This window comes from Chlamydotis macqueenii, chromosome 2 (assembly GCF_036417535.1).
Source record: "Chlamydotis macqueenii isolate bChlMac1 chromosome 2, bChlMac1.mat, whole genome shotgun sequence".
NCBI classification, from domain to species: domain Eukaryota; kingdom Metazoa; phylum Chordata; class Aves; order Otidiformes; family Otididae; genus Chlamydotis; species Chlamydotis macqueenii.
In genome coordinates this window covers 118,102,493-118,390,850 of record NC_141557.1, presented here as the reverse complement: position 1 = coordinate 118,390,850, position 288,358 = coordinate 118,102,493, and the positions used below count along the sequence as shown (strand labels likewise).

The 288,358-nt window shown below is 41.2% G+C and overlaps 2 protein-coding genes across 6 annotated transcripts; one reads left to right on the top strand and one right to left on the bottom strand.

The window, feature by feature from the left end:
- Positions 1–55,103: 55,103 nt before the first annotated feature.
- NOL4 (nucleolar protein 4) lies at positions 55,104–251,012 on the top strand. Of its 5 annotated transcripts, none has more exons than XM_086740771.1 (12): positions 55,104–55,375; positions 89,795–89,944; positions 100,517–100,628; positions 101,140–101,252; positions 107,313–107,445; positions 166,697–166,980; positions 200,293–200,472; positions 201,203–201,394; positions 213,605–213,718; positions 237,453–237,633; positions 242,880–242,960; positions 249,064–251,012. In XM_086740771.1, the coding sequence occupies exons 1-12, from the start codon at positions 55,109–55,111 to the stop codon at positions 249,255–249,257; spliced, it is 2,001 nt and encodes a 666-aa protein (XP_086596897.1). In that variant the 5' UTR covers positions 55,104–55,108; the 3' UTR covers positions 249,258–251,012. The 5 variants fall into 5 exon arrangements, with proteins under 5 accessions (XP_086596897.1, XP_086596898.1, XP_086596900.1 ...); XM_086740774.1 differs by lacking the exon at positions 55,104–55,375 and adding an exon at positions 56,173–56,263; XM_086740773.1 differs by lacking the exon at positions 55,104–55,375 and adding an exon at positions 69,920–70,000.
- Positions 70,007–71,190, bottom strand: LOC147601757 (uncharacterized; the record flags this gene model as incomplete). Its single annotated transcript, XM_086742959.1, is given in 10 exon segments — positions 70,007–70,090; positions 70,092–70,154; positions 70,157–70,317; positions 70,320–70,363; positions 70,365–70,439; positions 70,477–70,538; positions 70,540–70,579; positions 70,581–70,778; positions 70,815–70,899; positions 70,956–71,190. Coding segments are annotated over 10 exon segments (1,047 nt in total), but the record flags the coding sequence as incomplete, so codon positions are not given.
- Positions 251,013–288,358: the final 37,346 nt, after the last annotated feature.

Sequence of the window (288,358 nt, the reverse complement as noted above, 5' to 3'; positions counted from 1 at the left end):
CGACCCATGAAAATACTGAGGTGCTGTCGTGGATGAAATATTCCACATGGTTATGATTTAGCAGCAATTTAAGTTTTATTAATGGTGTGAGGTAGATCAAAAGGTGAATTTAGCAGCACTTAATCATTAACCAATTTAAAGATTAATGAGGTGATTCAGTAAAATATGTTATGACTAAAAGAGCAACTTAATTACAGATTTGAAAATTACAAGATGCACACTAACTTACTGCAAGGTATCCTAAATCAATATATATTTCTATGTATAAACAGAAAACACACAAACATAAACAAAAATATTTGGACCTACAGCTACTCTGGCTGTTTTGCTCTTGGGAATGATCATGGGAGGTTTGTGCTTTGCACTTGTGCAGTGTATTTCTTACTTCTATTTTGGAATGAACGGGTGAAGGCTTGGCTACTGCAGAAACCACCAGCAGCCATTTAAGACTTTTGCTCATGTAAGAAGGGAAAAAGAAGAAAAAAAATTAATTTTGGCTCTTCTCAAATAAAAGAACAAAACAATTTTAAAACAAATAAAGTCATAAGTTAGGTACAAGGAAGAAAGCTGCTAAAAATTTAACTTGGACCCTTTGTCATGACTGAACTAATGAGTGCAAAAGAAAGGAAATTAATGATGCTAAAATGGATGACTCGTTTCTGTTGCTATAACATTGCTCCTGAAAGTTTACTCAAGATTAACATGGTGATGTAAGAAGCCAGTGCTACTTTTTGGTATTAATACTCTCCTCATCAACTCATACATTGGATAATCATACATAGGTTGTTCTTGATAAACATGAATTTCTAGTTAAGGAACCTAGAAAATAATTTGATATGATGAGGACCATAATAAGTGGCAGGGGGGACTGAGATCAAGGACAGCCTTCACTGTTGAAAAAAATAAGCCAGCTGAGTAGTAAATACATATGTGATGGGGTATAGATTTGGGGCTTATTTGGCCAGGGAAATAGGAGCAAGAGGGGGATTGTCTTGACTGTGATCAAGAAACATTTTGAAGACTCAGAGGGAAGCAGTAACATGAGGATGGCGAGGAGCCAGGGAGGAACAAAACTCTCAGCTGGGCTGTTGGAGATCTGAATGCTCAGGCAGCAGAGATGCAGGACTGAGTGCCCAGGTTGGTCACTGGTGTGGGAGACAGAATTCCTGTATGTGCTCTTGGAAGGCATCACAGTCTCCTTGATGTCCTAAACTCTTGCCACATCACTGCCAGAGTAGCATATCAGGAAACCATCTCTGTGGTGTGGCCAGGTGTCATGAGAATTGCTGCTCAAGTCTGTGCTGTTTCCAGAGGACTTCAAATCCAATGACTTCATACAGCCCTGTAAATCATTCATCTCTTGCAATGTTCAGCTTCAAAATTATTCTCTATCTTCTACACCACCTTTTCCCGTAAGTCAACGGGATTCAAGTCTGGAAGATGTGTCCCATCAGAAACATGGTCTAGAGGAAGGGTAAGCAAAACACTCTGGTGGACTAGCAAGGCAATGATTCAAGGATTTAGGAGTGCACAAAGGGAGAACAGATGAGGATAAATAGACAGACATATCTAAATGCTGACATGTTAGAGCAGGATAAACAGAGAAGCCAGAAAGCAAGGAGCATCAGAAGCCTCTGGTCACATTGTCTTTTCTCTCTCCTTGCATGTGCCTCATAGGTTATTGGTGATCAAGCTCTCCACAATAAGTAATATAGAAACTCATTCAAATAAATAGAAAGGCAAACACAACCTGGTCAACTATACTGTAAACTCAGTGCAGCGGGATTTCATTCCTGATGCATACGCCTATTTGTTTTTACATTATTGAAATGAAAGGCAATTCAGTATTAAGCAACCAAGCAAGTAAAGGATTCAGACAGCGACAGTCCTGAGATGATTTCTCAAAGTCAGTAACAGTGGAGGAGTAGCAAAGGGCCCACTCCTCTGCTGCTGTAGACTGGCATAGCTCCACTGAAGCTAATGTTGTTAGCCAAGCATCAATTTTTGCATGACAAAAGAAAAAAAATAGTCAAAGACTCAGGATGAAAGAAGAGGCTTCTTAGGCTTTGGTTTATTCTTGTTGGTAGCCTCAGTGCTAACATAGTTGGTAAGTATTTGCTTAGTCCACTCGGATGCACATATTACCTTTAAGTATATGCTTAATATGCAGAATAATAATACCTGCAACATTGGCCGGCGGTGGTAGCCGTTCACTGGATTAAGAGGCTGGGCGTTCCAGCCAACACACAACAGCAATTGCTCATATTGTTCTAAGAAGTTTGTAGTGCTTGAGGTCCCCTTTCCACTGGCTCAGGTATCACTGGGAATTAATAGACAAGTAAGGATGTAGCAGCAGTGGTACACTAAGTTCACTGCAGATTCTGAGTTCGTATCACTTATTTGATGTAGGAAATGGGAGCTTACAGCACTAATGACAAAAGGTTGAGGCATCCAGTGCCAAAATAAACTATCCCGGCTCTTACTGACAGCTCCTTTTCTTCATTTCCAGAGAAGCATTTCCAAGACGCAAGATTTGTATCTCGCTGCTACATGCTTTCTACACACAGTGCTTAAGGGATAATCCCCAATGCACTGTAGTATACGAAGCAATAAATGGCTGCTGAGATTAATAGACTGAGCAAAGCTGAAGCATTTAATCAATCTCCAAAAAGTACTCATTGCCAGAATATTACAGGCAGGAGAATTTATTCCTCATGTACAACAAACCTTAACAGGGAACAGCAAAATTTCTATTCATCAGTGAGGCCTTAAACTGCTGAGCTGTTCTTTTTCTTGACAGGACACCTCGGTATGGGGTGGAGAGGAGGGGACTGACTGCAGTCATAACCAAGCAGAGAACAGGTATAGGCTTAGGCCTGACTGGATAAATACGCTGTGGGCAAGGGTTTCCATGCTTTATGTGGAAGGGATAATGTCCTATTCATCTGTGCCATGGTATCTTTATTTAAGATAGAACACTAACAAGCATTACAGCCTCTTCCTGGTGTAAGAAAGAGCAGAAAATGAGGAGACTTTGGATCTTACTGGTCCATCCCAACTTAGATACAACTTACAGCAGCTGCCAGACTGCTGCATTTTACAGCATTGCTTTAAAGTTCTTAACTGTACATCAGCAGGGATTACTGAAATGAGGTTTACTCTGATAGACCTTGATGGACACCTTACAGCATCTAGGTGGTAGAACACCGATAGGAGTAAGGAGCTCCTGTCCAACAGGGAGCTCTTGTATGAACGCACAACCTACGTATGCCTTACCAGCACAGAGGTCAGCGGTTAGGTTTTCCGACTCCAAAAGTTGTCAGTAGGCTGCCAGCTTCCCACAGAAACACATTCAATGACTTGCCTCAGAGGACATTAGACTCCTCTTCCTGGCCTGAGCCACCAAAACAACCCACAGAGTTCAGCAAGTCTCTCTCAAAAGAAACTTACATTTCATGATAATGGTTAATGTAAAGATCTGAGCCCTGAGGGGGCAGGAAGATGGAAAGACCTTTCCCTACACCTCCCCTCTTCACTCACACACTTTCTCCTGTATCCTTATATTGTATGCTTATCTGTAGTTTACTAACATCTGATCAAATGGAGAGCTGGAATTTCCACTACGAAACACTTACTGTTCACCCTGATCTGGGAAATGCTGGTGCATGGGCTGGACCCGCTGAGAAGTGCTGGTGCTGCGTGCCATCTCACGCTGTACTCTTAACTCGCCTCTGTTTGCACCTCTTCTCTAGATGCCATACATGTTTCTCCTCCTCGCCTTCTCCAGACCATTGTTGCTGGTTGTCCCACATGTACATGTCCTCTACCACAGTCTCTCCCAGCCCTCCTTTATAATTTTCAGAAGGTCAGTGCTGAACACTTCTAGAAAAATCATGTGTGTTAAAGGAAATATATAATCGGTGATCACTTGAAAATCTTCTCCTGCGTGACCAGTTGATGCTTGCTAAAGGTTGTGTGAAAATGCAGATGAAGAAGCTTCCCTGCTTCAAGCTCAGGTGCTTCAACAAGCAGCTCGATAGACCGGGTCAGATCTCAATCAGGTTTCTAATACTAACCTTTTCTTTTCGACTTCATGGGGAAAACTATAAAAGCACAATAAAGAAGATAACTGCTGTTCATTCATAAGGACTTTGAAAACAAACAGACAATAAGCAAAACCAGATTTACCTTTCCATAAATTCAGGGTAATCTGCTTTTCTCTAGTATCTTTGTAATGAATTCTCATTAGTTTACAGATGGGGTAGCAGCACTTAAGTGGATAATGTTACATGCCATCCTTTATCTTTCTTCACTCATCTGATGGATGCCCACGGTGTCCCTAGGATGTTCTTACGTTTGAAGTCCACACGACTGAAATATGTATTAACTTTCAGTTTTTCATATAATGTTGTAAAGTAATGATGATTTTTAATGAGTGCAATTAAGAAATAAGTTATTCGAACAATACACTGATTAATCTGAACTGAATGTTAATAGAGAATTGTCCTAGTAAGTTAGATGGGAGGAGGGACTTTTTGGAGGCTTTACTCCAGGTTTCATTTAGATGGGTTTTATGCTGAGGAGGTTCTCCAGGATTTTATTTACATTAGCATAAATGTGGAGTAAGTGCAGTATCAGGTACTTTATGTTTCCGTCTGTAGAATATGCTCTTCAGAAACATTTCCACAGCAGAAGGAACTCTAGATATACTTATCTTTCACTAATGTAGCACAATAGGAATAGTTGCGAGTTTTACTTCTTTCGCATGAGAAACATATGAAAACTGGTGGGAGTTTTCTGGAGCCAATTAAGTTCATCAGTCCTTATCACTCCCAGTTCTAGGACTTTTAAGGGACAAGTTAGAGCAACTGGCATTGCTAACCTAAAGACAATGGCTTAATGTTACATTTTTTATTTTCTATTTCTGATAAACAGTTTAAGACTATATCCACATTTCAGACCCGTTCAGATGTGTGTTTTACAGGTTTTCTGAAAAACTCTGTTGTCAATATGTACATACATTCCCATGAGAACTTAAGGGATGGAAAGTGTCATGCTAATATAAAGAAACAGATTTTGACTGTGACAATCCATAACTAATTTGAAAGAATATTACCAATTAGTTTGAACTCGAAGCTTGACTTGCCTTAGAAATACTTTGCTATGACAAGAAATGTATTTTTCATCTCAAAATCACATTTTAACCTTTTTCTTTTTTTAAAAAAGGAACATCCACTACTTCCTCTCTGAAAAACAGAATATGCTCTGACAGAGTAACCATTTAAACGCATGATATTTGAAGTGCTGTTCCAAAAAGAAGAGCTATCCATGTGGAGAAAACAAATTAACAAACAGTAATCCATTCCAATTCTGTATTCCATTGTTGAGTAAAGATATTTAGATGAGACGGTACATCCTATTTCCAGACTACTGTTGACTTTACTGATTATATTGCAGATATTAATGAAAAAGACCCCAAAGTAAACCACATCATATGCTTTTGGCATATGATCCATACAAAGTGTAGAATGGGGAAAACATTATTCTTATTGACTTCACTGGGAAGAGGAATTAGGTACTTGAAAGAATAGATAATGGTGTCAGAACTGAGGTCACTCAGTCCTTTCCCACATATTTAAAGGACAGTCTTGCTTTCTGACAAAGACATCATTTTTCTGATTTCTTTAAACTGTACTTAAACATCTACAGCAAGAGAAGCAGATTCTATATTGCCATATGCAGAATTTTTCATTGTAGTAAAATGAATGTGAAGCTCACTGCAGCCAGAATCCCGGCATTTTATTCTGACCGCATATTAGCATTTTATGCCTACTTTGGAAAAGATGTAATACAGCAGGTACAGGGGGTGACGCTGCTTTTATTAACTCAATGAACCAAAAGCAGGTCCCATTCTGTGCTAGTGCAGCTGATTTTCAGTAGGGGTAGCTCTAATGGGAACTTTTTAAAAAGCGAAACACATCTTTCCCAACTTTTTTTTAGGTACATATATGACCATGTAATTGCTCCATGAAGGGCTTTTTGTAATCTAAGCTCTCCTGTTCCTAGCTTGAGGCCCTTTCATCTTGACCTGTTATTTTCTGAGACTAAATAATTCCCTTCTTTCATTTATGCTGTGGGCTTGATAGTATTTATAAAACCTGCTTGTTTCTGCCTTGCGTTTTCACTATGCTAGACAATACAAAATTTACTTTCCCCATACAGTACAACTTATTTTCCAGGCCCAAAATAATTTTTTTTTTGTTGCCCTGGACCATATTTTTGGGGTGTTCTTTTTTTATGGGTGCACAGATTTCTACACTGTGAATTGGAACTGCTCATAATTCCAGGTGTGGCTGCTACCTGAGCCATGCATAATCACCTTAACTCGAGATTTACATATAATCCTCTCCTTTGATATAGAACCATGAATACCTTTGAACTTTGTGGTAATGGAGCTGCACTGCAAATTTTATTTGGTTTCTTACTGTTCAGGAAAGTCCTAATCCAGCCCCAAAGAAGACTTGATGTTAAAGCTACTTAGCTGATTAGGAGGAAAAAGGAGAACTGAACTGTGCTATAGCCAAAATAGCATAGAAGAGCCAAAAAAGAAGGGAAACAAATGCAGGGAAAGAATGCAGAAGCAAGGTTAGAGGAATTTAAGGTGATTCCATCAAATGTTACCAGCTGACCAGGAGCCTTCCTTACAGAGCAATCTCAAGGTTTCCCAGCAAGACAGGTCAAGCCGAATTTACCGTCTCAGGGCTTGGAGGCAGCCAACAGTCTGCCTTGGCTAGCACCCTCCGCGAAAAAAGGGGGAGCACTGTCACCAAAATGTAGTGTATGGGGTAGAGAGAAGGACAGAGCAGCTTCTGGGTTTATGCTTTCCTCTTTATTCCCCAAGCTACTGCCTCAGGCATCTTTCCACCTCCCCTGGTAGCTCCTACACGAGGTCCAAAGCTTGTGGTTTGCAGGTATTTTGCCATCACTGGTTTACTAGCAACAGCTCCCTTTGCCTACAGCGGGCCATGCTTCTTCATGCATGAGAGCTCAGAATGGCAATATGGACTCATTCGTGTTTGAATCTTCAGAAACAGTTACTGGGGAGATTTTCCAGGCTGCTCTTTATCTGCCTGCTTCCTCTACTGGAGCTTGAAACATCATTTTGAGCAGGTCATACCCAAGTAGTGAACCTCCAGCCAAATACCCTTTCTACACAACAGGTCGCTTTGGTTTTTGCTGCTTACATAATCTTTAGGAGAAGAGCAAAAGGAAAATAAAAGCTAAAATAATAGGAAGTAAAGTACTGTTAGCAATTTCCGTAACTCAGTGAAGTTTTATATGCAGAAGAAATAGAGAGGGAGCTCGAGTGCCTGCCTGAGACTTATTCTGCTACTGTGTTCTGTGAAAAACACAATCTGGAAGAAGATTATCTTTGACCTGTGTATATGCACTTTTTCTAACTACTTCATCTTTAGTATTTCCTGCAAAGCTTGCACTGAGGTTCAGGCCTCACCCAAACTGGAGGGCAGTGGCTACTTCTCCATTTACCCCATTGGCAGCAGAACAGCAGACTTCTGCAGAGGACAAAACAGGCATTCCTGAATAAAGTATTTCTAATAAGGATGACTGGAAATCACGTAAAAAGTGTCCTAACGTTTCACACCACATTACAAAGGATATAATTCAGCCATCAATTAAAAAGAGAGATGCACGTTTTACTCACAGCAGAGAGATTTCTCCTCAGAAGACAGCAAGAAAAAATGCTGTATGTACTGATACAGGAAAATGCTAATAAATATGTTTCCTACGCTATAGCCGTCAAGGGTATTACCCCGAGCAATGCGTTTTTGTCATAAGGCATTACAGCTTCTTGCATATTTTCACATCATAACAATATAAAGCAACACAAGATCTTTCACCGCTGGCTCATCCGGAAATCAGTCTGTTCCCCTCGGCCACCAAGCAATATTTCTGTAAGAGCCCTTGCATCTGTGTCACTGCGGTTCTTTCCATTTAACCCCTTCTGGAAGTTCATGTCAAAACCACTGCTTGTAGGTAGAAGTGTGCTTACCTAACTTAACAGACCTCCAGCGTTCCTGGCTCTCCGGTAGCCGTTTAATCTTTGGGCCCTCAGGAGACAGGAATCTCGCTGTTTCGGAGCCGATTCCCCAGATTGTCTCTGTTAACCTTATTATCGTCTTCTAAGGCCCAAGGATCTTTTACAGCCCAGGCAGAGATTTCTGTTGCACGCAGCAGCCCAACTCAGTGCCCTCCATGTGGCAGAAGTACATGGATATTTGTTACTCGTCATAGTGTTTGTAGGGCTGCTGCCCATCCCTTTGCAGCCTGCTACTGGCACAAACCAAGCCTGCTACTATTACCAGTCTAGAGAAGGTGCAACACCACCAGTCAGTTTTTCTAACCCAGGAGGGTGTAAGGATGCATATTAAATCTGTCTCTACCCAGGGATGGGTTTCAGTGTCTTACAGCCTGTCACAGCAAACGCTGCAGCCCCATTGGTGGTGATGTTAAAGGTTTCCCCCTAAACTGAGTAGAGGGAGAGCTGCAGTTACAAATAGCAGCTCAGGCAATCAGTTCAAATTAAAGAGTAATTCAGTGACGAATAAAACTCCAGGCAATACTAAGTTCCCATTTTGGTGAAAGAAAAAGAAAAAGACTTCCAAATATATCTGATCTACTTACATTATTTCATTATTAGTAATTAGGATAACCAGGCAAAGCAGACCAAGCCTTTATTAGCTGAAGCAGCAGTCTGGCAGCGACTGGAGTTTTATTTCTCATCGATTAAGCAATAGATACAAGATGAACCAGTAACCTCATGGGAAGGGTATAAGAGCTGAATGTCTAGCAGATTTGTGTGAAGCCTTATGGCCACCAGACAGACAGATCTATATACATTGCCCAGGGTAAAACTGCATGAGTGACTCTGAAAGGAGAAGGCTGCTGCATCATGGCAAATAATTGTTAATTCATCTTAGCGTGAAATCTTTATACACCTCATGTAAAATAAGCCACTTTGGTGGGAAGGGTGGTGAAAATATTCCCTTTCAGTGCACTGGTGGAGCTAAGTGCTGCCTTTTGTCTGGAATAAAATGGACAGTTGTTCAGTGGACTTCAAGAGAAAAATCTGACCTTCCTTTGCTAATCCCTGCTCTGCCAGAAATACCGAGCAGGCACCTGGAGAAACGTCCTGCCATGGATGATGACACCCAGTCCTGCACTCATCGGCTGCACAGCATCTACAGAGAAGCTCTGGTAACTCCAGTCCATCCCCAGATGTCAACCTTGCCCCACTGCCTAGAAATAGCACTTCTGTAGAGGAGCTGGAAGAAGAAAACATTTGTTCAGTCTGGTGCAGGCATACTGGTTTAAACCTCTGACGAAGATGAATTTACAGTGATATGTGTGCTCTGGCATTGCAGTGGATGAGGTGCAAACGTTTTATTGCTGACACTGCTGTGAGAGAACTAATCTGCAAAATAGAGCATCCTAAGCCACAGCAGCTCTTCGCCTCAGGGAACATGAGTCAGGGTGCTTAGATTGCACTGGTTCCTGTTAATTGCCTACTTAACTCCAAAGAGCCAGACATGGCTATTTCCTTTAAACTTACATTTTTACAAACTTAAAATAGAATAAAATATAGGTTATAACAAAAGTTGCCTAAAAACTCATTAGACTTAATTTCCCTGTGTTGTAATGTGTTGTGAGAATTAAATGACGGCAGATACGTAGCCCCGTTGTACAGAAGAGCCTCTCTTGAACATTCCCTTTGCCCAGCATTCAGGCCTTACATTTGACATCAACGTCATGGTCTTCACAGAACATCTTGCCCAAAAGGTTCAAGCTTTTTAGCATAAGCATAAAAATAAATTATAACCAACACTTCATAAACTAGTAGCTTACACTGTGTCCCGCTTCATTCTTCTAAAAAGCCAGGAATTCAAACACCCATCTGGATGTAAAAAGAGTTTGAAATGGCTATGGGAGAGATTTCCTGGGCAAACAGAGGCATGCTCTTTGTTCGGGGTCGGTGAATTTTCCTCTTGTATAAACCCCATAGCTGGGGAGAGCTATAGCAGAAAACAGTTATTAAAATCTGCTTTGTATTTCAGAGAATGCATGATCGTGGTCGGTAACACTTGGGACTTTCTTTTATTGTGTGCTGCAAAAGCAGCCTGGGATGCAAATGGACTGTTGAGGCAGAAAGCAGGTATTTTCTCCGTATCTGATTTATTGGTTGTTGCATGGCAATTAGTGGATCCCATTTTGCCTGACGATTTCCAAGTGAAATTCTCCTTGAGTGGAGCCTAATCACTGCTTGGGCATAATGACCTGTGCAAACACAGGCAGAATCTCACACTGCAAAAAAGAGCCTCCCATGAGCTGTTAAGAGATGCAGTTGTTGAAAACAAACACTGGAAGCAATTTTGAAATTGCCCGAAGATGCATTATCCAAACTTTAAAAGCCCTGCTTCGCTACCATGTGGTATGGTCACTGACTGTTGCAGTGCTGTGCGAGGACGCAGAACATCTTGCTGCGAAAATCCGATCTCCCGGGCTGAGCAGAGGCTCTCCGGTGTGCTTGTTTTCCAGCAATTTGGGGATTGAGCCTGGGAGCAGCGCAAGGTCTGTTTAACTTCATTTCCTGCAGGCAGTGACTGAAGAAATACCAGCAGCAGACTGCACCGGCCTGTCGGAAACTCAGGGTGTTAGAGTTTTTTTTTCCACCGCCTGCCAAAGCCCCTGACGTCCATCTTTACCCCAAGAGGGAGACAGAGGAAGGAGAGGGAGATGTAATAGCAGATGGCATCTCACAGGGAGGTGAGAACCGCATACTGCACTTTGGCACTCGGTGACAAGGACAACTTTACAGTAACCTAGTTTGCTTATAAACTGGATGAGGATTACTTGTCACTTCCCCCCCCCCCCCCATCTTCAGTCAGATCATTGCAAGGCATGCTAAAAAAAAATAAATAAAATTAATTAATTGCCTTAGCTCTGGGAAGCTATATTTCTAACGCTGACGAGACATAAGAGAAATGATTTAGATATAGTTAAGCCAGATATTGTTGTGTTATTTCAGGTTTTGATGCAGTTTCAATGAGTAGATTAGCTGGGGGACAAATTTCCTTACCCAGTAAAGCACTGATGAGTTGCTCGGTCATCACTGTTACATGGCCTGAATGCCCCAGAAATCTGCAGAAATTCGAGAGGTTTTGCTGTGCTTTCTGCATGTCTTTGCCTTCAGACAAAAATGTCTTTGATGGAGGCAGAAAACAGGTAAGGGGAAAGGAAATTTTACTTTTTTTTTCTGAAAAATGGTGTTCCTGTCTCTGCTTCTATCCATTAAAATTAACTTGCTATCTAAATGGATCTTGTCTAAATTAAATGTGCTGCCTCTGTGTAGTGTTTCCCCGAGGAACACACTGAAATGTTGTTACATCTTTGCCTGTTCTTGGCTGATTGAGATATTAATTAATTATATGAATAAGCCTAGGAAAATAAAAGTAGGTTTCTGTCTTAATTCATGTGAGTAATGGGGGCTAATGCCTCATAAGCAGAGCTTGCCAGTGGTCACTTTGCTGTGTGACCTGGTCCATTACTCCCTAGTGCCCTGGTCGGTCAGGGTAGATGCAAAGAAGACCCCGAGTTATGCAGGGAGGGGAGACTTGTGCATGATGTGGGGCACTGCAGCCGGCTCCGTACTGGGACCAGGGCTCTGTACTGGGACCAGCGAGTGCTGTACCAGGACCAGGGCTGCAGTGGGCACATGTACCCGCTCAGGCCCTAGCCACAGGGTTGCCCTCTTCATGCAGTGCTGCTCTGGGGTTAATTCAGCCTGGTTTTGCAAGCGTCAGTTAGACTGGGCTTAGTGCACTGATGCTGCTACCTTGCTTTCTGCTCAGGTCTCGCGCAGGATGTCTGCCCTGCCTGATCTAGCTATGTCCCGCACATGCTGCAGCCTGGCAGAAAGCCTTTGGACAAGCAGGGAACCTGGGAGTCTGAGATGTTGCTTTTCTGAAACTGCTGGACAAACAGGACCCCTTTTCTGATCCAGCAAATGGAAATGTGAACACTCTGCCATGCTAACATATTCTTTGTGGTTGAGATGGACGTGGCAGCTTTGTTTTCTCCTTGGTTGGTTGTTATTTGCTCATTTTATGAGGCCTCTCCAGGATTTTTAGCTACAGGAAGACCTTCCTTGTTGACACTCCTGTTCTTCCTGTGATGTGGAAAGCAAACTCCTGAATCATATAAGGTTACCTTGGCTCTGAGGGAAAGGTAAATGTACATTTTCTCTGCCACTAGCTTACTTAGAACATTATCTATCTGCATATAAAATTGTAATTATTTAGTTGGAACAAGAAATGAGTACCTAGTATTGTTTAAGAATGCTAAAATTGCAAGCCTAATAGTTGCAATGGCTATTTTATGCTGCTCACCAGTGGACGCTTTATGCTCCTGCAATATGCCTATTTCCAGTGTGCCTATTAAAAAAAAAAAAGGCATTTAAACATTTGAAAAACAGAACTTACTTTGCAATTTAGCTATGATCAGTAACATTTACATTTCAAAACTCAGACTTGATTTGAAAATAACCATATTCCAGAAGATTAGGTGTTAAAATTGCTTCTATGTTTGGTCTAAAAGTTTCTCTGTGTGCTCTACAAGCTTGTGTAATTCATATTCAGATGAATACACTGAGAAGCATTCAGGTGTTTGCTTCCCACAACATGAGAAATTCTTTCAGACACAGCTGGAATTTACCAAGCCCCTCGGTTTCCCATCGCAGAGCTGGTGCAGCCCAGAGCCCGCGGGTGGGAAGCAGCACTGTTTGTAACACCTGAATGTCTCAGAAATGCTCAGGCTCTGCTGATAGCTCCTCTGAATTAAATGCAGAGCAACTCATTGACTTTGCTGCTGCTGCCTTGCATTGCCCCTGACTGACTGAGAGCATGACTCGGTTCTGTGTAACCCTCACCTTGCTGATTTTGCACAGTCATTTTGCTTCAAAGAATTAATAATTCCTGATAATGTAAATTCCTCAGGGCCTGTAGCAGGTGCTATGATCTCTGCCAGTGGTACTGAGGCATCTAGGAAATTTATTTCCATACTTTACGCTTTAAGAACTTTGACACTTGATTGCAAAGGAGTTTGCTTTAAGAGATTGCACATTCCAGAAGATGCATAGGTAGCACTGAAGTTTTTTCAGACAATTAATAATGAAGACTGAAGAGACTGAAGGAAGGATATTCTCCTGTCTGTAGCCTACACAAGGAAAAAAGATTCAACTCAGCATTAGCATCCAATATCTATTTTTCACACGCCGTCTATTGACCATGGCAGGGAGATCCTACCTTTGAACCAGGTATTCACATCCCACAAGCAGCTCCTATTTTTGTGAAGAGCAAAAAGATACTCAAGCCCTGACGACCCTGAAACTTTGCTTAGGACTGCTGTAATTAGAGTTTGTGTCTCTTCACTTCAAGCTTCAAATCTGCTTAGCAAACCTGTAGGCTTGGCTCTAAAACTGGCATTTGTGTTAAGATGCTGTGCCAGTTACGCTCTAGATTTGTCAAAACAATCTAACCAACTCTGATAGGAAACAAGAAGGAAAAATTTGGCCAAATTCCTGTATCCAAATATTTTTACAGCATGAGAAATGGAACTAATAATGCTTCTGTCTGGTTAACAGCTGTCAAAGAATGAAAAATAAGCTACTGGGAATGTAGTCAATCATTCACTCCTTTTAATGTGGTGTGAAATCCATAAAGGCATTTATACAGAATTTTAATGTGTTTTATGGAAAAATCACTGGTAGCTGTGTTGAAGAGATGCCAATTTTTAACAAGCAGCGTCTGGTACTTTCCCGGCTACTCTACGCATGTGTGTTCTGTAGGGAAAGGCGAGTGCACTCTGCTTGCCTCTAGGAATGCATGTTTAGTGACATTCCCTCTCTTCCCCCTCTGCTTGTGGTGGGTCACCAGGACAGAACCTTCATTCACAAAACCACATCCGAGCTTCATCCAATTCCTCTCTCTCGGCAACTGCAGTTTTTACCCACATGCAGTACGACAGCTCCTCTCCTCTCCTGCAGCATCCTCTGCGGTCCTGCAGATGCACGGTACTCAGCAACAGACCCATGACCGTGACAAGTCCTACTGATTTCATGAGACTGTTTTTCTAAGACAGCAAAGCAGGCATATCGCCGTTTGCGGGGCTGTGGCCCTAAGTTGCGTGCCGTATTCTTTACCCAGTGGGTAATGCCAACACTTCCCTGCGTGACACAATGAGATACTAATGTGTGTGAAGAGCTCAGTGTTGAACCACACATAAAACAGCCTATATATAGCCACAGGTAGCAGCTTTTTAAATCAGGATGACAATTTTTGTGACCAACAGCACTGGGAAATGAAGTGCTCAGCGACTCTGCACAGGGAATGCGTGGCTCAGGTTGTTGAAGGATTTGTGTTTCCCTGTGGCCCTACTCTTCACTGGGCTTTGTTAGATGGACACAGCTGGATACAGCTGGATACAGCTGTGATGGTCATGGTCTGTGGCATCTTCCTCATCCTGCCCCAGAAGAGATATACTGTACCAGGTGGTACTAATGTACAGGCTAAAGCCCCCCTTTGATCACCCTCCTGCTCTGGCTCAGCAGACCAACACCAAGTTTCAGGCTAGTGAGTCCTGGGTGACTGCGGGGAAGCTCATCCTGCCCAAAGCACTCGTATACGAAAGGAGAGCCAGTCCCAAGGTCTTCTGCCATTGTGAAAGCACCATGTGAAACGCTACTCATGACACTCCCTTCTTTCTATCTCCACCAGTTCATCCGACTACCAAAATCAGGCTAGTCATTAAGGGCCCCTCTCAATGGTAGTTTTACACTATATAAATCTACAGTCCGAGGGACCCGACTAGGTGACAGCACATCTCCTATAATCTCACAACCAGTTGAATCTCACTCCTCGTTCTCATGACATAGAATCATTTTCTGGTCTGAAGCTGACCTTATATGCTCAGTCCAGGCGATCTTTAACTTCTTTTCATAGAGAGACAGAAACAGAAAAAAGACAGTACCCCAACTATAAATTGGCATATAAGTTCCATGCATGAGAATGGAAAAAAACAGAAAAATACCGAATCGAGTCTTGCAGTTTCCCTTTCCATTGGTTACCTTTACCTAGTGATCTGTAGAGGTGAGCAGTTAATATCCCTCAACTCAATCATTTATTCAGTTTCATAATGCATCTTTAACACATGAGCTAAAGCTATGGTCCATAATGATACAAATCCAGGCAATAAGAAATGCTTAGCGTTGGGATCACACTCAGAATATCTTCCTGACATCCTGTCACATTGAATTCTCCTTTCCAAACCAGGAAGGGCACAGGCATAGTCGTAACAGGTCAGCCCAAAATAGAAAGTAAGTGCCTCGGGATGGCTGTAGGCTAGCACTAGTGTCATGGTTCCTGTTCAGCCTGATGCCATCAGTATAAGAAAAACTGTGGTTTCAGCCGAGTTCCTTCCAGATGTTAGTTCAGAGCGCAAAAACTATCCGGCAGCACCAGGCTCCATGGAGGAAAAGACCAGAGTTGAACAAGCATGATGGTTAGCCCCACTCAAAAAGAAGGTCTCCTGTAAGGCGAACACACATTATACAGCTGTCTGCAGCCTGCTAAGCTAGTGGACACATAGGTGTGTTGGTCTTCCAGTCTCCTAGCTCTCAGGAACATAACTGTTTCCGAATAGTTTCTGAATGTATGTACTGCGTAACACGCAACTACTACTAAATATATTATACCAGACCAAATTTGTGCTTTCTTTGCTCTGTTTATCCATTTTCCTTTTTTAACTCAGATCAGCTACCAGCCTCCAGAAATTGCATCTTACAGTAACATTACGTATACCAAATTTGGAGGCTTTCCTAATATAACCCCTATGTTCCAGTGTGCCACTCTTTTATTCGACTAAACATAGTATGGCCTAGTGTGCTTCTCCCTTTCACTCATGTCAGAAAAGATACATCATTTGTTTCATTAAGATCATACCTTGTACAATGCTATTTTTTTCCTACTGAATGACCTTTCGCTGAATTCAGTAGTGATGAGGGATGCTTATGAGACTGAACCTGAATTCTCAGCTAAAACTGAAGCATTTGGGTTTTATTTCAGTTCCACTGAAATCAGTAAGGCATAAATATAATTTTAAACAAACATTTAAGTACTTTGCCAAATGCAGCTAGATTGATGAACATAGGTCTCAACAAGAAACTGTTTTCTATTTCTTACCATGATAACATATTTTGACACACTGTTATGGTACCAAGTCAGTCATATCATCTTTAACACATTACAACCAAAAGAGAACTCAGCCTCCTATACTGAAATTCATGAATAAGAATCATCTTTGAGTGGTATTTCTAAAAATCAGCTATACCCATTTTTATATTAAAAGTGCGATGTCCCTGTTTCCCGAGATCTCTTTCACTTGTGTATCTCCAAGGAAGCTCAGACTAGGAGTGAGGCAGCCCGTGAAGAGACAGGGCACACGGGCTTCCAGACAGATGTTTTGCCCACATGTGGAGAAGGCAATATTACATGTGGGATTACCATTAGGTGTTTGAGGGCGCGAAAGTGCCTAAGGAGCACAGGAGCCCACTTACACACCACAAAATCTCCTGACGACCACTGTGGCATTGACCAGAAGTTTTATACAGCCAAGTGTATCTTGCCCCCTGAAAATACATCCTTTTAATGTTTGGTTTTAATTATTATTTTTAGTATATGGTTTCTATTTCATTTGGCTTGAATCTTTGTATCCATTCCAGCATTACAGCTACAGTTGTCCATGCAGCTACTTTTGTCTTCCCAGCTTTGATTAATTTTTGGAATTTATCTAAATTATTCCTTAGAGTGTCTGTGGTAATACATCATTGTTTAGTTGCTAGTTCCCCCCCTCAAATTCGGATAGTGAAGCAGTAGGTGTTCTAGAAATGACTGGAATGTAATAGCTGTGATGGTTACATACGGAATTGTTCTCCCAGTGATCAGCAGCACGGGCTTTATCGCATGTCGGACAATTAAATTGATTCAATCAGCTCCTGAGACACCCGAGGGCCTGTATGCAGACACCGATGCCGGCAAGGGTTCCCAAACTCCCAGGCCTCCAAAAGTCCTGCAAGGAGAAAGCTTTATAAAGAGAGAGGAACGCAGCAGCGAACCCATCAACAGACGTTAAGGCTGTAATATCATTCTGCTACTAACACCAATAAATCTCCTTTATCAGACCACCGAGAATATCCCAAATATTGATCCTTGGTGCCCGCTACCTCAACGCGGAACCCACAGCAGTGACACAACCCCCTTTCTGCCGCTGTGCGCCCTCTCTCTCAGCAGCTCCCCCCTGCCCAACACAGCCCTGCGCCCCAGCCCCCAGGGAGATGCCCGCCGAGCCTTAACTGGCCTCTGCTCCTCTCTGCTTCTGCCACCTGCACCTTTCACCACCAAGCCCGGTGCCTTGGAAGGCAGGGGAGCAGAAAACTGCCCCCCCCACCCCAACCTCAACCCCACCCCGCGGCCTCTCCAGGCCGAGCAGGCGGCGGAAGGAGCAGGAGCAGGGGCAAGGGATAAGGGGCAAGGGGCAAGGACAGGGACAAAGAGCAAAGGACAAGGGGCAAGGGGCAGGGACTCCCCCGCCGGCACTTTGCCCTTTCTGCCAGGAGAGGGAGCAGACACCCGCACATCCCCCGCAGCCTTGTGCCCGGCCTCCCCGCAGACCCGCCCAGCTCCAGCTTTCCGGATGAACGGGGAGAGCTTAAGGCTTCTCCCGCACAACCGCATAAGGTTTTTTTTTAGCAGTTCTTAGACGGCCTCTTACATTTTTGCACCTGTCAGCCATTAGACACAGTCCTGCCAGCCTGACTCATAATCCCGCCTTTCACAAAGAATTTCCCTGGAACCTGGCTACTTCCCTTTTCAAGAGGAAGAATCCCTGGAGTGAAAGAGGACAGGAGCAGGCCGGGCAGAGTATGTAAAGAGGTGTTACACACCTGTAGTTTCAGCAGGGAGAAGGTCATGCACTTCATTCAGGAATGAAAGACAAAAAGAGAAATAGGAATAGGTTTAAAAGGTCATGGAAAAACAGCACGGCAAGAGGAAATAAATAAGATTTTCAATCAAAATATGAGGACAACTAGGTTCGAATAGCAATGCAGCAACAAATGCCTGTTTGCTGCTTGCAAGTACAATGTTGTACGACTCCAATCAAACACAGTTTTACACAATGCACAATGTATTCTTTTCCTTTCAGATGTGAGGGATGTAAAGCTTTTCTTGCTCTAGATTCTAACTACAATAAAACTGCACACAACGCCATCTCTGAAGGGGGAGCCATTACGACTGGCAATGCTCCCACACGTGCAGGCAGGGCAGCGGCCACCCGTCAAGTCCTTCCTAATCACACCCTGCAAAGTAATATTGTGAAAAACACTAAAGATCACTCAAGCTTAGACAAGTTCATGAGCCCAGAAAAACGGCATTTCATTTTTACCTGCCCTGGGGAGTAAGTTCTCTCTGTATCGCCTACATGCTATGTAGAAGCATCCAGTCTGTGTTTACACGGTCACCATTTCTTTTAGATTCATAATCAGTTCAATATGCTGGAAGATGCTAGTGCTATAATTCATTTTTACACCTTGTGACAGAGACAATTTCACCTGCAAGTATTACAGGGCAACCTAGGAGTCCAAAGACGAGGCAGCTCCTTTCTCAGATCTTTCGTGCTCTTGGCAAGTTCATGCCAAGGCCCAGAAACTGCAGGAGCAGCTCCAGCACTGCTACATGGCCACTCTTGCTCAGGAGTGCTGCATTCTCTAAAAAAAAAAAATACCAAGCCATGAATTGGGACTGCCTGATGATCCAGGTCACCTCAGGCAACTTAGACAGCACTGCAAAGACAGGGGAACAGTGAGGCCTCCACCTCTCTGCCGCAGTTTCCTATCAATATGATGCCAGTTCTTCCACAGCTCTTTGGTTACGTTTCTGTACCCAGACTTCCATCTTTAGAAACCTTGGCTGTGCAAGATCTGCCAGATCTAGGGACTATGGGGATGCCTGCACAGCTTTTTGTGGGATGATGTGCTCTGAGCTGAATGGGAATAATATTGTAGGTCCCGCACCTGTAGAAATAAAAGGAAGACATGCCCTGAGTCAATCCCAGTGTTTAGAAAGCAGATATAAACAGAAAGCAAAGTGACTGCTACTGAAATAGAGGATGTAATGATTGTTTGAGGGAAGGCTTTGGATTTTCTTCTTCATGGATTCAAAGCTGTAACTGAGTTCAAAAGGTAGTCTTCGTCCTGCCATTTCTGCTCACATCTGCATCCTCTGTCCATCTGTTGAGTTTCCCAATTTCACAGAAAGTCATGCACAGGGATGAGAGAAGGGAGCCCCTTGTGAGCATGAGCTGCATTTTCCCAGAAAACAGGAGACAAAGTTCCCCATGCCAATGCTCACCTACTCAGAGTAGTGCCCTGCTCCTCCATGGAAGACAGGATGGCAAGGGCAGTGGCTGTGAGTATCTTTCCTAAACCCAGCGGCTGGCCTAATTTCCTGGTTTCGTGCTATTGTTAGAAAGGAAAAGCAAAGCTGGGTATTAAAGAACTGTCAGCAAGCAAATGGGTGAAATGGTGCCCTAAGCCCGTGAACACAGAAGGGTGAGAGCAGAACCTGTTTATAAACTGCAGCAACTCTGCTGCTTGGAGATGGCTTCATGGCTGAAGAACTCCGGTAACCTTTTTCAATTGATGCCTTTCTTTTTCTCTCGCATAAATGTCACGTAAGGACATACACTACATTATATGAATGTCAGAGATAACTGCCCAGAAATTATGCTTTCCTTTTACTTCCCTTTCCCCTCAAAAGCAAATCCTTCCTTTTTGCTACATGTGAACAAAAATGGGATTTGATAATAAAATCTAATCCCCAATCAAGTCTTTTTTTTAACAGTAAAATTTTCAGACGAGATGATAAGCAGACGCCCAAGTGCAGCTCTTGCTGTAGAGGAGTATAATGAAGATTAATCGTCATTTTATCAAACTATATCCATTTTTTAAGCACCTTGATTAAACAACAGCTTAAATTCTTTAGAAGTGGCCAAGCCAAAGATGTACCAGGGAGATATGCCAGTGTCTTCTCTTCCATGGGAGCCCGAGGACAAATTCTCTCACGCTCTCTGCAGAGGAGCTAGAAGCAGTTGCACAGCAGTTAGGCTCAGTCAGACTTCTATGCTAAGGGCTTCGCTGCACTGGGGTTACCCCCAGTTATCTACTTTCAATTAATTTCCTGAGTAGAAACTGTTATTTCGGAGCAAGCACACCTACTTTTGAATTGACATAACTCATTTTGCGTGCAGGTATAACATAGATATTCCTGTGGATATAGTGCGATGTCATATCGCTCATGCACTCGTGTATGCGAAGCAGTGGGTACAGATGGGACCGGGCGCACGGTGAAATTAGGGCAGGCTGCTCAGGCTGAAGAGGAGACATTTGAGGCCAGGCAGCATCTGCAGCTCCCCGTTATCCTCATTCCCATGTTATTTGTAAAATTGGCTGGATGGGGTGGAGAGGAAGCAGCTGGATCCCAAGGGAACGCTTGCTCCAATGCTGTTTCCCCCGCCTTCTCCATGCTTCCGCCATGCCCGTGGCTGCACAGCCCCACTCATGATGGGTGCTCCAAGCCCTGTGCCCCGAGCCTCCCTGATGACTTTATTTTACACCGTGGTCTCCTGCTGCAGCCAGGGCACTCAGAGTAGCTACCCCTCCCAGAATTTCTTGCAAAACCAAATATTTATTAGAGCTATAAGCTAAAAAAGAACCCTGGTTTAAGAAGATTGATTGATTCCCAAGCACAATAGGCCATAAAATCTTCAAACCACCATTTCTGCTTTATTCTTACAAAAAGCCTTATCTGATGGGAAACACAATTCTCCCAGTTTCGCTGTAAACGGCTTGGCTGGTGGGCAATGTCTTAAGACCCAAGTTTACAGGCCCTCAGCATATATTTACCATCACTGTGAAGAGCGATGCATGTGCTTAAGCCTGTAACTGGGATGAAGCCCCGAGGAGATGGGCTATGGCAACACGGACAGGCAACGTGGCCGGCCAGCACCCAAATGAGAATATTATCATTATGTCGAAGTTTTTGGCCAGGTGTGGGCAAAAAAAAGGGCAAGCCCTTTTCCTGTAGCACCAGTAAGGCTGTCACAGTCACATTTTGCTTGACTACAGATGCTTTTTTTTTCTGGAGGCCTCAGTTTGCCGGTCCCTTGCTGGTGTCCCTCCCTGAGCATCTGCTGTGACCCTCGTCAGGGCAGGGACAGGGCAGAAGCCTGAGCAGCTGTCCCTGTGCTCTTCCCACCAAAGCCCATGGGATACCTTCCTGAAATAAATCTCTTTCTACTAGTTGTGGGATATTTTGATCTGCTCACTCCTACTTTGCTCTGAAATAATTCCTCCAGCAAATGCTCACCCTAGAAGTATTTGGCCTGACTGAGAACTGACTAAAAAAAAAAGCAGATTTTGGCCCTCACTTTTTACATCTAATAGATCATTTAACTAAATTCATATGTCTGTCGCTCTCTCTGATCATATACTACAATTGGACACTTGAAAATAAAAAAGCACAAGGTGCTCTGAGGGATTTCTAGGCCTCCTGACATGGCCATTTTCAAGATTATATTAGGAGACAATAAGAAGCATAATCATTAACTACCCAGTAGTGACGTCAGACCTTCTGTCTCTTGGGTTAATGTATGATTTAATCACCATGAATGGAGGTCTTCAATGTGCCCTTTTATTGGGATTTAATTCTGGTTACATTTTGACATGCATAAAGGCTTCAAACAAATACAGTGATCTATATGCGTAATATGGTGATTGTGATAACCTGAAAGAGAGAAAGATATTGATAATTATAGGTAGTGAAAATGGGCAATGTTGACCACCTGATAGCATTGCACATTTCACTGATTAACAGCACTAGTTAATAAAACTCCTGCTGACTTAAACCTTACCTATGCCTTAAGATACAGAGAGAAAGTAAAAGTGAAATAGATAATATATTTTATATTGCAAATGTAGTGCAGCTGGCTGGCACTCTTGGCATGATACACATGCAGACACATCACAAAGCAGCCAAAATCAGCACAAAGCCCAGGGTTGCATGCATTGTAGGCAAACAGCAAACCATCACTTTACATTGTGACTTCAAGGCCCCTGAAAATATCTGTATTTTATCCTACAGTTTCCTTTCTTTAGCCCACTCTTACTTGAAGTATACTCTACTAAATGGGCACTGATTTCTCTTACGAGCGGCACTCTGGGAAACAACAGGAAAGCTAAACCCTGTGTAAATTCGCCTTGCTTTACCGCTAATTTGATTTATACTAAAACGTGTCTCATGCCTGTGGAACTGGCAGTGCTGGAGACCGACATTAGCTCTGCAGCCAGTAAGCCTGCCTGGCCACTGGCCCCACCAGACCCCCATCACGGGCTGAGAAGGTAGCTCACGCCCCTCTATCTTCCCTACTTTGGCTAATTGTGGTATAGATAGTTGTCAGCAGGACTTAAAGCAAAAGCATCAACTCCTTTTCCTAGGTTAGTGATTTACAGCCAGATAACAACTTGTGGTCACTTCTGAGAAGGATCAGAGGTGAAGCAGTGACCCAGAGTCGAAAGGTAATGCATCCTATTACCGATCCGCATCTGGCTGCTGCCTTACAAACCTTCCCTGCTCTGGCGAGGGGAAAGCAGATGTCGTATTAGCTGCCATCCTTAAGTGGCTTTTGTCATCATGTCAACCTTGAAATAACACAGGGCAGAGGAAAGGGGGTAAACAATAGCCAAAAGTGAGCTGATAGAGATCTTAAACAGAGCAAGGGAAGGCACCAGTGTCTAGAAAAAGCAAAATGCAAAAATGCACAGAAATATTTTTGCTAGCTTTGTGGACAATGAGGGAGTAAAACTTGCACACAGTTATCACAAGTTACAGTGATACTTAAAGTGCGAGGTCCTTTTGTTAAGGATGGACTAAAGAAAGCGAGTTGTAGAAAAATTTGGGGTAATGCTCCACACCCATACAGTTATGAAATGTATAGTTAGTGTAAAAGCCTATCTGACAGGTAACCTGCCTTCTCTCCTAACATCTAATTTAATTGATACTTTAGAAATGTGGATGCTCATGCAGACTTCTCACTTGACTGCTTGAAAGATATTCTTCATATCGCTGAAAAACACTCTTTTCAACCGAGGGATTAATTTACTGGGGCTGGGATAAAACCATTGATCCCTCTTTTCTGTCCATGAGAAAGAAGGCAGGTGAAACAGAGGCTGGCAGCAAGCTAATCTCAGGCTTTTCTGGTGCCACGCGTATTTCAAAGCTGAGGAGGAGCATGCTCAGCTGATGGCAGAGCGTCACAGCACAGTGAGGGCCGGTGGCTCCACAATGGGGGACAACTTGGGAGATGAGGGCAACCACAGGCAGGACACAGGCCCACAGGGTCTGGCCATGGCAGGCAGAGCTGGGTGCTGGCAACAGGGTTCAGCTGGGGAGGCCTGGGCACCTGGGCTGGCACTTGCCTATTTTTTTCACCCACAGAAGATGTCGTGTTCGTGCTGTTGTGTATGAGAGGAAGGAGGGTCACAGTCATTGGACTAGTTGTTCTACTGTCTCCAGAGAGGGTGATGGCCGTGCATGCTCTTGGGGGAGAAACTATCGTCAAGGAAGGAAATTAGTGATGGAGATGCTCTGAGGTCAGCCTTAATGCTCATCTTGTTCGGTTTTAGCAGCAGCAGTGCAAGGTGGGAGGTAAATCAGCACACTGTTGACACCAGACTGGGAGGCGTTGCCACCAGAGCGAGGGCTGGAATATTATGTGAAGGCACAATGTAAAGAGTATGAGGACTTGTGGGGTAGAAATGGAAATTTATCTAATGGCAAAGTACTAGTCTCTGTCTTTTGGGATTAATCATGGAAATTTCTTTTGAGTTCATCAGCTGTGAATGACAGAGGAGGAGTAAGTCTTGGTTTTATTAGTCACAAGGTGACAATGAGCCATTGAGATGTGTTGGCTGTGAAGAAAAAAAAGGTGCCCACAAAATCTATTAGGCAAGGTACTTCCTGCAGAGAGCAAGACTTATTAATGCTATCAAAGAAATCTCTGGAGAGATCTCATCATTGCTGCTTTATACCACTCACTCTCAGCCAGGAACGACGTGGCCAGCATGAAGCAGAGGCAAAGGTGATGGCTGGGGACAGTCACTCCACTGTGAGGGAATATGCACAACAGTAATGAGCTCAGCAAAAGATTGAGAGCTTATATGATCGCTCTTCATAAGTAATTCAGAAGAGTTAGTAGCAGGAAGGGAAAAGGGCTATTTAAGTTAAGCTAAAGAGCAGTTTTGGCAGAAGAATGAGTGGTGTGAGAGGCTGCGGGGATCCCATCGTGCCAGCGAGGGAGCTGAAGGAAGTGAGAAACGCCATTAACCTTCCCGTCCGTCCTTGGCTGTGGGCTGAGTAAACTGGCTTGGTGGCAGGGGACTTGGTGGGCTTGAAAAGGGAACTGGGAGGTTAATGACAAGTTCACTAGAAGAGAGACCTCAGTTCTGAGTAGCTAGAGACTTTGAGTTGGGGTAATGAGTGGATAATATAAGCTGATGTTTGCTTTTCTAATAGGATATAGCTATTTTGAGACGCTGAGAAGTTTGCAATATTGAAAAGGGTGAAACTTGGTTTGGCCTGTGCTGAAGAATTAAGTTATAAAGCTGAAGTGGGAATTGGCCGTACACACAAAACTTCCTTGTCTGGGTCTGGGCTCTTCTGCCCCTGTGCTTTGTGAGTGAATGCAGGAAAGGGTGGGGGAAATACAAATGATTAAATGAGTATATATCTTGAGAGCAAAGAAGAAAAGTTCCTCATTCACACTTTCAAGTTTAGAGTCACTACAGCCAATGTACAGTTTAGCTATTGGTAACTTCAGGCGTATAGAGGCTTGAATTCTTTCATCTTCCCTGCCTGAAACTGCCTGGCCAGGTAGTTCACTCCAAGAGGACTCTGGTGATCTGAAACTATGAAATTGTTAAAAGGTGAGCCCAGGTGTCCCTGTGCCCTTTTGGAGTGATCCTTTAATACCTCTTGAATGTCTTCTTCACTGCTTTTGGAAGTGTCCAGGGCAATACTCGTACTTATAGAAGTGCCCTCCAGGCATGCACCACAGAATGAACATCAAATATATTAGTTTTTTCAAGCTCTCCACCATTACACGCAAAATACCCTTCAGGATTATAAGGAGTGCTTATCCAAGCCCCCGTGCAGCTCCCTTCTAGCTGCCAAAAGCCTCCACGGCAGAAGGAAGCATGTTCCCGCTACCAACAGCACAGCCTCCACAGTGCAGCGCAAAGCTGGTTTTCAAAAGTTGGATGTCTGCTGAGGTGGAGGTGTTGTTAAGGTGTAAGACACAAGCAGACAACTTTTCTCTGTGTTAATGGAGAGGTTCTTTTTGCCTTTGACTAATCTGAGAAAGTGCAGGTCCACTGACCACATCTGCTGTTCCCTGCGATGGCTGCATTATGGTACATGCGACTTCGTGTGGGAAGTGTAAATCCCAAGTAGTAAATGCTACCTCAGGAAAAAAAACAAACAAACAAATCAGATACTTCCTGGTAACTCTTTTTTTTCTCCCTTCTCTCTTGTTGTCACACATTCATTTTTACAACAGAAAATCAAAAGTCAAAGAACAAGGCCTAGTATAAAACTTCATAGGATTAAATCACAGGAAGGCAGTAACTATCTTGGCATCTCTGGCTGCCTTCTGAAAGCAAAGATTTGCTCTCATTTAACACTACTAGCCTGAACAGAAGATGTCAGTATTGAAGATTAGCTTGGTATGTTGACACAGAAGATGTTCTAACATAGGAAGATGGGGTGGAAGAGTGATAGCAAATGATCAAGGACAATCCGCGCTATACTGAACGAGCGTTAAAGGCTGGTGGAGAAGCATGAACTTGATTGGAGCAGGCAAGGAAGGAGTTTGAGGAAACACTGATTGAGGTCAAGACGATTTCATTTTTAAAAGGAGAGAGCCAGAGGAACATTAAACAGGTAATGACAAAGTAAATGGAGGAAAGCTACTGCACAGTACAGCTGCATGACAATCAGGAGAGGTTATACATGTATTCACTAGCTATTTGCACTGATCAGCCCAGGGACTTGGATCATGATGGTATCTGAGCGTACAACAATAAAAGGAATTTCCCAGGTGATCGTAGGCATGATCCAAAATGAACCAGCTGCAGCTCTGTGGCCATGTTGTAATGCAGTACTGCAGTATATCAGTAAAATACCCAGGTGTTCAAAGGCATACACTGGACCCTATCCACCTTCCCTGGGAAGGTGAGGGAATGCATTTAAAGGGAATAATCATGTAAAAATTGGGGTTTGTATAGCTCTCCTTCTTAGGGACAAATAGCTTCCATTGAGATCAGGGGGACCTAGTCAAAGAGGTCTAAACTGAAATCCTTTAAAAATAAGTGGGAGTCCATAGTCCTATTTGCTTCAGCTATGCTTTGTTCTGTATTTTTTCTGAGTCAGGAAAATGAGATCTGTGTTTCTTCAGGTTTGTAGAGAAGTGAGATTTGTATTTCTATTAGCGTTAAAAATTGCATCCTTCTTTTACTGTAGAAAAAAACCCTGGTAAGCTGTATTTTAAAAATACTACCTTTTGGATCAGGCAGGACTAAGACAGACTTGTTTGTCAGAGAACCCTTCCAATGCTTCAGCATGAAAGTAGACTGCCCTGGAATACATATCTGCATCCTCTCATCTGCACCATCACACTACAGCAGAGCCTGGCAAATTTAATTACCACACAGCGTTCTGTTTTTCTCCCAAAGAGAAGAGAAATTTGTTTGCCTCTTGCCCTGGGCTTTCATAGCTTGTTCAGAAAGCTCCCATGTACCAGCATGGTCCGGGGCGAGAGCTCTGCGAACGCGCAGGCCAGCTGCCAGGAAAAGCTGCCTCCAGCTCCGCCGCTCTCATTCCTGAGCTGTCAGCCCTGCACTTCCAGAGGAGCAGAGCTGTCAGAGGGCAGCCGGAGCCGCACTACTCTGCTGCCTGCTTGTAATTACAGCACATCCAGCATGCCAGCTGTTAGGAATACCTTTATTAAACCAGTGCCATGGAGCCAGCTGTCCCTGCTAACACGCAACGCCGCCCTGCTTCGAACCTGGATGTTTCTGAGGCATTGGCAGTGGCTTGGCTGGATCAATCGCTGTCGCTGTCAGCAGTGCAGGTGGAAGGGTGGGAAAGAGCCTGAAGCTGATCCAGAAGAAGGCCTGCATTGATAGCGCTTTCCCTGTCTATGTGATGTGGGAATTGTCAGGATGCCAACAACTGTGCTCCTCTTGAACATCTTCTAGCAAAAGACACTTCTGGTTTCTGTTCCAGTTGAAATGTTTCCACTGGTTTCTCTTGGTTCCACCTGAAAAACAGGCTTTAGATCAGAGCCTTTGGGCAACTGATTTTCTGGGGATGTTGCTGAACCCTGGGGTCACAGTTCAGCAGCAGAAAATTCAGGAAGGTTCTGGTGGAATGTCCTTTGTGAAAGGTGAACTTGACCTGAAAATAGATTTCAGTTTCAAATATGAAAATCAACTGAAATGATTTAACTTCCTGAACAGAGACTCTGTCTTTGTGATGGTCAAGAAAAAGCAGTGCAGAGGGCACTGGCCAGAGCTTTTTGTACCCTCAGAACCTGCCTCAGTCCTCCACCTATTGCCCTTTAGTAGACCTGTGTCCAGCTGATGCCGTCTGCCCTAAATGACTACAGTTATACCAGCCATGGTTCATACTGGGAATATCTGCATTTTCACAGCAGTACCTCACATCAGGCAGTGAGCACGGATTAGCATGAATCCGACAGCGGCCTCATGTCTTCTGGAGATTCTCCAGGGCTGAAGACTCCTCGTGTGATTAGTTAAACACACTTCACAGTTGCTTTGCATTATTATAACACAGAGTACCGTGACCAGACAGGAGGATCTGCTCCATGTACTGTACAGAGCCCCAACCCACAATATTTCCATTTGCAGTCCACTATGTGGGACTGTCTCAAATATAAAATCAGGCTGAAAATATTTCTAGTTAGTACAATTACTATCCAAAGAATATTAAACTATTTTTTTTGCATTAGGTAAAAAAAAATTAATCCAACTAGAAGAATAATATGTCCTGACTTGAAGAAGGGAAACACTGATTAACTTCTAGCCTACAAAAAACCCTGCCGGTTTCTGCTAAGAGTCACCATGCTTCACTCAGAAATCACTGCTGAAAATCAGAAGACCAAATTACTTTCTCATGTAGAGGTAATAAATGCATTTCATGATGGGCAGAAAAGCCTGTTAGGACATTTCTGGTTCTGGGAATTTGCAGGCTAAGGAATTAGCAGAGACATAAAATGAAGGCACTTGGATAGGATAAGAAACTCAAGTTACTTTTACCAATATGCAATGTGATGGACTCAGCAGCCACTTTACTGGAGCTTTTTATTAACTGGGATTGATTCTCTATGGGTTAAAGCTGCTTTCACTGCTCCCATTTTATCAATTGGCTTGGAATGTGAGTATTTTTTTTCGGAACGAGAAATTTGCGTTTAGATGGTCCAGGGTCAGCGCAGCTACTTCAATCTCGATGTCTGGTATAGCAGGCTGTGGCTGTGCGGGGGATGTACCAAAGACCACTCTATGTTCTACACTATCCCTTCTCCTTCCCCAGGGAAAAGTTAGTCACGGTTTCTTTTCTAACCTGGGACACACAAGGTTGATCAAGTGAGCACCAAGCCCTTGTCCAAGAAGGCTGGATGGGGTGGCATTGCCTCTCACCTGCACAGAGCATGGGCCAAGGAGACTTTAGGGTAGCTGGCTGCAGGGACAGCATTTAACTTGTAGTTTTATTGTACAGAACAGAATGATTATTCATTGATTTGGTTCAGTGTCCTAAGAGTCTCTCGGCCCACATGTTGAGACTTTTTGTGGGCAGAACCCAAAAGGTCTCCTTCACCCCAGGGGGGTTCACCGTGCCAGGCTCCAGTCTTGCCAGTAAAGCTAACAGCCAGGCAACCCTATAGTCAATGGGACAACTTAAGTATTCACAGCTATGGATGAGTGCACATGTTCACAGGATCCGGGTCTTCTTTTCCCTCTCTCCTTTAATTTCTGGCCTTTACCAGGGAAACCATTGATCTAACTGGCAGCTCAAATTTATCAGCAACTGATCAGATGCACGTTTGCTGGAGACACAGGTCTTTTTGATCAATTGCACTGGGAATTTTACCTGGAATTCAATACACATGCGGTCTCTGAAGGCAAAGATTTTCACTGAGTTTTATCCTGAAGTATAAATAGCCTTTGACTATAATTGTTTTACTAATTTGCAGTGATGTCTTTTCCATACATGGACAAGACTTCTAAGCAAGGGTAGGCTATCAAGATCAGATTCTAGCAATGATTATGCTGTCGGTTACTTCCCTGCTTACAGCATGTAGCCTTTTTACTCTTCCCTCCTCAAAGGGATTTAGTTCTAATAGAGACCCCTTTGTACTGAAACAGTAATTATGTTATAGTCTGTAGTTCGCTTATTAGTGTTGTTAATTCTCTTCAGGCATATTTTTCTCCTTTTGGTTGGTGCCTTAACACATCATTCTGTAATTTGCTTGCTGTTTTTTTCCAACCTTATTGAAAATTAGAATATTAATCTCTGAGTTGAAGAATATAAATCCAACTTCCTGAAAGTAAAAAATGAGAGATTTTATAGTTTATTTGATATTTAGAGCTAATAAACTCCAGAGACTGGAGAATGCTTTTCATTTCTTAAAATTAGGCTTTAAATTTTCTTCATTGAGTTAGAAGCATTATAGAGATGTACTTAATTTTCTGGAGCTCTTCACACCATATGCATTAAAATGCAGCCAAATGTAAGTTACACACCCAGGGCAAAGGAGTGTGCGGGGGTCATACCTGCAGAACGGCCAGTCATATCTTAGGAAGCAGCAGCATGGAAGAAGATAGAAGGGTCTTAAGAAACAAGCAGCGTAGTAGGAACTCCCAGTGCCCTGCCTTGGTGATGGACACTGTGTATGAACTGCCAACTTGTGAGGAGAAAGGATTCTACCATTAAATGGTGTATCGGAGCCACCATTACTGGAATAGTACATGTCATTCTGCTGCTGGTGCTTCGAAAAAGAAAACACAGGAAACAAACAGAAGTCCAGAACCAAAAAAAAGACGAATGTTTTGAAGGCTGGAGGAAATGCCTTGCAGTGAGAGACTTTGAGAACTCAGTCTGCTTAGCTTAGCAAAGAGAAGACCGAGCAGCGACTTGGTACCACTGCAAAGTACTTTCACAGAGGAGGCATACAAATCCAAAAGGCTTTAACCTAGCTGAGAAGGTGGGAGAAGGAACGAGGCTGATGGAACAAGGGAAACCAAAGACAGGCAAATCCAAAACCAGGTATGCTTTAAGTGTTGCAGAAAACCAACTGTTCGAACAAGGAGCTAAGGGGAATGGCTAATTATTCATCTCTTTGTGTCTTCAATCTTATTGAGAAGATAAAGTTCAGTTAAACATCAGTAATTTTGTGCAATACAGCCTTACTGGGTAACAGTTCACATCCTCTGACATAGCAGGGTTTAGCCTACACAACCACAGCACTCCTGGTATTAAACTTTATGCTACTCCACATGAAATGCTGCCTCAAGTGGAAGTGAGTCTCCCAGAGTTCGAGGTCTCTTTAGTAATGTCCTACTGGCTCAAGCAGTGATGACAGGCAAGTTTTTTTTTTCTTCTATGCTTTTTCTGCTTTTCCATTTCTGAAATAGTGGATAAGGCACAAGTTTCAAGTCCTGTCTAGGAGACAGACTTGATGTTTAAGTTCTGCGTGTTTTGAGATCCTTGGATAAAAGGCTGATGTATTAAAAGGATAAAAGGGTACTTCTGCCTTGGATAAAAGGTTGGAGTATTAGAAATTTTGTATTTGCTCTGGTGTAAATCTTTGTGTATTCCCAGCTGTGGTGGAGCAGAAGAAAGACTGGAATATTTGCTTCCTGAAGTCTTACACTGAATACCAGCAGGTTACCACTCCTGGGCAGAAGAGGTACCCATACCTATCAGTACCTCAGGCAATTATTTTCACAATAATTGAACAATCATAGAAGTTGGGTAAGCCATCATTAAACTTATTTCCTCACCATTCTGTTCCTATGGAATACAGTCATTTTGCAAGGTTCTTTTTAAAAAAGGTTTACGTAGAGTTAATTACCTGCTGTAACTGTGGTCTCAGACCATTGTTTCTCACAGAACAGTGTCTACGAGGGCTCTCATCTGAGAACTGCCACAACAGAGACTTAAGGGGCTCTGGAAGTGTAACCCAAGTCAGATTTGCTACTAAATTGTTCTTGGCTGCTTACTCCAATCTCAAACACTGGTCTCATTTGAGTCCTACCTAACGGAAGAGCCTAGAGCTATGAAGTTATCTTCTATTTTACTTTGATGATTTGGTATTGAGAGCAAATATTCCCCAAGGAGAGATGAAATCATGACTACAGTTTATGGGCGGACATTTATTGCTTTTGGTTTATTGCAGGTAGGAGGAGTTCCTGCCTACACGACAATCCAGCATGCAGAAGCTGTGGCAGTAGGATACTGCTTGTAAAAAATGCTATTGCTTTCAAGTTCCTGTAAAAATGCTTCTCTGATCAGAGAGATCCTAAAGAAGAATGTTCCTGTGCTATTAGATGAAAAGAAGCTTGTTCTGGAGCCAGGCTTGAAAGGATGCAGGTTGTGATATTTTCTTTTTTTTTTTTCTAATCAGAATTATCTGCACATAGTCAGTGACTTTGCTAGTAAGCTATGTAATTTTCCTGGGCTTCACAAGCACAAGATGGTCAGATGTCCTGCAGAACATATTTTTTTCCTTGCCTTTTTTTCCTGTGCATGTTGGTTTTAAACTAATTCAGGAAGTCCAAAAGCACCATAAAATTTCTCATTGCCCTTATACATGTGGTTTAAAACTTTGTGGACATGTTAATAGTCAATTATGGTTAAAAGTTTATTTGATCATCACCTTGAAGCTTGAGGCTGAGGATATCAATGGCAAATTGGGCTGGTACTGACTTTGTGAGGAGGAGTTTTCTCCAACATGATAATCAGAAAAAAAATTAGGTCTAGCAGATATGCATGGCACTGTACTCAACAGTAGATTGAAAACCTAGCACGGATAAAAATCTCCAGTTGCACCCTTCTTGTTTGTTTAATTAGTTTAATTTCATTTGCTTCATAAAGTTTAGTCCTTATAATTTTAGTGCTGATAAGTATTACACCAATTTAGGTGCTCCACTGAAGGGTTTCTTAATGGCTCAGATTTATCTCAGCAGATATATGGAGGTGTTTGCAACTTGCTGAGCAAACTGCTGGTGTTTTGTGCGTGCGTGCAGCCTCTGTTCACCACAATAAGAGTCATGTAGGAGCATAAAGTGAAGGACAGGTGGTAAGAAACATTTGCCTGAGGCCAGCCAGTTCAACAGGCAAAAGGTTCCCGGCAAGGCCTTAAATACATATTGGAAGTTCGGTGCAGAATGTGGATTTCGTTATTAGGTACCTATTTTTGTTTTATAGGGCTAGGGAAGACTAGAAAGGTGCTACTCATTTTTGTACCTATTTTATAACATTTCAAAATATTCACATGAATCACATCTGAAAACTCCAATACTCAAGTCCTCAGTGTTCTGCTTAATCTTTATTTTTGTGGTCACATGGAACTTTTGGTCCAAGGTTCCGAAGGAGACTAGGTTTGTAAACATTTTTAAAACAGGTATGAAAATTACAGCTGAAAACCAAGTTAAGAACTGAAATGCTCTAGATGCTGGTTGTAGCTCTGATGGATTAGTAGGACTGTACAGGTTACTTCTATTAATGCTTTGGTACTTCAATAACTCTAATTTCTCTGCCTGTAAAATGTACATCTACCTGTCTCTCAGGGCTGCTGTACAGACTCAAGCCTTTCAGAAGTTAACAGGGACACTTACAAAGTGTGTTACAGTTTATAGGCAGCATCCTTTTTCCCCTCACCCCCTCCATTTCACAAAAAAGGAACCACTTCAGTACCATTAATACACCAGTTACCCAGTAGGAATCCAGCGAATCAACTCCAAAAAGGTTTGAATAATTCAGTGCCACTTGCTATGTGAACATAAACTGTGACTGGGGAAGATCCAATCTGTAAACAGCCTTGACTGTACTCCCTCTTCCCCTTACAAAACTGCCATGTTCAGTTAAATTTACTGTGTTTCATGATGAGGAGCGAAAGCAGCCATGCAGTATGAGATGAGCCTTGAAGGCCAGCAGTACTTTATTAGCTTCTGTTTGCCAAACATCATAGAATAGTTTGAGTTGGAAGGGACCTTTAAAGGTTATCTAGTCCAACCCCCCTGCAAGAAGCAGGGACACCTTCAACCAGATCAGGTTGCTCAAAGCCCCATCCAACCTGGCCTTGAATGTTTCCAGGGATGGGGCATCAACCACCTCTCTGGGCAGCCTGTTCCAGTGTTCCACCACCCTCATGGTAAAAATTTTTTTCCTTATGTCCAGTCTAAATCTACCTCCTTCTAGTTTAGAACTATTACCCCTCATTCTGTCGCAACAGGCCCTGCTGAAGAGTTTCTCCCTGTCTTTCTTATAAGCCCCCTTTAGGTACTGGAAGACTGCTATAAGGTCTCCCTGGACCCTTGGCCATAAAAAAAACCCCAAAAAACAAAACAAAACAAAAAACCCAAAAAAACCACCCCACTTCCCCAGCTGTTAATTGCTACTCAGTAATGTTGAAAGCACAAATTTGTAAGATAAAGGAAAAAGGAAGTTTCTTTACCAAACCAAGGTTGCTGCTTTATTCTAAAGATGAATAAGACGATCGCTTCATCAAGAAGCACGGAAGGAAGGTTTGCAGGACAAGGCTGGCATTGTCTCCCTGCTGTGGAGCATCCTCATTTATAAAGGCAGCTATCTTTGCATTTTTATAGCTTTGTCATTTAAAACAAATAACTCATTTTGTTAACTGACCTTAGAATTTTGAGTTTACACTTTCTCAAAAATCATTTTGGAAGTTAATAAGAGAAGAGAGAAAGGGAAAAAATAAAATCAAGCCATATTGATTTCATATAAGTGTTTATTGACGGTCCTGTGGCCAAAAAACAAAGGCAGAAAACACTACTTTTCAGTATGAAAAATAACCAAGTAAATCATAGAACTCACAGAAAGCTAAAAATACTAAGAGCTTTGTGCAGGAAATACTCTACTAAGTGTTAGCTGTTATGAGCAGCTCTCAAAATTATTCTTTTAAGTAGACAGAAGACCTTGAGAACTTATTTTCTGTATGAACAAGTGATCCCTGCTGCTTATGTGAAATGCACAGGAGTAAGAAGACCTCATTACTGAGCCAGGATAATTTATTAGCTGCAAAGTGAAATAATTAAAGTTAACTTTGAGCATCATTGTAAGTAAAACAGATATACCTTTGCACTGAAAATCCACAATATTTTCTGTCATAGTTCAGCCCAGATCAGGACCAGACTACGCAGTCTCTCTCTCACTGCCCCCACCCTCTTCCCAAGCTTAACATTATCTCTACTACCTTCCCCTCCCGGAGCAGCACAGGGGGGAAGAGGGAATGGGGGTCACGGTCAGTTCATCACACATTGTTTCACGCCACTGCTTCATGGTCAGGGGAAGAACTCCTCACATTCCTCCCCTGCTCCAGCGTGGGGTCCCACCCCTATGCCACAGTCCTTCCTGAAACTGCTCTGGCGTGGGTCATCTCTTCCACGGAGTGCAGTCTCTCCAGAACAGCTGTCCCAGCGGGCCCTCCACAGGCCACAGCCGCCTTCAGGCATCCACCTCCCCCGATGTGGGGGGGGAGGGGGTCCTTCACGGGCTCCAAGTGGATCTGTGCTCCTCCGTGGACCTCCATGGGCTGCAGGGGGACAACCTGCTCCACCATGGTTGTCACCACAGGCTGCAGGGGAGTCTTGGCCAGGAGCTGCATTACTCCTCCCCCTCCTTCTTCACTGACCTTGGCGTCTGCAGCCGTTCCTCACAACAGGCTGTCAGATGTCTCTCAGGATCCTTTTTACATCTTACTCACTTCTCATCTCCTCTCCACTTCTTGCAGCCGGGCCGGACGGAGTCAGGGCCAGTCGGCTGCCTGGCAAGAGGCCAGAGGGTGAGGCCTGCAAGGCCCATGAGGCCTGCACCTCCTGCTCTGCCCCCGCTCAGCTTCTTCACATCTTCTCTCTTTTTTTTTTTTTTTTTCCCCCCCTGTTTTCCCCTTCTTAAATACGTTATCGCAGAGGCATTATCACAGAACATTCTGCTACCAATTGGCTCGGCCTTGGCCAGCAGCAGGTCTGCCCTAGGCCCGGCCGAGTCCACTGAACAAAGGGGAGCGACTTCTAGCAGTTTCCTACAGAAGCTACCACCTTAGGCCCCCCCTCACTAAACAAAACCACATTTTCATCATTAGATTTCAGAAAGTGTTTCACATTATTTATGCCAATTCAGAGGAGTGCTCAAATTGTGGAATCACAAATTTTCAATATCCAGCTTGTGTTATGATTGTGTATGACAAAACCAATTTGAGATGCTGGGAAGAATAAGCATTGCCTATTTGCAGCACCTCAGCATCCAGTGCTTTCCCTCTGACTGTCTCTCATTGCTGCATAGCAGCTGCCATGCACTCAGGAATGAGTGTTTTCCTGGATAAGCAGGATATGGTCCTTTAGTCACTTTTTCAGAAGCCAAATAATACCAAGAAAAAACATGCAAAATCTCTACGTTTGTTTCCATTGAGTTTCAGTCAAAGCAGCCTGCCTTCCTCAGCACAGTTACCTTGGTGAGTTTGGATAGCAGTAACTCTGTAAGAATGGAAGTTTTATAACACCAAATATAGGCCATAAGAAACTCAGGCGAGTGAGTGTTATCTTCCTGTACATGCGCTAAAGCTATGGGTAGGATTTTTAAAAGTACATTGATCACTTAGGCAAAAAAAAAAAAAAAAAAAATTGCTATTGATTTCCAATGGGCTTTACACCAGTAGGTCATTTAGAAAGAGATTTTCAAGATGTATTTAAGTAGGTAAACATCTAACAGGATTGAGAGAAACAAGGAGGTTTATTCTCAAGGGCTCTTCAGCATTCGCAGTGACCAGCATCTAGCTGCCCTGTCACCTAGTCCAACCCTAGTCCAGGCTCAGGGCTACCCCCTACGTGACTGACAGATCTCATACCAGTCTCATAGCAGAATCTTTTTCAGCTTGTACATCCCTAAATGTTACCAAACCAAAAAAGTATATAGTACAGTAAATGTAATAATTCCCTTCCTAATTTATATTTTTGGGATAGCCAAGTTGTTCTGGCATCAGAAAGAGTCTGTTTTTCACTCTTCTGGAGGTTAGCGACACAGTTCCCAACTTTCCTTTGACAGCCTCCTCAGCTGCACAGAGCAATTTCTCCCCGACTCAGGGTTATCCTACCCCCGAGGCAGGGGGGTGGGTGTGGGTGAGGGGTGGTCCAATTCTCAAATTTAGGCTCAAGCCTGGGTGGAGAATTCCAGAAAGCTCAACTTAGGTCTTTGCTTATAAAACCTGGTGTTGGGCCGATTTGTAGCCATGTTAAAAGATTTAGTCTGCATCTACTACTTACTGAGCCACTGAAAAAACCCAACATGTAAATGATCTTATTTAAAGTATTATTATTCACTTAAGTAGTTCTAGAAGTTTTCTTCCTTTCATTTTATTTTGTAATCTGGATTATGAGTAGAAAAAAAAGGCATAACATTTCAATGGGAAAGTCTTGAAAGCGTAGCTACGTCCATGATTTTCATTTCAGACGGGCAATTCAGCATGGCTTTAGGGAGAAAACAAAAGAGAATACTGTCGGGACATTAATAAAATTCAAAGCTGAGCATCAGCCTTGTCAGCTTACCAAAACCAGGATCTTGAGTTGCACAGCTGTATTTTTTAAATTAAATCGTCAGTATTAGTTACTATTAAATAGCATAACAAAAAAACAGGGCAGAAAGGGACTACCTAGTCTCTCTCATTGTTTCAAAGCAGGATTAACTGTATCTGTGAGCTTTTACTCACATCAGCCGCCAATTTTCCTTGCAACAATTTAAAACCATTGTTCTTATCCACCAAATTTGGAGAGATACCCCTTTCCTCTCTGAAACTGTCTCTGTGTACTTGAAAATTGTGATCATTCCTTTTCTCCCACTCCTAGATTTTTTTTTCTTAATTTAGATAACCTACAAATAAAAAAAAATAAAATTAAAGTTATGTTCTTCACTAAGGAGAACATGTTATTCTCCTCTGGATGCTCTCCAAGTGTGCCACATTGCTCTTAAAGTATAATATCCAAAACCAGCCCACAGTGCTCCAGCTGAGGCTTGATCAATGACGGGTGGAAAAAGGATTTTCCATGTGTCTTGCAATCTATATTTCTGTCTGTATCTCCCACTCTCATGAGATTTAGGTGGAGTGATGGCAACAGCACAGTTATGATTTAAGTTTAGTATACTCCCAAGACCCTTTTCTGAAAAAATGCTACCTAACCATTTATTTTTCATCCTCTATTGGGGAGGAATAATCAACTAACAACTGTATTGCATCTTATTTATCTTTATTGAATCTCACCCAGTATTTTTAATCCCTTTTCCAGGTCTTTTAAATTCTAAATAACCCTTGTGTGCACTTGCAGTCTCTCCCACCTAGAGTCATCTTCAAGTTTAACTCTCACTTCCTTTTCCTAAGCCAGAGACCAAACGGATCAGCATTAAAACAGCCAAGATCTCTCTGACACTTCACCCCAGCTAAAAGGCCTGTTTCAGTGTCAGAGAAAGTAAGCTCACCTGACATCTCCATGAGGAACCAGCATAACCTGTTACTTATTTCTTTGTAATGACACAAATATCTGTCATGTTCTAACGCAAAGTCAGTCAATTTTTAAGTATTCTAGGCCCAGCTGATTTCAAAATATCTAACTTAAGCGCACTTAGCTCTCTTCTTACTCTTGGAGGAGATCAGTACTTCAACTAGTAACTGCTTTTATAACACATTTTTAAGTTATGCAAAAGCTATACCCTCCTCATGAAATTTGATGTTTGACTTTTGTAAGCATACATCACATTTCCAAAAGTATATAAATACTGGTGGGACGCTATGCTTTCACATTTTGGATATATTCAGCAATTTATTAGTGAGTGAAGGGCGCAACATAGGGTCATTCAATAGCATTCCTAAATTTTGATCAGACCTTCCTTGCAAGAATTAAGCTTCAGGATTAGCTAAACACTATTCTGAAAGCAGAAACCCTATTGTTTACTACCTTAATCTATAGGCTATTGATGAGAGCAAATAAATTTGTTCTTCCATAGCTTGTCCTCCCCCATATTTGTTGATCAGTATCTAACAGCTGTATTATCACTCAGGTTTCTTGCTTTGTGAAATGGCTGATATCTGCAATAATTCTATCAATGCCTTTTTTTTCCAGCCATGAGAGAAAGGGGACAGCGGATGCTAGCAAGAGTGAAAGACAACATCAGAATTTGGTCTTAATTTAAGTGTGTAATCTCTAAAAAGCTCTGCTTTACCCATTTATTAGGGTAAAGAGATGAACTTAGCACACGTTTCTGATGCCCTTGTTACCCGACTGTTCCGAATACCTCTCCGCAGGTGATGCCTTTGCCAGCCACCACAGAGCCTTGGTTAGAGCCTGATGCAGTTGCAGCTACAGGATGCTCCAGATGCAGGGAATGGACGCAGCAGAGACAAAAGGAAAACGTGAGTATTAAGCAGTGCCATCTAGTGTAGTGCAGGCACTCTGTCCCAGGGAAGGGAGCCGGCCTCCAGCCCTCCTTGAGCCTTTAACTGGAAGAGAACCACAGGACTAAACCCATACACACCACAGAAGGGTTTTGATGGCAAATACAAGTTAAAAAATGCCAGACTGATTTTGTGCCTTTTAAGTTCTGCCTGATTTGCACCCTGGATACCCAGATTTTTTTTTTCTTTTTTTTTTTTTTTTTTTGGATCTGTGCCTGAAGTGCAAAAAGGGGAATGTGCCTGCATAAGCCTCTCGATAGATTTGAGCATTCATACTGCCGAATTGAGACCCGTTTGAGCACTGCAATGACAGATGGCAAGAACTTGGTTGGAGGGAGCTACCAAACCAATTTGTGTACAGCACCTGGTGCTGCAAAGCTTTAAGGGAAGCTCTAGCAAGATGTAAAGCCCCTGATGGTACAAGATGCTTTCACTAGTGAATTAGAAGAACTCCTACAGCGGAAGTTACCATACTTCCTAGTTTTAGGCATTGCCCACCCTATACAAGGCTCTGCATTGCATGGTGGTAAACTCTCCACATGCCTTATTACAGTTGCATAGTTCAGGAACAAAAATATAGATAAAATACTCTAAGAAAACACATCAATTGCTGTTAAAACAGAACAGACACACATCATAATCGAATCTTTCACACAGGTCAGCAAGGATTGCTGTAGTAAAACAACCTTTGCATCAGCTGAACATTTTCCAGTCAGCAAACATCTCCTCAGTGCTCTGTTTCCCTTGAGCAGGCTGGCAGACCAGCTAGCTGAACTGAATACAGGCAGCGCTTTCTGAGACTTTTCCTAAGGGGACTAAACCAATCACAAGCATAACTCAAAGCCAGGTAAAATAGGGAAGCCAGATCTTACCACCTGACTCCATCCAGCTCTCCACCATCACCTAGATCACCCAGGCAGATCACCCAGTTTTGCATAACAGAGTCTTATCCTTAACATGACCCAGTCTCCTTAGCTCTAGCAGGCTCCCTCCCCTAAGTAAGCTGCTTGTTAGCCTTATCTCATCAGCTGGGAGACAGCTGATTAGCTGCAGGTAGAAGCTAAACCCATCATCTGAAAGCCCCATCTCACATGTGACCTGAGGAATTATATTGTTTTTAAAGGTGCGGAAAACGCCCGTGTTCCTAAGCACATCCTTCGAGAATTATGGGTTACTAAGAAACCAGGTGAAATTATGTGACCTGTGTTACACAGAACAATGAGTTAGACGAGACACTGGCTTCTTCCTTCTTAAAAACGATAAATGCATTCTGGTTTGAGCAGAACAAGAAATGCTTCAACTTCTGCCTGAGTTGCAAAACTACGTGCCCTGCTACATGAGAGCATTATTGTCACAAAGAAACTGTCTCTTTAAAGGAAGTAATTTATTTGAAAATAGTTATCTATAGAAATGGGCAAATTAAAGCTTTTGAAGTTTTCAATTCTCAGTTTAAGCTTATAAAGTAATCACCTCTGCAGATAAATATAACTGGAAGTCTGTTGTTATTCACAAAACAAGTATTTGTAAGTATACTGAAAAGTAGAAAAAAGCAGGAGCGTGGGACAAGGGGATGGGAAGGGCGAAGCACACAATGGCTGGATGCTCCCCACCTGCTGCTTTGCCCCCAGCCCTATCTGCCCCTGCAAAGTGGGGAACTACGGGAGATGTTTCTTTTCACCCTCCTGCTCTTCTTCTCGCTATCAGAAGATTTTTAAAAGTCTTTAATCTCCAGAGGACCTTATCTCTAGGTTGGAAAACGCAGTGTTACACCTCATTGGCCTTGGGATGGGGGATGACAGCATCATTGGCCTTGGAAGAGGGAGCGGCTGGTGCCCGCATGCTCTGCAGCGGGTTTTCCAGCAGGTTGTGGTTGGTGGTGTGCGATGTGCCTCCCTGTGCCCTTGGAGAAAGGCGCATCTGTGCCTCCCTGCCTGCTTCAGCTAGGAAGCTGCCGGGGAGGAAGCCGTCACACGGCTCTCCAGCACCAGGCTCGTTACATCCATCTCTGGCTCAGGCTGGCAGCAGAAGAAAGTGGCCTGACTTTATGCTGCCTGCTCATTAAACTTTCCCTCTTTTCCAGCAAGATCTTTGAAGAGCACATGCCAATATTTCTGCAAATCTGTCATTTATTGAGAAATCTGGAAAAGATGTCCCATATTATTCCATCATGGATCCCCTGTCAAAAACCTCATGCTGAGGAAACAACGTCAATTGTCCCACTGTGGGCTCTGAGAAGGTGCTGCTAAGAGCAGGTAGCTTTGGTCATCCTGGTGCCTCAGAGATGGCCTGCTAGATGTGCCCTTAGGTTTGGCCCTATGTACAGACTCAAGATGCAAGCTAAACGTGCTGGTGATTTTTACATTTTATTGCTGTGTGATTTCCAAATGCTTTTTCAGAGCCTGTGTAAAGCAGCCAGGCATAGCATCTGCCTGATAAATTTCGCTGTACAAGAAGTGATTTTTACCTGTAGTTGCTAGTGGCAATCCAGTTCCCAAAGCAGGTACCACAGTGGGGGTGGATGTCTCAGAACAGGCAAATCCCTTATACCCAGTACACCTCTCACACGGTATCGATAAACCTAAAGTGTAGGTTTGTCTACCAATGGTAGACATTAGAAACTGGAGCAAGCTTTGGAGAGGGGAGTAGTAATCACAAAATTCCCATATAGAAATACGTTTTTCAAAGTTAAGTGTGAAGCGGTTAAGTGTTAGCAGTGCCAGAGACCAGCCTAGCAGGGAGATCTGTCAGTGTTGGCCTGTGTCGATGGTTTTTTTCCACTAACTGAAGGGTTCTGGGTGAGTTTATCTTGAATGTCCAGACCACATTCACCGCATTGAGCACCCTTCTCAAAGGGACAGTTGTTCCTTGCTATTAGCAAAATTTCCGACTGGATATTTAGTGATGACTATTAAAAAAAAAGTCAGCTGAAGAAATAAAAAGATCAAGTCATTGTGGATCTCCTGAGCAAAATGTCACAGGATGTCATGTCAAAAGCAGGAACTGCCCCAATAGCACCCTGATCCGGGCTCACTCTCTAATAACTTAATTGACCCCATACTGCAAATAGGTGAGGTTCTGAGTGCTTTTTTATTCTTCCAAAGTTGCTGTTACCTGTTAAATTACACCACAGATAGCAGCAATTTCCCCTCCTTCTCCCTCATCCTCCAAAAAATCTCTAATGCTTAACAATGCATTGCCACTTATTGCTCATTTTGCCACCCAAACGCTCGCATCGAGCTGACTGACTAATCTCTGCTGTTAATGCACAGCAGCGGTAGTCAGATCACTCATCTCTGAATCACTCATACCCTGTGCAAGCTGAGTCTCATTCAGGTGTTTAATATGCTAGTCCAAGTGTAGTTCTATGTTACAGTCATTTAGTAAATGAATTATTGTTTTGGTCTCCAGACACGAAGGTGGGAGAGAGGGGAATATTTTTGTTTTCTGTTACCATGTTGCTGCCACCTAACTTGAGCAGAAAAAAAAAAAAAAAAGTTATACCCATTGTCTAAGTCTTTTCTTCTCTTACTTAAAGACTTTTAAAAATTATCTTCATCATTATTTGATATGAAGTTAAGAAAAACAGTTATGAGTTGGTCTGTCTTCAGAAAGAGATGGTGCACAATTACAGCAAAGAGATTCAACTTGGTCATGGATAAAATTCATAAAAGGATATGTTCTGTAAAGTAAGTAACCGATATCAATAGTTCAACCTGTGGATTTTTTAAACTATTTTTTACTGCTATTTCTACACATTTGAACTTCCAGATGTAATGTGGAGGGAGAGGGCATTATTTTTGTAAGGAAATTTGTCATCTCATTTTGTTTAAAAAAAAAGAGAAAAAGGTTTTTCTCACTTTTGGTTTAAAGTGCATGTTTTACTGTATATGATCATTTCTTTTGGTTTATTTCTCAGCTCAAGTACTTTGTCCTGTATATAAAATCAGTTCTAATAACAATGCTGTCTGTGCAGAAAGAGTGGCAGCACCATAGCCATGGCAGTTCAAAGACACAAACCCTGCAGGAAAAAGTAACTAACCTCTTTGATTAAAACAACTGTTTTATTCATTTTTTCTAGCTGTAATAAAAGACACTCCCTCCCCTATCTTGACTCTTTTATATAGCTATGTATGTTGTAACGGCTTCAGATGAACCATGCAGAACAGCCCAGAGCTACACTTTGAAGTAATGTTTATTTACAGTTCTCTGTATAGTTGGTCTCCATGACTTACCATCAAAATATCGAAAGGGTTCTCCTTTTCCTTGCGAGCAGTAATTTTCTAGGTCAAGTAAGATTTGCATTGAGCACTGCTCAGAGACAGACACTCTGTTGGATTTAGACAGTATGGTTTCATGCACTGGCTGGGAAGACTTTGGACAAGTACTAAACCAAAAAAAAAATTCTCTGCCTATTTTAAAGTAGATTTTTCCTTCTTATTTCATACACCTGAGTGAAAGGTGATCAGGGATTGAGAGGTCCTGGTCAGAGAGGTCCAATGGTCTCTTATTTCACATTTAGTTCTGCATAACAAAATCCATGGAGAAACTGATATTTTGGCAAATGCAGCATCATTTTGGCTCATCCAGTGGAATTCACTGAAATCCAAGCCTAAGTGTCTGGTAGCTTCAGCAGCAGCAGGACCTCATTGTTTAAATTGGGTTTGTGGTGTAATTTACAAAAGAACCTGGAAAAATCTGGAGCTCGCATTCCACTGAGACGGACAAGGAGTGGGGCATCCAGCTTCCCTCTGCACCTCCCTGGCAAAATACAACCCATGCGCCTTTTGGAAACGGCTGCCATCAATTAGACATCAGCTCCTCAAGCAGTGGAGGAAGGTGAGGTGAAACACGATGCGCTGTGCTGGAGGTACTCAGGCTAGATGATGGTTAGGAATTTCGCAGCCTTAAAATCTTTGAATCCGCATGCCGGGCAGAATGTCCCATGTGAACAGCAAGCATGTCATTTTTTGTTGCAGTCCTTCACTGTAAATTTCCCAAGCAAATGTAAATAAAGGGAAAAATGTTTGACTCATACTCATTACAGTAGGAGAATACAGGACATAGGCAGCTATGCATTAGCTATCTAGTGCAAGTTTATAGATCATAAAGCTGGAAAGACAATTTGTGATCACCTCTTTTTTTCCTTTATTACACAGGTTACAGTACTTTCTTGAATTAACTCCTGTAGGAACGAGAGCATTTCTTTGAGAAAATCAATCATTTTCAACTTCAAAATGTCTAATGATGGAGAATCCATTACAATCCTTGGTAAATTGTTCTAATAATTAATTACCTTCCATGTTGAAATGTATCTAGTTTCAAATTTCACTGGTTCTTGTCAGGCCTTTTTCCACTTGACTGAAATGCCATATATTATCAAACTACTACTATTCTATTTCTGCAGGGAGACGGGAAATGTATAAATTATAACCAATTCTCTCCTTAACCTTGTCATTGTTAAGCTAAATAGATTGATCTACTTAAGCCTCTCATTTAAAGACATCCCTTCCTCTCTTATAGCTTTTCTCTGAACCCCTCTCTGCTGGCCACCAGTCCCCCACGGTGGACCCAGAAGCGAACACCACTCCAGTGACCACTGCACCTCCAGCGATACAGAACCAACACAGCTTTACTCTGAGAAAGCCTGCAGCAGATACAGGGCACTGACCCTTTGGCTCCCATCCCTCGATTGAAAATCTACATTGAGCAGATTATTCACCATTACTCTTGAACTTACTATTTTTTTTTTTAGAGAGCCTTTATATATATAGGCAAGACCCCAATAGTATAAATACATGTACCGAGCCCTGTCATGAGTCTGGAGATCCTAAGTATAGTTATGCTCAGTCTGAAATGGGGCTGATTTGGCAGGAGTTGAGCGCAACAGAAAAAATAATTTCTTTGAAGAACTGCTTCTCTAGATACACTGAACTGTGCCTCAGACATGGAGAACAAAGAGCAGCAATCTCCTTAACAGACTATTTTTCTTGTGTGCTCCAAGATCCATGATTGTTGTTTGGTTTCCCAGACAGAATTTGAGATACTGGGATTTTTCTACAACACCCCAGGTCATGTTTTTGAGTATGTTTCTCTTCCTGTTTGGGAATGGTACGCACCACAGCCAGGACACATAGCAATACCCAAGAGAGTTACAGACAGTGCAATCTCTGGAAAGGTCTTTTTCCTTTAGTTTTCCTTTAAGATATATTTCAAGCTCACTTTTTAAAATGAGCTGATAAGGGAACTTCTGGTGTTGTATCTGTACATTGGGATGGTTTTGAGAACAGAAAAGAAGTGATAAGAGTTTGCCTTCAACATACCACGATTATTCCCTGCAATATGTTTGCAAACCTGCTGCCAGTTTTCTAGGGATAGTGCATATACATGTGGATTTATTGTGTTTTAATTCATTCTCAGAGGCCTGTAGCAAGTGATGGGCTAAGGGATCACCTCTCTCATGAATCCAGATGTGTACATAAAAATGACAGAAAAAAGCAAGGTGAACAATTGGGCCAGCCAGCATGAGCTAATGTACGATGGACAAGTTTTAGTCCAACCTATGCTCTTTTTCTGTTTTCTCTGATTAATTAGGAAAATTAATGCATGAAATAGAATGTCACTAGTATGCCAACAGCTTTCTGCCCGTGCTAAGCACAACAACAGAGTAAGTGGTTACAGAGCGGGGAGTCTTGCACATTGAAGGCAAAGGCTGAAATGGCCTTTTCCATCCCAGAAGAGACTGGGAAGCACCATGGCCATACTTGATCTCATAGAGCGGGTAAATATCTTTAAAAAAACAAAACCAAACAGCAGAAGCAGTAGAATAGCTTCCTAAGCTAGCCTGCCTACAGCCATGCATATCTCTACCTCCCTGGTCTCTGGCATGACTAAGAGCAGGGAAGGCAAGATGTTGCTTATGAAGTTGAGTGCATTACGTGACGAGTAAAATCCCCCTACTGAGTCATCATTTCTCTATCATGTAGTATCTGTATAACAAGTTGGCCAGAATTTCAACACTGCATATGGCTTTTTCACACATGAACACATTTTGAATCGCATATTTGTGTGAATGGGGATATCAACTTCAGAAAACAAAGTACACCTCTGGTTCAAAAAATGGCTGTGGGAAGTACAAGGAGCTCCAGATTTACTTTCTTTCCTAAGAACCATTACACAAAGTTCACTGGGGAATGTATGAAAATATGTAGAGCTTAACACTGCCAAGTTCAGTGTGCGTTAAACAGAGTGAGGACTTTGCTAAGGCAGCATTGTTCTCTACAGGCTAGTGGTCATAAATACAAATATTCAAGCAATCCTTCACATTTCAGGCATACGCTGTCACCGTTAAGGTTCTTCACTAAGCATTTTTTTTCTATTTCAGAGTCTTGAAGCATTATCCAACGAGCTGGTGTTTTCAGATAGTCTTTTCCTTTTGGGAAGAGGGAAATAAAAATTATATGAGAGAACATGCTGGTTCAGGTGAATCCCTCAGGCTTTAGCAGCAATGGACAAGCCCCAGAGGTACTTTGGACACTCGTAAGCATCCAAAAGATAAGGCACCACAATAATTTTTGTTAAAGCCACTTTTGCATTGCTTTATATCCTAGAGGGAGGTTGTTAAAGGGTTGGAGACAGCAGGTGAAGAAATGCCACCATTTAAAAGAAGTAATTCCTGAAACAAACCAGGCATTTTTGCTGCCTCATGCTCCATCTCTACCCCTCTTTCCATGACCCAGCTCAGAGCGAGGGGCTGTATCAAAGGGGTGCCTGGACAGAGCGGTCACGGTGATGTCTGGCTCCATCCACACCGCCATAAGACTCCGATTGCAGATTTCGTTCTGAGTAACACGAATATGGGATTAAGGAAACAAACAGGCGCACTGAGATCTGAATAAACCTGCTCCTAACAGCAAATAACCCACAAGGTCTTGGTACAGATAAATGCCGTGGTTCTGGCAGATCTCCAGAGACAGAGGGGCAGTCCCGGGCTCATACCTCATTTAATTCCTGAGTGCTGTCATCTTTCACACTTAGTGCCTGCTCGCCGCACCTCTTGCGGTAGGGCACAGCTGGTTAGAAATCAGAGCCACAGCTATTTCCCTGCTGCTGCAAACTACTGTGGATTTTTGTCTCTTTCTGCAGGCATCCAGAAGACATAAAGGGTTGGGAAAGCCCCGGAGTGTGGAGGAAACATGGAACAGGTGTTTTACAGACCATCCTTGACTAAATATTACAAGGCATTTCCAGTTGGTGGGAGCTGTGAGGAGGTCCTCTCCAGGCCTGTATTCCTATGCTGGCAGACGTGTAGGACACAATTACCATATCCAACTCCCTATCCTGGGCATTTTCTACATATAATGCCTTGAAATTCTCTACCTAATTGATTTGCGGCATCCTTGGTCACGGGTCCTCACCTGAAGGGTGAGGGCACAGCACACAGAGAGTAGCAGACCAACAAACCAACCCACCCAGCCAGGAGAACCTTCCAAACCAAAACTGCTTCTTGGACCTGAACCAATTTTACTTGCCGTAAATTAATGGATATCTGCACCCCACTTCTGTTTATAAACCCCCGCTTGTCCTGAGAATTTTTTATTTAATCATTTCGGTTGTTTGTGTTTACTTTTTTCAAAAGAATGATCTTTCTTCTGTTGTTATTGTTTGGAATGAGGTTACACTGAGTAAAATTTATTCAGTATTTTAACAGGAACAGGGAGACCAGTGTAAGGAGCGTGCAATAGATAAGCTGCATTTGGTGAGTGGGGAAAAGTCACATGAGGGCAGATACTATTTATACTGTTCTCCTGCTTAAAATTGATGCTAACGGCACTGACTCGGTGTTTTGATGATAACTTTATTCAGGACATTGAAATGGTGCATAAACATTACCAAGTCAAAAGCTGCCAGAAATGATGGTTTCTGAAAGGGCACTTTTCAAGTGAGCCTTCTGGGACCCTACACATACAACCACAAAATGTGCACAGTGTTTTCTTTTAAAGAGCATGGCTAGCTTATATTAAAACTCCAGTGGCACAAATTTGTGAAATACGTTCAGCAAATTTCACCCCTGAAGCCAGATCAATTAGATTAAGAAGCTGAAACCCAGAAAATAGTGAAGAAAACAGTATTTGCAATGAGAGGTCACAATCCTTTCTTTTGTTTGGGTCCTCAGCTAGCAATCTCTAATGTTGTGAAGAGGCAGGATGCTGCTGATGCAAAAGTAAAATTTGGATGATATTTTATACTAGGGAGGTGTTAATATTGTATTTTACCAAATATTTCGGATTAAGTAATTCTCTTCTTTCTTCTTCCTCCACAGTTTCCTCCTGTTGTAAGGAGGACAGTGCCAGCTGGTTAACCACACTTCACTCCACGGGTGGCTTTGTCTAGTCATGCCTGACATGATGGCTGGAGAGCCGCATCTGGATCTTTCTGCCAAAATTTCCAATTGTCACATTTCCCCCCATGCAATAAAGTTGAGAACGCTGACAGAGATAGGCTGCCAGCATTTTCAGCACTGCCTTATTAGTTCTGGCTTGGTTTAGCCAACACACCGCATAATATTCCAGTAGCTGGTTTGTATTAGTGTTGCTGAGAAAGATACATTACCTGTAGCAAGCATAAAAAATCCTACACACACACACACAAATCCTTTGTGCACACCTTCTCTTTTAGGATAAAAGCACACAGAGCCAAATGTACAGCATCATAATAACATTAAAAAGCATTCAACGCCCATATACAAGCCTTAATACATTTGACACATTATTTTTTTTCCACTGTATGTCACATATTTATTCCTTTTTCCTGTCTTTATTACTAAGACAATGAGGATATTTGCATAAAAACAAGAGCTCTCATTCTTAAAGGTTTGTCTACTCCTGCTTATATTTTCCTGCTCCGAAGGGATCAGAAGCTTCTGTAGAGGGTACCGTAATTGCTTCCAACCCAATGAGCTGTGATGAATAAGAAACAGGAACTTTTAAAAAGAGATCCCGTTTTCATGCAAATACTCTCAGTAATAAAGCACAGGGCAAAAGAACTGTGAAGTTATGTTTTGCAGAACTGCTACTTAAAGCAAAGCCGCTTTGTAGAAGAAAGCCGCGTCTGAATTTTTCTAACTAGTAAGGGAAAGTGAGTTTGAGTATTTTCTGTGAGATTCCAAGTGTCTCCAAACAAGATCGTTAAAAGGCAAAGATGGAATATATCCCCATATTTATTCTCATCAGACCCATCAGCATCACTCTCTGTGAAAAGATCTTAACCAGAATTATGGCACCATTCTCTTGTCTCTATAAACCCAGGAATGTGCACCCTCTTTCCTCCAAAGATTTAGCAATCATCTGGTATGTTCTTATAATCCATCTCCAGATCATTACGTTGGTCTACCCCCTCTTAGTTTTCCAAACGCAGCAGTAACTGATAAAAACCTATTGAAAAAAAAATGGAGATGAATATTTGAATTGGAGACAACAGAGAATTTGTAGGAAACATTTATATTCAACAATAATGAATAGTTTAGCCTTTGCTTCACAATAGCTCAGTCAGCAGACAAATCAAAAACCTTTCTAGAGCGGTCCTTTGCCAGTAACAGTAGTAGGTGGAACGGTGTCCACTTTCTCCTCGCAGAAGCTGTGTCACGGCAGAGTTCCACCTCCCCAGATGTACTGAGGTGACTGATTATCCAGCCAGTCAGGGGATTTCGTCATGCGCCTGAGACCAAAGGCAGACAGCACAGACAAGCCCACGCAGTGCGTGAACACGGCCTTCTGCCTCCACAAGCATTAGGGCTGGCAGCGCTCATCCGTGCTGCCATCACCGGGCTGTAAAGAACGTGACGATAGACTTCCACTGAAATTCTCTCCAGAAGAGAGGAAAAGTGCTAGCAGGTACGCAGTTCAAAGTAAGTAATTGGGGTTGTGCGTCCTCAGTGCGTCTTCTCTTAGTTCAGCAAGGAAGATTTTCAGTCCGCACAGAAGCGGAATCTCCATTGTTACTCATGCACATGGCAAGTTAAAAGTGTCAAAAACATTCTTCTAACTATGTCAGTGAACAAAAAAACAAGAAACAGAAAATTCTCACTCTCAAAGGCTACCGCTGACCATCCAGTAAATCTGTATCAAGCGCTGTGCTGAAATATTATGGTGCACGTTTTGTAAAAACTCCTTTTTGCAGAAATCAGATGATCGATTTAAGCCCAAAGCCTTCTCTCTCTTTTTTTTTTTTCATCAGGTTTAGAAAACGTAGAAGTGTCTTCTCAGCTTTTTCTATGGAATCAGTGCTACATCACCAAAACACTGTAATTTCACCTAGAAACACTGGTAACTTTAATGACAGACATCAGGCCCCATTATGCCTAAGTCTTCACTTCCTATTGCCAGTGGACTTGCTAGAGCTGGTAATTCCCAAAATACAGTATTTGTAACTTATTCATGATTTATTTTAAACCTCTTTCACAGCCTGATGCACATGAGGCAATTTAAATCGCCAACACTCTGTTTTGCGACTAACACATCATTACACTGAACGGAAAAGTTCACACATCTGTTGGTGCCGTATTGTTTCGGGCTGGCCGCAGAGCAAACAAACCAGTGAGGCACAGATTTGCCGTAGGAAGGCTGTCTCCAAACCAGAGGACAGAAACTTTCATTTTCTGACAAAGGCGGGCGAGTTCTGCGGGATGCGGAATGCAGAAGAGCCTCAGCCCATGGCACTGGAGGACCGGTAGAGCCCCCTCTCCCCGAGGATGCTGAGTAACGGGATGTCACTAGAAGTCTTGACAGAAGGAGGGTCTGTGCGAGCCGTTTTCACTACGGGGGGATTCCCATCTGTGCTATTAAACCCTGTTAATTCCGATTCCGACAAAACAGAACAGTGAACCTAACCTCATGTAATTTTCCTTATTTAAATATTTTCCTTATTTAAATATATTCTTGTAGCACTAATTTCAGAGTTGCAGACAATTTAAAAATTGGAGATTGCAAATCTGCATTCTAAACTCACCACATAAATTCTGCTGAAATTACTATGGACACATATATATACAGACATATGTAATGAGTATAGGTTATGCAAATATACTCTACAATGTATATTCATATAAAAGTGAGGTCATGTACTGTTGACCTTATCTATGTCATCAGTTCTTTATGGTTAGCACCATTTTTGTGTCCTGTGCTGATCCACTGCCTGGCCTGGTGGGGTTCCAGGGCGCTCCTAGAACTTCTGGCCAAGTGATTAACGGAAGCAATAAGAAAACGTCCGTACCTTTCACCAAAGCGGATCAAAAATCCTAACAGTAAACCGAAGAAACAATCCAGCTGAGTTAAATCTTATGCTCCATCCCCACTCCACGCCACAGTTGAGTTTTCATCTGCTTTTGTTATTCTCTCTCCTGTCATTAAACAGTTTGAAAAAAATAATGGGTATTTCTGTTGGGTTTTTTTAAGGCATGGTCCAATATTGACTCAATTTGGGAATTTTTCTCTGTTGAGAAGGCATATGGCTCTTTACATGATCCAAAGCGGTACTCCTGGACATGGAATGATTTTCTGATAAAATCCTTGGGCTTCTTTCAAGCATTTCACCCATCCATGCTGTAACTGTCTGGATCACCACTCCTGCCTACATCACATCTTCCTTTCCCCTCCTTGCTTTGCGAGCTTACTTTGGATTCAGGCATAGCACGGTGTCAGTGTGACACGGAAGTTACCGAGCCCCTCAGCAGGAGGCTGGTTTGAGAACAATTACCTGACAGAACTGTTTAGCAGTGCAGCCCAATCTATGTTATGACCCTTTTTCTAAATGTAGCTATAACGGCGCATTAAAGCAGCATTACATCTCATAAAGCCTGCTGGGTGAGGGTTCAGCGAGGTTCCCCTCGTTTCCCTTCAGCACAGCAGTTCCTTTGTTACCGCCTCTCCTCCAGATCCTGTGATGGACGGGAGTCCCGTGCTCCTCAAACACTAAAACGGGGCTGCCAAGATAATTTACAGGCCCTGCGGCCGACGAAAAGTCTCAGGCCTCCTTGGGTTATCTCTAAGTCCTGCTTTTCTCCGCCCATTGTACCAGCTTGTCCTCTCAGATTTTACAGATGCCTGGAAAGGTTTTGGCAACACAAACATCCCTCAGCGCGCTGCTTTTGAACAACAGCCTCCTCCCGGCTTCGCCCGCATCTGCGGCGGTGTTTCTAGACAGAGAGCAGAAAAGCAGAGAGTAAATACAGGACCGGGGTGGTGGGGGGGGGGGGGGGGGGGGGGGGCGGAGAGAGGAGAGGAGCAGCGTGGCGAGTCGTGCCAGGCGGGGAGATGGAGGCCAGGCTGAGGTGCCCACGCGTGGGGCCCGCCGGAGGGACCGGCGTGGGGCGCGCTTCTCCCGGCTCTGAGAGCACCTTCCCTTCCTGCACCAGAAATCCGGGCTGCCCGGGCCTGGGCGGCAAAGGTCCCCGGGTCCGGCTGCACCGGCTCCTTCCAGGCCCTGAATGAGGGGGAACCCGGGCCCAGGCGCGGTTCCCGCCGAGGACACCGAATTCAGGCTCGGGAACCCCCACGACCCCCCCGCCTTTTCGGCGCAACTGAAGGGAAAAGGGCACGTGCCTGGGCCGAATTTGGTTTCGCCCCCTCTCCCCTCGCCTTCCACCCGCGCTGCACCGCTCGCTGGCAGCAGGGCCCCGGCGCAGCCCGGGGTGCGCCGCCGCCGCTCCCGGCCCACCCCCCGCCCCCCGAGGCGCGGCTGCGCCCCCCGCAGCCGGCGCGGAGCCGGGTTGTGCGGAGAGTCCGCGCCGGTTCGGCGCAGGGGGGGCGGGGGGGCGGGGGGGGACCGGAGGAGTCGCCCCCGCGCAGAGGCTGCGCTCCCCGTTTCGCGGTCCGGTAGCGGAGGGGGAACGGCTGGGGGTTGGGTGGGGGGAGGGGGGTGGGCGTCCGCCCCCCGCCGCGGCCCTGCGCGCGCTCCTGCTCCAATAAGCAATAATTAGGTCCTAGGCTAATGATGTGTCAGCTGATCCGCTCGCTCCGTCTGCGCGCGCGGGGGGGGGGGGGGAGGGCTGCGCCCGGAGACATCGCCATGGAAACGCTGCCCTCGCCTCTCCGCCCCCCCCTCCCTTCCCGCCCCGCGCCGGTGGCCCGCGGCCGGGTCCGCGCCGGCCCCCGCGCCCCGCCGCGCCCGCGGAGGCGGAGGAGGGAGGGGGGAGGTGTGTGGAGGTGAGGGGGCGCGCCGCGCGCGCGCGCGCGCCATCCCGACATGGGACAGCGCTGCCCGTCACCGCGCCGCGCCGCCGTCGCCACAGAAACTTTTGTCCCGGCGGCCAATCAGGGCGCGGGGGGGGGGGGGGGGTGCGCGGAGCGGCGCTGGGCCCGGCCCGGTGCGACGCCGCCGCCGCCAGCCCGCCGCGGAGCGCAGCGCAGGGCAGCGCGGGGAGCGGCGCAGCGGAGCGGCGGCGCGCAGCCGGCGAGCGGGCCCCCCCGGGTCGGACGCGTGCCCCAGCCGCGGAGGTGCCGGCTGCGGGCGGGGCGGGGGGCGCGGAGCGCGGAGCCAGCCGGGCGCTGGATGGCGGAGGCGCGGGCGGGCGCGGCCGCGGAGAGGCGACGAGGAGAGGAAGCGCGGCGGCTTACCCCCGCGGAGGGGGTGTCCTGCTTGGAGGAGAGCGCGGAAATCTCCGGCGTGAACTGAAACCGTGGCAGAGGGAGGGAGAAAAAAGCAAAAAAAAAAAAAAATCAAGATTGCTTTTTTCCCTTCTTCTTCCCCCTTTAAAGAAACGGGGGGTTTTCCTCAGCATCCGCACGCAAACTTACTTGAATGCCTCGTAGCCCGTTCGGCCCAGAGAGCGGAGGATACCCCGCACCCGAGGAGTCCTGCGCCTGCCAGCACCATCACCGCACGGGCAGAGCAACCGGGAGCCGCCTCCTTCCCTTCAGCAGCATCCTCCCAGGACCCAGCTGCCTCTGGTCCAGCGCCCGCCTCGCGCATCGCTGGGCTGTGGGCTTGGTGGTTTTTTGTGGGTTTTGTTTTTTTTTTTTTTTTTTTCCTCCATCTGCTGGGATTGCTAAGTAAATAAATAGAGGAAAATTCCTAAAAGGGCATCTGAAAATTCAGTGGGACTGAATGTGCGGAAGTGAAACGCTCTCAGACCATTATTATTATTTTTTTAAAAAATTAAAAAATACATACTTAAAACGCGGATCGGATGTATTAGGCTTAGAAAATAGCAGGTAAGAACTTTCTTTCTTTCCGGTACCTTCATGCCCGGAGCGGGGATATCTAAAGCAGAGCTGCCCAGCCCTGGAATAAAAAGGGGGAGCAAAGAGACCCGTGTGCCCTTCAGAGCTCCCTCCATCCTGCGCGGCGAGGCGGCTGCGGGCAGAGGCAGAGCCCGGACAGAGACGGAAAAGCCTTTCGAGAAGGCAGCCCAGGGCGGAGGAGGCTGGGCTCTTTTTTTTTTTTTTTTTTTTTTTTTCCCCCCTTCACCTGCGCTATCCAGCGTGAATCCGGGTGCTGCTGATGTATGGAAAAGAAGAAGGATCCGAATCAATATTTTCTTTTCTCTTCGCTAAGCCGAGGGATAGGATTTTAATTATTTATCCACCCGAACCCCTCTCCGGGTAAGACGCTTGCTGGAGCCAGTGGGATAGTCCTGCCTTGCACAATTATTAAAGAGACTGATCACGTACAGTGGAAGGATAAGGGGAGCCTCCACCAGACCCGTTTTGTGGGAAAAAAAAAAAAAAAAAAAAGGAGAACATTGCCACACTATTGAATTGATTGCTGCCCCCCCTACCCATCCCCCTCTCCCGGCCCCCCACCCGCCCGAACCACCACCACCACCACCACCACAACAACAACAACAACAAAAAAAAACAAAAAACCGGCCGGGATCTGCCTGCACCGGGACCTCCCTCGCTCCGGCTGGGAGCTGGATGCATTTTTCATGAGCGCTGGGTGAACAGGTGCAAAGTGCGGCGGGGCGGCCCGGCCCCGCACCCCGGCCCGCGGCGGGGCGGCGTGTGCGTGTGCCTGCCTGCCCGTCCGTGCGTGTGTGTGTGCGTGTGTGTGTGTGTGTGTGTGTGTGCCCGGCGTGTGCATGTGCGCGCGTGGGTACTAGGAGATTATGGAGAGCGGCGACCGGGACATGTACCGCCAGTTTCAAGACTGGTGTCTCAGGACTTACGGGGACTCGGGAAAAACCAAGACGGTGACCCGTAAAAAATACGACCGGATCGTCCAGCTCCTGAACGGCTCCGAGTCGAGCTCCACGGATAACGCCAAATTCAAATTCTGGGTCAAATCGAAAGGCTTTCAGCTCGGCAACTCGGACGAGGTCAGTGGTGGTGCTGGAGGAGGGAAGCAAGTGCTGTACGTGCCAGTCAAAACCACGGTTAGTAGAGAATTGTCTTCCTTCTTCTATGTCGGCCGCTGCAGCCCGCTCCGGGAGCGAGAGGCGCAGGGGGGGGGGCCGCGGCCGCAGTTGGCTCCTTCCTTCCTCCCCCCCTACCCCCCAAGTCATCCTCACCATGTTGCGTTTGCCTGTCACATCAGACACCGCCGAGGTCTTTTGTGGGTCCTTTCCTTTAAAGCGATCGTGCGCGCAGCACACCCCGCCGGGGCCGTGCCGTTCTCCCCCCTCCTGTGTCTGTCTGTCCGTGTGTCCCCCTCACCACCCGTCCCCTCTTCCCCACACCCCGCTCCTCGGCCCGTCGCGGCGGGTTTGGGGTGGGCTATTGTCCCCCCGGCCCATTGTGCCGGGCTCCGGTCGGCAGCACACGGTGTGGGGTTGGGGGGGGGGGCACAAAGCACAGCGTGGCGCCGGTCGGTGATCTGGAGGGCTGTTTCCCCGGGATATCTGTGGTTTTTATTTTTTTTTTAATTTTTTTTTAATTTTTTTTTTTTTTATTGTTAGCCCGCAGCCCCTGAGCCGCCGAGCGGCACGAATGCGCCGGGCTGGCTGTGGAGCGCCGGCTGCGCCAGTAACGGCGGCGGCGGGTGGAGGGGGGGGGGCGGTGAGAGGAGGGAGGGAGAAAGACAGGGGATGCTCAACAAAGGGAGAAGAGGGCTCCCCACGAGCGAAGGGAAGGGTGTGTATTTTGTTCCCCTTCCATGGGGTCGGACGGGTCTCGCAGCCATAGAGGCTTAAAACGCGGCTGCGGGTGGCGCGGCTGGAGCTGCAGAGCTGGGCGCGGGTCTGGCAGCGGGAGAGCCGCGATGCTCGCTGGTGGCAGGAGCGACAGATTTTCCTGTGTGAGAAGATGGGGACTGTTGGCTGCAAGTAGGTTTTGCCTATTGAACTCTCTCTGATGTGTCATTATTCTTACTTCTTATGCTCCGGGTCACGCAAGCAAAGCTGCTTTTGTCTGTGCGTGGGGCGGGGAGGGGGAGCTGAGAAAGGAAACCCGGCAATTAAAAATATTCCTGCCTGGGCATTTGGCTTGGATGAGCAATATTCTCTTTTTTTTTTTTTTTGGACTGGCAGCTTATTCCGACCTAACGGGAAGGTTGCTGGGCGGCGCAGCAAAGGAGGCTTCTTGGAAAGTCTTCTGGGTTGGGTTGTGACGTAGGATGCCGGGGAAATCTGTCGCTCTCTGCCTCGCTGAAGTCATAAACCTGGGCATTCCCCGGGGCCGGCTGGTATTTGGCCCTCCTGTCATCACCGCCGTCATGGCTGCGAGGAGGCAGAGGTGGGAAATTAATTTTAAGGCATTTACAAATAGGAAGATGGGAACTGAAAGGGATGCTCCGGACAGGGTTTGTTCTCTCTCCATGATTTTTAGTCACCAAAGCCTTGCCTTGTAGGTCTGCCTATAGATTCAGGGAATTTGGAATGTAGAATTTCTCTTCTACTCTTAGACGACTGATTGCTAATCTCTGACCGCAGCAGGTACTGTAGACTAAATTTATAATGTAAATGTTGTCTAAAGCAGAAGTCTCCAAATAGGTTGGTATTTTTTAATCTCTCTTCTGCTTACTGGAATAATAATTTTGGAGAGCCTGTAGGCACAATCTTTTATTTCTAAGATTATCCTTTTCACTGCAAGTTCAAAACTGCAAGCAAACCCAGTATTTTTTAAAATTACATGGACTACGCTAGTAAATAAAAAAGCTAACCTTAATTTTGTAAGGTGGAATTTAAAAACTAAGTGCTGTTCTGAGCCTCTGAAAGACAAAATGCAGTGATGATCAGCTTGCCTATTTTCTCTCACTTTTCCAGGCCACGAGAGCCCGGAGTCCCACCTTGCCATTCCCTCTTCTATTTTTTTATTTGGATCAAATACTCAAAATTTATTTTTTTTCCTTCAGATTTCAGTCAGAGGTCGAACGCCTTGCTGGTCTCATTTTTGTTCAATTGGGGCATCATAGTCTTAACCGTGAATGTCTGTGAAGGTCCATCCTTATATGTGCCTATAGGTATTCATACAGAAGCAACTACCTTCAGGTAGTTTAAGCAGTGAAGCAGGCATGCTAATAAAAGGAAGGCAGGCAAGTTAACGTGACATATCCATAAGCCATTTCAGAATATCAGTACATTACTTGAACAATGACATATAAAACCTGAGAGAAAAGGTCTTGTATTTCGGTAAAATTTCCTCCCTCCTGCTGGCCAACGTAAGTCTGTTGTCCAACATGGATGAGAAAAAGTGATACTCAGCACTCTTGTAGAACATTCAGCCCTGAGAAACAAATGCCGTCCCCTCCTAAAACCATGAAAGCGGCGTCACTATCCCATCACAAAAGGCAAAGGTGTTTTTAAGCAGACCCGTAGGGTGGCCATGGCTTGTATGAGCTCTGGCCGGGGCAGGGGCAGTGCCTGCCGGGCGCTGGAGGCTCTGAAAGAATCCCTTCAACATAAGAGGGGTGCAGCCCCTGGCCCAGAGAAGGTCAGTGGGAAAGCTCCTATTGACTTCATGAGGCCTAGGATTTCATCCAGCCAGGAATGATAAGTTACAGGGGAAAGACTGGATTTTCCTCAGACAGTAATTGTTGGTAAGCCTTAAAGGTGCATTCTCTCATTTCTTTAACTCAAATTGTTTAAGAATTTATTAATTTATGACCCTTTAGAAAGATCTCCACTGTTTTATTTGGTTTTTTACCCCATAAATTTGAGCTCATCCAGTCCACAGGGAGAGCCACAAACAGTAACAGATCCCCAAACGACGAATCCCTCCCTCCTCCTCTCCCTCTTCCTGTCCATCACTTGATCTCACCATAGGTAAGAGTAATTTCAATTTAAAATTAATCACTGCTGGCAGCATGAGCGCTCCCTCTGCAGTAACAGGATGGATGAAATTACAAGGTGGACTCTACTGTCACAAGCTGGTCAAAAAAAAAAAAGAAGCAAATATTCAAGTATTTTGTTAGGAATTATTCTCTCCTTGAAGCTTTAAGATTTGCTGCTCAGCTTTGCTGTCAGCCAGAGAGATTTGCTCCTGATGGTGCTGTAATCCACTGCTGCTGGTAATTAGACATCATTACTGCTGTGTTAAAGGGAAAGAGAGAAGGAGAGAGGACAGGCTGGGGCTAATTAACTACTTGATTCTAATGAAAGAAAGAGAGCCTGATAGCAACTGGGAGGTTGCACCGGAACAGGCTAGATGTACAACAGAGCCTTAATTGAAGCAGGGGTGTCTTGCAGACTCACAGTAGCTGAGCCTTGGTCTGCTTTCATATTCTGTGGGCAGCTGCGCACCAGGCGTTATTCTGTTTTTCCCTTGCCTGGTTGGTAAGTAGCTCAAAGTCACGGGCCCATCTGCAAGTTTAAGCATGCTAGCAAGGAGCACACATAGATGATTATGTGCTGGCTTAATCTGTTTTATGGGTATGGTCTCCTCAAGAGCAGCAGGAACAAATCAATCTCTGAACGGTCACATCCCTCTGTGGCCTAGGAGATGCACTTTTGGTCACCAAGCAACAACATTCCCTGCAAAACAGCCATTTTAGGTCCAAAGTGGGACAGCACACAGTAAGGTATTCCGGTGTGCCACCCAGGGATGATCTCACTTCTGCAACTTTTCAGGGTGCTGCTGTTACCGTCCTAGGTTTTCTTTCATTAAGCCCAAGCTGCACTTTATGAAAGTAGTGAAATGATGCCCAGCCTAAACGCACAGTATGGACGTGTTAGGCCAACAAATATGCCAAATGGCTGACAGTATAAACTTTTAATGGTCAGTACTGACAATCCTTAAGGATGCGTGGAACTAATATTTCTCATATAATATCTTTCCTGACCGTATATGTGATTTTTATGGTGGATTTTTTTTTGTTTGTGTTTTCTGCATAGTTCTTTAACTGGAACTATTTATTAATTGGCAACTTGAAAACAAATTTATTTTCACCACTTTTCTGTCTCTTTGCTTGATGTTGTCCATAGTCACAAATATGGCCTCTAAAATCAGTCTTGCTTTAAAAATAAGTTAAAAAATAATGGCCTAAGCTGTATCAGTGGATTCTAAGCAGAACTTTCCTTTAAAAGAGAAGGGCTAAGATGACTGCAGGATATGTCTCAAATATAGAATTTACACGGTATTAGCAAACTAATAGAATATAACCTCAAAGGCCAAGTTCGGATTGCTTTTATGTCATTATTAATTTGCAGTGACACCACTGACTTTAACGAAATCACAAGCCTAATGTATGAATCTTCCTGTGTCTTTTATATTCTCCAACTATAAGCTTAGAATGAACTTTCATTCAGAAACCAAATTTTTTTCCCGTTTAGTTAACTCTTTAGCTCCTCCAAGAGGATCCGGTAGCTGTCAGATCGCCGCTAGCAGACCAGTGAGGCTCTCTGCAGGTGCCGGGCTGTACTACTGAATCTGATTACAAGATTTAGGGCTTAAAATTATAGGCCAGTCAGTTCTTTGGAAACGGCTGTATCCCAGCCCACCTCTTGTTCTGTCAGTGATGAAGAGTAGTAGATGGACACACGAGTTTATGGTTCGTTTTATTTTATATAACTACTTTGTTTATAAACAATAGAAGAAACAGATCACAACATGTCAAAATATGGTGCTTTAAATTATGTCTTAAATTGTTTGTTATTTTAGGGCATTTTATAGCAATATGAAAATATGCAGCTTTGCTTCATTGCATTTCTCCCCATTTTTGTAGCCATCAAGATAAAAAATGAATAAAAGAGTTTGTCAAATGTATATTGGTAGCTCTGTAGCCTGCTGAACTGCCAATACGTAATAGCAGTAAGTACCACAAGGAGGTGATGCTCAGGGTGAGCTATAATTTATCCCAAGGTACAATTCAGTGGTAGTTTACAGTCCTGTGAAACACACCTTCCAGTCTCGGACGCGGTATTCCAGCCCTGCCATGTCTCGTTTTAAGTGCCCGCCCCATTTTCCTTTACCCCTGTTGAGGTTTGCAGAAGGTCGTCTCCTCCAGCTACCCGCAGCCTCTGCCCTGCCGCTTGCAGGCCTCCCGACGGACTCTGTGAGGAGGGATGCTGGTGAATCAGACAGACAGTGCTGGAAAATGGTCACAGCAGATGGAACAAAACCGGTTTAGTTGGCAACTCCTAATGCAGGCATTCAGCAAAGCGTTCATGAATAAAGAGAGTAACTCTGTCCTGAAATTTGAAAATGTTAAAGCAGCCGTATGTAAGGTCCCATCTCCACATGTGTGTGTGAGGGAGAGGCAAAGGGAGAGGAGCTGAGATCTCGTGGTAACAATGTTGAGCTAGAATTTTCCAAAGAAACATGTGCCAAACAGAAGAAATTTTTAAAAAGGGGCACATTTAAAAGTGATCCTCTGTAAAACCGGAAAATCTTACTGTTACTTTAGAAACCTTAAACAGGTGTAGCAATACCATAACAATAACTACTCCTGATATACCCATCCCATATATACCCACATATTGTGAGAGACAGGATGGCAGATTCAGTGCAATTGCCTGGTAAAGGCCAGGCTTGTTGCTCGAAAGCCCAAATCTTTCCAGTGACCCAGAGTAAAAAACTCCCGATTTAATTTTCATGCTGCTGGGAAGCTTTACTGAAAAGATGGAGGTGAGAGCAAACTTGGTTCTTCAGTCTCTCACTCCCCGCCTCTCGCCAGGGAAGCTGGGCTGGATTTGGCCGTGATGCAGCACGGCAGGGACTCCAGCTCAGGCACCTCAGCCCCGATTTTTGTCAGAGGTGCCCAGCATTGTTTCTGTGGCTGCATGGCTATGTGATCAATGAGAGGTACGCAAGTGTTTGCTAGCAGGTTACTGCTAGGACAGGCTGATATGCTTCAGTACAGTGTAATGGGCCTTTTCCTGATCTTTTTATGGAGATACTTTCTTTCCCTAACTTTTGAGGTGATCGCCATAGGATCATAGGATAGTTAGGTTTGGAAGGGACTTTTAAAGGTCATGTAGCCCAACCCCCCTGCAAGGAACAGGGACATCTCCAACCAGATCAGGTTGCTCAGAGCCCTGTCCAACGTGGCCTTGAATGTTTCCAGGGATGGGACATCCACCACCTCTCTGGGCAACCTGTTCCGGTGTTCCGCCTTCACCATTGCTCTTGTTCCACGCTCCAGATAGAAAGCAGACACAATCCGGAGAGACTACACACGTATATAGACAGGAAGACTCCCTGTAGAGAGGCCTTATCATGAACACAGGCCCTTGGGGGAAGAGGGCTGGTGCTAGTGCTGGACGAATGTGGGAGTTAATGATTCAGATTTGTTTTTATGCTACAGAAATAAATTAAAAGTGGCTGACAATGAACCGTGAGTTTGGGTCTGCTGGTGAAAGGAGGCAACCGGCAGCTGTTGTGTTTGGTCTGAAAGAAGCTGTTTGGGTCCTGATCTTTCCCCGCACGCAGGATACACCTGCTGAGAGTCTGCTGGTAAAAGGGGAACAAAACAGGCAGGGCAAATGTCGGAGAAAGATAAAAATGAGGTAGATGTGGGGAAGGATTATGAGACAGCGTGGCAGGAAGGAGGATCCGACCAGATTCTGCAGCCTCCCCTGCACCGCAGAGCATCACAGGAATCTTTTGTTCCTTACTGAGTAGGCTGACCCTGATCAACACAGCCTCCAAAATGAGTAGAGCTTTCCAGGACGTAAAAGATGTTTTTATCTTCTATGTGTCATTTTAAACCTGCCGGAAGCCTTTCTGACTTTAGAAAACTCAGGAGAGAGTAGCTGGTGCATGGGAGTTGTTTACATTGTCCTGCAACAGCACTGAAAGGGATCGTGCAGCTTCCTTAAATTACCCTTCTGCTCTGTTTAAATAGATGAGCCTCAAAACCTTGCATTTCCACCAGCGAGATTTTTTTTTTTTAATGGTCTAAAAACATAAAATATCCATAGAATACAGACATTGCCAGGAAAGACTTGCTACAAGTTATGGCATTGAGTGTTCTGGGTGCAAATGAATTTTCTTAGCGATGATCAGCTTTATTAGGGATAGTTGTACAGGCTTTTAACTGTTTATTCAGTAATTCTGCAAGCCCCAAAACCTGGCAGTTATTATGTGTGTCTGCAGGGATTAAAGCTGGTTGTTGCAATGGAATTGTAGGGTTTGAACCATTTAGTTGCGTATGTGGATGCTCTTCAACTTAAGGGGCTATCTACAGTGAACATTTTACTTAATAAATCTGATCAATGTTAGAGTTAGCCTCAAGTAAAGACTTTTTTTTCAGAAATAAATATTCTGTATAGACTTGGAAGGACAATTTTTATTAAATGACCTACTTGAGCCTGGGATGAAGCTCATTCAACCTTTTTCACTTGAGAGCCTGTAATGAAACTCCTCTGCGAAATGAGAGGTTATTTATACAATATTGCTAGTAAGATCTATGTATTTGAAAACTTGGTAAATTTTGTTACCGCAAAGTTTTTAACACAACAAGAGATGGATGCAATAACGTTTTGGCTGTATTTAAGAAAATTTAGGAGGTGAGATCACTTGCACATAAATGATTTATCACTAACTCACCATACAATTTTTAAATGAGTATGTCTTGTGATTGCTCTCTGCATTGCCTCTAGACTCATACATACCAATACTGCCAGGTGGATTCTATAGAAAACTTGTGTTCAATACAGATCCAGAGCTGAAGTAGCTGCTACTACATCATGACCTGTCTGTAGGGTAAAGCAGCATTGTGTTGCCACGTGGGAAGTCAAACTTTTGAATGGACGATCCTGAGCTGGTAGAAGATGAGTAACAAGCAAGTAATTATACGATTATTTAGATACATCAAGAAAAGAACAGCTAAGGTATGGCCAGATGTTTCATCAGACAGGAAAGCAAAGGAGTATAAAAAGGTTTCACGGAACTTACATTTTTCAGGATGTATCTACTCTGTTGTGGGCGATGAGGAAATACCTGTCCTGGGTTTACATTTTCCAGGTGACAGAACTGAAGAATGGTCACAAATAGAGGAATAACAAAAACAGGCAATCGCAAATCAAAATACAAAATTGCAGTGCATCACCAGGACTAATACAAATCCAAGAACACTAAAAATACTTAAGAATGAAGTAACTAAAATATTATTAAATTCATCAGTTGCCACTATATACGGCAATGATAATGGAGCATAGCCAAAAATGTACTAGAAAGAGAAAAAAAAAGGTGGTAAAGATAGTTCGTAGAAATGACAGACCCGTGAACCATATTTTAACACCAGAAAAAAAAAATGAGTAAGAAAATAATTAAAAATAGAGTTGTTAAGTGTCAATATGAACTATGCCTGGTTGGTGCAACTAGTTTGGATTTTGTAAGGGTTAATTACGTTCCTCTCACTTGACCTGTTCATAAATAATTTTCAGGTGAAACTTTGGTTCTGGCTTCCTTCTGAAATGATACCAATCTGATACTGACTTTATTAAAGCAGGGTTGAAACTTTGGCTATGAGAATAAATTAAAGCTGGTGAAGAGTTGAGAAACCATAGGAAGTGTTTGAGACCTATACAAATGCATATATACCCACAGATAAGTGTGTATATATATGTGTGTATATACATATATACACATAAAACTCAGACAAATGAAGGCATTTCAACACTGGATGCAAACTAATTAGGTTAAGCAAGTCAAGGAAGAATTGGGAGGGAAAATAGAAATATCATAACAAAGGAAAAAAAGGAGAAATCATGGCAGGCAGAATTCCCTACAGACCATTGCCAGATAATTTACATTTTATGCCATTGTGACATTAGCTTTTTGAAAGGAAAGGAAGAATTCAAGCTCTTCAATCACATTTTAAATATATAGAATTAGTATGACATCTCAAGGGAAATATTTAGGAATAATTTCAAACAAATCAATAAGTATACCTTCAATAAGCATAGTGGGGATAACAAAAATTTGCATTAGGAAGAGTATAGAGAATAACATTAAAAACTTATTCTTCTCGTTAATTAAATGGTATGTCCTTGCCTTTAATAATATGCTTAAGTGTATTTACTTCACCTCTAAAAGGTCATGACAGATGAAAGGTCCAGGGAAGGTAACTGAGCTAATTAAAGAAAAGGGGTACTTATAAGAGAAATAGATTTTAGTGGTTGTATCACCCAGAAAGATGAATGTTAAGAGAAAATGCGCAGTAGAAAACAGACACGTAAAGAGGTAGAAAGAAGCTGAGGGAAATGGTGTGGTGTAAATGATGATGAACAGCAGAGAGAGAAAATTCAGCAGCCACCCTTATTAATCCTATTCCATTCTTCTAAGACTCTTTTGACAACCATCTCAAAAGGTAAATTCAAAGCTAGGCCATTGTTTTATAACCCATAGTGTTGGGACTGGAAAGTCTGCATTGCAGCCCCTAGGGAAACTCTGACTGATTCAGCCAAAATGTCTTCCAAGGATTTTACAAGGGAATGATAGCTCTGTGGCTCTTGCCAGGATGCAGTATGCTCTTTACGTTGGTTCAGCTTTGCTGGATGGAGCAGAAGTGAGGACAAGGTCACATTCCTGCCCTTCCTCCTCTGTGCCCTGGGCACTGGTGATGGCACTTACCTCCTGCCTTGCTCTTACCTGGTGTCTTGCAGCATCTCCTCAGGTGTCTTCCCATGGAGCATCTATTGGGGTTGGTCATGTTCCAGCCCATACAGTCAACGCAAGGGAAGACTTGCAGAGTGTGGTGGAATCCCAGCATCTTCTCTTCCCCTTTGTACTGAATTTTAGTATTGCTGGTGGTCTTGTTTCATGATCAGATTATTCAGTTTTAGGTGTGCGTTCTTAGGTTGGCTGAAGGTAGCAGAGGAAAAGAATTTTGTCATTACTGCACAATGCACCTGCATGCGCCGTATTTTGTTTAGAGGTTTATTTGTTTATTTACTAATTACTGAGCTCTGAAACATCCCTTGGTGATGGGACCAGGTGATTCATTGGTCAGTTTGACCGTAGTGGTTCCTGTGGCTCGTTGTTGTAGTGATATTACTGGTCTGGAGGAAGGAAGGAGAGCATTCAAGTTTCTGAGCTCCAGCAGTATCCTGTGTGGACCAGGGCATGAGATTACAGTGATTTACACAGAAAGTTTGTGATGAACCAGCCCCATTTTTTAATTTACTCCACTTGCGATGAGAAGTAATGTGCCGTTTTCACCTTCATATTTTTGCCTGTTTGTTCTAGGATTTTTTTTGGTTGTTGTTTCAATGCTTATTGCACTATTACCAAACTCTTACTATAGTGGGAAGGAAAAAAAGAAAAGCAGACTTATTAGAGAATTAACTGCAGATATAAGAGGAAATTAGCTAATTCAAATGATGACAATTTCTGGAAGACTTTGCTTTTGACCATTTTGACCATAAAGTGTGGCATCTATCTAATTAGATTGACCTGTCCCATTGAATTTCTGAAGAAAACAGCATTGGAAGACAATAAAGAAAGTAACTAATTCTTTTCTCCCTTAACCTAGACATAGTCATGATTTTTTTTTTTATGACATCTTTTGATAACCTTTATCTTTTTGTATTCTGAGAGTTCAGCAAATCTTCATAGCCATGGTAGCCACAATACTAAAGTATTTCATTTGTAGCAAGCAAACAGCTCAGCTTTTTTTTTTTTAATGAGTGCTATATTCCAATTCCAGGCATCTGTCTAAAACCTGTAGTTCAGATAGACCACATCTCTTTACCCATTTTTGTTTCAAATTGGGCTTATCCAACAAGGAGATGGGATAATAAGTTCTGTATGTATACAGCAGCAAAAAAACAGAACTTCTCAGAAAGATGTATATTGTAAACTCATTGGTCTTTGACCTTTTTTAGAAAACCTACACAAATCCTTGGCTTTGCTTTACCAGTGCACAAGGCCTGGTTATCATTGTTTTGGTGTAGCTGAGAGCTGAATTGGGCATATGGTGAGCTTCCATGGAATTAAATTTGCGCTGAAGCAAATAATAAAGCAATATAAATAAAGCTAGGTCTAGAGCTGAATAAAGCCCATTAAAATAAAACTACTTTATTCCTTTTAACTGCCCCTTCTGCATAGCAAATTCTAATATTATTCTCTTCAAATCAGCCCAATTTTGGCAAGATACATTGGACTTTGAGGAAACTGTAGAACTGAAAATATTCTTTTACCTATACTTGAACCCCTACATTTTCAACTTGAACCAAAAAGGCTGTTTTCAAAAACTGTGTAGGAAAAAGCATTCTGAAATAGGTGAAAGCAGGTCAAAATTTATTATTAATAATAAGTAGAGCAATTTAATTAATAGAATTCTAATGAACTATGTCTTTTTTCTGCCTCTTATAATTGAACTTTAATGAATTTATAGGTAATTACCAGATTTAAAATAATTTATTTAATTCTTAATAAATGTAAAGTCAGGAAAATTTTCACATAGACTTAAAAAAATTCCACAGATTTGCATTATCATTCTTGCTGTAATTTGAAAGCAAGCAAATAAATTAAAACATTGATGGTTCTGTGAAAGTATTTTAAAGTGAATTGTTAATTTGCTTAATAGATCCAAAGAGTAAAATTAACAGACCTACAGAAGAGCTGAAAAACTGTAGCTGTAGGAAGTTGGAAGGAGTCAAGCTGGTGAAATCTGTGAGGCTTTGAAGGACCAGTCCTGTCATCCTAACTTGTGCTGGATGAAATCCCCTCCTGTGACAGGACCAGCACAAGGTCTGTGAATTTTTTTTTTTTTTTTTTTTTTTGCACCAAGATTACGCCCAGGTTTTGACGATATGGGTGATGCTTAGGCTTTCTAATGGCCGGTGGCCAGGCGAGGAGTCCACCCACAGAGCCTCCGCCATGTGCACCCAGTACCCTGATCAGCTGGTATCGGCTGAGTGGGTGGCAGTGACCACGTTCTCAACAGGACACGTTCAGATAAAGTTCTATTCATAAAGAATAATTTACCTAGAACTGCTACCCCATTTTGCCGCAGTATATTCCAATGCGATAGACCAGTGCTTAATAAGCATACAGACATGTTTGTAAAACGTGTAAAAGTGTCTGGAAAGATTTAATGACAGCAAGGCCAAATTCAACTGTGAAATAATAGTAGCAGCACCCTGCTCCCTCCTCTTTGGTTAGCATCTTCTGCAGTGCCAGAGTTGCACTCATCGCAATGCACTGTACAGACAGCTGTCTTTTGCAGAAATCCCCATATTCTGGTTGCTTAGGGAGGGAAAAGCCAAACTGGAGAACAAGCTTGAGCTTAGTCCTTTAAACTCTCCATATTTTAAGTTGATTAAAAGTGCATCTCTCATCCTTTCCCCTTCCCCACAAAACATACACAACACAACCTCAGTTACACTGCTGAGGTGGTTTCTTTGCTTGTTTCTAAGTATTCTCCCTTTTCTCTGAGTATTGCATTAGGACCTATGCTATGGGGAGAATTCAGATCTCTTTCTTTTTTCCCTGTCTCTCTGAACTATATTTGCATTAGAGAAATCCTGCTTCTAATCAGAGTGGAAGAAAAATGAGATGAGAGAACAAAGTGTTAAAGCCCATCAAGTATAAACAAACTTTGGCTTAATAGCTCCCTATCAGCTCATCCTAAAGCAAGAAAGGCAGCTCTGGGAGAGGTGGAGGCTGAGGAAAGTAAAATAAGCCTGGAAAACACATGCTATATATTACACAATAATAATAATAAAGCTAATGAGGTAAACCAGGTAAAAGACAGCTGATGCTTCCTGTTAACTTGATAATAAAAGTACTGTTGATCTTCAAAACCGACATTTATGCAGGTAAGCATACCTTTTGGCTGCCTATAAACACAGAACAACCTGAAGGTATTAACTACCTAACCATTAAAACTGCCTGGAAAATGTGAGGAAGATGAAACAGGATGGTTTGGTTTCATTTTGTTTTGCTGAATTTAATGTCAGCAAAATTTTGAACAAATTCTTTGTATATTCCCCAGCATTTATTTCAAATTGGAGTTTATTTGTCAACATTTGGGTATCACAGCATGAGATAGCAGAAAGTAGCTAAGCAGAATCTTGCTAGACACTGAAAAGCTTGTCTTTATACAAATATGCAAATAATCAATACAGGTGCTAGATACACCTTGCAATTTGAATTTGAATGCATTTGCCGTTGTGTCATGGCCCCAGTATCTATTTGATGTCTGCAGTGCCATGCATTTTCCTCTATCCTTGCCATGTCTTTACTGCTGCAGATTATTATTTACTCATAGGCAGAGAACCGTTTTTCCCTTGTGCTGCCTTTATTTCCAGACCTCGAGGCCTGCTGTTTCTCGTTTTTAATTCCAATCCAATGGCAGGTGCCAAGACGCAAGTGTATATTATCTGTGGGCAGTAGGATCAGCCCCGTTTGTGTAACATCAGTTGAACTGAACCTCTCACTGTGCTGGCTGCATGTTAATATTTTTAATCTCTCTTTGGAAGGCACGCTGTTTTGGTGAGCAACCAAATGCAGGCTAAGCTGCACACAAGAGGAGATCTACAAATGGGTTTCTAAATGTAGGCTTCTGTAAAATTGAAAGAAAAACAAACCACAAACCAAAAACCCTTAAAAATGTGGAACTGGAGAATCTATTAGGTCCAATCCACCCACCACCATCTGGAGCAATAAGTTATCTATCATCTTATTTATTTAAACGAAACTTTGGACATGGCATGAGCAGAAATGAGGTGAATAAGTTGAGCTGAAATAATTTGTACATCAATCTTTTAAAATGTCCAAGGCCAAGAAGGCAGATTTTAAGAACTGCTGAATGACATTACCATAATAATGTGAAATAGACCATTTTAAAGGCAAAAACCCTCTTCCCGCTAAAGTCAATAGCAAAATCCCACTGACTACAATAGTAGTGGGATTGGTCTGCTAAGTAGCAAACCATGCTTTAAAAAAATCAATACTTCAATTTTACAAGGTAATATGGATAGCAGTATAGTTGCCTATCATCAAACCCCGTAGTCTGTGGGTTTTATCTCTCTGATAATACCGAGGTTCAGCACCTCTCTTTTGAATCATTGAGGGCAAAAAGACATGAGCCATTTCAAAGCGTTTCCCCTGCCCCTGGCTGAGAAGGTTCTCCAGAGGCAGGATGCGCTGCACCCCGCGAGCCTCCGTCAGTGCCGCGCAGCAAGGATGGCTCTGAAATGAGTGACTGCCGCACTTGGAAGGAAAAAAAAAAAAAAAAAAAATAGCATTAATCGCTGTGGATCGTGCTGTAGCGTTTGATGCTTGGAACTTCAATTCCAACTCTTAATACGTGTCAATGATAAGCAGAAATGCCCCGAAATGGGTCAGGTTTTCATCTCAAACCACACCATAGAAAATACTGGCCGTGTTTTTATTTTGTATTTTCCTTCTACGTTTGAAGCACTGCAGTGTGGTGATTCAGAACAGAGCTCTGTCCCAGACGCTCGTCCTTACACAAAGGATAACACGCGGATTTTGACAGAAATCGAGACAAGACTTTGGGGAAGGGGCTGCGTTTTTCCTCACCGCCAACACAAGAGCAGCCAGACCGCTGCTTATTTATCCCCGGAGCTCAAGCCATCCCTCGTAATACTGAGGGGCTCGGGGGGGGGACACGCCGTACCCCAAATCTCTGTGTGATGGGAGCCGAAGCGGTGAGAGGCCGTGTCCCCTCTCATTCCCCCGGGGGCGGGAGGCGCGGTGACCGTGACTCCATCGGACATAATGAGCGCAGCGGTTCCACAGCCGGCAGACATTTCCTTCCCCCCTCCCCCTGCAGCCATATGGTGCCGTACACAACCGCCGCGCCGGGCGGGCTGGGGGTTTGGTTGTTGTTGTTGTTGTTCCCCCCCCCCCCCCCCCCGCCGTTGCACAGGCCGTGGGTGTCCCCCGGAGGTCGTCGGCCGCCGCTCCGGAGCGACTCTCCCCAGGCGCACCTTGCCCGGGACGGGGAGGGGTAGGGGGGACGGCGGGGCCATCTGCCGGGGCCGCTCCTCGGGGAACCGCGTCCCGGGGTGCGGGGCCGCCCTGGGCCGCGACGCCAGCTGGGTGCGGGGGCTGCCCTGAGGGGCGAGGAGGGGGCCGGGGCGAGGGCTGCCCCGTTCGCTCCCTGCCTCCTCCTCCCCGCAGCCCTGTGCCGGCTCCATTAATTGATGCAGGGCCTGGGCTGGCATTGAGGGCACGGGGGAGGGGGGAGCGGGGAGAGGGTGCGGTTGTGCCGCCATCGCCTCCCCCCAGCCTGTTCCTATGGTAACAGTGAAATACCTCCGGGACACACACACACATACGCACACCCACACTCGCTCCTCACTCCCACTCGCGGAGGGGGGGCCCGGCCCGGCCCCGCCACCGTGCCCTCGGCACCGGCCTCCCCCCACCGCCGCCCGCACCGCGCGGTTCCCATGGCGACGGGCTGCGGCAGCACCTGTGCGGCTCCCGCCCGGCCATCGCCCCCTCGCCCGCCGCCGCCCGCCGCCTCCCCCCGCCCCGCTCCCCGGCCGGGCTCCCGCGGGGCCCGGCTGCGAGGCGGTGCCAGAGCCCGCCGGAGAAAGGGCTGCGGTCGGGAGAGGGCAGAGGAGGGGGGCATCCCCCCGCCCGGCCCGCAGCCGCCATCCCGCCGCGCCTCGGCCTGCGCCCCCGCGGCCTTAGCCAGCGCCGGCGCGGTCAGGCGTTCGGGCAGGTAATAACGTGAGGTAAAGCGGTCGCTCCGGTGTGTTTTCGGTGCGGCAGATGCCCTGTGTCTGCCCAGGGTGGTGGTTACTGCTGGCACCGGTAGCGCCCAGAATAACGCTAGCTCTGGAGACGGGTGGGCAATACCCTCCGGAGCAGTGGTGTGGGCGGCCATGAGTGGATTTCCATGCTACCCTGCCCTCTTCCCGGCAGAGGATGGGTGCTGGTGGGCATAGGTGGCTGGTACCCATTTCATCATGGCTGTCCTGGGCACCCGCAGCGTGCTTACACTATGACCGTCCAGTCCACGCACATCACAGGCCTGTGGGAGCCAGCGGTTTGACGCAGGGAAGCCCTCGCCGTTGGAAACAAGCCCCGTGTCCCTGAAGTAAATTCACCGTACCGTGACGTGATGCCTCCTGAGGCTCTGCTGGCAGATGTAGGGCTGCCCAGCGGCACGGCAGCGACAAATACTTGCTGTAAATAGTGACATGTCGTGGTTGGCATGACTTGAGGTGCAGGAATGGAAATAAAACCTTGTGCTGCTGTCTCTGCTGGTGTTCACCCTCACTTTCTGCTTTTGCCAGACCCAGCACTCGAGACACCTCTTCCTTACCAGCCCTGCTGCCCTTACCATGTGTACGTAGCTGTGTGGTGTGTAGCATAGTATATAGTTACAGCTATCGCTGGAAAGTAGTGTTGCTCAATTTTTAGATCTCCAGGTGCTAAACTGGCTATTGCAGTCAATGAAAACGTTTGCATATAGTTACGATGTGAAAATGTGGTCTTGGGTCCCTGATGTGCAAATACTAATCTGGTATATTTTGAAGCCGAGTCTGTCCCCCTGAAGAAGGCTTGTGGGTCTCTTCCTCCATGTAGCCGAGCAGGGCAGCCCAGGAATGGGGAAGAGGGAGTGGATAGGAGGAATGTCCTTAGCCCTGGGTACCAAAAGAGGTTTATCCTTTAGCTATAATATGAGAAAACTATTTTTTTATCAGCTTCACTAAATGCTGGATTGTGTGTCATGGAACACAGCTGGAGGACTTCCATTGTCTTCAACAGAACACAGCTGAGACCTAAAAAGATGGTAAAATACCTGACCAATAATAACATCACCCCTGAAAATAGAAAATGAATTCCTTTGTGAAAAACAAGCCACAAAACCACATCTATATCTTCAAGATGTTAATGTAGAAAAGAGCAGGAAGCTTTCTCTTTCTTTATAGATGTTAAAATAGCTTAAAAGTGGAGTGTTATCAACTGTTACAATTTCATTGTAAGTCCCATGGTGTTTATCATTTTTTCTTAAAATATCTCATCTCCAGTCAGATGCTTGTGAAAATTCTACTTTTCTGTTAAAAAAAATCAGACAAAAATCATTTAGTAATCCTCTTAGCTGTATAGAAGAGGTTGTCAGCAAAAACTCCTTGTCAGTTCTCAAAATCTCTCAAGGACCATGGGTATTTCATTATCAGCCTTTTGACTGATGAGTGCATAAAATGCTATGGTTAGTGTGGTTCTAGAGACCGATACTGTTGATTTATAAACCATGAATTGTCTTGCAGGCTGCTCTTTGAGAACTTTTAAACTCTGCAAATGTCCCAAGCGGACCCTGTAGACTTAGAAACTAGGAAAGAAAACAAGTGTGTTTTTTCCTAAATCGTAAGATTTTTCAGACTAATTTAATGATTTTCCATACCCATTTCATTAATTAAAATATCAGTTAAATAATCATTCTTAAAACAAAGGCCATAAATATGAAAGATGTAAAAATGAAGGCTATAATTTCAGCAGAATCCTTTCAACTTGATGCCTAGTAAGCTCTTTGAAAAAAAATTCAGAAGGTGCTCAAAGTAACAGAAACAGTCTAAAATTTAATTACAGAGATAGGAACACTGAATACATCTTAAATTATATAAAGCTCAGCTTCATAATCCAAGAGTCTAGAAGGTTCAGCTTCTGAAGTTTACAAATCAGCTTGTAAAAGCTTAATACGAAAAAAAAATTGCATGAGTATGCTGCACTGTAAAGCAAGCTCTGGAGAAAGACAGCATTCTGGTAAACGGCTTGCTGAAGACTGTATTTCCCAGGTGCCATCTCACCACAACCAGGAGGCATTCCTTCTGATGCAATGCAAGAGCACAGGAGGATCCAATGTGAAAGCAACATCAATGCCATTATTTCTTAGCCCCGTAATTCTAATAGGTCCTACAGCATCCATAACTGGCAAGAATTAATTAAGAGAATTTATATGGCTTGAGTTATACATAGCATCGGCTGAGCTGATCTTTATGGTTCCTTCTAAGCCATTATGATCCTCACCAACATAAAAAGAAATGTGGCCAGAAAGTTGAGGGAGGTGATTCTTCCCCTCTGCTCTGCTCTCATGAGGCCCCACCTTGAGCACTGTGTTCAGCTCTGGAGCCTCCAACATAAGAAGGACATGGAACTGTTGGAGCATGTCCAGAGGAGGGCCATGAAGATGATCAGAGGGCTGGAGCATCTCTCCTATGAAGACAGGCTGAGAGAGTTGGGGTTGTTTAGCCTGGAGAAGAGGAGGCTCCGGGGAGACCTTGTTGTGGCCTTTCAATACTTAAAGGGGGCTTGTAAGGAAGATAGAGAGAAACTTTTTACAAGGGCCTGTAGTGACAGAAGAAGAAGCAATGGTTTTGAACTGAAAGAGGGTAGGTTTAGATTGGACATAAGGAATACGTTTTTTATGCTGAATCTGGTGAGACACTGGAACAGGTTGCCCACAGAAGCTGTGGATGCACCATCCTTGGAAGCGTTCAAGGTCAGATTGGACCGGCCTCTGAGCAACCTGATCTTTTGAAAGCTGAGGAGGAGTTGGACCAAATGATCTTTAAAGGTCCCTTCCAACTCAAGCATTTCTGTGGTTCTCTGATTCTGTCTCTAACTCATGGTACCCAGTATAACTGAGGTCTGGGAAGGATGGATGTAAACAATGGAATGCTAGACTGGATGCTGTCATATTAATAGATTTCTTTATTTCCATGAATATGCAGAGCTGAAATAGATACACTGAAGGGAGCGGGAATCTGTGTAAGCTGCAAGCAGAAACAAGGAGACAAAAAAGAAAGGCAACAAAAAAAGGAGCAGCTGAACAGAAAGTCTAATAGGAGAAAATGAAATGGAACAACCCTTTTTGCTTCAACATCCAGACTCTGAGGAGGTTTCAGAAAGGTTTTTTTGGGTATCATCAGAAGTTGTAAAATGTGTTTGTCAAAAAGCCTGATTAAAAAGTATTCCTGACCTCTGGAGAAGGAGAGTGCAATGATGACATTGTGTTGTGAAGTACCCTCAGATGGCAGGTTACTGTTCAAAATGACTGAGCAAGATGGGAAATGGGCTGTGGCGGTGAATAGATAGATGGGATAAAACCCCAGACACAGAATGAAGCGTCATCCTAAACGCATTGTATCAACTAGTGACAGCTACCTCAAGAGTTTGTTCATTTTTCTTAGGCAACATTTAGCCAGCTTGCCATGGCAGTAAAGTATTATTGAATCAAATTGAATTTAATTTCACACACACCCATGTGTAAAAAACAAACACACACACATATTTACCAGACATGCAGCTGTGCCTGATGTCTCCCCAGAAAGCAAATTCCAGGTTACATGCAGAATACCCCCAATGAAAAGTTATGCTAGAAATTATTTGATTTGATGGGAAATTACTGTGTCATTTCCTTTTAAAGACTGTAGCACTTAGAATACAGTACTGTAATGGGTTTTGGCACAGAACAGAAGAGGGCTTGTCTGTGTGGTCTTTTTAACATCTCCGTGATCCATGCTGATTTGGCAGTTGTAGATGTAGGATTTAGAATTTAGAGTTTTCCTAGTGAGGGAGAACTGGCCTTATATGTGGTTTGAGTAGCGGATGTGATTCATCAATAAAGTAATAGCGTATTTCTCTTAGAGCAGACAAGGCTAAAATGATGCAGATGAAGTACATATTCAGTCCACATAGCTGACTCCATCTGTTGGTGCGAGTGCTGCAAAGCCCTTTGGGTTATTTGGAGATAGTGGTTGCTATAAAGTGCAGGCAAATGAGTGGGTGCAATGTATTTACAAAGAGAGAAATGTGATACAAGAATTCCTACTACACTGGCATCCTTGATTTTACTGTTTCACAATACCACATGATCTCCTTCTGCAGTGTGTCTTGGTAAATGTAGTTCAGGGAGAATGAAGCCAGATGTAAGGAGCAGGTGAAGGTTTGACAAAAGCAAATTGAAGCTTCCTGTAGGCACAGCAGCATCTCAGAAGGTGCATTAATGTTGAATTGATGCAGAAAGAAACAAAATATTGCATTTGCAAATTCAGTCCTTGTTAAGTTCAGCAGAATAAAAATGTTATCGTTGATGCTGTCAGCAAGATGAAAATGGATGTTGGCTGCCCTTGTAACACAGATTTGAAGCTTTATAGCCGTAGCCATCTCTAACATGTATGTGAAACTGTGAGCTCTCTATCTGTATGGGTTTTGCTGAGGAGCTAGAACTGATGATGGTGTGTCTGAAGTCCTTTGCAGGCAGAGCATCGTTTTAGAGAGAATAGGACAATTTGGGAGGTTGAGCCATAGTTTATTAAAATCAATGTGAATCTTCAATGGGATTTAAAATTATTTTTTAGTTTGTGAAGAAAGCACTTGCTGGACCCTCTGCAAGGGAAGCTGGTTTTGACAGGAGCAGAGCAGGAATTGGGAGCTGTGCTAGAAACAAGGCAGTGATCTGGCAGAGCCTTAGGGAGGTGATCACCTGTTTCTGGCTGCCACTGAGAGGCCCTTGCTAGCTCTATCTCAGCAGCTGTGATCTAGTATGGCAGAGAAGCTCCATTCCCCAAATGAATCCTAGAGAGTGTTAGTATTGTGTCTGTCTTCCGGGTGAACATAACTCAGGAACAGCAGCACAGCAGCCTGCAGACCTTCTGTAGCAGGCGGTTGGCGTGGGCTCAGCCGGAGATTCTGTATTTACCTCTGCTAGTCTGTAAAGTAATGTCTCAGAGGCAGTGGTGAAAGCTACCTCAGAAGAGTCATTTAAGACAAGACAGAAGGAAGTACTTAATGAGCAACAGAAGACAGTCCCTTTTCTGTCAGGGGATGGGCTAAGTGACCATTTGATTTTTATTTCATCTGTAATGTCCCTGGTTTTGTATAGTACTATTCATCTCAAGAGAGCCCGTAGCACATTGCAAGCTAAACTGTGAATTATAACCAACTCTGGGCTGGATGGCCATATCCATCAGTCAAACGGCACACAGCGTGTGTATGTAATGAGAGGAAGAGAAACATTATTGTCATCATTAGTACTGAAGACATCGGAGTGCTGTGTCCCGTTATCTTAATGCAGCCGGTATACACAGAGGAGCGTGAAAATGGGCAAGTCACTTCATATTGGTGAATTGCACTTTTGCTACAGTTCTAACATACTAGTTCAGACTAAGATATTAGGAGACAGAGCACCAAATTCTGGTGAACTTGATATGTAATACAGTCATTATACTGTATTTGGTACACAGTTGAATTCTAATGCTATGTTTCAGCACTTCTTCCTGTTCTGATAAACAGCTGAGAAATTTAAAACTTTATTCTTTATATATAAAGAGAGAAATTGCAGCTAGGGATACGTACTAAAAGGAAAAAATGTTAGTATACTGCTTGGTTCATGTTTTGAGCACCGAATTGTACTAATAATTATGAAGATTCGTATAGTTTGCATATTAACTGTTGCAGATATGAAAGAATAATCATAAACTTTAATTACCCAGAACAGACTCTTTCATCTGCATCTTTCCTTTTCTATCATCAACCGTGTTTTATGTATAACTAACATTAGCATGCGAAGCAATACTATGTGGTACTAAATTCATGGGCTTGTCTAGATTAAGGCAAAGACTTGCAGACATCTGATTAATAGGGAGTATTTCACTTGCAAATACTCTGATTTCCTGTCTTCTATCATGCATTAGATGTTGGGTAAATCTGGTTACCTACTTATTCAAAACATGTATTTTTGCAGTACTGTTGAGGAAACAATATCTTCTCCATCATTATTTGACTGGATTTAAAAAAATCTGTTAAAAAAAGAAAAGGAATGATGGACAACATCATTAGTGATCAGAACTGGGGTGTACCTCTTCACTTAAAAATTAGGAAGCTGATATTTATAAAAATTAAGAAGCCGAATTTACCTGATAAAGCAGCATTTGCAAAGCCAATATTGTAATTTGCAATTATCTTTGTTTTGAACTGTTTGCTGTTTAGGGCATGTTCCAGATTTCATGCAGGGAATGTCCTGAGTAAAATTTGTGTAACTGAAAATCTAACCCCTTTCTTCTAGGAGTTTACATCTATGTCTGTTTCAGCTTCAAAGAACATAATAAAAGGAAAATATCTCCATTCACTCCCCTGTTTTATAATTAGTGATGGGTGTGCATGTTAGATAAGACTGCAAAAGATGTAAAAGAAAATTAATACAGAGGCATATTTTTTAAGTTGGCTTTCGAAGAAGGTGGTCACTATGGAGTAAAGGTCTGAACAAAGGACACAACAAGCATGAACCCACTGAATTTCATTGCCAGTGGCAGAACAGACTTAAATTTTGATTCCCAGCCCTCAGATGAGTGGTGGTGTCTGAGCATGCCTGAGAGAACATGCACACGGTCCCTGTGGAAATTGCTAACCATAAAGCTGTTTAAGCCCTGAAAAAAGCATTTGGACTGCATGAGAAGCTGCAGATAGACTGAGAGAGGAGCAAAGGGGATAAAAAGTAAGAAGTAGTGGGGAAAATGCATTTTATATTACTGCTTTTGTGAGAGGAACCAGTATCACTCCCACAAACGTTTAAGTAGAGTATTCTTGCTGCTTTCAGAAGGATATTAAGGAAGGCAAGAAAGACTTACATTCTTATAGTGCTTGTTGAAAGAAAGGTTGATAATCAGAGTTTATTTAGAGAAAAACTGAGTCTACTGGGCCTTCAAAGAACTTCAAGAGACTGTTTTAGGTGGTTGTATTCTCTTAGTGCCTAACCCTACAGACCAAATAGAGTTTGGTGGGTTTTTGTGAAGGTTCATCATCTGTAACATTAGCCAGTGTTTTCTATCACACAAACAGCTTCAGTGCACTATTTGATACAGGATTGTGTTCATTCTAAAGGAGATTACCACGAGGGTTTGTAGAGGCTCCCTTTTTCTATCACCACCACCATTTTTTCTCTTAGGTTCTTTCTACATATTTCATTTACATCACTGCAGCAAAAATTAATTGGCAAGGTGAAACTGTAGACCAATGTTGAAAATTTCTCCTAAGCAAAGTCTGGCTAATATTGACTTCAGTGTACAGTAGCAGCATGTTTGTGCTGAATGGTGATATGAACTCTCCATCTGCAAATGTCAGCCTCCTAACTATCACGCTGGTCAGGACTGAACATATGGTTGAGCAGTGTTTTTCAAAACTTGCTTCTGCTGGCAAAGATTGGCCTCTTCATGCTGTGGACTTTGTTTACAGTTCGGGAAGGGAGGAAGAAGAAAAGGAGAAAAAAATTGGTTTAAATGATCTGACTGTGTTCAACAGCGCTTGCTCACAGAAACACAGGTTTTTGCATCTGGCACTTGTTCTTGCCTAGGTTACCCAGGAGAGAAAAGTGCTGTTGTATGAGTGAAAAAAAATAGAATTAGGGAAATGTAATTTAATTAAAGAAAAAGCCTACAAATAAGTTGTTAAAGAGCCCCACATAAGTCTGCTGAGGTAGTTTAATTTTGTAAAACCTGACCTATGCACTCACACACAAATATTAACACAAACTAATTAAAAAAAAAAAAAAAGCAGTATTCTTTATTTACCAACTAATTCAGTTTGATGATACTTTTGAGTGCATAAGCCCTCCCTCAGGTCTGAGATAGGATTAAAAAACTTGGATTTTTTAATGTATTTTTTTGGAAGGATTAATTTTGCACGCCTCATAATGAGTTTTCCTGAAGAACATGGTTAGATATTTGATTCATGGCATTTGCTGGCTACACCGAAGACTTATTCCTGATACCTGACATTACATTTGCTATTTCTCTTTCAGACGTGGTGGAGAGATTGTGTATCCAATGTTTTGCCTGATTTTTCTAGGTACTGTGTTGCTTTACCCGAGAACAGACCCTCATTCTCCCTGCAGTTCCTACTGTGCTCACATTCATAGATCATCAGGGCTGTAACGCCGCTACTGCTAGAAGTGCCTGCAGGCTGAAGTTGGTGTGCCAAGCACAGACCCACGCATTTAGTTTTGTGCTGGTACTTTGCCGAGTCCCCAGTGGCCTGTGTCCCTGGTCAGGTAACATTCCCTGTGCAATTACAGCAGCCCCTTCGTAGTCCCTGTGCGTTTGTCCTTGCGGAATCCTTGAGGGACCTCCGTTAGAGGCTGTTAGCTTCTACTCCAGGAATATTTAGCCCTGGAAGTGCGTCTTCGCTCCCTGCAGCAAACAGCTTTCTTCCAGTGTGGGAAGTATACTGGTGGTGTGGTGAGAGAAGCACGGAGTGCCCCAGGGACTCCTGTCTCCTGTGGCACTGGAGCTGGGGACACTTGATACTCTGTGCTTCGCCTTGCAAGCAAGGTTTCTGAAACCAGCGCCGGGGTTATATCAGTGCCGAGGTTTTGTACGGGTGATGGAGAGCTGCTAATGTTTTCTCATCTTCCCTACCGTAAGCTGCCTGGACAGCACTGGTGCAGCTTAACGTCTGATCCCCGGTGTCTTTACTGATGTTGCTACTGGGGTTACCAATTAGTGGCACCTCATGGTCTGTTGTAGCTGTGGTTTTGGTGATGGAGACAGCTGTTGTCTGGAAGCTGTGCTGAGACCGTGAACTCATTTCACATCAGCAAATGAACAGCTGTTGCAGAAACGTCGATGGGAGAGATTAGGTCACACACTTCACCTCCCTGCCGCCCCAGGGCTGTTCCTTGCTGTACGGAGCACTTGGAAGGTGGAAGCAACTTCAAGGGACTAAAGCCCTTGCTGGAGTTGGACCCAGAGATCTAGACACAAAAACTATGTCCCATTAGCAGTTTCCTGGTCCATCCTCTTCCTCTGACTTTTTGAAGTATTTTACGAATTAATGAAGCAATTTATTTTTTTAGAAGTGTTGTCACAGGGCTGTGTTGATCTGTGGTGTGGTATCTTCCTGGGACCTGGTTGCAGTGTGTAACTCTTGGCACTCGCATATCACGTTAGTTGTTAAAAAAGCTCCCTCTGCGAACATCCTTGCATCAGAGGCTTATGAGTATCTGAAATATAATTTAAAAATACACATTTTATTTCACAGGCAGCACTTTGGGGTAATGAGCTCTCATTATGGAAGCTTCACTTTAGCGTTAGGTTGCTTTTGGCGTACAGTAGTTGCATTTCATCAGTCTGAAAAAAGGTGGCATTATAGATCTACATTGCATTCCTCTAGTGCTTCAATACCTGTAAAGTATAGCACACTTTAAGACATAATTGTGTAATTGTTCATTTTTGGAACATGACAGGAATGTTAAGAGTTAATGTTTAGTTAGTAGCTAACCCATTTATTTTTGCAGAACTGATTACAATACCAGATACTATAATTTAGAAAAAAACCCAAAACATACCAGACAGGTCAACTCTAGATTCACACCCATTCATTTTGAAATCCCCTACAGTCAAAAATATTTGAAGAAAATTAGTTGTTTTATCCTGTTAATCTTACTTGGGAAAAACAAATCTCTTCATGCTCACCAAAGTACAAAGAACTGTCTATGTTGAGATGAAAGTAAAAGTAAGTTTTGTATGTATTGTCATTGCTAGTCACTTTTAGAAGCAAAGTTTAATGGAATTTAATGTACAGTGTGCTGAGCTGTTAGAGCTGGGAGCTGAAGTCTCTTCCCTTCAAAATACTCACCAGGAGTAGCTGACCCTTCCAGATTACCTGTGAGACTGAAAAGGCAGTTCCCTTACTAAGCATTTTGCTCGGCATTGCAATCTTCTCTGGAGAAGTCTTGGAGTAACTGTTTACAGCTTGGCAGATATCATTATCCGATAAAATGTATGAAGAGTAGAAAGACCTGGGAATGTGTTTAAGGGGAATGTCACTTCAGTATTTGTACACTTAGTCGTCACTTAATAACTGAGTTGTTATCCTTTTATTTTTTGGCTTAGCCTGATGGTGTATTTACAATTGTTTGAACAACTGAAGAAATCTGTGCACAGAAAGATTACCACCAGCCTCAGAATTGCTTTATTGAACTTTTAAAGTGTCTCTTAATTAGAAGAAATCTTATTTTATAGCTATCCTAATACTTACCTCTATGCTTACTTTTACTTTCAGTAGAAGAATAACGTGTTACTTTAATGGGATGAATTTTCACCCGCTTTCATCCTGTTTCATGGTAGAACTGAAGTCTTGGCAGTCTCTTAAGCTTAAGAACTGTGATTTCTTAGAATTCACACAATTACAGAAAATTCTGGTAGAAGTTCCTCATACCTAGATGAATCCTCTAATGAGTCATCAAGAAATAATAAATGCATTAAAACTTTGATCATAAATGTGAGCTCAAACAAAAACTTCAGTTAAATTTGACTGTGTTACTCTCCTCCTCTGTTCAGTTATCCTTAATGTCCTAGCTGGGTTTATTAGCTCTCAGCTGCTTACCAAACCGTGAGTTTGAAGTGGGCCATTAAAGTGTGCTGGGTATTTCCAGAACTGTAGTGAATATTTTCATAGAAATAGACTCCAAAGTCAAAACTTAATTATTTCTCGTAGAAAACTAACCCACTAGAAAAGAGACAGCATCCTTCAGGGAACAGAAAATTATACAATCTGGTTATAAAAAAAAATGAAATAATTATAGTGCTTATCTTTTAAAATATATACTTCTGAACAAACTATTCAGAAGTGGCTGAGATCAGAAATTACCTTCTAGATGATTTTTTAAAATGAAAACTTAGTTGGTAAATTATAGTTAAGTTCAAATTAATCACAAAATTTTTGCAATTTTCTGAATTATTTTTTTTGTGTGTGTGTTAGAAATTGACCAAAATTGTTCACTTTTGAAGTGCAAACTGCTGTCTCCTCGCAGGTTTTATATGTGCTCTTCCTCTCTCTCTCTGCCCAATTCTAGCTCTGGTTTAACTGGAATTGTCCCAGTAGTTTTCCCTGAATATGACGCGTTTAATGCCTGGGTTAATTGTTCCTATATTCAGTGTACCAACTCAACATACTTTTGTAGACAGAATACAGTGTTATTTTGCTTTCTCTGACAAAGAAAACCAAAGAAAAGCTAAAAAGGCCAACTGTAGTAATACTGTGCCTCTAATGATGGAAGCATCATCTGTCATTTTAACAGGCTAAATAGGCAGGACTTTGCAGAAGAGGGAGACAGGTAGAGGGAGGAATGCGGCAAATACTGTTTCCGTGTCACAGGAGGTGTTTCTCCAGCTTCTTTCTGCTCTCCTCAGTCACACCAGGGCCACGTGTCCCCCTGAACTGGATATTTAAGTATCTTCCTCATCCCTTTTGGGTAATGTTCACCACAATGTGCACACGTGAAAAATTCCATCTTGTTGTCTTACTAAGGAAGCTATGTCTGTATCTGTACTGGCATTTCATTTTGGAAAAGGAACGTGTCTTTGAAACAAAGCTCCTGACCACGCTCACCGTGCTTGTCTCACACTGCCGTGTTTTTTTTTAGCACAGGAGCTGGATTCTGACATTTGCTTCAGGCTGTGCACCTACTGTGTTGTAATCTGAAGTGGGTGTCCAGTGCAGAGGACCAGGTTAGAGCCAGCCTGAAATGCCTACGGTGTGGAGTCATCTCCTCAGTATCCATGGCTTTGCTCTCCAGATCTGCTGTTCCTGTGCTACCCCGCTTGCTGACATAGATACAGCTCCTGGTGTTTGGTCAGCCTGCAGCAACAGACTTCACAGATAGTGAAGTGTGGCCTGGCTTGTGACCCCTTTTTGCTCAGAATGGTTGTGTAAATGTTTAAACACCTAAGGAAAAAAAATAATTAGGTGTTAGTGCACTGAAGGAAAACAGTATTCAGACCTCAGTTAGAAGTAGCTCTTAACTGTGAAGAGTAGACTACAGCCAGGGCTCTGCCTGTTCTGTGCTTCTCGCTGAAGCCTTCTCTGCCCCAGGGCTCTGAGTACATTTGATCTTCAGGCAACTTCTTTGAAATTGCCTCTTGCCCTCCATATTCATGCTTATTTTCAGTAGGAGACACAAGAGGCTGTAGACATGTTCTAGATTTCATTTCTAAGCTCTTCTCATGCACTAACACTGGTTATGATAGATCTGCCCATCCATCCACGCTTCTGAAGAAAGATGGAAAAGAAAAGTTTCTGCCCTTCTCCAACACGGAAGGATCTTTATATACTTGCCTCAGAGACCACTGGCCAGGTCATTATACTGTTCACGCCAAAGGGGCCTCTGAAGACACTCTGTCTTTCAGGAAATATTTTCCAGGCCCATTTTACTACAACTTCAAGGAAAGAAAGGTGACAGACCTTCCCTTTACAGTTTAGCAAGTTGGGTTTCAGAACCTATTATCTCCAATTGCCAGAGCCTAATTTAGCAGAGCTAGTGATTCACACCAGGTGATGGCCTCACCTGAAAGGAGTCAGTAGGGTAGTCCTTTTAGGTGGGATCTTTTAGATTTATATGGCAGTCAGCATTCACCCCTTTTTGTTTGTGGACAGGTGTTTTGCTTTGGTGCTTTTCCATCATCTGAACTGGTCCAGAGGACCACAAGGAGAAAAGGACTTATGGTCAGTATTGATTTAATCGCTCTTATGTTTGCTAGGTCTCTTGAACATCAATACAATTGGAGGACTTTTTCTCACCTACAGCTTTTCTAAAATCCCCAAAGATTTGCATCCATTGTTTAGTTTTAGTCTCCGATCTCAAGTGGCATATTAATTTCTCATTTTACTTCTCTTTATTTTCATGATCTGTTACCACAGTTAGATTTACTCATTACTGCCATATCCCAGCTTAGTGGTTTAGTCTTTGTAGGGTTTATTGCTCTAAAGGTTCCAGAGAGAGGACTTGACAGCTGGAAATGGTTCTGGTGTGTATCTGCCTTATAACTCTGATTTTTCTTGTCTCCATCTGCTGGTAAAAGATGAGATTTGCTGTTCAAACAGATCATGTAATGAGTAACAGAAACTATAAATTTCAAATAATAAATACCACTTTCACTGTTATAGACACTTTCCATTAGAAGCTGAGTAGAAGTGAACGATTTATTTATTTTTAGGCTGCTTAATAATAGCTATCAAATACTAATAACTTCTTATCTGTTGTGGATTTATACTGTGCTGACAGGAATGAGTTAGATATTCAAGTGGATGTACTAATAACCTGGGAATTCAAATCAGTGTGCTGATGAGACTAGATTTGTGCATTTCTATGGGAGTAAGAGACATTCTAAAATGGTCATTTCTCTTTTTAAATTTTTGTATTTTTACAGTTACTGAGCAAGCAGATAAAGGAAATAATATATAACGAGATTTTAAATCTGATCATTTATTTTATCTTATTTCTGCAGACAGGTATGTAAGGCTTATGTTATACATAAATTACCACTGGTTCCTCCTAACAGTTACAATACAAAGGAAGTAAAACACCTACACACAGTCATGTCAGGAGCTTATTACGTATAAGCTAACAAGGCAGGGGCTTAGGTACAAAACTTTTTGTAAGGATATAGTTCGCTCAGAGCACAACATTTCAGTCAGCAGAAGACATCCAGGGGAAAAGCATCTTCGAGACTGCGAAAGGCGATAGTAGTCAGCAGAGGTGTGGTGACACAAATGTGCTTTAACTCTGCTGTCGTCTAAACTGGTGTGTATCAGAAAGATGGTACGCATCTTATTTTCTGCATTCAAAGCAGTCTTACATTTGTATGTGATTTATGTTATGTAATGAAATATTTAGGTTGATTGTTATTTCCATCTACTTCTAATGTTTTGTAGATGCTTCTGGCTTTGATGCTTTTACAACAGAAGTTTTTATAGACCTGAACATTTTCTATAAAACCACCAACCAACCCTTTACTTTTATTGTGTATTTCAGTCTATGATGTATTTATAGGAATTTTTTTCAGACATTGTAAAGATGCTGATAGTTACATTCATTGACAAATCAAGAAGGTGTTTTATGAGACCTATTTTCCCCAAGAAATTTTGAGATGAGATGGTGCAGATATTCTCAAGCAAGGAATTGCAAGCACTTTTGTTTCAGTGGCTTTAATTTTAAAGGTTTGTATTAATTTTTTTTCCTCTGCAAAGTAATGATAAAAACAACAGCCTTTCATTTAATAGATCTTTTTGCTGTCTTGACTATCTGTTTGCTTCACTGGCAATTTTTTTCCCTTCTTTACTCCCACTAGGGCTGTAGGCTCCGCCTCAGTAGAATAGATTGACTCTCTCCTCAAACATCCTTGTTCAAAGGGATCCCTTCCAAGAGGTGCACAACTCTCTTAAAAGTCACTTCTGTCCAACAATTTATTCTTTGTGTAGGTATTTAAAAGCAAACAAACAACTTTAGTCTTAGAATGCAAATGAAATTCTATTTTGGCAGTGCCTGCCATACTACTGGCCGGAGAGGAACCTGAGACAACTGGTTTAGAGTAGGGGCATACCTCTGTGATAGCTGGAACAAGTGGGAGGAAACTCAGCCTAAAAGATTTTAGAGTCTAAGTCCAATTCTTGAAGAGAAACATTCAGCAAGGCTTCCATTCCTAAGTCATTTTAGAAAGTGAGGCTTGGACTCTCGCCATGACAGATGAAAGTCCTAAAAATACCTCAGTGATTTATAAATATCCTCCTTGCTATTCCAGGGTTGTTAGTACCCAAGTCACTTTGAAAGTGGCATTTAAGCTTCTCAGTCATAGAGTTATCAAGAATGATCTCAATTAATATCTAGTCTATGAAAGACAGGATTTACTCAAACAGTCCTTGACAGATATTTGTCTAACCAGGTCTCAAAATCCTCCTGTGACGGAGATGCCACAGCCTCCTCAGGCAAACTATTCCTGTACTTGACTATTCACTTCAACACTAAATTTTTCCTAATGTCTAATGTAAATCTTCCATGCTGTGGTTTAAGCCTATTACATGTCCTGTCCCTTGTGGACATTTCATAGCCTTTCAGACATCTGAGTAGCATTATCACATATTCCCTCGTTTGTCTCTTTTTAGCCTTGTCTGAGGCTAAAAAAATGTCCCCTTAGGCACTGTGAAAATTTTTACCTAAAGCTGGTTTATAGATTAGAGCTGCTTTGTTCATGCCTTTATCAAATAGCAATTTCAGGATAAAAGTGTAGTGTAACGGCATGTGGCGGGAAAGCCTGATACAACTGCATCCACTTCAGAAATGTCATGGTTTAGGTGGAGATAGGGAGCTGTATCACTTGCCCAGCTTTTTACTTGCTGGGGTATCAGTACTGGGCTATCGAAAGTCTCAGTAAGGAGCTACCGTATTCTCCTTCAAGTTTCTCGCCTGGAGTATTGATTCTGCAGCTAAGGCTTAGGTCTCTGCCCAGCACTGGATGCTGCCAGATGAACTGAACAGCTTTCAGCTGCTCAGCACCTCCTGCAGCACTGCAGGCTTTCTGGAGCAAGGTCTGACTTACGGCCTTGTGCAACACAAAGCGGAATGAAGCCTGACCTAGTGATGTGCAGGCCCACAGACAAAGTTATGATGAAGTTTCAAGTACAGATGTTAAGGAGTAGTACTGTCTTCCCCTGAAGCAGTTTCCACTCAATGTAAACCATTTTTTTTCCTATTTTTTTTTTTTTTGGAAAAGTTTGGAAAGTTTGTGCTCGTTTTCTGGCACTTCACTTAGGAGGCATGACAGAGTTTGTGCACATTTTACTTCCTTGTATTTTTAGAAGTATTAGCAATGCTTACTGTTTTATTCAGCTGGACAGAGAAACGCAGCTTCAAGAGCGTGCCCACATCATGCCTACATCCCTTTGGCTATCAGTGTCCGGGGAGGGGGTTGGGAGTACCATCAAAAAAAAGCAGTGCACGCCATGGCCACCGAAGGCATCAGAACGAGTTTCGTTTTTGACTTTCTTTGGATGTATTCCTAGTACTTGCACATGGCAGCTCTGCTGAGGTGGCATCTCGGGTTTTAAATTAATATTGTTGTAATGCGTTTCTCTTTAATTAAAAAAGAGAGCTTCCACGTAGGAAATTTCCTAAAACAAAACTCATTAGTAATAAACAGATTAAATCTTTATCAGTTAATCAACACTATAAACTTCTGAGCATTTGGAGAGTGGTGTGAGATAACACTGTTGTCATAATAAGAGTGTTTGGAATCATTAGGGATCCCACCGTGCCGTTTGGGCGATGAGAAAATAATGATTGAAGATGCCGCCCCCATGGAGCTCATGTGTGAATTCCCCTAAAGATTAAAGCTGCAAAGATCTGGATTTTATTTTGGCCCTCATCTCTAAAGCATTTTTTTTAAAATAGTGGGTGAAAGTGATGGGCAATACCAAGTCAATTCTTCGTGATGCTCATACTGGAACCTGTCATGATGCCACAAAATTTTTGACCTGGTGGTTAGGGAAATTTTAGGGACTGTTCGTGGGTTGGGAGCCTCTCTGCCTTCTCTGAGCACCTACTCCCAGCTATCTCTCAGAGGCTTTAACCTGTGGTGGAGCCTACACTGCAAATTCCTCGTCTTCCTCCACTCTGAATCCTCAACATGGTCACTTCCACCAGGACCATGGCAGTCCTCTCGCCATGCCTGTGAGGGACCTCTGCTCTGGTCCAGCTGCCTCCTGGGATAAAGAGCACAACCTGCTGTGCAGATGGAAGGGACGCTGTAGCTTTGGGCAGGGATGTCTCTGAAGAAGGTTGGGCATAGTGGAGCAGGACGTGACAAAACTTGTGTGGCTGGCAGCATCTATACCTCCTAACCCAGTATCATTTGGAGCCATGCACGTTTAGAAAGTCAGGCTATAGAGGCACTGACATTTTCTCCATCACTGCTGGGATTGTGTTAGAGTTCCTCTCTGTCGCCTTGGAGTCATTGGGATTATTTGGGTTCTTTCCATGAACTTTGTGGAAAATAAAAGTAAGTAGACTGGAATAAAAATAGGGGCAGTGAGAAAAATCACGTTTGTCCACATCCAGGAAACTTAGTGAAATGGGTTAGCAAGGAGTTATGAGCCGGGGGATGACAACTGGGGGTCATATGTAACTATTGTATTTTCATTTCTCATCTTTGGTCTTTATTTGGTCATGACAGCAATAACTGCGTGTGTTTTGTCACAAAGGAGTCAGTGTAAATCATTTTTGTTGTGGCATGAATTACAGCAGCAGCAGTGGTATTACCAAATGTGTTAAGTTTGAAACACTCTTATTGCTTAAAATACACATGAAGGTTAGGTGACACCGCTGCCTTCAAAGGTCTATATTCAAATACTGTGTTGGGGTACAAGTGAATTGGCCATTCTCATTTTATACTTCGTGTACTTATGTTGTATTACTGTGGTGGCTTAGCCCTGGTCACCATACAGTTTTTTGCTCTCTCTCACCCGCCCCAGCGGGATGGGGGAGAGAATTGGGAAGAAGGGAAAACTCATGGGTTGAGATGAAGACAGTTTACTAGAATAGCATAGGAAAACGACAATAATAACAAAATATAAGGATACTAAAACAGTGCATGATTTCTCACCACCCGATGTGCCAATGACTGATACAGCCCATCCTGAGCAGCAATCACGGAAATGAAACAAAGCAGCAAGCAAAGGAGCAAGAGGGAGAGAGAGAGATCGATACCCCTGCCCTGGCCAACCCCCACTTATACCCTGAGCATGACGTTTATGGCATGGGATGCTCTCTTTGGCCAGTTTGGGTCAACTGTTCTGGCTGTATCACTCCCAACTTCCTGCACCTGCACATTAGCGAGACCTGGAGAGCCAGACAGTGTCCTTGGTCTCGTTAACGACGACTTGTATCATCAGTGTGTTCATCAACGTTCTTCACATATGAAATCCAAAAGACACCGACTACTGAGAGGAAAATTAACTCCATCTCTGGCAAAACCAGGACAGTTACGAAACAGCATAATGATAGATGCTTGTTTCAACTGGACAACTGTGTGCAAAAATCACAGATTTTAAAAATATCCCTTTCTTTTTCTCATATTGTGGTATGTCTTCATGTAGTATGTTTTCAAGCAGGTTTTGTAGGGGTGAATTATTTGTAACAATTTCCTTTGTATTTATAATTACAGTCAGCTCTGTCACCTGTGAATTAAAACCTTTTATTAAATACCTTTATGAAATGCTAGGTACAGATTTACTGGGAGGGGAGTGAGAGAATAAAAGAGCTGTTGTACTCTTATTAACAGCTGCATAATGCATTTCTGAGCCACGTATTTGGGGCTGTTTCTGCCCTTGAATCTTGTTTGTACAATTGGAGAAGGAAGCACAGCTACTTTTTGTTTTGTTTTTTAAATACTGGAGTGAAAGATCACTTTCTATGAAGAGACCATGTGACATGGCTTGGCAAAATGGACTGCTTGCAAGGGTCCATACGATGCTTCTGATCATACAACTTTCCTACAATACTGTTTCTGTTATTCACAGAGTATGTGACCTTCAGATCTCAGGGGAAGGGTCTTTAACTCCCTGCTAAAAAACGAGAATGTGTCCCATGGTTATCATAATTTATCTATTCATCCCGTCCTCCTTACTTTTTCTGTTCTCTTGTTTTTTCTTTTCAGGATGGAGTGGGGGTAGATGAGAAGCTGTCTTTACGGCGGGTAGCCGTCGTAGAAGATTTCTTTGACATTATCTATTCCATGCATGTGGAAACTGGGCCTAATGGAGAACAAATCAGAAAACATGCTGGACAAAAGAGAACGTATAAAGCAGTAAGTAAAAAAACTCAACCAACCAACCAAAAATGAGCATCAGTCTCTGAAAGTGTGAATTATTTGGGCTTAGTCACATGACTTGCGATTTGTGATTTTTTTCCAGCTGGATTAGTACTCCCTCATCCTTGAATTTATTTCAGAGATCTTTCAATAATGCATTAAAACATACAGCTTAGAAATGAGGAGGGCCATATTTTCTGTGTAATAAAGGCCAGATCCATTGGCTTCATTAGAGATTTTCTTATTGGTACAAGCAGAGAATTTATTCTTTCTATAATGGTTTGACAACTTGTCTAATAACTCTGTATTAATTAATTGTTGTTAAATGGATGAAGTCTTAAAGAAGACTTGGAAAGTATTGCTACAACTTTTCTAAATGAGGTGCTGTACTTAAGCATATGAATGAAGCTGCCTTATCGTTTATCACTGCAGACTAAGTATACTTAATGGTTTAATGCTATAAAAACTAAAACTTGTAAATATGCTAAATTCAAAAGGCTGGAGAGCTATTAGGTACAGTGAAAGAAGTGTTGAGAGGGCAGCTCTTACACCTGCATGAACCGGCTGAGTAGAGAGAAATTATTATTTCTAAGATTTTTAATTGCACATTGTTGCTTGACCTAACCAGTTCAGCCGCTGCCTTAGAATAGCTATAAATAGCTTTTGTGGTGAGTGGCACAAATACAACACTTTCTTTTCTTATAGAGAGCTAATGAAACATTTACTGCACTTTCCCAAGGTGCTTAAAGTGTATCTGCTTGCCTGGATTTGGATGGCCCAGGGCTGTGATAGCACCAGGCATGCTCAGAGGTTGATCCTGATCCACTTGCCCAGCTGTTTCCAGCTGCTGAAGCATCAGGAGCTCCCCCGGGGTGGCAGGTCAGGGGCTCGCAGCCAGGTCCTCTCCCACTGTCCTGACCAGGACGCGGGGCATCTGAGGCACCTCTCCCCATGGCCCCAGCGGGATGGGGCTGGTGGGGGGCTGTGCACAGGGCCCTGATATGACCTGTCACCTTGAACAGCACCACCTTAAAAACAACCTGTAGTCATGTCAGGCATTTTTTATCAGAGGTCACCAAAATACGTGGGAACTCTGGGTCCCACATCTTCAGTGTGAGCCACAAGAAATAGCCATTTTTCCATTACTGTTTTTTTTTCCAGGTATATAGCAATCTTTACTATGTATCTATGAATCCCTTCACAGCTATTTTATTTATAGGTTATTTTAGATGATTTGTTGTGGGATAAGCTCTTGGCAAGATTTCTTACAATTTGTTCCCAGTGGTATTGACCTTAAGATAGATGTATGAAGAAAGACACCAGTCATCTGCGTGTACTTTGTAAGGCTTGGAGTGATATTTCAGGGTGAACAAACACAAACTGTCTAAATTCATTTTAATCTGTCACCTTAGCCATTTTGATACTTGGTCTTCTCTTTTAGAAAGCATTGGAAAAGTAATATTTTCATTGACCTTTCTATTTCGTTTTACTTCAGTAAGCTGTTCTAAGGTATAGGTCAAAAACTCTGTAAAATAATATACAAGTATAAGGAATGTTGCCAACTATAAATACAGTAGTTCAAACCATCATCCTACAAGCCAAGTATAATATTTACTACCGTAAGAATCCTGTGATTCCAGGTCAGATAAGAAATCTGTTTATTGTGAACAGCATGGAAGACAACTCATGTCTCTTCTGTGAGAAGAACGATTTGTGCAGATTCAATAGCAGGTTCAGTAGACAGAAGTTTCATATGATGTTAACTTCTATTGTAGATGAGATCTGAGCTTATTACATCATTATAAGCAGAGGATAAAGATGTCCAAATATAAGTTTGTGTCGTTACCAGAGTCTGCAATATTTGTGCATTCATTTAATTGCGTATTAGTTCATTAAGGGCATTGAACCCTGTTTCCCAAGGACAGGATTCAAGTATATAATTTTTAAAGATTTCTATAGATTAAAAAAAAAAAAGGAAAAAAGACTCTGGAACAAACTAGTAGCAACTCTTGCTCTTTGTCCCAGCATGAGAATTAGGTTAAATAAACAGCCTCAGACTCCACCAGGCTAACTGAGGAAACCTACTCTGGACCTGTCCAAGAAAATGCCTTCAGTAGAAATGATGAGCTGTGTTGTTGGTCTGTTCCAGTAAGCCACGCAGTATCTGTCTCCTCTGTGGCTCTGCAGGAGAAAAGAGGTAGTGTCTCAGGTAACTATCTCACAAAATGTTAAACCCTAAAAGCTTTATAAATCAAACTGAAGTACTTTGGCAGGATTTAATTTTATTAAGTGAATTGGGAACAAGATTAATTTAGTCTTGTTTCTTCATTCACATGTCAAAAGTGAATCATCCTTGAGATCTGAGAATGTATTTATCATGCATAACTATTCACCAAATAGTTTGAGTGAAGTATTTTTACAGGAAGGATAGTTCACAAACTCTATGCTACAACTGCTATTTGTTACTCATAATTCATGGCATGTGATGATCACGTTGCTGCTTCTCTCTGACTGGATAACTGAAACATTTTAAGAACATTAAGAGAAATGATGGGGAGGAAACCACCACAATTTTGGTACAAAATTACTGAACTTCTGAAGTTCAGAAATACTGTCATGGATTTTCAGTACTTAAGTGTTTCTAAAAAATTAATGGCACAGCTGTAAGAATTGCAACATATTGATTTCAGGTAATTAATTTGGTTATATATGTGTTAGTCTCTGTTTTCAATAGTGAACCTGCTCCACTCAAAATTTTGAATAGCACTCAAGCATGATTAGAAAGGTAATGAAATTGTCAAAGGTAACTTAATTAACTACTGTTTGCATTTATATGGAGTTACAAACTTGGAATAGGTAGGGTCTTTTTAATTTTTGATAGAGTCACTCCAGATACTGGAGTGCTAAAATTCATCAGTATGTCTCTCTGAAAGTGTGTTTAGAACAGCTCACAAACTCAATTAGCGATTCTGTAATCTGCACTGACTTGTTTATGTTAACTGTGTGTAAATGAATGGCATTTTTACAAATTACTTCTGTGAGACTTCAGACAGCGGTACTGCACAGGAAGATAAATAGGATGTGGTACTTGGTACCTATAAAAGAGCAGCGTATTGGAAGAGAGCCTTTGTATTTTAATTGGGACAGAAGTGTACCAAACTCAAACTTTATGTTTTCTTGGCATGAACCCTGTAGATTAATTAGGCAAGCGTCTGTGCTTCAATATATATGTTTAGAATAAGGTCCCATTTTCTTCTTCTCTGCACACTAGTGAGTGAGAAGGGAATTGTACAAAGTTTATGTAGATGATGTGGGAGAGTAACCTTGAAAATACGCAAAAAAGAGTGAGCTTCCCATTTAACTGGCAGGTTTTGTGCTCATTTCAAGTGCCTGACTTGTATACAGTATAAGATTGATGGGCTGTGTTCCTTGGCAGCATAACTGTAGGTAGATCTACACCAGCGTTGGAGCACTGGCATACAAGTACGCAGACTGAAGGAGTACTGTAATATGATGTTTGTAATTTCAGCTAGTTCCCCGGTTCCCAGGGAAGTTTACAAACAGGGAAAACATCAAGGGCCTTGATCTGGGAGATAATTCCCTCACAAAGGCAGGATATGTGATGCAAGGCCTGGCCGAGTCGGTTGCTCAGCAGGGGCACAGGTGCCTAGGAAGGTGCGGAAGGTGAAAAGAGCATGTTCCTTGGCACCAAGGAAAGCAGTGCTGCCCAAACTGGTCCCTGCTTGTCCTGCATTCCCCCTGGGTCCTCAGCTGGGCTCCACAGGAGGTGGGGTGAAACATGCTGGTGCAAGGAATTGGTTAAGCAGTCAGGAGAAAGTACCGAGGACCCTCGTAGAGGTGGCTCTGCTAGCAGTTGTTGCTAGAGCTTGGTGTCCTAGAGAAACTGTGTTGCTTTGGGATAGCACTTTTCACTCTCTCTCCTAAAGGACTTATTTCTGTATAGGCATCCCATCCTGAAAGGAGAACTGCAGTGTCAAAGTGGAGATGGGGACACACAGGAGAGAGGCCTTCAGGAGAAGAATCCGTCTGGTATATTGGGAAAGATGTTCAACAAGTGCATAGCTGGCTTTCTGTGCCTTTGCAGAGCTGCATTTCTTGAATTAAACTATTAATCTGTGTCTAAAATTTAAATTCAAGTGCTGAGGGGTATATCAGAGGTGGGAGTAACTGGGAAAAGTTGTGGCTACAGTAGCAGCATAATGCAACAGGCTCAAGCTGTTAGGACAACTCTTTGTGATTCATTGCAAACCAGGAAAAAAATAGCCTTTTTACATTTTTCAAGAAACTCAAGTGGTCTGTGATGAGCCTGAAGATGGTAAACATCTCTGTCTCCTCTCAGGCCCAGCTATGGGTGCAGGTAGGCCAGATTTAATTATCAAGCCATATGTTCCAGCGTAGATTTTATTTTCCTTTAATATTCTTAAAAAAGATGTTAGATTTTCATTCATTTAAACAATAGACTATGGAGAGTAAGTGCCTCACCTTTGTATGTTGTATCTAGACAAAGTTGCCTGTAACTGAGTGAGTCATCTATCTGAGAATTGCTTGTGTAAGTCTTGTAGCCACCTTAAACACCTTAAATTCTCTGTGCATATTCTACTGGAACATTTTTACCTGTGAAGGATGATCTAATATCTGCCTGTTGAGCTTGCCTAGCCGCCGTGCAAAGCCTTGAAACGTGACAGCAGTGAACTTGAGTTGTGAGTGAGGGTTGCAGTGTCTGAGCAGGAGAAATGGGTCAGTTAATAAAATTCCCAACTCATGAATGAAAAAAGAGCACTGGGCTGATGAGCAAAGAGAAGCAGGCTTGTAAAACATGGGTGAGATATTGATGTGTCAAGGGAAAGTAGCTTGAGGCAGGCCTCTGATCACATAGGTAGTACATAAATATGTAATATCTGAGGCATAACAGTAGTCTGTTAGGTGTGGGGTAATACCTGGGGTCCTGGGGTTGATCCAGCTGTTCAGTAATAAATGTTTCTTGGTTTGGGATCAGGCTGTTGAATTGCCTCCCTCTTTCCTGTCATTGTAAGAGAAACCTTCATCAGGTTGTGGAACACGATATGACTTTTTTTCCCCTCCCAAAACAAGAATGTTCTTGAGAGTCCTCTCTGAGCATCACAGTGGATGTGTTTTCTTCGGGGAGTAATTTTTTGACAGGTCACATTGTGCAATAGCATCATCTCCTTCCCTGATCAAGCAGGGTTAAAGCAGGTTTGGGGCCTGGCTGGTTTCCATCCAGGGCAGACCTTGTCCTTGGAGAAGCAGAGGAATATGAGGCTTGTGCAGGGCCTTAGCATGCTTACATCCTTGTGTCCACACTGTTCCTGCGTGCGTGGTGAAACAGCCATGTCCCCTGCACTTTTACCCTGTGGACGTTTTCTTGCTTCTTTGCAAAGGGCGAGCGTCGAGTGTCCTGGCAGTGGTCCTGCTAGCAGGTGTTCCCCATTGCTTCCCTCGCAGAGAGCAGCTTCTGCTATGCGGGAGGGAAGGGAAGAGAGCTGTGAAGTGCAAGTTTAGCACGAGCAAGAACAGCATTTTCCCCAGTATAGCAGGGTTAGCAAGCTCTTGATAGAACTCCCAGCAGTAATATATCTGCTTTCCTATGTCAGCCTTCTATTCTAACCTCATGCTGAGGGAAGGAGAGGACTTTCCTTGGCTGGCTTGCCCTCCTGTCATCAAGAAACCAATTTCTGCCACCTGGTTTGATGGCTGTGGGCCCAGGACAGATTATCATATTCACTCCCTCTCCCTGTCTCTCTCTCTTTCTCTCTCATCTTGGAAGTCTTCTTTGGATCATCTTCCCTCCCTTACCCTCCTTAATTAAAAAAATATACACACCCAACCGAAAAACATCACTATTCTGACACATTGTATCTTCCAGACTACACATACAAACTCCATGCTAATGCTTTAGAGGTTAACAGGTTCACTTGCAAAATTTCACTCCTGCTCCTCACACTTGTCTTTCCTGCTCTGCCATATGTATCCTAAAATCTGCCTTTCACTTTAGAGCTTGTTAATTTTGCAAATAAAAATGTAGCTCTGAAAGCTACATCATCACAACATCCTGTGCTTAAATTATCTGAATATTTGAGACCATAAAGGAGACTTTGCCCATTTTCTGTGCCTGCGTGATGCTGTAGAAATACAATACGCTCCTCATAGACAACTGGAGCGTGCATCACTGAGCTCCAGTGTAAATCAGATTACATGCTCATGTACCGGATCACTTGCCTTGGTTCTCTTAATGGGATCCAGTAAGCAGCATGGAGGTCAATTATAGGTCTAGAAGGCCTTTGTTGTTGGGTGATGTTTTGAATGGGTTGATATATGTCAAAATATATTCTATCATAGACTTCTTGTGAACGATGAAATAAGATCATAAAAGTTTTGACTCTGAAGCTGCTGAAGTCAACTCTCTTTGTTTTCCTCTGAGTTCGTAGTTAAAATGAAATATGTGTAGGTGCACATGGACTGTGTTGTCAGGAAATGTTTGCTTCTTATCCTGTAACTTCTCAGGCTAAAACAAATCCTGTGTGATTTTTTCACCCTTTGGTTAATCCTCCAGATATCTAGTTTCTTCTTAATATATTTTTTATCCCTTTACAATGTAAAAAGCATTCAGCTGGAAGAGCTATATCTAGTACACAATACCTAAAGACCAACCTGCTGGAATCTGCTTGTTTTCTGATTTGTTTGTGATACAGGATACCTCCAGATACAAGATAACACGTTTCTACAAGCCACAGAAGATATACTAACGTGCAATAAAACTACTAGTAAGAATAAGGAATCACATAAGCATACTTCTAAAGCTTCATATTAGGAAAAAGTGTACTTATATATTTTTTTAAAGCAGTCTAAGTAATTTTATCAATATGGTAAATTGGCACTGATTGTTCTTTGATTGGTACAGGCATGTGCATGACCAGTTTCTTGTAAGTCATGCCAAAAATATACCTGTCTGTGTTGTCAGTATGTGGGTGTAAATAATACAATATCCCCTGCTTCACCTCACTTTTCTGGCTTTATTTTTTCTTAAAATGTAGAAGCGTGTACATTTGGATTTTTTTTGTGTGTGTGGAATTGCAATAAACCAAATTTATTTTATTGCAGCACATCACTGAATGAGATGGTCTGAGTATATTTTTTTTTTGTTAGTTAACGGCCTTGAGAAGAGAGCCAGGAGCAGGGCTGCTGAAAGCAGTGAGAATATACAGCGTCAGTGAGGCCTGAGTCATTACTGCTTTCTTTCAGGTAGAATAGAGGACAGAAACATTTTTTTTCCTGACAAAATCAGACCACTATCTAAGGTATTTCTGTATAGTTACTTAGTGTCATAGACCTCCAGGGTATGCTCTGAAATGCTCACACGAAAGCCAGCACCATGAACTACATCAGCCTGACTTTGTGTGCAAGCTGGTGAGCTCTACTGAGGGGTGGAATGTCGGATTTTGTGTTCGGCCCTGTGCTGAGTTGGTTGGAGAGCTTCCTGGCTACAGCTGGTGCTAAGCCAACTGGTTCAGAGCGTGGCCAGAGCAAGCAGGCAGCTATCTGCATCTTACAAAGTAGATGTGCCCTTCTTTAATGAGAAAGGCAAAGAGGAATCTGCACGGGTGGAGGAATGAGGTTTGGGGTTGGTTGTTTTTTTTTTTTTTTTTTTTTTTTTTTTTTTTTTTTTATTAAATTTTCTAGCATTGAAAATTGGCAAGAGCTTTTTGTGTATATTCAAGCACCAAGAGTAAGGAAAGCTGTGGGTTATGCCCTCAACATATCTCTTTTAATATCATACCTATTGTGCTATGCCAATTTATACAGGCCGAAGTCTCGGACTGTAAGTGATTGATTCAAACTACAAAATAAACAGGGGGGAAAGTTGGTGAAAACTGGTGTTATTTAGGGAAGGGCATCCTTAAAACTGTATTGCAGTGGGAGGCTGGAGACACTAGCATCTGCTATGTGGACAAATTTAGTCATAAAACCAGTTCCCTTACAGTCAGTGGAGCATACCTACCAAATCTGGGACTTAGCTCACTTCCTTTCTGTGGAGGATTTTCATCTTGTTTGAGTAGAACTGGAATTTTGACAGAGATATTTGATTAGAATAAATGGAGCATTCCTATCAAATGTAGGCAAGTAATGAATCCATGGGTAAGCTCCATTAATTTCAATACAGTGCTAAATGTGTGAAGTGTTATGAGAGGTTGTGCGTATGTGCACTTATCAATTTTCTTAATGCTAAAGTCTAGCTCATTTTAAGTTATTTTTTAGATTCCATAAAGCATGAGTATAACTAATGGGTTTGTATTTAGAAAGGTAGATACACATCTGTTCTCTATTCTGTGGTACAAAACCCAGGAAAAGTAATCTGAAAATATTTTTTTTTTGGTAGGATCTCCCATTCAAAAGTGGCTTCATTTAGTGCCTTCATTTTCAGATAAATTGTTGAGGCCCAGGAAAAATCTTTGCCAATTTTCATCACAGGACGAATTTTACTTTTATGATAATCCAAATTTTCTCAATAAATAGCTTAAACAACAATAAAATAAACAGGATGGTATAAATTGCCTTCTTACCTTACAATGCATCATTTCCATGTATTTCCATGTCACAGCAACAAACGCTAATTTAAACTCTGCCTACTTTCCGAAATACTATCCCTGATAAGTCTTGTCCGTGGAGTTTTAGGAAATGTAAGTTTCAACATGGGTTAAGTAGAGGACAAGCCAAGAGAACAGTGTAAGAGAGTTAAAACTGGCCACTCCTCCTCCTTTTAGCACCCTTGTGAGGAGCATGAGTGATTTGGAGAGCGTGTAATCCTGTTGCATCCAGTTAAAGAAAGTTACCTTGTCCTTTCTGTATCCACACTTTCATACACCCACCTCCATATTTCAGCACTTCCTACAGACTTGGATCAGCGTAGTGCTTGGTAGGAGATAGCTCCTGCTGTAGGTTTTACAATAAGGGAATATAAGCAGGTATCAGTTGACTCTTCTTTTAATCTATTGCTGGCACTTTATCGTTCTTCGGGGATTATCTCCATTGCAAGACAATCACCTTGGTTGGGAAAAGATGGGCCAGAGATTCCTTACAATGCTTGCACTGTTCAGTGTATATACATCAATGTATGTAATGAATCACAGAAGAGCCATGGCTTTCCCTTGTAGTGTCGTGAAAACATCCAAGTCTGGAGATTCTTCCACCCATCTGGTAAACCTGCTTCAGTACACTGGCCTCCTTGAGAAGACATTTTTCCTGATGTCCAGTGTCACGCCTCGCAGGGACCCATAGTCCAGTTTGAACATCCCAAGCTGCAGTTGGTGCCTCTTGTCCCTGGTTATATCCTCTGAAGAGTTTCTGTCCAGTTTTTGTAACTTCCCTTCAGGCAGTGGTGGGCTGCAATTAGATCTCTCCTTGCCTTGTAACCTACTCTTAGTCACATGGAACAAATCCAGTGCCCTCAACCTGTCCTTGCAGTCAAAGCACCTGGTTTAGGCTCCAGCCATGGTGATGGCCTCCCACAGAGCCCAGTCCTGCTACTCAGCAGCCTTCTCCTGTGTAGGGGCAAACCAGACACATCATTCCAGCTGCTCACTTACTAGCACTGAGTAGAAAGGGGTAATAACTTTTCTTGATCTGCTGGCCATACGCTTAGTGTAGCCAGTATGAGATTTGCTTTATCTGTGATCAGAGAGTACGCTGTTGGCTCATTTTCAGCTTGGCGCTGGCCGTCACCTCCAGGTCCTTTTCAGCATGGCAAAAGTGTTGGAAAGACAGATACACCCTTGAGGGGAGGAGAATGCAATCTTTAAAACCAGCAATAAGTGCTCCTCTGCTCCTCTCCTCTTTCAAGATAGAAAAAATAATCCCTCTGAAGTCTGCTTGCAAGTATGTGATTGGAAAGAATGGTGATGTTAAAAAGAGGAAACAACAAAAAACTGTTGTTTCAAGGTGAAGCAGAGTCTCTGAAATCAAGCAGCTCCTCAAGTCTATAATCATTAGTAAAAATAACTTACACTGTAGTATTAAATCACAAGCTTTCCAAGAATGTTTTCCCAAAACATTCCAATACAAAGTTAAACTAGCAAGGAGACTGTCGTCACTGCTAATGTGCTATATCTGTCTGCATATTGTTACAATAAATATAAATAGAGCATGTAAAACAAATGTTTTTTTTTTTTTTTGGTATTGGTTATAAGAGAAAGGTCACTTTTCAACTTTTTTTAGAAACATCCCTCAATAGGATGCCTATTGTGTATGAATCTTTTTGCTGAAAGGAGATTGAAAAAAACTAAACAGAAAACAAAACCTGTTTTGATAAAAGTGAAATTTGGTTCAGTAGTGACTATTATTAGCCATTAGATGATAAGTAGGCAGATTGGATAAACGCTTCTTGAAATCCTACATAGTATGCGGAACATGCTTTCATTGTGCTTCATGGCATAATAAGATAATATGCCTTATTTGGAAATATAATGATCAGTTCTGTTAAATCATGCTCAATCAGCTTATATAATAACACCTATATTTTGTTATTAATTTCAGATTTCAGAGACCTATGCCTTCCTACCGAGAGAAGCGGTGACACGATTTCTAATGAGCTGCTCAGAGTGCCAGAAAAGAATGCATTTAAACCCAGATGGAGCGGATCATAAAGGTAGTTTTAGTGTCAAATAGTGGGATGTAAAGTAATTTTATTCCTAATACCCATTTATATTTTCCTGGCTTAAGTGAGGTTTCATAAAAATTTGGTAGACTGGAACAGTACAATAAGTCAGATCATCTCATTTATTTAAGCTGAAAGGTAGTGAATCTTCTGCTTTCACTCAAGGATGGAGTTGGATACCATATTCACCCTCAATAGAAAGAAGATTTTATCTGGAGGAAATAATTTATTTTGCTATGGAAATGTTTATATGGGAGCTTAACATAAGGAATAGATACGATGCATGTGCTGTAGTCATTTAGGATACAAGGACCCATCATTTTTCAGTGTTTGAACTTGATTTTCATTTTTCTTTGGGAGGCTTCCATCTGTATAGCCTACAAGCAGTTGAAAATGCCAAAGTTAGAACTAAATGACATAACTGTCTGACTTTGACTGCAGAGTAGGCTGAAGTAGCCTCCACAATTAATATATAATGCATAATAAATATTTTTTATTACAGATAATGGAAAACCTCCAACTTTGGTGACCAGTATGATTGATTACAACATGCCAATTACTATGGCCTATATGAAACACATGAAGCTGCAGCTACTAAATTCACAGCAAGATGAGGTAATACCTGAAATCTTTTAAGTTTGTTTTTCTGTTCTCCTGTGTTCTTAGTTGCTTGTCTTTGTGATAGCAAGGAAACTGAACTGGAGATGAATCTTGATCCCATCTTTATCGTTTAATTGCTAAAATAGTGAGTCTGAAACCAAACCAAGTGCAAGTAATCAGGTTGAGAGAAAATGTCATGACTTACCACCCTTCCATGGTTGGGGGTAATATGCTGTACTGCTTCAAATTACCTGAAGGTGCCCTTTTACTGTCTGGACCAGTGGAAAGGTTAAGGGGAGCAGCATGTTCACCCGAGACTTCGTGCTGTGTTCAGCAGTGACTTTCATTGTCTACTTCTAGAAAGCAATACCATCAATAGCTGAAATGAATGCCATGGTGTTCTCAAGGTTAGCAGCCAGGATGCAACACATTATAGTGAGATAGATGGAAGCCCTGGCAACATCGGTTGAAATCTTTAAGGCAAAAAGCTTGTTATATAAGAGTAGAGGTTGCTTTTGAAACTTTGAATAAAAAGGCAGAAAAAAAAGGAAGAGAAGTAGACTGAGAATCAAGCTTCTTCAGAGAGAATTGGAATTGAATTGCATTTATTTCTTGTGAAAAATTATTTTCTTCCTGTGATTTATTCAGAGTTTTTCCAGATCTTGAGAAGTACTTCAAGTAGCAAGTGATAGGACGAGGAAATGACCTCAAGTTGCACCAGGGGAGGTTTAGATTGGATATTAGGAAAAAAATTATTCACTGAAAAGGGTTATCAAGCATCAGAACAGGCTGCCCAGGGAAGTGGTTGAGTCATCATCCCTAGAAGTATTTAAAAAACGTGCAGATGTGGCACTTAGAGACATGGTTTAATGGCACTTGGCAGTGTTAGGTTGACGATTGGGCTTTATGATCTTGAAGGTCTTTTCCAACCTAAATGGTTCTATAAGTCTATAATCAATTGGATGACACCTACCAAATTATTTGTAATAAACTCATTTTGCCAGAAATGTGTTCATTTACTATTTGGACTGCCAAATAGTTAGAAGCCCAGCTACGTGCCTGCCAAAAAGCAGACCTGCATGCTGTGTTCTTCTGCCTAACTACAAGATTTTTTTTAATAAAGAAAACCTTCAAAAGCAACCTTAGCAGCTGGATTATGTCAGAGATCCTGACTGACTCCTGACTTCTGTGGAGTCAACCGCATTTGGTTTCATAATAAGTAGACGTGGGCTATTGATGGGGATTTATGAAGTATTCAACACCTCATTTAATCACTCTTGTAGAAATAGCAGTTTTGCTTTTGCTTTTTTTTTTTTTCAGTTGTGGAGGCTGTGGGGAGAGATCCCCTCTCTTTGAGTTCTTCATGCACAAGTACAGCCTAGTTGTCTTTCCCTCCTATTGCGTCTCCCCTCTGCATGCTGCCCCTTTTCAGGAATCTGGCAGCAGGACTTAAAGCAGCAGGAGAGAAGAGGCCTTATCCCTGCAATAGCCTTAGGAGTTAAAGGACTCTTTAGTTTTTCCACTTCTTCCCTTTGAGTCTTATTCCTCCCACAACAGGGTCAAGCACTCATGCTGGATCACAGAATCATAGTGTCATAGAGTCGTTTGGGTTGGAAGAGTCCTTTAAAGGTCATCCAGTCCAATCCCACTGCAAGAAGCAGGGACATCTTCAACTAGATCAGGTTGCTCAGAGCCCCATCCAACCTGGCCTTGAATGTTTCCAGGATTGGGGCATCCACCACCTCTCTGGGCAACCTGTTCCAGTGTTCCACATTTTTTCCTTATGTCCAGTCTGAATCTGCTTCCCTCTTAAAACCGTGCTTCCCCCTTTTAAAACCATTACCCCTTGTCCTATCACAGCAGGGTCCAGTAAAGAGTTTCTCCCCATCTTTCTTATAAGCTCCCTTTAGGTACTGGAAGACCACTATAAGGTCTCCCTGGAGCCTTGTCTTCTCCAGGCTCAACAGCCCCAACTCTCTCAGCCTGTCTTCATCGGAGAGGTGCTTCAGCCATCTGATCATCTTTGTGGCCCTCCTCTGGACTCACTCCAACAGGTCCACATCCTTCTTATGTCGGGGGCTCCAGAGCAGATTAGGGGGAGAGAATAACCTCCCTTGACCTGTTGGGCATGCTTGTTTTGGTGCACCCCAGGGTGCAGTTGGCTTCCTGGGCTACAAACGCCCATTGCCAGCTCATGTCCAGCTTCTCATCCACCAGCACTCCCAAGTCCTTCTCCTCAGGGCTGCTCTCAATCCATTCTCTGCCCAGCCTGTTTTTGTACCTGGGATTGCCCCAACCCATGTGCAGGACCTTACACTTGGCCTGGTTGAACTTAATCAGATTTGCACAGGCCCGCCTCTCCAGCCTGTCAAGGTCCCTCTGGATGGCATCTCTTCCCTCCAGCATGTCGATCACACCACACAGCTTGATGTTGTCAGCGAACTTGCTGAGGGTGTACTCTATCCCACTGTCCATGTCACCAACAAAGCTATTAAACAGGGCCAGTCCCAATACTGACTCCTGAGGAACGCCATTCATCACTAGTCTCCACTTGGACACTGAGCCATTGACCACAACTTTCTGAGTGCCAATTCCTTATCTACTGAGTGGTCCCTCTGTCAGATCCATGTCTCTCTAGTTTAGAGACAAGGATGTTGTGTGGGACAGTGTCAAATGCTTTGCACAAGTCCAGATAGATGATGTCATTTGGTTGTCCCTTGTCCACCAATGCTGTAACCTCATCATAGAAGGCCACCAAATTGGTCAGGCATGATTTGCCCTTAGTAAAGCTGTGCTGGCTGTCATCAAGCACCTTCTTATTTTACATGTGCCTTAGCATGGCTTCCAGGAGGATCTGCTCCATGATCTTGCAGAGGTGAGGCTGGCTGACCTGTAGTTCCCCCAGTCTTCCTTGTTTTCCTTTTTGAAAACAGGGATTATGTTACCCCTTTTCTAGTCTCTGGGAACCTCAGTAGACTGCCATGACTTCTCAATATGATGGCCAGTGGCTTGGCAACTTCATCTGCCAGTTCCCTCAGGACTCGCAGATGCACCTCGTCAGGTCCCATGGACTTGCACACCTTCAGGTCCCTTAGATAGTCCCGAACCTGCTCTTCTGCTACTGTGGGCAGTTCTTGATTCTCCCAGTCCTTGCTTTTGCCTTCTGTGACCTGGGCAGTGTGGATAGAGCCCTTGCCAGTGAAGACTGAGGCAAAAAAGTCATTGAGGACCTCAGCCTTCTCCATGTCCCGGGTAACTAGGTCTCCTGTTTCCTTCTGGAGAGGGCCCACATTCTTCTTGGTATTCCTTTTGTCCATGATGTACCTAATGAAGCTTTTCTTGTTGCCCTTGACGTCCCGCATCAGATTTAATTTTGTCTGGGCTTTAGCCTTCCTTGGATCATGGCCACTTGCCACAGTGCTGTTGCAGCCTGAATATTTTCGTAGTCTTTCTGGTCTGATGACTGAAATTTTTGTTAAACCAATTTTTCATCTAAATGAACCAGTGGCAATGATATGGTGGCAGCAGGAGGCACCATTGCTTGGTATCTCCCTGCTCGGCTCAGTTTTGCAGCTCTAATGTTGCTGTGTATGAAGTGTCTGCAGCACTGGATTTATGAAGAGAAAAGTAATTTTTTTAATATGTTTTAGTAATAATAATTTTGCCAGGGCAGAGTGGGCACAAGGAACTTTCTCGGGATAATCTTTATGCCTTTTCTCAAAGCAGAGTTTTGCTTTTTTTCTGCAGGCTGTACGTTTGCACTGAGGACAAGAGGACAGTGGAAATGTAGTACAAAGCAGCAAGATTTCTGATGCATACATTCAGACTATTTCATGCACTTAAAAAACATGCTTGGGTTTGTAGGAAGGCTCTGTTTCCAAGGTTTCACCAATCATACCTGTAGTCTTGTGGAGGGGGTGGAATTGAAACAGGAGTAAACTTGGATCCCACAACTAGCTAGTACAGCAACTGAAAGCCTCCTCATTCTCTCATCCTCAATTAATCATTTTTAAGCTGAGGCCATCGATGAAAGGGAAACAGGCTTCATCTGAAAGGAGAGCTCATCACTGTGAGGAAATTTACAGCTATGCTGCAACTGGTACAAAGACACCAGCGGCTCCCAGCTCTTCTCCCCACGCCTGTGTGTCCACGCAGATTTAGATAAATGTTTGCACAGTTTGAGGAGTGAGGTGGAGGTGTTTTTCAGAGTGCTGTCAGCAAACACGGGCTGCCCGTGTGTGTTGGTTTATACCTATGCAAGTGTTGGATAGCCAGAGCTCCCTTTCTGGGAGCCCGTACGGATTGCCTGACCTCAGAATTGGAAACTGTAAGCTGCTGTTTGCTGGTTTGTGCAGGATTCAGTGAGAAGTACCACCGTGTTTTAACAGAGGCATGGCCTTCTAGAAGGTCGGGGGGGGGGGGGGGGGGGGCGCGCTTGTATTCTGATCTTGCTCTTTGAACAAGCAGTGTGTGTTTTCCCTAGACTTTAGAACCAGCTCAACGTGTGCCTCGGCCCCATCTGTCTGGGACAGGAGGTTAGTGGGCACCACAGTTCTTGTGTGAGGGCAGCTTTCGGGTATTTGCTGCTGCTGTAACTGGGTTGCCTTATCTGGGCAAGGCAAACAGGTGCCTGCTAGAGAAACCCTCACTCTTCTGTTTAATTTTTTACAAAACTTTGAGAACAAGGTATGTTTGTTTCATTATTTGTCATTGTCCCGGTGTGACAGTGCAGAACAGCATTGCCTTGTGTGTTGTCTCACTCTCACTCCTGAACGGCATTTGGCCGAACTTCCTCCCTGTTCAACAAGAGTCGTGACTGCAGGAAATTCCCCTTCCAAAAATGAAGCACCCGTGCAAGCTGGTAACATCACTGAGACCCAAGAGAGGAGTTGATTTAAGGGCCAAGTGCTCAGAAATAAGAAAACAGCTATATTAGTGTCTGTAGAAACTGTTCACAATAAATACACAGTAAATAAAATTCTAGATTGCTATTATTATAGGTCAATTCTGGTGAGTAACCCAGAAAAAAATAGTCAGAATACTGTCAGTTGAACTTCTGGTTTTGTTATAAAACCAAATATGAACTATATTAATTGAAAACACATTTTAAACTAATCTTCAGGGGATACAAAATTACCTGTCTTATTTTTCTACGTGTTCTTTAAATGGCTTTTCTTCATAACAGGGGTATATCTCAGAAAAGTTGTTCCTGAAAAATGCATCACCATAGGTTTGTGTCTTGCCTCAGCAGCTTACAGAGCAAGACTTGTGGATGCTTAATTTTTAATTCATGAGTGGGTCTGAAACAAATTATGTTAAACATATATGTGAACATTTACTGGACTAGGTCCAAAACTGTTACGCTTTTATAACTGACAGTAACATTTTTGATCAGAACTTTTCCTTTTTGCCCTCTGCTATCTTTCCTAGTAGATGCTCTGTAATTAGACTTGATGGATAAACCATATTAAAGATGTATGAGGTAGAACAAATTTGAAGTTATTCTCATGCGATTTTATTACTTTGTTTTGTCATTTGACCATGCTCAGAACTTCTGTAAGCTTTATTGTTTTCATAGACACTTCTTGAAACACAGCAACAGTGTAAGGGTGACATCCTGTCAAGGGAATTTGGTTGTGGATTCTTATTAGGTCAAGTTGCCATTCAGAAATCTTACTGTGTGTGGTCATCACAGGATTACTACGCTCACTTGGGAAAGGTAGAGAATTCAGGCAGGGAATGTGGAGAGCTCTCCTCAACCACGTTTATATAACAAGGACGTGGTATGGGATCTCTAGTTACTAGCCCTGTTTTGCAAAATACTGTGGAAATAGTTATGATTGCAGTAAGGGAGTATCCTCAGAGTTGAACAAATTATATTTGTCATATTATCATAGCACATAAACGCTATGTTTTCATTGCTCTTCTTTATGTGCTCTGCTTATTTGCATATATACACAAAGATTTAGCATGATTACACTTCAGCCAGGTGTTAATGAAACAAACAGGAATGCACATATAATGTGAACAGCGTACGACGTTTTCTGACCCGTCTCTGACACTTTCTGTTTGCAGGATGAAAGCTCTATAGAAAGTGATGAGTTTGATATGAGCGACTCGACTAGGATGTCAGCTGTGAACTCTGACCTCAGCTCAAATCTGGAAGAGCGAATGCAAAGTCCTCAGAACCTCCAGGGCCAGCAGGATGGTAAGGCTCTCGTTTAGTACAGAAAATGCGCTATTGCCTTGTCTGTTTCCCATTCTGTGCCTTCATTTAGTACCTACTGTGTCCTTTTCTTCATAGTGTGTTTCATTAGGTAATTTGAAATATATGTTCCCTATGTCTCAGCATGAAGAGGATGAAATTGGGTTTTTCTTCAGGTTAATTTGTTTGTTGCTTAGGCAACAGGTGAGTGCTTAGACCACTACATGTTAAGTATTACTGTTTTACTGTTTTTGTATATATAGTGTGACCGTACACAAGCATAAAAGGAAATGAAACTCAGACTTTTCTGAGGCAAACCAGAAGGCTGAGAAAGTTTTTTTTACTGGTTGAAATGTGGGAGAGCAGTGTGACAGAAGCATGGTTGTTTAAGACCTAGGAATTGGGATGTGATATTCAGAAGAAAGGATGAAAAAGACAAACTACAATAGGGAAATAGAAGTCAAAGAAAACAGAATGAGCAGTATTGTAAATCTGAACGTTAATTATTTCTAAGTTAGTTACAACACAAAGCTAATTTGTTGGTGAAGATATGCTGGTTGCATAGAAGATGCATAGATGTGTACTCTTTCATTTCAGCCCTTGTTACAGGATGAGTTAGATGGGCCTGGTTTGGAGTGAACTTTCTCCTTGGCTATGGAGCTCACATAGAGCCTGTCCACTGCAGACTGTGACAGTGCCTGATGGGTGGCACATGAATGCGCAACACCCAAAGTGCAGGTCTATTCTAGCGCTATTAGAAACAGCATATTGATATTCTGTGGTTTCTACTCTTTAATTTCCTGATCACTTGTGCCAGTTCAGAAATGCTTCTTACATTTCTCCTGCACACTAAATATATGGAATTTGAAGAACTGAGAAGCTGGATTCTTTCCACTTGATGCAGCACGGTCAGTTGCTAGCTGGTAAACTGTTTAGGTGGGAATGGGGTGCACTGTATAGTGGCTGAGAGGACCTGGTGATTGCTAGGACCTTCTGCTGTGTTGTTCTCTGGACAAATAAGGGAGGAGGATGCTTATGGTAATTTGACAGGCCAGAATCTAACCACAGCTGCCTTTTGTCTTAGTGTCCTCTAGCTATCACAAAATTTGTGCAACTTTGGAATTAATTTCTGTGTCTGTATGTTCACTAAAGGAGCAGCTCTGATGCACAAGAAGTAGGGAAAACTAGTTCACTTTTCTGTTGAAGTTTGACTTTTCAGGGCTAATATATTGTAACAATATTGCTAAATTACATTTTTTCAGGTATACTTTGGAAGGTGCCATTTTTATGTATCTGGCTTTCAGTGTGAAACTATGCTTTAAAGATTTTTGTTTACTTGTATACTCAATCTCTTTCGCATATGAAGTATTTCTAACAGTAATTGTGTGCATGTGTATGCCTGAAGCAAAAATTATATCTCAGTGCAGTAACCTATGAAGAAATGCTTGTCATACATGTCTTAATACCTGCTGCAACCAGATTCATGTGCCACATCTAATCATATTAGAAGATACGTATGAATGATAAAGTGCTGCAGATCTGTCGCTTGCAATTTAAAATACATGGGAATTAAAGGCACTGTAGTGTTTGACCTGCAGGTAGTGTGATGTTACAGAATTGCTTTAAATCTCTCAGTTTTCCTTCCCTTCCTCCCAGATGGTACTTGCTCACCTTTCTAAGGCAATCCTGTTTTTTTGCTGCATCTTCTGGCTAAAGCATCTGCTGATAGAGCGATTTGAAATAGCAGCTCTTCCTGCTTCATGGTTTTCCTGTGCTAGCTGTTGGCAGGTAGCAAACCTGAGTGTGGCTAGTTATAGCAACACTGCTTTCAGATATGGGAGCAGAGGCTGAAAGAGGAACTAAAAGACATTAGAGAAGGTGGGAGGGGAAGAAAAACAATAGGAGAGGGCAGGAAAAAAAGAAGATTGGAAGAAAATAATGAACACAGGGACAGAGGGATGGAAATGGGAACAGGAAGGAGGGAAGACAAAAGGGAACTTAAGTGAACTTAGCAGTACAGTCCCTTTTGCTGTCACAGCCTTCACTGTAAAATTTTACAAATTTAATACTCAATTATAGCACACACACACTGAAATCATAACCAAAGCTTGAATTTGCATGTCTAAAGTGATTTGTGTCCCCTTCCCTCAAACATTCTGTATGTCCATGAGACTTCATGTCAGCCACCACATTCAGTCTACAGATCAAGACACTTGGCATTTGGCTCATCTGAAATGTCTTTGCTGCATTCTGGCAGCTGAAAACTTACTGCTGCGTGAGGCTGCCTGTGCACACACAGTTGGGAATGGTGCCTGTGGTGGAATAGGAGAGCACAGGTCTTCTGGTGCCCCAGGCATGCCATCATTGGGAGAATGATTTGCTAATGGAAATCATTAGGAAAACTGCCTGGGATGGATTAGTGACAGCTTCAGTGTGCCTAGAGGTGATGTGTTGTATCACTGTGCTTACCTATCTTTCCTTATAAGGAGGCATGAGAATATTTTGGGACATCTATTGGGTTTTTTGCATGGATTTGAACTTATTTGGTTCTAGGTTATAATCATAGAATCATAGAATGGTTTGGGTTGGAAGGGATATTTAAAGGTCATCTATTCCAACCCCCTGCAAGGACCAGGGACATCTCCAACCAGATCAGGTTGCTCAGAGCCTCATCCAACCTGGCCTTGAACATTTCCAGGGATGGAGCATCCAGAACCTCTCTGGGCAGCCTGTTCCAGTGTTCTACCACCCTCAGTGTAAAAAATTTTTTCCTAATATTTAAATATAAAAAGAATCCATGTACTGTAGAGGAATGCAATAGTGAGCTTGGCCGTGCAACTGAGGGATAGATGGTGATGTCTTCAGTTTATCAGAGCATAGTGGAATGCTGACACTATCTACGTGAACAAAATAAGATGCTTTCATACTCTCTTCCCTTGGGACTATGCCTGCATGATATTCAGATGGGTGTTTGACTTTGGGACTCCGTTGCAGAGCTCACACTAGAAAATTTGACCTGAGGTTTCTCAATGTCTTCCAGCCTGTATTCATAGAATCATAGAATCATAGAATGGTTAGGGTTGGAAGGGACCTTCAAAGGTCATCTAGTCCAACCCGCCTGCAAGGAGCAGGGACATCCCCGACTAGATCAGGTTGCTATTCTATTTCTCATGTTGTTTGTTTTTTTGTTTGTTTTAAACCTAAATAGAATAAAGGCAAATATGAGAGCAACCCACAGTATCAGCTGAAAGCAAGACTTCTTCACCCAGAAATGTCATGGTATGCAGGAAAAATGCTGGGAAGGAGGGCACAGAGAAGGAAGGTGTGTGTTTGCTGGCAGTAGATGGGTGCTGGTACTGCACAAGGAGTCCTGGGCTCTGCAAATATATTGAGGCTTGTATAAAGCATATTAGCTTGAAAGCGAATAGGGAATTGAGGAAGAAATGAGAAATGAGTAGATTTGGTGAATTGTATCCATAGCACTGATGTTGCCACAATAGGAGGAAGGACAGTTCCCACTTTAAATTCGCCTTTGTATGCTTTGGAATAACAGGGCCTTGAGTCACACCTGCTGGCGAATGGCTGAAAATAGCATCCTGAGCACCTGCAGGGCTGCTGCAAGGGTGGAGGAGGAGTTGGAAAAGAGCTGCTGCTCTTCCCTGGGGAGTTAGAAAAGGAAAGCAGCTCTAATCGGTTCATTCCCCAGCTGGGAGTGGGGTAGGGCTGTGTGGTTACCAGTGCCTCAGAGCTGCTTTCCCTAGCAGCCAGCTGGATAATAGGGCTGCAAATTGCTGGTGTGTTCCTTTCTCTTTTGCACCCTCTCCCCTTGCTTGCCCCTCTTTTCTTGCTTCCCTATATGTGCTACAGCTCCCTTGTCCTAAGCTGGTTCTTTGGAGCCAGCCCAGCATACCGCTCATCTGCGGGCAAAGCTGCTGCTCAAGAGCTGTCTTTAATTCTCCTTTCTCTTAATAATGCCCTAGGGACTCTGATGTTGCTGGATCAAACCCTTTTGCCCTTGTCTCGGACCACAGACAGCAGGCAAGATTTGCAAATAGTTGGAAATAAAGGAGCTTGTCTTTTTTTATGATTAGTGCTTCAACCTATACAAAAATGATTTTTTTTTGTAGTGAAAATTGACCTTGAGATAGGTCTGTCAGAGAGGCAACAAGAGCTTCCACCCTGAGGGAGAATGGGACTCTTGCTGCCCTTGCCTGTTTGCTGGAGCCCTGTGCAGAGCAGCTGAGGGTGTTTGCTCCCTCACTGCTGTGGTTCATTAGTTATCAAGACATGAGAGAGGTGTAGAGGGATGCTCTGCTTAGAGGAAATGAAGAATATACACAACTCTAGAAGTAACAAGAGTTAGGTATATTTCTTTTTTTCTTTTCTTTTTTTTTTGTTTTCACTATGTAAACTGTGAAATAAGAATCAGAGGTGAGGCTGTTTGTAACTCAGTGCAAGATGCAGAATTCATTTCTTTTCAGTGTTTCTCACTGTACTGAGGAACATAAAAACACATCAATGCTTTGACTGGATTTGGATGGAAAGACTATGTTGTCTTCAATCTAGTTTTTAGAAAATGATAGTTACATGTTTATATATAGTATGGAGACTGTGCTTATAGCAGCTAGCTGTGACAAAATATATCACAATTCAATCTTTGACAGGGGTTATGCTGTCATCTTAGATGTGGAGATTACTAATAAGCATTTCTTGGTTGTATTTTTTTTCAATGCATAGAAAATTGAGCAGTGGCACTGTAATGTAGTGGAGGATTATGCCTGCAAGTAGTTTGTGGTCATTTGGATGGTGCCAGTTCTTTTTCCCCGGCGTGTTCAAGTTGCTAGGCTTTCCACAATATAGATGTGGGAGATGTGGTTGTTCAGATTAACTATTCCCTTCACTCATTTGGTGTTAGTGGTGGATACCAGTATTGGAGTCAGTCATCTAAATATCTATTTTCTGCATCAAAACTATAATCTGTACTCAACAGCTTCACTTGAAACAAGTAACGTTAGCTGATTGTCAAAAATGTGTTTGTGCAAACGCTCAGAGTTTGCTGTACCTATGCTTGTTCTTGGTTTGTTCTCTCTGACCTGAGTCCAAGCCAAGTGTTTAATCAGTCTTCCCATTCTCAACTGGAAGAAGTTGCACTTCTTTCTGCTTTTTACTTTATTCCACTAAAACCTGGACTCCCTATCTTAAAACATTGAGTTTCTTTTTCTACAAAGTAATTTAAGTGAGATGTGTGAGTTCAAACACCAGCTGCAGGCCAAAGGGAAGACAGATTGGTGAAGGAGCATATTGGAGTAAATGATCTCTGCTATTGCTTATGTTTTGGCCCTGCTCTTGATGTTGAGTGAGGGAGCAGTTACACAGCCAATGTGAGAGCAGATGATTCCCAGCACTGAACTCATAGCAACCTTTTTGCTAATTAAGAATTTTCAGTGGAAATGTTATTTTATGAAATTAATTTACATTAATGAGTATTGTGCCTTTAAGTTCTGTTCAAGCACTGAAGGGTTTTACAAATATGATTTTTTTTTGTGTGTGAGGTCTAAGTCCACTTGACTTCAGTAAAGGCCTACTAAAGATTAGATGAAATGTTTGCAGAGTTTGGGTGTCTTTTACTTAAAAGCTTGACTTCTTTATGCTTCAAAACAAAGCACCTGACATTTCTGTGGTATGTGGGATGGAATGAAATTATTATATAGAATCATAAAGTTTAATAACAATATTAAAAATAAAATAAAAAGCGGCCTGCCAGTTTTCCTATATGCAACCTCATACTTTTAGAAAGCCTTTTCATTTTTGGGATTTTCTGTGGCTTGACTAGTTTTACCTGTAATTTGTAGATCCATACTAGCACAGCTATAATGCTATAAAAGTTGCTTATTATGCTTATACATTACACAAGACATTGGACATGAAAAGTTAATAAGCATTTTACTCTAAAGCAAAATGTAATTTTTGCTTAATAGTGGGGGTTTGGGCTGATTAAGAGTGAAGGAGGTAGCACTAATAGCTTATAAAGAGTATAGAAAAACAATTGCTACTTTACTTTTTTTTTTTTTTTTTTTTTTGTAAAATGGCAGACCATTTAAAATTACATTTGAGCTAGGACCAGAACTGATGGAATTTTGTGATATATTCAGACCTTCCAGTCTTGCTCTAGCCAGTGAAACTTGCAGCATTTGGGGCAATAATCTCACTTCTTATGACTAAAGGTGAAACAATAAATAGTAGTCTTCTGAAAGAGGTCTAAAATACCTGCGTGTCTCACAGCAATGGAAAAGAAGAGAGGAGTACAGTAACATCCAGGCAGTCCTAGCAATAAAGTGCTTTGTCCGTAGTTTTTTATCATCTCGCTCTGATTTCCCTGAAGAGGAAAACCCGCTGGTGTGAACAGATTTTACCTTTCCCCTGTTCTGTATGGGAGACAGAGCAGAGGTGGCAGAGGCTGAATGAGGGCAACAACTGTGTCCCGAAGACGAGGGCTGAGACAAGCTGGCAAAAGAGAATGAAGGGCTCTGCTTCGGCTGCCTGGCAATCTGTTCTGAGGATAAGCAAAGGTCTCCTGTCCTTGCAGCTGTCGATCTGCCACCCTGTGCAAGCACCAGCTTCATCACTGAATAAAGCAAAAGGCAGCACAGTCACATACGCACGTTTCTGAGCAAGTCTATGGGCTGCGCTGAAGTGTTATCTTAACGCATGTCAAAATCACAATGGTTTCTTTAGACAGGAGGTTAGTTAGAATATATTGCTCTATCTGAGAAAATCAGTGTCATCTTCAGCGAAGCAGAGTTAAAGCAGACCTAAGAACCTGGCATACAGTACTAGTATTATTTTGCTTCAGTGGAGCTACACCTGGGGTGATTTCTCCCATTGGATTTGCTTTGATGTAACATTATTTGCATAAACCAATGTATTTAAGAAAGAGGAAGAAAATGGTGAAACAAGAACAGAAAGCCAGAGTTGTGGAAATCTAGTTTCAGTGTTATTTTAGTGGCTTCTTTAGAGATGATACCCGATCAGTGCAAAAGGTACTGTGAGTGACACTGTAATGACACTCGAACAGTGTTACGATGTCAGTGATAATGCATTGCACTGAGCCTGGGCAAGAGCTTGAAGTGTTGGTGCAGCTGTGTTAGAAACTTTCAGTCCTTAAGACCATTAAGGAGAGCCAGGTGGAATTTTCAGCAAATCAAATACTTTAATGTACTGACTGCTGACGAGGCAGCTGGTATGTGCATTGTCATCAGAATACTGAGATGAGGTACTTCTATTGTACAATAGATGAAAATCTTCCTTTGACTGTCCATACAACTCAAATTTGGTAAGAATTAAGCATCAGTGTGCCTCCAAGGAGAGCACTCCTTCTTTCCTCTGGATTAATGGAAGGAGCTTCCAGAAGTTCACTAACTGCATGGATTTGCCTAATGAGACAAGGGTCTCAAACCAGAATTTAGACATGAGTACCCCTCTCACTGAAGTGTAGCAAATGGATTACTTTTACAACTGACTCTCTTAATATGTGTAGTTACTGTATTTTTATTTGCTAATTGCAAGCGTCTTGTGAGTTGGCTGTGCTGAATGTCTCCCCCCTGCTTCATTTTACTTCTGTATGTCTTCTCTCGTCTTTTAATAACTCGTGGTTTTTTTTTTTTTACTTATCTTTGTTTGTTTTTTATCTTATACTGTAATTTGCTTTAGAGACTAAAATATTATTAAACATGAATTATGCATTGAGCAGACTCTCTGCTAAGAGTCTGACTGGTCTGTTGCAACCAGAGAACAATCCCATTTCCCGCACCACCCTCCCAGCTGCACAACTGTCACTTTCTATTACGCTTGCCTTGAACAATTGAGTGTGGCTTGTAATGACAATAATTGCCTCAAAATTGTTTGTCATGTTTGCCTTGTTAGCAACAAACTACTAACTGTTGGTTGCAATCAAGTTCTCGGCTATTACTCCGTAATTACATCAGGGAATACTTGCAACCAATAATAGCTGAGAAATTACAATTATCTTTTCACAAGTAATGCTAAAATGCTTGCAGACCATTTACTCTATTCACAGCCATTCTTTTTTACATCAGCAATCCAGTGGTAAGTGAAGCCTACCCCCGTGTAAAAGGCTAGCCACAGACCTGTATCCTTTTGCACCTTCAAAACAGGTCTGCCTGTTGCGTCAGTGTTGTACAGGTCCTCTACCAAAAGATATTTCCCTTTGGCAATAACGCTAACCAGCCAAGCTGTCTGCTCCTTACGCAGGTACTGAAGGGAGCCGGTTTGCTTTTTATTTCAGTGTGCGAGCCCTTGTGACTAAGCTTAGCGGGATTTCTGAAAGCGTTGGTTTGGTTTTGGTTGGTTTTCTTTGTTCTTTTCCCTTATCTTAGTATCTCTCAGGGTTTTCCCTCCCATTTCTCTGTAACGTCAAAATTAAGGAGGGGCAATTTGGCACAGGGATTTGGTTTTGCTTTCCAGAACAGACAATGTACCCAGTTTATCCTTTCATGTGTACCAGTTGAGTATAGCAGGGGCTATGTGCACGGATTGCTTGATTTAATTTGATCTACTTCCTTACAGTACAGGTAGAGTTTTTTTCAGAGCTGCTGTTACAATGCATGCTAGGCATTGACTCTTCTTTTTTTTTTTTTTTTTCTATTGCATCTAATATAGAATAATACAATAGGGCATTTTTATTTCAGTAAAAGGAATGTAAAGCAAAGTGCTTTAAAGAAAATTAAATTTAGCCGTTAAATCTTCACTATATTATATTTTAATTAAGGAAGCTATTAATTTATTTTTTTTTCTGAACAGGAAATTCCCTGGAGACACTGGGCTGTCTTGTGAAAGATTTTATTTTTTAATGGAAATTTCTTTAAAGTGTTTTTTTTTGTTTGATAAAACATTTGTAATGCTGAATGTTTAAAATTAGTGGTTATTTTTTAAACAAATGCTAATACTTTTCATTACAAAAATAAAGTAGTACTTTTTCAGCAGAGTTTCATAATATTTAACACATAGAAGTGGTTTTATATATTTTCCTGAGATCTGTGAAGCGATGTTTTCAAATAATTGATTTAATGTTGCCAGATAGTAACCATATTTGTTATTCTGAGGCTGAGGGATGTGCTGTCTCTGGCACTTCTTAATAATGGGATGGATGAAATGATAGAATAATTCAGAAAGTTTCAGGATAGGCTGAACTCCAATGGTGTCCTCCAAGTATTTGTGAATGCTGATAGCCTGGTTATTGTGAGAAAGATAGAAGTGATGGTTTGCAGGTTGACTGGAGAGAGAAGGACCATTACGTTTAGCGTCAACACAGAGTAAAATACAGCCTGGCTCTGTTACAGGTTTATTTAACAGTTGGTGACGGGTTAACAGCTTGCTGGGAGACGTGTGAGGCTCAAGCAGTCTCTCTGCTGCTGCCTGCCAGGTGGGCACTGGCCAGTGCTGGTGGCTGAAGGGGCACCCTTACAGACAGACAGACAGACTTTATTAGCTGCTCAGACCCACTCTGGGAAATTATGTGGAGGAGCACACCCTATTTACTTGCCTTTGTGGGCTGTACTCTGTGTGATGCTGAGAAACCAATCCAGAACCTCAGCTGTAAGGGTTGGCTTTACCATTAGAATAAATTTGGATAAAAGCTAACATAAAGGAAGAATCCAGATTTATCTAATATACAATTTTCAGACTTAGGTGCACAGAAATGAAGAGAAATCGATGCCTTAGGACAGTTTCAAGAAGCTTTTCTCCATTTTCATCAGATTAGTGCGCTAGTCTTGCAGCTGGAATGTGGTTTTCCAGCAGAAATACTGCCCTGAGATCGGTCTGTACTGCAGAAGTTCCTGGTTATGGAGACAGTTGCATCTTTGTGTCTTAAGTCCTTCCCCAGTGCTTCAGTTTCATATCAGAGTTTATACAAGCCTGCTTTCTTGTGAAATGAACCAAGGAGTCAGCTTAATGGATCTCTGAGAGAACTAGTGACCGCTTCTCCCAAACTTAGAGCAGTCCTGATGTTCCATGTGCTTTGCTGGGTGGAGTTGTTCCCTAAGCAGAAGGTAGAGTGATCCTTGTTAATAACTATCACAGATCTCTGCTATAAACAAAATGTTAAACTTATGTAAAAGGAATAATTACTTCTGGCTGGAAAGTGGGGTTCAAACCTCTGAGTTTAGCTTTTCGTACTCTGATATTTGGATTTCACAGAAGCATAGACATTGGCAAAGAGATTTAAATGAGATCATAAACCAGAATAAAGCATGTGCCTCAGTAGCAGCTTTTAAGTAAGGCAACAGTAATAGGTACTTTGAGGCAATAATTGATTATAAGATTTGATTCTGTGCTTTGAGAAACACTGTGATAAAACCATGATAGACTGGTCTAAATTCTTAGGAGTGATAATTGCTACGACTGATTTGATGGGAAAAGGAATCAGGAGATAGAAACAGGGAAAAGTTTTTATTTTTTCTCTGCAAAGAAGATAAAATAGAGAGATGATGTTTCAGTTACACAAAGTCACTGTTCCAAGAAGAATAAAAATATGAGGCATACTAAAATTTTAATCGCAAAGGCATGCAGTAGGTTTGTTGCATCACACTGTTTAAGTGTCTCTTGGATGGTTATTCTGAAGGGTGCTGGTGCTGCAGCCTGTCAAAGAGAGGATGAAGAAACAGAACTGCAAGACTTGAGAACTTCTAATGTGAATTACCTGCAATGGGAGAAACAGGCCCCCTTCAAGAGAATAGGGTACAAATAGTGAGAGCAGCCAGGTGGTCTAGAGAGGCAGAAAGTAAATGGAAGCAACCAGTGCTGTCGAATCTTTTTTGAGAGGACTCATTGTATGAATTTGAAGATTGATAAATAATCTTTGGATAGTTTAGAGGTCTGTATACATCTTTACCAAAGAAAGCTAGGATTTCTGTCTCTTTAAAAGCAATTGGTAACATTTAAAAAATGTCCCTCTTAGTTAACTGTCCAAGGACCGTATTTTTATGAAAAGTTTCAAAGAAATTTGAAATTTAGTTACTTGGCTTTTGGAAATTGTATCCAGCATGATCATGTCCAAAATAAATGGGTGCAATTAAAACCTTACTAAAATCAATGATAAGAATGTCTACAAAAGCCAGTGGAGACCAGGTTTCATCCTTCATGTTTTTGTAGTAGGTTCTGGGCAGTTGACCTGATCCTAGGGTAGTTAATGTGGGTGCTGAAATTGCTACTGGTTCTTTAATTAAACCATCAGCATCGTGTATGGAGAGACAATAACCTTTAATTCAGTGAGTTAGCCAAGCTCTGTCTGTGTTTCTGTATCTTCCTTCCTTCTTTCTGCTACATTTCTGTGATTCTGTACTAGTTATGTGTGCTCTCTAGGAACTGTGCATCTTAGATGCCGGGATCAGACTATAATCCCTGGTTATTCCTGTACATCTGTAGTCACAGACTTGCAGTTGCACATATTGTTACATCTCCTGCAAATATGCCCTATTTTAATTAAAAGCATGAGTGTTGTAAAGCCTTTTAGAAAGGACAAATATTTTTCCGTTCTCTGAATCAGCTACTCAGCAGCATGCTTCCATTGAGCCTCTGGAAAAAAAGGGCCTAAAATGATTGCTTACTCAAGGGGGAGGGGGGAAATGGTGGTGGCAGCATGAAAAGGCATGTGGTATGGGTGGGTTTTGAAGAGTAAGATGACAGCCTTGCCAAGTACTCCTCAGTGATTTAAAAAAGAGGGTTCTGTAGCAATTTTTGAACTTTGCAAAGTGCTTATTTCAATAGAAGCTTACTTAAATGCAGCGTTGCAAAGGAGAGGGTGGACATGGTAAAACGATTATTTTTTCTCAGAAATAATTCTTCACTGCCTAGGAAACTGTGCACTCCTAACCTTCTGGCCTTTTACAGGGAGCTCCAATACTGCCATGGCCGTGCAGAAGAATAAGTTCCTTTCAGAAGAGCTCCTACTTCATGGATAGTAGACTTGGATGGGTAGTGGTAGCCTATTAGTCTTTTCTGTTTCTTGGACCCCCTTCCAGTGTACTGCCTTATTTTGAGTAGTCCTGCTGGTAGGCTGTGGGGCAGTTCCGTTCGATATATGGCTTTTTTTTTTAGCATGGCTTTGATGCCTTCTAGGGCATCTGCTGCATCTGCTGGTTTTTGTAGATGCTTGGTACGAGCCTCTGGGAGTAGAAGAGGGTGCTACAATATGACTGCAGGGAGGAGGACAACCGCAGTGTCCCAAATCAGGCCTGTGCCCACCAAACTGGCATACTGTAATAGAAAAAAAGCCCGTTCCTTCTTAGCTGAAGTTACACAAGAACCTTGTGTACAGGTGAGCTGGTTAACACCTGGGTGTGAAAAGACTGGCTTGCAAGGCCCCAGACTTAGCCAAACATCATGTACATATGTACCATGAGAGAGCAGGTGTTAGCAGTACCAGTATCTGGGTTTTTTTCTTTGTATACAGATAGAAGGCAAATAACTGTCTGGTTTTTAAACTGTTCCTGCCCTGCAGAATAAATTTCTCTGAATAATAATAATTTTTTTAAAAGATATTCCTGTCTTGTGGGTCAGGAAGAAGTCTAGTCTCCCATGCTGTGTGACTGCCTCTTGAGAATACAGCAATTAGCTACACTTTGAACTTGAATGAAAAAATGAGAAGAAAACTGCTCTCCTGACTCCTCCATTATTCCTGCTCAGTGAAAACTGTTCCCCTTCAGCATCCTTAAAGGCAGGAAAATTTTACTTGTTCTCCTTTCCGATGTGAGTATGTGGTGGATCCCTTACCGTTTGTTTCTCCCTGGCTGTACAGATGTGAACAGAAATCAGTTCTGAGGAAAAATCCAGGGAGTAGAGGGTTAGGAGGGCTGCTTAGGGAGTAGCAGAGATTGAGCTTGCTCGCTTTACAAGGTTATTTTTCCAGCAGCATTTATTAAAAATAAAGTCAGCACTGAGTTGTATGTTGGCCCTGTTGATGTTTCATTACAAAATATGGAACAAGCAATTCAAATGTACACAGAAGTGTCTATTACTAAGAATAGATTTTTCTATTTGTGTGTTTCATAACCATATTTATAAATCTATATGTCTCTTATCACATACATACCTCTTTCTATAGTTATCTATTTCTAAGTAAAATGAAATGATAGCTAAAAAGAGGCAGAGCTTTATGACACAGGAATCTGTTATTATGCAGATGATACATTTTCCTGTGTTCTAACTGGAGACTGTGTCAGAGAGTTTCTAGAAGAGGCAATTCTGTGAAGGCTAAGTCCAACCAGAGCAGTATAGAATCATAGAACAGTTTGCATTGGAAGGGACCTTTAAAGATCACCTTGCACATCCAGCGCCTCATACCCATTGCATTCAGGCATCTGGGAGGGCAAGGTTGGCAACGAGGGGGTTCGCCTGCCACCTCGAGCATAGACTTGCCTCCATTCACTCCTTTCCTTTAAGCTACTGCCTTCTGCCTGGTGGGAGGAGGATACAGGATCCACTTGATTTTGTGTTTTTCCTGGTAGAAGTTCCTGTTTCTGTCTCAGAGAGGGCAGAGCATGGTTCCACCAGTCTGTCTCTTTCTCAGTTACATATTCCAATACCTCTTGAAGCTTCAAGGCAAAAAATAGTTTGCATCTCTTACTTTCTTGAGGTTTTGGTGTGCATGGAAAGGTTTTGTTTGAATGTAGTTTGAACAAATCACAAAGTGTGTTATCTGAGCCAGCTTGTGTTTTCCTGTTCAATAGGAGCAACAGCAAGAAACAGGAGGTATCAGTGTCTGTAGCTATGTGTTGGTTTTGTTTAGTGGTGGGGGCTATGGTGGCAGCTTCTACAAGAAGCTGCTAGAAGTTTCCTCTTTTTCTGGTGGACTCGGCCAGGTCTAGGGCAGACCTTCTAGGTGGCATGTTCCCTGATAATGCCTCTGTGATAAAGTATTTAAGAAGGGGAAAAATGTAAAAAAAAAAAAAAAAAAAAGAAGATGTGAAGAAGCAGAAGCAGGGGCAGAGAGGGGGAGGTGTGAGCCTTGTGGGCCTTGTGGCCCTCACCCTCTGGCCTCCCCTCTGGGAAGCCATCTGGGCCCAGCTTGACCCAGCTGCAAGAAGTGAGGGCAGATGTGAAGAGATCCTGAGAGGCATCTGCCTGCCTGTTGTGAAGAATTTCTTGTTAGAGAAACGGCTGCAAACGCCAAGGTCAGTGAAGAAGGAGGGAAAAGAGTAATGTTCCTCCCAGACAGATTCCCCTGCGTCCTGTGGTGCAGACCCTGATGAAGCAGGCTGTCCCCCTGCAGCCCATGGAGGTCCATGGAGGAGCAGAGATCCATCTGCCACCTGTGGAGGGCCCCACGCTGGAGCAGGCAGATGCCTGATGGAGGCTGTGGTCCATGGAGGGCCTGCGCTGGGGCAGCTGTTCTGGAGGGACTGGTGGAAAAATGACCCACGCTGGAGCAGTTCATGAAGGACTGCAGCCCATGGCAGGGACCCCACGATGGAGCAGGGCAGGAATGTGAGGAGTTCTTCTCTCGACAAGGAAGCAGCAGCATAAAGCGACGTGTGATGAACTGACCATAACCCACATTCCCTATTCATCCTTGCACTGCTTAGTGGGGAAGGAGGTGGAGATAATCGACATGAAGTTAAGCCTGGGAACAGGGAGGGATGGGGGAAGTTGTTTTATTCTCTTTCTCATTGTCCTACTTTGGTTTTAATAATAAATAAGTCAAGTTTGGTTTGCCTGTAACTGTGACTTCAGTGATCTCTCCCTGTCCTTATCTCAAACCTCGAGCTTTTTTGTTATATTATCTCCCCTTGTTCCCTCAGAGGGTGGAGAGAGGGAGTGAGAGACTGCGTAGCTTGCTCCCAAGCTGGGCTAAAGTATGACAAGCTTCTATCAGAATATTACAGATTATATCTGAGGGGCAGCAGAAGCTATTACAGCTTAGCAGCACATTCTTCTTCCAGGGAAGAACCATAAAAAATAAATCTGCATGGCATATATATATATATATAAAGTATTGTCCAGATACAGGACAGTGCCTATCTTAGGGGCTTCCTCTCAGAGCCATTTCCAGTGATGCTTTGCAGGGCAAGTCAGAGATTGAGTGGTGAACATAAGACTTGTGTAGGCTTGACAATTGGTATTGGTAAGTAAATGGTCTCCCAAGGGGTCTTCTTCAGATTATTTCCATGTTAAGTACAATAGTTAGCTGCATCCAAAGAGTTACAGTCAATGGCTCAATGTCCAAGTGGAAACTAGTAATGAGTAGTGTCTCTCAAGAGTCCATACTGAGACCAGTACTATTTAATATTTTCAGCAACGACGCAGTGGGATTGAGTGCCCCCTCAGCAGGTTTGCAGATGACATCAAGCTGAGTGGTGCAGTTGATTCACTAGGGAAGGAATACCTAGAGGGGAAGGGATACCATCCAGAGGGACCTTGACAGGCTGGAGAGGTGGGCCCATGCAAGCCTCATGAAGTTCAACAAGGTAAAGTGCAAGGTCCTGCACCTGGGTCAGGACAATTCCCAACATCAATACAGATTGGGGAATGAATGAATTGAGAGTGGAGAAGGACTTCGGGATACTGATGGATGAAAACTTGGGCATGAGCTGGCAATGTGTGATGGCAACCCAGAAAGCCAGTCGTGTCCTGTGCTGCATCAAAAGAAGCATGGCCAGCAAGTTGAGGGACATGATTCTGCCCCTCTACTCTGCTCTGGTGAGACCCCACCTGAGTACTGCATCCATCTCTGGAGTCTCCAGTACAAGAAAGACATGGACCTGTTGGAGTAGGTCCTGAGGAGGGCCATGAAAATGGCCAGAAGGCTGGAGCACCTCTCTTGTGCAAACAGGCTGAGAGAGTTGGGGTTGTTCAGCCTGGAGAAAAGAAGGCTCTGAGAAGATCTTAATGCAGCCTTTCAGTATATAAAGGGGGCTTACAAGAAAGATGGAAAGAGAGACTTTTTACCAAGATCTGTAGTGACAGGACAATGGGCAGTAGTTTTAAACTGAAGAGGACAGGTTTCAGATTGGACATAAGGAAGAAATTTTTCATGATTCGGTTGATGAGACACTGGAACAGATTGCCCAGAGGAGTTGTGGATACTCCATCATTGGAAGTGCTCAAGGTCACGTTGGACAGGGCTTTAAGCAACCTGGTCTAGTGAAAGATGTCCCTGCTCCTTGCAGAGGGGTTGGACTAGATGATCTTTAAAGGTCCTTTCCAACCCAAACTATTCTATGATTCTGCGACTGTGGTAATGAAGGTGAGAACTCATACACTACAGCTTATAAGGCCTGTGTCAAAAAAGGAAGGAGATTTCTGGGTCTCTACAGGTGGAAGATTATTTATTTTTACTGCAATGACTGTTTGGGCAGCCAAGAACATAGGATATTGAAAAGTTCCAAAATTGAAGAGTGGGTTGAATAATTTAAAGCTGAAAATTCTTGTTACTGGAAGATGATCAGGAGGCTCTTCCTTCCTCCTACCACCTTTCATTTGTCCGCCTTCATTGTTAAAAGGTTTTTTTTTTTTCTGCTGTCATCTAAACATGAAAACAGCTGGAGAAAGAGATGGATTGTGGAGTGAAAAGCTTTGTGCATTGGTGTCAAGGAGACGGAGAACAGTTTTTTCTATAGGTTCATGTAGTTATTGAGGAAGAAGGCCGAGGCTTTTTTTTGCCTCTAAGGTGTGGGTTTTGGCAAGAGAGAAACAGTTTTTTTTAATAATTCTTAGTTCTCAGTCTAGGGAAGTCTGAAATATTTCTCCTCAGTACTTCATATTTGGTTATTTGCCAGCTGAATCTATGTCATACCAGAGGAGAATGGTAGTAAAGGAAGAGGTGCTGGTCGTTGAAAGGCATGTACTTCCACGAAAACAGACAGGAGTAGAGCAAATAAAAAGGTAAGCTATCTTCATGCGGATTTCTGGCTTGGATTCTGAGTGTAAGAAGAAAAAGTCAGTTTTAGAAGCAAGCAAAAACACTTTTCCAAAGAGTTGTCTGGCAGACAGGAAGAGAGGCAGCAGTGAGGGGCTTGGCAGAGGCATAAACGGTAGTTAGACCTTGAACTCCTGCAGAGAGGTAGCAGGAGAGAGAGCACTCTTCTGCCATTTGTGCCTTTGAAAGTGCTGCTCTTGGTGAAGGTTTGCGAGTTCTCTTGTAGTCACGCCACAAAGAAGCTGTTTAGAAGAGCATTACTTGCCAGTGTGTGAAAGGAAAATGTCGGTGCAGGCAAATTTAGATGTCTTGCATCATATTCTCAGTTGGCCTACACTGGTTTATAGCAAATGAGGTTCTGACCTTGTTTAAGAGCAGCTACTATTTTCTGTCTGCAATATTGATTTCTGTGATAGTTGATAGTTGTCAGTGCATCCCTGTAAGTATGAAAAACATAATCTTAACTTCCTTAATGTTAGGCACAATTTCTAACTCCAAAGTGCAGTGGTAATAAAGGAAGCTTGCTGTTGTCCACCCACTATCCATTCTCGTCTTCAGATGGTGAAGTAACCACATAGATGTTTGCGGTAAACGCCTGCCTGATTTCAGTACAACAAAATCTGTTCTGGAATACCAGTGAGTCAGTGACATGGCATAAGCGGTGTGCCGTATTATGTTGTCGGCGTTCCAGAAGAGACACTGTCACCTCTTCCACCTACCTGCTGCATGTGGAGTATCTTTTCAGAGCAATTTGAAGGTGTTTGTGCTTTTAAATTGAAGGCCTCATTCAGTAGTTTTATTGTTCTAAGTAGTAATACTAAAGGAAGCATTTTCAATTGGGAGCATTTGGGGGAACATTGCCATCTTTGTTAAATGTATCCCTCCATACAACAAGAGCGACAGCCATTTCCAATGACTCAGAGCATCATTTAATCCGGAATGGTCAGAGCTATTAGCAGGGATAGCAAAGCTCAGAAAGGTTCCTCTCCCATCTCCCTAGTTAAATCAGAAGGCCAGTGGAGCTGAGGAAATGAGGTAAGGATGGGTCCTTGACAGAAGAAGAATGTCCATTGCCTTGAGTCACGGCAATGTATATTATTTAGAAGCTGGAGGTATCAGAAATTGCCAGCAATATGACTGAAGGCCAGAATATAGCTTGCAGATTGTGAAATAAAGAAAACAAAATAGTCTAAAAGATATGGTTTAATAAGCTACTAATTTGGTGATGCTGGAATTTATTGTCAACTGTAAGTGATGCATCCAGGAACTCTGGTGAATGGGTAAAGCAGAGGGAGAACATTACTGTTACACTCCTGCCGTGACAGTGAACAGAGGTGATGGAGGTTTTTTGGCAACTACAAGCTTGAATGGGAGCGAGCTGTAGAGTTAGTGGAAAAAATTCCACTTTACGTTAAATCTGCACTACTCTCTAATGAAATGTGGCCAGCTTTTGGAAGGAAAGGGTGGGTTTTTTTGGCCCTGAGCACTGAAAATGATTAATATTTGTTTTTTTTCCTGGATGTTCACACTGATTCAGCACTGACTATATATAGAATTTTTTTCTTTCAACAAAATCTCCTCCTTTGATATTAAAGAGGAGCAGCTTTTACACTAAGCTGGAGATCTGGATGCTATTTTAAGATCCACCTACATCTTATGAGGTAGTCTTTACTACTCTAAATTAGATTCCCTAGAAATGACAGATATGAGAATGGGTAGAGCATATGGATTGGCCAGAGGTATTAGAAGTAGGAGCCTTTTCTTTCTGTGTGCTACACCTCAGCTCAGCCTGAAGCGTGAGAGACACTTTTGATGACCCGTTCACGCAGGGAAGGAGAGGATAGCTGTGAAGATAGGCCAGAAGCTTTCTCTCTGGTAAGAGCTCTGCTAATGGCATGACATGATTACATAAAAAGCTGTAGAGAAGCAGTGAGATGCTAATGTTTTCAAGGCAGGGCTGAGGCCTTGCTTTTGGATTTTGGATCATGACATATTTCTTTATATACCTATATAGATCCTGTGCAGGGAGCTTTTGCAAAAACACAAAACGCCAGTGTGTTCCTTTGCTCTTTGCTTTAAACATGGTCATCAATGAACCCTTTAAAGTTCTGCTTTAAAAAAAAAAAAGTCTGTGATGTTGAAGTTTGAACCCAGGTTCCAGGTCCTTATTAGCTAGTGTTGGAGTTTTATGGACTGCACATCCACATCTTTAGCCCAACCAAGTTGTATAGCGTTGAAAAGTACAAACAAACCCTGCAACACACAGAGGATTTTGGTAGCAGAATCAATAGCGGGTAGTTCACTGGTAACTCTTGGTTCCAGATCTCCAGTCTGCCGCGGGGTCTGCCTTGGGCTGGAGTCCCCTCAGAGCCAGCTGAGCCCAGAAAATGCCTTGAACTCGCAGCTGTTCATTACTAGCTGCTGACACTCTGACCCTTCTTGTTCCATTTCAGGATAAATTCAAACATGTACGAAAGGATGTGCAAGCTTACTCAATTTCCATTGAGTTTGACATTCCATATTGACTTTAGGCTAAGGTAGAGGCACTTGTGTGCTCAGCTGCAATGAGAGAAGCTCAGTTAAATGAAGCTGTTCCCTGTTGTGCAGTTTCCCACTGCGCTGTTTCCAAAGAGACTGTAACCAGGAGCATACAGGGAGAGCGGAAGGTTGTCCAGAAGGGCCGGCTCTTCCCGGCTTCTGGCTCTGAGGAAGCTTTGGGGGAGCAGGGTAAGGAACAGGAATTGTAACTGTTTGGATGAACATTTGTCTTGGCAGATGTCTCGAGAATCATCTGAGCTCATCTCATTTACACACAGTATACTTCCTGGGTTTGGAGGATCTGGCTGTTACACTGAGAAAACAAAACACCATTTTAATAGAGATTAAAGAATAATAAACAGTGCACTTACACAGTGTGTTCGGATCCTGAGAAGTGTTAAATACTGGGAACTAACACACTTCTTAGTTTCCAGTTTGTAGCTGTTTGCTCAGCAGTCCAAAGAGTCCTCATAAATAAATTAACCAAATCACCTACGGCTTTTTTTTTTTTTAATAAATCTTTTTTCTTTATATTGTTCAACCAACCAACTCTGCAATGGAAGGTTATCACTACTGGCACACAGCACAAAGTTTCGGCAGACTAATATTGCTTCCAGCGTTATCCAGGTTGCTCAGCCAACTTGTCATTAACAAGTTTGGCAACAACCTTAGGCAAAGAGATGATTTGATAATGAACAGCTGTCATCCTATCTAAATAGACAGAGCCTATTTAGACTTAGACTGCCAAGAGATCATCTGCTGAACTCTGAAAGTACGAATGCCTAGCTGCAAATGTTTTAAACTCACTGTTTTTGAACTGCTCAGCCTACAATAATCAGTCAAGAATAGCTTCAATGAGTGTGCACTGTGAAGTCTTCCTTGAGGGAGAGATTTTTGCTCTGGCACACACATTTTACATCAGTGTGCTTCCCTGTATGTGCTCAGATCTCTTTGCACTCATTTCCACTGTGTTTCTCTCATTCAAATGATCTGTCTTTGATGATGTAGGCCTTCAATTATTTTTAAAAATTACGTGGCACAGTAAAGGTTCAACCTATTGAGAGTGTTGTTTTCTGTCTTTTGTACACAAATAAGTGTAAGGTTATGTATCGAAGATATTTTCTCGATACTATTTATTTAGGTTCTAAGCATAAATAGGTGGTGCAGAATTACATTTTTGTGACAATTTGAGGTTATGAAAGTCACCCTGGGACAAGGGTCCATCAGAAGGCAGCAGATTTCATGCACAGGTGCACATGATTGGATTCAGATTAGATATTAGGAAAAATTTTTTTACAATGAAGGTGGTAGAAGACTGGAACAGGTTGCCCAGAGAGGTGGTGGATGCCCCATCCCTGGAAACATTCAAGGCCGGTTTGAATGAGGCTCTGGGAAACCTGTTGTGGTTGGACGTGTCCCTGCTCCTTGCAGGGGGGTTGGACTATAGATGACCTTTAAAGGTCCCTTCCACCCCAAACCGTTCTATGATTCTATGATTGTCCTTTAAATAAGAATCGGCTTTTCTGGTTGTACATATGATTAATCATTTTTTTTTCACCAGCATATGAAGGAGATCACACCAAAAATGTCTTGAATGATTTTGACCTAGCAGAGTTCTTTTGATTTAGTAGTTTTGTGAAGATGTAACACTACATGAGTAAAAGAAATTGGTAGCTACTCTCAATCTAAAATATATCTGAAAGATGTAGTATATGCAAACCAGCTGAAATGGAGCTTCTTAAATGGGCAAATGGAGGCCCTCAGGCAATGAAAATTCTGTTTTCTTACTGCTTTCTAAATAATACCTTAAGATTCCAAGTGTATCTGCTTAGGAGACAAAACCCTTCAATTCCCCTTGGACTCCCTAATAGAAAATGGTAGTTAATACTATCTAAAAAAATAAATAAAGTATTTACTAGGCCTAAATGTCACCAAAGCCTTCCCATCCCTGGAAACATTCAAGGCCAGGTTGGATGAGGCTCTGAGCAACCTGATCTGGTTGGAGACGTCCCTGCTCCTTGCAGGGGGATTGGACTAGATGACCTTTAAAGGTCCCTTCCAACCCAAACCACTCTGATTCTATGATTCTATGCACTAGTCACATGGCAAGAGTAAGATGGCCAACATTCAGATATGTTCAAATAGATTGTCTTCTTATTCTCTTTGCCTTTCTACATTTTGCTGAAAGTCTGACCCTTTCATTTTGAGAAGCGTGGGAAAGGTAAAACCTTGAAGTGTGTACGTAGGCCCCTGAACTGCCTGTTCACATAATTTAGGGAGATGTCGTGTCATGACAAAAACTCTAAATTAACAAACTAAATGAGCAAAGGCTTAAACCTTTAGACTTGAGTGTCCCACATTCAGGTATCAGATCCACGGTTTTGATGTTGCATTAAGCTAATGCAGCCTGATTTTTTCAAAGGTCATCAGGACCTGCCGTTAACTGGTTCCTTTACTAAATCATTAAAGGGAATCCTGTCTGGTTTACACCTGCTGATAGGCACCAAAGTGTGACAGTTTAGCCAAAGTGAATGAAGAATCATTGCAATGGATATTTTACTGAAGACCAACAGTGGCTGACTCTACCCATGGCCAGCTCAGAGTCATGGCTAGCTACACTATGTGACAATGTCCTCCTGTCCTACAGATCCCAGTCCAGACTCGGATTGTCCGGAGCCCTCTGCAGATGAAGTCTGACTTGCAGATCTGAAGTCCCTGCAGGTCTGAGATCCTTCCCGAGAGCAAGCAGAGCAAGGAGGGACAGTGGGTGGGCAGGGTGAAGGCACTCACCCCGGCTGGGGAGTGAGGAAATGCTTTCCTGGCCCTTTTAAAACTCAACCTGCAAATAGCTCCTTCTGAGTGTTTGGCAAATATTTCTGAGTTAATCTCAGGAAATTTTAAAATATCCACTGCTGACTCAGATTTGGGTTTCGATGACTAGATTTGTAAAGATATTTAGCTGTGTAATTTTATTGAAACCAGTGAGAACTGGATTTATAAATACTTGTTGGGTAACAGTTGTGAAATAAAACAAATGTTATGTTTTTTGTACTCTTAATAACATTTTGCTGCAGTTTTGCTCCTATGTTTTTTTTTCTGAAGAGAATATTAAAAAAAAAAAAATCATCAGTTACAGTGATAGCCACTAGAGGTCTACTGATATCAAAATTCTGCCAATATCAATTATTTCTGCAAGTATTAAAAATGCTTCATCCAAAGAAAAGTGCTTCTTATTAAACATTTTGTTGTAGTTCAGCCCCGATCGGGACCAGCCTATGCAGTCTCTCTCTCTCACTCCCTGCACCCTCCGAGAGAATAGAGAGAGATAATATAAGGAAAAACGGCTCGAGGTTTGAGATAAGGACAGGGAGAAAATTCTTAAAGTTACTGCTATGGGCAAAACAGACTCGACTTGGGGAAAACTATTCATTTATTACTAAAAGCAGCAGGATAATGAGGCAGAGAACAAGATAACCTCCCTCCACCCCTCCCTCTTCCCAGGCTTAACATTATCTCTACTACCTTCCCTCCCCCCCGAGCAGCACAGGGAGGAAGAGGGAATGGGGGTTGCGGTCAGTTCATCACACGTTGTTTTACACTGCTGCTTCATGGTCAGGGGAAGAACTCCTTGCCATTCGTCCCCTGCTCCGTTGTGGGGTCCCACCCATACACCACAGTCCCTTGTGGAACTGCTCCGGCGTGGGTCATCTCTTCCACGGGGTGCAGTCTCTCCAGAACAGCTGTCCCAGCGGGCCCTCCACGGGCCACAGCCGCCTTCAGGCATCCACCTGCCCTGGTGCGGGGTCCTTCACGGGCTCCAAGTGGATCTCTGCTCCTCCGTGGACCTCCATGGGCTGCAGGGGGACAACCTGCTCCACCATGGTCGTCACCACAGGCTGCAGGGGAATCTTGGCCAGGAGCCGCATTACTCCTCCCCCTCCTTCTCCACTGACCTTGGCGTCTGCAGCTGTTTCTCTCACAAGGAAAAGTTCTTCACAGCAGGCTGGCAGATGTCTCTCAGAATCTCTTCACATCATCCAGCTCATCTCCTCTCCACTTCTTGCAGCCGGGCTGCACTGAGTTGGGCCCAGTCGGCTGCCTGGCGAGAGGCCAGAGGGTGAGGCCTGCAAGGCCCATGAGGCCTGTGCCTCTGCCCCCGCTCAGCTTCTTCACATCTTCTCTTCTCTTTTTTTTTTCTGTTTTCCCCTTCTTAAATACGTTATCGCAGAGGCGTTATCACGGGACATTCTGCTACCAATCAGCTTGGCCTTGGCCAGCAGTGGGTCTGCCCTAGGCCTGGCCAAGTCCCCTGAACAAAGGGGAGCGACTTCTAGCAGTTTCCTACAGAAGCTACTGCCTTAGGCCCCCCTCACTAAACAAAACCACAACACATTAATTGTTTGCTTTGTGAGGTGTATCATTTTAATTCTCTGAATATTTAACCTCTTAGTGTTGTTTTTAATTAAGTAGTATTTAACTGAAGTAGGGAAGAGTTGCAGTGTAAAACTCGCAACTGAAAAGAAAAGTCACTTAAAAGATTGCCAACTATATTCACCAAGTAAGTACATTATAATGTAATTCACTGGGTAGAATATATTTCTTAGTGGTTAACCTTGCAGCAAACAATGTTTCAATGAAATTGTTCTACAATTAATGGTTTCTTATGGCATTATTGAATTCCATCTGCCTTTGAGGGTTATTTTTATTTCTCAAAAAATAAAGCAATCTTGAAACTCTCTTTTAAATGACCTTAGTATGATGCTTTTAAAATTTCTAACAATAAGTGGGAATTAGATTACTGTATTTCCTGTGGGCCTAGTCATTCATCACAAGAACAGGAATGTATTCGTTGGGACAGAAGCAGGGGACGTTACATTAATGCCTCTTCCAGAGACTTCTCTGCAGTCAGGTGACAAATACTGCTTCTCAGTCAAAGCAAACACAAAACAAACCTTTTTTTTTTTTTTGAAAGAACGTGGTGTCACAGGTAGTGTAGCTGAGATCACTGCTGTGTTAAGGATACAAACGTGGCCCTGTTCAGCAGAATTGCGAAGCTTTCCTGATGTGTTACTCAGCTGAATTGGGTGCTTTGCTGCATTGGGATGAATCTCAGTGTAAATACTGATTGTGTGTTGTGTACTGTATTGGGTCTTGTAATGAAATATTGTCTGTGTGCTGACTGTACTGTGACTGCTGTGCTCCCCCGGTTCTTAGCCTGGCACTAGCTGTTACCTTGTGCATAGTTTTCTTTGCTCACCGAAGGGTGAGGGCTGCGATAGTGTGGTGACTTCAGTTAGTTTGGTGTGTGAAGTCAGTAGCGGATGGATGGCAGGGAAAGAAAAGGTAAATGTATAAAGTCTGTATTTTTTTCAGACTGGTAGTTATAACGGATGAAATTCTGATGGCCACATCTCTTGACTTTAATATTTATGAATATCCAGACATGCCTTTTACTGATTGGAGTGCTTGGTATGAGTATACCTCTTTAATAAGAGGGGAAATCACTAGTTTGGTAGTAGAACTCAGGGTAAATAATTATACTAAGGGATTTGATAAACTTATGTATAAATGGCCCCTGTGTATATAAATCATGCCCAAGAAAGTTCTCACTTATTGCCCTTTATGAAAATATTTCATTTTTCTCCTTCTTCACTTTAAAGAGGAAATGCTACATGAAGAGGGCAATGCTTTCCTTAAGAAAGAGCCATGAAATTAGTTGTTTTAAGAATATCCTTGCTTTATTTGTTGAATGCTCAGGGAATCACTCAGGTCCTTTGTGCAAAAGGCAAAAGAGCAGATTCGTTCAAGGTGGTGCTGGGAGGTGTAATCACATCTCCCTGTGCCGGTCTGGCTCCAGCATCCCGACAGGGATTCCCTGCCAGGGAGAGCAGGTGGTGGAGCTGCTCTGCCCTCCCTGGGGTTTCAAGGGAAGGGTAATTTTATGTTGCTGTCAGGGCTCCAAAGAAGTCTTGCCAGTGAAGCTGGATAGAGCAAAACAGATATAGCCAGAGTAGCTGGGAAATGTGAGGACAAAGGGTGCGTTCTCCAGTCATTTATCTATCCTATTAATTATCATCCATTCACCAGTTCATGTCTCAGCTCATGATTTGAAGAATGATTTGATCTATCTTCATCGATTGTTGAGAGACATGGTTGAAAAAAAAGCTGTAGATTATTCTTATTGTTATTACTATTATTTATTATTATTGGTTTTGTTGTTGTTTTCATCACATCATCATAATCTCTCTCTTCATAGTCCCCAGAAATTGTTCTGGTGCTAGGTCCCCCCAGAGTTTGTGAGGACTGTAGTGTTTGTACAGCCCTGAGTTGTTCTTAAAGTGCTGGGAAACAGGCAAAATACTGTCTGGCTTTCCTCCTGAATATCCTGTACTTGAGATGAGTGAATGCTAAAAATGATTAGTGTGAGGGACAGAAAAGATACAAGATATATCATGAGCATGGGCTATTATGCTTTTCATATTTAAGTAAAAGCAGATGTAAGCTATGTGAGGCTAATGGGGCATTACTTACAGACTCTCAATGTAGCAAAACTAATGGAAACATTTTTTCTTTTTAGCTCTAAAATATAGTGTTTAAATGGAATTATATGGCAGAAGGGGTGGAGCCAGCATGGCATTTTTTCCAGATGTTTGAATTCCTAGTTATGCTTGCCCCAGAACTGGCAATTCACCTCTTCAGAGATTTATTCCCTGTATCTATGTCAGCAGTATGTGAACTGAAGAAGTAGTAGGTTTGAGGGAAAAAGAAATATCTGGACTAGGAAAAGGCACCTTACTTCTTCCCGTGGGCAGAATGTGGCAAATTTCCATCCTCAGCCTTTCTTTCCCTGCGAGGAGAGGATGAGAAGTCAACTGACAGTTTATTAGCACTAGCTATGCTCATCACTGTCTCAGGCTGGGACCTCATCCAGGAACACAATTCAGGCATTAGGAGTAAATGAGAGGAATATTGTTCACTGCGAGATTCCCAGCCCTTTCTCAAGCCTGCAGATATAGCCAACAGATTTGACTGAATTCACAGTGAAAACATCCTTAGGACCGTAAAAGCTTTTTTTTTTTTTTTTGTTTCGTTTTTTGTTTCAATTCTCCAGAAAATATGGTTGATTTTAGGAGAGCTGTAAGTAGAAATGCTTATTCAAACAAGACTCAAAAGAACACTTAAATGAAATGCAAAAATCCATTTTGCTAGGCAAACTACAGATTTCAGGATAAATCTGTGCCTACAAATATATGTATGATTTCTTTAATAATTTTGGGCTTGTAATTTGGGGCACTTCATATCATGAAAGTGAAACTTACAGATAAATAACTCAAGTTTCTGGAGTTCTTTTCACTTTATGTATGAGATAAGAAACCTGGCAACTCTAAAATATTCAGATACTGTGTTCATATTAAATGCATTCATTAAAGATCAGAGACTCAGTAAACTGGGTAATATGCCGGAGAAAGCCATCTTTGGCGCTGGTTTTATTAACTGAATTGACATACTGTGCGTTTTACTTAAGTCTAGGGTGTCTATAAATGGCATGGCCTCAGGCCTGTAGCTTAGAGACAGGACCTGGGTTTGTGTGCTCCAAGGTGGGTGAACGAAAGCCTTGGAAAGGATTTCCCTCTGGTATTGAATAATATTCCTAGAAATATGGGCAGGGAAAAGATCACTTTTATAAGTACCGTAGATTCAGTGGCTGGAATACTAATATCTCTCTGTCTGAGGCCTTTACTTCCCGTGACAGCCTAATGAGACACTGACAGTGGCTGTCTGCTTCTCCTGAGTGAATGTCCTGCATGATGTTGCTTGTGTTGTACTGAAGGATGCTGGAGTGAGGTTGGCTGACTGCTGTCCCCTTGGGAAGCTCAGGAAGAGATGTACTGAATCTCCCATGAGGCTATCCTCAGAAAGAGTTTTCTGCCTAAATAAACACAGTCTCCTTCTAGAATAGTAACCACTGTATGACTGCCAGTATCTTTTCATACAGTGAAAATCTGAAAATGTGAACTGTAGCATCTATAATATGGAGGCACGCTTAAGATGCAGCCCCTTTTTGATGCTTTATCATTTACTGACTGAACAGCATTGACTTCCTACCTGTTTCTGTGTGTAACTTCAGTTGCATACACTTCGTACTCTTTGGGACTAAGCTTCATAGGGATTCTTGTTCTCCTGATTTACCATACAGATGCTGAGGTCATCTGTGGTGTGTTCTGTGATGTTTCTTAGAGACATGTGCTAACCGGGAGAGGGAATAGTTTAAGGCATAGTGCTGTATTCCTGTGTGGGATTTCTTAGCTGGAAAAATATATGTGTATCCTAAACAATACAAATAGCTTCTATGTTCTTCTGCAGAAGAATCTTCATAGAAACCCTTTGTCTTTGATAGCTTTATATGGAAGAGTCACAGATTTGAACTTCACTATCTAGAGCTCGTAAGTTTCTTTTATAAATAAATTGATCTCGTCTTTGTACACTTATGAAAAAATATTAGCTAAAAATCTTTTCTACTCCTCAAACACTGTTTAAACACTAGAAAAAAACCCATACATATTAAGAATTTATTATCATATTATGTTCTTTGTGCTTCCTTGAACTTTACTACATTATCACACCTTGAAAACTGATATTATAAAACAAATACTAAGACAAGATGATCTAGGTTTAGAGGAGACACAATGAAGAAAGACTTAGGATAGAAGGTAGTGTAGAATGAAGTTAAATAAACTCTTGGACTTTTCAGTTTGGAAAAAAAAAAGACATCTGAGGGACGGGTGCAACAGGGATTTATACAGTGGTAAGTGGTGTATAGCAGTAAACATGGTATTATTCTACAGAGTTTCTCATACTGTAGAGAATTGGGATACTTAATAAAATGATTGAGCAGTGAGATCATAAGAATCAAAGAGACATTTTTGCAGACAGGGCATCATCAAGGTGTGGTATTATTGCCACAGAATGTTGTAGAAGCTGAAAAAATGTTTAGAAGTGGAGCGAACATAGTCCTGAAGCATAAACAACTGATGGCTGTTCAATACAGTTTTTTCAAATCTTTACTTGGAGACGATCATAAAGTATTGATTGCTGAAAGCTACAAGGATGTACTAGGAGAAATATCATCATATTTTACTGTTTATATTGTCTTTTGCTCAACATCTGCTATAGAATTGGGAGACTTGTCAAGATGAATCTTTGCTTGACCCAGTGTGATTATTTGTTCTTGTTTTTAGATTTTCAGGCATCGTCTCTATATGTCAAATACTTGACAGTATACACTTCATAATAGCAAGCAAGCAAAGTCCCACAGATAAAGGTAGTGAGCGGATTTCCTTCCCCTAACAGAGCATCAGAGAAGCAATTGGTAGCAAAACAGAAAGAAAAGGCAGTGTTCAGCTGCACGCTGCATTGCAAGCCTGCTGTTTGATTTTGGGTCTGCATGGTGGTAATTATCATCATGCACCAACATAAAGGCCGAGTGTTACCTGAATCTCTGTCTTACCTCCCCCAGTTGTCTAATATACTTTTTGCCATCAGGTAAAGTAGAATTCTTCACTGAAATATGTCTGATCATTTTGTAGAAACATGCTCAGTTCAAATATCCTGAGGCCGTTTAGAGTTTGTTACTGCTGACTTTTTTTTTCAAGGAGAATGTGTTATTAGATGCACCAGTGGTTACACAAAGAAACAAAAAGGTCAGATAAAAAATGAAGTACCTCTGAAAAAAATAATCTTTTTGGGGTGGAAGAAGAAAATGGCTAGGCAGCAAAAACATCAGTATGGAAGTGAGCAGTGTGCAAGCCGTGCTCTGGTCATGAGAGGAGGGGATGCAGAATTGTGACTCAGTGCGTTTACATTTCTTTCCTAGTTACCTCTGCCCTGGTCAAATCACTTGATTTTTCTTTGTCTTGTTTCTTGTCTGGAGAGTGGAGATGATAATACTGCTTTAAATCCATTTACTTCCTATCTTGCCTGATTAAGCAGTAAGTGTTTAGACTAGGGAGTTTATTGCTATTTATGAGTACAATGCCTGGCATAATGGTGACCTGATACGAGTCAGGGCATGTAAGTGCTAATGCACTTACATGTGTACATTAAGCAGAAATACTTAAAAAACCAAACTAACCAGCCAACCAAAAGAAAAGCTACTTGAGGGCAAAGAATAGGCAAGTCCTTGGCTCTTTACTTCTGCCCTTTTTGTGCCTACTTCCCCTCTTGTATTCTGCTGACACTCTCTCACTTTCTTTTCCTTACCTTTCTCAGGTGGCAAGAAGAATCTCTCTAAAACAAAACCTGACTCTGTTTGATTGTGTTATTCAAAAGAAAAAAGTAAACTCTGAGGGAATCACTGCCTGAACTGCACAGGCCTCCCTCGTCCAAGCACACGCTTGGACACAATGCTTAGCTGTGCTGTTTAACGGTTGCTCTGTGCTGCAGCCTGACCCACCAGCTTGGCTGCTTGTGTTACTCTCATCTCCCTCTTCTCTGCAGAGAGTGACACACTCGTACATGCCTTGGAGGCAGAGCTCAGTGGAGACGCAGGTGTCACAGGCAGCCCTGCAAGACTTGCCTACTGGCAAGGTCAAACCAGTGTACCAGCTTTGCAAAGCAAACCAGAAGCACACATCCATCCTTCTTGCTGGGGAACCAGTAGCCCAAGGTGCTGGCTTTAAGAAAGTGGTTCCCTACATCCATAACCTTTAGTGATTTGATGTCAGGAAATGTGAAGAAGAATTAAAAAATAAAATAAAAGATATTTCATTCTTTCAGTGAAAATCTTTAAGCCTGAGATATAGGGGAAAAATGTTGCCATTCTCATTTTGATGTAATCAAAGCCTTTATGTAATAGGAGCATTGGTGCGGAACAGTCTTCCTGAATTGTGTTTGCCAGTGGGAGTTTCAGAACTGATGCGTCAGAGGGAACTAACAGTAATACCCCACTCATCTCACTGCTGCGCTGCATGGCTGGGGTTAGGCTGGTAGCAAGACGAGCCATCAGTATTACCCTTACCAATTTTGACTCACGTAGGAGGATATCAGACTTGTTAGGATTTCTATTTTAGAGAACCAGCCATGGGATGGAGGACTGGGAAGGAAGAAACACTTGAATTCCTTAAGATTTGGCTCTCCCTTCCCCCGTGCCCCACCCCTTGCATTTAATATAACTTTGCATATTTTTCATGTCTTAAAGTAGAAGGCCACAGTACCATGAAAGTCACCCATTGGAGACAGATAAATTATGCAGGATCCACATGAGCTGCTGTGCATGACTGAGATTCCACCCCCATAGTCCTGGCCATGCACTTCTCACCAAAATCAGGTTTTGCACCGTGGGACCCCCAAATGGTTTTGCCATAGCTTGTCACTGTTCTTCATAGTGAATGTTGTTGTGACTAGAGAATGCAATTAAAAACATGTCTTTGCCTTTTTCACGGTGAGCAAACTGCTACCAGTTAGAGCATTGATGTTGCAAGACATGCCATATCCCAAGATTGCTGAAATCACTGCAGTAATTCCCACAGATTTTAATGGACTTTGCCATAGGGCTTTTCCTTTTTATAGAAGTAGTGCTTCGTCTGCTAGTGTACTGCAGATCAATTGTGCACCATCAGCAGGAAGAAGCAATAGAGAAAGTTTTCGCTTTGGCTGAGACTTCAAGATTATTTAATTTTTTTTATTTGATAGGGTAGACAGTCCATAGAAGTTAATTCAGGTTCCTCTGTTGGAGTTTGGTTTTCACAAATTCACTGATTAAATGTTTGTTTTTCTCAAAGCAGGAGTGGGAAAAAGATTCCAATCACTATCTTGACATGGTAGGTTTTTTCTGCTACTTTGCTGTCCACATGGAGAATGCTTTGCTTTGAGTGTTAGAATACCCTGTGGATGGAATATGCTTTCCCCTCACTTTCCTCCTCTACAGTGATGCTCTTAGATCAGTTTTGTGGTGCTGTCTCTGTTCTATCCCTATTAGATGCTTCTCAACTTTAATGTCTGTCTGTGAGAATGAGCTAGCAGATGAAGTAAGCAGCTGAGGTTATGACCCAGGGAATGCTCTCATGTCTCAGCTTTTGTTTATTTGTTTTTCTTATTCACAACACATAAATTAATTACTGCAGGGTAGGTGTCCTTGGATTATTTTCTTCATATAATTCTTTGAGTCTAATGCCAGCTGAGATATTGAATCAGTCAACTGCTGTCTTTTCTGATGAGAATTTAAATGACAGTTTCATAATTCCCCTCTGGAAACTGAGTTTAGCTGTTGCTCCTATCAGGACCAAGGAATTGTTTTTTTTATACACCTGCTGATTAAACTTAACAGAGCCTTGAAACTAGGTGGGAACAGCGAGAGGAAGTAAAGTTTTCTTCATACTCTTCCTCATGTCCTCTTACCTTGTTGTTCCTTCAGCATCTCATACAAGTCTTGCAGAGCTGCACCTCATAGCAAGGCAAAGGACTGATGCAGATATTCCAGTACAGATCAGCTATGCCTAAAATATCTTAGATCTACCTGTCTAACTGGGTGTTTAAAAATCATCTGTTTTACAGCTTGTATATTCTTTAGCTCTACCGTATTCTCTTCCCCATTTTTCATCCCATAGCCACGGGATAATATGGGTAAATTTCTTACAAATATACTGACATATAGTGAACCAGAATGAAAATTTGAGTATTCAACTCTTTTCCCAAACTGTATGTTCCTTGATTATGATGCTTTGTCAAGCCAGAGCTGGCTAGCCTGTCTTTCTTGCCTCTTTGTTTAGTTCTGAAAGAAAAAGAACATAAACTGCTTCATTTTTGATTTTGATACTCTTGGTCTTATACCAAATACTCATCCATAGATTTAAAGAGATAAATAGCTGGGAGGCTTTTTTTTTGTCGCTTTCCTGGGCCATTAGCATGGTGTCACTTTTTTTATTCCCTCATCTTGATTTCTCTGTGTGTCTGCCATAAACGGCAGCTCCGGAGAAACGTCATCAGCTGGTATGTTTTAAGTAAACTTTGTCATTTTCTGTGATCTTTGAGATAGAAATACTTGACATATTTTCTCCTCTTCTGAATTCATCAGGCCATTCAGGGAGCATTAAATAAAACTTCCTGCCTGGCATGACTGGGAAATAGGCATTTTTGGTCTTTCAGAGCTGTTTGTTTACAGACCTTTCAGTCATCTCACTATGAGATGTTGTTACATCCTATTTCCTGCTTTTGTAAAATAGCAATATCTTTCTCCTTAACAGTAACTTAAATTGATATATGGAAAAAGAAGCTGTAAAATTCTTAAAAGACCAAATATTATAGAAGGAAAAATCAGACTTCATGTTACATTGAAAACAGACCTAAACACACTCAAACACAGAAATGCACAGTGGGTCATCCAAAGTATTGTAGTGACATGATTTGGAGTAATAGGAAGGAAATTTGATGCAGCTTCTAAAATTAATTTCATTTGAAGCCATGCGCACTATAAAAAGCATTTATCATGCTGATAATATCTATTGCAATTGCATTATGCTGTGGGGTTCTTTGTTTTTTTTGTTTTTTTTTTTTTTTAGTTAATGGAAAAAAATGTATGCATTTAGAAGACATGTTCCAGTAGAGCTATTTCTGCTCCTGGATAGGAAATAAACAGGTGGGAAATAAGCATGGAAGAGTGAGACAAGAGAAGTAAGCTCTAGTGTATTTACTGGCAATCCTTAAAATTAATCAATATCCCCTAATATCATAAATATCAGCAATGAAACAGAAATTACTTCTATAATGCTAATTTAGATTAGATTTTCTTTTCTTAACTAAAGGTAGTATTTGAATTTCTTCAATACTTGAACTTAAGTAAACACTTGGATTTCCTGGATTTTCAAAAATTAGCTGAAAAACCTAGACTGAATATTGCATACACTTTAACACAGAGATGCTGCTTTCTGACCAAGATTATAAACACTGAAAGAAGAAAGCAATAAATACAGTGGTCACCTTATGCTATTGTTTTTGTCTGGCAAGCGCAACCTGATGCTAGCCTGCCCCGTTAGGGTAGATTATGCACAAAGACACGCTTTTGCAGAGCAAAATTCACATGAGTAAAGCTAAACAGAAATCAATGAGCTTCTTTAATTGAGTTAAATGTAAATATTAGAAGTATCAGATACAGAAGGAAAATAAATTAAGAGAGTATACTTTAACAGTGTATAACAGGAATAGCACTGAACTTTGAAAACATAAATTTGGAAATGGGCTCTGTTGTCTCGGAGTGTGAATAGGTTTTACATTACTGAACATTTTCATTTGTCCACATTTACATGGTGCTAAATGCAGTCTTTTTGTTATAGTACCTCTATTATATTTAATTTAAATATTTTAGGTGCCTGTGCCTTGAATTTTCTGTTTGGAAATGTATCGTTCAATGCTCACACTTATATTTAGGTAGATACAAATGATCTGACCTTCAGAACATGTTGCGTTGAAATGGAAGATAGCGAATGTGAATCTTTCAGTGTTGCAGCTGGCATCCAGGGGACTGCAAAGGAAAAAATCAGAGGTCTTCACTGGTCACGTTGGTAGGAAGTGCCCTGAAGAACAGGGTTTCTAGGCAGGGGCATAATAGTGCAATGTAGAAATACAGTGTACTGAGGAAGAATTAGGAGCTCAAACCTATTAAGAGTCAAAACTGTCAGTGTGTCAAAGAGTCACTGAGCTTGTGGCTGGTGTAGGGTACATCTGTGTGCTGAACAGAAAAGGGTCAGGATGTGCAAGCTTGAGCGCTAGAACGCCCAAACATTCGCTCATTTTAATTGTTTGCTCTCTCCGAGGTCTGTGCTGGGCCATTTCAGCTTGCTTGCTCCAGCGCAAATCTGTTGTAAAGGAGGGTAGCCCTCAGCGATGGGGGGGGAAATGTAATCCATCTGGATTTCATAAAGGCTTTTAACAAGGCCTCTCTTAAAGGCTCTGTGCATCTAAGTGGTTGAAAAATCACAAATGGAGAATATGAATAAATATTTAGTTTTCTCAGTGGAGAGAGGTCAGCAGTGGAGTCTAAATGGATTTGCAGTAAGGCTCTTACTGTTCAGAATATTCATAAATAGTTTGGAAAAAGTCTGGAGAGCAAGGTGACACATATTGTTGACAAAACTAAGTTACTCAGGTTCATAAAACAAAACCTAATTGTAAAGAGTTACAGAAGAATCTCATGGTACTGGGTGATAAAATGACATAAGAAATTCAATGGTGGTGAATGTAAAGTAATGAAGGAATGCAGTCCTCAATTTATATATGTGTACTGGGGCTGTAACCACCTTGGAATAAAATCTTGAGGGGAGAGTAAATAGATCTAGGAAAACATCGGCTTAGTACTGAATAATGGCTGACAAACAGATTAAGAATTGTTTGGAGTAGGATGGAAGATACAGGTTAAACAGGATTTGTAGACAGATGTTAGACCAGCTAGTGCAGTTGGAAAAATCAGTGCTATGAATTGGTAGAATTAGTGCTAAAGATACGGGTTAAGTGGGATTTGTAGGTAGATGTTAAATCAGCTCGTGCAGTTGGAAGAAGTAGACAAGCTTTTTGTCACACAAACCTTAATAAGGTGACAGATAGAAGGAGGACACTTCAGAGCTTGATATAGATGAACAACAATAGGATCCACTAGGAAAGAAGTAGACAGCAAAACAGTGAACAGTAGCATCTCCTTTTTCACCACCGTCAAAGACAGGTTATTAGGCTAAATGCTTTTGCTGACCCAGCATAGCAATTCTTATATTCCCATCACATCCTTGTGTAAATTTATGTACCTACAGTGCTCTTCTGCCCTCCTTTTTCCAAAAAGCATATAGTAGAAAAGGTATGGGGAAAGGTAATAAGGAAGATCAAATATACAAAACTGTCTCCTTGAGAGAAGGAACTACATCAACTATGACTCTTTAATCTGGAGGAATGATAATTTAAGAGGACATGACTGGTATTTGTAAAGTCATGAATGGCATGGAGAAGATTAAGAATGACGAATTCTTTGTTGTCTCTCATAATATAACATGTGTGGGCTGTCAGGTGGAATTAACAGAGGTCATGAACAGAATAAGTAAAAGAGGATACTTTTTTTTTGTGTTTCAAGGAAGGATATTGTAGATGCTAAATATTTATATAGGCTCAAATTAAAAAGAGGAATTAATGGAGCTCCTTGAAGAGCTTTAAAAGGCAGGAATTAGTCTTTTAGCTATTCATTGGCTTTTTGCATTTTTCAGACCTGGGTCTGATCTGCAGATCATACACACCATGCCCATGCAGTTCACATTCAGGCTCCTCTTGGGAATATGACAACTAAGTCCCTCTAAGGACTTTGGACATCACAATGCAATGTCACTGTTGTGATTTTACAGCCACTGCTGTGGAGAACTGTGATATGCCTGTCTCATCATTTGATTACTTTGGAATTACCATGCAGATCATAGAATCATTTAGATTGGAAAAGACCTTTAAGATCATCAAGTCCAACCATAAACCTAGCACTGCCAAGGCCACCACTAAACCATGTCCCTAGTGCCACATCTACACATCTTTTAAATACCTCCAGGGATGGTGTTTCCACCACCTCCCTGGGCAGGCTGTTGTGATGCCCGGCAACCCTTTCAGTAAAGAATTTTTTCCTAATATCCAGTCTAAACCTCCCCTGGTGCAACTTGAGGCCATTTCCTCTCATCCTATCACTTGGGAGAACAGATCGACACCTCCCTCACTACAACCTCCTTTCAGGTAGTTGTAGAGAGTGATAAGGTCTCCCCTCAGCCTCCTCTTCTCCAGGCTAAACAACCCCAGTTCCCTCAGCCACTCCTCATAAGACTTGTGCTCCAAACTCTTCACCAGCTTCATTGCTCTTCTTTGGACATGCTCCAGCATCTCAATGTCTTTATTGCAGTGAGGGGTAGATGAGATGAGTTAAGTGTTATGCAGTGTGGACAAAGCTAGTCCTGCCCTGAGCAGCATGGACACAAGTCAGTCTTCTCTAGTTGGTCCAAAGGCCAGAACCAGCTTCCTAGTGTGGTCCACAAAGCTGACAACGTAGCCAAGATCTAGAAGGTCAGGTTTAGGAACTGTCTGACCTAAAGGCAGCTGGGTGGTGGGAGGGTAGGTCAGGGAGACATACTCACTCTGTTCTGGGTCTTGTCTCCAGCTGTTGCCTGGGTCAGGAGAGTGCATTTGTTCTTATCCTCTTTCAGGAGAGTGGTAAGGGCTCATTGCTGGCAATAACTGTGTGTATTTCAAAGTCACTCTTATATTCTATAGATCCTCTTTTTAAATAAGAATGTCTATCAGACATAAGTATGATGTAATCTTTTACCATTGGTCACACTCACCAGAGACTGTGCTGCCAAAAAATAGCTTGTGTAACTCATGGAATCACAGGATAGTTGAATTTACCCAGTGAATAAAATTGCAGGAGGAAAACTCTTAATTATATGATACGTTTTAAAAAATACTGTGTTTAGGAACAGTTTTGTTACACTCTTGAAGTGCAAAAGCAAAAATTTTCTTTCTCATTTACATATTTAAGTGTATTCTGATTATTAGCTCTGCACTGCTAGTTCTGTGTTTAGAATATGCAAACTGAGTGCTGTCAGAAGGTGGGAGTACAGCTTGCCCTGGTGTAGGCTTCTCCTTGATTTATCTCTGCACTAGGACTGAAGGTCACTCAGTGTTTCATATCAGGAATTCGTCTGACAAAAGCAGGATCTGAGTTACCAGGATGTATTTAAAGAGAGAAAGGAAAGAATAGGGAATTAGGGGTTTTAAAACCCCAAATCACGGGTTTGATCGTGTAAAGTACTGGGCACTGTTGCTCTGTTTCAGCAAGACTTACACGTGCTTAAACCTTTTGTTCAGGGCTCAGCATTTAGCACTGTTTAATCTCAAATGAATAGTTTTTAAAAAAAGATTGGTATTTCCTTTCATCCAGAAATTTCAAAGGACTTTGTGAACAGCTATGTACAGAAATTCTATAAGAAGAATGAGAATTCAATGGTGATTTCACAGTTAAGCAGAGTAAAGAAAAAGATGGGAAATCAAACCAGAAACCTTCGCTTTCCTGTGTCAACTTTTCAAGTTGGGCCTATATAGAGTTTTATTTTCCTGTGGTTTTTTCCTGTTTATTTTCAACATGAAATCCTCAGACTCCTTATTTGTGGCCACAGCTGTGAATTCATGCAGAAGCATAGGATAGGATGTGTCTTCTGAGCTCCCATGTCTTGTCTTAAAACCGTGGGTGTCCTGCCGAGAGGAAAAGTGGCTGTTGTGTATTCACCTCTCATCCACCTCCCAAAGACAAGGGTAGACAGAGGGCAAAATTGAGACTCCACCCTTGATAAAGGGACACTCTACCTTCAAAAAAGAGAGAGCAGACCTACGAGAGCAGTGGGAGCAGCTTGTTTCTGCTGAGGACCTAGGGCTGGTTACTCTGCTTGAGCCTTAGAAGTGTGCTTCTTTGGTCCTAGTATGTTACAGGTACGTGTTACTGCTTAGTCGGAGTAGGTCGCTTAAATACATATAAGCACCTTTCATTTTATCTTATTCCTTATTCTGGGAAGATCCACCTGAGTTGACTAAAAGAGTTTACTTTCCCTGGTGTACCCAAGGCTATACATATGCAAAAGGATGGATACTTGGGAGCTCTTGGATGTTCCAGGACATCTCTGACATTCACAAGTTTAAAGTATTTCTGGTTCTCCACATGTGTGTGAAGGGGTGTGTTCCTGCTGAGGGAATGACTAGGATATTGATCTGAAATAAAACCCAAAGAGTTTCAGGCAGAAATGAGAAGAAGATGGTCAGAGTTAATTTGGGCCCGTTTTAGTAAATGGGTACCAGCTGTTTGTGGTGCTGGCAGGGGAATCCGTTCCCTATCCAAGGACTAAAGGAATATAGTACTTACAGTTTGTGTTTCGTTGAAAAACTGAGTTTCCAGAAACACATGATTTAGTATTATGAAACAGAAGTCCTGCACATGAGCATTAAGAAATGAATGTTTGCATACTAAAGGCAATATTTACGGATTTCTACAGTCATAGTTTGTGAAAAAAAAGAAACAGAACTTTGCTTTCATTAACCATAATAGTAGTTTAGCTATTTTCACAGTATTGATCTTGTTGTTAACTATTCTTTTCACATTGTGAGGAGACAGTATATGACAGGAAAAATCTGTAACATCATTCAACATCTGATTATATGCCCTTTTCCTCAAAACCAATCTGCATGCCTACAAATATCAGTGTTTCCCAGTGGAATTGAAGGTGTAAAATATTATTTCTTGAGCTGAAAATTGTTTAGCTAAAGATTTTTCAGTATTTGGGAATTCTGGCTGGATGATTTCAAAAGCAAAACCATATGTCGTTTACATGATTTGGCATTTCTCCAGTTGCATAGAACACGAGTGGAAAAGTGGGGGGGGGGAGAAAAAACTAACACTAATTAGATGATAATAAATACAGGTGCTATACTGTGTGGTGTAATTCATCTTTGTAGCAAGCGGTGGGATGAGTCAGAGCCGGCAGATTCTGAGGGATACTGTTTTGTGCATGTGTATTCCTGACGCACGCTAAGATCCACATTAAGGTAAAACTGAAAGAGTTGTATGACATTGAGATACTTTTCAAGGTTACAGAAGTGCAGTGTTGCCTAGCCACGGAAGAGAAATTGTATGCTTTTTGTTTGGTTGGGGTTTGTCTGGAGGCTTCTCACTGTAAATGCAATTAGTATAGTGCCAGGAAAAAGACAGTGTTTTAATGATAACTTGGAAGTCCAGCCTGGACTTCCCCATGCCCCCATCCCCCTAGACTTCTCGGCAATTTCCTTACCCATTCCGGGCAGCAAGGTTCCTCTCTGAGAAGGCACCTTCCCTCTCCAACCAAAGCCTTGTTCCTGGCCTTAATGCGGTTTGCTGAGACTGTTAGTTGGCACTAAGCTGCCAACTATCCGGTATGACTTGCTGTACAGGGAAAGCTGCTATACATCTGCCCAGGGTTTTGTCTGCACCTCCCCACCCCCCCCACCTCCCATACTACCCACAGGAGTTCTGGCTAAATGCAGCCTCTGGGCTCTTTCTCTTTCATGTGTCCGGAACCGTCATGTGGAGGTTCATTTCTTTCAAGATTTCCAGGGAAAGAAGTGGATTTGGATGGTGTAAATTTGACTCATCTCCAGCTCTTTTAGTACTCGGATAGGGCAAGCCATTGCAGGTATTGAGGGGACTGGTGTATCGTGCCTGCTGATGGGGTGTCGTGTGTGCGTGTGGCCATGCAGTGTGACGTGCTTGAGAGTGAAGGCACAAAGGAGGAAGGAGTCTGTTCTGTGCAAACAGACAATTAAAAACATTATTAGAGACTGGCCTGATGTTCTCAGTTGCTGCTTTTTTAATGTGAAAACTCACTGAGACACGGTTGTGTCTGAAATAACAGGAGAAGACACAGTCATGCACCGGCCTCCGGGAATTTACCACAATAATATGTTGTGTGGTTTTGTAAGAGAAATTAAAATACAAAGAGAAACCCTTTGCATTAAAATTTGATTGAACAATTAAAAATGTGTAAATAATTGAAATGCAGGGACTATAAAAGATTTCTATTATTCTAATTGAGAAAAAAAATGTTTAAACCGTAGGATCCAGACATTATTCTGGGGCAGTAAATGGCTGATATTTACAGTATGGATTACTCAATTTTCTTTTGCTTGACGAACAGGGCTCCCAAAGCTTATTGTTGCTGTTTTGTCATTTATGTAAGCCACGTGGCCGCTGTGATTTGCTTTTGTCGGTATCCCCTCCCCCATCAGCAGAAACCTTTGAGCGTCAAACACAGATGTTATACTGTGCTCTTTGTGTGCGTGTTATGTGTGTAAAACCATTAAAGAGAGACTGCGTGGCTAATACGATGGAAAACCAGAGCTGAAGTGCAGGGCTCGGCTTGTGACTTTATTTCTTTTTCATTATTACGATGAGATGTTAGTGTGGACTAAGCGTAGGACTAATGTGTATGAACAAGTAGTGGTTTAAAAGCAGCCACGCTGCTTATAAAATCAGTGGTTTAACATAAGCAGGAATGGCAGTTTCATTAAATAATGCTATGATCTCTCAACCATATTCTTAACTAGTGGTCTCCCCCCAGCAAAATACATAGCTAATCAAGCTCCTAGCCTGTCAGTAAACTTGCAGGGGAATTAAATCCTGGAGGAAGAAGCCCGTAGCCCTGGAGGAAGGCTGAGTGCATGTTTCACTGTCGTCTTTTCAGCTCATCTCAGTGGTCCCACTGCTAGAATGTGCTCTGTTGTCATGGCAACCCCATCTCCTGCTTCCTACAGGAAAGATTAGCTCGTACTGTGCACTGGAGAGAATTTAGGGGAAGTCAAGCTAATCCCTGGGTGCACTGCGAGAGAAGGGTTGGACCTCGCCTGAGGGATGCTGTATCTGCAATGATAGAATTGGCCTGCCACAGACACTGGTATTTAAGTTGAAGAGCAGAATTCACAGTAAGTGTCAGATCCTCCAGAGAGGAATATTGAATAAGGTTTTCTAAGTCTTGGTGAAGACTGTCCCATGCCACCAGTGGAATGACAGCAGGAGGCTGTGTGTGGAATACCAATGTTTCACCCGTTCAGGTGGTATTTCAAATATAGATTCAAAGCCTTGGTTCCCTGGAAACTAGGTGAAAATTTTAAAACATCATTGTGAGATGTGCACCTAGAAACCTGAAGCATGTCTTGTTTGGTGCATAAAGCTGAACAAGTGACGACGAGCGTGCCTTACAAATTGTGTGTGCACTGTGTAGCGTGCTTAAGAATTCCTGTGTGCTGAAAAATAAGTGGGAAAGCGTGAGGAAACCGATCTGTGTGTGCTGCAAACTCAACTGCAAAAGTGCTGAACTATCAAATTAAGCATGAAAATTTACAACTCCTGATTCAGCCTTGTTTTTTCTTCGTATTAAAACCCAAACAGAGAAAACATGAGCTTTTTAAAGGTATAGTCATAATACTAGCTTTTATTTGAAGAGAACTCATTTTAATGTAGCTAAATTAAGGTGGTGTGTGATGTGATGCAGTGTGTGAAATGTGTGTTTGTTTTCTTGCTGGTGGAGTTAAACAGAGGGTATTCTAGCTTTTCCACTTCTGATGATTTTAATGCTCTGGCTTTCTTTAATATCGTCCTGTATTTCACTTTAATAGATGCTCAAGACTCCCAGCTTTAAACTAGACTGTTTGCAATAAGATTTTAACTGTCTGCTTTTTATTACTGTCAGCTTTTCCTAAACTTATTCTTTTTTCAGTAGAGTTTCTATGTTCAGCCTGTGTGTTTTTACATTTTTAGTATGCATGCTTTTTCTGTTCAGTTTTTAATTAAAAAATAACTTTATTTTTAATGGTTATTTAATATATAGCAGTATTCTCTAACTTAGATCTATTTGTTTTACATGTGTAAAATGTGTGTGTGCATGTGTGTTTCTGCAATACTTAAATACATATACATATGCAGACAAATGAGGTCTTTGTTTTAATGAGGCCCGTTAGTGATTGATGCTAATATAACACTGAGGAAGTGAAAGACGTGTTTTCACCTTGAAGGATAGGTATTTTTCTTGTATCTAAAATGTTTATTATTGCAAAAACCTAATAAACACACTCAGTCTGCTTAAAGAAACAGCATATGTTGTATTTCTAGGTGTGTCTGTAGAATAAAAAGAGAAAGCATCTTGACTGATATGATGGAAGAGCCCCGTGTTGCTTTTCCACAGACCTGGGTCCATGGAATGGGTAGTGAAGGGACAGTTCTCCTCCCTTCCAGGGCAGCTCAGAAAGAGTCACACATAAGCTCCAAATTGGTTAGCATATGAGCGGTCTTCCCTGAAAACTTATGTTTTTTTGACTAGTTTACCAAATAGTAAGAACATTGATAATCAAATACAATGTCTGTCTTCTTTGTAGTTAAAAAACTCAGTAGCCAGTGTACGTCTATTAGGTGGAGGACTATAGAAATAAACACAAAAGATATGGAACCTTTTAAGTCATTTATTAAATTAAATTAACCAAAATGTTGGATTTTTTTTTTGTCTCAAAGTAATGATCTGTTTACCTTTTTTTTCCTCCTGCTTTTAACTTGTATATGGAATAATGTTGGCTGGTCAAACATTGTCTCAGCTTTTTCTGTCTTCTGCAAAATGTGACATTTTAGGAAGTTGGTCTGAGTTTTGTTCAGACTGAATTTTCACAAAGGGACTGTGGAATTTCTTATCTATGTTTCTAGACAACTTTAAGCATTACCTATAAACAGGACTAGCTGCGTGGGAGGAAGTGCAGTGAGGTTCAAATCGTGCACCCAGACCCATAACCTGTGTTCCATTCTCTTCTGAGAAAAGGATGTGAACACTCCTAGTAGCAGTGGGACTGTGTTACACCAGGGCAGGTACAATGGGTAGACACTGCTCATGCTCAGGAGTCCAGACCTCCAGCTTGAGGGAGTTCCTGTATAAACTGATTCAATTGAGTAAAATTAGTTTCCTTGAGTTACCAGAAACTAAAAGGCAGAGGTGTCTGCTTGTTGTATACAAAAAAAAGTCAGAATTCTTAAACTCTTAAAACTAATCGATGCAGCGTGATCTGCCAGGGCTTCTGTACGGCACTCTCCTGTGGTGAGAGCTGTTGACTTCCCCACAGCAGTGGGTCACTCCTCTGCCCAGGCTTTTCTCTTCATTCAGTTTCTGGTCAGCATTCTTGCTCCCAGTGGGTATGGTCCTCTTCCTGAACTGCCTTCTCCTTGTCCTAGAGTTCAGGCTATCTGCTGGCTAGATGTTGAACTGGCTAACATAATGCTCTCAGATGCCTCTTTTATGTGCATAAAAGTAAGTAGGATGATGTAACGTATATACTGTTCCACTAGATCAAGGTTTTGAATTATGATGTCAGTCAGAAAAAATATTATTGATAGTGTGTTTCTCTCTTTCCTTGAAACCTTTCTCACTATTACAAAAAATGCCCCCCCCCCGCCCCCGTCCCCCCACCAACTTGTGCAGCACCACTTCTGCCTACAATCTCCATTTGGAATTCATTACTCACAATTTGTCCCTCTTTCATTGAGGTACTCATTCAGGGAAAGATAGATAAGATGTTCAGCACTTCCTGGGTGTTACGCTGCACCTCACAGAACCTGGTCGTCTTTTTACATCCACAAATATGATAAAATCTCAAACTCTGTTCTGTCCCAGCAGGGATCTTACTGCTGGTGTTCTCATTAAATCAATAACTGAAATCACAAATTTACACTATATACAAACTTTGCACACAATGTGTGCATCTCTATATCTGAGATTTATCCTTCACATTTAAATAAGAAAACAGTAATAGCGGTGGTATTTGTTCTTGGTTGCAAGGCATTTTGTTTCCTGAGGCATCTCTGCCTCTTTAATGCCTTTAAATGTACATATATATGTCATGTTTCCAAAGAGACTATAAATGGCCAATTTGAAGGTAGCAGAAGTGGCCCTCCATGAAAAAAAGGGTATCTTCAGTTGAAAAAGGAAGTTTAACTCTGTTGAGGTTTTGTTTGTCTTTAGACATAAGCTTAAATATTTGATGAATATTTAGATTTTTCTTTTGTTTAAACAAATCTGCAAGGATTTTAAAAGTGTCTTTTAGTTGACAGTTTGCTCTGATTTGAAACAGTAATAGCCAGCCATATGGGAATATTTTTATTATTTTAAACTCCTTTACCTTCTGTTTCTCCTCAAAAGTAAAACTCTAAAGCCACTAATTGTATGTAAATTGCATGAATTTAATGGATTAAATTATTTCCCAGGCTGCACACACTGGCGTCTGTTGGCCCGAGCGAGATTAAGATCATCTGCATCCAAAGGTAGATTTCAGCCCTGTGTATAGTTTTCTTCTGGCCAGCTTTGTAGCAGTTAATTAAAAAGTACTTTCTCAGTGCTATGCTGCTGGCTTTGTGGCTTTCTGCATAATATGTTCTTTATATCAGCTGAAGAGCTAAGCAAAACAGCAATGTTAATTTTCAGCAGGGCCAAATACAGAGGGAGAGAAACTAAGATTTTCTGGGTAAGTTCTTTGTTTTTAGTGGAAGCTGAGATACTGGCTGACAGCCCTAATACTAAAAGGAGTGGAATTGTTTTTGTTACAGCTCCGTTATATTAGTTTTATATACTGTTAGCCAGAGTAAACTGATTTTTTTTTATCTTCTCCAGAGGTCATTTGTGAGGCCATGACAGCAGGTGGCTACAAGGAGCGTGAGGAGTGTACATGCATCCTCTAGGACAATGCTGAGGTTTAGTTTAGATTCCAAGTATCAAAATATCAAATATTTAAAATATCAGTAATACCAAAATTACAATTGTAGTAGAAAGTTACACAATGGGAATCCAGAGTTTCTGTCATTCTGTTGCCAGAAAAGTACACCTGGAGTTTTACAGGGGATAGGAGAATGAATGTGAACTCAAGATTTGAGTGATCAGTCTTTTCACATAGAGTGCATTTTAATTTCTCATTGCAAATTTATTCTTGACAATAGATTAGTTAGTGTATGCTGGTATAGACCACTTTAATGGTCTGTCTTTAGGTGGATAATCAGTCATTTTGAGTTGGTAATTTCTCTAGTCATTATGGTTGAAAGTGTTTTCTGAAACATGCTGAGGAGAAGATGACTACTATATGTGCGGGTTGATGGCAACAACAGCAGCAGTCCTGATTGCACCTGTGATTTGTGAATGCTTCCAGCCAGCAGCAAAACAAACAGGATCTGATCAAAACTGTGTTTTGGATATTCAAGTCCAAGGGCAAGAGTGCCATGATATTCACTGATGTCCTTCCATTCTACTCTTTGCTACTACATAAACTACTGAAGATTGTTTTTAATGGCTCATATTGTGGTTACCACGTGATGCAGAAATTGCATTAACAGTACCAGTCCTTACTGTCTGCAAGTGTGCTGTCAGTAGAAGTCCACTTCCAATACAAAGGCTCAGCGTCTGCTCGCTGTATTTTATCTTAATTTCCTGCAGCAGCAGCTGTGGTGTTAAGTTTGGCAGGGACCCGTAGTGCAGGAAACTCCAGAAATTGCAGATTTCAGTGCTGAAGTTAAAAAGGAATGCGTTTTGGAAAAACAGACTACTTGAGAATCTGGTAATGACATCTACATAAAAGGAACTCCACACCAGTGATTTTTACCACATTTGTCAAGTGGTTTTTGCCACTTGTTGGAGATATTTCAAATTAGAGCTGTCTCAGGCGTTCTTCAACAGAAGAAGATAATGTTGAAATTAAAGCAATTCTGACAAAATTTTAATCTTCAAAGGCTTCTCAAGTTCAGCCTGAAAGACTTTGGACCAAAAGTCCAAAAGCCTCATAGGATTTTTTTCGTAGGGTTGAGAGATGCACGTTCAAACCTCTCGTCTCAATCAAGCAGTGCAGCAACTTGAGTTTAGGTATTTTCTGCATCATTGATAATTGCTCTGTTTCGATCTGTATGTGTTTTTCTCTTCTTTACTCTGTTGATAACATGTATACAACAGGATATTCACTGTACAGGAGAGAGGCACTGACTCTGGAACCCACTGTTACGCGACTTCAGCTAACACTGGAGAGAGAGCATCAGGAACTTGAAAAACTGTGTTTATCTATTTACCTAAAGGGGGATGCCAAGAATATCTTTGAAATATTAGAAACTTTTCTGAAGATTAACATTATAGCTTTAGACTGCCTTCTAAATGCTTCTCTATTGAAGCTGCTATAGTTGACACAAGGTAATAAAGAGAAGATTTTTCTTTTAGAAAGGCTGCCCTTTGAGTTTTCCAAAATGTTTTCATTTATGTGTTGGAGAATCAAAGATGGTAACCATTTTCTGCTTACACATTGGCCAGCAGGTTGAGGGAGGTGATGCTGCTCCTCTGCTCTCGTGAGATCCCATATGGACTACTGCGACCAGTTCTCGAGCCGCCAGCATAAAAGGGATGTGGACCTGTTGGAGCGAGTCCAGAGGAGGCCACAAAGATGATTAGAGGGCTGTAGCACCTCTCCTGTGAGGACAGGCTGAGAGAGTTGGGGCTGTTCAGCCTGGAGAAGGCTCTGGGGAGACCTTATAGTGGTCTTTTAGTACCTAAAGGGGGCTTATAGTAAAGATAGGGAGAAACTCTTTAGCAGGGCCTGTTGCAACAGGACAAAGGGTGATGGTTTTAAAATAGAGGGAGGTAGATTCAGATGCGATGTAAGGAAAAAAATTTTTACAATGAGGGTGGTGGAACGCTGGCATGGGTTGCCCAGAGAATGCCAGCCCCCTAATCATTTTCGTGGCCTGCTCTGGACTTACTCCAATGGGTCCATGTCCCTCTTATGTTGGGTGCCCCAAAGCTGAATGCAGTACTCCAGGTGGGGTCTCACGAGAGAGGAGTAGATCTCACGTAATCAACATACTAGGGAGACTCCTGGTATGTTAATGTCCTTCACCTCAGTGGCAATATTTTTGCGTTCAGGTAAAGCTTCCTTAGCATCAATGACTGTTGTCACCCTTTTGCATTTTTTTCACTTGTGTTTGGACTGGTGCTTAGCCTTTGTAGATGCTGAATATTTTGAACTTTCACTTGATACAGTGAAAAATAAAATTAGGAAAGCATAATGGATGTAACATTAAAAAATGATTGCTTGCCAGATGGAAAAGGCCATCAAGTTTGTTATCAAGTGTTGCCTTCTGTGACCAGAATACTGTTTTCACTCAAGCAGAGAGGAGACCACTTAGTATAGTTACCCAAGGCATGTTTAAATCAGGAAACAGTAATGCACATGCTGCCATGGACATCCTTAAATATTTTAAAGTGACAGAATAAAAAGTGAACTGGATTGAAAAGAGACATAATTTGTATCCCTCAAACAGGCTTATTTACTCAAGTTTGCAATAGCAACTTTCCAAGCTCTGGAATTCTTCATCGAATTTCTAAACCTTCACTCTATCTGTAACAGAATCCTACACTTGACTCACTGAGACTCTCTCAGCAAAAACATTAATTACATCATAGTCAGCAAATAAGGGAACTACAAGCCTAATGGAGTCCTAAACTTGGATATTTAGTGTTCTGACTTCTCAGATTCACTAACATCCACTTTCCTAATATATCAAGGAAGCTTTAGTTCACTGTTGATAATGCTAGAACTGCAGTGAAATACAAAGTCTGTAAGTTCCTACTTCATATTCCACGTATTTTTCTTCTAGTTCTCCCCAATTACATGTTTATTACCTATTTTTAAAGTGAATTTCAGTAGGTGAGTATTAGAAGCACTTACTTTACTCTCTGATGAGTTAGGAAATTTTCCTGAACGCCTGTAGGTTAATACAAGTGGAGAGAACTGATTAGAAAGGATGTGGCAGAATTGTTCTAAAGTGAAAATCAAATCTTTTGCAAAAACCAGCTGATTTTACCAACATTATAGAATGAAAACTAGAAACAAAATTATGAAAATGGTAGGAAATATTTTAACTTCCAGTTATGAAGCATTTTTCATGTCCTAGCAGTTGTGAATAACAATAAAACAGCTTTAATTTGCTTGATACAATTCTCTAAACTATACTTTCCTGTGTTAAAAAAAAATCAGAAAAATGAGATTGTTATTCTGAAATCCTGAACTGTAGAGCTACAAACCTGGTGATAAAGGGTCTAATGAGTCTGAACTATTTGTAGAAATATTGTTACTGAGAGTTATGCGATCAACTCAATTAAACTAATTTAATTATTATAGAGGTACTCAATATAGAGGCATTTTGAACGTAGTGTTTCTCTTTGTTTTATGTGTCTAGACAGCTACTTTATAGCCACTGAGACTGTGTATACATTGCAAATATAAAGCAAAGAATGTTTGCAAGTCTCCTTCAGAATGGTTCTAAAATAACACTTAAAATATAATAACAGCATCTGTTGAACTTCAGCAGAACTCTTAGTTTTCCTACATTTGGGAAAGTACAGATACCTTTTCCCAGTTCTCTTCTTTTTTTCGTTGAGTATGTAAGATTTTTTCTTATTTCTACTTCGTTGTAGTCTTCCAGTGATGGGCAAAATATTAACAGATATATATTTTTTTTCATATTTCAAGAGGAAACTTCTGTTCAGTTTTCTGCTGGGAAAATAGCAGAGGGGCAAATCCAGCAGTTTGTGCTGGAGAGCCCAAGTAGGAGTTTGGGTTAAAAGTTGCTAAGGATGTATGAAACTCAAAGCAGCCATTTCTATTTGCTCTTAAGGCTCCTGCTCTCTTTCTCTATGCCCTCTCTGATAGAGAGGGTATGAGTCATCTAAAGTCGTCCTCCTCTATATCCTTGTTGCCTTTATAGAAGAGCAGGCAGCAGCTTGCTGAGGTAGTGCAGAGCTGTTAAGATGCCCCATCCCTGGAAACATTCAAGGCCAGGTTGGATGAGTCTCTGAGCAACCTGATCTGGTTGGAGATGTCCCTGCTTCTTGCAGGAAGGGTGGACTAGATGACCTTTAAAGGTCCCTTCCAATCCAAACCACTCTAAGATTCTATGATTCTATGATCGTTTGTCATGGGTGTACTCAGACTTCACCCTTCCAGAAGGAAATACAGACTGATATCACTTGACACGCCAAAGCTGGTAGGCTAAATTTTAGACTCTTAAGGGCTTTATTAAAAATGCCAATATTTGAGGCACCCAGTCTGAAGAGAATTTCCTCTACTGACTCCAACTTGATCTTTCCTATTTGCTTACGTCCTCTGGCAGATCCTGACGAAGTAAAATAGGACATCACACCCATGCACTAGGTCCAAGTGGCAGATCAGTTTAAGACAAATCCTTTAAGCTCCATTTGGGTTGATATTTAGGTGCCGAACCTGAACTTCATGTTATTCTTTTGTCTATTGCTGGCACAGCAGCAGATCCTTACTGCCAGGACTAACGGCAGCTGCTCCTGCCAGCAGCCTTTAGCTGGAGCAATATAAGCCTCTCCCAGGCTGGGCAAGAAAGAGATGGTAAGATCTCTTAGGTTACCTCCTTTTACTTTAAGGAAAAGGCTTCACATTTCTCCTCCTTTTCTGAACATGTTGCCATCTTAAACGTCTTTGTTGCTGATGTGTTCTGTACGTGGTTGGAATTTCAGTGATTCTTAGAAGTCAGAGTTAGTCTGTCCTGAGCCCTGCTTGCCTGCCTGTCTCCCAGCCTTCCTTCGTTCCTAGCTTGATATCAATAAACTGCTCTGAAGTCTGGAGTGCTGTTTGGGGTGAGTGTAAGGCAGTACCTCTAGCATCATCCATATATTACCAGGCTGAGAATTTGTTCTTGCAATGCTTGTCCAGAGATGGAGCTCTAAGCCTCAGTTCTCAATACCAGATGACACTGGGACGTTTAAATATGATCCCATACGCAGCATAAAAACTTTTAGAAGAATTGTGGATTTTCTGAATTGAGAACTACTTGATATAGCCTTTGCCACAAAAAATGCCCTAGAGGTTTCTCCAGATTAAAGAGGAAACAAGAGGTTTTTCTCCCCAGAGGCAGTGAGGGCTATATGTTTTGAAGTGGAAATGCCAAAGCACAAGTACAAACTAGATGCATAGTGATAATAGGACTACTGTGCACCCAGTGAGCTATTCAGTTGGTTATTTACATGTGCAGTATCCTCCTAATAGCCATTCTGCTTCATCTCCCTGTATGTATACAGAGACAGTGGCTCTGCAGGCAAAGTAAGCGTGCAATTACTCATGCAGTTTTATAAATGAGCCCTTCTATAACACTGACTGACAGGGCAGTATTATTTTTCTGATAGTTGCTGATGTCATGGAGTGGCAGTTGTTCACTGTTTTGTTATTTAATGTTGTAATTGAATAAAATATCTGCCTGTTTTCTGCCTCCAACAAGAAGAGACATTTATCCATGGAAAAACTGTTACTGAGGGGTTTGTTTAATAATGAAAGAAGATTTACAGCCTGGCTGAGGCTGATTCCACTGTGTATATGCATGTGCATATCAAACCTACAAAATTTACTGTATTCTTGTTGACAATGCTAAGGATTAGTTTTATAGTTTGCTTTGTTTCTTTTTCTTTTCATAAATACGTGGGTGAGTGATCATATGAAGTAGCTCCTGACCTATTCCTCCACCACTGAAAACAACAGTGAGGGATTGACTGGTTGGCATTGCACTGACACTGATCGACATTCCAGAGTCAGATTTCAATGCAGTGAGTTCCATAGCTGGATTCACAGAAGCCAACCACATAGAATCATAGAATATTTTGGGTTGGAAGTGTCCTTTAAAGGGACATCTCCAACCAGATCAGATTGCTCAGAGCCCCATCCAACCTGGCCTTGAATGTTTCCAGGGATGAGGCATCAACCACCTCTCTGGGCAACCTGTGCCAGTGTTCCATCACCCTCAATGTAAATGATTTTTTCTTATATCCAGTCTGAATCTGCCTCATTCTAGTTTAAAGCCATTACCCCTAGTCCTATCAAAATAGGCCCTGCTGAAGAGTTTAAAGAGTTTCTCCCGGTCTTTTTTATAAGCCCCCTTCAAGTGTTTAAAGGCCACAAGAAGATCTCCCCAGAGCCTTCTTTTCTCCAGGCTGAACAGCCCCAATTCTCTCAGCTTGTCCTTATATCAGAGGTGCTCCAGCTGTCTGATCATCTTCATGGCCCTCCTCTGGACTCTCTCCAACTGGTCCATGTCCTTCTTATGTTGGGGCCTCCCAGGCAGGGTCTCACAAGAGCAGAGTAGAGGGGCAGAATCACTCCCCTCAACCTGCTGGCCACAATTCTTTTGATGCAGCCCAGGATGTGGTTGGCTTTCTGGGCTGCAAGTGCACATTGCCGGCTCATGTTGAGCTTCTCATCCACAAGTACCCCCAAGTACCACATCAGGAAAGCTACATGTATCAAAAGGAGAAGAAAAATTGTTAACATTACTGATCTTAGCTGAAGAGGACAATTAATGCCTATTCTTGTAATGAAGTAAATACAGTCATTGCAAATCAAGGGACTGAGCACTGTGGACATCGCCCCCCACTCCTGTTCTCTGGAAAGACTCTTGCCCACCTCTTAATTCTGGTTCCTTGTTTCCATGACACAGTACTAACATTCTAGTGGACACAGAAATAGTGGTGGTAACTTTTTGCAGGAGTAGAGAAAGGTGCTTGAGGTTTATGCAGGTTGAAAGAGAGACTGGATATTGCATGGAAAACTGTTGAGCATCAATATGTTGCTAGAAACCACATCCAACTCGGAAGGACCTTGGGCTGAAAATTATTAAGGGCTCAGCAAGCCAGAGGAGGAAGAATTGTATGCGCTTGCCTTATAGTTTTCTGTAAACATCTCCTAATGGCCACTGCTGGAGAGAGGATATTGGACTAAATGGATTTTTGATCTGGCCAACTATGGCCATTCTTATGCTTTATGAAATGGGGAATAATAGAGGGTCTGAAATCACCTTTGTATCTCCATTAGTTCAACCACTATTCTTTGTTGTAATATAAAAGGGAATGGAGAAGATGAATAGATATAGTTGATTTTGACTGGCTTTTAAGTTATGTATTGAACTTTTGCTTGAAACATGACTTGTGATGTAAATGAAGCATAACCGAATACATAACTGTGACAAATTGGTATTAAACGGTCATTGTGAAAAGTGGTGGGAGTGAAATGTGACCTTGCTTTTTTATCAGTTCTTTTAGAAAAGTCTCTATAATTATTTCGTACTACAGAAGTTTCTGTGAGTCAGCACTCTACACTACCTTTTGTCTGATTCATGGTATTCCTCTCCCAAAATGGTCTGCTGAATAGCTCCTGTTAGGAAGATTTGCTAGCATGCCTTGGGTTTGTGGAATTACAGAAGAAATGTAACTAATTTAGTTTTAAATGTTTGTTTATATGGAGTATTATTTTCATTAAATTGTATTTTAACATAGGAAAAATAAAGCACGTACAATATTGAAGCCATACAATATTGAAGCCAAAGGTTGAAGAGAACAGGATAGGAACTCAAAACTGATCTGAAGTCTGTCACTCTTTGGTTTGCAATACTGTCTCCTGTAAGTGATCCTGTTCAAATGAATCAAATCCCTAAAAGTGGAAGGTGGTGTTTAGCAAGACTTGGGCTGGTGGTATCCAGCCCAAAGAGATTAAAGCAACCTTTGTCGTACAGGACTTTGGCAGACAATCTTTAACAGTGGGTTTTATGGCAGCCTGCACTTGCACAGCCAGCAGCTTTAGTCGCACTCATCCCACTCAACTCATTCACATCCATCCTCCTCCTTTTAGAAAGAACAGTTACCCATCTTACAGTAACTGTGACTGTCAGAGATGGTCTATCAACAGGCAGCCCACTCAAAGTATTCGTTTAACCTGTGTGCATGCTGCCTTGGAGTCTGCAGGCATCAGTGTCTGTTTGGGCTGTGTATGTGCCCCTCTCCCATCTCAGCTTCTTAGAGCAGGATGAACAAAGTACCCCCAACAATTACCTTCTTCATTTGGTGTGATTAGTAGAATTCATTATCACCAGGAATCGTTTTCGCTTGTGGGACGCCCTCATGTAATCAGGATGTCTCAAAAGAGCCAAAGGTGCTGTAAGGTTAATTGCCTTTCCCTTGGATTTTGTCTGCTGCCTAAGTAGGCTGTCTGCCTTGCTTCATGGCAAAAAAGGGAGCTGTGTTAGAACTGCTTTGGTATCATGGGGCTCTTGCTTCATTCTTAGTGTTAATGAGAGGGTTCCTTAGCTCCCTGACCTGTCACCACGTCTGTTCTTTCAGCAGACCTGAGCTTCCGTATGGCTGTGTGGTTGTAGGACCACACCACGCTAGTGCTGTTAGAGCTCAACGCCAACCCTATGGGTTACTGACTAATAAAACAGGCAATAAGTTTCAAGTAGCTGAAATCTCAGCTGTATAAACTATTTAAGCATACTCTAAATATGAATTGAATTCTACTCTGAGAATTAATTTGAGAGAGGGAGAGGATTTATTCAGAGATCTGTCTTTATGTCGAATGGCTTGTTGACTCCTGCCTGACTTACCTGCAAGGAATATGAAAAGTCTGTGTGGTCTATAGTATGAAATTGATTGCTAAGAGTAATACAAGAGATCCTTTAAAACACCTGGGGATTTTTCTCTCAAGGAGACAAGTGGGAGTTGTATATATTTACCTTGGTTTGAGATTCACAGTACTTCAGTGATGCTTTTATCAGAGTTCAGATCTTAAATTTGTGCTCTCAGAAAACTGATGTTTGATGGACTTGTTACTCCAGCCAGATTTGGTACACACTTCAACTTGCTTTCCTTTGAGAAAATACTCTTACTGAGAATGGTGTTGAGTATTTGACATATTTGATCTGAAGACAGTTCTCTCTGGGTTGAAGAACTGTAACAGAAGAATCTCTAATTCTGGCAGTTTATATTGTTTGCCCAATCATAAATCTAGACGTTGTTTGGTAGGAGAACATAATCCTATAAATTAAGACCTAGTTTCCTGCTCTAAACCAGAGTGCCCTTAAACTATCTGCCATCACAGAAATCACCTTACAGAATACAAAGTGTTAAGTACAGAGAAACTGGGTTTTGGCAGAAGTTTAGGCTGTGATAATGTCAATATCTGTGGCAAATAATTGAAGTGAAAGATGCAACAGTTCTGAGAATCAAAACTCATATTCAGAGCATCTGTTGGCTTGGGCTTTCTTTGGCAGTCTTTTCTTCCACCATTTCCAAGTTTCCTTCAAAAGCAGGTGAGAAGCTAACACAGTGGTGACTGCAGTGAGCCTAGAAGGTTCTCAGGCAGGAGCCTGGACTTGTCAAGTGCGCAAAACAAAGCTGATGTCACTTTGTGTCTGGTTGTCCTCAAGATGATCTAGAAGGATGATGCGGATGCACTAATGCAGTGTGATGAATAATAAGAAACTAACGTGAAGTAGGAAAATTACTGTGGTTCTTGTTTTGAGAATTATCCCTAACATGGAAAGCACTTGCACTGAAGGTGCCCAAAGGGTGTTGGTCAGAGCAGAGGATCAGCATGGAGCTCTGTTGCAAGTTGGGAGAAGGTCATCTTGGCATCAGGAGGTTTAAGAAATATTGATCCGTGAGTGAAAAGTCCATGCCTAAGCCTGGACAGTGCTGCTTGCTTCAGCAAGAAAGTGGCTGCTGCCCGATTCAAGGTACCTTCCCTCTGCTCTGGGAGCCTTTCTCTGAGGGCTGGTGCTCTTTAATCCCTGGAGGAGGATCTCTGCGTAGGTGAGGTACCAGCTGGCTGGTTTTCAGAAGTGGAACACATACATGTTTTGTAGTCAAACTCTCCCTTCTCAGGCTTAAGTAACAAAAACAGTTGTAGACATGCTTCAAGTCTTCCAGCATGCTGGGGTAAGGGTTTGAAAACTCCACAGTTCCTGTGCATGTGTCCTGCCCTGAGCAAGCAGCAACATTTGATGAGGCCATTATTCACTGTCATGGCTGACGCTTGTGGGTAGTGGTGGCCCTGGGAGGTGATGAAGATCTGAGCTCATCCCGCAGCCTCTTTCATGATTGCCCCGACACCCAGTGTGGGGCAGGGAAGCCATCTGCTCCCTCCCTCTCAGCTCCCAGCACTTATGGCATGCTTCCCTGGAGCTCTTCCCATAAAACCCACCCTGTGCCGGCAGTTCAGACAAGAGACGTGTCTTGAAAACACACCATTCTTGCATCAGTGGTGCAGTTGGCACAAAGTGCACAGATGTAGGCTGATCACAGTGGAGTTTTATTTTGTCTTTCATTGGCCAGCTGTGGGAAGGGAGCCTGGACTGACTGCCGGCCCGTGATGGTGCCGAAGCAAGGCCAGGGGAGGCCGCAGCCATTTGCTCGGCCTCCTCTGGGAGGGCAGCCCCACAACAAGTTAATGGCTGCTGCCCCACGTGCACCTGGCCGGGGTTGGCCAGGCCAGGCCCAGGTAGCCCCCCAACTGCCACTGTGATGTCAGCGGGTTCCAGGGGTGCTCCAAATGTTCCCCAACTGCACTCCTACAGCCTTCTCCACTGCCCCAGGGATGGGCCCCTGGCCTCTCCCGCTCCGTGCCTGCTGTTAGTGGTACCCTTGTCCTGAAAGAGGAGCTGTTGGCAAGCTGCCCCGGAGAAACACTCGCCAGCGGCCATAGCTGGGCAAAGCCTTGGCACAATTCTCCCCAAAACGCCACGCCTCTGCCTCTGCAGGATGGAGGAAAAAATATTTGGTAAGAGATCAGGCTTTCAGCATGAGCAGTTTGTTGTTGCTGAGGTGTCGTGATAAATAAAGATGAGAAAGCTGTGTAAGTAAACTGCCAGTCCCTAGCCAGGCTCTGGCTTAGGTGCAGCCCCTGCTTGCCACCTGCGCTCGGCATAGTGAGGAGATCAGATCTCGCCTCCTGCTCCCCGGAGAGGCGGTTGCCACTGGAGAGAGTGGTGCGAGGGACAGGTCTCCATGAAACCAGCCTTGCCCCTTGGCAGCTGTGCAGTGGCTGTGTGTGCTTGCAGTCCCTGCGGGCCCGGGAGCAGGGCAGCTCGGCCCAGCGGCTGCAAGCGGGGCCGCGAGGTGTTGGGGCCGTGGCTGCCCATTTCTGAGGGTGAATGTGCCTTTCCTCTCCTGGGCCAGACCCTGCTGCCTTTTTCCCCAGAACCAGTTATTCCTGATGTGGTCTGTGTTTCTGATACCTCAGAAATACTCGGTTTAGAGTAGCCTTATTCTTGGAAAAAATACACCAGCTGCCCGGGGATGAGAAATGTACTAAACCCTGTAGTTTAGTTACCTTGGTAACATCTGTAAGGAACTACCAGCACAAAATCACTATTTTTTTCTTGATCTCTTCTTTGACAATACATATTTATGTTTACTTAGCAAAAGTGTCATTTATAGCCATTGTAGCCATTCTCCTGAACATTATCTTGACAGACAATAGTTCCTGTTTCTAACAAGTGAGGCTAAATGACCGTAAAAGCAGGTATTTGACTTTATAGTACAAACTGAGATTTACCATCAAGTAACTAAGCATTTGCTAAGCAAAGCCAAAATTGTGCATTATTGTTTCAAAGTGTTATAATGCTTGATTACATTTATTCAGTATAGGAATTTTTTCAGTGGTTGTGTTTTAGAACAAGTATAAAAGATCTGTTTATTTTTTTTCTTTTGCACTGTAACATTCTCATGCACTTGTGAGTTTTAATTGTTAACCATTACTAGTGCAGGAGAGAAAAAAAAAGAAATAAAAGCATTATTGCTTAGGCTTAAAAACCAAAACTTAGCAGCCTTTCTTTGTACTTGGTTATTCCTGGACCTGGCTCCGAGCACAGCTCTCTTCCTCCTCCATCATTCCCATTTAGCCATCTGTGTCCTGATAGTGGCTCCTCTGCACTGTGCAACCTGGGACACTTGGATGCCAGCACACAGAAGTTCGCTAGGGATCAGACTTGTGTTCTGGAGGGTAGGCCGTGCCCCCATCTTTTAGGTGGCTCTTTGCATCCTCTGGTTACTTACTTGTTTCTCTCTTTGCTCCCAACAGCAGGGAATTTTCTGAGCCCTTCAAAGGGAGGAGCATCTCTCACTCAGTGACCGCTTCAGTAATTGATTTAATTAATTTGAAACTAACTGTCTCTTTTTAAACTGATAATCAAGAAGCCAATTACCTGTTAACAGTCCTAAATACAAATCAGTGGTAACCAAAGTGTTTCTCTCTTAAATAAAGAAATCTGTATTTAAAGAAATGTAAAGAAATTGAAAGAAGTCTTTTAAATGAGTTGCAAATATGGCTATTTTCTTTTAAAAATTTAAGACTTTATATTAGAATGCCATTTTCTAGTTCAGAATAATAAAATTTGCATATTTTTTTCTGAAACTCCTTTTAGAATTTTAACCTTTTAATGTGTTCTGCCCTGTAAGACATAAGTCTCAGGGCATGACAGAAAGTTTACCAAGTATGAATCCTGCTCACCTTATTAATTTGTGTAGCTGAAATCCTCAAGTAGCCCCAGGTTAAATCAGAACATTTCTGTTGCTCTGTTGCAAGTTGGGCAGGTATACACGTTTAAAAGTCTTATTCTAAGAATGTTATGTCTGTTTTTATATATACATTTGTATTTGTAACAGGTAATGTAAAAGTGGTACATACCAAAACATAGCTTTTTTAAAAAAATTGCAGCCATTAATTATAAAGTAGTTTATAAAACAAAAAAAAATGTGCCTTAAATAAAAGCATTTAAATTATGATTTTCTTATATATTTTCATGAAACTAGATTTTTTTTACAGGTTTACAAAACAAAGCAATAAAAAAAAATATGTTCAGAATGTGTGCCCAGCCTTTGTGACATAAAAGTGTTGGATGAGTACAGCAAGCAAGCAAGCAAGCCACTGGTGTATGATGGCTTGTCTATGGCTCTCTAAGTACTTAGTTGAATTAGATCATTACCCATTTGTACAATATTTTCTTCACTTTTTAAATTCTCATCTGAGGGTGGTAAATAGTTGTTTTTTACTATATTGATGATGGAGAGTCAACAATTTGATTAATCATGTAGTTTCAAGCATGAGCATTTCTGAGCACATCCTTTAAAGAATGTATCCTAATGTTTTGGGTTTTTTTTAATGCCAAGTGTATATAAATGTGTTTGTTTCTTGTCCATGGAAGTTGTTTAGAATGGCCTGAAGGCACGTGGTATTTTAAGGTACTAATATGTTAAGGTCCACCTCGTCCTGTATCTCCAGTTTCAATCTGTACACATTTCTGGCTGCTAACCCCTTCGTTTTGTTTCCAGCTTCACTGTCTGCGATAAGCGTAGGCTTGTAGAACCCTGGGCAGGTGGTTGCACAATTAGAAAAACTATGTAAGTTACCACAAAAGAAATGCTTTAGAGAACAAGAAGTAAGCAAATTGAGGGCCAAATTCTGCTGCCATTGAATCAATTGAAGGATTAATTGTTTTACTACATAGACTGTTGGCCAAAAGATTGTTTACAAGTAAAGAAGGGCTGAGTAATAGCATAGGTGGCAAATTCCAGTGCTAACAAACACAGGATACACAAACCGATAAGAATATGAATCATACACGTCAGCTGTAAAATCTTAGGGGTAACAACAGCTCATCCAGAGTTTTCAGATGTAACTTTCAAGTTGATAATTTAGTCCTTTATTGAACAGTATTTTTAAATATATTATGACATGCAATGAATAAGCAAAGTGAATGAGCACCTGAGCAAAATGAAGAGAGGATTTTTGTTCCTGGAGTCACCTTTTCCAGTATAATCTCTACTACCAGCAGTGAATACATCAGATGTATTTACGTTGTGTCTGTGCAGGAGGATGTTTGTGGATATGACATATGCTGCTCTATACCCTTAAAACCTGAGAACTAGACTATCTCTCAGTGCCAGGTGCATTTTTGTTGATTTCAAAAATATGCAATACTACAGCATGGTGCATGGTGTAAGAATCTAAACAGATTCATGGACATAAGAACAGACAGATGGATTAAGGCAGACTTTGTCACTTTGTCCCTAAAAATCCTGTGTGATACTTATCTTTTGTGTACACAGTGACACTAAGGTTTCAGCCCAGATCATTGCCCTTAACTTAGTAATATTTTATGGATTTACATAAAGTTTTTGCTTGAAAACGTGGAGGAATATGTGTGTACATTTTGCAGAAATGTACTGGTGCTAGTAATATAAACCATTTTCATTCTTTTTTAAAAAACATTGTGAAGGTATGAATTATGTTTGAACTGGACAGAGATGATGATGTGGCATATGACTGAAAATATATATTTTTTAATAGATGATTCAGCCGCAGAGAGTTTTAATGGCAATGAGACCGTGGGACACAGTTCCAATGCTTCAGGGGGAACACACTGCAGGGAGATGGCAGAAACCAACAGTAATGGCAAAACAAATCTGGAGCAGGATGAGCAGCCTCTGAACCTGAGTGACAGTCCCCTCTCTGCTCAGCTGACTTCAGAATACAGACTAGATGATCACAGCAGTAATGGAAAGAACAAATACAAGACTCTCCTAATTTCTGATCTCAAGATGGAACGGGAGGCAAGAGAAAATGGAAGCAAGGTAAGATGCTTCCACATGCTCCAGATATGAAGTGTGTAGCTTAGAAAAGGAAAAGATTTGTGAGGCCAAACAAAAGGTTATTCCCAGCTAAGCACTTAATGCAATGTCTCTTAACGTTTGTCACATCATTACTCAAATGCTATACATAGAATTGTATGCTCTGTTACACATATATGATGCATGCATACATTAAGTGTATGTGGATGTACATGGGTGAATACGTATATATAGGCATATATTTTGTGCTGGCACACTGACAGAAACCAGTGCAGTTCTCCATCAGGCATGAATTTTATCAATCCATTTATTGAGAATTGTCTACATTACCCTTTTGAAAGATATATATTAAAATATGTGTACAATGTGATACATAGGTATAGGTATATATACTGAGATACATATATCTATGTATATTTATAGATGACCATCTCATTACATATATTATGTATCTGTAGAATGAATCTGTATGACTGTTAAATGTGTATGCCCAAGCAAATTACTACATGTGAATTATCAACATCTGAAAGGAACTGATTTGGTTCCTTCCTGATTGTTTGTGTTATGCAGGCACCTAACCTGAATTAAAACTGACAAGTTTGCTTTAAGAAGCTGTAATCCCCTGAGGGCTTTTCTCTGTAGTTTCTCTTCTGTGAATAAGAAGAGAGGGTGGTTAGATTGTAGATAAAAGCAGATCCTGTAGATGAGATAGCTAGCTTTCTAGGAAGGTATTTGTCAGAGGGCATACTGTAGGGAGGGTGAAGAAATAGCCTGTATCGTAGAATTTATCCATTGATCTTATTGGTGGCACGTTCTTGTTTTTTATCTGATAACTCCCAGCTGGATTACCACCTTTACAGCAGCAATAATAGGATGTTAGTACTGGATCAAAATACTATTAATGCTAGATTTTAGTAGCCCACTACAAAATAGCCTGACAACATAGATATATGTTGAATGGCCACTGACGACATAGATATATGTTGAATGGCCATGGTTTTTGCAGAGTTTTCAAATAAGAGTGATGTGGCAAATCACTTTTTCTAGGTATATCCAGAAATGGATTGTACATGGCTGATGTCTAGAGAACAACATTTATTTAAGCTAAAGTTTTAACTCCTGTCATCATTGCCTGTGGAGTAAAAAATGAAAACTTGGTTTTTCATTTCAGGGCGCATTGTTCCAATGAACCTTTTATAAGCCAGTCACCCAAATATTGATAGACACACAGGCTCTTTTGCCTGAGGTACGTTGCAGCTTCTGCCATTACTCTTGCAAATACACAAATAAGCTCGGTGAAGAAAGGCAGGAGACTTAATGTGGAACTCAGTTGTAGCTAAGACAAGAACATAGCTTAATGTTACATTTCCAATTTTAATGAGTTCCAACTCACATGCAGAAAAAATATATCAAAAAGTGTTAAAAATCTGTTTCTAATGAATTGAGATGACAATCAAAGCCATCTCTTTCTTTGTTATTCTACAAATTTTAAGAGGCCTGAATCATCCCCCACATCGATACATTCTTTCATCACTCACTGTCATCCTACTCACTCTATACTGCCAACAGTACGCAGATTTGTCTCCCCTTTTTTTCCCTAGTGAAACTCGTGTTGATGTTTATAGTTCATTTAAGTGTGTCATTTATTAGGTATGCAGTAAAGATTATTAAATAAGGAGTGAAGACTTCAGGAAGAACACACTCCTGGGATAAACAAAAATTTGTCAGAGATTGATAAGCTGGGTGTAGAGTAAAAGAATATTTTTGTGGCCAATTTAATATTTTACAGATTAATTCTACTCTTTAAATTTTAAAAAAGTTATAGGATATTTTTAGAAGAAACAAAATCAGCAGTGTATTACAATAGAATGGAACTGTACAGCATCTCAATGTTTCATAGACACAGTCATATAAATCATTACTATTGTTCTACATTAAGTGGTATCTTACGTGCTAAAGAGTCAGAGAACACTTTACAAGCCCTAGACCTGATCAAGGAGGTCCTCCTGCCTTCTCCTAGTGATTCAGGTTACTGGGCCCCTCCAGAAGAGTTTTCTGGCCATTACTGAGCTGATGAATTTTGAACAATGCAGAAGATCAAACTCCTAGTTGTGTGCAGTGCGCACTGGATGCACTTGTACAAGGATATCAAAAGGAGCTAGCCAGAACTCTAGTGCTCTGACAAAAAGGAAACAACATAAAGAACAAGTAAGGGTAACAGACTACTATAGTTTACTGGTAGCTACCTCTCACATATCCTTTTTAGCCAGAATACACCAAGTATGTGGGTTGTTCTTTGAAGTTGTATAGGAATTCTCCCAGCACTCTTGCAGCATCTAACCTCCAGCCATTCACAGTTATACAGTTATCAGACATAATTAGACGTGAATAATGGCGTCATTGGTAGTGATGGGTAAGAAAATGTGTTTAGCTTAACCTCTAATCATGTTTTCATTAGAAAAAATGTATGCTGTGTTCACCATATACCAAACTCTTATGTGGCTTCCTATAATGTAGTATTCTTACAGTATCTTTATGTCACAAAGAATTGAGAAAAATTATGTGAGAAGTTAGTGAAGAAAATATCTGGTTTCTAAATGAAGGGAAGTGTATTTTAATTATTGGGCTAGCATTGCAGGAAGCAATACATTATGCTTCCTTCAACTTTACAATGGCCCATTCAGCCTACAGAAGCTGTTAACTTGCTTGAAATGGCCAGGAGTCTGTGAAACCCACAAATGGCTAGAGCTGGGAAGATCTGTTGGCTGACATGTTCCCTACCTGTTCTGTCTGAGTCTCCTTTTAGATATTGCATCATCTACATTTTATTAAATTTGAAGCCACAGTTTCTCTGGTCCACTTGCATCCATTCTGACCTGTCGCTGGGTTTAACGATAATACATCAGAGCTGAATCTAGCTGCAAAAAGGCTCGAGATTACTTTTTTTTTTGGTTGAAAAGTATCAACACATTATACCTCCTCCACCAAATCACAGATTTTTTAAGGGAGTTTGTTTTTTTTTTTCTGGAAACAAGCAGTTTTGTTAAACTATGTTATAGGTATTTCCTGTACAACACTGTTTACAAGAATGATACTTCCTTCACATGTGTAGTGGTGGGCTCCACCATTTGACAATATAGTTCTGATTGAATTTTGTACATGCTGCAGAAATATGATCCTGAGAAGCAGTTAAGGTAAAAATGGTAGGTTTTCCATTATATTTTCTTTATAAATCTGACAGATAATAAGCAGATGTTTTTTGAAAATGGTTACTTCTTTGTGGAAGTCCAAGTTTTAGAATATTCATCTTGTCAATACCTATTTGAAGCAGTTATATGCTTATGCTATGTGGAAAGTTTGCTAGATAGTGGCCTCATTCTGTGAAAATGTCTTGAATGTCAAAACAGGGATACTTAACGCTTTCCTGAAATCAACCCTCTCTAATGTATGCAGAGGAAGTCATTAGTGATTTGTAAGAAATGTAGGGTTTTTTTGAGTAATAAATTAAGTTTTCTTGTATTAAAAGACTCTGATGAATAACTGGAGATTAGATAACCCTGTGAAGAAATTTTAATTCAATTTTTCAGATCACTAGGATATATTATTTAGAGAATGCTCTGTTCAGTCACTTTAGATGATGGCTTTTAAAACTGATGTTGATAACACTCTAAACAAGAATCGTGTTTCAGTGGGCACTTTACTCTTTGAATCCTTGGTTTCAGGCAGTGGGTATGTGTGGTAACCTCTTCTTTGTGTAAAAAGACCCCATGCTGAGTGCAGTGAAGGGAGTTACCAAATTGTAACATAACCTTGAAGTCTGGTCCAAAATGTTTTACCATTCATTGAAAAAATGTTATGCAAGGAAGAAATGGGTTTTCATAGTCTTAAATATATATAGGTAAGTATGTATGTATATGTGTATATAAATACTTTATATATATGCTTTTATTAAGCTGATATTAGGGAATTGATCCTTCAGTAAGACTCAGATGTTCATGGCAGTAGAACTTTCTACAACCATTCAAGGCTAAATTGAAGTCAGTGAAATTTTGTAGAGCTGCAAAAATATTTACATAAATTTGCCTTAACAGGGCTGAGTCTTTGTACTAGAAAAGACTTATAAAGTACGCATCTGTAAGTGCTCTGCAAATGCAGTTCTATGAATTCAATAGTTAAGTGCACATATAAATTATTTTAGATCATAATACACTTATGTATGAGACTGCTGGGCTTCTGTAGCAGAGATTTTTTATTTCTGATTCTTGTGTTACTGCTTTTTCCTAGACTGTATATTTTGTTTTCAAATATCGTTATATAGCTTTACCTCTTCCACATCATTTATTTCATGGAATATAGCAAGCTCACTCCTTTAAAATGATTTTGTCTCTTCTGCATTTGGATAACCAGGTTATTATGATACAGTATGGGAGAACAGGTTTTTGAACTAACTAGCCATACTGACATTGTGCCATGCATTTTACCTGGATTAATAAATAGTGCATTATATCTGATTGCAAAGGACATTCCTGATATGCAAAACTTCTCTTTGGGATTTCCCAGATAGAAACATTTTCTACTGATCATGAATGCCTAGGAGATGTGTTAAAGTGAGGTAACAAGGAGGGCACACACCATGTGTCCATTTTGTCCAGATACCTACTAATTGCAGACAGTTGGTTAATGTCTTCCTTCTTTCTAGCAGATGAAATTTCTAATAGAAAAATTGGACACCTGCAGGCCTTCTGGATGTGTGGTAGGCTAAGTTAGTATGCATTATATTTAGCTTAGTGTGTAATTGGCACACAATAAGTAATTTTTCTCCAAGTCTGAAAAAAAGCAGTTTTAAAGGAAAGAGCAGTAAATAATGATTGCTGCATACAGTGACCTTTAATTGTAATACTGCATTCTAATGTGCATGTCATTATAGTTACAGTGGTTCACAACAAGGCAGAGCTTTCATGTGGTTTCTAAAAGGAAGATCTTACTTTCTGTCACTCCTTTAATGCTGGGCTTTTGAAGTATTTCTCAAGCTTTTTTTCTTCAGCCTGATATAAAGAACAGTGTTATTGTCATGAGCCGCTGCCAGGGGCTGTTTGCTCCCAACTATTGCAACTTCAAACTGGCGATGTAGTGGATGCATTACACTACTGCAGGTTAGCCTGGCAGGCTGTCCACACTTAGTACAGGTCCCACTCTAAGAAGATATTTGAAGACTGCAACCTTGCATGGGATCTGAAAGCCAAAGCATAAGTGAGATTCTGGGTGAAGAGTCATTTGAAGTTCCTGCACACTGCTCTAGTTAAAACTTTAGTCGTCTTTGGTGGTTACTCCAGCTGTAGAATCTTGTAACATCACTTTGCTGAAGCTCATCATTACTGAAGGAAACCGGGTACAACCATCCAAGCAGCCTGACCTGAATAAACAAATACAAATACCTGTTGTAACCTGATGGTGCATCATGAACCCAGCTGGTTTCCGAAAGTGCACATGAACTTAGCCACTGATAGGCACCATCTCTGAGGAGTAAGGTAGATTTTCAATGTGTTTCTTTCTCTTTCTCCTTTTCAAAGATATGGTTGTATCTTAGTAAAATGTGAAAGGTCATTCCTAGTATCCAGTGAACATCATCACATCTGACATTGTGTCTCTGAGGCATGAGAAGTCACTGTCTAGTTCGCCTCTGCCTGTATTTTTGTCAGCAGATTTGCTTGGGGAAATGCTCAGAACATAGGGGAGCACATAGCTTTTTCCAAAGCGAGTGGAGTCCTCAGGAGTTACATTGGGCTTTTACATAGACTGGAAGTAGCTTATTGAGTCACTTAGGAAGTAGTTTATTAAATATTTTTGTAATGAAATCTGAAATAGATGTGCATCTACTTGAAGCAAGAGGTAAAATGCAGACTGTGGGAATTTGGCATGTTGAAGAACAATGTTGGAGACATTATTTATTTTTTTTATTTTCTTCTTTCTTTCTTTTTCACTTCATTAACTAAAGCATTACTCATTTCTTTTTTTCTTTCATCATAATCCATTATTTATATTCAAGTGGCATAGATAGGTTTAAGCTCAATTGGAGCATTGTCATATGGTGCTTATATTATATGGTTACGTCAGCTCTAAGTAGGAAGAAAAGCTGGAAAGGGCAGGGTAGAAGAGTCTCCTCCTCTTCTGACAATACCATTGAACTCTGCATGTTGGCTTTTCTGGTACAAAGAAAATACCCTTTTGCCCTTCTGGTTTATGCTGCCAAGTGCCTAAGTTCCAGATAATTAATGTAGATTACAAGTTAGTTAAGCCTTTCAGAAAGGCGTTTTTGACTCCAGCTCATCCTCTCCACAGAACTTTTCCTCTCTCTTGCTTGAAGTTGGATCTCACTAGCTAGGTATGGCATGAGAGGAAACTAGATTTTTTTGGTTTAATTCTTATATTTTATTTCATTTCCATTGTCAGATAGAAAGTGTTAAAGCAATACCATATTTTACTGACTGCTATTTTGTTAATGCAAATATCTTTTGTATTAGAAGTCTGCAGGTGTTTGACGACATTATTTTATGGCTTAATTGTTGAGACTAGGAAGTGGCTTAGCATGAAATTCTGTTTGCTACTGTAATGAATAACTTATGAGGAGGGAAGCAAAGTCTGGTGAAAGGTATAGGCAGGACATGTTACAACAGTTAGTAGCATACTAGAATTTCAGCAAACAACAACGTAAGAGTGGGGCAGAATGCAGAGCCAGCATGATACGCACCCTGTGGAGCAGCAAGACATAAGCATAGACTGAGCCTGCAGCTCCACAAGGGTCCACCCTGCTTCCACCGTCCCAACCACAGCAGCAAGGAAAGGATGGTGAATTCTTCCAACTGTGCCTTAATTGTTATCTTATGGATTCCATTGTTGCTGCTTTTCACTAAATCTTTGGAAATAGTTTGTACTGAGATTCAAAAGTAAAAATGCTAAAAGAAGTGAACTGAAGGTGAAATCCACCCCTGCTGCCATCATGTATAGGTGGTACCAAGCTACAACATCTTTTGGCTTGCACCTCACATCTACAATGTGTGAAGGCAGGCTCGAATGTTCTGTTGAAGTATGCATATACTCAGATTTATGCAGGGGTACCAGGCATGCCAATGTTTTCCACAGTTCCTTGGGAGATAGCTGCACTGCAATGGAAGGAGATAGATGCCTTCTCTTCTCCTATGCATGGAGAACATTAATGAAAGGAGAACAAAAAGTATACAAGGTATTTTGTGATCTCCTTTTTTTCCTACCCACTCACCTACACAAGAATGAGATAAACTGTCCTGTTTGTTCCTACTTCATACACAGGGTTTCTATAGGTTGGTCTCATTGTAAAGACTGAGTTCTTTATATTTTGCTTTACCATTTTATCAAACACCTTGATTTTACTTTCCTCTACTTTTAGAAAATGAAAAAGCTGAGAAAATCACAATTTTCTAGCTCTAAAAGTCAGTTTGTTGGTTGTTTGCAGAAAGCAGTATAGTTCTATGAAGAAAAAAAAAAAAGATCTTTCTTTTTTGCTGCCCTTTGGTAGGGGAGTTGTTATAGGCCACTAAGAGGCTATTTGGTGTAAAAAAATTCAAGTTAGTTTAGTGGTTTAATGAGCCTTTTCCTTGAAAAAGAAGTTGAATTTATAAAGCATTGTTTTTTCCAGATTTTAGTCTTCTGATTTTGGGAGTTACCATAATAAATGGCTAAAAAGAATGTTGTTATGAAGAGAGACAGCTACAGGCACATGAAAAAATCAGTGCAGTGTTTGTCAGAAAATATGAATACTCTAGTGTTCTGTAACAGTCACATTCATCAAAGTCCTTTGTCTATGATAACATCGGTTATATGTCTAATTCCTCCCACCGGAGGTACATTTAGTAGCAGGTTTTCATGTTCAGTGAAAGCTCTTGAAAATGAAATTGGTTTCCTGCAGGGCATTCATTACAATGATGTAAATCCAGAACAATTAAGCTGAAGTTGATGATGCTACTCCAGATTTACATATCTGTAATGGAGAATACAATCTGGCTCCTAATCATATCAAATCTCAGCTAATGTAAAACTGTCGTGGAAGAGAATAACTTTTAATGTGACCTTTTATAAATTTTCTCAGAAGTTTTTTTTTTTAAAGGATCAAGTGCACATTGGTCAAGTATCAGACAGTGGTGCTGTTGATTCCAGATTGCATGTGTATTACTCACAGATCCAGCTGTCTGTCCTCATTCACACTCGCCTTCGGAGTCATTGGTACCTCGTACTGAAACAGAAGCAGTTGTAGCTGGAGGGAAAGCAGGACTTTGTCCAACTTGGTTTTAGTGGCTGGACATCTGTTCAGACAACAGAGAAAGCTATCAAGTACATCTGTAATCAATGAGGTAAGGTGTATGAAATTACTACTTCCCTCCCTTATTTATAGCCAAGAACTTCTTATAACTCAACAGCCTGGGAACCCAAGTCTGTACCTTTCAGGCAAATTCCTGTTGACTTCAACCAGGATTTGTTCCTGACAGATACCTTCAAGGCTAGGCCTTGTTATAGTGAATATCTTCAATCCCTAACTCTTGCTTTTGCGTTTAGGTTTTGTCTTTTTTTTTTTTTTTTTTCTTGAAGAGGGAAATTGAATTTGTGTTGAAGTCCTACGAGGTCAAATGGATCACTGCAGCTTTTTCTTCTTGTTCTTCTGTTGTCACATATGCAGCTCCTCTACCAACTACAAAAAGACTGAGAGCAAATCTTGCTCTTGGAAGATTAAATACTGTTTAATGGTAAATTGAGCAAGATATAATGGGGCAGCAATAATTGCTACCTGCTGCAATTATATTTAGTCTTAATATTATTTACAGTTAATGATCTGTAATTTTTTTTTTATTTTTCAGATGACAGAGGTTGAAGAGCTGATCCTCTAATCTCTAAAACTAATCTGTGATGAATGGCTTGATAATTGGCCACTTTCTACACATTACACTCCCCCAAAACTATATTGTTATTCAAGAAGTTGATAATCCTGAAATGTTACCCCTGATTTTTTCTTCTGATATTGAATTCTTTTCTATGTCCAACTCAGCTGCTGAAGAAAGGGAGGAAAGAAGTAAAAGATTTTTTTCTTTCTTTCTTTAATGACTGTTATAGCAACATTACTGAGAATTTAAAATAAATATAATTTTTCTTAATTGTCTTACAGACATCTCCCTTTCTAATCTTGTTTTTGTTGAATGAATGCCAGTAGTCAAATGTCTTGCTGAATACTTGATATACCTTCAAACTGTTCTTTTGTGTGCTCTACATTTTCCCCCTATAGCAATTGCTGGGAATAATTAGGTACACTACAACACTGAATGCTTTTCTCAGATACTTATGTATTGACATTACTGGATTTGCAAGGTGATGTGAGAGAACTGAATAGGTCAATTTTTTAATAGAGGAAGGAAGGAGAAGTAGAATGCATCTTTAAAACTAGTTAACTTTTTTTTTCTCTTTCATCTTTCTTTTTGTTGCTAGTTTTTTAACTCTCCTTTTGCTGCTTTGGCTTTTTGTGTTAATTTTTCTCTGTTCTCCTCCGTTTGCTTCCAAAGACTCCTAGGAAGACCTAGATGAAATTTTGTTTTTAGGAAAAAAGTAGTGGATTTAGAAATAAAATCGATTACCAGAAATGAGCACTGTAACAAATCACCTGAATTACTGAGTCCCAGCCTATTGAAATGGCAACATAGATAATAGACATTTACTCCAAGAGGGTCTGCAACAGTTCAGCTCACTAAATGTCGCAGTGTCCATGAAGTTCTGATAAATAAGCTTTGGCCTTATAGAAAACAACAATGATGCAGCTGTAATATGTCACAGAAAAAAAAAGAAAAAAAGAGATGCTGGAATCATCATTGATGCCTAGATCCCTGCAAAAACAAGGGATTTGCTAGGTGGATTTCCCAGATGGTCTCTAGCAGTATCTTATTCCCCACAGAAGAGGGAGTAAAAAAGAACAACCTCCAATAATCCCTGTCAGTCTGCTTGAGGGTTTGTCTGCCATATGTTTCATCAAAGCATCCTGTCTTATATTTCGCTTCTAACAGTGACTGATTTTGAATACTTCAAAGAAACAATTAAAAAAGCAGCATCTACATTCATTATTGAGGCGGGAAGGGGATGGTGATGTAGGTAAGCAGTGAAAGCTGTGAAATGTGTGCTATGTTTATTAAACACAGTCAGAAGACAGTGATCAAATAATTTTGCAAAATGTATGGTAATGAATAAGCCACGGCCTGTTATGAGTGTTACAGAACAGTACTTCTGCACAAGCAGGAGAAGATACTGGAAATTGGTATTTGAGAACTGTGTAAACAGTCAACATTTACTTTTCACTGGGCATTGATGAAAGAGTATGAAAACATGAGTAAGTATGAAAATATGCAGCCAAAGATAGGGGTCTGCAACTGGTCTGAGTTTTCATTCCACCCATGTAAGTGTGGCATATCATGAAACATTGTAGTACTGGATGAATTCCATACGTATCTGTAGAGTTTTTACTAAGCTACTGCTTCTTGAACCTCACAGTGTTTCCATGAAATACTACAGCTGTTGCTTGGATCTTGGTACAAGTGAGTATTTCCCATGTAGATGCTTCTGATGAGAAGAAAAAGCATCTACATGGGAAATACTCACTTGTACTAAGTGCTTTGGTCACAGACTGTCATTCTCAGTCTATGTTTTTTTAACTTTTCTCATCATTAATATGCTGTGAGCTACTTGCCAGATCTGATGGGTAATGATACATGCTGTTCTCTTTATATACATACGTACACACACATACTTTTAAAAATATATATATTTATATTTATATATTCCTTTTTTCCCCCTTGTCTGATGAAAACAGTCCTATCCAGTGGCCATGACCCAAAGTTGATGGCATCATATAGATGAATCAGGAGCATGCAAAGAGCTCATACCTCTTGTTGAGGTACCTGCAGTGATGCACACCTAACCTTTGCGTACAGGTGCTCCAGTAGACAAGAGTGTGTGATTGTCTTTTATGTGCATTTTAATTAACATCAGGACGATATCTTGTATGTTGCTTCTGCCTCCATTTTGTTTTTGGGTAGGGGTCATGAAGTAATGTGTTTCTTCCTCTTGTGTTTCCCATGGCATTTGGGAATTGTCTGACTCCATCAGGAAGATCCCTTGCAGAACTATTCAGAATTTCTGCCCTGTACCTTCTGCCATTGAGCTCCTGAGCTGTGTGGTCTCAGGATGGATAAGAGAATCTGCATGAAAAACAGGGAAAGGTGAGTTGATTTTTGTAGAAGTTACCACAAATGGCCCCAATATGGCCACTCCTCAGTCCTCAGCATTGTACTATGAGCTCTGTATCAGCTCTTGAAAAGACATATGGATATTCTTTGGGCCTTTGGTACTGAATCAATGATGTATAAGGTTTTTTTAACCCTCTCTGAATGCATGTATCTTTGTCTCACTTTGTACAGTTAGTTATATGCTCTTAAAAATTCTTTTGCAGATGGAACCCCGTGGGACTGGACCTGTGTCAAAAACTGTATTAAATTACTAAAATAAAGGTTTAAAAAATTCATGTTTGCCCCAGTGTGTTGCTTAGAGGTAATAGCTGTGTTCAGTGGAACAGAAGTCAGATGAGTCTGGGGCCTGTGTGCCACCTCGTACCCTCTTGTCTCAGCTGGGAGGTGGAGGGATGGAAGAATGAGATGCAGGCATCTTTTGGAATATGCTTCTTCTGTCAGCTGTGCCTTAAAGATGACTGTCTCACAAGATTGATGCTTCTGTGTGGTTCATTAGATGCTTTTTAAAATCCACCTCTATACATAATAATGCAATGAAGTGTCCACCCTGCCTTCAGAAAACACATAATATAAAGGATTATGTGATATTTTAAAAAAAAATATTGGAAGAAGTGGATTTGAATAAGTGCCAAAACACTGACAAGCTCAAAAACTTGCTACATGAGGAGAGAATTACCTTGTTAGAGATAAAGCAATGGTGAATTCATCACAGGTCTCACTGGTTCTTACCAATTCATAGATTGTCTTTTATTTTAGAAGGCAAAGTTGTTAAAGAACTCAGCAGCTGAAACTTTTTTTTTAAGTTAGGTTGGACTTGAAGAAAACATTTTTTCAATGATTGTAACCAACCATTCATATGAAAATAGTTAATTATTACACCAAAATTTCTACATAACGTAGTTGCTCTTTTAAAAAATATTTGTTCTAATTAATCTGCAAGTTATTTGGCATGATTGTGTTATTTAGGAAAACCATGACAACTATTCCCTCCTGTTCGAGAGTTACCAGGTGATGTTCTACAGTGCAGGCATTCTCTTCTGAGCTTAACATTTAAGAATCTGTGGAAGTGTCTTGAATGCTTAAAGAGCCAAAAAGGCTTTTAGCCTCTCAGACTGCCGGTTGCCTGGCATAAGCTTTTGAAAAACCTGGCCTAGATGTCTATATTTCATAGCCTTTAGTAGTTAGCCCTGCATACATTTGGTTTGGAGTATAAAACCCAGGATATTTATTTTTACTTCACTCACTATGCCAATTCAAGATCATTCTTATTAGTATAAGAGGTAAGTCGTTTTTAAGACTCTCTAAACTCTGTTGAGATCGCTTTATATCTTCCTTTTTTTCCCCCATTTTAATAGGAGATCGGCAGGGAGTATGCTGCTTTGCTTTTACTCTTATTTCTCTGTTTCTATATTTAGATTTTTTTTTCATATTTAATGTTCACTTTATAATGATGCTTACAGTACTAAGAACTTATATCTAGGACTATATATGCCAAACAGCAAATTAAAAAAATGAATTTAGGTTCTGTGAGTCTGCTGTTCAGCCTTGAGACACTTGGTTATCTCTACTTGAACTGTTCTGCCCATGTCAGGTAGGCAGTGTCGGTGGTGGCAGAATCTTCAAAACTTTTGCTCCGCCTTTTATTACCTGTTCCTAGTCAAGAGTTACATCCTTTAACTGTATATGATGCTGCAGTGTTACTTTTACCTTTGTCATTTAACATCTATAATTCATACTGTTAATTTATTTTTTAGGATATACTGTTTCTAATAAGACTATGCATAATAACTTTATACAACATGAATGAGATACCTTCACCAGTATGTTAATTGCCAGATGTTTCTATATCTTAATTCTTTGGATTTACGTAGCATCTTTGGGATTCTGAAAACATCAATAAATATAAATCAGCTTAACACTGGATCGCTTCTGTGAGGCAAGCATATTCCATCACTGTCTATTGATTAGTAAATACAGGCATAACATAATTCATTGACTTTCCCAAATCCAAACAATCTGTAGGAAAGCTGGAGAAGTTGTTTTTTTCTTGTGTGCTATATCTGAACATTAATCACAGTACTAATCCCTATCTCCAGTCGTTATTGTTCGGTTAGGGTGAAGAGGCAGAGTCAACTTAATTGAGTAGGCATTGGAAAGTTTTCTCTGGTTTTATTAGCATAGCTAAAATTCAAAGCAGTTTTAAAAAAAATATTTGGTTTTATTTGTGCTTTGCTGGAACTATGAGGGTGACCATTTCACTGGTTCTCTTGATAAATCTATCCAGCCCTCATAATGAAAACGTATGTATGTGTACACAAGAGATCCTGTGAACTACATTGTTAATATTTATGTGAGTAAACCTTAGTTGCCTTAAAGTTAGATGCTTTCCTTATGTTTAGTTGTATAGCTTCCCTGTAGAGTGTATTTAAGTAATACAGAAGTGAGCAGCTGTGGCAGTTCATCCTGGTTTTAGATAGCAGAGTGGGAGTCGGTTGCGTAGAGATGGGCGTTAGGTACACTTGTAGGGACCCTAAGGTCATTTGTGCACAGCATAGACCCCTCTGGAAGGATGTGTCTCTCACATGGTCTTGTGTCATATTTGCCAGCACTATACAGTGATCCTATTTCATCCTAAAATAGCAGTGAGGCTCAGTTGCCTTTCACCTAGCCATCCAGTTCCCTTTCAGACTGTCTTGCCATATAGGCTCCTCTCCTCACAGTCGAGTAAGTTCAGAGTACTTTGGTACAAGCCGCAGTTAATTCCACTTTGATGCTGTAGTCTTTTTTTCTATTCCTGAGGACAAGCATTTGGCCTCTGAACTTCTTCAGTTGTGTCTCAGAACATGGTCCTGGGCTTGCAGAGTTGGATACAGCCAATACAGCCATTAATTTGCTGATTGGTTCACTGATTAAACTAAGTAATGAGTATACAGCCAGAACAGAGAGAACTGCAGGATGATGAGACTGTACAAGTGTCAGAATAATTGTCTGAAGCTGTATAGCAGTGTGATTTCTTCCACTTAATTATGAAAAAAAAGTCTAAATTAATAGTTAAAATCACTGAAACATTAAACTTTACATCTAGGGTTTCAATTTATGTACAAAATAAGAGTGTGCGTGTCTATCTGAGTACCTGTATCAAGGAAGTTGTTTGCCTTCCTCCTTAAATTCCACTTCGTACCATACAATCCTTGTTTCACAGTGCTGGCATATGTAGCTTGCTTGGCTGAGTGCTCTCCAGATTGCTGAATTTATGTCCTGCTTAAAGGCCTGTGCACTTCCCATGTGCTTCTGGCAAGTGCTTTTGACAGTGTGCCTTTATACACGTGTTTAAATTACAGATTGTCTTTCCAGCAGCCCATTTTCTAAAACGTACACACTTCAGCCACCAAAGCCGTATAACTGATGTTGACACCAACAGATCCCGCAGTAGCTTACACGTACCGGTTATTGGTGTTACAGCAGCTGGGCACTATGTTTACAATTGACTGTTTTTTTGGCAAGTGTTAACTGAAACATGTAACATAGGAAACATGACAAAAATTTTAAAATTAAGAATTTTTTTTACTTTGAATAGCAAGGAATATACAGAGCTGAGGGCAAAAATGAACATCTGCTAGTGCTCTATCTCTTGCAGTGTTTTGCAAAGTTCTCCTGCTGCAGGTCAGTCTGTCTTCTGTCTTCTTCCCTTCTACTTGGAAATGGCTTTGTCACCTCGGCATGAAATTTCCAGTGCCATGCAGCCATTTTAGGCCCTCGCTTCATCTTCTTGTTTTCTGTTGTTACCTCCAGTTTCCTGTGTTGTTGGGAACTCTTATTCAATCAGCCTTACAAGTTAATCCATGTGTCGTGATCTACTACATAATTACTGAGAGAATTCAGCTTGCAAAGTGGATCCACTCTGTATGGTGATCTTCTCTTTGTACAGGGTTATCCCAACAGATGATCTCATGAATTTCAGTATCTCTTTTTACACTTGTGCCACAGCAGAAGTTTCCCTTGTTGCCTCTGGTACAATATATGAAGGCAAAAATGAACAGAGGAGTCAGAAAAGCTACACATTCAAAACCCAGTTCACAGTCTGAGTTTTACATTGCTACTGCCTAAGTTCAGTGACCTTTTCTTGTCATTGTTCCTTTCAGCAAAAAAAAAAAGTCTCAGAAAGACAGTTTGCTAACTAGAACAAGTGATGAGATTGGCAAGAATAGAAGACATTCCCTATCTGATCTTGGGAACAAACATTTCAGGTCATTGTTTTACCTTTAAGAAAGTATCAAAAGGGGGAAAAATTCTGAAACTGTCAAGAAACCAGCATAATGTTATGGAGACTTTAATTTAGCAAATAGGATGTAAAATAAAATTGGTAGTATTTTCACAGAGCAGACTTGCTGTAGATTTTCTTGGAAGTGGGACTAGATTGGCTGCAATAGTACTTTTATATTGTACTTTTGAAGAAAGGATTCCAAAAGTTTTTTAAGTAGAGAACGAGAAAGGAGATGATCCTGTGTGTAGCAGTTCAAAAACAAGACTGGCAGCAGAGCGCTGAAGGGAACTGGTTCTGCAAATGGCATGTCAGGACTTAGAGCTGATTTGATCACCAGCATTGTCGGAGAGCAGCAAGAGTGAGGCTCCTCTGTAAGGGAAGGCAGTCAGGAAGCTGAGGGTGGCCATGACCCGAGGGCAGTGCCCTCTCTGCCACAGACATGGCCCCACAGCACCCCGCAGCCTGCAGAGCCCAGTGACCAGCAGACGAGCAGGAGGGGGTGGGCAGGTCCCAGCTCGGTGCAGGAAGGGCAGGCATCACGCCAGGAGCAGCCTGCGATACCGCTGGCCCCCACCTGCCCTTGGCGTAGCTCAGCTTCAGTGGGGCTCCTGGGAAGGGGCACAGAGGTGACAGTCCCAGGAGAGGTGGCCAGAAAAAATAAGGCCCGATGGTGCATTCAAGGTCCTGACAACAGTATGGATTAGCAACAGAAAATGTAAGAGAGTTTTAAGTGGCAGTGGTAAAAAATGACATGTTAGCCACGGAGCCCATTCCTATCTCACGTGGGAGACTTGTATGGACTCTGCAAGGACAAATTTCCATGGGCTGCGCTCAGGCTACAGCCAGCTATCTTACACAATACAAGTGTTTACTTCTGTCTTCGTGGAAATGCAGAATCCAAGATACGGGAAAGCAAAAGGATAGTATTTAATTTCAAAAATTAATGGACCTCACTAATCCTACCCTAAAGCCTTTCATCCTTCCCCAAAAAAACCCATGTTCTTACCTTTAATTAGTTAACGGAAGGGAGTGCAGTTTTCAATGATCAGATCAAGTGAAGCACTATCTAAGGTAAACAGGTTTTGGTGCGCAGTTAAGGCGTAAAGTGTTTCTATAGCTTCAGTTATTTAAAGCCTGTGAAACATGAGCTCTGCAAAATATAAGGCAGCAAAGCCTCAAGTTTGGTCCCATGATCCTCCTGTCAGCTGTAGATCTTCAGAGATGTGCCAAACCTTGGATTTGCCTGTGGTCATTAGGACTGACCAGGATCAAAAAATCATTAAAAAATACAAAAATACATTGTAGAAACATTACTCAAGAAGTGTCAGGTTGGAGGCTGATATATTTGCACACAAAGAATAGAAAAAAAAAGAGAAGATAAATAGACTTCAGGTTTATTTCAAGGCTTTTTATAAAACAGCTGCTGAAATACTGACCTTGGAAATAGTGTAGTCCACAAAGCAAAACCAGGATGATGTAGCGTTTCCTCTTGAGAAGAGAGTTTTCCAACGCTTCAACACCTTTCATTATGTGTGTGCAGTTGCACTGTTTGCTTCTTAATTTTAACAAGATGATAAATAAGTATTATTTCCTTATTTAAGATATTAACATGAACATATTAGAAAATATTTTGGGAGTAGGAGAAATAATTCTTACTGGTTGGTTTTCCGTGAGAAGCCTTTGGTGGGGAGTAGTGAGGGATCAAAACAGAAGCTTCTCTGGGTCTTTGAAGTCTTGCAACTGGACGTTTTTTCTCAATCTTCTTTGCAAAGTGAGAGTAGACCTGCCAGACTCCAGTGATATTTTTTTGTACTGCCACTTTTGACAAAGCATCATGAAGAGGAAGGCTGAAGATAAAAAAGAGCTTCCTTCATTCTCCCTTTCGACTTTGTCTGAGGGATGTCTTGCAGGGAATTTCTGCAAATCAAGAAGTCTGAGGTAGTAAAAAGGGAGTGGTCTGGCAAAAAAGGTTGTCGTTTTCTCACACTGATAATGCTGTTAAGGAGAGTAGTTTGTGAATGTTTTTCTCTGACTTTTGGAAGGCTGAATGGTAAATGCTAGAAATTTTTGCTTTTGGCTTATAAACTTGGGGTTTTTTTTGTGGTTTTAAAGAAAGCTAGGGTTGTCCTGAAACTCAGCTGGAACCTTGGTTAAGCATACCATGCAGAATTTATTAGCAAATAAAAACTACTGGATGGTCCATTTGTCACACGTAACGTCTTAAGAGCACAGCCTTGGAAGGCAGTGCGTTAAAAGGAACGTGGCTGTGCCAGATGTTTTGCTTCGTACATTAGTTAACCTCTCATAGGTTTGTTAAATAAAAGCAGCTACTTGAAAGGTTGAATCTTTTTAAGAACATCACCTAATAAAATAATTTTCATGAAAGTTACTTCATGCCTTCAACAGATTTCGTATAACGATCACTTTACATTTCTTGCCTTCAGTCAAGCTGTGAGGTTACGTTATATTAAATAAATTTTTAAAAGCTTATCTCCCAGCCTTATTCAGTATTATTAAATACATAGTAATGCCACAGGACATATTCATACCTATACATATATCCAGAAAAAGTACAGTACATGCTCAAAGTGCTATGGAAGTGGCTAATAAATATAGGACTCTTCTCTGTATAGATACCTCCCACACAACACTTGGAAATTCATTCTACCTAGAGCAAGAATTTGCAAGATACTTCTTAGATCTTCTCAAGGTATGACTTTCCATAAAAATACTTCTAGATCAAAGCACTATTTAGAGATTTTATGCCAGACTGTTGCTGTTTTACTCATGTCCCAGGTAATAAATGTTTTTTTAAAATCTCAGTTACAAGGAAAGTTTTAGCCAGAAAAAATACAGGTTTGCTATCCATATGGTGCAGTTTATTCCACCAGTGTGAAAAGATGTTTGTTGTGGTGCTGATCATTGTCATGATTTTGTTTCCTAAGGAAGTGTTTTATGCTCTGTCAGTTTGTCTGTCTCTGCTTAACCTTTGAAGCTATTGACCAACTTCAATCTAATTTGATAAGGTGGGAGTCTTGATGATGTTGAGTTGCTACAGGTTCTGTGAAAATCTGTGTTTGACTCAAGTATAAAGACCCAGGTTACTGTCTTGAGAGGCAGAAGCTGCTTGGGCAATGACTATTATCCTAGTCCTCAACAAGCTATGAACTCTTGCCCCGTAAGAAGAGAGAGAGATGTGGAGTGAAATGGAGAAGGCATGCCAGTGGGGACCATTTTTTGAGTCATAAAGTTTTCGTTTGCATTTTAGAAAACCTGCCTATAATCCTCTAGCTACAAAAATAAGTACACTGTAGCCTTTTCAAACCCCCTGCAAATGCCTTTTGATGAACTGAATCACAGTTTCATTGAGAAATCTTACGTTTAGAGACTCATGGCTCCTGATGTCCAGTGCCTATCTAGGTAACAGCTGAGATGCTTTCTAGATGCACATCAGGGGATCTCAAACTCTTGCGTGCAAAAACCAGTAAGACAAGAAGAGCAGATTAGGGTTTTTCTGTTTTGTGCATCTATCTTTAAATCCACAGAATGTAAACTGTACCCTAATCCTTAGCACACACACAGTTGACTTAATCAATCATAAGGAACCAGTAAAGATCTTGGGATAAAAAGTCTTGACGTTTTCCTGGTATATAGGTCACAGTGCAAATCCTGGCAGCTAAACCAGCTTCAGGTATATGGATGCTTTTTCAGCCCCACATGACCTTCTGCTCTGTGTAGTCAGCTCTGAGCTGTTGCTGGGGCAGCTCTGTAGGCAGAAAGCAAATTTCATGCAGGAAAGTTCACAGAGCTGCAGGGATGCCAGCGCCAGCTGATGATGCTGGATGCGTGCAACGGATCTGGCACACTAAGGGAAAGACTGCACAGGTAGTGCATGTGCAAAAGAGGTCATTCTACTTAGGTCCATTAAGTCTGGTTAGTCGCTAGGGAAGGAGAACTTTACTAAAGTTATCCTTGCCTTTCAGTTTTTAAAATTAATTCCTACTTACTGGTTTCCTGGTCTGGCCTGACTACAAAACAGAGCAGAGTCAATGCCACTTCCAGTGACAATGATGAGGGACGCTCACAGAAAACACTTTATTAAACTAGACATATGAATGACTTATTTTTATTTTAAAAAATATATTCTATTTTGTTTTCCTCTTTGTTTGTTCAATTTCATCTATGGAAACTAAGGATAAAGTGGTAGTCATATAACATAAGAAAACAAATAGAAACGGACACAAACTTTCAAAGCTTTAGGCCGTTTCAGGTCTGGATCACATTAAAGTGACTTAATATAGGATCAGATCCCTTTTCCCTGAATTGGGAAGAGGAGGAGGAGATTAAATAATTTGGATTTGAGCAAGATACAAAGCAGTTTTTATAGCTGGTCACTGCTCCATAGTCAGGCATTGAGTTGTAGTATCAATATGAGAAAATGTACTGTCAGCTCTGATTTATTTCATTGTTCTGGTATATTTCTAGCTGTTTTTTTCTCCCAGAACTCTTCCTCTACAACACTGTGAACTGAACGTGTTGTTTGCCAAATAGGATTTTCTAGTTTGCTGGGGGAATTCTCCATTGCTGGATGGTGATAAGAGTTGAGCCTTGTGCACTGATTTAGTAAGCTAAAGTGAATATATGTAACAAAGTGGTCCCTAGAATTTACAATTGAAAGTATCTCTTCTAGTAGAAGCTAAAAATATTTTCTGTTGTAAATGAGCTTGAGCTTTTACAGGCCAAGTCTATTAGGTCTTCTTGGAAACTTCTGTGCTGCTTGATGGCTGCATGGTTCCCTCTAACTAAGCTCTAAGTACCAATACAACAGAAACATTTTGCAGTGAACAAAGATTAGGCAACTACAAGAAATCACAGAGAGTACTGGAACAGAGAGTCAAGTTCAGGAGTGCAGGTTCTTTTCCAAACAGCAGCTGTTCTGGGAGCTTACACTGTGCCGTGCTGTCCTGGAGAAAGCAGGATGATTCTCTTCTCACAAGTCTGAGAGTTTAACAGGCTGCATATATAATCTCAGGGCTCATTTATATCCAGGCCACCCAAAAGTTCTAGCTCAGGTTTGTATCAAATATATACTGATGTTTGTACAAGATAGTGCTGTACCATTTTGAGCAGGCCAACTTAGGGATTACAACAAGAGTTTGATTTCTTCAGGATGGTACCATGAAAGCTTGTGATCCAATAGAGATACTTGATATTGGTAGGGGTTTAGGAGGCTACTGTGATCTCTCTGATTCTTCTGGGGAGGAGCATTTGTTCTTCAACACAACTATGTTGTTTGCTGGAATTGATTCAGTGAATAGTTTGATCAGGAATTGCCTTTTCTTTTGAGAGTCAAATGCTTTTTATAATATTGTCCTTCGTCCCCCCCCTCCCAAAATGTCAGAATGTGTCTTCTGCGGGAGCACAGTCAGTGTGCCTTTAGGACTGAAAGGTTCTTTTGTTGTTTCTGCTTCTTGGTGCTCTTTTTGTATCAATCTTAAGTATGCATTGGTCTGGAAAACTAAAGGGTAGAGGTTGCCTTTATGAGGAATTCTCTTGCAGTATTCTTATGGATGCTGTCACATGCTAACCTGAAGCAATACATCTGGCATATTTATACGATAAATGCTTTATTTCTCCTTCCCTAAACAAGGAGGGTCAAACTACAAGCATTTCTTACAGACCACCCTAAAGATTTATTTGTGGTAGATAAGTAGGGAACTAATCAGTAATCTATTCCATCAGCTCCAGCTGCAGATATTTCAGCTGCTCCCCTGTCACTCAGACTATTGCAAACCAGGAACATTCCCCCCCCAGCCCAGAAACTGTCTTCATCTGTCCTCTCTTGATTGGTTTCAAGTTCTAAATCTCCCCACCTGGCCCTTAAGCAGTAATTAAGACAATTAGCCTCTGCCTCCCAGGGCTAACCCAATCCAGCTGATGTACCTCCAGAGACATTTTATGAAGCTCAGCAAAGAAAAAAAAAAGGTTGCTGTTACAAGCTGATAGAGGCAAAAGGCAGAAAGGAAAAGTGGGAACAAGCTAGTCCTTTATGCTCTAGTTGTGCCCTGTGCTTCTCTGTAAGCAATATGCTCCTCTCTTGCATCGGCAAAAAAATTTGTGTGATGTCCCTGTTGCATTCCTAGCTTTCCTCAAAATAAATCAATCTTTAATATGTCATCTTATTATCAGGATCAGTTGTAAATGGCTGTTCAGGACTGAACAGGTTGTTTTGGGTTACATGCATGTCATTAATCAATTTTCTTTGGTTTTTTGCATGACCGTCTCTCAATATGTTACCATTACTGTATTTTTTGCTCTGATCTGTTCTTCTGAAGATGTAAAAGATTGGTCAGGCTCTTGAAGGAGTGGCAGAGCTGTCTCCTGTCACCTATTCTGGCATATGACTGTTGTGACTAAGCAACACAAACTGAAGGAGGGAGAGCCTAAATTTGTCTTAAACTATGGAGGCAGGTGAGTTGGAGTTCCCTCCTCCATTGCTTCCACTAATTTTTTTTTAATCTCCTTCGCAAACGTTTGCACTTCTGCCATGCTCAGGCTGGAAAGGAGAGAAGTGGGAGAACCTCTGAAATGCTATTGTGTAGGAATGAAGTGGGAAGAGGAAGTCAGCACAGGGAAGAGCTTATGGTAAATTCAGAAAGAGCACACCAAGAAGGGTCCATTGTTAAACCGTTTTCCTCTCTTGTCTTGATCATAATTTTCAGTTTGTTATTTCCCACTTTGTTCTGTGCACTGTGTTCTTACTCATATGAGTTAGGATAAAAAATGTTGATCCTCCTTCCTTATTAGAAAATACAGGTCCACAGCTCAGCATATAACTATGTGTTTAGTAAGTCCACCAGCTGTGTAGCCTTAGGCAGACTTTATAGGGAGTTGCTGAGTTCCTGAACCTTGAATAGCACTCTTTTGCTGAAGTCCTGGCAAGAATGGGACAGAAGCATCCTTCGTCTTTGTTGCTTGCCTTCTCTTTACCTAGTGAAAACAAATGCTCCTCTCCTTTGCTGCTGCTGCTCTTGTGACACACAAACCCTGCAGTGCTGATGTATTATTATCCCTACATCTGTCTCTGCTGTTACTCTCTGAAAGTTTCGTTTGAGACTTTGTACAACCTGGAAGCTCTTAGCATAGCTTCCATCTCTAGCTTTCCTGGGCTACACAGAGACAGGGGAGCAGGGTGAAAGTAAATGTCAAAAAAAAATTCTTATCTCCTGACTTCCTGATGTATTTGCTTCTTCAGAACATTGCTCTGGAGGTAGAAAAAGCTTGCATATACCTGAGCTGCTGTGGAAAAACAGAAAACTGTCATGGAAAAGAGTGAGAGGAAGAAAATGGCAATGGAGTAAAGGGGCAGGTGCAAAGTCTTTAGGTTCTCTGTGGTTGTAGTTCTCTTAGCAAGGACTTCACCTGTAGCTGACAGCTGTAGACTGAAGGGATGTTGTTCACAGATAAGCATGATTTCCCAGTGTAGATTCATGCAATGGGACTTGACAAAATAGCCTTACGTTTCATATTTGTAATTGAAGAAGAAAACAGGTTATTGAACCCTTTTGGTGTCACAGCTTAAATTTATGGCAAGAGGGAGCAGAGAGAATTAGGGAGGAAGATGTGAAGGAAATAGTATGAGAGTCAAGGGAACAATGCAAGAAGAGAATGAAGCAGTAAGAACTAAGGCATAATGAGTTCAAAGAGAAAGAAAGGAATGAAAGATTTTAGGAGAAAACAGCTGGAAAAAAATGGTTTAAACTGAATCAAGGGGCATTAACAGAAGAAATAGCAAAGGAGGAAAAAAAGAACAAAGACTGTGGCAGTTTTCTAGTTCATTGTAGATGTTTGACAAGGGGCCCATGACTAAAGAAGTGAATTGCATGTGGTTTGTATTCCCTGGTTTATATTCCACGCTGGTAAATTGGGAAAGAGGATTTTTTTACTTAGATTTTCCAGCAGCAATGTGCTTAAGATTAAAATCGAGCATGATAACGCCACGTTGACAAGAAACCCTGCTCTTCTGTGTTTATGATAATGTTGTTTCTGGGCATAAAGATACCCCTAAGAAATTAAAATCCTAGAAATAAAACAATAGGCATAGGACATTTAAACTGATACTCAAGAAATTATTTCACTCCTGTATCTCAGTTCCGATTTTTGCTGACCATAACTTCATACCTAAGTCAGACTTCAGAGGCCATGATCGCACTTGTAGTATTCAGCAACTACTTTTGTTTTGAAAGCCAGCAGCAGTTTGAGATATTTTCTAACAATAGGGGTAGCATTGTTGGCCAGTAAGCGGGCTCTGTGAAGGACAGATTGAGTTTTTTCAGAGATTCTGCTGTTTCCTTGCGGGAGAGTTCCTGTGAAACTTGACTGTTGTACCCCTGCGGACATGCTCAGTTATGTCTGGCTCTTCCATCACTTAGATGAGGACAGGCTACAAAGAGAGGAAGTCTTGAGGCTTGCATTGTGATTTTCATGGTGATGGTCAGGTTTATACAGGTCTTTTCCATCTTAGTTATTTTCTAAATGTGTTGCCTACGTCAGAGGTTTAAGTCACAATTTGAACAGAACGAGAAGAATTTAATAGCCCAGTGTTTTTGCCAGTTGGCTAGCAATTGACCAAAGAATTGGTAGTCAAAAATGCTCACTGCCTGCCTGTAATGTGAACCTTAGTAGTCACTGAAGTATATTTCATAAGAAAAATGTTCTCTAATCCCCATATAGCCTGTCGCTATTTCATTTTTTTTTTTAAAAAAAAAGAAAACAAAAGAGAAAAAACCCTGACGAATGGAAGGCTGTGGAATCTGGGTGGAAATTGTAAAAGTGCTTGGCAAAAAGTCAAAATTTCACCAAAATTTAGAAATTGTAGTTTTCCAATAGAAGCTTTTCATTGATGCATTTTGACAAAAGCACAAGAACAACATGGGGCACTCGCAGGCTTCTCAGAGCTATGGCAGTACCTGCAAAGCATGCTAATGCTGTCCTTAGGAGACCACTCATGAAGTTTCCTTTCCTTTGATAATAGGCTACGTTTTCCTAGTAAGATAGGGTCTTAAAGGAGTATAAAATCTTCATTCAGATCTTCTAGTTTGATTTTGGGTGTCCTATAGGAAATGTTTAAATCCTCAGTTGTCTCACAGTTTGCAGAAATCCAGAAGTTTATGATGGAGCTTTCCTCTGTGGCAGCCTGTTTCTCAAATTCACAGAAACTCTGTCAGATCCTTTTAAAGCTTCAAAATAGCGGTGTATGATGCCAAAAATAATTTAGGCTTTTATTTGAGTCTGTCACCATTTAGTTTTGACTTTTCAATTCCGACAAAGGACATTGTCTTTTTGCCAAAAACACAGCAGTCACATTTTGCAATATGACTGATTATTGGGAGTTATGTAAGTAGGGTTTTTTACTATTTGGTTGAAAATGCCTGTCTTCCTACATCAGTGACAGGAGTTCTAGAAGTCATTAATAAAACAAGTTTGTAAGGTGAAAGCTGTGAGAAGTAGGAAGTCTCCTGCTCTGTTAAATTGGTTCTGCCCTGCTACTCTCGACACTGGTGGGCTGGGGAGATGCTTATTCTGATCCATCACGAATTCTCCTCCTCCAGAATGTGTGGGGAAGGAGCAGGAGCCTTCCTGAAGGTGCTGAGTCAGATAGGAAGAGATTGGTTGTGGACAAACTAGAAAGAAGCTCCTTAAACTATCGCCTCTAAATATACTTCGTTCTTCTACTTGACTGAGAATTCTCAGTTGCCTCTGTTTTTACTTTCTACTTAATTTCTGAGGTTATTTCTATTAGGGCAAAGAGTTGTATTTCAGTAATGTCAGTCAATACCAGTGGGGATAGATCTAGGATAGGTTACATTTTAGCTGAAATGAGAAAATATTCCACAGGAGAATCTGTGTTGCAGGGAGTCTTTCAATTATTTCTTATATTTGAATTATCCAAACTTCTGTCTATTCAGTTAAATCCTGCTGGAATTAAAGTGTCTGGATAATTTACAGTTTACTCTTCTTATTGCTAATAAAAGTGCTTCTGGTGAAAGGAATATTATAAGCAAACAGATAATATGATATAGACTGGCTAATTACTGAGAAAGAACGAATAAGTAATCTTAGGAGCAGTCACTATTCTCTGAGTGACTACGGTAAAAACACTGGCTCTGGAGAAAAGTCCATGTCAAAGACATTTCAAGAGAAAAATATTTTAATTTCTTATTCCCTATTGTAAATAACTGAACAGTTGTCTTTCTGGAGCTCAGATTCTTAACACAGACCAACCAGAAAAGATCTTTGAATATTTCAGTGTAATACAAGCTTTGTGTAACAATGTCTTCTACAATCTACTCCACAACACTTTACATGTTATTTAACACTTTTATAGAGTCAAACCTGTGAAACCCTAGATTTCAGCTCTCTGTTCTTCCAGTAAAAATGCTGCTATCCTCATACTCCAAATAGCAGAATTATACACAATGATGCCTTCCCATTGTCAAGGGTGAAATTTTATGAAGGAGCTGGAAAGGCCAATTGTCATGTAACAAGGGGAGTAAACTGGTCATAGTCAGATGCAAAGATACGGGTAAGATGAGCAAATGTGTGACAAGTTTATAAAAATGAGGTTTAATTGGATCTTGAAATAAATGGTGAGATGCTGGAATTGTATTTGAGACTTCACAGTCTTTTCTGTAATGAGAAAAAAATAATGGGCAGTAAAGTTCTACACATATGACAGTGTTGAGGTTTAAAGGGGCCATGTAAAAAGGATAATAACAGTAACGTCTGGAAGACAGAAAGGCATAAGACTTAACAGAGATTGTGGGGAAAAAAAAGGCTTATTAATGAAAAATAATAGGGAGCTGGATGTCTAGCTATAAATCTGAAAGACGAATGCTTAGGATAATAGCTGAACCTTAGTTTTCCAGTTAGGCCTTCTGCTTTACTGTTTGAATTGGGGAGAAAAAGATAGAAACGTTTGAATTCATAGTTTAATCTCTTTTAATACCAAAAGGGAATGCATATGCCCAATATGTTTTATGTTTTCTAGTGTGTTATTTATTTTGCATATGTTCCAGATTTAATGTCAAGTAAACTCCACTGTCCCCTGTAGACAAGTTCCCTGCAATTTAGGAAACTCAAGTTTGCACAGGAAAGAAAGTGGAATCTGTTTCAAAAACCTTGTCATATGCAGAATTGGTTAAAAATGTAAATGTGAAATAAAAAAAAAATAAAATTAAGTTCTAATTTATTTGACAATTTTGGAAAAAAAAATCCTCAAAGCAATCAAACTTGGTGTCATCAGAACATTCTAATCCCTCTCTGTATCATAGGAATTGTTTCTGTAAAAGTGAGTATACAGAATAGTACATGGAAAAATATGCAGAAAAGCATACCTAATTTGCAAGAGTAATTGCTGAAATTGTAGACTTCTGTGTATTCAGTGGTACAGGGGGAATGACTGAGATGTAGAAAGAGTAGGAAGAAAGGACTGGTGCTGCAACTGAAGGGATGAGCAGAACTCTATCACCTTTCGATTTATTATGGTTTTATTTAATCATTAGAAAATTTTGTTTACTAGCTCTTATAGTTATGGAGGCAGATTTCTAGAAGAGGATCATGTATAGCCAGTAGAGTTTTTTCATCTCTACCTGCCAGTAAATATTGTTTCACTACTCCTTTCCTGTCCATGCAGTATGGAACTCTCTTGTCAGCTCTTCAGATATCCAAATCTCTTCAACTCACAGGAGTCCTGTGGTTTATGAGTGTCTAATTTAACAACTGAAAGAATTATATGCTATCCAACTAAATGTGAAACTATGCAACTATATGTGAATTTAAAATGTAATGCGAATGTGAAAAATGAAGCTTTGTCTAAAAAAACCAAATCTACCTCCTTCAGAGGCTTTTTTTCCCTGAAAAGGCGGAGTCTTTTGTTCCCGTTTGGCATTTTTAAAAACTCAAAAAGCCGGGATTTTTCCAGTTTTTAGGTCATTAAAGATAACTAGCCTCAGTAATTCACTTTCTGGCACTGAATAACGTTTGGTCCAGTAATCAACAGCCGCCTTTGTACACTCACTGAGATAGCCAAGTCTCTTGCTGTCAGTTGCTGAGAGAAGCCTCTTCCAATGAGTTCATGTGGCATCATCCTCCAGACTATGTCTGATGGCCATACACCAGTGTCTGAGCCTACCAGGCATTTGGGCTCTATGATAGACTTTATATTTATTAACATTCTGGATTAGTTCTGCTTTATTTTGCACAAAATAGCAGCATAACTTCTGTTGGCAGCTGTGGGGTTTCTGTGTTACTGTCTCTTGCATATATGGGGTGTTCTTTTATCTTGCAAATAAGGTGATAAACTTTTTCTGCTGTAAGCATATTAGAAATCAGTTAAGCCATAAATAAATATATTTTCCGTAGAAATGCATCAAATGGAATACCCTTTGGTGTTTTGGGAGTTGCTTTTTGAGAAAGTTTCAGACCAAATAAAGAACATGCAGAGCAGACCAGTAAGAATGATTATGAATCTGGAAAACTTGAGTTTCATAGCATGAATGAATTTATTGGGAAGGGAAGATTGAGGGAAGGGGACATGATAAGAGTCTTCAAATATCCGAAAGATTCTTGTAAGAAGGGAAAAGAATACTCTCTTCTCCAGGTACACCTGTCCTCCATTACAATATGTGGTAGATAGACAGATGAAAAAGAAATAAACCTAGTACTGTTTAAGAAAGTCAGAGTGGATGTTAAGAATATTTTACTATTTCTGAAGACAGTGAAGCACTGATGCAGATTGTCTGGGGGATGCATGGCATCTCTGTCACTGGAAGTCTTAAGATAACAACCCACCAAACAGTGGTCAGGAATGACCTTCTGACCTTGTTCTGTGGCAGTAAGATGAACTAATGACGCTGTAATGTCCTCCCAGTTTTTTTATTGTATGATATGACACTTACCTTACTTCAGGTGACTTTTGTTTCTGCCTTGTAATATATTGGAAAGATGTCTCGTATTACAAGCTCCTGAGAGCATCTTGTTAGGCAAGAACATTTACTTTCATTTTGATAAAGCAGAAGCATCTAATACTTATTATTGCAAGGAGGAAATTAAAATAATGAACTTGGAACCTTCAGAAAAGGGAAAGGACGAAGTGCCTCAGTATTGTTAAGACAACTTTATAATCATCTAAATGTTTGGAGGAGGCAATATTCTTGGCCTTAGCCTCAGCTTCATTTGTTGTCCTTGAATAATTCTCATTTTACATTGCCGTCGCTTTCTTTTCCAACCCACATTTGTTAAGCACAGAGGTTTCACCTGTGGAACATCTTGTGTCTGCTAATGCTTCCACTCCACGATTCCTTTAATCTTGCATTGCTGTCAGCAGAGTATGCTCCCTCTATCCCTTCCATGTTCACACTCGCCTGGCAGCCCAATGGTTTGTGCTTTCAGGTGGTGAGCTGGAGCCGAGAACTCATCCTGGTCTTAAACAGACTGGAAAAAGAAAAGAAAACAAAACATCTTAACCGGGATCACTTCTCCTGCCTAGTTCACTGCAGGACCATAAAAATCTATGTGTCAGGGGTTGTACAGGAATCTGAATGAGCAGGTTCCTGTCTGGCAAAGGTGGGAGCAGTCTTTTGAAAGGGCAGTGCAAGACCTAAAATTGGGGACCGTATACTAAGGAAAAGTTATCCTCTGCTGTCCTTTTCCATGTTTGTTTAGCACTGTAGCTGCTTAATAGAGTATCAAAAGAAAACACTTATCAGCTTTTGCACAACTTTTGCACAACTGCACAAAGTGAAAGAAACAGTCTGTTCCTTCTCTGACTCAATATTAATCTGTGTAGAAATAAAAAAAAAGGTAGAAATTTTATTCTTAACTGAGATTTTGTAACCTCCTCCCTCAATTTGCTGACGCAATAGCTAGGAAAAAACCTGCCTTTTTTCCTGCTACTGTACAGTCTTCAAATCCACGATGAATAAATATGGATTCCTGCTATGCAACTTTCTCAGGGTATGTTATTCTCCACGGTTAATTTAAGATGCTAAAGTTATTCTTGAAATAAATATATTGGAGGCTCTCTATGCAATGCTTTCTTTAAAAAAAAAAAATTACTATTGCATTTTTGAGAGACAGAGCTAATCCATTTTGGCCTGAATTCGTTTCCTTCACAAAAGCAAATCTCAATCCCGGTGCATAATTTATGATCTTGGCATCTAGCCCAAACATATGTACACATTGAAATCAGTTTTGCATCTGTTTAACTTTATGCACGTGAGTAGTCTAATTGGATTTAGTCTGATGAGATTACTCATGTGAAATCAAGTGTTTGCGGAACAAGGGTTTCAGACAGTAGAGTTCTTCAGGGCAGTAGCTTCTGCTTCCTACAGCTTTATATGGTGCCTAGTACATGAAATGGTTTTTTTTTTATTACCTAGACACCCTCTGCAAGCTGTATAGCTGTAGTATGAGGTGAAACAAAGAAGTATGAAAGAACACATCTTGCAGTCAAGTCTTGTAATTTTCTTCTTTAAAAAAAATTATTCTAGGAATCTCTTCAGGATCAAGGAAAATCACTCTTCTTATTCCTTCGTAACAGGCTACCAGGTTGCAGCTGTTGGCCTTCTGCTAGCCAGTGGTCAGGTTAAATACGGTTATATATGCTGGACACTCTGATAAGTCATAGCCATCATCTCCTATCAGGATGGAAGCATATTCTTTGGGAGCCTCATAATTACAGAATCATAGAATCGTAGAATAGTTTGAGTGGGAAGGGACCTTTAAAGGTCATCTAGTCCAACCCCCCTGCAAGGAGCAGGGACATCTCCAACCAGATCAGGTTGCTCAGAGCCCCGTCCAACCTGGCCTTGAGTGTTTCCAGGAACGGGGCATCCAGCACCTCTCTGGGCAACCTGTTCCAGTGTTCCACCACCCTCATTGTAATTTTTTTTTTCCTTATATCAAATCTGAATCTACCTCCCTCTACTTTAAAACCATTACCCCTTGTCCTATCACAACAGGCCCTGCCTAAAGAATTTCTCTCCATCTTTCCTACAGACCTCCTTTAGGTATTGGAAGGCTGCTATAAGGTCTCCCCAGAGCCTTCCCTTTTCCAGGCTGAACAGCCCCAACTCTCTCAGCCTGTCCTCATAAGACAGGTGCTCCAGCCCTCTGATCATCTTTGTGGCCCTCCTCTGGACTCACTCTAACAAGTCTACGTCGTCATGCTGGGGGCTCCAGAACTGGACGCAGTACTCCAGGTGGGGTCTCACCAGGGCAGAGTAGAGGGGCAGAATCACCTCCCTCAGCCTGCTGGTCACGCTTCTTTTGATGCAGCCCAGGATGCGGTTGACCTTCTGGGCTGCAAGCGTGCATTGTTGGTTCATGTGGAGCTACTCATCCACCAGCACTCCCAAGTCCTTCTCCTCAGGGCTGCTCTCGATCCATTTTCTGCCCAGCCTGTATTTGTGCTTGGGATTGCCCTGACCTGTGTGCAGGACCTTGCACTTGGGCTGGTTGAACTTCATGAGGTTTGCATGGGCCCACCTCTCCAGCCTCCCCTCCAGCCTTTCGACTGCACCACACAGCTTGGTGTCGTCGACGAACTTGTTGAGGGTGCACTCTATCCCACTGTCCATGTCACTGACAAAGATGATAAACAGGGCCCAGCCCAGCGCAGACCCATGAGGAACACCACTCGTCACCGGTTTCCACTTGGACATCAAGTTGTTGACCACAACTATCTGAGTGCAGCCATCCTGCCAGTTCCTTATCCACTGATTGGTCCATCCGTCAAATCCAGGTCTCTCCAGTCAAATGCTTTGCAAAAAAAAGTCCAGATAGATGCAACCTCCTGCAAGGAGGAGTTGTCTGAATGGGCAGCAGTGTAAATATAGGTCATCTTCCCAGAACAAAATATCACTGTGTTGAGAAAAGGAACAGATTTTTTTTTGCTGGTCTTATCTTCCCGTGCCATCTCACATCTGCCATCCTGAGCCCTGGCTAATTTCTTGCCTCATAACTGTGCAGTCATAGGCTGTAGGAAGAGAAGAGGTGATGCTGAGCTTGCTACTTGTTGAAGATATTTGTATCCAGATGCTAGCTCTTCTGTGTTCTTTTGATGTTTTCTCGTTCTCCTTATGTCTGCTATAAGGGTCTAGGGAACAAAGAATGGTCTAAAGAGTGAAGAGGCTTGAGGAAGGGGAAGAAAGAGGCTGCAAGATCTGATGTTAGGAGCACTGGGGATTAAAAAGTGGAACTCCAGGGAGCAGAGCATGAGAATATAGAGGAACTGTGAGAATATAGTCTGGGGAGGATAGGTAAAAAAGGAAGATTTGGAGTATGAGTGCTGTTAAGGCAGGGCAAGGAAATGACTGGGAGTGACTGCAAAATGGATGGTGAACAGAGGACCAACATAAGGTGGAAATGAAAACAGGGCAAGAAAAAAAGAAGTTGGAGTAAGAATATAAAGCGAGAAGTGTACCTCAGAGATGAATGATTTTGTTGGCCCTTCCCTCCTACCTCACTGCCCAGCTACGTTCTGTGATTGGTGAGAACACCCCTGAAATAAAGACCATTTTAGGAGGCTCAGAATGTAGATCAAGATATATTATTTTAAGTATTTGAAATGTATTTTTGATTGAGGCATTATGCTCCTGACTCTTGGTGACATTTAGGCAGAAGGCACTTAAGAAAAGCGTGTATGTGTAGCACCTGGTTCAGGACTCTGTGAAGTTAATAGACTACAGTATGCTTTGAAGCAAGAGAAGAAAATATTGAAATATGACAGGACTGCAATATTATAGAAGTAAAACTGTGCTCTGAAGTACCTAAATGTGGATCTTATGGCTCTGATGAAGATACTCTCTGATACTTTTTTTGTGACTAGGTGAAAGCTTTGATCTTAAAGTGTTAAGTTGTAGAAGGCTTTTTATTGCTGATGTCTTTTTGTGGTCTGCAGTTTGAAGTGTATGCAGAAGAAAAAGGTAACTGAAATCTTGATATTGCAAGGGAAAATGCAGTCTTGAGTTTTGGTAGTTGAAAACTCTTTGGTCCTACAAGTGGATACACTTTAATGAGATGGTCATCTGATTTACCCAGCAAGCTGAATGTTCCGCTCAGGGGAAAATTCTGAATGCTGATGTGCAAACAGAAAATGGTTTTACTATAAGATTCTCAGAAGAGCGTTCAAAATGTTACAAACCTACACGTCTCTAATTCATTGTGGGGTTTTGCAAGTGGAACTAGAACATAATCGTCTCCATGCTTTGAATAAGTTATTGCAGCTTTTGATAATATTTCATATTGATGGGATTAATATCAATGTTTCCTATTTAAATTCTCTTTGCCTTAAAATGTGTAAATTTTAATCCTTTAGAGTTTTGTGCAGATCAATTGCCCTCTTATTTACATCTTGGCTAAATCAAATAAGTTGGTATTTGTAACAAGCTTCTGTATGTAGTACTTAAAAAAGGCTGTATGGCAAAGATCAAGTTAACTAATTATCATAGGTAATTCATTTGTTATTGATTTACTGAACTTGCAACTGGTCACATTTTTAAAAGTCCTGAAATGAATATTATTGTCAATTATTCACTCTTACGAGGATTATAAGCACATTATGGTGAACAAAGAATAAAAAGAAATCATGGGATTCTTTAAATATTTATAAAGCATTTTTGATGAGTGGATCTTATTTCCAATTTTTACAAACATATCCGTTTTGTCTATTTTCAGTCCCCTGCACATAGCTATTCAAGCTATGACTCTGGCAAGAATGAGAGTGTAGGCAGAGGTGCTGAAGATCTATCTCTGAATCGAGGAGATGAGGATGAAGATGACCACGATGAGCAGGAAGATCCTGAGAAGGTTAATGAATCAGATGGGGTAGAAGCTGAGCGACTGAAAGCTTTTAACGTAAGTCCTCTTGCACTGGTTGTCGTGTTTACTTCTACTATTCCTTTTACACTGTTATTTATGGGTAAGTTTGATGATGTTAAAGGCACATTAATTTAATTTGCAGGATTTATTTCAATTATTATTTTAATGCACATTGAACTCTTGCCAACAGACGACAGATTTACTGTGTTTTATTTAGAATTTTAAGGCAGAGTGCCACGTTTACCAGTGAGGAAAACAAACCTTTGTTTTGTATGTGTGGGTGTGCACCCGTGTGTGTGGATATGGATGTGCGTATGTGCATGTTCACCCATTGAATGGAAAGGGGCTGTAACTGGTTTATCAGACCATTCCAGTGGTCAGCTGCTTTTCCAATGTCTGTAATTATGCATGAAAACACAAGCAATTGTTCAAACAAAGAAAAAGTGAGATTCAGTTCAATAAAATGATTAGCAATCACAGCTTATTGTTAATAATGAAACTTAAGTAGTGCCTATTTTCACAATCTATTCTGATTTATCTCACAAATTCTGTATCCTATAGACTATTCTTTTCTTGTCTTTTTTTTAATCAGCCCCCCCAAAAATAACCCTTTAAAGAACTGTTTGCTTATTATTTCTGGCTTCCCATTACCAAGCTCTTCAGTGGATAGAAAAAATGTCTTCCTATCAGTAATCAAGACAGGAAGCTAGGAAGAGAAGAAAGCCGCCCTCCAAACCCATCTCCTCTGTCTCCCTCTTGCCAACAGATGTTTGTCAGGCTGTTTGTAGATGAAAACTTGGACCGAATGGTCCCAATCTCTAAGCAGCCCAAAGAAAAGATCCAGGCTATCATTGACTCATGCAGGCGACAATTCCCTGAGTATCAAGAGCGTGCCAGAAAACGCATACGTACTTACCTCAAGTCCTGCAGGCGGATGAAAAGAAGTGGTTTTGAGATGGTGAGTTTTGATTTAAAACCCAGCCCTAGTTTCCATCAAAACCCCATATGTAAATCCATGGCACTATTTTGTTTTCATCTTAGTGTCTTTTTTGTTTGTTTATTTTTTTGGTAATACCAGGTCAGAGGTTTCTTTTTCCCTCCTTCATTGTTCCTGAATTTATTCCCTTTGTTCACTGGTTTAAAAATGCTTTGAGACACTAGATTTCACAAGATGAACTAGTATGGATGTACAGGAAAAGAAGAATAAAGCAAGGCATAAGGAGGGAAAACAAATGATGGCATATATAGTGACTTATTTCCTACTTCACGTTACAGCTAGAGATTTTTGCCTGGAAAACTCATGCTGTAAGATGGATTTTTCTTTAAACTGCCTCTGCTAACTGGATTCCTGTGAACTCTGTCAAGATTAGATCCTGCTAGAGAAATGCTATACCCAAGCAAATGCCCAGTGTAGTAACATCAATGGGCAGTGAGTTTTTTTCTTGTACATTTTAGCCTATTACCTATCAGTAAAAGTTACTCCTTTGAAATCTTTCGGTTGACATACAGGTGTGCAAAACACATTCAATGGTTTTGAAACACAGACATCAGGCTTACAGTTTGAGCATCCCAATGGTTTAGTAATTGTAATTGAACCGAAGACCATGAAAGCCATGGTATACAACTGTCAGTGTTTTCAGATATTAATGTTTTAATATTACTCAGTAGCACAAAAATGGGTAACTATTAAGTTTTCTCACCAATTGGCAGCTTCATTATCTCTAAAAAAATTTTTATATTTCCAAAACCCAGGAAAGTCAGAAGAAACTAGGTAGCTACACACCTTATGTTTGATGTGTTTTAGCTATCTCTCTGGCCTTTAGATAACAACAAAATCACCTCATCATTACAAATAGATATCATTTAGTGATTAAACATATCATTATTTTTTTTTAATGAATCATCTGCAAACCCATTGATTACATTAAAAAACTACTGGAGATGATGGAATTTTACTGTTTCTGTCTTTCTCTCTGTCTTTCTCTTTCCTGCAGCCTCTGCAGAATACTTACAATTTCCATATGTTAAGGTGTTAGCTGACAGTTTTAAGAACAAAATACCGGGTTTATTTCTAGGGTAAGACCACTATTGGATAACACAAAAAGCAAAGACAGAAGCTAAATTTTTGTAGGTGTTTCTGATTCTAATAGACTGCATGGTTTTATTATTTGAAAGATTGGGATAAGATTGTTTCTGAACAATGGAAATGCAGATGAAGAGAGACAGGTAGAATAAAGAACATCTGTACATATAAAAGTGCCAAAGATTGATTGATGGTGTACATGTCAGATTGTATAGACTTCCAAATAAAAGAAGGAAAACCAAAAAGTAAATATTTTCTGCAATACACAAAGTTGCATCAAATTGCATCTACTCACTCTGGCTGAAAATAATCCAGCAACATCAGGTTCAGCTTTCACAATCCTGAATATTTTTATTTTGCTGTACTTTCAATTGAAAATACTTACAAAATTAGCCAATGCTACCAGCTCTCCTCACTATTCCAATTTATGGCCTCATTAGTGTCATTATTCACCCTGATTAGTAGTTATGTGAACTGGCTCATTTTTTGTCATCTGAAAGACTTGTGCAACTGTTTTGCAATATGAATAAGGAGCTTACAGCCTGACCTATAAGAGCTAGGTTGGCTTGACTTCAGTGCACATTTCCAAATGTTACTTTTATATGAATAAAGGTTGTAGGATCAAATTTATTCCTGGGAGGGGAAAAAAAGGAGCAGAGATTACCAGGAACATGATCTTTAGAGTTTAGAAATATTCCCTATTTTTATAATGTTCCACAACAGCTTATGATGGACTTTATTGCTTTATGAACAAACAAATTACTTTCCAAAATAATGACTTTGCCCATGAATGGAAGTGACAAGGCACTGGAGCTCATGCCAAAGATTTCAGTCCTCTTGGGTCTGAAGGGAAATCTGTCCTACTTACCCGTCTGCAGGTGGGAAAACGAGCCAACCACTACCCAAAGTCTTTGGAGGAGCTCCTATTAACTTCCTAAGAGAATAAAGGGTGTTTTATGTTTATGTCTTGAATAATTACGAAACATAATATGTATTCTTTTGTTGTTTTTAATTATTTTCTGATTTCTAAATTACTGTATCAGCATCTCCTGATTATAAGCAGTTTTTAAAAATGCTACCATGGACAGAGGCACTTGACTGTAGGATTATTTTAAATGTACTTACCATTTTGGGGGTGGAAAAGAATCACTTTGTCTGGATAATAACATTTGTTCAAAACAATCATGAAAGGACATGTCGATGTTGATTTGAATCAGGTGCTACCCTCAAATATAGCAAAACAGGATAATGATCTCCTCAGGAGCAGTAGTGCTACTGTTGTTATATTAAATAGGATGTCAGATAATAATCTCTACAGGAGATGTCTTTTGCTATAGACATATTAAACACAACTTTTTCATTTTGTTCAGGTTCAGAATGCTACATTTTGAGCATCTAGTTGCAAGAGGAAAAGAGAATAATCTTGTATATGGCATGTGACAGTTCAGACTGTGTGTGGAACAGTGCAGCTATCTACAGCATCATATTGTAAAGTGAAGAGAAAATGTAAACACTAAGTTAAATTAGTGTAAGACTGCATGATAAAGATGAAAAAGCATGCCTGAAGCCTGCTTCTGTCAGTTATTTGCCATCTGTAATCTAAATGACAGCTCTTGCTGCATAACAGGCCAGTTCTAGCTCTGAGGCAGTGGGAAAGGCTCAGTCTCATGAGTGTTCATATTGTTAATTAATGTGTTTCTAAGTATTAATATTTTTAAGAGATTGCTTTTAGTTATTCTGCTTCTACTTATGACAGACCATTATCCGTGGACTCCAAGGCAGTTTGCATAGCTTCTTGTTACAAATATTCCTTTGAGGAGTTCCCTTTCTACATTGCAAATACTTACCTCGTTTAACTGTTCAGCTTGTAATGGTGCCACTTTCATTTTTATTCTGACACATGCATATCCTCTAAGAAGGCACTGTCAAAGTTTTTCTCGTGAATTGTAGGATTGTTTTTGTCCTCCCGTTGTCTCTTCCTTATGGACTTTGAGAATGTTCTCTTATTACATTCTATGATCTTGCTCAGAATCTTTGTCAAGTCCTGATATTGTAGGATCTTGCATGGAATCTCTAGGTTGTGCTTCCACCTGTGCTATGCTATAGCACTTTGTGAAAGTAGAGTTTGTAAGTTCTTGATGTTCTTAAATAAATTATTTCTTTTCTCTTTATTAGCTCATTAGCGAAAGAAAAAAATACATTACTGCCTCTCTCTCAAAGACTGATATTAATGAAAATTCCTCTGTATACATTGTTTCGTGGCCTATATATGCTCTATAAGAGGAATTTTCTCCCTGAAATGATCAAATGACCTGTTTCACTAACATTTTTTAAATCCATCCTTTAGACTTGTCCCAGCCTCTGTATCTATAAAAAACTGCCAATTAAAAAAAGATCATAGACAACTGCTGAGGATATGTGGTATTAATTTATTTAGTTACAGTCCAGAAAAATTTTAGATGTTAGAAATGATCAAATGGGGTTGAATTGACTTGAAATTACATTTTCTTACTATTATCTCCTTCCTCCTGTCTGTAGGATCTCCTATCATCAGTCTCCCTGCATTCAGTTTGAAACTACACCTTACAGTATCTTTTTCACAGCTACGCCTTTTTTTCCTATGTGCATCCCAATGCAAGAGCAAGGTCTTAAACCCTCCTTCACAAAGAGATTATTCCTTTTGTTTAAGCAAAAGGAAACCTTCCTTCCTAGGCACTACTGTAATACAAAGCAATAGTATCAAAGAGCAAAGCATTCTTATGTATTGGAGAGGAAAGGTTAGTCATAAATGCTTTTCATTATCTGAAGACAAGTTTGGATGTGTCAGAGAAGAAGAGTCACACTGTGCCTGAAGACCGTTCCTCAGTTAGATCGCAGTGTTGTTCATCCCAGCTCCTTCTGTCCTGTCGCCAGCCTCCATAACAAGTAACCAAGCTCTGTATCTTTCACTGCTTCTTTAATTTAGTTGTGCCACTTGGCTCTAAGAGGTGTTTTAAAGGTTTGCAACTGTGCCTATGTTGATTGAGATGTTTTAAATGTGTCTAGTGGATTGGAGTGCCTCTATATTGTGACTGAGCAACTTTTGTGGGGACTGGTTTTCAGAAGGGGGTATGTTTTCTGAAATTGGCCTCGTTAAGATTTCTCAGGATAGGTATCTAGCCTCTGATTTTAAGTTTTAACTTTACAGACAGGAAACTTTCATTATTTACTGAATTTAGTGCTGAGTAGTCCAGCAGCCCTCACAGTCACGTGGCTTTTCAGTCCTCCAGGCCTTCCAAGGCTGGAAAGGTCCTAAGCATTTTCAGGAAGATGAGGGTCTGTGGGTCCAGGGATGCGTACCTAATCTTGATTAATAAGCTGGGAAGCATTAAGAAAATTGTCCTAAGAACAGTTTCATTAAGATCTACAAATAATAATAGAGTTATTGCTTTGTACTATGCCTCAAACTTGGTCTTTCTAAGAATCTCGCCTTTGTTAGACTGTGGTTAGCTTATATATGTCTGCTGAGCAACCTGGTTGAAAAAGGGCAAAGCTACTCTCTGACAAACTTTGACTTTTTGCATTAGGTCTCACATATCCTTTAAAAAAAAAATCCTAAAAACAGTTTTCCTAAGGCTCTTAAATATTTTTTTTTCCCCACAGAACAGTTAAGTGAATACTGATGTGATTTTTCAGAACTGCCTTTTAAATTTGTCTCAGAAATGTTTTCTTTTTCAATAACTTTTGCATGTATAGGCAATTTTGGAAAAGTGAGTGACAGAAGAAGTTACACTATTTCCAGTAACCTTGGAAAATTAGAAGAAGTTAGCTTTGAAAAAGGCATGATATTTGGAAAATGAATGAGAACTAAAAAAATGAAAACTACCTAACAACCTGCTAGTAATTAATGTTTTACATTCTATGAGAGGAAAAGATAGGAGTGCAATTTTGACATTTGTTTCACTTTTTAATTGAACACAGAAGAAAAACAAACCCCTCCAAAATAGTAATAAGTTCTGATACAGTTAAAAAATTCCTTTTCTATGAAAAAAATAAATCTAGGGTAAAATAATGTTCACCTTGATTACTTGTAAGCTTGAAATCAGAAAAAAAAAAAGTAGTAAATATGTCAGTTTTTCTTATGCTGTGATTCTGACTTAGATCAAGGCCGCTGCTGCAATGTTACTTGATTAGCTGGTTTGTGCCAGTAGCTTAAGAGTAGGAGAGCCAGTTCAGTGTATTTGTTTAGGGGAAACAGGAAGGAATGTTAAATCAGACTCCGTTTTTCCTAGTCCTCTGGAATTTCGCTAATAAACTGGTTGCTATTGGAGCATCCAGTCCCATCCCAACCTAACTCAGAAGTGAGTTAGTTCAGCATGATGATTCCTGGGGTACTCTGTCGCTCTGAAATACGAGGTAAATTTGGGATAGAGGTAATCTTACCAAAGTTTGCTAGAGAAATTAGGTGACTTGAGCTCCCTCAACAGACAGTGGAGCATTTAGATGAATCAGTCCAGACACTTTCATCCCCAGCTGTCTCATGCGTTAACTTCTGGAGATACCTGTCTTTTCAATGAAACAAAAAAGAAGCCTAGGTGACTAGTTTAGACAAAATGCTTGAGTTTTAGGTGGATAAAGTCAGGTGGATATTCTTTGCATTGTTCACATAAGTCTTTTAAAATTTCAACTAGCCCCACTGAAACTGCTCTCTTGAATAAGTAGAGCAGAACTTGGCCCCGTTTGCAAGCACAGCAGCAGCAGCAGCAGAAGGGTGGTTGATTGGAATGTGTCACTTGCTTACACTTTAGACAAGAATGTGGATATGTTAAGATCTAGATGAGTATATTTAGGTGCTGTCGTAATCAAGGTGCAACACACAGTGTATTTAATTTCAATTAAATATACTCTAAAGCTGACAACTTTAAAAAGTGATGTGAACGTCACTGAACATTTTAAAAAGCCTCTTCTGCCATTTAAGAAAATATTTCAACTTCTTTCTTTGAATTCCTTAGTAGGTGTTACAATTGATTATTTATCACAAGACTGCAAGATTGAGCAAAATATATCAAAACCCAGCCTGAAACACAGTGCTACAGGCGTTAAAATGCCAGTCCGGTTGTTCATGTTTCACTGTTCTCTACTACCTAAGAATTGTAAAAGTACATCCAATAGAGTGCAGTACTGTACTTTAGTCTGGAAATTTAAAAATACTCTGTGGAAAGATTTCTGAATCCTTTGTAACTGTGCAGCGTAGGACAGTTCTGTGTCATACATTTCACTGCATTACTCTGAATGAAAAATCTCATTTGAAGATAATGCGTACCCTGTCTTGTTAAGTATTGTGGATGTTTTCTATGAAAAAATGTTATTTAGGTATTGCATACTGTTATAAATATGTTGGGGGATTTAACAGGTTGTGTTAGTAAGTTGTTTGAAGGAGTTGTGGCATATTTGCAATATTTCATTTTGGAAATCATAGAATCATAGAATGGTTAGGGTTGGAAGGGACCTTTAAAGGTCATCTAGTCCAGCCCCCCTGCAAGGAGCAGGGACATCTTCGGCTAGATCAGGTTGCTCAGAGCCCCATCCAACCTGGCCTTGAACGTTTCCAGGGATGGGGCATCAACCACCTCTTTGGGCAACCTGTTCCTGTTGTACAACTCGCATTGTAAAAAATTTTATCCTAATATCTAATCTAAATATACCTCCCTCTATTTTGAAACTGTTATCCCTAGAGCTGACATGCAGGAGAGCAGTAGCGAGTATCATGCTGTTACGAGCCCAGCGTGCAAAGAAGTGCTTAGTGGTCCCTCTGGAAAAACTCACTGTCAGTGAGGCATCTTATGTATCCATCTTCACCTTTGGATGCCAAATCACTTTGGAAAATTTGGAACGATTTTTTTTTCAACTTTGGTAATAGTTAAGTATTTTCTCCTTCACCCATTTACATTTACATTAGAGTTCATACATTTATACTAGGATCTCTGAACTTGTTGAACAATTAAGTAACTTCTGTTTATTTGCTTGCAACTGTCTTATACTGAAAGATCTCCTTTTGAGTGTTAATTAGCCTGAAATAGAAGATAGTATTTATGTACACATGCCAAGTTACAAGTTTTGGCATTTTAGCAGGGGTGCATGTGTGTCCCCTATCTGAAGTAACAGATGTATTTTTTCAGAACTGAATCAGACCAGTATAATATGTGTAAGAATATCTAGACCAACCTTCTGTATGACAACTTTGGCTCTTATTTATAAGTAGATACTGGATCTTGCAAAAAAAAATTCCAAGGTAGTAACTTTAGAGAAAACAGATCTCTAGCCTCAGGCAAAGATAGCACATACTGCAGATTGCAAACTTCTTTTTGATGAATATACTGCTCTTAGTAGTTTAGACTGAAATGTAATCCATCTACTGTATCAGTGATTGGTAGATTTATGACAAAAATGTACATTTGAAATTGGAACATAGCAGATTTTTAGATTCCCTACAGAAATACGGGAATTGTATGAATGTGCCAAAAAGCGTATTTTGTTTCCCATGAAGATACTGCAAAGGTACCTCACTTTAAACAGAAGACCTGATAATACCTGGTGTACTGCAAAAGGGTATTTTACAGCATATTGAAAGTGCTAGTCTCTTATGTTAAGGAACCAGAGATCATACTAATAGAGCTAATTTCTAGAGAATCTGGGCCAAGGATTTCTGATTTCAACTACTAAAAATCAGCAACCTTGCAGTAGTACTCCATAACTCCAGAGAGGCTTATTGTAAGATGCTTTGATTGTTGATAGCCAGATCTGAGGACCACCAAAGCCATGGAAAGATCTTCAATATCTTTAACGTTCTTTAAAGCAGACCAACAGCTATTTGACTATAAAGAAGTATCGGCTACTTTGATTTTTCATTAAGAAATCTGCAAAAGTATATCTGTCAACAATTTGTACATTCTTCAGGAAAAGATGAGGAGGAGTGTGTAAAAGTCTTCATATCAATTTGCACAAAAATGATTTCTCTTAAAGCCACACAAAAGCTCCTGTCCAATATGGTGGTTAAGTGTGCTTGTTGCTTTGTTGTCATCGTCATCTGCAGGCTCTGTGGTGGTCTCAAGAATCAGGTTGAAATTCCCTTGAAATGCAGTTTGAAATATGAGAGAATTGGAGGTGGTTGGTTCCTCTCTCTTGGGCTACTGAGGGAATTTCAACCACTTCCTGAACGTCAGTCTCTTCAAAAGATTTTAAAAACAGAGACATCTGCCTGTACGTGAAATCTAGCAGGTTTCCTCTACATCTTTTCTCAAAATGCGCTTCGCCTACATCGTGTTAGAGGCTGAACGTTCGTTGTGTGTCAGCTGAAGACATGTACAAAAACAAAGAACAACGTGTGTTAAAAATGTGGCTACTGTTTTAGTGCAGTCACAAGCAGTATTGCATTTCCAAGTAAATACGAAGGAATTCTGTATACAGCTGCTGTGTGATGGACAGAGGCATATATTTTCTGAGAAGCTCTGTATTAAACTGTTTACCAGATTCCCTACAAGTTTTGTTCATCTTTTCACCTGAAAGTTACTATAAAAGTTTCACATGCCTCTTTTCTATCTGTCATTGTTTCAAAGTGACAAAAATGTTCTCCTGCCTTCTAATTTTGCCATGTGAACCGCTTGTTTTGGTAGACTAATGTTTAGAGGCTGGTTTCTTTTCTGTTGTTTTGCACATGGGTGGTTCCAGTATAGTTATTTCCTGCTTTACCTCACAGTGAATTGAAAGAAATACCAGACTGGGGCTGTGAATGTTATGTATCGAACAACACCAGGTGTGTTCTGCCAGTTAAAGCTGGTCAGGAGTTTTTTGATAGTGCACTTTTTTTTTTTTTTTTAAATTTAGGAAATGTTAGTTTGTCAAAGGTTTTCTGTTTTGACATACTCCAGTAAAATGAAACCTGTTTTCCTGCTAGTCCAGCGGGCAGGCTGTGGATCCAGGGGTTGTAGGGAGAGCCTGGGAGCCCTTGGAAATAAGGAATCCCTTGGCTCCCACATTTCCTGCTGTGATCCCAAACATGCAGGAACCAGCTCTCAGCTCTGCAGAGAGGAGCCTGGAAACCTAGAAAATGCTGGTTTGACTGAGATCTGCAGGCTCCTTTCTGCAGAAATGAACGATGTTGCTTTTGCCATGTTTCCCAAGGCCTTTGTGTCTCACCCTCGGATATGGAGTTGAGAAATGTTCACAACCCCACAAGGACTGGCTTGCTCAGGCTTCTTACAGAGGTGCTTTTATAGCTGGTAGTCATGAGAGAGTTCATGAATAACCAGAAGTATAGAAGATGAGGAAGTTACGCTAAGCGAGCAGGGGCCTCTGAGCTTAGAAGATGAGGCTATTAATTCAGTTTATTTAAGAACATTTTTTAAAAAGTAGTTGTTTCAAAGCAATTTTTCCTCTTAGGCAAGGCTTCTCAAAATTGATCTTTTTGGCATTTCACAGATATGGTATTTCATGGAACAGAAAATCCTCTTTTTAACAGCTCTACTTTTAGTGACAGAGGACTGTGTTCATCTTCTCAGTCAATGCTAGACGAGTGCACTGCCTGACTTAAGTTGATTGAGTCTGAACCTTAATCAGATGATTTTTCTCCTGTGCTTTGTTACAGTATTTTAGTCCCCAGGTGACTCAACCATGCATTCATTACATTCTCCATAAGGTTCACTCTAGATAGTTCTTGACGTGAACGTATCAACAGCCAGCTGCAGTGATGAGTGAGAGAAATTATGGGTTAACACATATTTCAATTTACTCCATTAGCTGGAGATTTCCTCATTTTTTCAGATACTAGCTTTGAGTTATGAACACATAACCACTGCACTCCTTTTCAGAGAAAAGCACGACTGCTTGATTTTTATGGTAGCTCTTTTATTTTTTATTTTATAAAACACTTCAGTAAACCTGTTCTCTCCCATAAACAAATAAGCTGAGAGGGCTTGGGTTCATTTTACTTTTTGGTCAGAACATTAATTTTTTGGCTCATATGTTACCTTCTGAAAATCCCTTGATGTACAGGTGTGGTTATAGCTCTGATTAAAGACCTGTGCTGGAGGAATTAACCGGGTGTTTGCTCACCATTTTTCAAGAGCATTATTGTATGGCCACTGCTGGAGGACCACACTGAGACTTCCATGCAGCCAACATAGTCAGTGTACGTTGAACATACATAAAACAGTGGCAGGTACAGTGATACTTGGCCACCAAATACAAGGAGGGATCTGGTGTGGCTAAGTGATGCAATAACAAATTCAGAGTAACATCGTCAGAGGGAGGATAATAAATATAATGCTTTGTCAGTGAAAACCTTCCGCAAAGACCTGCTCTTTCCTCTGGAGCTCTGAGGGACGTGTCTGCTTGTACTGTGATGTTAGCTTCTGTAATGACACCAGGCTTTAACGTCAATGTCCCTCGTCTCTTAGACTGATTTATTTTCAAAACTGGAAACAAGTTCAATAGTTTGTTCTGTCACGTCAATCCAAGTGTATTTTATTGTCGTATTGCAGGCTCCAGTTGCCTTTCTTACACAGCTGTTACACTGATGCCAGAGAGTTTGTTCTTGCATGAGTGGGGAAAAATAAGCCTATTGCACCGGTGAGGGAGACCCGTAAGTCCTTGTCTGTTTCTAAAAGCTAGTTTAGCTTCTGGTCCCAGACAAACGGTGGTCCCACGCATTAGAGAAAGTACAGCGTTGGATTAAAAATTGGCATTCTGAAGAGCACATCCAAAGCAAATAAATGGACTTTGGTTTTGAAAGATAAAAGTATTAGTAATGGTTGGCTCCTTAGCTTCTGGAATATTATGAAAATTGTAAAATCAGTTGAGCTGTTACAATGAATCTGTTCTAAGGTTGTCTGAGAACTGAATGGGAATACTTCAAAACTTGCTTCCAAAATTCAGTGATATTTTATAGCAAGTTCATACTGATGCTTTTGGGAGTAAGAAGGTAAAACTCCTTAAAAACCAGCAACCACCAAAAAACCCCACCCTAACCGCCCCACTACACATGGCCTGTTCCTCAGTAAGTGTAAATTTGTGTAGTACTTCTGAGTTCAATGAAGTTTTGAAAATTTGTGGAAGTTCAGAACCTCATTTAATAAATTGCAGTCCCTGGGATGGGCTTATCTGTATATCACTATCTGTGTAATTATCCTGATTTTTTTTTTTCTTGGCAGTTCAGGTATATCTTTGTATATTAATGAAGAATATTAGTTTTATTGTGTGCTTCATCTTTCAGAAAGATTGTTTTGCATATAATTAGGGAAAAAAAAGGGGTGTAGATATTATTCTTAATGAACTCGCAGGGAAGACTATGTTGGAGTTCGTAACCAACAATGGATTTTAGCATTCCCTTTGTTTTGGGTGATTCATTGCACCTTTAACCTAGAACATGTAAATGCTATGAAATTAACAATGAGAGCTTTTGAATTGGAAAAATGAACCATATGTAGTTGAACCACAAAATATCTACATTGTTGGAAGGCTGGCATTATCGAAAGAAAAACAGATTTTTTTTGAAAGTCATTATAATCACATCAGTCATGTTGCAGCAAGGAATGCAAATATTCATATACTACAGATTGAGACTGCTCTGAAGTGTTCTGACAATCTGTTATGTTTTGAGTGATGTTTCAACCCTATCACTTGAGGTTTTTTGTTTTGGTTTTTTTTTTTGTGACTATAAAAAAAACACTACTCATCTCTGTCACATGCTGTACAGGATAAAAAGCCTTTCAGTTTTCTTAACAAGAATCAGACAGCCAGGGTGCTGCTGGAATGCAGAGAATATGCCACTGTCTGTTCAAAGTACAGCTTAGGGAGCCAGGCTAAACACACTGGACAATAGAGCTGTGGGGGGGAAAGGGCTTCTCATGGATCTGTGGATCAGCGGCAGCTTTAACATCTAACTAGTTTCATTTTTCATCTTTACAAGTTCCATTTCCCCGTTTTGTTGGTATAAACTGCATTTCAATGAGCGGACTTTCCTGCCTAGGTGATGGTATTCTGTGCTTTGAAAAAGGATATCGTGGATTATGCTAGAAATAATTTCTGTGTTTCTTTTTTCTCTCATAGTCACGACCTATTCCCTCACACCTTACTTCAGCAGTTGCAGAGAGTATCCTGGCTTCCGCCTGTGAGAGTGAAAGCAGAAATGCTGCCAAAAGGATGCGGTTGGATAGACAGCAGGTACTGTGTCGTTTGGGGGTCTACCACATCCATATTTATAGGTGCACTGGACTCATTTACATAGGGTGCCATGCAGAAGGGTGGTGCAATCCCTTATATGTTTCTTGATAGCAAGAATAATTAAAATACAAAAGCTGTCATTCTTTAAATGAATACACAAGCATGTCTGTGGCTGTATTTACATAAGCTGTATCAGCGTGTCTAGCGTATTTATAAAATCCAGCTGGATAAACCTGTATGTTTGCTGCTTAAGAGTTGTAGGTTTTGAAGGCATAGTGTGTAATCTGCATACTAGAATCAGAAAGAACAGAACATACAGTATATATGATTTACATAAATAACAGAAATGATGCATGTATTCATGAGTCAGTGTGTTTATCTGTGCACATATTCTCTTTCAAAATATATATGCATTTGTAAATGTAAGGTGAAATAGTGTAAGTTTCTGAAAATACCTGTTTGCCTGAAACAGAAAAGTTATTGTGATATATAGCAAAATGCTGTCGGTTAACGTGTTAGTGAGATTTAAAAGCTCATATCAATATGTATTTTATTTTTTCTTGTGTAATTATTCACTTATCATAGTATGCTAGGATTTAATTATTTTTATTTTGCTGAGAATTGCATATTTTTGTTTAGTTTTTGAAAATCAAACTGATAGTTCATTCCAGGCTTTGATTATTTAGCTGCCCCACAGATACAGTGAATGTCTAACATTCTTATTGCAAAGACTATTATGCTTTATTTGTCTTTATGATTTTCACAAAGTGAGATTCTAGCAGTATCTCAGTTTTTCCAAAATATGCCTCTGTCACAGTAGATGAACATTTTTTGTGTAAAATAACATTTTTTGAAAGAACATTTTGCTTTTATACATAGTCCATTGAGTTATTTCAAGTCATGCCCTAACGGAATAAAAGATTCCTTCTACTGTCCCTAGAACATTAATAGTTCAAGATCTGAGAGCAGATATTGCTATTTCTTTTTGCTGTTATATTTTTTGCTAGTATTTTCATTATTGTGGTACATTTGCCTTAAGATTCACAAATCATATAAGATGTCAAAGCACTGTAATGTTAGGTATCGCTTAGTTTAGAAGTAGTGCTTATTCAAATTGTGCAGGTTTAAAATTCTCTCATTTGTTCTCTGATTTTTCAGTAAAAATTAAAAAAAAAACAAACCACAAAGCCAATATGCTTCCCCCAAGCAGAACTAGAAAAAACTTGTGCAAACATCCGATACTCTCATGGTACAAAACTAATGGCTCAATTCTTTGGTCCAGCCAGGGTGAGGCAGAGTTTTCAAATGATTTAAATGAGAACCCCTTAATACTCTCCAGGGAGCCAGAGAGCTATTGAAACAAAAACAATTTAGAAACTGTAGACAGAGTTCAAAAAGCATATTAAAAGGATTTTGTTTTCTTTTATTTATGATATTATTATCACAGAAGGATTTGGTGACAGTTATCATTGAGGGGAGAGGTGTTTCTTTACTTTAAGTTACAGAATTGAAAATCTGCAGGCAGAATCGCTCCAAACTGGTCACTTTAATGACAATTGTGATGTTAAAGTAGCAAAGCTGCCTATGAAGAACAGATGTTGGGTTCTGCTTCCTTCAGCTCTGCTTTCTTTTTGGCACTGAGTTCTGAGAACATTGTGGAGACAGTTGCAAGTAGCTCCAGACGTTTGATTCAGCAAGCAGTAAATTAGCTGGGTTAATGTAGCTTTGGTGCTTGCAAAACTGTTTGTGAATTCAGAATAGATTTACTGAATAGTTTTGGCTGGAAAAAGATGATGGGAATGTGCAGTAGGTAGCTTCATAAAACTTACAGTGAGATATTTATGCTGCAAGGCAGAATAGTTAAGTCATTAGAGAAGTAGAAAACCTTGGTTCTAGCCCCAGTTCCATTGAAATTTAATTATTTATTCCAAATATGTGGTGACATTAACAAAGTAGACTGAGAGCAAAGCATTCCAGAATATTTCTGAGTAGGCTATTTAACACACATTACTGTGCTTGGTTCTGATGCTGAGATAGGAAGTGGATCTGTATCCTCACATCCATAAGGAGAGTGCCTTGTAGGTAAAAGGGCTCTATCCTTCTCCTCTGCCTATTTTTTTCCCCTTTACTTACTTTTAAATTTCCTTCACTTTTCTGACATATATCCAAAAAGAAAGATTTTAATTGGACTTTTTTCTTAAACAGAGTAAGGTTGAAAAAGTTCAATTCAGCATGTTGTTTTTACTGTTCCATAGCTCTCAAAAAAAGAGCCTCATTTTGTTGTTAACATTTCTCTACTTTTCCTTTTTAAACGTGAATTTCCAAAAGTGGGCATTATAGCAATGGGTGGACTCAGGCTTTGAGGACCCTTCAGTGGAACTTTGGGAGGAGGAAAGGGTAAATCAGATTTGGATAATGAAAACTACCACTTCATAAATTATATCAAGAGATCTTCTAGTGCAGGACAAACATTAGACAGTCCTGGAAAGTAGATTCTTAAGAGAATCTGGTAAGAGCACTCATTCAGCACTTTCCCTCAGAACTGAGTGGAAGCGTTCCGTTAAAGCTGCTTTATTCTTGCACGCAGCACAGTGAAAATCTGCCTTTTATTCTCTAGAGGGGTGATCTGCCTCACAATGAGGTGTAATTTGCATCTACCCCCCCAACCTTTTCACCTTTTCAGAATATTACCCATAAAATGTGAATGTATTAAGAACAATTGTGTCCAATCCTGGAGCTAAGCTTCCTGAACTGCTTTTTTTTTTTGTCTTGTTTATGCTCTTTCCTTCTCTTCTCTATTTCTTCCTCTCTCCCTGCCACCACAGTCCCTTAGTGAGAAGTTCTGAGCATATTGCATGTACATCCCTAATGGAAGTCTATACTTCAGTAGAGTAATGTGACTTTCCAAACTAAAAATGATTTTACCTACAGTGTTAATTTTAACAGTGGTTTGATGAAAAACTGTCTCAATTATTGCTCAGCAAAAAGAACTGGCTTAAAAGTAGAAACTGGGAAAACTTCTAAGAGCTCGATTTTTCTTTTGAAAACGTAAGAGTATTGGCCATGCTCATGACTATTGGCTGTTTCTTTCACAAGTATTAAATGTGAGGGATTGGCTTTACATATTTTAAATCCTGTGCATAGATTTATTACCTCTTCAGAAGAAACCTCTCCAAAGTGTGTGTGTGTCTGAGCACACACAAATATTGCATCTTAGGATTGACTTTCTAGAAGTATTTCTGACAGCTGCAGTACGTAATGATCTGGTGATGTTGTTAAGTAAGTGTGATAAAGTTACGTCTGAAGCAGGAAGAAGCCATCCTTCTACCTCTATGTCTTAAATTTCACTCACATGATCTTTGTATTTTCTAACTCAAGGCTGAAAATATCTACCTGCAAAAATCCAATTTTAAAAATAGATTAATGAAAACTAGTCTGACTGGCATAAATTACTTATATTCAAAATTGGTTTTTTTCATGGCAGTAATTTATTTCATTATGGGAAACACAATGTGATCTTGTCTGTCAGGAAATCTTCCCATAATTTTTGAAAGTGCAGCAATAAAAGCATTGTCAGTTTCTGAGGCTCCTCTGTAAGGAATATAAATGTGTTTAGTAGGTCATGGTAGCTTAGACTACAATACTTTGGCTATCTGAGCGTGTTAGATGTTACTCAAGTGCTCTCTTTATCTTCAGTACATTTTCGTTGTCTTGAGATCAAGCTCTGTTGGTTGACCAGTAGCATAAGTGCCGAGAAGCTTGGTACCTGTTGCCCAAATGAAAAGTTCTGTCACTTCCACTTTTTAATTCTGCATGTTACTAAAAATAATGTATTCACTTCTACAATTTTTATAGATTCATATATTGAAATTATATCGATTTACTGATATTACTGATACTACTGCCAAACGGTGAAATACTCATGACACTGGGCCTGGGCTTGGTTGATCTTTCCACAGTTCAGATCAGGCAGTGGGTACAGAGACAATGCAGAGCTTTTGTGTTGCTCTCCAAATCATCTCTGCTGAGTCTGGATACTGAAAAAGGTTAACTCCAGTCTTAAGTTTTGAGAACTTTTTAAATCATGGTTGATAAAAAATGTAGAAACAATAATTGCATCGACTGTCTATGACTTGCTTCAGTCAGAGAGAGAAGAGGCATTATCTGAATCCTTAAGATTTCCTGTACTTCTGAGTGGTATCTTAGGATGCTGTCCTGGGATAATCCTTGGAGGTCCTTATTACATTTCTAGCATTATTCAGTGTGAAGCAGATGCTTTGAAGTGGAGGTTCTGGACTACCATCAACAAGGGAGTCATGGAACATATTAAGTAGAGCTAAAATACAGCCCTTTTTACATGCAATCATTACATACGGTGAACAGCGTGACCTTTTTTATTGCCTTTTTAGCGTCCTTCTGTTTACAAACCAAATTGTGTCTTGGTTGGGCGAAAGAAGAATGCTTAAGAAAGTTGAAAAGTCTGTAAAAAATCATTTGATCATTACTGTCCTGGGCAGTGAACAGATGTTGAGATGCCTGTTTTGTGGGCGGCTGCTGCAGAGGTTCTGTGGCTCTGCTTGTTGTCAGTCACAGAAATGGAAGCTGCATTTTAAGGGTTTAACCACTGTCAGTCTCTGTTTCTTCTGAAAGGGGTGTGTGGTGTATTTTTTGTAGAACCTCATCATAAAACAACCTGGAGCAGTATTGGGCTGTGGGACTGTGTGGAAGGTGCAGGTGGATTAGTCTGGTTATTGTTCCCTCTGGAATCAAAAAGACCAGTTGTGACAGCACTAGGGGTAACAGTTTCAAAATAGAGGGAGGTAGATTTAGATTTGACGTAAGGAATACATTTTTTACAATGAGGGTGGTGGAACACTGGAACAGGTTGCCCAGAGAGGTGGTGGATGCCCCGTCCCTGGAAACGTTCAAGACCAGGTTGGATGAGGCTCTGAGCAACCTGATCTGGTTGGAGATGTCCCTGCTCCTTGCATGGGGGTTAGACTAGATGACCTTTGATGGTCCCTTCCAACCCAAACCATTCTATGATCTAAGAGGAAATAGTGGTTTATATACATTAGCATGCAAGAGGACCTGCTCCTTTATTTTCATTAAGGAAGAGGAAAAGGTGAAATCTTCCTTTGGAAAAGCAAATAAGTACGATACTAAGAAAAAATTGCCTTCACCCTTATTTGGGCACGAGTGGTTTTTACAACAGCTGCCTTTTGTTTCATTGTTTTGTTGTTTAGAATTGATTCTTTTTGCATCCTGTAATGTTGCAAAATTTATGAATGGGCATTTTTCTTTTAATTGAAATAATATTTTTTTGTTAATCAAGACAAAATGTGAGCACCTCAGAGTGAGGAGGGAGGGTGAATATGGGAAAGCAGGAAAAGAATGGCATCATACAATACTATGTCTGCAGAAGTGTATGAACATTTTAATGGACGTGTTGTGTATAGTTAGCCAGATCATTTAGAAAGTTGATGTAGCTTCATTGGCATTGTTTTGTACTAGTTAGGAACCTGGACCTTTGAGAATTTTTGGTTATATTTGTAGATAGAAGTGGTCATATATGACTGCGAAGCCACTGGGCTGGATTCTCTGCTGGACTCAGACCATGTTATTTTAGCAATTGACCTCCATTTCAGTCAGTAGTGTCATGGAAGGGCTACTACCATGGCTTGCAGAATTTTTTGGGTAGCCAAAGGAGCGAGCTACATACAATTCTTTCATCCTTACGTCCCAAGTAATCAGACATGCAATGTATGATTCTTTTGTAGTTACATAGCAAATGACAAGTTGAGCCCAAAGACAGCTTAAGCTCAGAGGAAAGTGAAAGTTATCTTGCATATCTGACATCTTAACAAAAGCATTTCTCAGCCAGAGATGGTGCTTTTTAAATTAGTAGACTCTTCACAGAGCGCTTGTCAGTCCAGATTTTATAGAATATACATGATAAGAAAAACTTTCTGCATTTTCATTTTTTAAAAATGTGTATTTCAAGGGTACAGTTTCTTTTCATTCCGGAGACTAGCTGAAAATAACAATGGTCAGACAACTGTATAGCCTGACAAAGGTGTTGTCCTCATACCTTCACTGCACGGACATCAGAATAATACTTTTCTTGTGAAATCTGTAGTTTCTTTAGTTGGATTTAATTCAGCTATTCTTTATCACAATCTACAAGGCAAATGGGAGGTATTACAATGAAGCTATTAGGATCTGTGTATGTCTCCATGTGTGCACGGGAGACAATTTCCCTTTCACTGAACAAACTGGTTCTATGCAGACTTCCTTTAGTTCTTCACAGGAGATCGTATTTGGAGATGGCTGCAAGACAACTTGCAGTTGCCAGAATATTACTTCAGCTCTATCTGAGCTTCAAGTATTTCAGTCTCTGCTAGGCATCTCAAAAATGTTCCCTCTTTTTTTTTTTTTTTTTTTTTTTTTAAATCATGGGGTTAAAAGGTATGATGCAAGACTAGGATAAATAGGATTAGGATACATGTGCAGGTTATGTTTTTGAGTCTTGTGGAAGCTACCAGTTTCTTTAATTATAAAAGCTGAACTCAGTAGAAAAAATCTTTGATTATTTGAGCTTTTCAGGTTGATAAGAGCAAGCCTATGCACTGTGCACAAACAGTTATGCAGTATGATAAACACTGAATGCATTTTTTAAGAAATCGCTCATCAGGATGACAGTTACATTTTTTTTTTCCATGCTATGATTTGTAACTAAGCAAATTAAATATCAGTAATCGTTGTGGTGAAGTGAAAGATAATGCCTAACCCTCAAGGAAGAGAAAGTTTAATGGTCCCAGGTTTACACTGAAACTTAAATGAACATAAATTTGCAAATAGGCACTTTAAACAGTTTCTTCACCTCCATTCTAGTTTGGGGGATAAAAGGAAGGCAAATCTAAAGTTTTCAGTGCTTTAGTAGCATATGGATAGCATGTCAAGAATATTGCAACATTTAGAAATGTAAAAAATATTGGTTTTAGCTGTTACAGGAGTAGGAGTAGGTGGCTATTAGGTTTCTGACAAAGCAGTTATGGCCTAGATACATATGCTGGGAGCTGACCTGACATTTGCCTCTGGATAGTTGTCATAGCAGCAACCTGAATAGAGCAGCTTGATGCAAGTGCCGGTTGCAGGCTGGATACAGGTTCTGTGCTAATGCAATACATCTGAATATTAATAAAAGTGCTCATGTACTGCCACTTGGAAATCACTGCTACTGTGTTTCCTTCCATTTATATCTCTAATTTTTAAATGTTTGTTTTTAAAGAAATAGAGATTTGCAAGGAGATGTTAATGATCTGCCTCCATAAAATTTCTGGTGCTGTTTCTCTGCGTGTAACAAGGGGGTTGACCTAAAGAAAGACTCTTCAAGCACAGTTTTATTACAGAGAAAATGTGGCTGTTGCAAACCGGGAGCAGTTTGTGTCTCTGTTAAGAAGGAAGGAAATTACTGGTGGACAAATTACAGGTAATTGTAAAATTATTTTGGAAGAAACTAATTAAAAATCTGAATTGCAGTGAGGGCACGGACCTCCATTTCAGGATCACTGTATCTGGCTTTCAGCAGTGAGGGGGAAGAGACCTTTAAACCTTCATATCTGAGGACAGAGAATTTGTGTTTCAGCTGTGCCACTAATGCATAGCTTCTAAATCTTGATGCTGAGCAGTTATTTCCTGTATTACCATTCATACAGCAGGAAAGAAGGAAGAAGGGTATCTGTTTGTGTCCCGATGTGTATGTTATTGTTCTCTGTCCTGATCAATGTGTATTGCAGCTCCCAGGAGGAAGGAAGAAGCAAATTGCAAGGTTCTTAAATGCTTTCTTTATTCTGTTATTTATATTGTCTGGTTTTGTATCAATGGCAGATTTGGACTATATTGGTTACAGAAAAGGGAGTTATGCAGAAATATCACCCAGTGGACCCTGCTGAGTCAGTGCTTCTGTGGCAGAAAGCTGCGAATTCAGAGGGAGCACGAGGAAGCGGCTTTGTTTCAGGGAGACGGACTCCTTGCCAGTTACTCAGTATGCAGGAAGAGCACATCAGCTGTACATCCTTGTTAGAGGTGGAGGAGAAAGCATCAGGAGTTCTCTTCTTCTTGGGTTTCACAGAGCCTAATTTGCTCTAGAGTATGGGAAAGAAAAGGCAGTGGCAGCAGTGCGAAGGGATGGGGCCGTGTCCCATCGTGTATATTTACATAAGACCTGAAAAATTCCAGCTCAAAGTGATTTTGGCTTCAGAATGGGAGGCTTGCGGAGTCTTAGATAATAGAAAAGAGCAAACGGAAGCAGGTAGTTCACTTCATATATAGCAAACAGATAGAAACTGGAATCCCCAAAACCACAAGAGGCAAAAGTCCCTTTAACTTGCAGAGACCTTAATTCCTCTTACAATGCAGAAGCTTTATTAATAATAGGTTTTTCTATTCAGACACCTTTTTGTGATGTGATATTTAATAGGGATCAGAGTGATTTCTGTACTTCAGTATTTTATCCTGTTTTCTAGATGATCACTAAGACAACTGTCATGTCCTTGGATACACATACGCTAGTTTGCATTTTCGGCCTTCTTCACTTCCGTCATTTCCCCACCTAATGATTCTTTTGCTTCTGAGTTGGTCTTTGGTTTGCTTTTGTGGTTCCAAATGATATGCTTTAACCACTGAGGCACGAAATGTTATGCAGGCACCGTTTAGCTGCCTGTGGATTATTGTCAAGAGATCAAATTATGTACTAGTATTGGGAAACTTAGCTTCCTACCCAGAATGCACTGGCCGTATTGTCAAGGGGAAGAAAACAAGCGGTACACATCATTGTAATTTTAAATCCTGCTGCCTTTCAAGTCAGTGGCAAAATTCCTGATTTCAGCAGTGCTGGATAGGGTTCTGTTATTAGCAGATGCAGCTGGAAGGGACTGCCAAGTATCACTGGGCAACCCCTCTCCCTCCACACTCCAGCCCAACCTACATTAAATTTTCTACGTGTATTGGAAAGGAATAATGTGCAAGGCATGCAATTGCAAATATTTTCATGCCTTAGATTTACACTGAGGCCCTAAGGTGAGCAGCTAATTTTTTACCTCAACACAGAGATCATTGAATTAGAAAATGCTTTGTTTTTTCCAGGCTCTTTGTGCTGAGCATATATGGTTGAATTTCAAACTGATGATTTTAGAGAACACTTTAAACACTCCAAGCTGCAATAAGATCTTGAATGTGAAGCCAAATTGATGCCAATTTAAGTTTTCTGTTCTGGAGGTTGACAAAGTTGAAGGCTCAGAAATGGAGTGTGGAGTTGTTTCCTGGACAGGAACTTTTAAACAGCCTTATCCATCTTCCTACCATAGGTTGAATTAAAACGAATAGGGACCAGAAAAGTCTTCTTCGCTATGTCTTTAATAACTGCCTCCTGACAAGGAGGCAGAAGAGGAAAGGCTAGTGGAAATGTAGATATGAAAGTCCTCACCTCAGGCCCAAAGATGGAGGTTTTGGAGTCAGGGCTTTTGTTCTTCCTGCTCCTGTGTTGAAAGCCAGGAATAGAGAGCTTTTTTGCTTATCCCTCCCTTCCGAATATCAAGAAGATATTACATGTGAAGCATTTTCTTGCCTGTCAGATGTTTATAGCAACTATGCTATAAGCATGATTTTGTCTTTCCTTTCCTGTGTTTAGCTAATGACTTCATTGCACACACCCTCCTGCTTACAGGACAGGCAGGGAATAATGTTTCTGGTGAGTAAATCGCTGTTATCATGCAGAGTTTGGGCCAGTTTAGTGAAATCAATGCAAACCCAGTGTGCATGTGCAAACTCTTATTTTTCAAGAGCGGTGTGTTTTGGTTTTGGTTGAGGAATTAGTAGATTTAGAAGACTTTAAAGAATCATAAATTACTCCTAAATTCAAAGTATCACACAATGGATTCACATTTATTCCTTTGTATTGAACAGTGCAATTCTCCACGCAGAAAATGTATGTAGAAATGTACACACAGACTGCTATGTTTGGTAGCAGGAACATGTTTGTGATTCAACAACTGGCATGATGTCTCAAAACTAAATTTAGAAACATATTTTTATAAGGAAAAAAATATAATAAGCTATGGGAGCAGGAGCTGAGTGCATTGCCTGGGAGCAGCACCAGCTGCTGAAGAGGCTAGGCACAGGGCAAGGCAGCCAAGCAGGCTGTGGCTAGCAGCCCAGGTGTTATGCCAGAAGAATCCTCTCCTGAAATGAGAATATTTGGGAAACAGATTTATACTGCAGTGCACAAATTTCATGCTTATTACTCATGGTATTTCATATCAAGCTTCAGTTTTACTGTCTCCATTAAGGAAGCAGATCAGAAAGTGCATCCTCCAAAGGCCAGTCAAAGTTCATTTCTGTGTTTCTTCCAATGGCTTATGCTACTCTGGTTTGATGATTATGGAATCAAAAGGCCATAACCCAAAGCATCACTTCTTATCTACTGAATCTTTTAAAATACAGAACCCTCACAGTACTGAAATTGAAGGATGTGCACAAAGATCTGTCAGAAATTTAAAGCAGGTCTTCTTCAGTAGCAAAACATTTTCTTTCTACTAAATAGTTTGAGACAGGGTGGGGAGGTCAGGGTTTTTGAAAAATACCTTTTATTTTTAAAAGATTTTTTTTTTTTAAACTAGAAAAGTCAAGTTGTACCTGAGGCAGTGTTCAGAAACAGACATCCTGTATTGAATTAATAGAAATAATTTTGGTTTTCACAAACATGCAGCAGATTCAAAATAAAGTAATTACCAGTCAAATGTATCAAACAGGGTAAAATATTTTTAAAATACCTGAACCTACTGTTGAAAACAAGAACCAGTCATTAAGTGCATGCAAGAGAGTAATTGGTCACTCTCTAATTGACAAGAAAACTGTGTTTTTAAAGAGGGCTATCTATAACTCCCACTAGAATTTACCTGTGGGAGAGCCACCATGCTGTAAATATGGCATGTGCTGGAATCTCCAGCACGCCTATATTTTTCCTTTTCAAAGCACAAGACACAGACATTTTTAATTAGTTGAAACTGAGGAAGTTAATTCAACATTGACCTCAAATGCTTCATGTCTAGGCTATCATCTTCTGTTTCTAAATGAAGAAGAATTTCATTTAGAATCTGATATAAAGTGCTTTGATCCATTCTCCCTGCCATGGAATCAAAAATATGTGATATTGAAAGAAAATGTGGGGCAGAAGAGAAATAGGAAAAAGCACTCAGAAGAAGTCCAAATTATACCCCATAGTTTTCCAGTAAGGTCTTTTTGAGTAGTCGCATCTCCGTACCCCAGAGCTAACAGGTGTATGGAAAGCTGTTTTGTGTCAAGGGAATCTGCTGTTAGTGGTGGGAGTGATATAAGTTGTAATGCAGTAGACGAAGAGACCTATAGTGGGAGGTTTAATTATGTTGACCGTGATGATATTGTAGTAATAAATCTTCAAAGCTGGCACAAGCATTGCTCTGCTACTCCCACACACTTTCCCCTGCGTGCTCCCTAAATATTTGATTCATGAGTTTAAAAATTTTTTCTGTTGATGCTCTGGTGCCGCAGTCCTCCTGCACTGGATGAAGTAATGCTGATCTGTCCCAGCTGAAAGTGTTCCCATCATAGTCACCAAAAAAATGGCACGTGGGCAAGGGGGAACAGAAACCTCTCTCACTGTAGGAGTGCCTCACTGAGATAATTTCTTGAGGACAGTACACATTAGCATGAAAAATGCAGAGAAAATGCTTGATTGTGGTCATAAAAGTGGAGCTGCCTGAGGCGTAACAGGACTTGTTCTGAATGAGAGGAGTGCACCGTGGAGGAGGAATTTCTCTTGCTTTGCATCCTTCTGGTTCAGCAGTGAGTACTGCTACGCCTTTGTCATCATGCATCAGTTTCAGCAAGACATTGATTCATTCAGCACCATTACCTGCAGGCAACACTGCTCTTGGGATGGGAAAAGACGACATTGTTTTCTTGCTGTTTATGTTGTTTCTGTTTGGAAGAAAGGTCACATATTCACACTTCTCCATTTGTACTGCTTGTCAATGAGGAAGCTGTAAAAATGATCAGTAGCTGTGTTCTTCTGCAAGGTGCAAAGAAATTGTCTTTGAAATGACTAGAGGGGATATGCAGCAACGTAAGAATAAACTTAACATAACCGTACTTCATTTGCACTGAAGTTATACCTTTATTTTCTTCAGATTTTCAGCTAATCTAATTTCAGCAGGGGCATCCTAGGCTCTGGAGTTTGTTATGCGGTGCTTCAGTTTTGGGATCAGGCACGTACCAAATGAGATCTCTTAGGAGCAGGCTTAGCAAGCCTGCTCCCATGGTCCTGTGCCTTGAGCTGTATTAGACTGACATCTATGGAGATGGCACAGGGAAGGAAAGGACCATATTTTCTCTGGTCGCATCCTCTGTGGCAGGCTGAAGGAGTCAGTGATGCAGTCTCCCAAGGGAAAATGGGCTTTCCTTTGAGGGAAAATGTCAGCTGAGAGTGGATGGGGAGGTGCAAATAGAGGAGGTGGGGATTCTCAAGGTTGACTACTGAAACAAGACCTAAATCAGGACCTTCTCCTAAGGCCCAAGGCAAGGGCTGTGCTGTGCTGTTCTTTAGGTCAGTTAAAATCCACCTTTTCTTCTGTCTATCCTGAGAGGAAAATAATTCTGTATGAGGCTCAGGCCCTAACAAATCTCCTCTCTGCTGGTACAATGGGGAGGAGCGAAAGTTCCACCTGCCCCTTCTCCTCTGGTGTTCCTCTGCAGAGCAGCAAATGGTGGCCCTGAAGATTCTTCTGCATGGCAACTTTCTCCCTTTGTCTGAATTTGGAGCACTTTCTCTGTGGGAAATGCCACATGTATTTTGTGAAATACACCATGAGCACATAGGAGTTTTACAAAAAATTAAAGGCACTGGCACAGTTCACATACTCAAAACAGGTCCAGTTCTGCTTCTTACGTGCCTATAGCTGTCGTCTGGTGCTGGCCATCATTGGACACATTATTTAAAATTGCACTGAGGAACTAATTGCTGTGCATACGCTGCAGTGCACTATACAGTCTTGCACTATGCATCTGTCTTTAAGTTGAGACAACTTTGAATTAATAGTGGTGAAACCACTATGAGCTAACTAAATTTTTTCATACATTAAAATTCTCTATAAAAATAAAGAGCATGCCCATGCCCAGTATAACTTATTAAATAGCTTATGTAGGGTGATAACTGCAACCTAACAGCAGGAGCTATAGAGAAAATTAACTTGCAGGAAACTTGCCATCATTAGTCCACCTCAAATGTGATTGCTGCATTGAGTTACGCTTTTTAATATACCTTAGTGCTTGATGGAAAAAAGCACACCAGGGAAAGCACATTCAAAAATCAGCTATCTAGAACATCCCTGAAGAGCAGTGAGTTTATTTCAAGCACCGCAGAAAAAGGGAGAGATGTGGTCCTTTAGAAAAACTCAGTTTCTTTTTCCTCAGTGACTTTGCATCACAGTTATCTAAACTGTAGGAGTAGCTCACGCATGTGTCCGTGCTTAGCCAGCAGCACTGGTGACCTCCGAAAGCTCGTGTTGCTCTTCTGCTATCACAGTAGATAATGAACTGGCTGAAGCTGACAGGCTATGAAAAATGATTCCTCTACTTCGCTATTGCTCCAACAGAAGTGATTCTCCAACAACTCCTTGCAACAGCCATCTGAGTACCTCTTCCGAAAAAGTTTTGTGTTCTGCAGGTGAAGTGGCAGTGGTGAAAAAGCAAGACTCAAACACCGTGATGTGAAAACACTAACCTTTTATTTAAGGTTAACATACCCATTCCAGTCTATAAATAACGTGCCATTCTACCAGAAATGCAGAAGACTGAGATTCATTTTTCTCTCTTCTACACAATAGCACCTTTTTATTTTGATCTTCTTTTTCCATGTCAGTCTCATGCTTTCGTTTCTTGTTGAACACTGGCTCATGTCATTTTTGATGCCTAGTACTGTCAGTGGCAGTTCATTTTAGTGGTAATAACCTGCAAGCTAAAGGAACCCACTGCCTTCTACTGTGAAACTGAAGCATGGTGCTTTCTTTTCTTGGTTTTATAGCCTGTGTCAGGAGGACAGTTTGGAAATCCTTGAACTTTGAGCAGCTAACTCAATATTTTGATAGACACTCTTCAAGTTCCCACATCACCATTGTCGTTACAGGGAGTTTAGATGCCTGACTGACACCTAATTTAGCTCAGTTAGACTATATCAATATTTCCTCGCCATCTAAAAAATTATATGTGTCATTTTTTCTCTAAAATACAAAAATCATTTTGATACTGGACTTAATAGCAAAATCATCATTAATACCTAGACTTCTGGCAGTAACAAATTCAGTGCAGTTGCATCTGTGTGCTAGGAGCACTTTTTCATATAATAATAAGTCTATGCCAGAAAATTCTACACTGAGATGGATGTGCTCTCCATGTGATGATGAGATGATAGACAGAAGCAAGGAGGATGGCATACAGGGTGTGCACTACTGGGTCACAGGCAAGGGAAAGGCAGCAATTTCTGGATGTTTAAGAAGGGGACGCCTTCCAGACCCTGCAATGGGAACCAAGAATCTCATGGCTCATCTTCCTTCAGACACCCTGATTTGTGTGGATGCTGCTTACCAGCTGCTACCAGCTGCTTACCCTGGCAACTGCGCCTCTGCACAGGAGCCAGCAAACTCTAAGCTGAGACTGATGTCTCTCTGTGTAATGATGAGGTGATAGACTCACAGCTAAAGCATGAAAGTTCAGCTTAACTGGAATACCCAGCTCCAACTGAGCTACAAATTGAGTAGTATGTCACACAAGAACAGGCTTTCTCATTTTTTTACATGCTTGATTTGAGTAAGTAAAAGTGAAGAAAATAATGCAGAGAGTGGTAGAGAAAAACATGGTCAAGATCTGATAACAGAGGGTGGGAAATAGAAAGCTGTGCAGTCCCCCAGCCGTTCCCCGCAACGGGAGAAATAGTGTGCATGCCCAAAGACAGCAGTTACGGCCTTTTTTATTTCAGTGCTAAGTCAACCTCTGAATTGTCAAAACACTTCCCAATCTAAAGAATATCTGTTATGAGTTCTGTAATATTTGAACTTGACTTCTTGTTTTATTTTAGCTAGCTTGCTCAAATTTTCTCTTAGTACTTCTGGGGAATATCTCAGGAGTTTTTCTGCTGATTGTGCGTAGACCTCATCCATAATTCTAGTGCCTTATCCTCTGACCTGGAATGCTGTTTATGAAGGACAACTAAACTTAAAGGGGAAGGAACCTGTCCAGAGGTGCAATTATTTTTTAAATCTATCTATCCTTTCTAACCTTTTCATTTTGGATGACAGGTTATGGAACTGTCAATGAATGCATCATTCTCAAGAATACTCTGACTAGCCTGAGAGGTGGGGAAATACTCAAGGAGAGAGAGAGAGAGAGACAGATGTATAGGTAGAAGTACTCTAGATATAGATAGATATAAATGTAGATATCTGTCTTGGAAAGTTATCAGAGAATAACTTTGTCCTTCAGATAAAAGGTATCTGTGATATGTTTTAAATATTTTCCTAAACAGACTATAAAGATTCTAGCAATTCAATTTTCAGGTTTCAGCTACCGGTCTGGTGTGATGTGTTGAAATCTCAGGTGGTTGTTAATTTTGGATTAATAATCCCTCAATATAGGGACTGGAAATTTTCTAGAACTTTGTTCAAAATAGTTTTGAGGTGTGAAAGCACAACGCAATATGGCAAACAGGTCACATGAATTAACTTTTCTATGAACAGATTCATTAGGGAACCTGTAGCAAATGCTTGGCTTTTTTCATTGTGAATACTGAAATTCTGCCGGCTTCAACTGAAAATCTGGCTTTTGTTGCTTGTATTGTAAGAGAAATAAGGCTTTCTGGGGAAGGTAGTGTGTTTTATGAGATCAGCTTTTGGACACAGAAGTTCTCCTGGTCTGGGAAAAGAGATTACCTTTTTTATAGAGAACTTACCTTGTCTCTGTGCTGAGATCACAGCTGTAAGAGCACCTCCTACAATGTCAAAAGATGCTGTCCTTTCAAAGGACTATAAATACTCAGTACATTAAATATGAAGGTCAGCCAATGCAAAGGACTACTGTGAAGCTTCATTTGGATTTCAAACTCAGTGAATTATGTAGGTCTGCTTCATTTTGCTCAGGCCTCCCTAGTCTTGAATAGGTTTTATTTAGTGAGTAGTAATCCCAACATAAACCTTAGCAATGGGAGAGGGGAGAAAGAATGCGTGATGGAAACCAAAACTAAAGTGAAAACTCACATCCATCATTTGCAGAAATACCATTTTCACCATTGCTAAGCACACTTAAGTCAAGAGCCTTACTGCAGTATTAAAGGAAAATGTAGCCTGCTGTGATGTGCCAAAATAATGTTTAGCTGTCTAGGCTTCCAGGATATTGGTCATAAAATTAAAAGCTGGGTCAGGCACTAGAGAATTAATTTAATGTAATTAAAGCTAATAAAAGATCCAGTATTCTGTCAGAACAATGTGTGTCATCCAAGCTGTTGGCAGTATCATCACTTATTAAAATTACCTGACACTTCTGTACAATACTAGGTATGCAGTTTGGTGAGACCTTCACGACCTTCAGCCCCCAGGGATTACATTTACTGTTCTGTATGTCTTCCATCTGTCGAACTCTTTCAGGGAAAACTTCAGCCAAGTTCAAGAATGAGGAAAATTTTCTCCTTTTAAGGGTAGTTTGATCCTTAAATATATTTAGCATTCCTTAAAAAAAAAAACCAACCAAACAAAAAAAGGCTCTGTGTTTGGTCTTGACAGTATAGTGGTGTCATTTATGCCAAGGATGTGACAGTGGATGCACTTGCTTACACAGTCAAAATATTTTAGTTACTGAATTCCCAGTTTATTTGAATTTCAGTGAGTGTGACTAGGAGTTTGACCTCAGTGCAGAAAGGAGGGGAAGAGTGTTGGGGCTGTGAACTATGGCAGAAGGGAAAGGGAGATTATGAGATGAGATTGGATAAGGAAATGAATAGTGATGTGAAGGAAACTGGTTAGGTGAATTAAAGAACTAATGGTGAAAAAGGATCAGATATTACTAGTGAAAAATAATGTGGGTTGAAAACAGGAGCTGCCCTGGCCAGTTGTGGAAGCTGACTTTGCTCCATGTGAGACGGAATTTTGGGGATTAGGAGACTGACAGGAGTCTGAGGAGGGAGAGAAAATCTCAGACGGGACCATCACTGGATGTGACACTGATTATATACAAATTAGGAAATGAAAGAGTTTGAGTTGCTGAAGCTGCTTAGGTATCGGGTATCAAGAGACTTGTTTGGAAAGGAGAGGTTAGGATTTGCTAGGCAAGAAGATTGAAACTGAGATGGAGGGTAGAAGATGAAACTGGAGAAGCAAGGAGGATGGAGTGAGGAGTCAGGGATGTTGAACAGACAACATGAAGAGACAGAGCACAAAGTATACATGATCACGTCATGGGCGTGGAAACAGCAGTGATCTCCAGGTGTCTAAGAAGGGACCATCTTCTGGGCCCTCCAATGGGAGACAAGAATCCTGTGGCTCCTCCTCCTTTAAAACACCTTGCTCCATGCAGAAGGTGATCACCACTTACCCTGGCAGCTGCTTCTCTGTGCGAGAGCTGAGATGGGCAGAGAGATCCCAGCCCCACAGCCCCCCACCACCCCGGCACAGTGCCCCGTGATGGAACTTCTGGCTTTCTTCTCATTGTTTTAAATACTAAGTTAGACAACCGTAACCTTGTTATGGTTGCAGAACTCAAGCAATTTACATATTAGGTAATGCTAGCTTAAGGTTGCCGTTGTTGCCAGAATCTCACCATCTGAAAAACAGTGATAAAAGTCCTATCTAACAGGAGTATTGTGAGGATTAATTGGGTATACTTTGAAAAGTGCTGCATGGTTTTATCATGTGTTTCTATTTATTTTACTTTTGATTCAAAAATCATAGAAATAAATTGGTGGCTTCCAAATGGGAAAAATATATGAAACATTATCTTATTTCTTCTAAAGCCATGCTACAAGCTATTGAGGCTAAAAAAAAAGTAAAGCACATGAAAGCATGTTTTGTTTTTTTTCATGTGAGTTAATTTTTTTTTTTCCCATGCTGAAAAAAATGGAAGGCATATGCAAATATTGGGTCCCTGGCTTGCCTATTTGTTTGAAGACTAATCTACATTTGAGTTTTCCTAACCTCAAAGTGGTGTTCTAAGACAAGTGTTCATTGACAAGAGCACCAAGCAGTCCACATTTTTCAGTTTAACATATTAAAAAAGAAAGTATCAAGAAACATGAGGCAAAAAAAAAATGTGTTTGCCTCTTTGTCTTTTTTTCTAATTGAGTGGGAAAAGTTCACCTTGACATAGGGGTAGTTAAAAGCTCTCATTCTCAGAGTTGTTAATTTGTCAGTCAGGTAGACACTGCATTTCGTGAAAACAGTGGTTAAATGCATGTCACCATCTTAGCCATTGGTAGAACATTACCATCTGTATTCTTGTTGCAGAAGTTTTGTTAGCTTTATGGTCAGCTCCTGTTGTTCATGTGAGTTGGTCTGCACACACACTGCCTTTCGGGATTTATGATTACAGGTTAGCAGTGCCTATTGCTAACAGTGGAGCCAAGGCAGTAGCACTGCTCTCTTAATGGGAATACACAGAATTTCTGACACTTGTGTATATATGGGATCAAAACTCAATGTAGCACAGATTTGCCAGGGCTTTTTATTTTAACAAGGTATTACTTTTTTTTTTGTGTTATTTTGATGATGATGACGAAGATGGGGAACAGAAAGGAGCAATGGTGTTGTTAGAATTGCTTCCACGAAGGACAGATTTTTGAAAAGAAATGCGTATGCTTTTGCCTCCGCTGGCATGTGGAACAGGAGGCTGGGACGCTGCCAGTGAGCCTTGCTGTTTGTACCACAGTCATGATATTCTGCACTAGCATCTGTGTTGCTGTGGATGCTATTTCCTTTTAAACTATTCATTAGCTGCTCAGAGTATCAGTCAGAGCAGAGCAGGCTTTCTTCAGTATGCAGCTTATGCAATAGTTCATGAAGTCTTTTCTTAGTATGTGCTGTCCTTAGAGGGTTACTTAATTGCTTCCATGATTAAAAATGAAATAAATTGTATCTATCTGCTCTTTTAAGGAAAAAATTATGTTCCTCTAGTACAGACCTGGACATAAAACTGAGACATAGGTAGCTGCAATATATACCAAGTTGAGGATCACAGTGTGCACTTCATGCTTCCACGTGTTCAAATGAACAGATAACTTTGTATTTTAGTGTGCTTTTGTACCTAAAAGGTATTTTTGCATTTCTGTGATTTCCGTCATTTTCCAGATTATATGCTCAATACTTAAATTACTTCTTTGCCAAAAAAAAATTCATAAGAGAAATATTGTTAGAAGGATGACTTATTTCCATTGCTGTATACAAAATGAAGATGGTATAAGTCGAATTCTAGATGGACAAATGTTTTATCTGCATCTTGTACATATTTCTTATTAAAGATAAATTATCAATAGTTTTAAAAAGGTTGGTTAATACTTGACAGGTTTTATAAATTTGTTATGAATTACAGCAGTGTATGTTCAGGTAGTTAGGACAAGCACATTAATAAATGATTAGTTAATTGTTACTGACTATTATGAAATATTTTTTTAATAACATTTTAAATAAATTATTAAGCCTTTCCAGTGTAAACATAATATAGGAGGAAACAAGAAGTGCTGAACGACTTACATAGACTATTTAAACAATCTCAGTTCAGGAACAACACTATGTTTGTTTAATTTCTACATTAGTTTAAAAGCAAAGGCAATTAAGATGGAAAGAAAAAAAGAGAATTAATCTGTGCAGAATAAATCTCAGGTATACAAAAGTGAGTATGGTATTCATGTTCCCTCTCCCCAAGAAAAAGAGAGCCTGGCTTTTTTATTCTTGGTGTGGCTGCAAGGAAAAAGGACACAATTTTGCCTTTTGAAGTACGAAACATTTCTAAAAAATGCTTAAATCCCAGGGGAATGTATGAGAGGTAACATCCAACCCCCTGGGACCAGGGGAATGGTTTGTAATCCTAGCAGCAGGGCTGACACCTGAGCCTGCTCAGAAAATGCTCACCAGAAATCCTGGTCTGCTTCTGCATTTAGTCATCCCGAAGCACTGAGCTAAGCACTTTGATGAGGCCCAGATTTCAGGTCTGAAGCATCTGGCAACTTATTAATCATTTAGGTACAGGTGATTGGTCTACTCTTTAAAAAATATATCTAATATTTAGAGGAAGCCACTTTTTGTATAGTGGCCGAGAGATTACAGCTGATATGCAGGACCAGAAGTCCTGGGCGCAGCATCCTCCGCAACCCCTTTCACCCCTCCGAGTGCCTTCCCCACCAGGACGCCTGGGCTCTGCCTCAAGTCCAAGCCCATGGCACACCTCGGCGTTGCACAGGGCTGCAATTAGTTTGATACAAAGATCACCCTGGGATTCCTGACCTCAGCCTTGGATTCCTGACCTCAGAGCAGCTTGTGAGTTTTGTGTTAGTGAGCAGCTGAAAGGGAGCAGAGCTGGAAGCCTCCCAGGGCAGCGTGTCTCTGAAAGAGAACTAAGTCCTGCTCCCTTTTTGTTTGCTACCTCTGTGGCCCTATGAATTGTGCATTTCTTTCCACACAGTGGCACAGCTTCAGCTACAACTCCCACTGCAGTTTTACTTTGCGCATGGTTGCTAGGAGATGGCAGCTCTGACTTCAGGTCCCCTCCTAGGAAAGACCTTACATCCAAATTTTCCACCTCTTCACTGTGTATTGCAACTAGGAGCCAGAACTTGGGTCTCCCACTTCTTGACCATGTGCTCTAACGCCTGGGCTGGTACGCACCAAGGTGCACTGTGCACCCTTGCTGTGCCCTCCAGCCAGGTTCTGCTTCCTATGCTTTCTAGGAGCTCAGTGCATCAGCTCTGCAGGAAACTCACTGTTAGGTTTTCAGTGCACTGGCTAGAGCAGCTCTGGTGGACCTGTAAATTCAGGGACAACAAATTTATGAGTTCCAGACAGTCAGGATAAGGAGACAAGCCCTGAGATACTCTGCTCAGCCAAAGGAGTCAGTCCTCTTTGCACTGCACCCCTTGAACACAGTCCAGTCCTTGATAAATTTGCAGAAGATCCCTTACTGATCTTCAGGAGAATAAAATGAGGCTCTGAGTGAGTCTGTGGCAGGAATTACCTAGTTTTAGACATAAGGATACAGAACATCTCAGCCCTGAGAGTGTTAAATATTTGGACGATGACTTAAGCTTTGTTGCCAGGATAGAAATTTACTGTATAGCTTATGAAAATTTTCTTAGAGAAAACAATACATTTTCTCTAATAAGAGACAGCAATGACCTTTGGAGAGAAAAGGTAAATTATATTAAAGTTGAATTCCTGGCAAAAAAAAATACGTTGCAATTTTGGCCCTTTGTTTAAGCTTATTTTTACTTAAGAAAATGCAGAGGAGACCAGTTTGGCCAACTCACTTAAAAATGTAAAGCTTTGCCTCAGCTCATATTAGTGCCCAAGAGGCCCCATCCTGATTGTTTATGGAATTAATTATATGATGTTTCGGAGTTCTGTATTAAATATTAAAATTTCTGTTAATAATATATATACCTTCTCCTGAGTCATCTCAGTTGTGCCCAAGTCTCTTTCGCCAATAAAGATCTACAAGATAGGGATATCTTCATTTCAGAAAAGTTGGTAGTGTCTTATTTGGGAGGTGGAACTGACAACTGCTCCTAACACAAACAGGAAAGCTGTTTCAGAACTGCTTTTGCTTCAACACAGAGGCTGGACACTGTTTGAACTATTTGAGCCCTCTGTGTTGGTGGATAGATTCTTATTTTGAAGTAAATACTGTAAAAAAGGTTTCAGATATTTTATAGCGTTCTTAATAAGTTTGGTATATTTAGCAACCATAAAAGGGTTGTGCAGAAGAGAGAGGAGGCATAAAATAGACAAAATCTTACACGAAGAGGAGGAGATAATTCTAATAGATCATTTTTCAGTTAATTACTCTGAAAAGGTTTGCAAACATTCTCACCTCTACTTTTTTAAATACTAATCTTCCCTAGATCAATTTTATTTGAAATCACAGAAATAGATTTTCATCTGATAAGAGTGTAAAATCAGGCCCATAAAAAAGTCTAACATTTAAAAGAAAAAGTTCAAATAAATTTGCAAACTAAGTCAGAAATTCTGGCATTTAGGCCCCTGTGGTGTGCTGAGCAGTCACATACTGGTAGTTTTCCTTGTTTCCAATTACTAAAACACATTAAATCTTCTCTTAATGCTTTTATTTTTTTCACTTGTATCATTACTAAAGTTGCCTCAGGGGCATCCTGTGATCATGAGTGGAGGTGAGGTGCTCTAAGCAGTAGGTACGGTAAGTGCAGATGGGGAAAAATACACTTTCACATGAAACAGAATAGAATCATTAAGGTTGGAAAAGACCTCTGAGATCATCAAGTCCAACTGTCAATCCACCACCACCATGTCCACTAAACCATGTCCTGGAGTGCAACATCTGCACGTTCTTTGAACACCTTCAGGGATAGTGACTCCACCACTTCCCTGGGCAGCCTGTTCCAGTGCCTGACCACTCTTTCAAGTAAAGAAATTTTTCCTAATATCCAATATAAACATCCCCCGACGCAACTTGAGGCCGTTTCTTCTTGTCCTATCACTTGTTACTTGGGAGAAGAGACCAACACCCACCTCACTACAACCTCCTTTCAGGTAGTTGTAGAGAGCAATGAGATCTCATTGCTCAGCCTCCTCTTCTCCAGACTAAACAATCCCAGTTCCGTCAGCTGTTTCTCATAAGGCTTGTTCTCCACACCCTTCACCAGCTTTGTTGCCCTTCTCTGGACATGCTCCAGTAACAAAATGTCCTTCTTGTACTGAGGGGCTCAAAACTAGGGGAAAATTGGAGGGTCATTGTGCTGAATTCTATTAAATATGGCGCAAGCATTTAAGAGGCAACCAGGAAGCACTGAGGGGAACTCATAATGTACAGTCACTGCTCATACACAGATAATAAATGCTTTCAAATCACGTTTATGACACTTGGCCCTTGTGTGGATGGATGCTCACTCAGCCCTCTGCAAACATAGGAAATGATGGTTTATTCCATTCCTCTATTCCTTCTGTCATTTTTGAGACTCATTTATCAAAAGAATCAGTTGGTGTGCATTCTGTGTTGGTTTGTCTTATCAAGAAATATATGATTCTCTGGCTCGGAAGAGTCATTCCTATACTCAGAAAGTAATGGCTTTTTTTTTTCTGTCCCTTCCCATGCTATTTCTGGACAGAGCTGAGTTTTGCAGGAGACTGTGAGCTCTTCAGGGTGAGAGGATGCATCTTCTCCCTTGAGAAACAGTATGGTTGTCTTGTGGAGCACAAATAATTTAATATTCTCAGATTTGTAGAAAACTCATATTCTTGCTTATTTCCATCTTTTTCTTTCAGCTATGTTTGGTCAATCAGAAATACGTCTGTGCTTGTTTAACATGTATTATACTTTTCTGAAAGCAACAGATGTGGAGTCTTAACAATGGAAAAGAACCTCTCATGCAAGGTAAAATGTAACAATAATTCAAAACCTTTCCTTTTTTTTACAGGATGAAGCTGCTTCAGCTGACAAGCAGTACAAACAGGAGCCAGCCCAGGTCACTTACTCAACATCAGCTGTTTCCAGCACACAGGAGGTGTTGTACATCAATGGCAATGGGACCTACAGTTACCATAGTTACAGAGGGCTCGGAGGTGGGCTGCTAAATCTCAACGATGCTTCTAGCAGTGGTGAGTTTCCTTACAAAATATGTCTGTGTGTATATGTGCTCATGTGTGCGTTTCCCCCTGCTGTACAGAAAGCTAGTCCAAGGGGTTCAGTATCCACAGGCTATTAGCAGATAATGAGCAGGAACACAATCCCACAAACAGTTACGGCTGAGCAAAATACTTGCTCACTGCATGCTAGTCTCCTTTCAGTTTCAAGGGACTAATTCACAAAAGGGTGAGACTGAACCTGAAGTCTCTAACAAAGCTGAGTAAAAAAATATCAGGTTAGATCTTCAGTTGATTTGCCTGACTTTATGAGGACCTGCCCAGTCATTATTGTCCTCTCCTACACTGATCACAAAACGAGGCCATTAGTATCTCTGTGGCTGGAGTTTGAAAACACTGAACTCCGTATTTCATAAAACAAATGAATTGACCTAGATTTCTCACATGGTCTCTCTAGCTAGTTTAATTTACTGCAGATGAGGATCTGGCATACCAAGTGTTAAATGACAAATCAGCATCTCCGTCTATACTCTAAACTAAAAATTATACAGGAAATCATGTGTCGCCATGAGGTTGTATGTCCCTCTGATAAAAATAGTGGTGTCATTACCACTGGGAAAAGAGGGGCCCAGGAAAGTTGGTCCATATTCAAGAAGCACCTCCTCCAAACTCAGTAGAGGTGCATCCCGATGAAGAACAAGTCAGGCAAAAAGGCCAAGAGGCCTGCGTGGATGAGCAAGGAGCTCCTGGACCAACTGAAAGTAAAGAAGGAAGCCTATAGAGAGTGGAAGCGGAGACAGGTAGCCTGGGAGGACTACAAAGAGGCTGTGCGAGTGGCCAGGGATCAGGTGAGGAAGGCTAAAGCCCTGACGGAATTGAATCTGGCCAGGGATGTCAAAAACAGCAAGAAAGGCTTCTATAGGTATGTAGGGGACAGAAAAAAGTCCAAGGAGAATGTAGGCCCCCTCCGGAAGGAAACCAGTGTCCTGGTTACCCAGGACGTGGAGAAGGCTGAGGCACTCAATGACTTTTTTGCCTCAGTCTTCACCCATAAGGGCTCTAGCCACACCACCCAAGCTGTGGAAGGCACAAGCAGGGACTGGGAGGATGAAGAACCGCCCACTGTACTGGAAGAGCAGGTTCAGGAACATCTGAGGAACCTGAAGGTGCACAAGTCCATGGGACCTGATGAGATCCATCCGTGGGTCCTCAGGGAACTGGCAGAGGAAGTTGCCAAGCTGCTGGCCATCGTATTTGAGAAGTCGTGGTGGTCTGGTGAGGTCCCCAATGACTGGAAGAGAGGGAACATAACCCCCATTTTTAAAAGGGGGAACAAGGAAGACCTGGGCAACTACAGGCCAGTCAGCCTCACCTCTGGTGAGGTCATGAGCAGATTCTCCTGGAGACCATCCTATGGCACACGGAGAGCAAGGAGGTGGTTGGTGACAGCCAAGGGCAGATCGTGCCTGACCAATTTGGTGGCCTTCTATGACGGGGTAACAGCATCGGTGGACAAGGGATGAGCAACGGATATCATCTACCTGGACTTGTGCAAAGCTTTTGACACTGTCCCGCACGACATCCTTGTCTCTAAACTAGAGAGGCATGAGTCTGATGGACAGACCACACGGTGGGTAAGGAGTTGGCTGGATGGCCAAACTCAGAGAGTGGTGGTCAACGGCTCGATGTCCAAGTGGAGACCAGTCACAAGTGGTGTCCCTCAGGGGTCCCTGTTGGGCCCGGCCCTGTTCAATATTTTTGTCAGCAACATGGACAGTGGGATAGAGTGCACCCTCAGCAAGTTTGCCGATGACACCAAGCTGTGTGGTGCCACTGGAAGGGAGGGATGCCATCAGGAGGGACCTTGACAGAGCAGAGTAGAAGGGGACAATCACCTGCTTCGACCTGCTGGCCACGCTCTTCTTGATGCAGAACAGGATGCGGTTGGCCTTCTGGGCTGCAAGGGCACATTGCCGGCTCATGTTGAGCTTCTTGTCCACCAGTACTCCCAAGTCCTTCTCCTCAGGGCTGCTCTCAATCCATTCTCTGCCCAGCCTGTATTTGTGCCTGGGATTGCCACAACCCAGGTGCAGGACCTTGCACTTGGCCTGGTTGAACTTCATGAGGTTGGCATGGGCCCACCTCTCCAGCAGACAGACATGCAAAGCAATTTTCAAAACGCTATCAGGACTGCAGCCTGCAAGGACTTATTGGTATGTGATGTCCTGGTGACCTTCTGTCATGTCTGCTTCCTCACTCCCCACCCCTAAAATTCCCAAAAGTCTGTGAATGATTTGCATTAAGTTTTCAAAAGGCTTTAAAAACATAGTATTTTAGTTGTCAAAAGTCTTTGACTTAAAGAGTGTTGAATGATGATTACAATTGTTTCCATATGCATGAAAAGCACATTGGAGGTACTGAATATGATCTCTGATCGAATATTTCAATAAGAGTAAGACATGCCGTGGAAATCTGGTTTCTTGGGAAAATGCACAAGAACTTTAAAATTGTCTTTTACATTGTGGCCAGAGAAGATCCGAGCCATTTCCCACTCAAAACAGTTGGCATTTGCTCTTTCACCCAACTAAGAGTAGGATTAAACTCTCCATGTGTTATTTGTCAGCAGAAGCCGTCAGAATTGTCCTATTTTACATAATGTTAAACTGTGAGGAGTCACAACTGTTTGGTGTATTTGTTCTTCCCTTCAGACCTCTTGTAAGAGGATATATTTCCATAACTCCCATTTTTCAGTGAATTGTACGATTTAGGCAGAAGTATTCTATGTCACTTCAGCATGCAATTAAAAAAAAAAAAAGAAAACATCAGAAATTAGTTGCTTTCTGATTAGAATCAACACTTTCTTTGTACCTTTAACATAGAAGGCTCCGGTGTTTTTTCACAATTAAAGCTCAAGATGGGTTTTGCAGGACGAACAGTGCTGACAAACAGTCAGGAACTCCCAGGTGCTGCACAGCTAACACAGCCAGGGAACCGTGCAGTGCACTGCATTTCCCTGTGTAGCATCACTGGGGTGAAGGGACCAGTGGATGCTTACGGCTTGCATACTGGCACATGCTCAAACATTTCTTCTTCCCTGCCTTTCCCTACTTGCACTGGAAAATTTTGTCTGTATGTCGTTTTACTCTGGAAGACTAGTAAGCCATTGCGCCTCTCCCGGGTGGTTGTGAGTAGTTGGAGAGTTGCACAAAGGTGTCCGTCTTCTCCACAGGGATCCTGCAGGATCCTACAGTATCCAAAGCACATAAGTTCCATGAACTGAAAGGCTGTGTGCCAGCACTTGGAAAGCAGTTGTCGATGCTAACAGTCTAGCTGGCTGCTGATTTGTGACCCAGCTGCCATTTCAGGAAGACCATTAGGAAAGCTGGAAAGGCAAATCCATCAATTTCTTAGTTCCGTTGACACAAAAGAAATCCCTACGCAACCTAATTATCTCTTAGCTATTGAGGGTAAAGTGCTCTGGCTCCATTAGCTGGTTTCCTTACAGGAGAAATGGGAGGACTTGGAGGCCAGTTCCTTGGGATCTGTGAGTCCTCTCTGATATGTCCATGGATATTTACTTTTTCATTTGTAGACTAAGAGAAGTGGATGGAGTTGTAGTTGAGAGGGGTAACCATTGCCCTCCTGACAGACCTCACAGGACAGTTGTTTGCAATCATTATTTTGTTTCAAGGACTCTTGTTCCAAACATGTGCAAGGCTGTTACAATGGTTCTTGAGTTCCCTCTCTGGAGAACAGGATATTTGCTTGCAAATTGTTTTGAAGACCTAAGAAGTTATTTAAAAATGCATTTCCTTTTCAATTTAGTAACCCATCAAATGTTCTTGTCACGTTTACAAATGTTCTCCTAGTGTAAAAATAAATATACACCTCAGTCAGGATGTGTGTATAAACAAAGACAGTCTGGTTTTGTGTATCTGCTACAACAGAAAAAAAAAAGGAAAACAGAAAAATTCACTGCTTGAATGCCTATTTCTGGACATTCCCCTACAGTAATACAATTACAATGTCCAATTACCTCTCCTATCCAGTAGTCCAACTGAGGTATGTATTTTGTATGCTGTGACTCATTTAATTTCCTTATTTTCTCCACTGTAAAGTTCATCCCTACTCTGATCCCGTCTTACAGACTTAGCTATCTGCTCACCCAACTGTTTGGTGGCCCTGGCTCAGGGACCTCTCTGTGCCTGCTGTTGCAGTGCTTCCCTCCTCAGCCTGTCCTTCCACATGGCTAATTACAGAACCATAATTAGTTCCTTCCAGAACTGTATGGGGCAAGCTTCATGCAACTGCTAAATATGAGCAAGCAGAACACAACAGCTTGTACAGTGACCCCTCCTTTAGTGTGGGCAGGAAAAAAACACAGTAGGAAAAGGCTTGGGCTTACAGCACCAAGGTCCCTTTTTCCCCCTACTTTTAGACCCTTTAGGCCAAGCCAGCTTGGCTGGAAAGCTTCACTCCCATTACCAAGCAACCTGTGGGTTGACAGAGCCTCTGTACACAGGCTGGGAGACACCTTTGGGCACGTTGTCCTCGTAGACGTTAAAGGAGAGCTGTTCTTTGACAAGGGTGGATTTCCATGACTCTCTTTTCTAAGGCTAATGCAGTTCCTGCTACAGAACTGAATGGAGAATCTCCAAGGTGGAGTACCCCAGTGGTTGTAAACAAAATTTGCTTGCCAACTCCTGGCCAGCCACAAAGGCTTCAGCTGGCCCCACTCCATCACACCTGGACAAAGCTTGGAGGGACACTCAGCTTGAGGGCAGGAGGGTGAGGACAGGAGATAGGCTTCTCTGTTGAGAGCAAAATCTCTTGCTACCACCAGAAGCCGTTGAAGTCCTTGCATGCTGCCTGAGCCTCTCCTGACAGAGTGGGATCGCCCCATCTCCCCATGTGTTTCTGTCCAGTGGATCGCCACCTGTGCTCTCCCAGTGAGTGTCAGCTGCCAGCAGTCTCTGAAGCCAGCCTGGACTTCTCAGAGCCTTGCTTTCCAAATCCACTAAGTTTCCTGAGTCCTTTTTCCCCAAGAGGCGTGGAGAGTGTTTCTGCTGCCATTGCTGGGTTTCCTCGAGGTGATTTGGTGCTGTTTCTTCTGTGCCACACCCAGTTTTCTAGGCAGAAACTGCCTTTGTGTGTGTAAAAAGAGAGGGTTTTTCAGTCTCAATGGCAGACTGGCCGTGTAGGACATGCCCTCGTGTGATGGTAAGTCAAAGCAACTGTTGTGTCTCTGTTTCTCTACACAGATCTGCAGCCTACCTCCACCACAGCCTCAACTCAGCACTGCATCACAGGCACCACAAACGTCCAGTCCCCTTCTAGCTCAGGTGAGTCCTCCCACTGAATCTGAATATGTTCACACTGCAAGCAAACCCTGCACCCTGGCAGGCTTCTCTTTCAGCTTCCTCTCCTGCAGTCGAGCCTGCAGACCAACAACCCTGTGGTCCAGCTGGTAGCTGCCAGACTCCCACCACACCACTTATCTCTCCCCACTGCCCCCTTCCAAAGACCTAGGAAGGCTGCGCTCTCCCGACTGTTCCCCGCTTTAGCCAGGCTTCCTACCCACATGCAAGTCAGCCTTCCTGGTCCTTCTGCCTCCTAGTCCTTCAGGCAGTGCTGCCCTGCTGAAGATGAAGGAGTAGCTGAGGAAAGCTCCCAGGGCTGATGCTGCTGAGCCCCAGTGATCAGCATGGCTGTGCTGCTCTGGGGCAGGGAGAGGAGGGCCGAGCACTCTTGTCCACTTGTAGGGAGAGTGTCTCATTTCCACACCCTCAAATTTGGTGAAGTTATTACCTTGTGTAAAAATTTGGCATTTATACAATCAGTAGAGGCTTCTTGGCAAAAAAAAATAGGAAAAAAAGAAAGTTGAGCTGAGAGTATCCAGTATTCAGCTAATTCTTAAAGTGCTGACTGGGTTACCCACAGCATGGCTGGCCATGATGTAGGGGTTGAATGAGATTTTCTTGGTGTTGCTCTCTCCAGCTCTTTTTTATATCTCTACTCTTGCACAGTCTTCTGTGTTCTCAGTGCTAACCTTGATGACATCAAAGTGGAGAGAGAGAAAGGAAAGACAAAACTGCTTGTCTAACACAGCTGGAGCCTGGGGCGTGAAGAGTCACAGAACAAGAGTGATAGAGTTAGGAAGCTGGGAGAGTGTGTTTAGTCCCCTTTTAAAAAGGCAAAATATGGGGTTGCAAGAAATTAAGCAGTTTGACCTATGTTGTGACAAAGATGGGAATTTCTCACTGGGAAATGCTGCCTGAATTCTGTATTAAGATCATCTCCACATTCCTCTTTCCCTTCCTCCTCCTCTTTAGATTATAGGGCACATGGCATATGCAAGTATTGGTCTGCTCCCACCATAGGAATGGAGATGGAATGTCTCTGGATATATTGGCAGTATCCTACTTTTCTACCTTTGCACAAAGCTCAGGAGACAGCCTTTAAGGCAAGACAGGTGCATGCCACATAATTAATCTCCTGTAGTGGATAGGAAGTATTATTGGAGGACCTCACATAATCCTTTCATCACGAACCAGTGTGTTTGCTGATTGTTGAAAACGCACGGTGTTCAGTGGCTGTAGGCATTTCTATGTTTTCACATCTCTTTCCTCAGGCAACACAGCAGTTTTTTGCTATCTAAACTAGCTGAAGGTATGTTTCCCAGAGGGAAGGGTGTAGAAGGGAGAAAGAAGCTTAAAAGGTCCAATTCATTAGTCCCTGTTTTCTTGATCTGAGATCTCCTGGCACTTGAAACAAGAGTTTTTTGGCACATCTGCTCTCTTTTTGAAGGCAGGAGGAGAAGAAACACTGACAGATGCGTAATATCACAATAAAACGTTCTTGCAATAATAAATACATCTGATTTGGAGAAAGTAGTATACTTTGATAGTTGTTCCTATTTAGTGTTATTGTAGTAGACAAGAATCTAGTACGTATCACTCGTGGGGAAAAAAAATGGGGAAAGGAGAATAGGTGCCATAGAAAAGATGCACAAGAGAGATTTCAAAGCATGGACAAATGTATTTTTCTATAAATAAGTGCAGTGCTTTTTATCTTTGCTGATGGAAAAGGTTGCTTAACTTAAAGCAGAGATGCTTAAACATGTAGCTTTTAATTTTTTTTATTCTAAATTATTATCTGCAGTAGTGATAATCATTTTGAGAGCCATTGACACATTTATTATTCTTTCAGTAGTTGTTAATTATGGGGTTGGTGACTACCCAGTGACAGCATACAGTTCTTAAGGGATTTTTGCTGAGACAGTTGATAGTGTCTAAGCAATCAGTAACAGCACATCTACATCTGACCCATATTTTGGAATTTGATGTAAATCATGTTGCTAATGAGTAGTGCATGAGGCAATAACTAGTTCCATTTAAATCTTGCAATTTGCAGAAAAGCCATTTGTTCCACAGTATATTTTATGGCAGATATTCCCAGCAGCTAATTTCATAAATGATTGTCTAGCACATGAAGAGTGGGTTTTCAGAGTTCTCATATTCAGCTTGATGTGGTTCCAACAAGAACCATTTCATCTCACAGGGGAAACAAGGTCTGTGTAACTGGACTGAGGTGGTAGTTCGCAAATATTCCTTTGTGAAAGTGTCAGTCAGGTGGCCTCGTCAAGAGGCAGAGGAACAATACTTCAGACTTCTGAAAGAGTATAAAAGAAAGGATCTGTCTCAGCAATTTGTTTAGCCCACTGCTTAAGAGAATGTTGTGCTGTTAAAAAAAATGGAAGGTGACAATTGTGAGTTATAATAGTATGCACTAAGAGAAATAAAATAAAAATAAGTATGCAGTCCTCATCTCTGTAATATATACTTAATCTTTGCTTGCACACTGTCACAGATATTGTGTAACCTGGTAATATTTTCAGTCAAGATTCTAAAGTACTCTAGGATAGGAAGCAATGTGCTAAAATGTGTACTATCAGCTTGGAGGAACCTGACACTGCAAAATTCATTGCAAAAATCTTCAAATTTCCCTCTGTATAAGGATGCACTTTCTTGTTCTGTGAAGACTGGCAGTTTAGTAAATAATGTTAAGTACACTAAGGAAATAATTGTATTTGAAGTAGAGACAGTTACTAGAAGAAATGGTGGCAAAGCTGTCCAGCTTTCTCCAGATTTAGTCATCTGTAGTGATGGCTTCTGGAGATAGAAGTGCATGAAGTGTCTACCTTAACCAGCTGTTTTAAGCCTTCAGAATATCTGTGATTTATTTGTCTGGTTAAAGAAATGTGGTGGATATTTATTAGTAAGATTTGGGTTCCTATGTTTCAGTAGTTGATTTGCATAAAATTACAGAGGAAAAATCTATAGTGTAAGAATAAGATGCTTTATTCCTTGTTTTCTGAACAATCAGGTATGACTGATGAAGCTACTGATAAGTTACAGTATTTTTAGCATATAACAGCCTTTAAGAATCAGTAGTACTGCCAGTGAGTGGCTATCATAGTTATTAAAAGCTGAGACTGGTATAAGCATCCTGCAGCTAGTCTCCGAGTGAGGTATTCTCCCAGATGTAAAGCATGGGGGGTCATAGGCAAGCTTTAGAGATGAGGTAAGGGGTCACATAATGTAATTAAAAGAAGAACTTATCCTCACATCAAGCATAGCTTGTTGTCTTTCTGTTCAGCTCTCTGCCAGCACATGCAGCTTCCCATCCTGAAAAGGCACGGGTATACTCACTGTCCTGAAACCACAGCCAGGAACACTTTGCTGTGCGTCTGGACTTCTTTGCTTTTTTGCTCAGGGCACTTTTCTTTGAGGAGGAGGAGGACAGCACTGTTACTTGTTAAGTACAAGGCAGGTTTTGGGGAATGAAGGAAAATCCTATTTTCCTACTGTATAGAAATAAAAAAAAAAAAAGCCCTCAGATAGTTTTAAGTAGCTAAAGTAAGTTAAAAGCTGAGATTCCTCACTTCCTTTGTGTACAAGAACTCTGTATACAACAGAAGTCTCCCAGATAAAGAGAGGTTCTGGGGCCTGATGGTTCCTTCTGTGTGCAGAATGCGGATTTGCACTTGCACAAAACTTTATTTCCAGTACTGTCAGGGATTCAAAGATAGATATTCTGAAGAGTTAAAAAAACTTTCCTTATGGTAGTTAATCAGGACATTTAGGAATACAGGGTCAGATCTTCAGTTTGTGTAAATCACTGTGACTGCATACACTTGTGAGGAATTACACTGATTAATGGATGCTGGACATCTGGTCTTCTCCTAGTCTGCCTTTCAGAGTGGTGCTTTTACTTTGTGTCCTCATGTTTTGTAAGGAAGACCTTGGAGATGTAAGCAAGCAAATTTCTATGTATTTTCTACTTAATGAGTGAAATAAACATAATCTCTGATTCAACCTCTTAAAAATCTGGATTACCAAAGAGAAAAGCCCTTCAGTTTCAGAGAACTATGTGCTCTGCTGCAGAAGCTCTGTTCTGCCATATATTGTGTGTGTGGTTTTGGCTGTGACATGAATGAGAGTCAAGGAAAGAACATAAAAGTTAAAGTGGGTTCATATGGAGCACAATGCCCTCGATATGTCAGTGGTAGCTTTTCCACTACCGCCTCAATAAATATAGAGGTCTTTAATGGCTTCTTACAGCCATTCAGTCTAGCTGGCTTTATGATTTGTGAGCCCTTCTTCTTTGTGCTGGGTTAAGATTTTACTTAGAAATATCCTCTGAGCTTCTTCACACTGTGATCGTTTCCCTGCAGCGTGCGGTCACGCTGAAACAAATTCACTGAGCTAATTGTCCTTTTATTTGTCCTTTGTACACTGGAAGTCATTTAAAAGTCAGCTCATTTATGCCGATGTAAAACTGGCTAATACAGTCAGGAGACGAAATGCTGTTCATACTAGTTGTGTAATAGGAAATAAGATCAAATAGGACCGTTTCTGTTTGAGTAGTTTCTTTTCTAGTCCCAGTTCTAATTCGCTCAAGGGCAGATTTTCATTAACTTCAGTGAGTGTGAGGACATGGCAATCTCCACATTCTTTGTGGTCTCAGACATACCTCTGCATAAACATAAAAGAAAGAAAAATAAGTAAGGTTTATGACCAGATCTTCAGCTTCTGGAGATCAGTACATCTTTTCCCATTAGTGCTTAAGAGAGTGAGTCTGTGTTTGAATCTTGTGATTCTGGTGGGATTGTTTAGGAGGACCTCTAGAGTATGAATTGGTGTGTTGTGTATTCTGTAGCTGAATATGCTAAATTTTAAAATTGTTCCAGTCTTTCTAAGGAAACAAGGTCCATCCAGTGAATGAATGCTGAGAAAGCCTTGGCATTGTCCAGATGAAACTGAGTAGTGTCATTTCTCTCATAGGAAGGCAAGATACAATGCTTTGGATAATTTGATCTCAATTTCCAAGGAAAGTATTAAGATTAAGATCAGGCTGGACTGATCTTCTGCCTGCCAGAAGTATAGCTTTGCCACACTGGCAAAATGAATGAACAATATTTTTCCAGATTTGCACATAACAAACTGCTTGATAGGTATACTCGCCAGCTGTATCCTTCTATGTTTAAAAAAATCCTGAATCTAATTCTACCTGTCCAAATCTACGCTCTAGGAAGAAAAAAAATGTATTGCGTTAAATGGAAAAGGCAAACACCTCATTAAAGCACTGTGTGTCTTAACTAACTAATAACTATGGTCAAACGACCAGGGCAATTCCACACAAAGCTGAACTTCTGGTGGCAGCCGATTTTGCCAGTGGCAGTAACCTGCAAACTGCCCTCAGGAGTGCTGTCTTCTGCACGCAGCATACGTCTTGAGAATATTTTTTTTACAAAAAGTGCTAAGCAAGTTGGTATAAGCTGCCAATGTACTCCTCACTGTAGCAGCCAGATTGTCACCAGCCTAATCTCATTCATGACCAGCTATTTAGATAAGTGGTCACGTGGCGTCAGGGCTACTCAAGTGAATGACCATTTGTCTGGGTCTGTAAGTAATTCACAATCTGGCCGCATGCTGGTTGAAGCATAAAATGTGAAAATAGATACCTAGAGAATGTAAGTTTGATATTCTGTGACAGAAACTGCAAGTGTGCAGATTGCCGTGAGGGCTACAATGGCAGCTGGAGCTGGAGGAGGTACAGGAGGTGAACCTTCTGCCTGCTCAGCAACATTAGATGGTTAGTCCCAGGGTCTGCAAGGGGCCTATGCTGTTGAGATACTGCCCAGAGGTTAATTTTCTGCTGGCAGTGGTCTTATTCTTCATGTTACGTAAGTAGAGCTGAAAGGGTGTCTGTCATACATAAATTGCTGTGGTTCCTGTCGAGGCAGCTGGTAACTGGACAGTTATTACTTGTTTCTGCTGCCTCTCCCTGGCACTCAGCTGAGAGCAGCTTTTTCTACTCTGCATTTGTAGCTGCAAACCTGTGAAATGATCTGAAGCTTCTTTTCTTTTCCTTTGTCTGCAGGTCCAACAGATCTCAGTATGAAGAGGCAGTTAGCAACCAGCTCCGGATCCTCCAGTAGTTCAAGCTCTAGACCCCAGCTGAGTCCAACTGAAATCAATGCAGTGAGGCAGCTCGTGGCAGGGTATCGAGAATCAGCCGCATTTTTGTTGCGTTCTGCAGATGAACTGGAAAACCTTATTTTGCAGCAGAACTGAGTCATGTGACCTTCACACTGGCCTGGTCTTATCTCAGAGTTTCCACTAATGACATTTTGATTTCCCAGAGCACACACTTCAGTTACTGCACAGTCCTTTAGGAGAGTTAATTACCATAATGCCACACTGTTCTTGATCCATAAAGTGATGTGTTAAGGTGCTTCGAGTGAACTTCGACCTCTGGTATTTCTGAGGTACTTTATTGTGTCCAGCCTATTGCTTTTGTTTTAGTGTGTCAGCATAAATATCAAAAAAGTGGCTAGAAATTAACTCGTTCTAACAAGTGGAGGAAACAGAAGATGCTGTGATGGTTTTAAAAAAAAAAAGGTTCAAGATCCAAGTGCAATATTAGTGGAATGTGATACTGACTCATTGGACTTAAAGCTGCAGTATATGGCAAAACGTTGCCAAATGTCCTGTTGCTCCAGGGCACAATTGCAATTAAAAGGATCTTGTATTTTAAAAAAATGTAATTTTTATAAAAAACAAAAGATTTTTGTTTTCATTCAAGATTTTTCATTTTTACTTTGGTAAACTTTTTCACTGGTCCTGAAAATGTTTTGAGGAGCTATTGTAAGTCCCCCCTTCCTCTCTTGATCCCCTGACTGTGCCCTTCTCCCCAACTTCATATTCTTTCTACGACGAGTAACTCTTGATGCTGGATAATTCTTCCCCTGTGTACTGTAAATTGTCATCTGCAGAATACCTTCCAAAGGAAGCATGCATTTCCTGCATTCATACCATTCTCAACTCCATTCTGTAATATATTGCGGCTTTATTAGCAATTAATAAAGAGTTGAGGGTTTTTTAAAAAAGACATATCATTGAGGAAAAAAAAAAAAGATAAATTGATTTCTTACGGTGAGCTCATCTAACGCCATGATCACTGCTGCTGTCCTATACAAGTCCCTCTAGTTGTGATTGGATGTAGATGATGAATGTTGAGAGGTTGCAAGTGACAATCTGAAAATTTGCACTCTTGTGTGTATTTATTTTGTTTTCCTTAATTTAAACGAAATTCTTACAGAGGAAGGTCATTGACACTTCTGGTATGGTTTGTGTAGTTCCCAGGCCTAGCTAAAACCTCTACAAAACTGTAAATGGATGCAGCTGCAACTATAATAAAACTCTTCTTTCCCCTTCCCCACTCTTCCCAACCCCTCTAGTTCTTATTTTATAATATTGATTACACATTAATGGTGTTTTCTTTGTGCACTACGGCGGGCTTACTTTTGAGTATATAGAAAAAAGTACTTTAGTTGATGCTTACTGTACTATCTGTTCTGTTGTTTAGCTTTTGTTGAATAACAAGTTTCTTGTGCATTCCTAAATTTGCCTTATTTCATGTACAAAATTTTATGTAATTCCGTTTTTGACAATGAGTTTAAGGCATCAGTGATATTTTATATCTACTTGTTACATATAGTTTTCCAAGTAATGACTGTGATTGTGACCAAGTAATGTGCACTTTTTCTTGTAACTGTGGACATTGCTATGCTTTTTTTTCTCTAGTGTTTCTAGAATTACTGTTGCTTACAGTTATGTAAAAGAAAAAGAACTTTTGTGATACTGTTGGTGAATATTAATGTGAAAAAGCCTATGAAATATGAGTATTTTGGAGGTACATAGATACACAAACATCTCTAAATTGTGGACTGATGTTCACATATTTAAATGAGAATTCAAAACCTGAGGGCTGGAATCATTTCCTCTGTTTTGTTTGGGTAAATAAACAGATTTCTGTGTTTAAATACATGATTGTGAAACATTATAACATTTAAATTGACGTAGCATTTAAAGCCATAAATATTGTTCTTTTTAAATAGGAAAAAGGGATTTCCAGGCCAATTAATGCAGACACTCAGACCTCATTTCTCAAAATTATTGAGTAAATGCAGTAGGCTGAACTAGCTGGAGCTTTGTTTTAATGAAGAATTTCCTCAATAAGAGCAGAAGCGAGTGGTCCATAAATCACCAGATCTGAGTCACTATCATTTTATAATTTTCAGTTAGCTTGAGGCAACACCATTTTCCTACTCTGCAATTATTCCTAAAAATCTATTAGATTTCTTTTTAAAGCACTTATTCTTGAATATGAGAACATTGTTGCAAATTCTTACTAGTTGCTACCCATTGCTTGAGAGATGCATTTGCTCCTAACATCTTCTCATTATGCCTACGAACGCCTGTAGCTTTTCTGTATGTTAGATGTGTGGTTCTCACAGCTTTTGCCTTACCAGATGTTCAAAAGTCTGTTAGGAACCAAGTGTCTCTTTCCTCTCTTCCACTTTCAAATATCTGCAGTTTCTTCTGTCTCTTGCATGCCGGGAGGGGATGAAGCAGGCACCTTGTGCCAGGTCACTATCTTGTCCTCATCCAAAGACAAGCTCTGGCATACATTTTCCACAGAGTGGAAGAGTGACAACTATGCCTAGATTTGAAAGCTTTTTTAGTCCTATTTTGCAGAGGAGTGTGCCTGAAACTTCCAAGTAGGCAGGAACCAGCGGTTTGCCTAAGAGGCTGTTTGCCAGCCAGGAATGCTTCTCAACTGGGCAGCCTCACTGTTTTTCAAGCTATCTTGCTAAATCCAGATAAGGACAAGAGGCTAGAGGGTGAGGAGCTAAGAGATTTGCTTTAGTGTTCTACCCTCTGACTCCTCTTTCTCCTCCCCAGTTACTGCTTTTCTTGAGGGAGAAGTAGGAAAGTTGTGGGTCACCATATGACCTTCAAGGCCTATGGCTAGTCTTCCCTTTTTTCTACTCCACCCCCAGCCTACCTTGATAGTTCTCCAAGTATGTCTTCTACGGCACACACGCCCTTTTCTTCTGGCTGCCTTCTCTGAAATATTTAGAGCCTTCTTCAATTATAGAGGCAATTGATGTCCTTCTTTAAAGGCTCATACAGATACTTAGCTTTCAGTCCTCAAGTGGTTTATCTGTGCCAAATTCCAGCAGACTGATGGAGATTTTACTCCGTAGCTGTTTCCACTTCCAGGTACTGGGTTTATTCTTCTCTTCTTTGGCACAATCATAGATTCAGCTGTAGCTTTAACTTCCTTTTATTCTAAGAGGGCACTGAAGTTCAGTCCCATCCTGTGAAGGACAGACCATAAAACTCAGTCCACTTTTGTGTGTGCAAAACTAGATCCAAGCATCACAATTAAATTTCCCCTCTTGCATTTAGTATAGTTCTCAGAGCCATCTACTCTCTGCCTGCCTTGAACCTCCTAAGGAAGTAAAGGTGCAGGTGGAGAAGAGCTCACTCCAGCTATAGACTGAGTCAGGTATCCAGAAATAACTTGAGAGTTATTTCTTTTTCTTATCCACATCTTCTGTAATCAATGCCTGATCACCTCAACCAAAATATTTCTGTTAGAATAAAGCCAGTCCCTTCCAGCATGGACATGTCCCCTGAGTATGACTGCTTAAGGCTGCCTTCAGAAAAGCATTATCCTTGTACCCAGTATCTTTATTATACTAGGGCTTCAAGTTGATGGATGTCTCACTACAGAATTTCATCTGTGTGGACTGGCAGGTGCTGGTCTTCCTTGAGACATCCTTATGTCTTCTCAACCATCCTGGAGTTTCCTTGGGAGTGGTCCTGTAAGATTTTCAGTCTTCAGGGCATTGCTGGAAAGGGAGGGATGGTGGGAGAAAGTCCTATAATGTCCCTAAATTCCTATCCAGAGTTAAATATCAGATTTGGCCATGGTCTCAGTGGCTTGAGTCTCTTTAGGCTTACATCCACGCTGAGAAGACAAGTCACTGACCCATTCTTCTCTCTTCTCTCCCTGATTTCCAAGGTGATTTTCATTGATAGGGCAAGCAGCTGTGAGTGACAGCTTCAGATGCAACCTCAGGTTGTGGGAGTGGACGAGCTGACCAGCTTAGCAACTGACCGGATTTTTTTACTGCTTTCAATGTCAGCTGGGAAACCAGAGTTGGAATACATGAAAAGAGATGTGGGGTCAAAAGTTTTCTTTCAGATCAGCACCTTACTGCCTGTCGTCGAAGGAGAACATCACCATATTGGCCACAATGAGAATCAAAAGCTCCAGAAACACAGTGCGTAGGTAAGCAAGTACTCGACAGTTCCAAAGCTGCCCATCCTGTATGGAGAATGAATTTTCTGAGTGAGGAAAGGCAAATTAACATGTACATGACCATAGCTATAAAACTAATTGGAAAACTGTTGCACTGATGGGATTGGATATTCTTGCTGTAACGAGCAGAGCCCCTGCTGAATGCAGTCTTAGCAAAGGTAAGTTTTGTTGGTAAAATTCAGTTCAAACAAGAACAATTTCAGTTCTCTCATGTTTAGTGCTGTGTTAAAAACTTCCCATAATTTTGTTAAAACCCCTCTGAATTTGGCTTTGAGCAACGTGTGAAGCATTCATAAGGAAGACATATGTCTTTCAACAAAAAGGAAGCTGATCTCAGCAGATCTGGAAGTCAGGATCTAGCCCTGACTCCCGCCACTCCTGAAGAACAGTTGCCAGCACATGAAAATGAGTTGTGAAATAGTGACACAACTCAAGCAATGCCACACAGATGGTTACTGGAACAAGAATGTAAGAATATCAAATGGCTGTACTGGGCAAGACCAATGGATCACATCACCTGGTGTCCTGACTTGGATAGTAAATAAAACAGATAACGATGTAGCAGATACAGCAGACCAGAAGAAGAGAGCAAGCACATAGCAATGCTTTCTAAATGCACGTCCATGGCCTACACTAGTTTGAGGCTGCGATGGTTGTCCCTGGCTGGCAGGGAAGCCCCCACTCTGTCACTTGCTCACTCCCCACAGCGATATGATGCAGGGAATCAGAACGGCAAAAGTGAGGGAAAGAAGTGGGCTGAGTTTAATAAGTGAAGAATAAAAAAAAGAAAAACTGACACAAAGGCAATCACTCTCACCATGTCCCACTAACAGACTGGTGCCCAGCCGGTCCCCAAGCAATGGCTACATTGGATGCACCTCCCATCCCAACTGTCCGAATAATTTATTGCTGAGAGTGACATCATATGGTATGGTATATAATTAAAAAAAATACTAGGCACAAAAGGCAATTGAGTTGCTTGAGGCCATGCAATCTGTGAATGCCGCAGCCAGGTCCGCTGACTCCTCTCCTGTCCTGTCCCAGTAAAGCGCACTCCAGATGTGCCAGGTGCACAAGTAAAGCCCAAAAATCGGATTCTGTTTTTCTGCTAAGCTGTCCCCAGGGCTGGATCAAATGTTGGGGAAGAGGGTGCTGAAATACTTTTTTTTACTCTCATCCAAATAGCCTGCTTAAATCTCTTTTTCACTACTGAAAAAAAAGCAGCACAAAGTGACTGGAAAGGCTTTAAAATTAACAACTGCTTTGTGAATAGAAACTTTATGTTGTGCCACCTAGCTCAGTTAACTTCTCCAAATGTGGAGAATGATACTTTATGCAAAATTTTTTGTTCCCTTTTCTAATGATGCCTAGAAACAATGGAAAAGATTTCTAATTATTGTGACTATATATATATATAATTTGTTTTGTAAGTACACCTTTGCTGCGGTAAGCCAACTACAAAATTGTGGTGTAAGGAATGTTGGGAGAAGGATCCAGTCTACCACCTGCCCGCAGGCAAATTGTCCTCGTTTTCCCTGGGAGTCTGAGCAACCATTGACTCAGCAGGAGGATGGATCACAGTCACTAATTAAAAAAGAAACAGTGTTGCTGGATTTTCAGTGTTTTCTAGAAAATAATTTTAATGGACGTTTTTCCTAATGGTCCCCTGGAAACTTAAATCAGATCACTTTTTCCTTTTTCCTGCAATGCTGCCGTTTTGTTATTGTAGGGTTGCTGGTTTCTTTTTCACACTCAGCCACAACATGGTGAAGCACTCATAGCAGGAAAAACACTAGGAAGAACTGCAAAAATAGAAAGGCTAAGTATTATTAATTTTTCATACAAGTCTCTGTTTAACTTTTTAAGATAAATTTTATTTGTGGTTGCAAACTCGGAGTGCTTTAGCACTACAAGCTTGACCTATTTATTTCCTCTCATGTTCTGTAGCGGGGAAGGAAGGATTTGCTCTGTGGAGGAATAGCTTCTAGCTGAGAAACGCTCCTCCTGCCCTGGCCAGCAGGCAGCCTTATCAGCGTTCGTTGCTGCCCCTGATATTTGAAAATGACAAGCTACAAGGCACGCCTAGCCTGCAGATCTGTTCTCTAATAATCAGAGGCACAGGCTAATTTTTTAAACATCTTTGTCCAATCTTATTTTATTTGTTTTCAATGCAAATATTAAACTACAAAGGAAAAAAACAAAGAAAATTACAGGGTTAATATAAATCTTTAATATCCAGCATAGAGTTGAGGTCCACATTCAGATAACTTTAATAGTCAGTGCTAAAGTACGATATCATATGATTGCTGTGTTTTTTAAAAGTATTATTAATAGTATTTAATAATTTTGATGCAATGTTTGTTTACAATATATGGAATGCAGATATCTTCTGCTATGTGGGGAAACAGTGGAAGTCCACCCTCTTCTTTGGACTAGAGTGTGAAAGAAGGCAGCACACCCATGTCTATTCTCCCTGCCAAGTTCTCTGTTACCTTACAAACATTGCTGATGAAGGGCTTGAAATCACACTCAATTAAAAACTACCACATGGTTACTGACTAAAGCTCAGTCTAGAACAGCAAATCTTTTATGTCTTGGAAGATTCATAGAATGGTTTGCGTTGGAATGGACCTTTAAAGGTCATCTAGTCCAACCCCCCTGCAAGGAGGAGGGACATCTCCAACCAGATCAGGTTGCTCAAAGCCCCATCCAACCTGGCCTTGAATGCTTCCAGGGACGAGGCATCCACCACCTCTCTGGGCAGCCTGTTCCAGTGTTCCACCACCCTCATTGTAAAAAATGTATTCCTTATGTCAAATCTAAATCTACTTTCTTTCAGTTTAAAACCACTGTCCACTGTTCTGTCACTACAGACCCTGGTAAAAGTAAAAAGACTCTGTCTTTCTCATACGTTGTAAGTCTGCATTAAGGTCTCCCCAGAGCCTTCCCTTCTCCAGGACGAACAACCCCGACTCTCTCAGCCTTTCTTTGTAGGAGAGGTGCCCCAGCCCTCTGATCATATTCGTGGCCCTCCTCTGGACTCACTCCAACAGGTCCATGTCCTCCTTATGTTGGGAGCTCCAGAGCTGGATGCAGTACTCCAGGTGGAGTCTCACCAGGGCAGAGTAGAGGGGGAGAATCACCTCCTTTGACCTGCTGGCCACGCTTTTTTTGATGCAGCCCAGGATTCAGTTGACTTTCCGGGCTGTGAGCACACATTGCTGGCTCACGTCCAATTTTTCATCCAGTATCCTCAAGTCCTTCTCCACACTCAGTCTATTCATCCCTCAGTCTGCATTGTTGTTGGGCATTGCCCTGACTCCACATGAACACTAATAAAGTTGTTGTTACTTGTGACAAGCAGGTACGCTGTGATAGCTTCTCCTTGTGAGTATTTTACTGCGATTTTATGTGAGAATATTGCTTTGAAACTGAGGCCAGAGTAGAGACAAGTGAAAAATTGGCCCAGTCTGTCACCAAACAACCAAACCTGTGTTTTTGCAAGCTGCTGAGCAGCAGCAGTTTGGAAAATCAGTCCCTGGAAAGGACTCCAGAAGAGGGTAACTACTTTTCTCTCGAATAAACACTTGGGTAATTAGGAATAGGATTTAAGGCAAGTATTGCCAAGACTGGCTCCTGTGTCTCTTTTCCCAAAGTGTATTTAAATTAAGTGTGTTTGTGGTAGGAATTCAACAGAGATCGGACTTCTCTCCAAAGTATTTTGAGATACCAAAATGATGTAGTGATCTTGTCTCATTTCCTTCAAGAATAATGATATGACATGGTGGAGGTGTGCTGTGTAAAAGCCACACTTGACAAACAAAAGACATTTTCTTAACATTTCAGCAGTTTTGATTCTATTCTGCAGATGGCAGTGCTCATTGCAGTGCTGCGTTATACCCAATGCTCAGGTAAGACTGGGGTGATCAGCCCCTCCAAGTCAGACATGCAGGAAGGTTTCTGTGTGGGTCGGTACTGAAATTGGGCTGAGGAGCTCAGTCAGGTCTTTGCTTGACTAGAAGTCACTCGCCGGCTTCTCGTGGTTAACCCTGTACACTTCCGTGGTGCCTGCTTAACCTTGTGCTGTATTTGTTTTTACACTTTTGTTTGCCTCCTTTATTTAATTTGTAGGGTTGGAGTTTTCTCTAAAAGGAAATGGGTATTCTCCAATATTTTTGTTTCCATCTCTCCTGAGGAATCCATTTAATGAGACTCCGTTTATTTTCTCATATTAACCCTTAAAGAATCTAGAAATTCAGTTGTAAACACAAATGCCTTAAAAACACAGTGGTAGCTTCAAAATGTGTTGCAAAAATATCATTAAAAATAGCTAGAATGAATTTACCTAGTCCATGGAGCTTAGAGCAAGAACTTTGCTGAGAACATGAAGCAAGGGCAGACAAAAGAGGGTTTATACATCTCTAATATGATGTTGCCCTCTTAAATGGCACCGTGTCCGTACAGGCAAAGGCTTGAAACCTAAACATCCCATCTGGCACTCGTACCCCCAGCTTGCATGGACGTCTGCGAGAGCCGCAAGCTGAGTGTGCCTGCTGCTCTGCGGGTTTGGCATGGGGAAGGCAAAAGAAAGCACGTCCCGTGCTGTGATTTGCAGCAGCTCATCGCTGTGAGTACAGGTGAGCCTGTGCTAAAACATTTCCCCCAGTTGCTGGTCATTTACCCCACTCTGGAATGTGGATATTAATATGGCATTCGTTCACACTTATTTTTAAAATTTTATGTTTCATCATCCTCCTAGCAGGAGGGAAAAAGTGTGACATGCAGTTACAGTCATACATTTTAAAAATGTTTCTACATTCATAACTGCAACTGGGGCACAACAACATTGCTGAACAAGTTTGATCCCGGCTAGCCCAGCCACCTGACAGGACATCTGACACATTACCATCACTTTTAATTAATTTCTCAGCCCAGACAGCTTTTTAATTTTTTTTTTTTATTCTTTTCGGAAGGATGAAACCAGGATCATCACAAAACTGAACATGGCTATGAGTGTGCTTTGACGTATGACAAAAACATCTAAGCAGACTGCTCTCAGGTGTGGCAAATGTGTGTGATATTCGTTCTGAAGCTCTTTCTTCAAAGGAGAGGTTCTCATGGATTTCTTCAGAGGATGTCACTTAGTTACTTACCCACCCCGTTATTAGTGTGTCCCACTGCAGGTCAGGTACCATTCCTGGAACAAGGGAAATGGATATATCACATAGGCATAAAAAAAAATAATTGGGTAGTGACAGGGGTTTTTATCTGCAGCATGCCCAAAACAAGGAGACTAATGTCTGAGTGGTAGCATCTAGCAAAATTAACCACCCTTTAACCACTGACATCCAATAATTTAAATAAAATTATTAGTGCTTATTTAACCACTTTCTCTCCTACCACACCAAGAATTTTCACAGGTTGCCATATCATGACACCTACTGGTAGAGATAACCAAAATAAATAGATGCAGCTCTTTCTGAGTGATGAAATAGATGTTTCTGTTTACCTTGGGATTTTTGTTTCACATTGACATGATTACTGATGCACGTACGTTCACACAGCTTGGGAAGGAGTGAGGAGGAAAGGGAGGTGGCGTGTTTAAACACAACAGTGTCTGCAAGGGGCAGGGGCACCCCAGATCCGTGTGTCCCAGCTAAGTATTGCACACTCAGCGCCTCTGACCTGGGGTCCAGACAAGCCACTTCATTTGGGGTTTTATCTTCAGCTGAAGCTAGAATTAATTTTCTGGTTTGTCCCAGTTAAGAGAGCAGAGTCATCATGTAAAAGACACCATCTCTACCTGAAAAGTATTGCTGCTGCTTTAGCCTGGGGTTTTGGAAAGCGATAGCTCATCACTGAGAAGCAGCTTTAGCAGACATATTCTACACAGGCTCCTGTAGGCAAGCTTGAATTTCTTTTAATTAAAGTAGTGTAACAGTTGATGGACCATTCTGAAGACACCAGGGAGGGATTGAAGGTGCTGTGAAGACAAGCAGTAGTACTGAGCTTTAAATGCTTTTCTATGGTTGTCACCATCACGGGTTTTTCAACTTACAGACCTTCTCACCTTATATCAACTCTCCTTTATTAGGGCAAAAACACCCACATGAACAAATACAGAAAACAGATTTGTATGAACGATAATCAGGCACGGGTGGTTTGAAATTAAAATACCATATTTTACCACACCACTCCATCAATGGATGTGGAATTTTCCAAAATGTTTCTAAGTCAAGCAACTTTTTGGCATGCCCACAAAAACAAAGCATTTTTCCATCTCTCTGTGTTGACTCCATTGGACTCTGACCCTTTCAACCATTGTATTCCAACTCAAACACATACTCATACTTCTGTTACTTCCTTGAAAGCCATCTGCTTTGCTAATGTGTCTCATTTCATTACTGAATAGAATTTCCCTATTTGACAGCACGCTGGAAGCACTTTCATTCCTCAGGATATGGTTTACCAGTGAGCTATTATTTATGTCAGCTCAAGTTTTTGAGATCCACTCTACGTTTTCTCCTCTTATTAAATTACCGTAACAATGTCAGTTATCAAATTGTCATCCCTGTTAAGTTCTTCCACTGTGCATGAATCCATTTTCACACTGCACAAGGCAGAATCAAGCAGCTTTTCCAGTAGTTTACAAGCAGTACATCTGGCCAATACTTCAGCTGCACAAATCATCTTGTGTCACACAAATATGAATGGGAGCTTAGGTATACATCGAGAGAGGGGAGCAAAAGATAGTAAGGATGTCAGTGTTTCTCATTTGTTAGGAAGAAGGAGCACAACAAAAGGAACATTTTCCTACTGCAACTTCCAGTGTAGTAAAACAGATGGCACAGTTTCCCAGCAGGAAAAGTACCTTTTGCTTTAACCATTTTTGAAAGCTCCAGTTTGAGATGTCAAAGCATTTTTGCCTCCATGACTATCTCTTTAATAGCTGTGATTGTATTTTGGTTACATCCAGTTGGATTTCACCTGGAAGAATTTTTTTCACTGTGTGTTTTCATTTAGCTAGAGAGGCTGCTAAGCAGATATCCCACAGGTTTGTCAGGGAGGAAAGTGCAGATCTGAATTTTGTGGTTGGATTCCTTTTTTACTGCAGCCAGGTTGCCTCACTGGTTTGTATATGAGAAAAAAAAAAAACAAAACACTTTCGTCACTTGTACTGTCTTTCTGCAAATGCTCTGGGATGTTCCTTTCAACAGTAAATGGCCTCTCACCTGAGATAAGACAGTGGCAGGAGCCTTCTTGTTAGATCAGCTTCTCCTGAGACCTTTAACAGATGTATTTACTGTGTGTTGCAGCCAACAGAGGCTGGGCCAGGAAATTTGTCTCCTAAATCTTTGCAGAGAGAGACTTTTTTTTCCCCATTAATTTACACCAGATAAGGTGATGTCTAAGTTATGTTTTTCCTTGAAAAAAAAAAAAGCTTAATTGGGTAATTATAGCTACAACACCATTTCCACTGTCATCTTTCCTCCTGGGTAAAATTTTGTGCCAATTCACACAGAAAAGTTACTTTAAAAAGGGAGTACCTCTCCAAGAGCCAGCTTTTCAGCTGTTTTGTGGTTATGAGGAACCCTTTCCTGGTGCCATGACCTATAGTAGTGCTATCCACAAGCTCAAACAGTGGCTTGCAAGTTCAGTGAACGTTGTTCAACACCTTGCCTTAGCAAAAAAAAAGGCAGCTGCCGCTTTAGGTGTCCTGAGGGTCCTCTGAGCGTGGAGCAAAGTACCTGACTGGACTTCATAGTGGAAACATTGAGGTATTAACAACCACTATACACACAAAAAAAAAAGAAAACAAATTCCATTTACACATCTACATTTAACTCTGTATAAAGACTGCAGGCTGTGATTCTATTTGATTCACTGGTCGTCCTGCTTCTTGGTAACGTTTTCCCTTTATAAGTTTAGCAACTTAGCAGCCCTAATCCAACCAAATATATACTGTTACTCTGCTCCCCTTCCCCATCCCTCCCACCACGACAGGGGCAAGAGGGAAGGGAAAGGGACCATAGGAGAAAGGCTCAGTTCTGGACTCCCAAACTCCGAGCAGTCCCACCTGCTTTTGCTAGGCATGTGGAAACTGTCCCCTTAGGGATCCCAGGCTCCCAATACAGCAACCAATTTTTCACCTCTGTTCAGGCAATCAAAAATCTGAAGCTTATCCTGAGCACACAAATCTGGCATTTCTTTTCTTCGTGTGCCATTGTGTGTATAAGAGGAAAGAGTGTGGATCAACCGCTGCATTTAGTCAACACAGTCAATCAGCTTAAGAAGGTAATCATCTAGAAAAAAGGAAGGGAGGCTAAACTGCTGTCGCTTGCTGCTAATAAAAGTTACAGCATTAAGCAACAGCGGGAGACGGGCTTTTGTTCACTCTAAGTGAGCATTTGGCTCTCGGTGTGCCTTCTACTGCGGCAACACTGTGCATTGAGAAGGGCTCTCACAAAGGAGCAAACTTGGAGGAGACATTTATTCACCGTGCTACTCCAGTGTCCCTGCCAGTTGGGCGAACATTATCCCTTGAATAAAGCTGCCCTGTACTCTACCATCTAAACCTGCATTGTTAGGCACAATCCAGTGGTTTTTTTCCTTGTGTTTTTGGGGGTTTCTTTTTTAAACAGCAGCTGGTTGGGTTTGGCACAGTAATTACTGCTGTGTCATAAATTCAGCATAATGGCTGCACTGCAGGACCAAGCAGACAGGCTGTGAGGCAGCAAGCCCTTGCTTAAACAAAAGAGCTTTGATAAATAGTAATATTGGCCAGGAACATTACTTAAAAATATTTGCAACAAAGTACAGGCTCAGTTACCTGTCAGATCCCATAATTTAACATGGTTTTTTTTCCTTAAATATATTATTTCTCTTAGTTTATCCGGGATTGTGGGTTTGGGGGGGATTGCAGCTGAGCTTGCTTCTCATGTAGCAAGCACTAGGAGAGATGTTAGAGTCCTGTTCACCCACAGGAGAGAAGAACATTAATTCAGACTTCTCCATTGCTCAATGCTACTAAGGACTGATATGGAAAATAAGCCACCTCGGAGCTAGCACTGATCTGATGATTCAGGTCTTTGTGTCCTTTCTGAGGAGGTTACCACTGTTGTCAGTAACTGTGATTTCAACTGTAAACTGCAAGAAGGGAGTAAAATCACTTTAGATAGACACTGAATAGTTACATGAAAATTATTCCCTTTTGCAGTATTGCTAACGTGCTGGGATGAAGCAAGAAAATCAAGGCTAAAACAACTGATCAAGCCATGACAAAAATTAAAGTTCAATATCCAAGTACAAGACATGAAAAACCAAAGCCAACATGCAAAAATGGAAAATATTCCTAACTAAAACAAGAAAACCAGTTAAGCTGCTGGCTACCACTAGTTGTTTCTAGCAGGCACCGAAATCTAATGAGTTTTCTACATACTTTACAAACTAAGTAAATATGGAAAGAGTGCTATAGCTGTCCACATTGTAGGAATGAAAATTGCATCAAAAGATTTGAACTAGGAGCAAAAAACACTGTCCTTCTTATACAGAATGTAAAAAAGATGACTATTTTAGCCTTTCGGTGGACAAAGGAAGACTCGTAGACTTCAGTTTATAATTTACATTCCTTCCTTCTCTGATACTAGTGTTTGTAACATCATCAATAACTGGGGAGCTTGGGGTGACAATCTATTAAAATTCAGTTTAGCAAGTGTTTTTTCTGCTCCCAAACCCACTCCTGCACTCCACTCTGGATACGCTGCACTTGGGATTATTAAAAGTGTTTAACAACCAGCGTTTAATTCAAGCCAGCATTAAGCGTATCCGAGGTGCTGGCATCAGTCCTTGACAGAAAGCTAAGTGTGGTAGTTCTGATCACATCAGATGTCAACAGCGGGTGAACGAAGACTTTAATTGTAACTCAGTGCAGGTTGCGTGGGGAGGAACTCCTGTTGGTGCAGGCCAGAAGCCGCAGCATGCCTCGAATGCCCAAAGGGTGACTGCCAAAGCAGCAACCAAAAACTTCTTGTTTGAGTTATCGGTGATGTCTCAGTGTTGGCCAGTTTAATGCTGCAGAGGCCTTTCTGCCAGTGGGGAAGGGCAGGCCGTGCACCCACCGATAATGCTGTGCTGGAGTTCATCCCATGAGGGACACAGCAAAGCTGCTGGTGCCCATGGGAGCTCAGGGAAGGGGCAATGGTGGGGCAGTTCCCCTTGGGAGATCTTGACTTTTACCTGAGCACTAAGCTGGTAAAGTACACAAGGCAGGGGGTCCAGTGGCAGTCAGAGGTAAGGCGTTATTCAGCCTGGAATTTCGGCACTTGGCCTGAGATCCCGAACTGGAAGTGACAGCCTGAGGCCACAGAGGTGTTCGAGGAAGAAACGAAGAGCAGCCTTTAAGCCTGACGGTTATGTGCCTCCCTGGTACAGTAATACCAGAAACATGTCACAGGTAGATTTAAATAGAAAATGTTCCATTTAATGGGATTTTGGTCACAGTACCATGGATCTCTTCAGCAACATAAAACATACATTTGAAGCACTGCCCCTTTTCCTTAAACTTCTGGCTCATTTCTCTTTGCTAGTGCCTTAAAGGTGGGCACATTTTTTTCAAAGGGACAAATGATCTGCAGCATATACATAGACAATTTGATGGCTTAACATATTGCACTGCCGGCTGCTGAAGGCAAAATACCAACCACTGCCTCTTTGCTTTATCTGCGTTATATGCTATTTGATCTAACTGCAAGAAAAATGAATTAACTATGGGATTGTACAGCTAGTTTCAATGAGCAAGAACACTATACAAGACAACAAATATGGCACTCCTTCTTCAATAGAAATTCTTTTTCTCTGGCTTGTATTTCACTTCTTCAAATCCCTTGTTAGTACAGCCCCTTCTGACTATACTGAAGAAGCTCAGACTTCGTGTGTGAGAACTGAGATAAGGAAAATAGAGAGGGTAAAACAGATGAGAGAGTAACTGGCACAGAAGACAGGAGAAGAGAAGACTGATGAGAGGGCAAGAAGTAAGAGTGAGGTAGCTCTACATTTTTTGTCAGAGCATCCTTTCCTATCACGTGCCCCAGTTCCAAGTGGGAAGTGGCATGATTCATGGAGAAGCTGCCCAGTCCCACCTGAGACAACCATATTTCTTCCATTCAACAACCTGCTCTCTTTTCTGAGGCGGACAGCAACCCTGAGTGTAGATATTGCTTTCAGCAGTACTGCACGATTCAAACAAAAATCAGTTTTAATAATCCACAATATATAATTCACCTACCACCAAAAATACACAATTCTTGATCGAGTCCTACCTACTATCTGGAGTTCCAGGGAGGCCCTCCCACCCCTCAGCCCAGTGGTGCACTCCCTCCCCACACAGAAATCTGTGACAGTATCTTCATTTCCCCGCTTCGGGCTGGTCATCATCCTCATAAGCAGAAATAAGTCTTCCTGATCCCACTCCACTCCCTGGTTTCCCTTCCTGAAACTCCTTTTTCCTGTGGAAAGCAATTCCTTAAAGCCTTGTCCTTCTCTGCCCCCTCATCGTCCCCAGCCAGTAGCTTCTGAAGCAGAGGGCCTAATGATGTCATGGCAATTCTCTTCTGCCTCAACGCCAACCATTATCCACTGACAACACACTCTTTCTGAAGATTCTAAAAGCAGCACTCGCTTTTCACTCTGAAATATTTTCCTGATGCCTTCTACTATTTCTGCACATCCTTCAAGTTTTGCTAGCATTTTCCTGCCATGAACAAATAGTACATGGTCCCATGATTAAACGGTGTTTTTAGAGAAGCTAGCAGTTACTAAATATTCATTATTTGCTTATAGCTACAACATACCTGAAATTTTGAAATGCAGGAGGAGAAACTAAGTGGGATTGGTATGCAAATAAGTAATATAATGCAAGTGTGATATGCAAATTGCTCTAGCTTTATGAAAATTATAGAATTGCCCTATAAATGATACTCTGCACAAACACAGACATTCAGAGTTAAGGGTATAGAAAGTCATTCCCAGTTCCAAGTGGTTTGTATGGACTGAGAAGAGAAACTGCAGCCATAGCTCCCACCTTAGCTTGTGTTCTTCCCTACCGTTCAACATCTTGCTTTTTCTCCTTCTGTTTCACTTTTCCTCCTTTCTCCTAACCCCTCAGCCACAAAGGCCCCTGTAAATGGTTTCCAGCTCAGCACATCATTGTGCACACATGCAGCACAAAGCACCTCTCTAGCCTGTCTCCCACCAGCAGCAGTGAGAGAGCTGAGGTTCCATGTGCCAGCCCACATTCAGGAGAAGGCATTTAAACTCTAGTTCAGCACAAACTTGCAAGGTCCCAGTTGAATCCCACTTTCGTCTCTTTCTTACAGCTTATCTCATCCTCTTAGTCCTTTTTCTTTTGTTTTCTTCTCTACATCAATATCCTGGAACCTGTCCATCCACCCAACATGTTTTAATGCTCCTGCTGAACAGGAAAAGGGCTAGATCTCAACCTTCTTGTGAGTTCTAAGCCACCACTGGCTTCTACCCCTGCAGCCATCCACCCTCCAGCAGAGGCCAATCTGTAAAGCCAGAGTTATCCTTTTATAGGCACAGTGGGTAGAAAAAAAAAATATCCTGTATACAAGGGTACTCGTCCTCATTATGAAGCTCCTTCTTCCTTGGTTTCTTGATTCAACTGTAATTCATGCCATCACATTCCAGAAAACTGTTCTCACAAATGTGTTCCCACATTCCAGCCCTGATCCTCTGCTCTGGCTTCCACATGGCATTGAAACGTATTGCTAAATAACTGAAATAAATATGATTACTTTAGGCTGAAACAAAGTTAGGTTCTCTGTATTCTGCTCACTAAACAAGTGATCATGCTTTCAACCTCAGTGCGGGCATATTAGCACCACCTTCCACTTTGATGTGCTGATAAGCCTCCTGTCTTCCCATTCTTTTTGATGTCTCTCTCTGCAAGACACTCTGAGATGATCATACGCCAAAACATTTGGCATGCTTGCGGTGAGCCACCCTGTGTGCCTCCTTACCATCCTACAGAAGCCCCAGCACCCTGTGGATGGCTCCGGGTCCTCCAACAAAAGCATGCCTGAAAAAGAGGGTCCCCATGAGCAAAGCATGGCTGAGCTGCATGTGCTTTGTGTTGGTAACTGTCTTCCAGCTCTTCTTCGCGGTCAGCAAAGCCCCAGCAGGTGCCACTTGCCATTTCCAGCAATGATGCTACTGAGGCTCTTTGTAGGCCCAGTTTCGCATCTGTGGAAATCTTTGTACCACTTCAGTGGGAGCAGTTTTGACCATCAGAAAAGGCATGACTACAATAGGTGTGATTCAAAGACTTCCTTCTTGGCAACATGTAGTTCACCCTCCAACAGCTTTCACTTGAGACCTCCTCTGATTATTTTTCCTGTTCTACTTTAACCTTCTTCCTCATTGATCTCTGTTATTCTCTGCTTTGACATATCGTCTCCTTCCAAAGTTTCTCTGTCCTGTTACTTGTTTTATTTTTGCCTTTTATCTCATGCTGGCAACTGCATTTTCTTGCCCTTTACACAGAAGTTCATCCGATGGCTCTATGTCAGAATGCTACTTTGAACTTTGTTTAAAAAATAAAAATTAAAAAAAGTCACAATTCACAGCATTTGCTAACAGTTACTACTGTGTGGTACCCAGTGTAACAGTTATTTCTGCCCTTGAGAAGAGCTGCCAGCAATGGACCCTAGCATCCCACTGAGTTCTTGACTTTTTCTAGATTAGGTTTTTTGATTCATCTTAATTTACATGTTGCTCTTTCAGTCGAAATCTTGTCTGATTGCCTGTCTCCATGTCACAGCAAATGAAGAGATCGTGTGTTATAAGGCAATAATTAGCATGACTTTTCTTGATTAAAAATAAAAAAAAAAAGTAATTCAAAAAGCCTTTTTTATTGTTTTAAGCTTTGGTTTTTTTTTTTTTAACTCTAGAAAGCTGAATGTCATGGACAAATGACAGGGCAGTATTTCTGAAGTGTAGTAATCCGCACATTATCCTGTGACGGTCCTGTAAGTGCTACCTTAATCACAAATGGTGCATATTAATGAAAGTCCTCACCAGATGAAAGAGAATGTTAAAGAGTAGATGAAGCTTGATGGAATTAATACAGGGAACTTCAAGTCGTGCTCAGATTGAGTCAAACAGCTTCAAGCTACATTTCTGCAAGAGGGGGAGGGGGAAATCCCAAGCTGACAGATGCCATGCAGAGCAAAGCCCTCTCTAAAGAAAGAAATAAATCATTTATGTACAGTATTCACTAAAAACTGCAGGGGGCAAGAGACTGCAGGTTTTCCTTTCAATAAGGAAGAAAAATGCATATATAATAATTGCTCTTGCAAACATCCACAGTGCACAGAAAGTGAGTCCAGATAACAGTCATTCCCTTCCCCATGAAGGAACGTGGCTAAGTTACTCCTGGGGTACTCATCTGCTAACAGTATTGGGATTCTCGTGTTGCAAAACAAAAATAAATCTCTAACTTTACCTTTTAAATTTGTGAATTTCTATCATTCGGTTGAACAATCCAAAATGCACAATCACCCGTACTAACAGGCATGAGAACACGGTTCGTCTGCCCAAGCGTGAGAAGCGGTCACAGAGCGTACACAGAGCGGCAAACAGAAGTGGTTGGATAGGGCTTGCAGGAAGGTGGGGCAGGTTGCTGTGCTGCAGCGCTCTCACTCTTGTTGAACTCATTGATTCTGAATTGATTGATTGTACCTAAAGGGGGCCTACAGGAAAGACGGGGAGAAACTCTTTAGCAGGGCCTGTTGTGATAGGATGAGAGGTAATCGGTTTAAAATAGAGGGAGGTAGATTCAGATCAGACATTAGGAAAAAAATTTTCACGAGGGTGGTGGAACACTGGAACAGGTTGCCGAGAGAGGTGGTAGATGCCCCATCCCTGGAGACATTCAAGGCCAGGTTGGATGGGGCTCTGAGCAACCTGATCTGGTTGGAGATGTCCCTGCTCCTTGCAGGGGGATTGGACTAGATGACCTTTGAAGATCTCTTCTGACCCAAACTATTCTATGATTCTATGATTCAGTAAGGTCAAGTGATGTAAGCAACTGTCGTCACAATCATATTCTGAGTTAAGTTTTTTGCTTTTCTTTTTGAAACAAAACACAATTCAGAACAGGAACCCAGCTACCGTTCCAAACTTCATAAAGCAGACCACCCATTTATGTGCTTACGCATGCAGGAAAAATAAACTCTTACAGTCTAATGTACAGCAATGTCTTGAAAAACTACCTACATACTGGTTTCCCCTCCTCATGTTATGATTGTTATTACTTGCTGTATTTCTGTAAGCTGTAGGATCCTCTCCCCAACTGGAGAAGCCTTCCACTGTGCTGGCTTCCTAGGGCCCAACCGTCCTGCCTGGTCCTTCAGCATCACTCCTGTGCTGAGGGCGGGAGGGCAAGGGCTCCCTCGATGTTGTGGTCCAGCCATTTTGGGCTGATTGATGGTCCCTTGAGGGCTATTAGCCACAGACATTGTGTAGAGGAGCTCTGAGAGACTACTGCTGATCTCTGGCTGAGTTACCTTGAAGAAGGAACAGCCTATAACTCTTTTGGGCCTCTTTCCCTGAGATACGCTCTCAGAGGATGACTGCAGGAGAATATGTGATATCTCATACGCTGAAGTAACAGAAGCACTATTCATCATATGCATTCGCAAAGTGTGTTAATCATCACAAGATATGCTTTTCAATATTTCATAGATCTTACTTTTTCAGTAGTTCTGTCCATTCTTTTCAAGGGAAAGTTTGTGACTAATAACACTAATTGTACCAATCCCAGTTAACAGAGCAGGGATCACATACACAGTTGCAAATCAATGAAGTGGCTAACATATAAGCCTGCCTGCCATGCATGTGGAGGCAAAAAAGCCCACCCAAAACCAGGTTCTCAGGGGAAAAACAACCCTGTGATGAAACATCAGGCTGTGGTTGGCAGGCCTGGTCCACGTTAGAGCTCGGCCAAGTGCATCGTGCCTTTCTCTTGCCCCCAGCACCACCAGTTCACCTCGCTTTACAGACTGGGCCCTGCATGTTTGAGAGGGTAAAGTCTGAAGCGGTTGTTGGTGTTTCTCAAACAGCCTGGCCTCGCATCTGTTGGAGGTAAGGAAACACTGGCGTATCTTATCTCTTCAAGCCCTTGCCGTGATAGCTGGCGCGCACATGTTGCTGTCAGCTAAACCCACAAATGGCTTAATGGCAGGTACATAATAGCCCGTTAGTACAGGTTTGCCTGGGATGCTGGCAGGTGTTTACATGAAATTTTGCCCGGCCTGTCATAGCGTATAGGACAACCAGCACCTGGCAACCTCCTACCAAACAACACATTCTTTAATTGCTCCGAAGCGGTAGCAGCAGCTGTTGCCAGCCTTGTTAAGCAAACAACAGGTTCTGCACCTGCCTGAGCAAAATCCCAACCCGGCTCCCAGCCAGCCAGCGGGCACGCAGGTAACCTTGCCTTCCCCCCGCACAGCAGCCTTGGGGATTAGTGGGAGTCTATCAGTATTGATCTGTCCTTCGGCCGTGGAGGTTTGCCCTGCCCTTCTCTCAGGAGTATTTTGCTGAGCTGGGAGACGTGAAGATCTCCCTAATTAGATTCCTGGTTTATGGATTGTTCTCGTCTCACACACACCCAGAACCCCCCAGACATACTTGCACAATGGTAATGAGAAAAAATTACTATGGCACAATAGCTAAGTGCCTGTCCTTTGTAGAGCACTTTGATATGGTACAGAACAATTCTGAGCTGTTTCTGAGGAGCCAAAGGCTTGGTACAGGACAGGGCTTTTTATTATCCAAGGAGTGAAGCTGTGCAAAAAGCCCAATTTTTGTTAGGTATAGCCAGTAAAGACAAGAGAGCTATGTATCCTGACTGGTGACAGGTGAGTTTGTACTCTCAAAGCCATACATGATTATTTTATCATTCCCCCTTCTGTCAGGTCTAATGAAATCTTGACATCTTATTAGATTCTACAGTAAATACACCTGCCTGGATCCACAAACTTACCAAATCAGGAGGAATAGAAGAGAGGAGGAGTTACTTACCTGCTGCCAGGATACTTCTCCTCTGTTTGTTTTTTTCCCCCCTCCCTTTCATGCTGTTGAACAAGACGTGCTTTGAGGGACACCACAGCATCTCCTCCAGCCTCCAGCCAGCGGCAGGTGCCTGAAGAGGTTGCATGTGAAGCTCAAGTGAGTAAAAAAGAATAAATGCAAAAGTTCTTGTTATTAATGTGTGAGACAAAAGCCACCGTGAGAGACAGATTGATTACAGCAAAGAGAGTGGAATTCCAGGTGAATGCTAGGGGAAAAAAGCAAACAAAATAACTCCCTCCCCCACAAAAAAAAAAAAAAACCAAAAACAAACAAACCAACCAAGTGACAAAAGATCAAGAAGGTCTTGATTTAAAAGCTCTATGAGTTTGGGGTAGCACTATGAGAGCAGAGCACTGTGCTATTTGGGCTCCATTCTTTTGATCCATAGAGCAGGATTTCCTCCATTTACATGCTTTCTTGAAAATTAAAAGACAGAAAATACTTAGTGGCAGCTCTCATACTAGAGTTTTTACACAGACACAGAAAGGACCATCTGTTGGGTCTCTCAGCTATAAGAGATGAAAGGGAAAAGGTGAAAGAGGAACACTGCATCTATTTTGTAGTTGTATGTCCACTCAGCTATAGGGAAAAATTAACTATGCTTTGGCAGCATTAAATTCCTGACTAACAGTCCACAAAAGCAAGCTGGCACAGCAAATCCCCTTCACGGAGTCATACAGAGCTAAGAAACCAGTAATGATTATCAGGAGACTATTATTTGCATTTAACTATTTTCCAATAAATTGCTATCAGCCTGCTTTCCAAACATAACTGATAAATACAGGAAATGATACTAAAGTCCAAGACTGAAATGCCTGTGTGCCAGCGGTGACCACCGACTCTTCTTGTGCTCTGCCTTTCAAACACCACGGCACTGCAATCACTGCCCAAGCAAAATGCATTATTTTTAAAAGATCCCCTACTAATCACACACACAAGTGGCAAAAGTTATTTTATTAAGCAGAAGTGCAGGTTTCAGGTTAAGTAGCTCTGAGGGAATATTACCTTTGGCTGTTTGTGATATCACGTTGCCTTCTAGTGGCTGGCCCCAGCTCCCTCGCACCAGAAAGGTTTCAAGATACTTTTCCACAAACATGTCCACAGTGCAGGATATTTTCTTAACTCCCTTTATTCTGACAAGACTCGTGCTCTGTATTGCTTAGGAGACAAGAAAGAACAGTCACAAGAAGGGCTCCTTTTTTTTTTTGACAGACATCACTGCTTGTTTTGAGTGTCTTCTAGGAGAAATTGAGGAGAAATCTAGGATGAGGGGTAATGGTTTTAAAATAGAGGGAGATAGATTTAGATTAGATATTAGGAAAAAAATTTTTACAATGCGAGTTGTAGAACACTGGAAAAGGTTGCCCAGAGAGGTGGTAGATGCCCCATCCCTGGAAATGTTCAAGGCCAGGCTGGATGAGGCTCTGAGCAACCTGATTTAGTGGGGGATGTCCCTGCTCCTTGCAGGGGGATTGGATTAAATGACCTTTGAAGGTCCCTTCCAACTCTAACCATTCTATGATTCTATGATTCTATGAAATTTGGGATGTTTTAAGTTCTCCACAACACATAGCAAGCCAAAGCAATGGAAGTTTATCAACTTGTGGAGCTGAACAGGCCTGTCTCTCCTGTATGAGCACAGAGAAAGAAAGAAAATGTTTTTAAAATCAAGAGAAGTGAAGTAATTTCTTTCACAACACCCACGAGAGCTGGAACTAAAGGAGAGCTCTGGGATGACGTTTGCTTACCAGACTCTGAGAACCAGGAGGGTGTCCATCTTAGCAAGCAGGACAGAATCAGGTACTACTGAAAAGCAGAAATAGGCTGGCAAAATATTTAAGTCAGTAGATTCAGAAATATGAAAATCAGGAGAGAAAGAGAGATGACAGAGCCAGATGGGGCAGTGTGCCCTCCCAGATTTGCTAGAGGAAGAATTCTCTAGTGAGACAGTCAACTCAAGCTCTTTTTAATCTGTATGTAAAGACAATTTCATCTGAAGTAGCTGCACTTGAAAGGCATTGGCTGCTTCCACAAAATACTTCCTATGGACTTGATGTTGATGGTCCATACTACCATCAGGATCATTTGCGGGATTCTAAAATGCAAGAAAAGTCATTACAAAAAGAAGAATTAGGAATGACTGCAAGAAAACGGTGACTAAGCTACACCACCGAAAGGAGGAGCCTCATGAAAATGGCCAACGCTGTGCACTATTTAAAGAAACACAGATACAGAAGACAATTTTTTCCTCCTTTGATGCACAAAACTAAAGCTAGGGGGAAAACAGAGGTTGGACACAAAGAACAGAGAGAGAATACAGAATTACAGATGAAAATTAGAAGCAGAAGTCAAATTAGTGGAGGAACAAAGACTGGATCATCAGCTCAGAGGGTGAAAGAAAATGTGACAGTAAGTAAGGGGCCTGTTACAAGAGAGCTGAAAAAAATGAAAACAAAATGGTAAGAAATTTAAAGGAAAGACTTTCAGTTGCACAGACTACAAAGAGCAAGTGGTCAAGGACAGATGCATGGGCCTGGAGAGAAAACCAGTCACTGATGGGGTGGGCATTTTTAAAAATTCAACACACCTCCACCACCTCATTCTTTAAAAAGAACGATTCCTTTTTATTCAAGAAAAATAAAAAACTCCTCCTCTAATATGTTGATAAGCCTGATAAGGCAAACGTATTTATATTTAATGATTCTACAAAATGATGTTTCCAGAAAGTCATAGTGTAAAAAATGAATGGTATTCATGAGACAGATTGAAATTAGAAAAGAAAGTGGAGTTCAGATTTTAAATATCAAATAATTGGGATTCTCAGTCAGATGAAGTAGTGCCAAGGGAGAATTCAAAATTTCTTCAATATTCTTCAAGTTCACCATAGCACATTGAACAAAAATCAAAATGTCTGTTCCTTAATCTTCCAGAAAGTATTCATAGCCAACGTAGGCAACGTGGAACAGTATTAGTGTTCATGTCTATGAATTTAGATATTCACACCACCATTCCACATTTCTAAATTAATTTATTTAATGAGAGACAAAAATAAATGCTGGTAGCCCTTATGTCAGCATCTCCAGATATGCTTCACAGGGGCAAGGTTCTATCCCCTTGTCGATGGAGGCAAAAGCTTTTTGTTCCCAAGCAGGTAGTTCTTATTTTTCAGGGCAAACTGAGCTACAGCCACTATGTAGCTTAGTGTGTATATAGCACTTCATTATTATTCTTCCCATATTGCCACCATGACAAAAATATCAGTCTCCTGGTACCCTGTGCCTGGAACCATATTAACCTCTCCATTTGCAAGCAATGGGAACTTCATCTCAAGAGCATAAAATGCCATCTTAGATTCTGAAAAAATGACAGCATATGGATGACTGATTCCATATGAGGAATCCTAAAATATAATCCAAACAGCTTTTCTAGGATAAATCCCATTCTAAACAGGGAGAGTTAATTCATCAGTTTCCTTCCTTTTAAGTAAATCACTCACTCTCAAATTGAAGTGTTACAGGAACATAATATTTTTAAAACCCATGAGGATCAGTTACATCTACACAGCATTTTCTGTACTGCCATTATCTGCCCACACTTGGACTTGGCTAGGAGCAAGCAAGTTCTGAATGAAAGCTAAACAGCCATGCTTCCATAAAGCTGGGCCCAAGCTAATAAGCGTTGCTGAGAATCAATTTTTTTTTGTTGTTGCCGTAGGTTGGCAGCACATTATCATCACTATGTAGCTTCCAGTAAGTTTACAGCATCAGTGAAGTAAGCTGATGTCTGCTCAGGGTATGTGTAGACATATTCACAGACTGGGGGGGGATAAGAGAATCAAACCACAGGGTCTTATTTGTTACAAACAAAAGACTTGGTGCCTGTGCCGCAGTCATCCCCAGCACACCAGTCAGCACAGTCAATCTGGTGTTAGTAAGGAAGCATCGACTAATCCTTCCACACCATATTTCAGGGAGCATGGAGCCACACGACAGCTTCCAGAGTCACAGCTCCATCCCTGGTCTGCTCCTGAGACAGCCCAGCTGTACCCCAAGACTGCTGCAGGGGCCACGTTACAAAGCTAACAATTGGCTTATGGCTAATCCTAATTTTCCCCTACCAGCCATAGATTTGGTCTCTTCTTTTACAAATATTGTGATTAAGGTGATGCGAATGCTTAGTAATCCTGTTTTACAATAATGACATATTATCTATTCCTAATTGCTATTCAATCCTAATTGTCTCCTTGGAACACATACCTCATTCAAACAAGTTTTAAAGGCAAGAACCGGAGCAACGGCTTGGGATCTCAGACCACCAAAGACAGGGCAAAAGAAGGTCCACCAGAGTCGGAGGAGGCAGCACTGCAAGACAGTTGGCTAGAAGGGAGACTCCACCATGCCTCTGCTTCTGCCTGGAAACTTCATAGCTGTAACACCAGCTCCGCATCTGATGTTAAAAAAAAAAAAAGTCGTCTCTCTGGAGTGTGAGACACCACATGTCAGAAGTGTACTGTGAAACATATGTTCATGTTTTCCCTTTAAGATAGAGTATTTCACATTTTGGTTTTTTATATATACTAGAGATTACAGATGAATCTATTCATCTGTACCAAAATATTGGCAGCTGCTTTCCAACATGGGAGACTGCCTTTCATATTCAGTGAACTCTCCATGCTTTTGACTATAACACATTTCAGCAGCCTCTTGTATATTGATATTCATTACCTGTACGGTTTGCATAACAGACACGCAAACAGTCCGATCAATAATATCAGCTCTTATTGACTAGCTATTGCTGCCCTGAAATAGGAATGTCAAGCTTCAGTTGATTCACATTCACGCACTGTGTAAACGTAATTTAAAATTAACACGTACGAGATAGAGCACATACTGTTATTATCCTGTGGAGTAACTGGGGGGGATGCACTGTAGCACAAAGCTGATGTACTAGACAGAACTACTGCAAGGTATAATTTGCCACATAAATATCCCATAAACTCTAACTGCTGCTGGCTGCTACAAAGCCGTAGCAATAGTCCAGTCTTGTGCTAGCACCAGTAGCTCCCAGTAAGCCACAGGAGGAGTGGTGGTGGCAGGTACAAACCATAGCTAACCAAGCTAGGACTGCCTGGCAGGAGGGGCTGTAGCTGCAGCTAGAAGTTCAAGAAAGGACAGTGCCTGGGACAAGGGGATGCTCTGGGTAGCAAAATACCTCTCTCTTTCCTCTACAGCACACTGAAGAAACGGATTCCCACCTACCTTGCACAACTGATTAGAAAATAAAACTTAGCTTACCCAATATGGTCTAAATATCTCATAGAATCATAGAATCATAGAATATCTCAAGTTGGAAAGGACCCATAAGGATGATTGAGTCCAACTCCCTGCTCCTTGCAGGACTATCTAAAACTAAAACATATGATTAAGAGTGTTGTCCAGACAGTCCTTGAACTCTGACAGGCTTGGTGTCATGACCACTTTCCTGGGCAGCCTGTTCCCATGACCAACCACCTTCTCAGTGAACAATCTTTTCCTAGTGTCCAATCTGAACTTCCCGTTATGCAGATTCATTCCATTTCCTCATGTCCTATTGCTGGTCAGCAGAGAGAGGAGGTCAGCACCTCTCCCTCTGCTGCCCTCCTTGAGGAAGTTGTAGACCGCAATGAGGTAGAGCTCAGCCTTCTCTTCTCCAAGCTGAACAAACCAAGTGACCTCAGTTGCTCTTCGTATGTGATTGCCCTCAAGGCCTTTCACTATCTTGGCTGCCCTCCTCTGGGCATGCTCTAATAGTCTGAAGTCCTTATATTGAGGTGCCCAAAACTGCACACAGCACTCAATGTGCTGCCTAACCAGTGCAGTATAGAGTGGGACCATCACCTCCCTCAACTGGCTGGCTAGGCTGTGCTGGATGGACTCCGGGACACAGCTGGCCGTTTTGGCTCCCAGGGCACAGTGTTGACTCCTCTTCAACTTGCCACCAATCTAGACCCCCAGATCTCTTTCCACAGGGCTGCTCTTTAGCCTCTTGTTCCCCAGTTGGCACATATAACCAGGATTACCCCATCCCAGGTGGAGAATCCAGCACTTGTTCTCCTTAAATTTCACACAGCTGGTTATGGCCCAGCTCTCTGGTCTATCCAGATCTCTCTGTAAGGCCTCTCTACCCTCAAGGGAGTCCACAACTCCCTTGTATTGTAGGTGAACTTACTTAATGTACATTGGATTCTTGCATCCAGATAAAACATGTAAAAACATTAAAAAGCACTGGCCCTAAAATTGAGCCCTGGGGAACTGCACTGGTGACTGGTCTCCAGTCTGATGTAACCCCATTCATTATAACACGTTGAGCTCCATCTGTCAGCCAATTGCTCACTCAATGTATTACGGTCTTGTCTAGCTGTATGCCAGACAGCTTATCCAGAAGGATACTGGGAGAGATAGTACCGAAAGCTATACTAAAATCCAAAGCCACCACATCTACTGACTTCCCTTGGTCAACTAGGTGACCTTGTCATAAAAGGAAATTAAATTGGTCAAGCAGGACTTTCCCAAATTAATCTGTGCTGGCTATGACCAATGACTGCGTTGTCTTTCAAGTGTTTTTCAGTAACTCCCAGAATAACCTTCTCCATAATTTTACCAGCCACTGAAGGGAGACTGACAGCCTGTAATTACCAGGGCCTTCCTTCTTACCTTGGGACAACATTTGCCAGCTTCCAGTCAACTGGGGCCTCTCCAGACTCCCAAGACTCTTGAAAAATAACAGAGAGAGGTCTTGCAATGACATCGGCCAGCTCTTTTAGTATCCTGGGATGAAAATCATCGGGCTCCATAGATTCATGCGCATCCAGATGGAGCAGCAAGTCTCAAATCATAGATTTGTACAACTTCATGTTATATTTGGCTTCTTATGCTGCACATGCTGGGTTTTGTGTAGGAGTGCATCTCAGTTTGGGCAAGTATCGGGTTCTAGTTAAAACAAGGAAGCTCTGAAGACCCAGGAAGACCCCACTGACCCTCACTCTGAGGGCCACTTGTACCACCTTCGCTCTTTCCTCCCCAGGCACCTGCTGCTGTCTGGTGCCTTTGTCCTTCAGCCACCCCAAGGAGAGAAAGGGAGAGGTAAGTGATCCCTTCTTTACTTGTGGTCAACTGAGGCGTAGCAATTTCCCAGCACACAGAGGAAAAATGTGGCTGAGTAGTGCAGTCCTGAGTTAACTAGTAGACCCCAATGCTCCTTAAACACATATATGCACTTCTGAACATCCACACCACTTGTTTCGCAGCCTGTGCTGGTCAGTGATTCATGGCTCACCCTTTGCAAGGCTTTGATGTTCTTGTCTCAGTAACCAAGGCTGAACAAAGCACCCAAAAGATGTTTTCACACCAGTTTATATCCTTACCTGTTACACTGGCAGCCTGGAGTTGGCTGTCCTGGCCCTCGCATCACTTCATCCTTCCTCTGCTCCCTCGGCTGTGAGCTCCCCGACATCTGTATTCACGAGAGGGCCTAAGGAGGGATGTGGCAAAACAAACAGTCAATGTTTAGTTATACTTAGAGGTAAAAAAATCCAGCATAATTATCTTTTAACTAAGCTACTACCAATTAACTGCAGGGAGGGGAGGAAGGGGCAAAAAATTCAAGCTCTAGAGATAATAAAATAGATAAAACTAAATCCTTTCTACAGGGAGTCACTAAAACCAATTTGGTACTGAAACACATTTTGCATCACAGGACAGTCACTAAGAGCTGTAGGAAGAATAGCTTTTCTTCTCGTTCTGGGGAACAAAAATAAATTAAAAAATTAGGATAGTATTCCCAAGCTCCTCTAGAGTTTCCTGCCTCTCTTTCGGTGCCACCACAAAACCCCCGACAAGATTTTCCAGCTATTTTCTCACCTAGGTTGGCTTGCTTTTTAACAAAGAAAAACCCATAAAAAAACCAAAAGGAAACTGCTCGCTCAGCACCAACATTATCTACACAACCATTATACTGACGACCTGAATGAAAACCATTAAAAAAAAATCAAAGAACTAAGTAGTTTGTTTTACCAAAAAAAAAAAAAAAGGAAAAAGGAGCTCCTTCTGCAGAAGAGAAAAAGGCACTTCAGCTGTCTTCTTGTCAAGTCAGGACTAGAACATGGTCCTGTAGCTCTCCAGTGCCACAAACAAGTTTCACTGCCACTCTCTGCTCGTGATGAGAGGGACCATATTTCATCCAGCAGCACACTGATGCTGTAAGATCTCTGTCCCCTACATTTTTGTCTATTGAGGGCTCATCATCTCATGTTTTCAAGGAAAATGAAGAAGAAAAAGATACCATAGAGCAGCTGCAACTGTAATTGGCTGAAGGGCTAACAAATGCCCTAATATTCTTCTAGCTAGGATTTATCCAGCTGCTTGCTGTTCTGATTAAACAGGACTAATCCATCAGACAAAAATTACTTTGCTGATTCAAGAAATAAACTTACCTGTTTCTTAATTTTTCTTTAATTTTATTATTAGAAGATAAAGCTCCACTTCTCTAAAGCTAATGTTTGTTCTAAATTATTCATGGATAATTTTGTAAATTAACACATAAACCTACTCCCATAGAGCTCTGTTATGAAGCTGCTGTATCAGATCTTTATTTAAAGCTGTGAATTAAAGCAAAGCACAAGATGAACCACTAAAACTCCCAGATTTCTCTATCAGTGTATATATTTTGTAGCTACAGTTTTTTTCTGCTACTTGACCTCTGAAATAGGAAGATATTGCAGTTATAATTAGCATTTGATTGATCACAATATATACATACTATTATTCCACTTCTGATAAATGCTTTGCATTCTAAGATAAATATGCCCAATTAAATTGTAATCAACATGAATCTTTAAATAGAAATAACACAAAAAGGAATGCTAAAAATGATTGACAGCTCTCACCTTTTTTCAGTTGTCTCTCTGATTCAACTTCTCAACATCCTGCTCTTAAATCCTGGCTGGCAGACAGGCTCCCTATTCCTCTGAATACCTCAGTGTGAACACAACATCCACAGACCACCATCTTTTGCTATTCTGCTACCACAGCAATGGAGAATTTTCCATCTCATCATCATCTTTGCCCTAGCCTTCCTGAGGAGAATAATGATTCAAAGCCCTGTGTGTGCTGCGATTGAAAGAATGAAAACTTTTAGTATCAGATACATTATGTTATATACCTACATTATGTTATATACCTTTGGCTAATGTCACTGTGCTTCAGCAAACATTATGTGTTTAGTGTTAGTAAACATCATTTGATCTGCTACTAAGCCCTGCCAGCAGAATACATATTAAAAAAAAACAAAAAAAAACAAACAAAAAAAAACTAAAGAAAAAAGGGAGGGAGAGAAAGGGAGAAAGCAGGAAAAAAGAACAGCACAGGAGCTTCCACTTAGAGAGAAACTTGTTATGAATCCACTTAATGAGCAGAATGTTCCTTTTCTAGTGATGTTTGTAAAAGCCACTTCCAACACTGATGTCTGTTTGCACTGAAATACATGAGAAATCTTCCCTATAAAGTCATTCAAGAGCTTAGCATGCATACAAACAAACAAAAAATATTCACTGTGGCAGCATTTTCTTTCCCCCATTGCTCAAGTGACCTTCATCTATGTCACGTTTCACTTCGGCTCCATATGGCTGAGGCCATGTTTCAGGATCTTGCTCTTCACCCGTGTAGAGATTGCTACAGCTTCAGCTCTGGGACAGCTTCACTATCGAAACAAGGAAAGAAAATGGAAATGCTGGAAGGTCCTTTAGATGGGGCTGCTGGAATGCACCCTTAAAATAAATAAAAGGCTGAAGAGTTTATGAATGTAAGATCCAGCCTCCAAATCTCTCTTAATTTATTATACACAATGTGTCTTAGCTACCAGAGAAACGGAACAGCAATCAAAGCTGTAACACAACTTCTATTTCACCAGATGGCAATATCAGAAACAGCCTTTACATGATCTAGCTGGCCACATAAAAGATGAGATTTTGGTGGCGCGTTGTTTGCTGGATGTGACAGAGTACCTTGTACAAGCTGCATATGTCAGCATTAGGAGAGTTCACTGGTTTACTCTGTTCAAATCCATGTCACAAACTTACTACAAAATGACTGTTTATAAGAATACAAATAATCAAAAGAATTAAAGAAAAGAGTATAAAAATGTTTACTCTTAAGTTTAATTTATGTTCTTATTAAAGAATTAAAAGTGTGTGTGGTGGATAAAAAAAAACTTACAACCTTGCTCGGTGTCATTTCCCATCTGCTCAAAAGCAAAAGTAAAAAAATGGAAGACAGCATCAACGAAAGGTGTATGTATGTGAAGTGCAAGTGAACACTTGCTGAAAGAGCTGTGCATAGTTATGGTCCTTCAGCAAGAAACTCAGACTTAAGCAACCTATGGTCTTGCCTGAGGGACCCACTCATCAGCCACGGGTTCATGTCAACATTTCTGACATTTTGTCCTTAATTCTCTCCAACATCTGGGAGCCCCTTGGGACTGAGCCCCTCCTAGCATAACAAGAAGGATGGCAGGAGTTCCAGGGAATGAGTTTCTCCTGGGTAAAGTGAGCACTTTCTAGCACTAAAAGTGGTGGTAGTCAGCTCCCTGGTAAGATCATTCCCCACCTCCTGTTTTCATCTTGAGGCTTACATGAAACCTGTGCTCTCTATGAGGCTCAGAAAAGCTAATCTAAAAAGAAATGTCAAGGCTTTTACCATCAAAAGAAACAGAGGCTCATAAAATTGAGATCGTTAAGCCTCCTCAGCCAAGTGAAGCAGGAAAAAAAAAAATATATCTAAAGTTTTTAGGAAACACACCTGAATTTGCTGTCTTGATAACCAAGTACTGCAATAAAGTGCCAAGTAGACACTAATACATACTTACATGCTACTAATTTCCTGGGTTTAATAAATCCAATATAATAAAATTGACAGATGCTGTTTTACCTACTCAAGTGACTCATGAAGGGTCTGAAACTGTAATGCTGCAACAAGACACACCATCTGTGCTAGGGCTCAGGGATTTTTTTCTTTTAAAAAAAGAACAGACTGGCTGAAGAGTGGTGACAGCACAAGATTTGCCTGCAGAAAATGAGAAGCTTGCCACCTTTACCTATAGAGGCAAGAGAATTAGTGGACTTGGCTACTATTTTCCTATCCATTGACTGTTCTTCTGCAGAATATTATTTTGCAGATGCTCAAAAGAAAGAAAAATAAATCAAATAAATAATTGACATTTAAAGCAAAATCAGGTATTTTTTTCACATCTCCTTTTAAAATTATGTTAATTGGCATGCATTTTAATGCCAACATTAGCAGCAAGTAATAAAAAGTCAGCAGGATCTACACATGGATAAATAACAACACACTAATGATAATTACATCAAGCTTCTGTGTAGTGACACGTGGGTCAGGAATTGAATTTGCACTCTCAGATTAAACCATCTATCAGGTTCCCACATCGTCAGTAACAAATGTCACTGGTAGGTTTTGTTCTCCTGTATTCAGAGTGCTCTCATAGCTCTGTTTGTTAACATCCAACAAGAGGTTATGTTTCAAGGCCAAATCTTGACACCTAATGGTACTCAACGGGAGTGCTGATTGCAAAAAGGTAGCAACACTTTAGTTTCAAAAAAAGAGCTTGTTTCAGAAACCTAGAAAGTGTAATTTCTACTTCATACTTAGGTATTTAGAAGAGCTTTTCTGATTAAAAAATGATCAACTTAAAGACATGTGTTTGTAGTTATATGCCGGCATAAGTGCCTTGCTGAAATGGGATCATTTTTTAAGCAGGTGACTTTAACACTGAAGACTGAAAGACTGAGCAAAGAGTTTCTGAATTACTGAAATCAGGGCAAATAGAGGATGATTGAGGTCAAATGGAAAGGTTGCCTTTAGTTTCAGAGAAAATACAGATTTTTACTTTTTTTTTTTTTAACGTAATAGGATATGCTTTCTTGTCATCACAGACCAAGCTGACAAAGTAACTGGAAATAATTCTCCTAAGATCTGAAGAACATGGTGTTAGAATGCTTCCAAACACGACTTTATTCTGTGGTAGCTGGAAGTATTTGGCAGAATAAGTTGCATAACACAGGCAGTCTGGGAACCCCCAAAATGGCATCTGCTTTGCCTCCCTTTAGGCACAGGTAGGCCAATGGTTTGCTTAGAGAGCCTGCGGTCCTGACCTACACTGAAATATGAAAAATAAAGGCCAATCTAATACCTGTTGTGTTGAGCGTAACTGGCGGCATTTGGGTAGCTGAGGACTGCATGGGAGAAGGTCATGGGTTACCCTGAGCTGGTAGCAGTCATGTCCAGCCAGTTCTGAAACTGGTGTGAGGCAACCCATCGCCTACCATAACGTCAACATTGAAGGAGCACGTGGTACCTCTGCTCAAATGCATTTCAGAAAAAGCAGAAACTGCAAAGGGCAGGGGATACATGGGGAGATGCCCTTTGGCGGGTGCATGGAGGAGTCACAGGGAAGGAGATATTTTGGGGCATAGAGGTGACCCACGTCAGAGTGGGGACAACCTCAAGGGGCTGCAGCCCCAGGTGACCCATGCCAGGGCAGGGGCACTCCTGAGGGACTGTGGCCGTGGGTGGTCCTCACTGAAGCAGAGTTAAAACCAGTAAGGAGCAGCAGAAAGAAACCATTAGGCACAGGACCTGCCCACGGGCTCACAGAATGAATAACGAGAGACTGAGCGTAACCCACAGAAAAACAAAGCAAGATGACACCAGTAAGAGGAGAGTAGAGATATGTGTGTTAAGATGAACCTAGGAAAGAGGAAGGGAAGTGGGTTACTTAAGTTTTTGTTTTCTCACTTATGCCCCCCACCCCCAGTACCTGAATCAGAAAATGGTCTTAATTGGCAGTAAATCAAATCAAATAAAAATTCCCCCAGTTAAGACTGTTTTGCCTATGACAACTGTGTCTTTTCAGTTGTAGTTGTTGAAATAGAAAAGATCTAGTGAAATGTCCTGTCAAGTTTGTCTTACAAATTTACAACGGATGATGGAGAAACCTCCACAGTTCTTGATGATTCAGAACCTCTTTACTGTTTATCCCATAATTGTTAAAATCATGTATTTTAAATTGCTCAGTTTAGCTTCCAACCAATAGATTTTGTTACACCTTCAACTGAGTTATTAATAATCCATGTTCAACTCACTACCTTAACTACCTTCAGTATTTGAAAAGTATGAACCTTCAGTCTTTTATCTCCAGATTTTATAGTTTTTAAATCATTCTACAGTTATCTGGCAATTTCTTACCAAGTTTTCAATATTATTCATTAGTTACGGACAGCTGAATCGGTGGGGTTTAGTAGCAGATGCACAAAAGCCAAAGAAAGTGGTAATATGATCTCTACACTCCAATTTAAATCTAAGCAGGATTGTCTATTGTAAACAAAAGATACACTAATTTGTTAAATTCAGTCTATTAAATTTGATGATTACACATGGAAGGGTAATGCATTTTTAATTCAGACTTTGTGTTAGCAAATTTACCTTGGACCAATATTTGTTGTGCTAATTTGACATACTGTTACTCAGTTTTCACGGAGAAAATATCGATTTCTTTTCATAGATAGTGTAGGTACACAAACAGTGGTGAAACCATAGTTTACTGAAAGTCAAGTTATATTATTGAAAGTTCAGTATGATTCTGAAAAAGGATACATTAAAAATAGAATTAATTATGTATCAAAGAGCAATATGCATTTAAAGTTAAATAATGGGGAAATATAGCCAAGCAAATACTTCCAACAAAGTGTAAAGAATTAGTATTTTTTTCCCAGAATAACCTGTCCATTTTTTTTTCTATTAAATTGGCTATATTAACTATTTACAGATCTTTAATATCATGAGAAAGAATGCATAACATCTAATAGTCTAATAGAACTCCTCTCAACTTTTCGGTATTTCTTAACAAGGTCAGAACTCCATCAGGATAACTTCTGATTTTGAGAAGTTATTTTTATCCTGAAATCCTAATTCCAAATGTCTTAATAGACTTGAGAAGCCAAAGTTAGATTCCTTACCGTGGACTAGACTAGAGAAAAACAAGTGATCAGCCAAACAATAGATTGCTTTATATATCTGCACCTCCACTTAAATAACTTTCTTGAGTCCAGTTACCTCTCCAAAAGCAATAACAAAGCATCAAAAAGAGGAAGAAATTATTGAGGACACTTGCCTCACTCAGTAGTGTGTTTCGGAATAGGCAGATTTAGATGTATTAGCAACTGTAGCTACATGGCTGTCCTGGCTTTGTTTAGTGACGGAGGGTTATGGTGGTAGCTTCTGTAAGAAGCTGCTAGAAGTTATTTCCCCTTTGTCCAGTGGACACAGCCGGGCCTACGGTGGACCCACTGCTGGCCATTTGGTAGCAGAATGTTCTGTGATAACGCCTCTGCGATAGCGTATTTAAGAAGGAGAAAAACAGGAATTAAAAAAAAAAAAAAAAATGTGAAGAAGCTGGAACAGGGGCAGAGAAGGGGAGGCATGAGTCTTATGGGCCTTGTGGCCCTCACCCTGTGGCCTCCTGCCGGGTGGCCGACTGGGCCCGACTCGGCCTGTCCCGGCTGCAAGAAGTGGAGAGGAGACGTGAAGAGAACCTGAGAGGCATCTGCTTGCTGATTGTGAGGACATTTTTTTGTGAGAGGAATGGCTGCAGACGCCAAGCAGGTTGTCCCCCTGCAGCCCATGGAGGTCCACGGAGGAGCAGAGTCCTGAGGAAAGCCAGAGACAGTATGAACAGGACGTTCATCAAAAGAAGCTTCTTCTTTCATTCTTCACTGAATAGCCTTTCAGTACAAAGTGGTGGAACTGTACTTTCACCCAGCTCACATAAGCCAAGAATAAGAAGTATTATGTTGGGACTTGTGAGACTGCATAAACAGTTTGGTTTTTTTTTTTTCCAGTTTATAATTGAGAAGCAAACAGAAGAAGGATTGTCAAAAGCTAAATAGTGAAAAACAGAAGGAGAAGACGACAGTAATAATTAGTAACTCATACTATTATTACTTATAAATAATAATAATAAAGAAATACAAGAATAATACTATTTTCTTTATCATAATAAAGTTTTAGTGTAGTGTTAGAAGGATTTTTTTTTTCCCCAATTTTTCTATGTATTTTTCCATCTGACAGCTCTGAAGACACAAAATTGCAGAAATAGAAATAAAACATAATGGTATGTGATTTCTATGTACTGTCATATACTGAGAAGTCCTATTCAGAGACCAGAAGCCAGTGAAAAGTCCAAAATAAACACAAGATAAAAGGATAGTCCTTATGTTAGAAAGATGAAATCAGAAAAAAAGGATAAGACCCTGTTCCTATTCATAGAGAGGCTCCTTGTTCATCCATGCAGACCACCTGCTGGCTTTGCTTGATTTCCTGTTTGTAGGGATGGACCACTCTTGAGCTCAGAGTAAGTAATCCTTGAAAACCAGCCGGTTCTCCTGGACTCTTCTTTTCTCCAAAGCTGTATCCGATGGGATTCTCCCAAGCAGATCCTTGTACTTGTGGATGTATAAAAGAACCACCCTTCATCTTAAACACATCAAACTAAGTCTCCATTACCCTTTGGAGATGAACATCACTGGGAAATGAGGCCTTGTCTCAAAGACCAAACACCCCCTGGTTCCCTCAAAATGTCGGCAGCCAACAAGTGTTGAGCAATTAAACTCCAAAGAAACAAAACAGAGCAAAGGCAGCAGATGCAGGAGACACGGCACCACTCAACAAGTCAGAGCAGTAAAATGAGAAGGAAAATCGATATGGAGGAGATACAAACAGAGGGTTAGAAAAGGAACTGGAGAAAGGTTACATGTGTGAGGCAGAGGAGAGATAATGAAAAAGTGAGAGTGTTCACAGTATGAATGTTCTTACCTGGGGAAAAATCCAATACTTGGATTCAGCAGAAGACAATGAAAATTTCAAAATGTTCCATAAATACTGGAGAAAGGAATTATTTTCTCTGTTAGAGCTCTCAATTTTTCTTTCTACCTTCTCTGAAGTAAATTCTGGCTTTCAGTTGACTAACACAGCATGTTTAGAGAGAAGAAAAGAACCAAATTATACTGGGATGAAGTTTAGATATATAATGCTGAGGCCAACAGTATAAGCAAGTCACATCTGTATTTCCCTCCTGAGAACATAAGTGTGCTAAGCTGCTGAATGACAACTATTACTGGAAAACACAACAATAAGGAGGTCATGAATAAAAACTGCAACTATGTTAATCTTACAGCTTTTCAACAAAGCACAGTAGCAAATGATACTAGGATGTGTACAGCCTTAAGATCAAAAGGCCAAAAAAATTCTTTGCACAGACTTAGCTCCAGTCTTAGGGTTACCATATTACTGTCTGAGATTTTCAGGCTAAAAGCATGTCTACAGTGCACATGCAGCAAGTCTGACACGCCCAGGATCCAAGAAATTTACTGATGACGGAGGTATGCTTGTGAAAGTGATGCACCTCAAACTCCTTGTATGCTTGTGCCTTCAGACATCACCTATGCAACCCACGAACACGAAGCAGATCCTATGTATCTTGACAGACACTTTGGCTGCATCTATGATTGTAAATTAAAGAAGTATCCAGGACCTTTGCCAGCACTTAAACATGATCATGCCTACAAATGCAGTAACATCCTCTGCCGAGATTCTGGCCTGCGCCAAGAATGGGGCAGAATGGCCTTTTCTCGTGTCCAGGCAAAGGCAATGAAGCTGGTGAAGGCTCTGGAGTCTTATGAGGAGCAGCTGAGGGAACTGGGATTGTTTAGTCTGGAGAAGAGGAGGCTGAGGGGAGACCTCATTGCTCTCTACAACTACCTGAAAGGAAGTTGTAGGGAGGTGAGTGTTGGTCTCTTTTCCCAAGTAACTAGCAATAGGACGAGAGGAAATGGCCTCAAGTCGTGGCAGGGGAGGTTTAGATTGGATATTAGGAAAAATGTCTTTACTGAAAGAGTGGTCAGGCACTGGAGCAGGCTGCCCAGGGAAGTGGTGGGGTCACCATCCCTGGAGGTGTTAAAAAAAACATGTAGACACGGCACTCCAGGACATGGTTTAGTGGACATGGTGGTGTTAGGTTGACAGTTGAACTTGATGATCTTGGAGGTCTTTTCCAAGCTTAAAGATTCTATGATTCTAAGAAGCATCATTCCGGGAAAGTCCTGAGGCTGGCTCTGCCAATCGGCCTGAGAGCTCACACACATTCCCAGGCACAGGTAGCTCAGTAGCTTAGATAGAGCCAGTATGACCTGCTGGACAGCAAGAAATTTTGGGCAAGGTCCTCCTACCTACTCAGGTAATACTTACCAGTAGAAAAAAAGAGGACTTTGGCAGACATGCTCTATAACTAGGATATAACTTATATGCATAATATACCCAAATGCAGCTGTAATTAAGACGTAACGGCGATTAGGAGCAGCCACCAACTTTGGAACAGTTTCTGTGCTTGTGCTGTATAACGCGGCTTCATTCCCAGTTACTTCAGTTTGAATACTGTGAAGCCACGCGCTTTTCAATGGGAGGATGAGTATAAAGTATATTAATAGCTTTGAGGGTATAACTAGGCAGACAACAAAATAGTAATAATTTAAAAATATAAGAAAAGGTTATTATGTAAACCCAAGCGTATTATTAATAAAACCCTATCACTTAAGCAATAATAAACCTACTTCTCTATGCCATCAATCTTCAATATAAGAAAATCCATTTATATAAATCCTATACTATTCAATAACATTTTATATCGATCAGCAGAAGGATTATTTTTGAGGGACAAACAAGGAATGTTTACTTTTCTA

Coding starts and splice junctions, on each gene's coding strand:
- NOL4 (XM_086740771.1), top strand. CDS start 55,109: ATGGAGAGCGGCGACCGGGACATGTACCGCCAGTTTCAAGACTGGTGT. Junction 166,981..200,292: donor CAAGAGAAAATGGAAGCAAG/GTAAGATGCTTC, acceptor GTCTATTTTCAG/TCCCCTGCACATAGCTATTC. Junction 200,473..201,202: donor AGCGACTGAAAGCTTTTAAC/GTAAGTCCTCTT, acceptor TCTTGCCAACAG/ATGTTTGTCAGGCTGTTTGT.